The following is a 288,358-nucleotide window of genomic DNA, read 5'->3' on the forward strand; positions in this document are numbered from 1 at the left end:
AGGGCAAAGGGCCCCTTTCCTCTCTGACCCTGCAGAGCAGCATAAGGCATGCCCGTCCAGGAGCCCTGCCAAGGACGTGGTGTCTGCCAGGCCCAGCAGTGTGGTGGTCATGCTCCCTCCAGTGTGGTGGGGGACTCTATGGGCTGTCTCCAGGGAAAGCAAGGCTCCAGGCTGGAGGCAAAAGGGGAAGCTAGGCAGGAAGCCCAGAGGGGCATCCATCGCTCAGCTAGGGCAGAGTTGAGGCTTTGGGGACCATACACAGCCCGGTGCTCACACAGCCTCGCTGGGCAGTATGGCAAATCTCGGTCTCCACTTCCTCCCTCCACATCAGCACCTTCCCCATGGGGCCTCATCCCCACCAGGTAAAGGCAATGATGTAAAGAGGCAAGAAGGAGGATAAGCTGAGAAGGAGGGGAGGGAGAAGCAGCAGCAGAAAAGCAGACAGGCCAGGTCCCAGCTGACTCAGGGGGCTACTCTCAGTGGCGTGAACTCCCTCTCTCTCCTTTTGGCTCAGAGGTATCAGGCTCACAGCTGTGCCAGCCTTTGACGGTGGCTTCTCCACGTCCTCCCCCATTATTCCTCTACAGGGGCAGGGGGACTGGAGGCCCACTCCCAGTCCTCCATAGAAGCTCCTCCTGCCCACAGCCCCCAGGGAGCAAAGACAGAGGGAGACGGACAGAGGAAATGCTGGGAGCAGAGACCTTGATTCCAAAATCTATGTCCCAATCTGTTTTCCATGGGAAGTATCTCAACAATGAAGGCTCTGGGAGATGACAGGATGGGGGTGCCAGTCCCAAACCCATAGATTGGGGCTCCTTTCTGCCTACCCCATCCCTGTGTCTAACAAGACATGGATTTCAGCTCACTCTCCAAATGACTGCCCTAGCCTTGTGAAAGGGCATGTCCCATGCATGTTCACCTAACTCACCTCCCTGTCACCCACAGGATACCACATATAACAGGACAGAAACCCTCCCAGAAATCAACTCTGAGCAAGCTCAGATAAATTCTCAGCTCACTCTCTCTATTCTTCTCTTCCTTCCTCTCCTTTTCTCCTCCCAATCCTTTCTCCCTCTTTTTTTTTTTTTTTTTTTTGAGACCGAGTTTCACTCTTGTCACCCGGGCTGGAGTGTCCCGCCTCAGCCTCCCGAGTAGCTGGGATTACAGGCGCCCACCACCACACCCAGCTGATTTTTGCCTTTTTGGTAGAGACAGGGTTTCACCATGTTGGCCAGGCTGGTCTCAATCTCCTGACCTCAAGTGATCTGCCCACCTCAGCCTCACAAATTGCTGGGATTACAGGTGTGAGCCACCGCGCCCAGCCTTTTCTCCCTCTTTCTTCTCTCCTGAGAAGGTGAGACAGCACAGCACAGTGGTTTCCCACGGGATCTCTGTCATATTCTACTTGAATCCAAGGGACCCTAAAGATCTCCCAGTTCTCCTCACTCACCCCACCCAGAAAACTGAGACTCAGGGGCCAAGGGACTTGCTCAGGGTCACTGGGATGTCTATCATGGAGCAGATCTGAAAACCTGAGCCTCTCAGCTCCCCAGTCCAGGGCTCGTTCTAAGAAACCAGGCTTTTTGGCTCTCTGATATTCCTCTTGTAAGGTCTGGAGGACTCCAATTCTGGAGTTGGAGGCCAGGTGGAGAGAGTGACCCCTATGCCCCAAGACTTTCCTCAGAGGATAGCAGCTGGGTGGGCTGAGGTTGTGGGAGGAGCGAGGGAGTAGGAAAGGCAGGTTCATGCTGGAGAGGTGGGGTTGTGGGGAGAGGGGGGTGCCAAGGATAGCAAGTGAAAGGATTACCCCAGTCTGCTGACAAGTGCAAATTATATTTATATATGTGCTAAATACAGTCACTATATTGGAGTTTTTCACTAGATCACAGCATACAGAATCAAAGGTTTGCATTTCGTATGGAATGTATCCAAAGAGGCCAGCACCACGGTAGGACAGCTTGCAATCACACACCCTGATAGTTTGGACGAAATAAAGTTTGCAGAATTTTATTTAAATTTTTTTTTGTATTCGTAGTTGTTTGTCATCGTACCAATGCATGCAAAGCATTCCACTCCCAGAAACAACGCCAAAATGAGGTAATAGGAGTAATAAAAAAAATTAGTATCCTTTCTAAATAAATAAATTATAATTAAAAATGCAAAACAACTATAAAAATAATTAAATAAGAACCCACGATATCTACAAGTTAGTCATAAATTATGATTGTTAAATATAAGGCATTTAAACTCACAAAACCCTGTAAACTAGCAACGTGCCATGTTTTTTGTTTTTTGTATTTTTTTTTCATTTTTGTTTTTCTATCAGCTGAAATCGCTCTAGCATTTGCTCTACGCGCGCAGGAGATGAAACACAAGGGGGCCTGACGGACGTTGCTACAGCCCCACGCAGGGAGTGTTCGTCCCACCGGCAGGCGGGGGGCTTAGGGGATTTCTTTAGGAAAAAAAGAAAAAAAGTCTGGTGCTTTTTTCTTCACCATTGAAAAAACTGTGCTTGTTCATTAGGCGTAAAGAGTTAAGAATACTTGCACGGAGGCTGGGAACATTTGCAGAAGAGGAGCTTGAGTCCTGCCACAGGTGGTGGCCAAGGGCGACAGGGGGCCGAAGGGGGTCCTGGCCAGGTGGAGGGGCAGCCCCTGCTCACCCTCTGCTTGCACCCAGCCAGGCTTGTGGTGTTGGGTTGATTGATTGGCATCCTCGGTGGACCCGCGGCGGCACAGCTGCGGCAGCGGCTAGGACGCCCAACTTAAACCCTGGGGCTGCTCTCACCCCAGAAGGCACTCATGCGTCTCAGTCAAGAAAGGGTCTGAGTCCCTTGAGTTGAGCAGGAGGAGGACTTACCAGTGGTCTCCCCTCCTGGAGGTGGTGGATGTGAGATGCTGAGGCCTGACCCTGCCTCATCTCCACTCTTCCCAGACTCCCTGACCAGTGCCAGGAGCAGAAGCACAGACCCCGGCCCTCTCTTCTCCCCCAAACAGCTGCCAGGCTAAAGAAGTGGGAGCTGCAGGGTTCTGAGTGCCCCATCACCTCCTGTCCCCACCTGCAGTGGACAAGGTCCCCAGAGATGGGAAGAAGCGGGGGCTTCAGGGTCTAACCCCAAAGTAAGCAGCTTCCCTCTTACTTCTGGTGGTTCCCTCCCCAGTCCCTAATATTAGCCTGGGGCAGAGAATTGGGAGGGGAAGGGGACCAGGGCCCACTGTCTCACTCAGTATGTGTGCCCCCAGCCCAGTCTGAAACAGAGTGTGTGCCCACAGAAAGTCCTTTTCAACAGTTGGGTGGGCACACAGCTCTGCCACCTTGAAGAAGATGTGTTGATGTTAGGGAGGATCACAAAGTGTGAGTGTCAGAAGAAAATTAGCAAGCATCCAATCCAACCTCCTTAGGTTGTAACTGAGGAAACTGAGGCCCAGAGAGACAAAGGGAAGTTTCTAGTGTTGCCCACTTTGTCAGTGAAGAGCCTAGACTGGAACCTGGGACACCAGCTCTAGTTCTATCCTGGCCTCTCCATTGACTCCCTCCCACTTGCCAGCCTTTCAGGCCAGTCTCAGCAGAAAGAATGAAATACTGAGATTAAGAGGGGAATGACCTTCCTAGACCACCCTAGCTACCTCCAGGCCAAAGCCATCTTCCCATGAATTCTTGGTTTTCACCCAGCCATTGGAGAGGATGGGGCAGAATTCTCAACTTCCTGTGGCTATCAGTAACTAGCTTTCCCCCAAAATCCTGACTCAGATGTACTTTCCCCACTGGTGGGATCTCCAGCCTTCAGCTCTGGAGACATTTTCATGCACTGGAGCTACTGAGTTGGACACTGTGATGCTCATTGCTGCTAACACTGAATCAGGTTATTCACCATTTTGGCAGCATTGGATGTGTCTCATCTCCTCAGCTAGATTGCGAGCTCCCCAAAGCTACTGTCTCTCCCAGCGCCTGCACCGGTAGGCACTCAATAAAGATTTTATAGAACACCAAGATATTAGTGCTGGGAGAAACCTCCTACCAGGAGCCACTTCCCCAACTCTCTGCCTGCAGGTGGCCAGAGCAGCCATTCCCGCATGAACCTATCGTGCTAGAAGCTCTTCCTCAAGCTAAGATCTGCCCGCCTGTTACTTTTACCCATTGGTACTGGTTTTACCCTTGTAGCAGCAATACAGACTCAAATTTCCTTCACTGTATGGAATTTCTTCAAATACGTGACAAGTATCCTGTCCCCCTCACCCGGGTCTTACTGATATGAGGGCATTGAGAATGGGTTAGGGATGGAGGTGAGGGGGAGACTTAGCAGTGCAAATGGGGGAACGGTGCGGGGTGGGGCACAAAGGAAGGTGGCAGAATTCCAGCTAATCTGGTGTCTTCCACATAGGGAGAAAGAAAGTTGGGTTTGGATTGGAATTTGGTGGATTTTCCCATCTCCATTCTTCTGTCCTCTTATCTCTCTGCTCCCTTTGGGGTTCAGGAAAATTGTGAGGTGGTGCAGAAAGACACACTGTATCAGGTCTGTGTCTCCCAGTACCCCCCTCCCGACACCCCACGAGCTTCTCAGAAGAGAGCATAGAACACACTGAACAGAGAATACGAATCCTCACAACATCTAGGTGAGGTAGCAGGACCAGAAATGGGTTTGCACTGTTATCTCTCCCCACTCAAAGGAGAAGGAAACTGAGGCACAGAGAAAGAAAGGGACTTGCCCAAGATTATCAAAGAGTCAGAGAAGGAGCCAGAGACCAGGGACACGGGGCCTCCCAAACCAAGTTGAGGGGCCTCCCAAACCCAGCTGATGTGGCCTCAGAGTCAGGGCCATCTCTGAGGGACTGTAGCACAACTGGAGACATCCCAGGGGATGCTCAGCTTCCTCCCCAAGGTCCGCGGTATTGACCTCAGCCCTGAGTGCTGTCTGAGAGCACTGTGGCCAAGACAAAGCGGCCATCACCTATGCTGTCTTATCTGCATCATCTGGTTAATTTTTTGCATAGGGAGGCAGTGGCTATGTTGCCTCTTTGTGACAGGCAAGAGCACAACCTAAAGGAAGGAGTTGGAGTGAGCATGGGCCTCTCCACTCCCAGTAACACAGCGAGAAGCTGTAGCTGAGGGCTGAGCCCTCCCTGGTTTAGTGTGGAACTGGGTGGGGGTTATAACTGGGGTCATGCAGTTGAGCCCTGGGCCTGGGGAGCCCCGCCTAGCTGAACTCTCCCTTCACCTACTGGAGCTCTGCTGCCTTCCCTCACCTCGGCTGAACCCTCAGAGGCTGGAATAAGACCCCATCAGCTCCTTTTCCAGCTCTCCCTCTCCCAGACTCCCTTCCACACTCCGTGCACTGTAAACATGAGAAAAACAAAAGCCAAGGTAAAAACAAAAACAAAAACGAAACGAGAACCCCCCTCCCGCCTCCCAAATTGGGTGAAAAACAAAATCCTTTTTCACCCTAAACAGAATTTGGCTTTTTTTTCTTCTACCTTTGATTCCTTTTTCCTTTTCTCTCATAAAGACGGGAAGATTGGGGCTGTCGTTGGTTCGGTCAGGCACCAAAACAAGAAACTCAATGAGAAATATTTGGTGCGAATTCGGTAATAGCGACATGTCCACCACAAGATGACTAGAGCACCACACACAACATTTTTCTTAAGCTAACATGCTCTGGCTGCCATCCACAGAAATAGCTAGAGACCCCTACATGGTTCCTACATGGTCGAGAGGTATATATACAATCCTTCAGAGGACAGGATTGAGGGGCCCGTCTGTCAGCTAGTGCCTTCAGGATCCCACCTGGGTTCTCCGCAGCCTGGGCCCCTCCTTCCCGCCCTTGCGCTGGGCACGGCCAGCTCCCTCTCTCCTGCTCAGCTGGGCGGATGGGGACAGTCACCATTCTGGAGAGGTGGGTCCTCCCCCACCCCCTCCTCTCCCTCGACACCGATACCACCAACTCCTCTTTCCACAAAATGTGCTTGCAGGCTTTTCCTCTACGTCAAATGGCTCAGAAGGCAAAGTTTGGCTGCAAGGGCTATGGCCGTGGGGGGACCTGGTGAAGGAAATGGGGTGTCCACTGGCTAATTCCTCCCTCAGCTGTCGGCTCCCAGTTGTGTCTCAATGTCCACTCGGCAGATGGGGCATTTCTTGCTCATGGCGAGCCACTGGTCCACGCACAGTTGGTGAAAGAGATGCATACAGGGTAGGCGTCTGGAAGAGAGGAGGGAGAGTCAGGGGCCCTGCAGGAGCTGAGGGACACTGGGCAGACCAGCAGACACACACCTAGGACCCCTGGGAACTGCCCGGCTATGGAGAGAGGCTATGGCTGAGATGGGAAACCATGAAGCCTCCGCCAGAAAGCGCTTTCAGATGAGCCTGAAACAAAGCCACAATTTTGTCTCAGACTCATTCAGACAGAACATCACACTGTTCTCTTACACTTTTCATCCTCGCGTCCATACCCGGTCATCACACATCTAGAACATTTCATACCCTACCTTCCCAGGGCAACCATGAAGCACATTATAGCACACTTGGCACACACGTGCACAAGCAAACAAGCACCCCAACTCCCAGACACACGGCGCAGTGATTGGTCACCAATACCTGTAAGAGAGGGGAGAGGGAATCAAAATGGCGGTCTCCTACCTCACATCTTCTCCATCTTCCAGCATAGACAGACAAATTGTGCATTTCTCATCTGTGTCTGACTCCTCCCCCTCATCCTTCTTGCCCTTGCCATCCTGGGGTCTTCGCTATGAGAAGCAGAGAGAGGAGTATTCATTACCTGGGCAGACTCACCTGGTGGCTGTTGGCTTTCACCCACAGGCTGCTTTTCCCCTGGGAGTCAGGTGTTTTAAAGTTTGTTTTTGTTTTTGAAACGGATTCTTGCTGTGTTGCCCAGGCTGGAGTGCAACAGCATGATCTTGGCTCACTGCAACTTCCACCTCCTGGGTTCAAGCGATTCTCCCACCTCAGCCTCCCAAGTAGCTGGGATTACAGGCACCTGCCATCATGCCTGGCTAATTTTTGTATTTTTGTAGAGACAGGGTTTCACCATGTTGGTCAGGTCTTGAATTCCTGAGCTCAGGTGGTCTGCCTGCCTTGGCCTTCCAAAGTGCTGGGATTACAGGTGTGAGCCACCATGCCTGGCCATAAAGTTCTTTTTTTTTTTTTTTTTTTTTTGAGACGGAGTCTCGCTCTGCCGCCCAGGCTGGAGTGCAGTGGCGCGATCTCGGCTCACTGCAAGCTCCGCCTCACGGGTTCACGCCATTCTCCTGCCTCAGCCTCCCGAGTAGCTGGGACTACAGGAGCCCGCCACCTCGCCTGGCTAATTTTTTTGTATTTTTAGTAGAGACGGGGTTTCACCATGTTAGCCAGGATGGTCTCGATCTCCTGACCTTGTGATCCGCCCGCCTCGGCCTCCCAAAGTGCTGGGATTACAGGCGTGAGCCACTGCGCCCGGCCAAAGTTCTTAAGTAATACCCAGAACTCCTTCCCGCCTACTCTTCTGCAGCAAGGGGAGTAGGAAGAGGTCAAGTGGACATCATTTTTGCTGTCCCAGGCACTTTCTAGGGATACAGAGCTTAGAAAGAAATTGAGTTCCTAACGAATCGATCCTTTGCAAAGCTATGACTGTGCAGTTTCCCTTTTCTGGTCCCTTCACACCATCCACTCCCCCTCAACACCCTTTACAACCTAGATTCCTGCCTTCAGGTTTCTCCCTCCACTTTCAGGCCCAGCAGGCTTCATTTATTCTTTCAGTCAACCATTGTTGACTCATGTATTCACTGATAACTACTTGAAGACATCAACTCTTACAAACTGTAGCCATTTTTATAAACTATTTATATTGTGGGATTTATCAAGTTCACTTAAGATAGGCACTATCGTAAAGCAATCATGAAACACTGTTTATACTTGTTGACTTCCCTTGTACTGTTTTTAATTTTATGCTAATTATTTGAAAATAGTTTACCATTATGCAGAAGCCATATGTAGAATCATTATGTAGTTTACCATTATGTAAAGTCTCAAGTTCAGATGGCATGGACTCATGGCTTACCCTTCTTTAAGTACCGCCCCATACTTGGTCACTTACAAAGCGTATTAGTACTTGGTAAATATTTTGGGAAGAAGAAATCTAATCAGTGAGTGAAATCAGCCCACTTTTCATGTTCACATCTTCCCACTGTGCCATGAAACAGTCTAACAATAACCATAAGAGGAAAATTACCCATTCGGTCCCTCTCCAGAGACAGGCCGACTTCAAGGTCATTTTGCAAAGAGAAAAATCTGAAGAGTCACAAGATGAAGACGACCCAGAGAATGACTGCGGGGCAAGGCCCAGATGCCAAGTCTCCCTTCTCTGGTCCCTGGTCCTAAACTCTGGAGATCCTGAGTCTGATTTAGTCTGGGGAATACTGTAACCTCACTGGAACACACAAGAAAATCTATTTGTTCTGCTCTCTGCCTCGCTGTGCCCTATATACTCCACTGCAAACCCTGCTAGGCTTCTGTAATAAGTTTTCCCTTATCTAGAATCCAGAAAATCAGAATTACACCCATAGTTCCGTATAATTGTCGTGGCTTTTGAGTATGAATAGAGTCATGATGATCTGCCTGCTTAAGAGTCCAGCTGTGTTTGCTGGAAGAGTGGCCTTCATTTAGCTGGCCCTGCTAGAAAAGGGAGGTCCAATAAAATGTATTGGTAAGAGTCACCTATTTGTCTACTTTCTATTATTTTTTGCCATCATTATTCATGATTTTCCTTTTATAGTTAGTAATTTTAGCTTAATATTACCCTGTCTTGCTGTCTAATCTATGTATCTTCTCATGTCATTAACCTTCTCTTTAACTTTTTTTTTTTTTTTTTTGAGACGGCCTTGCACTCTTGCCCAGGCTGGAGTGCAATGGTGTAATCACGGCTCACTGCAGGCTTGACCTCCCAGGCTCAAGCAATCCTCCCACCTCAGCCTCCTTAGTGGTTGAGACTACAGGTGCACACCATCATGACTGCTAATTTTTCTTTTTATTGTAGAGACAAAATCTCTCTGTGATGGCCAGGCTGGTCTCAAACTCCTGGGCTCAATCTATCCTCCTGCCACAGCCTCCCAAAGTGCATGAGCCAGTGCGCCCAGCCCCCTTTTAACTATGATATTATTGATGTTAATTTTATGTGTCGCTTTCATATCTCTTTCTAGTTCTTATTCTTTGCATATTTTTCTATTTTGACTCGGTATTTTCTATATTTTTATTCTTACATCATTATTTTAAAGTATATTTTTATTATATATAATTACACTCTCAATTTAAATTTTTAAAGTGTTTTTTCTTCTTTATTGTCTTTTTCACTTGTGTATAATTTTTAAGGGTTTCTTTCCACATTTTATTTGGTTCCTAACTTTTGTCATTTCTTATTTTTAATTCATTTTTTTCTTTTTAATAATATTTTTATTCCCTTCTTTTCATTCTCCTTTTTACCTGAGCCCTTTATCTACTTGATTCAGTCCATTTCCCCTTTTCATTCTTAGCATTGGTTCTCTTCACAATTTCCTTGTGCCTGTTGAAGTGACAGCAGGTGAGGTGTGCATCCTTGGTAGGAGTAAAAACCCCCTGGTCTGGGACACAGGTGCTGCTCCTGGACTCAAATACAACACTCATTTCCTTCTATGTTCTTCTCCAATAGCTTAAAACTCTCTCTCTCTCCAGAGAATGATCATTTTCCCCATGTAGATGACATCCTTATTTACTGAAATGCTGCCATTTCCTCTATTAGCACACTAGCCAAGGTCTGATACATAGTAGGTACCCAATAACTGCAGTCAAAATCATTTATGAATAAATCCAGTGCCTTGAGAGGAGCTGCCTATACTGATTCATGGTCTTTGACATTGACACCACTAGCACATGGGCTAGGGGAAAGCCTAGGAGAAAGCATCAAGGTAGCAGCAGCTTACCATTCCTGGGCACTTAGTAGGTACCAGGCACTGTGCCAAGCTGTTCAGGTGCATCATCCCATTGAATCCCCACAGCACCCTGTATGGTAGCTACTAATGAGATCACTCCCATTTCACATTTTTAAAGGGGGAAGTGGACAGGGAGGGGCCAGAAAAGCCAAGTAAGTTGTCCAAAGTAACGGAACTATAAGGGGTAGAATGGAGAGTCAAAATTGGCTCTAACTCTAAGAGTGCTCTCGACCAATGCACCCTAGGGTCTCAGGATGGTCTCTGGCTTGACCATGATGAGGACAGTCCTGCTCTAAGATTCTTAACATTTGTCAAGCTTTTAATTTCCCCTGGGAAGGATGAATGTTTTAAAAATGTATTAATATTTATTTATTTATTTTTATTTATAATAAATGTTATTTTGTAGAGCAGTTCTAGTTTACATAAAATTAAGCAAAAACAGACTGGGCACGGTGGCTCATGCCTGTAATCTCAACACTTTTGGAGGCCAAGGCAGGTAGATAACTTAAGGTTAGGAGTTCAAGACCAGCCTGGGCGACACGGTGAAATCGCGTCTCTACTAAAAATACAAAAATTAGCCAGGTGTAGTGGCACATGCTTGTAATCCCAGCTACTTGGGAGGCTGACGTGAGAGAACTGCTTGAACCCAGGAGGCAGAGTTTGCAGTAAGTCAAGATCGTGCCACTGCGCTTCAGCCTGGGCAACAGAGCAAGACTCTGTCTCAAAAAAATAAAAATAATAAGCAAAAAGTACAGTGTTTTCCCAACACACCTATACTCCCAACACACACAGTTTCTATTATTAACATCTTGCATTAGTGTGGCACCCTTGTTATGATCGATGAACCAGTATCAATAGACTATTAACTGAGGTTCATTAGTTTACATTAGGGTTTGCTCTGTGTTGTACCATCCTATCAGTTTTGACAAATGCATAATGTCATGTATCCACTGTTAGAGTATGATACCAAATACTTTCACTGCCCTGAGACTCCCCTATGCTCCACCCATTCATTCCTCCCTCCCCCCCACTGGCAACCACTGATCTTTTTATTGTCTCCATAGTTTTCCCTTTTCCAGAATGTTATATATTTGGAAACATACAGTACACAGCCTTTTTGGGCTAACTACTTTTACTTAAGAATTCCTCAGTGCATTTCTGGTTCCAGCATGTCTTTTCATGGCTCAATAGCTTATACTTTTTCTTTTTTTGATACACAGTCTTGCTCTGTTGTCCAGGCTAGAATGCAGTGGTGCAATCATAGCTCACTGCAGCCTTGAACTCCTGTGCTCAAGTAATTCTCTTGCCTCAGCCTCCCAAGTAACTAGGACTACAAGTTCATACCACCAGCCCAGTTAACTTTTTAAAATTTTCGTAGAGATGAAGTCTCACTATTTTGCTCAGGTTGGTCTTAAATTCCTGGCTTGAAGTGATCCTTCATCCTTAGCCTTCCAAAGCACTCAGATTACAGGTGTGAGTCACTGTGCCTAGTCCTTATTTCTTTTTATTGCAGAATAATATTCCATTATCTGGATGTGCCACTGTATGTTTATCTATCTTTCACCTATTGAAGGACATCTTGGTTGCTTCCAAAATTTTTCATTTATTTTAATTTAAAAAAATTTAAACTCAGGTTTCTGAGCTTTAATCATGTCCTAGATTCTTAGTTCTTAACCCTGGAGATTCTACCTCTATGGACTAAGGATAAAACCTGTGACTCTGTGGCTTTAAAAGCTCCCCAGGTGATTCTGACACTCAGTCAGATTTGAAAACCTCTGCTTGGAAGCCTTAGTTTCTCATTTGTTCACATGTGAGATTGGACATGGAATTATTTTCTAAGACAAATATTAGCCTTCTGTGCAGGTATTCCCTTGGCCCATCTCATTTAGAGACAAGTATTTATGTGCCTGACACCTATAAATGTATACATGTGTAATATACCCAATGGCAAGTCCACATGCACACACGCATACCCAGGTCTCCTCCTTTACTGAGAGGCCTCCCATCTTCCCTCCTGGCCACACCCAGCACAAAAAAGTAACATGACCCTGGGAGGTTATCACAGCTTTAGAACATCTAACCAGAGCAAAGGTTTCTAGATTCTGGACTGCATCCCTCTGTGAACAACCAGATCAGAGTCAATTAGACAACACCCCTGCCCCATTCCCTGACTATGCAGGCTGGCCTGCTGGCAGACCCACCTTCTTATACTTGTGGGGGAAGGTGAACCTCTCAATGGTGTTCTGTACAGCTCCCCGAGTCACATTACCCAACCTGTCCTCGAGCTGCAGCAGCTCCTGGAAAGAGAAAAATGTGCACATGTGTGCTCAGCATGTATAAATGCCCACATGCACACAGGATATGGATTGGGGAGCTGGAAGACATGAGCAGGAAGCATTCACATAGCTATCAGGAAGAACTCATCTGATGCTGAAAGACTGCAATATCTCTACTGGTTTTCCCTTCTTCTCTCTCTTACTCTTAACCCTGAAGCTTCCTGACACCCATACCCTACTCACCAGCAGAGGTGGGGAGGGAAAAGGGATGATAAACAATAATGGCATCTCCACCAGCCCAGTTGGTACCAGACAGAGCAACATACCTCATAGCTCTCCCGTACGGCGGAGGTGTGTCTGCTGGGATTTAGTCCCTGGAGAGCAAGGAAGTGAAGCTGAGGATAAGGGTAGTTTCGGATTTCATGGACGACCTGTTGGGGAGAAAATGCCTTGGATAGAGCGAGGATTCAAGGTTTCTCCATAAGCCCAGCATGCAACTTCTCTGCCTGTAACCCACTCAGTACTCCCTGAGATGCTGTGGGCAGAAGTATTGTCTTTCCTGCTCTTACGTCCCTTTTCTCTCACCAAGAACCAAGCTTTGCCTGGACAAGCCCCAGAAGTAATAACAGAATTAATAAAGTGACAACTAACCTTCATGGCAGGCACTATTCTAAGCACTTTACATGACTAATTGAATTATCTCACCTAATCTATAATGTGGGTGCTATTACTATCCCCATTTTATTGATGGGGTAAATGAGGTACAATAGATTATGTAATTGGCTCAAGTTATGCAACCAAGGGACAGAACCAGGATTTCAAACCCAGGCAGTTAGGTGGCAGAGTCCATTCCCTTCACCTTTTGTTTTAGTTCATTCTCACGCTGCTATGAAGAAATACCCAAGAATGGGTAATTTACAAAGAAAGGAGGTTTAATTGACTCACAGTTCCACATGGTTGGAGGGCCTCAGGAAACCTACAGTCATGGTGGAAAGCACCTCTTCACAAGGCAGCAGGAGACAGAATGAGGGCCAAGCGAATGGGGAGGTCCCTTATAAAACCGTCAGATCTCATGAGAGCTCACTCACTATCATGAGAAAAGCATGTAGGAAACTGCCCCCACATGATTCAATTATCTCCACCTGGTCCTGCCCTTGACATGTGGGGATTATTACAATTCAAGGTGAGATTTGGGCGGGGATACAGAGCCAAACCATATCACCCCTACTCTGCACTGCCTCCAAGAGCAACTTGATAGTTAAAGGCTTGGGTTAGTGTCGGCACCAAAGTGGGGGCACAAAATTAAAAGGGCCACCAAAAGCCTCAGTAATCAAGATCAATAATATTTCAATGTAATGTTTTTTAAAGTCAAATAAATGCAAAAAACCTCCATGCTGAGCAAAATGTCAGTATTTTAAATTAAGAGAGTCTGACTCTGTTCTTGCATGGCCTGCCTCACTCACCCCTCCCTTACCCTGGCTATGAGTCAGAGAGGAGTTTCCATCACAGCTCCTCCACTTTCTCACTGTATGTCCCAGGGCCAGTTACTTAGCCTCTCTCTTCCTCAGTTTTCCAATCTTTAAAATCAGGATGATACTCTTTTGTGGGAGTTTTTGAGAGGATTAATGGGATAATTTATATGAAGTGCTTATAACAGTGCCTGGCATGTAGTAAGTGCTCAATAAATGTTTGCCTCTTTATTCTTAAGAGATGGCGCTTCATACACAAAGCATGGACCTTCAGAGCTTACAAGGACTCCAAAAATTACTCATGCAAGCTCCTTATTATACAAAAAGCTGACTGAGGAACTGAGTGGTTAGTGACAGAGACAAGGGTTGGAAGGTGGAATTATGCTTTAGGGCAGCAAAGTGAAGCTGCCTGGAAATAAGATTTTCAATCAAGCTTTTGCTGCTTTCATGGAATATCTTCATTTTAATTCCATGCAGCTTGCAATGTCAGGAGCCCAAAGGCCCCCAAGCCCAGCCTGACCCATGATTCAGCACTCTGCAGCCACAAGAAGGTCTGCCCTCTGAAAAAGGCAGAACTGGATCTGCAGGCTAGGCCCAAGAGCTCCTGCTGGGATCTCTTTTGATCCTCACACCAACCCTGTGAGATGGGCGAGGCAGGCATCTTCATTTCCATTTCACAGATTAGTGAAGCCAAAGCCCAGGGAGGTACTGACCACAGGAAACTAAATGAGGCCATATGAGGTGCGAGGTCTACTCTGCCTGATCTTAGCCCTGAGCCTTTTACCCACAGACCACACCTTGCCATGCTGTCCCTTTCCACTCCTCCAGTGCCCACTCCTACTCCCCTCAGCAGAACCAGTTTCTGGTCCAACAGGTCCCCTTTCATTCCCCATCAAGCCAGAGTGCGAATAGGAGCTGGGAAGAGAGGGGAGCTGTTGGTCTGCCAGGGAGCCAGGATACAAGAAGGCCAGGGCACAAGGGAGTCAGGGCATGGGGAGTTGATACACAGGTGAGCTGGGTCATGTGGAAGCCGGGATATAAGGGGGCCAGGGCACAGGGGAGTCAGGGCATAGGGGTTGATACACAGGGGAGCCAGGTCATGTAGGAGCTGGGGCACAGGGGAGCCAGGATATAAGGGGACCAGGGCACAAGGGAGTCAGGGCATAGGGGATTGATACACAGGGAAGCCATGTCATATGGAATCCGGACTGCAGGGCAGCCAGGATATAAGGGGGTCAGAGTACCGAAGAGTCAGGGTATAGGAGCTTAATACACAGGGGAGCTGGGTCATATGGAAGCTGGGGCACAGGGGAGCCAGGATACAAGGGGGCCAGGGCACAGGGGAGTCAGGGGATAGGGGGTTGATACATAGGGGACCTGGGTCATGTAGGAGCCGGGGCACAGGGGAGCGCAGGCCTCAGACCACCACTGGCACTCAATAGGCACAAGGGAGTCCATTTTCTTTCACTTACCATCTGCGTGGAGGAGGAGTTTCTGGGAAAGTGGTGCATTCGAGGAGTCGCTAGGTAATGCTGATAGTGCTGAGGGATGGGCCGCACCTGGAACTGAGCAGGACTCAAGCCAGCGTCCACACTGAGATCCCTGCAGGGAAACAGCCTCAGTGAACCATAGGGTGGTGTGATTTAGCCATCAGGTTACAGAAGGGACCTCAGACATCAAGCCTATGGAGGAGAATCGGAGTGACACCCTGCCAGAGCTGCAAGGGACTTTACGTCTCCCAGCCTTTCCTCTCTCTTTAGAGGGAAGGAAACGGAGACCCAGAGAAGGAAGGGACTCTGCAAGGTCTGAAGGAGCTAGAGCAATCCAGGCTCTATAAGACTTCTTTAAACTAGGGGACCAAAGCTCCCTCCCAAGACAAAGTCCATCTCTGAGAGGAATGCTGAAAGAAAAATCTAAATCGAGCAAGCCAGAGGCACCGAGTGGGAAAGACAAGGTTCAGATAAAAGTGGAGGAGGGAGCCGAGGCTGTATTTTTACCACTTTGAAAAACGAGAGAGACCTCTACACCTAGACCTACAGGCTAGACAGCTTGTCCTAGCCCACTGCATCCCACTCCTAAAAATATAGGAAAATTCATTTTGCTTAAAAACAAATTAATTGATGAATTACACAGAGGATGAACCAATGGCTAATTTGGAAAATGGCCAATTTCAGATCTGGAGAGAAAATGTGCAAGATGAGATGGAAACATCTTGTCATAACTGGAAACAAGAGAGCTATCAAAACACTACTAGGATGATGGCAAAAGGGCTCGGAAGCCGTCCTGAAGAGGCTTCCACTGGCCAGAGTTAGGACAATGTGCAGGTTGACAAGCATAACTGCAGAAGAAATGGAAATAAATAAAAATTGTTTAAATCCGAGCACGTGAAATGATGCTAGAAAACTAGTCCCCCTCAAAGGATGCTGGAGAACAAACTCTTCTTTTCTTTTCTGTTTTTTTTTTCCATTTCTTTTTTTTTTTTTTTTTTTGAGATGGAGTCTTGCTCTGTCACCCAGGCTGGAGTGCAGTGGTGTGATCTCGGCTCACTGCAACCTCCACCTTCCGGGTTCAAGCAATTCTCCTGCCTCAGCCTCCTGAGTAGCTGGGAGTACAGGCGTGCCACGCCACGCCTGGATAACTTTTGTATTTTTAGTAGAGATGGGGGTTTCACCATGTTGGCCAGGCTGGTCTCGATCTCCTAACTTCAAGTGACCCACCCACCTATCTCGGGGTCCCAAAGTGCTGAGATTACAGGCATGAGCCACTGCACCCAGCCAACTCTTCATTTTGAAAACTAGTAAATAAATGAAAAGAAGCCTTTATTTTCTTACTGTATTTCCAGGTAATCAAACATTTGATGAGTGGAAATTTCTGTTTATAAAAGTTTTTCAGCTAATAAATGATTAAGGGATGACTGAATTTTTGTTGAATTTTTGTCACTATTTTGCCTCCCCTAAAGAAATAAAGGATCTAAGCAAAGATCATTGATTGTTGCTAACATCACAAAAGAAGCAACAACCAGACAGTAAGTGCTTTCTGGTGGAAGAATACAATATCACCTATGAAGTATTTTTGCCAAGAAATAAGAGTTGAACCTGAATCTACCGAAGCCTTAATCCTGGTGCCAAGGTCCAGAGAATACAAGAAACTAAGGAACATCTTAAGTGACAACACCAGAATGCAACCAGCAAAATCCAGATAAGAGGAAACTATAGGAAAAACAGTCTGATTTCTTCAACAAACACATTGGAGGAAAAAAAAAAAAAGGATATGGAGGAAAATTAAAGGAATTGCTGCTTCTACTGATGATAGTTTAACAGGAGTTAAATGTACCTTTCCACTTTAAACCCCTAGAAAGCTGAACGGAATATATGAAATCTCTGTTTTCAGACATTATATGACAAGCAATGTAGACTGCTATCAACAGAAGGACAACACATGAGGTGAGCCCTGCAACCTCCCTAGTTTTTTTCATGAAGGCATATTCCAGACCATGAGCAGGGAGAGAACTAAGAAGAGCATGATAATCTTAATGAGTTGAGGATTCAGATATCTTATTTCCAGGAGACTGAGGTCTCTGAAAGTTGTGGTGCCATGATTTGGAGAGAAGAGGCAGCTAGGCAGAAGGAGAGCTCCAGAAATCTGCACGGAGATCCCCTTGAGTCTTTACTGAATACTAAGATCTGCATACATGGGGTGAAATTTTACCAGGTTGAACAAAGAGCATCCAAGGTATAGTGGGTTCCCAGAGATTAGACAGTGCTGGGAAAGATTCATATTCCAGTCAGCCAGAGCAGAGAGTACTTGGACACACAATAGAGACCCCAGAAGAGCCTTTCGAGACTTATTTATGTGTCTTATTAGGGCAGATCTAGAGTAGTCTCTTCTCTAGGGGTACTCCAGTCCTGCTGGAAGAAGACTTAAAAGTAAGCCTCAAAAGGATGAAACTGAACTACAAGTGTTGCTTACCAGAACGAAGCCTAACACTCTAAATGAATAAAACAAACGTAACTACTTAACAATGTATAATCCACAATTATTCATAAATGATGTTTGTCATTCAATAAAAAATTACTAGACATGCCAAAAAATGATAATATATCCCAGAATCAGGTGAAAAATCAATCCATTGAAATAACTATGAAACAGAAATAACAAGGATGCTAAAATAGCTATTATAATCATATTCAAACATACAAAAGAAAGCATAAAAACAGAGAAAAGTAAAACATATAGAAGAGGACATATTTTAATGATGTCAGTGGAACTTCTAGAGATGAAAAATCCAGTGTCTGAAATAGAAAATTCACTGGGTTAGATTAACAGTAGATTAGACACTACAAAAGAAAAGATTCGTGACTTTAAGACATAACAACAACAGTAATCCAAAATGAGCCAGGCGCAGTGGCTCATGCCTCTAATCCCAGCAATTTGGGAGGCCAAGGCAGGAGGATCACTTTAGCCCAGAAGTTTGAGGCCAGCCTGGGCAACATAGTGGGACACCACGTCTACCAAAAAAAAAAAAAAAAAAAAAAGGTGTAAATTAGCTGAGTATAGTGGTGTGTCCTCTGGTCCCAGCTACTCAGGAGGCTGAGGTGGAAGGATCACTTGAGCCCAGGAAGTTGAGGCTACAATGAGCTGTGATGCCACTACTGCACTTCTGCCTAGGTGACAGAATGAACTCTTGAATAATAAGAAGAATAATAATAATCCAAAATGAAGCACACCATCAGAAAAAGACGAAAAAATTAACAGAGTCTCAGGAAAAATATCAAGCAGTCAGCCATATCGGTAAGTAAAGACTCAAAAAGAGAGGATGGAGGGTAGATGACAGAAAAAATATTTTAGGGAAAAAATGGCTTAAATATTTCCAAATTTAATAAAAACTATAAATTCACAGATCCAAAAAGTTCAATAAACTTTAAGCAGGATAACACAAAGAAAACCACTCCAAGGGACATAATAATCTAATTCCTGAAAAATAGTAATAAAGACAGGATCTTAAAAGTAGTGAAAGAACAAAAGACCCATTTGACATAGAAGAACGTAGGTAAGAACGATCGTAGACTTCCCATCGACAACAAAGCAAGTCAGAAGACAAAGGAATGGCATCTTTGCACTGCTGAAGGGAAAAAAACTGCAAACTTAGAAATATATACCTAGCAAAAGTATATTTTTAAATGAGAGTGAAATAAAGACGTTTTCAAAAAGTTGAGAGAGTGCACTGCCAGGAGACTGTTACTACAAGAAATGTTTTAAAAACTTCTTCATGCTAAAGAAAACTAACACCAGGCAGAAACTTAGATCTCTACAAAGGAATAAAGAGTGCCAGAAATGATAATTATGTGGGACATATAAAAAATTGTTTTCCTATTAAAAATTGTCTGTAAAGGTTGACAGTTTAAAGCAGAGACTGGCAAACATTTTTCTGTAAAGGATCATAAATAGTAACTATTTGGGGCTTCAAAAGTCATACAGTCTCTGTCACAACTACTCAAGCATCCACTGTAGTGCAAAAGCAGCCATAAACAATAGGTGAACAAATAGATGTGTCTGTGTTCCAATAAAACTTTATTTACAAGAACAGAGAGCAGGCAAGATTTGATTCACAGGCCATAATTTGCCAACCACTGGTTTAAGCAAAAATGATAACAATGTATTTTGGTGATTATGCATACATAGAGATAAAACCTACCAAATGAGTAGCAAAGGATGGGAAGGGGTAATGGAAGTATACTGTCGTAAGAGTTTTGCATTACACACAAAATGGTATAATTCTATTTTAGGGTGTGATAAGCTAAATAGGCATATTGTAAACCTAGTGAATTCCCAAAATAAAATAAAATAAAGTGGTATGACTCTTAAACCAATATTTAATATTAAAAATTCTCAACTGATCCAAAAGAAGGCAAAAAACAGACAAAACTTTTAAAAGAAAAACAATGAAATGACAACAACAACAAAACTGATGGAAGAAAAAGAAAACAAATAGCAAGATGGCAGATTTAATTCCAACCATGTAGACAATTGCATTAAATGCAAATGGTCTAAACACCCCAGTTAACAGACAGAGATTGTCAACTGCAAAACAATCACCAACTACATGCTGTCCATTCAAGATATAAAGATGTAGATACTAGGTTAAAAGTAAAAGGAGGAAAGAGATACACCCTGTAAGCGTTAACTGGAAGAAAGCTGGAATGGCTATGTTAATATCAGACAAGGTAGACTTTGAACCAAGGGATATTACCAAGGATAAGGAAGGATGTTTCATAATGATAAAGGGGTCAATTCGTCTTGAAAAATGACAATCCTTTTAATATCCTGATATATATAAGTCAAAATAAGTGAAGCAAAAACTGACAGAACTGAAAAAACAAATTCATAATTAGAGTTGTAGACATCCACCCTCCTCCTTTATAATTCATGGAATAATTCATGAAAAAAAAATCAGTAAGAATATAAAAGACCTGAACAATACTATCGACCAACTTGATCTAACTGAAATTTACAGAATACTCCATCCAATAAGAGTAGAATATATGCTTTTTAAAAATACATATAGAACATTTACTAAGATAGAATAAATGCTGGACCATAAAACAAGTCTCAATAAATTTAAAAGGATTAGAATTACACAGAGTATGTTTTCCGATCACATTGGTATTAAATTAGAAATCAACAACAAAAAAAATTTCTGCAAAATCCCAAATTTTCAAAATTTAATAATAAACTTCTAAATTACCCAGGGTCAAAAAGAATTCATAGCACTAATTAGAAAGTTTGTAGTCCTTAAAGAAAAATTCAGTTTTATATGCTTATATTAGAAAAGAAAACCCAAAGTCATGATCTAAGTTTCCACCTTAAGAAGCTAGAGCCCAAAATAAGTAGAAAGGAGGAAATAATAAAATCAAGATCAGAAATCAGTGAAATAAAAAACAAACAATGGGATCAAAGGCTATTTTCTAAAGAGCAGTACAAATGATTAAATTTCTATCTAGATTGATCAAGAACAAAAGAGAGAATATACAAATTGCTCATATGAGGAATGAAAGAGGGAGCATTATAACAGATTGCAGATGTTCAAACGATAAGAAAATATTATGAATAGCCTTATGCCAGTACATCCAATGAAAAGAGAAAATTTATTGAAAGACAAATTACCAAAATTACCAGATGCAGTGGCACACACCTGTAATCCCAGCTACCTGGGAGGCTGAGGCGGGAGAATCCCTTGGGCCTAGGCATTTAAGACCAGCCTGCAACTGGGCACAGTGGCTCACACCTGTAATCCCAGCACTTTGGGAGGTTGAGGTGGGAGGACCGCTTGAGCCCAGAAGTTCAGGATCAGCCTAGCCAACATAGCAAGACACTGTCTCTACAAAAATTTAAAAAACAAAAAGTTAGCTGGGTACAATGGTGCACACCTGTAGTCCCAGCTACTGGGGAGGCTGAGGCAGGAAGATCGCTTGAGCCCAGGAGATCGAGGCTACAGTGAGCCAAAGTGCACTCCAGCCTGGGTGACAGAGCAAGACCCTGCATCTAAAAATTAATTAATTAGTTAACTAAAAATAATAATACCAATCCTACACAACCTCTTTCAGAAAGTAGATGAGGAAACACTTCCCAAACCATTCAATGAGGCAAGCAGTGCACTGATACAAAAATCAGACAAAGACATTTCAAGGAAAAAAAACCGTATAAACCAATCTCATGAAAAAAGATGTAAAAGTTACTTAACAAAATTTTAGCAATTTGAATCCAGCAAGAGGTAGATTAAATGAGACTTATGTGACATATCAACCAATCACAATGTATAAAACTTATCTGGATCCTGATTGATACAAAGTATAACAGAGAAATTTTAATACTGGCTAGACATTTGATTATAGTAAAAATTATTATTACATTTCTTTATGTTAATAGTGGTATCAAAGTAAGGATGTGAAAAAGCAGAGTCATTATCTCTCGAGATACTTAGTGAAATATTTACAGATGAAATAATATGATGCCTGGATTTGTTTCCAAATACAGCAGTTTCTCCTTTTCTGTGAGGGATATGTTCCAGGACAGCAGTGGCTGCCTGAAAATGCAGATAATACTGAATCTTATATATACTATGTTTCTTCCTATACTATATATTCATGCCAATGATAAAGCTTAATTTATAAATTAGGCACAGTAAGAGACTAACAACAATAACCAATAATAAAATAGAACAATTATAACAATATACTGCGAAAAACGTTATGTGAATATGGTCTCTCTCTCTCTCTTTTTCAATCTCTCAAAATGCTGTAATATTTTCAGACCATGGTTTACATGGGTAACTGAAACCCTGGAAAGCGAAACCACAGGTAACGGAGATGACTATAACATCAGGGAACAAAGATGAGTAAAACTGGCCATGAGATCTGGGCGCGGTGGCTCACGCCTGTAATCCCAGCACTTTGGGAGGCTGAGGCAGGCAGATCATGAAGTCAAGAGATCGAGATCATCCTGGCCAACATGGTGAAACCCTGTGTCTACTAAAAATACAAAAATTAGCTGGGTGTGGTGGCGCACACTCAGTCGGAAGACTGAGGCAGGAGAATTGCTTGAACCCGGGAAGCAGAGGTTACAGTGAACCAAGATCACACCACTGCACTCCAGCCTGGTGGCACAGAGTGAGACTCTGTCTTTAAAAAAAAAAAAAAAAAAAAAAACTGGCCGTGAGTTGATGTCAAAGCTGGATGACATATGTGTGTGAATTAATTATACTATTCTCTTATTTTTTTATTGTTTGATATTTTCTATAATAAAAAGGGTTTTTTTAATTAAGAAGTTTCTCTATTGTGCAAAGGTAACATCCACTAACTCCAAGTTTTATCTCTATGGGCACCAACTTCAGAAATACCAAACACATTCATGGAAACTTGTGGCATTTATTAGAGAAAATATGCTGCGAGCAGTCGTTTCTTGCAGTGTGCTGTGTACATTGAAGTGGTTGGTCCCTGGTAATTAGGACACAGCTTCCCTTTGGGAAAGTGCAGCTAGGCCCTAAAAGCACCGTTGAGAGGAATGCCAGGGCCTCAGAAGGTTCAATCTCAGATCCTACAGGAGCGAGATGGCAGGAGGCATGGGACTCTGAGACTTCCCCTCCTCATCTTGCCGCGAGCAGGCCCTGACCACTAACTTTCTATGCTTCCACTGTGCCTGCTGCTACTGAGCCTGGATCCCACACAGCCTGGGTTTGGCTACACATTGCCCTGCAATGTAATCTGAGATAGTTCTAAGGGAAAAACCCAACAAAGCCATCAGCCTTCAAGGGAGTCTGATCCCTGTTCCCCGGGTTACGCTCATGAGCGTATGAGCCCTGGAGAGCTGGCAGGAGCTCTCTGATGGTCTCTGATGGTCCCTGGCATCTGGCCCCATCCTCCTCTTTGCACAGCCCAGGTCTAGCTGCTATGGGCAGGAAGGACTGCCAGTCACTCTCACAGGCTCCACGCACACCACAGCCTGAACAGCAGCAGCTGTCAGAAGACCCAGGTCCTTGTCCCAGGCCTATCCCTTCTTAGCTGTGAGACCCTCTGTAGCTAATTCACCTCTTTGAGTCTCATCTCTAAGATGATGATAACAGTAGCTCCTCATGGTAATGCTGGAGCATCAAATGAGAAAATGCAGGTAAAAGTTCTTTGTAGAGCACTATAAAGATGCAAAGAGCCATTATCAGGCCGAATCCCTGGAACAACTCATGATGAGCCCGTCACTTGCGACATGAGCTAAACTCTTGGAGCCAGTTGGATGCAAACTTAGAAATCCACTAGGCCAGCCCTCCATCTGAGACCTGAAGTAGGACAGTGCCTTATTCACAGACCTTGGCTGGCCAGTTGGGACCATCAGGGTTTCACACCTTTGCCTGGGCTCATTCCATTGCACTGCCTCACATGGCAGAAGCTCTGATTTTTAGCATTTACCCAGAAGTCTCAGGGAACCCAACAAATTCAAAACAAATGTTCAAGGAATTCTACCAAAGCAAAGTCCCGAGGAACTTGGAACCCAGTCACCCCAATCCCAAGAATGCTAACTGTAAAAGCAAGAGGCACTTGCCCCTCAAATGGGTGGGATGATCTGCCCTGGGTGGGCCTGGGTGGGCTCTCATGATGCCCCTCTTATCATCTCATCAGAAATTCCTTCCTGGACCCAGGTTACCCCAACAGGGGATGTGGTTCCTCGAACCCTAAAGAAGTCTGGACCAGGACCTGCCTCAAAGAGAAATTAGCCCCTAAAGCAGCAGTGTCTCCAGCCTTTGCTGTTGCCACCAGCCTGTAAGAGCTTGCTAAGTTTCTAAATGGGTTGCAGGAATATCCCACAGACCTAAAGCCACAGGGTTAACCCAGAACTGTGTTTTGGAGATTTCTTGTGCCAATGTATCATTTTTGGGCTTTGTATCTCAACATCACACTGAACTTTATTCTCCACTTTCAGTGTTCTTGAACATGGTGTGGTCTGGTTGCTGTGCAGACCCGAAGTTCTTCCTAGAATTTGGCACCACGAGTGCCAGCACCATCCTATGGGTGACTCCAGGCTCAGGGAGCTTTGGGGGCTTTGCTGAGGCAAGGTTGCCTGGAGGGGAAAGGACAATTAGAGGTGCTCACCCTCCACCCACTCTCTGCCCACAGGTCCCAGGTACTTACAGACCTCGGCCTGGGCAGGGCTACAGCTGTGACACAGCAGGGTACAGTCCACACTGGGGAGCAGAGTTAGAACTGAGAAGTCAGGACTGAGTCCAAGAAGGAGCATGAAAAGGATGGAGGCACTGGGTTGTGACTCAAAGTCAGGATAAAGTTATTAGGCATGGGCGAGAAAGAGAGGGGTTTAGGATGTATCCCCCAAGGCCTGCTGCTTCCACACACTCTCAGGCCAGGCTTCCCAGCTGAGAGAAGCTGCTTGGGTTGGGTTAAGATATCCCAAAGTAGGAAAAAAGGCCAGGGTAACCTCAGGGGCTGGACGACCTTGGGGATGGACATGGGCTTGCAGCCCAGTTTCTGGAATGACCTAGGGCAGAAGTCAGTGGTCTCTGATGGTTCTCTAAAGGGGATGGGGGATGCAACAGACACACTCTCCCGGCCCTCAGGGGCTCCTTGCAGAGGGTGAGAGTAGAGATATAATGCATTTCCTGTCATCCAATTACCAGGCTGCCTATCTCCTGGCAGAAGCAGCTCTCTAGAAAAGTGGACTGGGATGCAGTTAGCACAATCAATCACAAAACCCCTCGGCGCCACTAGGCTGGCCCCCCACTGGAGCAGAGCTAATTATAAGGGAGGAGAATCAGCATCCTACTTGGGAAGTGGGAACAGAACAGGCAGAAAGAGCCCAAGGGTGGACCAGACGGGCCTCCAGGCAGGGCCTCCAGGCAGGGCCTCCCAGCATCCCCTGCTAGGGCAGGGACCAGCCTCCCAGAGCCTCCTTCTTTCTGTTTCTCCAGGCAGGTAGGAGCCAGGAATGCAGACTGGTTTAAATAAGAAAGATAAGGAGGTTTGGCTCTGTAAAGAAAGCTGAGGACAGGGCCAGCACCTGCACTGCCCCTCCTGCCATCTCCCCAGGATGAGTCCCACCTATGTCACCTGTTCTGTCCCACTTGCCTGTAGGCCCCTGTGCATGTTCCAATCACTCAGCCATATGCAAGGGCCCTGAATGCTCCATGTGTGCTGAATTGAATTAAATGAAATTGACTTGACTGCTGAGGGACAGAATTCAATCCAAACTGCAATTAAATCTTCCTAATTTGAATCTGCTAATTGGAAAAGGCTGGGCAGAAGTTGGCTGCAGTGCAATCTATCTTTTATGGAATTGTTCAATTTAACGGAAAGTGTACCTGAGAATGAGCAAAGGGCTGAAGAAAATGGAACATGTGAAAGCCACGATTTCCTGTACCTAGAAGCACCCTTAGCATTCAATTGACTGGAACTATTCTCTGGAATCATTCCTGGGTGTGCATGGGAAGGGCTCCCAAAGCAACCCTGGACTAAGCCTGACAAATGGCTAAAAAATGACACAACAGCACATCAATCTTTAAGATAATTCATGCTTTTCCATTGATAGATTATTTTACACTCTAAAACAAAACAAAACAAAAAACATTTTTGACCTAAAAGTTGCAAGAACAGCATAAAGAATTCCTTTATACCCTTCACCCAGATTCCCCAAATGTCACCATTTTACTGCATTTCTATTTCCTTCTCTCTCTGTCTCCCTTTCTCTCTCCCCCCAATGTATATAACATACTTACACACACACACACACACACACACACACACATATATCCACACACAATCCTCTGTGAAGATAGATGATAGATTAGATTATTTTTCCCTGAACTCTTTGCAGGCATGATGCCTTTTACCTTTAAATATTCAGTGAACTGCACATCTTTTTAAGTTTTCAAGGGTTCCGATCCAACTCTAGTTAATATCGGCTCTCTTCTGAGCTAGAACCAGAGTTGGGTGGGACCCAGGATCCAAAACCAAGCGACCCTGCATCTCGGGACAACAAAGACGTCTGTACTGAGTGAGGGAAATTATGGGCAGGTCTCTCAGGGGCCCACTATCTGCAAAGACTCAGCAACAACACCACCCTCAACCTCTCTCCCCAGCTCCCCTCCTCAGTCCTGACCTCTGACCTGGCTGGCTTTGTCTCCATCCTTCAAGATGCAATGTAAGCCTGTGTTTACACAGCCACCCCACCCAGCACTGCCTTGCTGGCATACCCTGGTACTTCTCTGTGGATCCCTTGAGACACACCTCCTCCAGGAAGACTTCCTGACCACCCAGTTCCTCGGAATTCTCCTTTCTGCTCTCCTCCAAGGGACCACTGGTTCATATCCCTCATTGAGCCTGGGAAATGTTTTCTATCCCTGTCCCGCCTCCCCCACTGCAGGACCGTGAACACTGAGTCCTATGCTGAACGCTGAGTCCATAATAGCACCCAGTAACATCTAAGCTAATTGCTAGAACCAGGCCCATGTGGGACCATCTGGCCCAGAGGGTGGCTGGGAGCAGAGGCAAAGGCTGGGGCCTGAGAACTAGGCCTCCCGCACCCACTCAAAGTGAATGAAAACAGCAACTCCATGGACCTGGCAAGACCTCCCTCCTCCCTCCTCCCTCCTCCCTCCTCCCTCCTCCCTCCTCCCTCCTCCCTCCTTCCTCCCTTCCTCCCTGCCTCCCCCGGGGGCCCTGAAGACTCACCAGTCAGTGCCCTCAGCCAAATACCTGGGCTGAGGTGTCTGCAGTTGGCCGAAGTCGAAGCTGGGGTGGAGGCGGTGGGGGTGGACAGATACACGCTCCTGACTCCGCCTGCACCAGAAGGGATGGAGAGCCCTGGCGTTAGGGGCTACCCAGGCCACCAGTTCTCAGGAGCTCTGAGAAACCCTCAGGTTGCCCCACTCTTGCAGCCCCGCTCAGCACCCACAGTCTAGCAAGCACTGAGCTTCACCACTCTTGGCAAACTCCAAGGAAGCTTCCCAGATGAACAGCAGGCTGCACCTCAGGAACTCTGGCTGTCTCCAGGCTGCCCGCTGTGTGGAGGTCTCTCCCTTGGTGTGTCTGCGGCAGACTACCTGCCTCCACCCACGCTCTCTGCCTCTTCGCCCTTCTCCTTTTCACTGTCCTTGGTGGGCCATCTTCAAGACACACAGACTTGCCTCCTGCAGGCTCGATGCACCCCTCTACTCCCATCATGCTCTTCTCCTCTCCTCAACCCTTTTTCAATACTCTTCCCAGCTTTCATGGCACAGGTCAAAGCCTTCCTCCTCCAGGAAGGCCTCCTTGAACATCCCAGATCATGGTGACCTCTTCTCCTTCTGATCTCCTACAACACTCACCTTCTATCTCAAGCATCCTAGGGCCTTAGAGATGATCTAGTCCAGCATTTCTCAAAGTGTGCTCCGAGCATCCTTGGGAGTCCCTGCAACCCTTTCAGGTGGCTCAAGAGGTCAAAACTATTTTCCTAATAATACTATAAGGCTATTTGCCTTTTCACTCTCATTCTGTCACAAATGAACAGAGAAGTTTTGCAGATACCACATGACACAGATTCTGCAAGATTGAATGTAGAAGCAGACATAAGAACACAGCTGCCTTCTATTAAGCCACACATTAAAGAGATTTGCAAATATGTTTTTAAAAAGTCATTCTTCTCACTAAATTTATATATAGTGGTTATTTTTCATAAAAATATATTATTATATTTAAAATAGATATATAATATAACATATATAAAATATAACATGAATTTGTTATTTTTAAGAGAATTAATAAATATTTAAAACTTTTTAGTTTTCATTTTTAATATGGTAAACATCAGTAGTCAAAACCCACATAAACAGAAGCTCTTTGTAGTCTTCATTAATTTGCAAGAGTGGAAAAGAGTCCTGAGACCAAAAAGTTTGAGATCCACTGACTATCCAACTCTTTCTCCTGACAGTTGGGACTCAGAGAGGCACAGTGACTCACCCAGGGCCCCACAGCTACTCCAGACCTATTTGATGAGGATTGTCTAATTTGACTCCCTGCTTGTTTCCTAGGTATTAATATGTAGCCAGACTCTATCTAGACCGTGGGTTCTTGAGAGCTCTTGAGGGCGGGAACCAGCCATTCCTGGAACCAGTCATTTCCTTTTGGTATCCTTTAGGGTTCTTGGGTGTTAGAATCAGGCAGTCATAAAGCTGGAGGGGACATGAGCGGTTCCCTAGACAAATTTCCTCCCATACCATGCAGGCGTCCACTGTGAGGATCATGGAACACCAGTTACCCAGTCCCCGACCCTGCACCTGGGTGACGCAATGGGGACACACACTGGCTTCTGAGGGAGCCCATGTCAGGTCAGGACAGTGCTCACTGCCTGAAATGAACGCCTCTGAAACAACAGCTACTTCCTACAGACACCCACTTGGTGACTGTCAGCCAAACCAGGGAGAGAAGCCAGGAGTCCAGCAGCCTGTAGCCCCGCCCCCGTCTCTGCCACACCGGGCCACGCCCACGCCCTCGCCCTGGCCCTGCCCTCTCACCGAGCCCCACCCGGGTCCCCACCTCCGCCCCAGGCAGCACCAACCTGGGGTGCGAGACGAGCCTGCGGTGCTGGGCTTCCAGGAGCTGCTGCTGCAGGAGGTATTGCTGGTGCAGGGCCTGAGGTAGGAAGGAGGGACCTGTGACGTCCTGGAACTGCAGGGTGGGCAGCGGGGTCAGCGACTGGTGCAGGGCGCCGCTGTGCTGGTGGGCCGGGGCCATGTGGGCGCTGAGGCCTGGCTGCGACTGCACGGGGTGGGCCAGCGGGAAGTCGGGAGCGAGCTGCTGCGGCTGCGGGGGGCCCAGGTGGAAGTGGCGGCAGGAGGTAGCGTGAGGATGCTGAGACCTTTGAAAGGGGGCACCTGGAAGGCAAGGGCAGAGACATCTCCATGACGACCAGCACGAGCAGTCACCACACTGACCCTTGTGCCCACCAGGGGCAGCCTGGGGCTGACGAAGCTCTAGACCTGCATTAGGACACAGCAGGGTCATCACTGTTAGAGGCGTGTGGTCATCTTTAACCCAGCCAGGTAAAGGCTGTGTGTGTGTACCTGTTGGAGGGGGGAAGTGTGCCTTTAATGAATACATAAGCATCCTTTTTATAATTAACGTACTTGTTTAGAAGTTTTAAGGTTCCTAAAGCTTGGCCTTTTCAATTAGACTCCTATGCAAGCTCACTGACCCTACTGCCTTTTTAAAGATGCCACATGGAGAAAAGTTAGTCCAGCTTAGCCAAGCTCTGAACTTCACTGAAGCCTGGCCAGCCAGGACTCAATCCGTATGGAGCCCTAATTCTCAGAGAAAAAACAACCAGAAGTTGTTTTGCATACAGTTTTAAGGAAAGAAAAGACTCAGATCACACGAAAGAGTTTTTTTATTTAAGTAATAGCTAAATAATTTATTATAACATTGTCATTTATTTAAAAGCAAATGTGTCCAGGTATAAGCTGGGTTCAGGCTACATTCAATTTGAGCTCTAGTCCTTTTCTAAATAAAATTGAGCCTGATGACAAGAAAGCCTTACAAATTCTAAGCGAAAATCCAGCTGTAGGTGGCAAAGAAGGCCTTTAATGAGGCCAAGAAGTAGACCCGGCATTTCAGAAAGATTTACAGAAAACTTCCTGCTAACCATGGCAGATTCAGTACATGTCTGCTCCTCCTAATACCCACTAAAATGAGAACAAAGGAATAAAGAGACAATAAACAGACAAGGACAGAGAACAGGAGAGGTGACATCAGCAGGCAACAGATGTCAACAAATTTTTGGAAGAAAAAGAAAGCAGATGGAGGAATTAGCAGAGCTGAGAAATTGAAGACCAAGCACCTACCAAAGGAGTGGTCAAGAAGAAATGGACAAGTCTTGCCGCACAGTGCCGGAAGGGTCAGGAATTGGAGGCAGTGACTACTTTGGAAGGCAGGAGAAAGGGCAGAACTGAGAACAGGGAGACTGATTGCAATCTGTGTAAGGAGCAGTTCTGCCCAGGGCACCTCCCCGTTCTCATGCAGGGCAGTGAATTTCCTTCCCAGAGAGGCTCCAGTAGGAGTGGGGATTGACCCCAGGCAGAAGAGGGGAGGGGTGCAGCACCATGCTAACAAACACAGCAGAATTAAGTGAAAGTCTGTATATGAAACTTTGGAATCCCTGTCTTCTTCCACCACTTGGTGCAAAAAACACTGTTACCCAAGCGTGTGCCCCTCCCCTGCACCCTCCACAGCCCGAGGGTGAAACTGGGGGATGCTCCTCTAAAGAAAATCATTGGTCCCAGGAAGAGCTCTGCAGATACTTCTGGTTGAGAGCACCCCAGTTAAATCACTGGGTCCCCAACTGGCCACTCTATAATGAAGCCCATTCATTGAAAAGTCCATTCTCACCCTCAAGGCACACAGGCATTCTAGACAGCTTTAGTGACCTACTGTTTGGCATGAACAGATAGCCTAAGAGTGATCAGCCTTTTGATTACAAAGTGAAAAGAGAAAGAGAACCTACCAAATTTTTAAAAATGAACTCAGAGTATCATGTTCTTTGCAGGGACATGGATGAAACTGGAAACCATCATTCTCAGCAAACCAACACAGGAACAGAAAACCAAACACCACATATTCTCAAGTGGGAGTTGAACAATGAGAACACATGGACACAGGGAGGGGAACATCACACACCGCGGCCTGTCGAGGGGTAGGGGACAAGAGGAGGGAGAGCATTAGGAGAAATACCTAATGTAGATGATGGATTGATGGGTGCAGCAAACCACCATGGCACATATATACCTATGTAATGAACCTGCACGTTCTGCACATGTATCCCAGAACTTAAAGTATAATTTTAAAAAAATGAACTAGAGGAACAGAGTTAATGCAAGGGCTAGAAAAAAAATTAACTTCAAAACAATATAATCCATACACTCAGGAAAATAAGATGTTGGATCCATGCAACAACAAGAAGCTCTTGTAGAAGGATCAATGAGAAAACGAGAAAAAGATCTCTTGGAAATTAGAAATGTATGAGATGAAATAAAATTCAACAGGGCAACTGGAAGACAAAGCTGAGGACTCCAAGAAACCAGAATGAGAAGACAAAGAAGTGGGGAATGGGAGGAAAAAAGATGCAAACGTTGAAGGAACCAGTCAGAAATTCCACATTTCACTAGAAAGAGAGAAAGAATGGAGGAAATGATAGGGAGAAAATTAGGAAAAAAATTACGAAGCCTGTTTCCTAGAACTGAAAGTCTGCATTCCTAGATAGAAAAGGGCCTCTGAGTGCCCAGCAAAATAGATGGGGGAAAGAACCCGCCCGAAAGACATCTCCCCATGAAGTATCCAAACAACGGGAGCAAAGAGGTGGTTCTGAAGCCTTCCAGAGAAAAATCAAACAGGTCCCATGAAGGTCAGAAATCAGAATAGCTTGAGATTTTTCAAGAATGAATGAATCCAGAAGCTTGAAAACAATAGAGCAGCTGCCTTCAAGGTATTGAGGGGGAAGGATGATTTCCAATCTAGAATTATCTGCCCAGCCAAACCATTAATCAAGTATGAGAATAGAATAAAGCCATTTTCAAACATATATAAGCTAAAAAAAAATTAAGCTTCTCAACACTCCTCAAAAAGGTACTAACATAAACCAAGAAAGAGGAACAACAAAACAGGGCTGCACTCGACAGAGGTGGAAGGCTTCCCAAGCACACAGCTGCGCAGGGACCTCTGCAGCCATTCCACAGGGGAATAGGAGGGACTCTGGGAGGGGATCTGGAGGAGAGGAGAGGGGACTGGAAACAATGCGACTGCTGACAAATATGGCCACAGGAAAATAGTATTACTGCACAGTGGCTCACACCCATAATCCCAACACTTTGGGATTACTTAGGAGGCTGAGGCGGGAGGACCACTTGAGGTCAGGGGTTCAAGACCAGCCTGGACAAGATAGCAAGACCCCATCTCAATAAAAAAAAAAAAAAAGGAAAAAAAGAGTATTTTAAAAAATAGTATTTGAAGGAATTTTACAATGTGATAGAGAATTTGGTAAGAATTTGTAAAAATACTATAGAAAACAAAACAATCAAAAGAAAATGAGGCAATTATTATGACCAGGAAAAGAAAAAGTTGTGTAAGAAAGTGTAACTACCTGTATGATGTTATACTTGGCTCAACAGTAAACAACATTTCTATATTAACAATAAAACAAATAATAAGCTATATTAGAACAGAAAAAGACATTTCTTCCACAATATGAATAACATAGGCAATATTAGAAATTTAAAAATCGACAAATAGAAATCTAATCTTTGGTTGTAAATTTGATTGGTAATTTATGTCCTTTAGGAAAGAAATGCCTGAAGAAGAGTTAAAAGTGAGCTGCAGTTGAGGGATTTTGCCTCTGGTGTGGAGGGCAAAGGGCAGACTGAAGCTGCTTGACTCAATGTGTCTTATACTAGTCTATTCAGCCTTGTAGATTATGTGCATGCCACTGATCAATTTTTTAAGATAAATCTTTGCGAAAAGAAATGAAAATCCAAAGAATTTCTGCTTGACTGCAAGTGAGCCAGAAAAGAATTATCTAGAACTTTAATTCCCACAAGCATTTCCATAAGTAGGGCCTCTCTGCCTTATAGATTCTGGCTTTGCTGAGTTCGGGAGCTGCAGCAAGAGCAAGCGGCGCCAGACCCCCTTCCCCTCATTCCGTGGTCTACCATGACACAGGACAAAGGGAAGGAGACTGCCAGTGTGACAGAGGGAAGGGAGGCAAGAAAAGGGAGGACTGCAGAGGGATAAAGAAGAGAAGTAGAAGATAAGCATGACTATAAAGGAAAAGAATGGGGTGAAAATGGGTATTGTCAAGACTCTCATCCAGCACTGTCCAACAGAATTATAATGTGGGCCACGTAGGGAATTTTACACTTCCTAGTAGTCACCTTTTAAAAAGTAAAAAGAAACAGTTGAAATTAATTTGAATAATATATGTTTCTGTAATTCATCATATCCGAAATGTTATTTCAATATGTATTCTATGTAAAACATTATTTAGCTTTTTTACGTTCTTTTCTTTTCATACTATGTCTTCAAAATCTGGTGGCTATTTTGTAGTTACAACACATGTCAGTTCGCCCTAGCCTCATTCCAAGTGCCCAGTAGCAACTGGAGGTGAGTGACTTTCATTTTGGACAGTGCAACTCTGTAGGAAAAAAGCCAGCTCCGTACACAGAGCAAAGCACTTCAGCCAAGTTTCCTAACTGATAGAGTGGAGCAGCGACCACTGCTTCCTGGTGAAATCCAAACCCCTTGGCCTGGTTTTGTTTGTTTTTGTTTTTGTTTGAGATGGAGTCTCACTCTGTCACCAGGCTGAAGTGCAGTGGCATGATCTCAGCTCACTGCAATCTCCGCCTCCCGGGTTCAAGCCATTCTCCTGCCTCAGCCTCCCGAGCAGCTGGGATTACAGGCAAACGCCACCACACCCAGCTAATTTTTGTATTCTTAGTAGAGACGGGGTGTCACCTTGTTGGCCAGGATGGTCTCGATCTCCTGACCTCATGATCCACCCACCTCAGCCTCCCAAAGTGCTGGGATTACAGGCGTGAGCCACTGCGCCTGGCTTCCCCTTGGCCTAGTATTAAAGCTCCATTCTCCATGTTTCCCACAGACCCCTCCAAGCCCTCCCCCAGCCGTCCACACTAGTCTACCAAGGAGCCTTCAGCCTTCTCTGGAGACTCATTAGGAGGACCACTTCTCGCACATTCCCACTGGAGAGCTTGTGCTCCCATCTCCCTGGCTGCTTTTCCCATCTCAAAAGGTCCGTGTCTCCTCTCAGTTCCTCCAGAAATGCCACCCTGCCCACCAGCCCCAGGGATGCCTTCCTCCTCTGAGCTCTGAGAACTCCCTTCTCTCCCACTCCTTTGGCACATGGCAGTGGCTACCTTGAGCTGTCTCTTCACACTGGCCGCCCCCACCCGGCTGGGCTTCATGTCTTTGCTGTTTCTGGATCCCCACGCACCTGGCTTGGTGCTGGCACCCAGTAAATACCTGCTTGTCTGACGGATTGTTGTGGGGAGTGAGGGAAGTGCCGTGGCTCGAAGGGACTGTGGGTTTGAGGCTGGTTGAAGGCAGACCGGTTTGAAATGGAATGGGAAAGAGAATGACAAGTGGGGCCAGGTAGGCTCTGGGTTTTGATGCTGTGGCATGGCAGGGCCAGGTCAGGCGGGGCTGGCCAGCACCCTCCCGGGTGGGCCCTGGTGGAGCCTCCCCCACTGCCACGAACGTGCAGCTGCCTCTCTCGCAGCAGCCCCTCCTGCCACGAGGATACCCACTCTGTCCAAGGAGCCTTCAGGATTCTCTGGAGGCTCACGAGGAGGAGCACCAACTGCCCCAGCCTGGGGAGGTTTCTACCATCCTACAAGCGGACACACTGGGAAGTGAGAGCAGATGCCTTCTCTCCAGGTGGCAGCCAGAGGAAGGTGGACACAGGTATCTGGCTGTCTGTGACATTCCAGGCCATTTCTACCTGCAAGGTCCTTTGACTTCCCTTCTGGGAGGCTGTGCTTCTTCCCTCCACCGTCTCCATCTCCAGAGTGGTTCTTGGTCTCAACACCCTGCTGAGAAGGGAACTGAAAGTGGAAACATCACCTTGCCCTCGGGGGCCTCTCCTCAGCCCTAAATCATGTGTGATCTGTAACAGTACGAGGCAGCAGCTGCTCTGTTTGGTCCCTAAGACCAAAGGAGTGAAGCTCTCAGGATAGAATATCTAGGCCCATGACAAGTCAATGATCAGTGATGTCTGAAAAACAGACATCCCAAATACCCCATTAGTAGAAAACCTGCAATTTTTCCCATTAGAGTTACTCCTTCAAGTTAAAAAATAATCTCCAGATGTCCCTGATTACGTTATGCATTTGTCGTATTTCCCCAGGCTAAAATGCCATCAGTCGAAAGATCCTTTATGAGCTAATTAATATTTTTAGGGAGTAGGGAGAAAGAAGGGTCTCCTAGAAACAGACAAACACCACATTAAATAAGCACATCAGTGGTAAGACACATATTCATTTCAGAAGAAAAATGTGCATCTTAGAATTCTGGAGTTGATACGGACAGTGAGCACACCTGAGAATTGGCCGGGAGCTGTACCATAAAGCAGGGGGTGGGGGCCTAAGCGAGGTGGGTGCAGGGCTGAGGATAGCCTTGCACAGCTGGGACAGGGGGAACCCACAGGTGCTGGGCTCACCTGACACCCACCTGGCACACACGGTACACACTACAGGTGACCCACAAATGCCTGTGGACTGCTGGCTGCTGGATAGTGGGTGGATAAAAGGACAGAAGAACCCATGGAGGAGGGAAAGGAAAGGGAGAAGCAGAGAGCAGTGGGGAAGGTGGGTGGCAATAACAGTGACAAAGTCCCCCAGTCTCTAAAAGGCTCACTGTCTTGCCTGGGACACTCATCTGATAAGTGACAAAGTAGAAATTTGAACCAAGATGTTTCCTGAAAGTCAAATGTGGCAGAAGGGGACAGAGCACAGGGAGTTAGGAAGCTTGATGAAATAAGGTAGCAGTGAGAGAGTGCTGTGGTCTGAATGTTGGTGTCACCCCAAAGTCATAAGTTCAAATCCTAACTGCCAAGGTGATGGATTTAGGAGGCAGGGCCTTTGGGAGGTGATTAGGTCGTGGGGATAAAACCCAATGAATAGGATTAGTGCCCTTATAAAAGAGGCCCCAAAGAGCTGGCTTGCTGCTTCCACCAGTGAGAACACAGAGGAAAGAAGCCATCTATGAGGAGGCGGGTCCTCACCAGACCCCAGATCTGCCAGCACCTTGATCTTGGACTGCCCAGCCTCCAGAATTGAGAGTGGTACATTTCTGTTGTTCATAAGCTCCCAACCTATGGCCTTCTGTTAGAGCATCCAAAACAGACTAAGACAGGGGGCCTCCCAGGGAGGAAGACAGTGCAGAAATAGGGCCAGGACACCAAGAGGACACACTGGGTGCAGTCGGGGGGCTCCTCTGGCCAGCAGATGAGGGGAGTGGAGTGAGGGCTGGGCCTGGGCAGGAGTAAAGCCCCAGGCCAAGAAGTCAGATGCCGGGGACCACGGAAGGCAGCAAAGGCTTCTTCAGGGAAGGCCGATCCTGAGCTGGAGGTCCTGATGCTCCAGCCCCACGACTTGCTCTGGAGAAAAGTGAAGCTTCATCCTCAAGACTCCAGGGCTGAGAGGCACTGCCTTCCAGTACTCCAAGGAAAAGGGGGCTGAAGGAGGGGAAGAACAGGCAGCCTGAAGGGCCCCACAGGGCACCTGACATCTCGGCCTGGCCTGCCACCCACCCGGGGCCACCCCAGTGACAATGGCCTTCTGCTGGTGGGCACTCAAAGCACAGTTCTGTTCAGGGTCCCTGTTGCAGGCCCCCCAGCTGACCAGAACCAGCTGTCCCTGCTCCAGGGCTGTGGGATCCTGGGAGAGTAGGATGGGATCCAAACCCTCTTGGGCTTCTCTGGGGCTCCCCGGAGGCCAGCTCTCAGGTGTCAGGTTTCCCGCCATGCTCAGCTGAGTCAGCCTCACTCTCCCCCAGAGTTGGGGCAGAACAGGGAGGGGACACTGGAGGCAGGGCCCTGATGGTCAGAAAGGAGGGGAAGGCCAGAGACTCCCTCTCCAAAGGCACCAGGGAGGGGCATGGAGAAATAAGACAGGTCAGCCGGCCACAGAGCTGGAAAGGCTCAGCCTCTTCAGCCGGGGTTCAGCGCTGGCTCCTTTTTGAAAAGCCCACACAAGCAGCAAATAAAGCCGGCCTTTTGAAAAGCAGGTCTCTGCCCGCAGAGGCCAGTGGGGAGCGCATCACTACCAAGAAGTCTTCAAAGCCAGGCAGGGTCACCCAGTATAAGGTCTCTGTCCCAAAGGCCAGGGCACTTCCCCTCACAGTCAGACCTCAACGGGCCCATGGACTTCTCCAGGCCCTAGTTTCCTGGACTTGTGGCCTGCAGTGATGCTGCTGATTCCACACACCTGCTGAAATCTCTTTGCTGGCAGCGGCCTCAGACAGCTTCTGACCAGGCCTCTCATCTTATTCACGGGGAGGCTAAGTAGAAAGTAGAAAGCACAGGGAAGATGTTTGTGTTCAGAGTGTTGTGACCACCGCCAGGGTCCTAGAGCTGGACAGAGCAGACCTGAGATGGGCACGTCAGAGCTGTGATGTGATGCCCAGCATTTGAAGTGGGCTGGAAGCAGGGAGAGACAAGGACCAGCGCTGACCTTCGAAATCCCTCTTCCAAATAAATGGCTGCCACGTTAACTTTCTTAAAGCACAATTCTGAGCATTCCATTCCCTGCCCAAACCCCCTCTCCCAGCCTTGCTCTCTCTCACTGCTGTATCTGACCTTCCTCATCTCTCCCAGACCCCCAGGTGCCTTGCTGCCTCTGGGTCCTCGACAGCCATTCTCTGTCCGCTGGCACTACCACCCTGCTTTGTCAGATCATTGCACCCTGTCCAACCTTGACTATCCTGGGCAGATGTTAACTCCCCTGGGAGCCTTCCAAGACCTTCCCAGGTGGATGAAATTCTCCTCTCCATCTGACTTGTGACATTTAGGCCAGTATACTTGGCATTTTGTCTGTGTATGAATTTTATCTCCAATAATAAGTTGTGAAGTGAGGGTTTTCAGAGCAGGTACCATGCAGTAAATGCCCTTTGTTCTTAGAAGGGAATATTATTAGAAATATTCTGAGAGGGGAGGAGAATGAAATACTGGAGAAAAGAGGAAAAGAAAGATAGAAGGAGGTGGAGAGAGGAGAGTGAAGAAGGAAGAAGCAGGGAAAGGAGGAAGAAAGAGTTCTTTATCTTAGAACCGGTAAGGATGAAGTTATTAGCTAGTAAAGAAGCATAGTTCTTCATGGAGTCCTGCAATATCCTAGCTAAATGAAGTTCAGAGATCACGCAGCCCTCATTCTACAGATGAAGATCTGGAGGCCAGGAAATCTGGGGTGGCATGTCTGAGGGCTCTAGGGTAGTCATGGCCAAGTTGGGGCTGCCGTCCAGGCCTTCTGAGTTCCAGTGCTGCAGTGCGATCCCCCTGCTCTGCCACATCAGAGTCACCGCCCTCCAGCACGTGGGTCCTGATACACCCATACATGTCTCCACATGGTACTCCCAGAGAGGAACCCACCTGCCTGGGGGTTCGCCGAATGGAAATAGCATGCCATGGTCCTGGTGGTCCCATCTCTCCTCCCCATCCTCTCTCTCTCCTGAGTTCCCCTAGGAATAAGCCTGTTCCTGCCTACGACCGTAACCAAGATACAGAGCACCAGCTCCTGGCCTCCATGGGGAATAGGCTTGAATCTCTTCTGCGGGAGATGCCGAGGAATGGCTGAGGTGAGCAAGACTGCTCAGGTACATTGCAGTCTGCTTGGCCAATAGCCCCAGGCCTCCTCCCTGGACTCAGTAAATGCCAAGGACAAGCCCTGGCTCTATAGAGCAGGCCAAATGTTTCCAGGCCCTTGGGTGCTTCTGTAGCAAGACAAATCCCAGGGCCTTTGGACATCCCCCAAAGGAAAGGCATTAGGCCTTGCATTTCACAGGGTTTAACTGATGGAAAGGTTGAAGGAAACTCCTGGGTACTGGAACTGATTTTGGGAAACTCACATTAAAATGGACATTGATAAACTGGACTCTGATGATGGACAGCAGGGTTGTGAAGGGACTTGAGTCATCTGACACTAGGAACAGTTGGAGAATCTGGGCATGAGCAGGGAAGAGGAAACTCTGGGCCAGGTAATAGCTGTAGTCAAAGGGTGAAGGTCTTTCTGGTAGGCAGATTTGAGTCAACATAAGGAAGACATTTCTCAGAATTTATTTTGTCTCCCAAAGTTCCTCATCACTGCAGATGTCCACACAGAGGCCAACTAACTGCTCAGAAGAGGAGCGTGAACACGAGCAAAGGGCTGGGGTGTGACCTGGAGTACTTCCAGGGCTCTTTTTGGCCCACCAGGTGATGATGCAAATTCCCTGCAACATCTACCCTCCTTTTGGCATGATCATAGTTAAAATTGCCAAACTGGACAGTCACCATCTGTGAAGGCGCAGAGAGCCAGACCTCGGTGCGGGGGGAAGAAGCATGGCAGTAAGGAGAGAGCAAGTCTTGGATCCTCAGGGAGCAAGCTGGGGGACCTGCGCCCACGTGGAAGGAGACGTAAGTCCAGAAGAGGCCCACGTTCAAAGACAGACTTCACGTTCTACTCAACACGACCCGCAGGAAGTCTCCTCTCCCCTCTGCATCGATACAGCTCAGAATCTTGTTTCCTGTATCTTCTGAGGCTCTCAATAGCCCACATTAACTTTTCCAGCCTGGGAGAAATTCGGATTTCGTGCAACTAGGTAATGCACCCTTTGTGACTCACTCAGATGCAGGGTGCTTGGGAAAGTGATACAGGAAAAATGAGGGTGGGGGGAAATTGTGGGGAACCTTGAGTGGCAGAACTGAGAGTCTGGGGATACTGGGAGTCTGGGGCACACTTCATGAGCTAACTACTTGACTACATACCAGATAAATCAGAGATGAAGAAAACGAAAGTGGGCCATCTGCCCAGAACCCAGCTTCAAAGGCCTTTCTTCCCGGGTTCCTTACCTACTCCAGGTATATCAGTTTAACCACTTTTGCTCCAGTCTGATCAACCCCAAGAGGCCTATTGCTTGGCTTAGCCCCCAGGTCTGCCATGGGTCTACTTTCCTCCCTCTCTGTCTATTGGTTCCCGGTCCAATGGAGGATGCCAAGGGCCTAGAAAGAAAGTGATATGCCCAAAGGGATTCTTTACAGCCAAAAGCTGCTTTGTGATGCTTCCCCAGGGCCAGGCTTTGATCTCTAATGAAAAGCTCAGCTTCTTCCAAGGAACCGAATTCCTGCTCTCAAAGCACTGATGGGAGGGGACTTTGCATCCTAAGGAACCCTACTTGCCCATGGGTCTGAGACAATTAAGCAGCAAGCTTCCAACAAGCAGCAAAGGACCAGTTTTTAGCTCCAGTTGCCATCATGGACCAGGAGTAAGGGAAAGAAGCCTAGAAGGGTTGGTTAGAGACAGGATACAATTACAGAAGAAAACCTCTGTGCATAATGGGACAATATTCCGGGCATGATCCATCCAAGGAGATACTTATCCCCTTCTAAACCAACAAAGTGTATGGACACATTCCTGCCACAATCCTAACAAGGCATTTTGTGGAAGGCATCTGTGGTCAGAAGACTGTACGCTCCATGAAGGCAGAGCCTAGGTCTGTCTCATTCACCGCTACCCCTACTGCCTGGCACAGATCCTAATACACAGTGAGAACTCGTTGAATGAATGAATGAATGATCCTGAACAGGTGAGCATGGAGGAAGCATCATCTTGCCAAAAACCTTGATCATGTGCAAGCAGCTGCCTTGCATTTTAGAACTGCATGGAATTTCATGGTGTCAGAGAGAGAAAACTAAAGCAGATAAAGTGCAAGGTAGAAAGACTAGCTTTGAAGAATTGCAGACAGAAAGACTGGGAATTCTTTGCAATGAGTATAGGGGCCCAGTTGTGGGTCCAACACGAACTGGGGAGACCCAGCACGGAGGTGGTCAGTGTGTATCACAATCAATTAACAGAAGAAGAAGCGATTTCAGACTCAAAACAGCAGTCCTCATCCTGCCATTCCTGGCCAGGGAAGGAGGGGTCTGCACTGTGGATGGCATCGGGTGACTTTAGCAAACTATGTGGAGTTCCTCTTAGGTCATGAGTTCAGATATTCTCCTACTATTATATTTTTAGCAAATACTCAAGTAAATTAAAAACAAAAAAGCAAATCTCCAAACCCCAATAACTTTTTCTTTTTTTTTTTTTTTAAGATGGAGTCCTGCTCTTGTTGCCCAGGCTAGAGTGCAATGATGCAATCTTGGCTCACTGCAGCCTCCACCTCCTGGGTTCAAGCAATTCTCCTGCCTCAGCCTCCCAAGTAACTGGGATTGCAGGCACACACCACCACACCTGGCTAATTTTTGTATTTTCAGTAGAGACAAGATTTCACCATGTTGACCAGGCTGGTCTCGAACTCCTGACCTCAGGTGATCTGCCCTCCTCGGCCTCCCAAAGTGCTGGGATTACAGGTATGAGCCACCACATCTGGCCCAAACCCCAATAACTTCCAAGACATGCTAGGGTGGCTACCTGGACCACATTAGCATTGTCTGGTGCCCAAAGGAGGGGACCCAGGTCAGAAAGCCACTTCGATGGGGCCCCTTCCTATTGAGGTATGCAGAACACACACTATGCTTACACAAGCCTGGCCCTGTGACTATGGTGGACAGGACAGAGAGTAGTTTTATTCCTCTGCCTCCCATTTCTCCTGGGAAAATTGTTTCATCTGATGCCCCTTTGTCCTGTGGCCTCCTCTGTTCCGCCCCAAGCCTGGCTCCCAAAGCCATTCATTCTGATGTGCGATGATGGGGAAGAGTTTAGGAGAAGAGCTTGGATCGTGGCTTTTCTCAGGAGCGGTTACATTTTAAGGAGCTGGTGCTATGAAGTTCTAATGGTGGGATTTCAGACAGCAGCCAGTGAGTGGAAGCACCATGGGAGTTCCTGAGCTCCACGCGCCCCTGAAATCAGATCACATCAGTAAGTGGATATCTGCTTGCTTTTGGAGGGAGCCGGAGTCAGTAAAATTAGATTCCCGACCATCACCACTCATGGGGCAGCCCTGTCTAGCACTCTGGGGTGCTGGGGAGGGGAGGTGTGCATGAGAGAGAGTAGGTGGACGTCCGTGGAAATACACGAGAAAGGAAGACAGGAAAGAGAGGTCAGAGGAGAGCAGGGGAAGAGAGATAACAAAAGGTTGCAAAGAGGAAGAGGGGAGGGAGGAGATGCCTGGGAAAGGCAGAGCTGTAGGTTTCTTGGAGCTGGCAGATCCCATATGCCTAACAAGCAACAGAGGCCTATCCGTCTCCAGTTACCTGGAGGGGCTCCATCAGCCCCTTGGCTGCCCCTGCCTTGTGACTGCCCTGTCCCCATCCCTGTCGGCCTTCCCCAGGAGGCCTGGTCCAGCTGTGCGCTGCCCACTCCGCTCATTGCTTAATATCATGCAGTTATTTCAGGCCAGCAGCCCTTCGACCCAGTCACTCCAGCTAGACCCAAAGGACCCCTCAGGCTGAGATTGTGCCCGCTCCCCTAGAAGAGAGTCCCGGCAGGCTCTCAGGGGAGTGACTCGGGTACCCACTTCCTGTCTCTGGAGTTCAGCTTTCCAATCTGCAAAATGAGCATGTTGTGTCTTGCTTGCCCACCTAGCAGGGAGAATGCTATGAAGCCCTCCGACTCCTTCCCCCAGTGAAAGCGTCTTATAAGTATAGAGGCTTTTCACCCTTCCCGAGGCCTGGCCTAGGGCTGGCTGCAGAAGATGGCTCAGTGATTTCCTTGAATTGGAGATATTCCGGACTCTGAGAGCACTTGCGCCTCCCAAGTCCCCCTCTCCCCATCGAGCTCCAGCACCGTCTGTAGTAAAATACCAGGCAGGGGAGAGTAGCCAGGGCACCCAGCAACAGGCCACCCAAGGGCAGCCTGTCAACAGAAGCACCCTGGCTGACAGCCTACTTCTGGGGTGAACTCGGGGACATCAGAAAGATTCATGGTCCAGTAATAGCGTTCCCACTAGAGCCAAAAATTCTCCAGGAGGGAATCATTGCTTTGGATTAAGCATTGCTCTCTCTCTCTCACTTCTACTTTCAAAGTGCAAATGCCCAAAAGAGGGCAACATATTAACTTGCTAATGTTTCCTAACGTGGATGAACTTGCAAGATTTTCTGTCTGTCCAGAGAAAATGGAAAACCACGGAGGTGCTGAATGAGTTGGCAAGACTGGGAGAGAAAAACTACCTTCTCCTCTTCAGAGTCCTGCCCTCACAGCCCAGAGCATGGACATAGCCAGTTGATAGCTCTTTTCTGGGTCTGTAACTATCTTTCCACATAATTGCATTTGATTCAGAACTTGACTTATTCAATCACCAAATATTTATTGCATGCCTTCTACATGTGAGACATTGTTCTAGGTACTAGGGACGTAGTCGTGACAAAGCAGTTAAAAATCCTTGCCCTTGTGGAACTGCAATCTAGTTCTGTCCTGTCCAGTGTGGTTCCCAAATGTGAAATGTGGCTAGTTCAAATTCACGTGTGCTGTCTTATGTAAAATAGACACAAGACTTCAGAGACACAATCAAAATAATTTTAAAAATTAGTAACTTTTAAAGTTAATTAAATACTGATAATATTTTGGATGTAGTTAATTGAACAATGCATATTATTATAATTAATTTCTCATTTTCACTTTTTTATTTTTATTTTTTTTTGAGACAGTGTCTTGCCTTGTCCCCCAGGCTGGAGTGCAGTGGCATGATCACGGCTCACTGCCGCTTCTATCTCCTGGGCTTAAGCGATCCTCCCACCTGAGTCTCCTAAGTAGCTGGCAGTACAGGGATGTGCCACCAAGCCAAGCTAATTTTTTTATTTTTTGTAGAGATGGGGTCTCACTATGTTGCCCAGGCTGGTCGCAAACTCCTAGCCTCAGGTGATCCTCCTGCCTTCAGGTGCTAAGATTATAGGCATAAGCCACCATGCTTAGCCTGTTTTCACTTTTGTAATGTGGCTGCTAGAAAAATTAAATTATATATGTGTCTTACATTATACTTTTAAAAAATTTTTATTTTTATTTTATTTATTTATTTTATGAGACGGAGTCTTGCTCTGTCGCCCAGGCTGGAGTGCAATGGCGTGATCTCGGCTCACTGCAACCTCCTCCTCCCAGGTTCAAGCGATTCTCCCGCCTCAGCCTCCTGAGTAGCTGGGATTATAGGCGCCCGCCACCATGGCCGGCTAATTTTTGTATTTTTAGTAGAAATGGGGTTTCACCTTGTTGGCCAGGCTGGTCTCGAACTCCTGACCTCATGTGATCCACCCACCTCGGCCTCCCAAAGTGCTGGGATTACAGGTGTGAGCCACTGTGCCTGGCCTCACATTATACTTCTATTGGACAGCACTGGCCTATCCAATAAATAGACATATAAGAAAATATGACATGTATTGATGATGATAGAGCTATGGAAAAACATGAAGCAGGGAAGAAGAAAAGGTTGAGGGGGTTTCCATTTTAAATATGACTGCCAAGAGAACCTTCACTGAGAAGGTAACAGTTGCGTAAAGAGCTGAAGAAGGTGAAGGACTGAGCAGGTAGATATCCAGGCAAAGTGCTTTCTGGACAGACAGAACTGCACACACAAAGGCCCTGTGGTGAGGGCAAGCCTGCATTTTTAGCAACATCAAGAGGCTTGAGTGGTAGGAGTTTAGGTGATACTGATCTTGGGGGCTGGGGAGACAGATGGTGCAGTACCTCACTGGTCATTATAGGATGTTGCTTTTGACTCTGAGGAGTGTATCTGAGCAGAGAAGTGACAGGTCTTGACTCTCTGGCTGCTGAATAGAATAGGCTGCAGAAGGCAAAGGCGAGAAGCAGGAACCAGGGAAGAGATGACGGTTTCTTGGACCAGGGTGGCAATCGGGGGAAGGTGAAAGGAATGGTCGGATCCAAAATATATTTCATTTCAAGGGTACAGGTGACAAGATTTGTTCATGGATTAGATGTAAAATCTGAGAGACAGAGGACAAGATGGACTCCGTATCTTGCTTGCTAAGCAACTAGAAGACTGGTATGGCTGATAGTTTGCAAAAATGGCCTCAATTTCTCCCCTCCCTGTACGCTCACTCTCCCATACAAGTTCCTCCCATTAAAGGCAGAATCTACTTTCCCACCCCTTGCATCTGGGCATGGCCATGTGACTGACTTAGGCCAATAGAATGTGGCAGAAGTGACATCATGCCAATTCTGAGCCCAGGCCTCAAGATACCTTGCAATTTCCACTTTCTCTTGGTCTCTGGCCTCTACCCTAAGAACAAGCCCAGGCTAACCTGATGGAGAATGAAAGACCATGTGATGCACAAATAAACTGTCCTAGACTCATCCGTCCCAGCTGACCGCAGCCATGTGAGTGAACCCAAGAAGACCAAAAGGACTTCCCAGTTGAGCCCAACTCAAATTGCCAACCCACTGAATTGTGAGCTACATAAATGGTTGTTGCTTTAAGGCCAAATTTTGGAGTGATTGTTACACAGAGAAAGCTAACTGATACAGATGGCGTTGCCATTTATTGAGGTAGGGACTCAATTTTGAGTTGCACTTTCATTGTTTTGAATGCGGATCTGAATGCTTAGAGAGCAAAGTCCCTGTATTGTCTCCCTGTGACACCCAGAGCACCCTTAGGACAGGGCTGGATGCAATCTGGGTGCTTGGCGGATGCTTATGGACGGAGGGAGGGAAGGATGGATGATGACTTCTTCATTGACTTCCTTTGGCTTCCTTATCCATGAGCCAGGTTTCTGTGTCACCCTTCTCCTCGCAAAGCCAGAAGAGCTTTAAATGCCTCCTCCCTCCATGCCCACTGCTCTCTCAAGAGTTTATAGTTGAACTTTGATTTCCTAGAGCTTTCCTGCAGATCCCTGTGTTTTCTTGAGAACGTAAACCACTGATTTTTAGCCTTGATTTTGACCTCCCACACTCAGCCTTTTCCCAGATGTGCTGGCAAATAGACAAATCAATTGTTTTGAGTTTTTCTTCCTCCCCACCCCCATGACATGTTAATTAGCCATGAAAATGCCAGCAGCAAAGTCAGGAAGGCTGAGGACAAACCCCAGCCCTGAGTGGCCAGCTGGTGCAGCACAGGGTGTCCAAATTGGTTTCCATTTTCAAGGTTTCAGCCACTATTTCCTGCCTCCCTGCTTACCCCTCCTTCCACCTGGCACTCCAGGTCCCTCATGAACTCTGCTTCAGTCCCTCTGTGATGATCGCAGTCATATCAGCGTTATCACTTCACCTGTCACAAAGCTTTTCCCAAATTCAGCCCCACAACCATCCAGTGCAATGCATTATGGACATTATTCCCATTTTAGAGATGAAGAAACTGAGACTCGAGGGTTAGAAAGACTTGCTCAGCATCACTTGGCCTAGCTGGGGAATCTGGAGCCTGTTTGATTCCAAGCCTGTCTTTCTATCACTCTCAGCACCATCAAAACACGTTCTCAATAAAGGGCCAAGTGCATCAGGGAGGGGCTCCTTCAGCAACTTACTGGTAAGGTCACCGCCTTGGGGCTCACGTGGGTATTCACATTTCAATGAGTGTCAGTCAAACTCTGGCAGAGGTCATGTAGGCCTGGGGAGGGGACACTCTGGATTGACACAGGGACTCCACCAGGCCCTGAAACTGCGGCAACACACAGGCTGACTTGGCTTCCGCTCCTTCCCCTGCCCATTTCCTGGGTTTTGGCTCCAGATGTTATCTGAAGCTGGTGGGGTGTCCATGAGCTGAGAATAAAGGCCCAGCAGGACTGCGGCTCAGCTCAGCCCCTGCTCCCTCACACATCCTCTTGCAGCCCCGGGTGGAAGTACACGCTCCCCATTCGCAAGGCTGTGATGGCACAAAATGAAAATGTTTCCTGGGGGCGAAATGGCTCCCAATGAACCTAACACAGCCACTCATATGGCCTTTCCCAGAGGCCTGTGCAACCTGCCCTCCACACTGGGGCAAAGGAGGCCCTGAGGACCAGGATTCCACGTGCTGTGTTTGCCCTTTTGGAGTCTCAAGGCAGTGTGTCTGTGCATGTGTCTGTGAGTGTGCACCTGTGTGTGTGTATGTAGTATTGTGTAGTATATGGCATGAGCATGAATGTATAAGCATGTGTGTGTGCATGGTGTAGGTATGGATATGGGCATGTGTGAGCATGTGTCTATGGAATTTGTGTGAACGTGTATGTGTTCATGTGCAGGTTTATGTCTATTCATGGATATGTGAATGTACATGCATGTTGTAGCACCTGTGGTGTGTGTGTGTGTACGTATGTGTGTACGTGTGTGTGCACACCTAGAAGTCAGCTGTGGTCTGAGTCTCCACCACCTGCCCCATGGCCTGCTGGGGTTAGTCAGGCCTGCCTGTAAGCAGCACCCACACAGAGCCCTGGTTTGCAAGGCTAATGATTATTTATAAACATCTGCTGTTTACCAACACAGCATAGGGGGATTAAAGCAGTTTCCCTTAAGGAAGCACTGGACACATCTTCCCAGAGAGTCAGGCAGGTTGTGTTCAGGTCCCATCTTAATCAGTCACTCACTATGTGGCCTCAGGCAAGCAGCCTAGCCTCTCTGAGCCTCAGCTTCCTGACCTGCAAAATGAGCATAACGATATTGCCGTCTCTACCTCCAGAAGGCCATGGATTTAGATGAGAACTGCTGGGGGACGGTGCTTCGAAAATTGTAGAGCACCCTACACAAATGAGGCTGGTATTAAGGATGTTATAACAAACATTTTTAAGAGAGGAACCTGAGCATGCTGCATGACTTTGAATTAAATTATGTGGTTTAGATTACAGTGTATGTGCAGAAAAGTAAACATGCAGATGATTTCTGGAAGGATCCATGAGACATAACAACAGGGGCTCCCCATGAGGAGAGAACCTGGGCAGCTGGGGCAGGGGCAGGAGTGTTTTTCTCTGTATGTACATCCTTTTGCACCATAGGAATTCTTACCATGTGCATATGTAATGTGCTTTTTAAAACACACAGAGCAGTTTTTAAGAGTAAAATGATTTTTAAATGTGAGTAGAGCAGAATGGAAAAGGCGCTGCTCTCCTGACCTTTCTCATCTCCCACCCCTTTGCCCTGGGTTCCCAGGGCCTCAAACAACTATCTCCCACTCCTCTCCCCAGATGTCAGCTCTCCTTCCCTCCCCAGGTAAGAGATAAGTAAACTGATACTCAAAGAAAGTAAACAACTTGCTATCCCATAGCCCAGGTCGCAGGGCCAACAAAACAAGGCAGATGTGGTTTCCACAGAGCCTGCAGAGCTCTGTAGGACTCCAAACCCAGGGAGCGCTTGGCTACCCCACTCGGAACTGACTATAAAGCTCAAGGAAAGCCCTACAAGGCTGCGGGTTTGGGCACCGTGGGACAGGCTCGTGCAGATAGATTTTGGGATGGGAGTGTCTTCCCAGGGTCCCTGGGACGTCACCGCATGATCCACTTCTGGATAGGGCTGGGCTTGAGCGATGCTGCTTTATAAAACTTGAGCATCAGTACCCTTGAAACTGGTCAGGGCAGCCTGCCTTATTCTAATTCCACTAGAGAGAGAAGAGGTCCTGGCAGGGTTCCCAGCTTGCAATGTTTTAACCAAACAATTTTCAAAACCGAGTTCAAGATCTGTCACCCAAAGCAACAAACTTGAACAGAGTGCCACAGAGTTGAGCTCCCCCTTCCCCCAGCTAAGGCGGGAAGACTCCTGGAACTCCTCCAGCTTCTCGGAGAGCGGGCTGTGTTGTTTGACGTGGAAGCATCCCTCATTCTTTGCATCCAGAGACCCCAGGAATTCTGGGGGATTTTTGAGAGTCCTAGTCAGGGAGAGAGGAAGGATCTGCTAGTGACCTTGACAGAGGGCTCCCCTTTGGGTCTTGGTCCTTATCTATAACAAGATATGGCAGCCCCTGGCCCACAGGTGTGCCGTCTGGAGCATGAAGGGTGGTCACTCCGCGTTGGCTGTTAGCAGCATCTCCGCACCTGCCTGAGGTGGCCTTGTCCTTTCCTAAGAGTTGGGAGAGATGGGGGTAGTCAGGATCACCAGCAATTCCCTTCTGGCCAGACCACATCCTCTGGAGGGAGAGGATTTTATAGCCAGCTACTGGAGTAGGAAAGGGAGAGGAAGTGTGACAAGTGAGAAGAAACTGACCAGCTAGGCAGCTTCATCAGCAGCATGACTGGACATCGGCCTCCCTGATCCCGTCCCGCTACCCTGGGCAGCACTCACTATGAGGCTCAGCTCCTAGCGGGACATTTGGCAGGAGGGTGGCTGCTTTCTGCTGTTTTCAGAGCCTGACAGGCAGCTGTGAGCTGCTACCAAAGGTCAAGACAGCAGCAGACGGGCAGGGACATGTTTGCCTGCAGGCTTAGTGATGAGCCTCTGGGGCTGCCAGGCAACAAAGAGACCAAGGCTGTGGGTCTGCTTCTGGCCAACTGGGCAACCAACCCAAACCAGCCCTCGACCCCATGGCCCCAGGAGTCCATCCTTCCCCAAAGTGGACATATGATCATGGCAGGATTTGTGGGCAGTTGCCCAATTTGGGATCTGATTTTGAAGGATGGGGTTGGGAGGACTTAAACCTTGAGGGGAGGGGGCTGTGCTTTGATTCCCAGGGCTCTGAGATGAGCCGTTCTCTCCTGCTGAGCTGAGCTCTGCACTCGGGGAAGAGAGGGCGTTTAAAAATAGCACCAACTGACTTGAATACCTCTGCTCCCTGCCTGCTGCAAGTCAGATCCAATTACTCTGCTGACAAGAGGCTTTTAGCCCAGGGAGCCTGGCATCATCGACCCTACTCCAGGGAGCTGGGCTCCACGGTGCCCCTGCCCTTCCTGCTCTCACTGGGCATCCATGGGTCCAGGAGAAAGGGGCCCAGGGAGGTGTACAGATCACACACACACGGCTCAGTCCCAGGCTGTGATTCCTGCATATCCAGCTACTTGACTGAATCTGGCTTGCTGGGGTCCCCCTTTTGTTCACATTGGGTAAGCAGTCCCAAATATCTGACCCATACCTGAGATTCCTTCAGTAGGGCCTCACCCCTTTGGAACATGAAGACTTTTTCAAGGTCTCCTACTAAGATCCAAGTGCCCCTCCCTGGGATGGGCTCTCGTCACAGCTGGGGACAGGAAACTAGTACATATATAGAATGTCAACTCCATGAGGTAGAACCTTAGCTCTCCAGCTCCCTGCTGGCACATAGTAGGAACTTACCAAATGTATGTTGAAATGAATCAATCGATAGCAAAGGGGACTTGGTGGGAAAATGCAAAGGCTCCATGCAAATCCTTGCTCAACTGCAAGAGTGAAAATTAATCAGCTGACTCAGAGCACACGTCCTATTAAGGATAGTCAATAGTGTCATCTCATCTGCAAAGGCCAAGTACAGAGGCCCCTAGGAAATCTCTTTCCTTTCTCCAACCAATGCCACCATAATTATCTTTCAGCAAACTCACCCAACCCAAAGCTACTCGCCAGTGACCCTGTTAAACCAGCAAATGCCAAGAGCTAAGCTCTCTCCTGCAAAGACGTCAACCTGCCTTCCCCAAGGGGCTGCCCTCTCCTTTCTACCCTGGTTCTCTCCCTTCATTCAACTCTGAAAATTATCAGGTGCTAAGGGAATGCCAACAAAGAGAGCTGTCATTAGGGGGTGTCTGAATCCATCAGGCATGTCTTACCTGCCTGGTCTATGACACCTGTCACTTTTCACTTTGGGAGCTTCATCTCAGCAACTTCCCCAGAGTGGAGACAGAGCCTTGGGCATCTGCCACCCATGCACAGCCAGCACCTGACACACACTGGTGCTCAGGAGATGTTTGATGAATAAATAACTGAGGGTGAGGCAGGAGCTCCCGTAGACATTACAAAGGTATGTGTAGAGTTTAAGGATGACTTGCTGACCATTTTCATGAGCCTGGACAATTGAAGAAACGATGCTTAAAGTGAGTTTACCATGCGGCAGCCAAACCAATGAGAATGGGAGGAACAAGTGGCACTCCTGGTCACGGGGCGTGTTTGCTTCCTTTGTGACAGATTTCCACTTGTTTGTTTGTCAGGGAGGGTCCCCCTCAGCCAGGCCCGTGGACAATTATTGGTGATAGATTTGAGTGTTTCTGGGCATGGCTCCAGGTCATAACCAAGGTTTAGGCCTTGCCAGCATCTTCCTGGGGTGAAACTGACAGCAAGTGTCAGAAGGTTTGTTCAGCTCATTAAGGGTGAGCCTGCAGCCAAGGCTCAGTGCAACCCTGGATGGTGAGTTTGCCCCTCAGTCTCACAGCCTGCAGGTTCAGCCCTTCACTATTGCACACACAGCTGGCTGGCTCCTCCTCCTCCACCTTAACTGTGGGAATCCAGGTGTGTGTTCACAGAAGCTGGAATGATGATAGTTGCAGGCACAGCACCAGTAAGACACTGAGCACCCGGAACACATTCTCTGTCTCTCGCTTTCTCTCTCTCTTATTAATGGTAGCTGGAGAGCAGAAAAGCCAAGGTGAGAGGAAGCAGCAGAACTGAGGTGCAAAAAGCCAAGCTTGGCTAAGCACTAGGGGTCTTAAGAAATGGGATCTGACCAGAGCAGGGCCCTGAGGTCATGTAACCTTAGAAGTGGAAGATGTATTGATCGCTTGATCACCAAGACCTCCCACCCACTACTCCTCACCACATAAGTAAAACAGCAGGGCCCACAGTTGGCAGTAAGATTATAATTTGGTGCAACCTCTAAGGACAGTGATTTGGCAATGACCATGAAAATCACAAATGCTCAAATCCTGTCTACCACAATTCCACTTGGCATCTTAAAGATAAAATGCATATAACTCCATGCAGATACACAAACCAAATGTGCTCTATGGCTGGTAAGTACAAAAGACTGGAAACAACGAAACATCTATCAATAGGGAAACATGCATTATTGGGGAATATTGTGCAGTTATGAGAAAGAATGACAGTAATCTCCAGGACACCTTGAACCCAAGAAAGCAAGAGGCCTGAAGGGCCCATCTACCCGGAATCCTCCCTTTTACAAAAGGGGAGCCTAAGGCCCAGAGTGAGGATTGAGTGGCAGAAAGCCATGCCCCTGCTACTCAGAGGCAGGTTCAATACCAGGACTGAGACTGCCTGACCCCTAGACCAAAGGTCCCTCCTCTGCACTACAACTTCCACTCTAGTTAGATGTGGCCAGGAGCCCATCATCTCTTAGCCTCCCCCAATCCCAATACTCAGCAACTCAGAGTCAGACGCCTCTTCTACTGTCAAATCCAAATTCTCAGAGTTATTGCCTCACTTCATTTCCTCCTGCCCTGTCTTCAGCTAAACTAAGGAAGAGTGCATCACCACCACCGTTTATCTGCAGATGGGCCAAACCTCAAAGGATCCCTTGAGCTCCTTCCTTCTCTCTTTCTCGGAAGATCACATCGGTCTCACCGGACTTGTTTGTTCTAGATCACGATGGCTGCTCCCAGGACAGTGTCTGTCCTGGCAAAGGTATCTCATATTGCTGTTCCCCTTTTTTCTCCTGAAGTGCAAAATAAACTTGCAGACTATCCTTTCTTTTGAGACATCAACATTCTTTTCCTGGATCTTGAAGGCTTGCAGTTGTAATAATGGCTGACATTTCCATTGCACCCCCTGTATGCCAGGCACTGTTAGGTGCTCCACATATATTAACTCATTTAATCCTCAGAACTCCATGGCGTAGCTACTGTTATTATCTCCACTTAATCACTGAGGGGACCAAGGCTCAGAGAGGTCAAGTAACTTGCCCAAGGACAAACTTGAAGTAGAAGATGGTCCTGTGGGCAGCTAGGCAATGAACAGGAAACTGAGACTTGGAACAAAAGTCACAACTTGCAGAAAGGCCTGTGTGATGACTCAGGAAACAGATAACCGTACCACTGGGATGAAGGCTCATCATAGACTATCTAAGCTCAAAGTCTTTTGACACCAGCTCATTCACAACCATCTGTTCCAAGATAAGACCACAGACAAACTGATCTGACAGTAATTCCCTAATGGCTGGTGTGTTCTAAGGATGTGACCTCGGACTGTTCCAGCAACCCTTCAAATTCTGACCAAGACGATGCTCTAATTAACTCCAGCCCCCAAACTCTGTTAAGTGTCCCTCCTACAACTCCCCCTTTACGATGCCCCACAGTTCCCATGATGTGCTCTCTCCCTCCCTGCAGTGGGCTGATAACCCTAACCCTGTCTGACCACTGGTAAGTTCCTTGTGGCCCTCTCCTGGTGGGTTTTAATGGGTTTGACCTGGAATTTGAAGGCTCTGTGTGCTCTTTAACCTCTATGGACATTCTGCTGCCTCCAGATTGTCATCACGGGTGCATATGCTAGGCTCACACCAGTCACATCAGTCTAAGGCCAACTCTGGCTCTGGGTATAAGGGAGGTGGGACCAAGAGATGATAGGACAAGGCTGACTCCTTGGCAGATGCCCATCTTCTCAGTAGCCCCTTCATGGTTTCTTAAAGCAGACCTAAGATACCTTCTGCTGACCTTCCCCTGAATCAGTAACCTCCATCACAGCCTCTTTATCAGCCCCCACAATTCCCTGCTTCCTCCAGGGCAGACTCCTCAACCAAGGGGTCATTCCCGACTCCAATCCACTGCCCCGACCTACCTGAGCTACTTCCAGGCCTCCAGACATCCTGGAACTTCCCCCACCTCCAAATATCTCCCTAGGTTTCTTCTCCAATCCCTCCCACGCCATCCATGATGTCCAAATTGACTCAGACTTCAAAGCTCAGCTGCTATGCCACCTCCCCCAGGAAGGCTTCCCTGACCACCTCACTGGATCTTTGCCCCTGTGAATTCCTGAAGACACCACCAATCTCTGTGCTTCTCAATATGCCAAGTTCTCCAAGCAGCTTTGTGGCATTTGTGATGATGTAATGCCTGTGGTGTCACCCAACTTTTCATATGGGCGGATCTCATCACTCCAACTAGAATGTAAGTTCTCTAAACATAGGATTCTCCAGATATGTCTCAAGGCATTGAGCCCAGCACCAGCTCCCAGCATGTACTGCCCTGCTCTTAATTTTTAAATTCCAACTATGAATAGCAACTGTGACTCATTTTTCCCATGCAAGCCATGGCTGGAGCCTCAGGTCTGGAAATGCCCTCTGAATTAGAAGGGATTAGCCTCCAACTTCAAAAACAAAACAAAACAAAACAGGAAAACACTAAATAAGACCTCTGCCTAGGAGAAAATCTAGAAGGAAGAACATCAACAGGCTAACACTGTCCTGTCAGGTGATAGGATAAGAAATGATATTTGGGGAGAAAAATAAAGCCACATAATAATAATGATGATGATGACAATATGTCCCAAAGAAAGAGAAAACACGTGAACAAGCAAGAAAGGGCCAATCCCCATGCTATCCATGGACAGCAGTGCTCGGTGGGGTGTGAGGAGACTGGTTAGGAGGAGGAGAAGAATCTTACCCCAAAAGACTAGGTAGGTTTGAAGCTGGACTCTCAAGCTGGAGCTGGTCTCCCATGCTGTGGGGTGAAAACTGCACAGGCTCCAGAAAGGGGAGCAGAAGCCCTGGCCACTGATCCCAGTGCCTCAAATAGATCTCAGACTCAGGGGAATTCAAGGCAAATCAAAGGTAGCCCAACTTTGTGTGGTAGGATGCAATTTATAGTACTCATTTCCCTCCAAGAGGTGGTAGAGGCCGAGGCAAAAGTCAAGTTCAAGAAGGTTTTAGATAATTCTTAAATAAAAGCTCCATAAATAGTGATTTTTAAAGGGAAACTAGGCTGTTCAGGGACGTGATGAGAGTGATTTCAGGAAAGACAGCAGCCTTTTGCCTACCCTATCTTTATGTGTCCCATCAGGGTAAGGATTCTGGGCTAGAGGGGCCAGAACTTGGAGCTGCCTGACATCTGCCCTCGCCATCCACTCCCAGTCACCTGCCAGGCCCAGCGCCAGGGAGGCAGGTCCCTGTGGGACAGGACGAGGAGTAGAACCAGCCCCATAGCCCAACACCTGGCTGTATTACCGGTGGCGGGCCCTGTGCCCAACCTGCACACCCTGAGCCCACATCTGATCCCTCTGTGGTCAAACTTGTCAGCCACGGCACACTGAGAGCATCCGGGTCAGGTAGAATCAGCCTGGGGACCCAGCCTGCCACCTCCTGACAGGGAGATCCTGGGCAAGCCAGTCCCTCTCTAGCCTTGGTTTCCTCATCTGCACGAGCCAGATGAGAGCGCTCTAGAAACTCTCCCAGTTCCCACCTGTGTTCCACTCCCAGGACGTCCTGCTCTTGGGTTTTCCGGAAGCCTGGGATTAAGAAGACCAGAAGGGCTTCCAGTCCTTCAGAGGCTGGATTCCAGCTGAACAGCCCCAGCCAGCACCCACAGGGCAATGGCAGTAAAAGACGCTGGAGCCATCCCAAGTGTGGGCTGCCTGGCTGTCACTCTGCTGCAGCTCCCACGCCTGCCCGGGGCATCCAGTCCCCTGGCCACTCTCTGGGGAGGCTGAGAGCGGAGTTCAATGCAGCAAGAGCTATTGGGAGTGGGAGTTTGTGATGAGTCTGGATGCAGGTGTATTGGGGGATGCACGTGGGGTGAGTGTCTGCATGTGTGTTGGGGGTAAATGTGTGTCTATGAGGGGAGTGTGGGAGTGGATATGAGTGTACACAAGGTCAACGTGTGAGTGTGTATGCGGGAGGAGTGCATATGTGGGTGTGTAAGGGTGTACACACATGCATGGGTATGTATGTGAGTGTGTGTTTGAGGGGAGTGGGTGGCATGTGTGGGCGAGTGTGTAGGGTTTACGCATGTATGCACGTGCCCAGGCAGAATCCCACGCCGGGTGGACAAAAGGAGTGTGGGTCCTGCAGGAAGGTTGATACAGGGGAGGGCTTCCCAGTCAGTGACTCTAGAAAATAGTGCCCCTCACAGCAGTAACCCCAAAGCCCTCTCACTATCCCCAGACCTTAAGAAATTCTTTGCCTGGATGACTCACATAGACATCAGACTCAGCCCATCCTGGATGGCCCAAATACACATCAGACTCAAACCATCCTAATCAAATCCATTTCCCCGGCCCCTGCTCCTCCCCAAACCTACCCCTCAAGCTATATAGAAGCCTCCTGGCCCCAGGGGCCCAGGTCAGCATCCCAGGAACCTTCTTAGCATTTTCCCTCTTGCTCTCTCTCTTTCAACCTCTCTTTCCAACCCTTCACCCACTTTTGCTGTTTCCACATCACCAACATCCACTCCCACCCACCTCTCCATCCCATTGCCTCAGCTGTGTCTGCAGCTCTCCTGTCCCTGCCTGGGCCACTGCTGTAGCCCCTCACTGTCCCCACCTTCCGTCTGGCCTATGCTGCCTGGCACACTCCAGCCAGGCCCCCTTCTGAGTGCCAGCCCTGTGGATCTGCAGAGCTCCCCTGGCTCCCAGCAGTGGCAGGGACAAGTCTGACCACGGGCACCTCTCAGAGGCCCTACTATTTCTGGGGAGCCCTCAGAGCTGATGAATTACTGACCTCTGAGCTATACATTTTACTATGGGATACTCTCCAAGTCACTTGACCTCCCTGTGTCCCAGAGAGCAATGCTGCCACTATGCCACACTGTACACAATAGACGTGTTGAAAACAATAAACTGCCATTTTATGAATCAGTTCCTATATAAAAGGGGTTCTACGATGAGCCTTACCAAAAAAAAAAATTGGTGGGGTTTTGCCATATCATAGTTGCCAAGCTGAGCTCTGTGGTCCAGTGGAAAGAACAGAGACTTTGGAGCCAAACAGAGCTGAATATGAATTCTGCGTACATCATATATACCAGCTGTGTGACCTTGAGCATCTCATGTAACTTCTCTGAAACTTCCTGTGCCTCTGTTTCTCCAACTCTAAAGTGGAACTAATAATCCCTACTTCATTGAGTTGTTTGTTTGTTTGTTTGTTTTGGCAGGGAGGTTGGGGTGTGTGTGTGTGTGTCTGTGTGTGCGTGTGCGTGTGTGTGTGTGTGTGTTTTGAGATGGAGTCTTGCTCTGTGCCCCAGGTTGGAGTACAGTGGTGCAATCTCGGCTCACTGCAACCTCGGCCTCCCAGGTTCAAGCGATTCTCCTGCCTTAGCCTCGCGAGTAGTTGGCATAACAAGTGATTACACCACCATGACCAGCTAATTTTTGTATTTTTAGCAGAGAGGAGGTTTCACCATGTTGGTCAGGCTGGTCTCGAACTCCTGACCTCAAGTGATCCACCTGCCTTGGCCTCCCAAAATGCTGGGATTACAGATGTGAGCCACCACGCCTGGTCAGTACTTCGTTGAGTTTTAATGAGAGTGAAATGATACAATGAAGACGGAGTGCGTTGCATGTATCACACGAAACAAGTGCTTAACACCTGCTCATGTCTTTCTGTCATCCTTCCTCCTGTCCTTGACCTACATCCATCAAAATTACTTGGGAATAATTCATTAGCTTAAGAGAGGAAGCGAGCCATCCAGCATACTCATCGCACCCACATCTTCCAACAGTGCTATACTGTAACATGGCACCAGGAAAGAACTCACAGGTGTGACCCCAGAACCACTGAGCAGTTGTCAAGAAATCAAGAATCATAGCTGAGGGGTTTCAGACTGTAAATCATATTTAAATTTTTGCACAAAGAAAAAAGATGAAATCCTGAAACTTTCCATGGGAATGTAAAAACACCTTGACAAATCTGTAATGGATTTTGAAGTGGTTTGTGATCACTTAAAAAGAGAAAGAGGAGAAAAAGGGAATTGTTAATCACTGAGGGCAGTAGAATCCCCTGAAGAATGAGCTTCTATGATGGGGTCACCCAAGCACCCAAGTTGGTAGATGGAAAACACCAGAGTGCAATGGATCTGAATTTTTTTTTTTTTTTTTTTTTTTTTTTTTTTTTTTTTTTTTTTTTGGACACAGAATCTCACTCTGTTGCCAGGCTGGAGTGCAGTGGTGTGATCTCAACTCACCGCAACCTCCACCTTCCAGGTTCAAGCAATTCTCCTGCCTCAGCCTCCCAAGTAGCTGGGATTACAGGTGCCCGCCACCACGCCTGGCTAATTCTTATATTTTTAGTTGAGATGGGGTTTCACCATGTTGGCCAGACTGGTCTCAAACTCCTGACCTCAAGTGATCTACTTGCCTCGGCCTCACAAAGTGCTGGGATTACAGTTGTGAGCCACTGCACCCAGCCGGATCTGATTTTCATGAAGCATCTGGCACATTGCATATGGAAGCATTCAATAAGTAGTCATTGAAATGAACAAGTCAAGAAATTGAAGACTGTTATGAAATGCCTGTGGATAGAAATAAGAAATGTAGGCTAGGTAATGGATACTCCACTTAGGTGAGTTGGCCCAGTGAGTATGGGTTGATGTCAACCTAGAAGGAGAGGGGGCAGGGAGGGCTGTCTCTAGGATCACACCACAGGCTTCTGTGCTTAGCCTTGATGTGTTCTCCATTTCCGTCAGTTACTTAACTGATGATCTAAAAGTCATGCTTATCAGGTTAGAATAGATTCGAGTCTGGGAGAGATGGACATTTTGCCAGGTGCCAGACTCTGGCACACTCTGGAATTCACAAGATTCCAATGGCCTGGAAGCACAGACAGACCAACAAGATGGACTATCACAGGCCTGGATGGAGAGGCCAAGTTTTCATGCAAACCCTCTGCCTGAGGCTGCCTAAGGGCTGGGGGGGCAGCCTGCCTGAGAGCAGCTGAAAGGAAAGTGAGTCTCATGTTCTGAGAGCAACAAGCTCAACAGAAGCCACAAATGTGGCTCAGAAAGGCTAACGCAATCATGACATCACTAATTAAATCCATGGTATTGAGACCAGAGGAAGCACTGTCTAGTGTCCTGAGACACCAGGAAGGTTCAGAATACTAGAGTACTGAGACCTGATTCTATACAGCTCAAGAGGGGTGACTTCGGGATTGCCAGAGTTCGCAAATAAAAACAGAATGGGGCCAGGCGTGGTTGCTCATGCCGGCAATCCCAGTACTTTGGGAGGCCAAGACCAGAGGATCATTTGAGCCCAGGAGTTTGAGATCAGCCTGGGCAACATGGCAAAACCTTGTCTCTACAAAAAAAAATTAAAAATTAGCCGGGCATGGTGGTGCATGCCTGTGGTCCCAGCAACTTGGGAGGTTGCTGATGGGAAGATCACTTAAGCCTGGGAGGTCAAGCCTTCAGTGAGTCACACACTCCAGTGTAGGTGACAGAGAGAGATTCTTTCAAAAAGAAAAAAAAACACACAAACACATACACACGGAATGCCCAGTTAAAGTGGAATTTTACACAAGAAACAATTTTTCAGTATAAGCATGTTCCATGCAATATTGAGATATACTTACATCAAAAATATGTTGATTTTATCTGATATTAAAATGTAACTGGGCATCCTGTATTTTATCTAGCAACTCCATGGAGCTGGATTTAGAGAATCGGATTTAGAGGGAAAGAGGTTTTAACTAAATACAAGTTTTTAACAGATTCTAGCACATAGTATATAATACCTGCTCAGTAAGTAGCTGATCTAATCAATGAATTAATAGATGTGCAAGAAGAGTTAACCAACAGGGAATAGATGCTTTCATAGGTATATACACATGTCAGAACTCACCAAATATACACTTTAAATACATGCAGTTTATTGAGCATCAGCTATACCTCAATCAATTCTTTTTTAATATCAAGATTAATTTTATTACTGCAAAATTTGAGCACCAATCTGAGATTTCTTTTCCTCTTTTTTTTTATGTTTTTATTTTTTTTGAGATGGAATCTCGCTCTGTCACCCAGGCTGGAATGCAGTGGCGCGAGGATCTCAGCTCACTGCAAGCTCCGCCTCCCGGATTCACGCCATTCTCCTGCCTCAGCCTCCCGAGTAGCTGGGACTACAGGCGCCCGCCACCATGCCTTGCTAATTTTTTGTATATTTTTTAGTAGAGACGGAGTTCCACCATGTTAGTCAGGATGTTCTCGATCTCCTGACCTCGTGATCCGCCCACCTCGGCCTCCCAAAGTGCTGGGATTACAGGCGTGAGCCACGGCGCCCGGCCTTCAATCAAATTTTTTTAAAGGAGGGTGGATTGCCTCACGAAACAGTGGAGTGACTGCCTCATAAACTGTGAGAGATGGCTCCCAGGGAAAGTTCAGTCCAACCCCTTGTGAAAATGGTGAGGAGAGGTTTTCTGAATTCACATCAGATTTGTAGTGTTCAATTTTTTTTTCTGTGTAAATAAACCTTCCTGAAAGCGCCACTCTGTAAAGCAGATGCAAGCTGATGATCCCTCCCCGTGTGAAGCCTCCGACCCTTCAACCGGAGCTACGTGTGGTCACCAGAGGTGCCTTCCTGCCCTATTTGGAAACCACAGAAGGAGATCCTCTCCAAGGCCTCCTCAACTTTAAAGTCCCATGACTCCAGGAAGCTCCGTGGAGAAGCCTGAACCTCACAAGGCTGACTTGAGGATTTGCATTCACTTAACGAGCAGCCCTGAAGCATGCTGAAATTTGTTCAAGAGGGCTCAGTGGGAAGATCACAGGAGAGCGTGAGACCCGGCTTCATTTGTGTGTTCCTTTGCTCTGCCCTCTGACCCAGGTGCGGTCTTGGCACCACCAGGCCCTGAGTAGCAGGGTGATCATGGGCAAATCACTTCACCTCTCCAGAAGAGGATGAAGAATTGCTAAGGTCCTTTTGTGCTCTCATGCTCTTGAATCCATTGAAGAGCTTAAATACAAGGAACCTCCATTTTTAATTGAATGACACTGAGAGATTTGAAAAATTGCACAAGAAAAAAATGTCCTTGACCAACATTTGATGTTGGTGATGGGAGAAATGGGGGGCGGGGTGAAGCATACCAGATCCCCTCTGCCATCAGCTGGAATTTGGTGTGGCCATGCCTGGGATGGTGTGGCCAGTGTAACAGCTCCTGGGAAATGGGCCCACAGTCCCCAAGTCCTCACTCACGGACAGCCCTGGGAGGAACAGCTGTGAGTGAGGACCAAGTAGGCCCCTGGGGACCCAGGTCACAGTCTTCCTGTGCCCTCACCTCCTCCTAGGTTCCAAGCTTGTGTCCCACTTCCCTGTGTCTCTCAGTCAGGCACAGTGTGCCCCTTGCTCCCTTATGGGGAGGGGGTCTGGCCTCCCCAGCATTTCCAGTTCCAGGCTCAGCTTTGCGGGAGGCCATCTCTGCCTCCAGCATCTTCATCTTCCCTGTATCCCATCTCCTACCCCTTCCACCTGCCCAGTCAAAGCCCAGTACACCTGGAGGGGGTGAGTGGTAAACACCTGCACAAGACCTGATCCTGAGGCCTTACCAGGATATTTCATTCTAACAGAAGACCAAGGGGGAAGATTCAAATGGTGGAGTGGCAGGATTTTGCCGTTAGGAGCACAGTGACAGGGCTACTGAAAGCTGACACAATTTAGGCTATTCAGACCTAGGGAGACAACAGAGCCTTCCCGACAGGCTATCTGAGTCTGAGCCTGCCACGCTGAGAGACACGCTGACACAGCCGGGAACATCCTGAACAGATGGAGACCTGTGAGCGGGGGATTTCTGACTGCCTAGAAACCACCCTAAATAGGTGCGGGTGTTCCCTGTTTCTCTTTTCCTTCTCTGTTCCCCAAAGCACTTAACACAGGATGGAGGCAGGTCACACAGTCTTACGAACTGCCCATTACAGACTGAGGGTCCCCACTGGATCTGAGTTGAAGAGGTGACACGAGCCATAAAGGCACTCTCCCAACGGCCAGGAGGGAGACATCGGAGCTCTTAAAGCCATGTCTATGCACTGGGAACCTACCGGGTGTCCAATCCCTGTTCTGGGGGACACAGAAATGAACAATCGGGTTCCTGTCATCACTGCAGGACACTGGCCAAGCCCAAGTAAAGAGAGTCCCCCGGGCCTACACACATGGCCAGGGTGAAAGGCTCAGAGGAAGGCATAAGAGCAGAGTCCATGAGAGGGGTGACCAGCATGAGAGTCAGGAATATCCAACCCACGGGCTGGAGCTGGAGGAGCAGGACACCCCAGCCAGGAGAAATGAAGCCAAGTGATGCAAGTGATGGATAAGAGGGACCATGGGGGCCCTGGTGCTCCAGGGACCAGAGTGCCCAGCACCCCAGGGGCCCAGAGGCTGAAGATCAGAACACCTGGGGTGTGGTCCCAGCTTGGGCCTCGCTAACCCTGAGCCTCAGTTTCTTCCTCTGTAGAACGGAGGTAGGCCACTTGCCCTGATCACCTTGCAGGGTTTCATGGTCACATGTGAAGATGCACACTGAGGTGCTTTGGAAAAGCCCCTGCCATGTGGGTTGTGAGAGGCCACCCTCAGGGAATTAAAGAGAAAATCAGAGAAACAGCCAGACCTGAAAGAGAAGAACAAGAGCAGGGCCTGGTGAGGGGAGGAGGATGGCACAGACTCTGAGTCTGCTCTGAAGAAAGGGCAGCTCGGGCTGGACACTGTGCCCCTCTGCCTCTCAGTTCCTCACCTGTGAAATGAGATGCCTGCCATTGCTATAGTCCACAGCTCCTAGAGCGCTGGTGGCCCCAGCAGTAAGAGGATAGGCCTGGTCGGGCAGCACTGGACACTCATCGCCAGCCCACCCTCCCATCATCGCCTCACCATTTTCCCATCAAAGCCCACTTATCCTGCCCCAGCCCCCTGACTCTGTTCTCCACCACGTCAGTAACCACAACAACGTGAGCAAATTCCATAAAACAGCCCCCTCACAGGAGGTCACGTGCCAAGACCCAGTACAAATGCACACATTCCCTGGAGGCCCCACCGCCTGGCCCAGCCTAAAAGCGAGGGTGGGGGACACATGATGGAGGGAAGGGGCCAGCAGCCCAGCATCTTTTGATGCGTGCGCGATCCCCATGCAAGTGCAACCCACGTCCAAGCTTTGGCCTTTTGCCCAAGCTGCCAGAGCACTGCCCTTGACGTCCAGAGTCCCAGTCCCACCCCCACCACCTGTGTGACCCTAAGGAGACCTTCTCCTCGAAGGCTTCACTGTCCTCACCCAAAAGATAAGCACAGCTACCTCTGCTTGGCCAACCTCGTGGGCAGCAGCAAATTCTGAGGAGACACTATAGTTGAAGGTATCTTGTCAGTCATAGAAAAACAACAGTTTCTCCTGACCTCCTGGGACCATGTTGAACTACAGACTCCCGGGTATCGCAGTAACTCACAGAATCAGGATCTCTGGCGGCCACACCCAGGAGCCTGCCCTTTAATAAGAGCTCCCTGGGGACTCTTCGGCAGTGAGGTTTCAGAACCACTGCCCTACATGTGCATCCGAGACGGTGACTAGATGTTGGCGACGTGTCTCATTTGAGATAAGGACCAGACGAGAGAGGGCAGAAGCCAGCAGGTCAAAGGACAGTAACCACGCCCCACCAGGAGCACTGAGCCGCAAGGGAAGAGTCCAGGTATTTGGGTATCTGGCCCCTCCTGTCACAGGTGCCAAGAGCTTTAAGGGCACTGATCTCACAGAGCCTGTGAGGCTAGACCGTGTGCTCTCAGTTCGGCAGCATGGACCCCTGCAATTCAGACCCACCAACCCACGGTGTCAGCCCAGCCCCAGCCCTTCTCTTCCCACTCTCCCTGGCCTGCCTCCCATGGGTTCCTCCAGCACTAAAGTCCCGGCCACACGCTCTGATGCCTCACCGGACACTGTCCAGATTTGCTGGCCAATTGTCTCACCTGTATCAATTTCCTGTCCCCACCAGCAAGCACCTTGGGGGCAAGGGGCTGGGTTTCTTCTGCCAGACCCTACACAGCCCTGATGAAGGCTCGGCACCTGATACACACTTCACTTGCCATCCAACACCTGCTCGCCTGGTGTCGCTCCTCCTCCCTACCTGCTTCCTTCTTCCTGCCCTGCAGCCTCCCTGTGACCACACATACACACACACACACACTACATGCACACACACCCTCCCACCTCAGCATGACCACACACACACCCCCCACATGAATACATACCCTCACACCCCAGCATGATCTCACACACACACACCACATGCACACACACCCTCACACTTCAGCATGACCACACACACACACCCCACATGAATACACACCCTCACACCCCAGCATGATCTCACACACACACACCACATGCACACACACCCTCACACCTCAGCATGATCTCACACAAACACCCCACATGCACACACACCCTCACACCCCAGCATGATCTCACACACACACACCACATGCACACACACCCTCATACCCCAGCATGATCTCACACACACACACGTGCACACACACCCTCACACCTCAGCATGATCTCACACACACACACCACATGCACACCCTCACACCCCAGCATGATCTCACACACACACACCACGTGCACACACACCCTCACACCTCAGCATGATCTCACACACACACCACATGCACACACACACCCTCACACCCCAACATGACCACACACACACAGACACACACCACATGCACACACACCCTCACACTTCAGCGTGACTACACACACACCAACACCCTCCCTGTTCCTAGTGACTGATATAATCTCCGCTCTGTCACCCACTGAGAAACCACACACACTGGTCTTGTATTTCCTGATCTGGAAGGAATCTCACTTCCCCTCCCACCCCCAGTCCCCACTCCTGACCCTAGGAAAGGCTGAAGGAGGGATGAGAGAGAGGCATGACATCTTCCTAAGGCCAACCCTCCTCCTCCAAGCTGGAGCGCAGAAAGAGGGGATGCCTCTGGCAGGGCCCTCCCAGCCAACACCAAGCCTGGGTTCCAGGCCAGGCCCCGGGGAAGCCAACCTCACTGACTCCTGGCAGAAGGCAGCTTCCTGCTTCTAAGAATCTGGGCCACCCTCACACAGCCAGCACTGCGATGAGTCTCAAGCATAGCCTTAGGCCACCCTTCCAGAGCAACTGGGCTTCCAAAGGAAAGGGGAACCCCCCAGGCTGCCCAGACACTGCTGGATGTGGCTGAACTGAGCCAGTTGGACAATCAGCAGAAAGTCCATCACGTGAAGAACTTGGGAAGAGTTTCCAGAGACAGGGCCTCACCACGTCCTGCCATGGATGCCCTGAGCTGTCCCAGCATAGGTGTGGTATGCATGGCCAGCACCATGAAGGCTGCTGGTGTCCCTTCTCTGCAGTCCCCTATCAATTGTGCCTAAGCTTTGGTTCATGGTCCTGACAGCCAGGCTGAGAAGTGAACAAAATCTCTGACTCCCTTGGATTCAATAGGGCTGAGTTCAGTGGACAGTAGATACTTACCAAAGACCACTGAAATCAAGTTACACTGAATTGAGCTCAAGAAAACAAATTGAAATAATTTCACATTAAGCAACTATTAGCTGAAAAACTACTGTGTGCCAGGCACCTGCTAGGTCGTGGGACTCAGGGATGAATAAGGCCCATACTGTCATGGAGTTCACCATCCTGAGAGGTGACAGGAGACCTGCTCTGTGTCTGGGGAGGTAGAATGTCTCTGCAAGAGCCTGATCCCACTAACACTTCCTTCTGTCTCTCACTGATGGGCCGTGAGCTTCCAGGAACTGAGCCAGAAGACCAGATGAGGACTATGAGACAACAGCTACAAAAATGGCCTCCATTCCCTCCTCTTCGTTTCTGCTCCCTTGCGATGTGACTCTGCAGCTCCCTCAGTCAAGAGGTAGAGTCTATTTCCCCATCCTTGAATGTGGGCTGACTTTGTGACTTGCTTTGGCCAATAGAAGAAGGTGGAAGTGACTGTTCTAGCTCCAAGTCTAAGCCCCAAAGGGTCTTGCATATTTCTCTTGGCCTCTCTGTCTCTGAGATTCCTGCCTTTGCTATGTGAGCAAGCTGAGCTAACCTGCTGGATGATGAGAGAACACGTGGAACAATGCCAAGTCAGCCCGGTCATCCCAGCCAAGACCATGTGACAGAGCCCAGCCAAGAGCAGCAAGCCACACGTGCCTGAGTGAGCCCCAATGAGCCTAAATGAGATCGGAAGAACTACTGGGTTTTCCCATAGAATGGTGAGCAAAAATAAGTGATTGTGTTTCACTACTCAACTCCTTCCTCCCATCACCACCTGGCCCCAGAAAGCTCTGGAAGTAAGAGAATTCTTAGGTTGAGACCGTTGCATTGGGCATGACTATTAGTTCACTTCTCCCAAACCCAAGCTTAGGCATTTTCCCAGGTGAACACCAGCTGAGATCCTGGGCTCCTTGGAGCTCCAGACAGTGAATGAGATCTTATCCCCTGCAGCAGGAATTATGGAAAATCCTGGACTTTGGGGCCATACAGACTCAGGTTTGAGTCCCAGCAACTGCAGATGAGTTACTTAACTTCACTCAGCCCCAGCAAACTCATCCTTAAAGCGGGGATGACAATAAAGGTGATTCTTCTAAGGGCTGCCATGAAGATTACGTGTGATGATATACGCACGGAAGTAGTTCTCAACAACCAGGGCGAGGATGCTACCGGCCTCTAGTGGAGAGGGGCCAGGAATGCTGCCAAACACCCTACAAAGCATGGGACAGCCCCTGCAACAAAGAATCATCCTGCTCAAAATGTCAGTAGTGCCAAAGTAAAGAAACCTGGTCTCTGGGCCAGTCCCTGGCACTATGGTAAGCAGCCATGGAGATGGTCACCCAGTCCCCTGGAGATGTGGGCTCAAGGACCCCTGCACCCTTCCTGGGAAATCCAGGGGAAAGTACTAATAGCAAAAGTGGTACTGGAAATAACTGGTTCAACTTCCGTCTTTTAATCCCTCCACCCCATAGCTCCGTAAAATGGGAGTCCAGCTAGTCAGCATTGATTGACTTCAGGCATAAGCTTGAGTTCCAGCGAGGAGGGGGTTGCCTGTATGACACTTCTGAGTTTCTGGCAGATTCTTGGTCCAAAAGAAGCTGTCTCCACAAGCTGCATGAGGCTTTGCATGGACATTATAGCACATTCAGAGCAAAGCCCCACATATGTGAAAGCTCATGTTAGTCAAATGCTACAGGTTTGCAGAGTTGTTCTGCATCCTCTACCAGGGCATCTATTTTCAAAGAACTAGCCTGTAATAAAATACCTGCAACCTTCCTTTGTTTATTCAGGAAGCCTTTGGCTCCTGCAGAAACACCCTTGAGGCCATGATTAGGATCCACAGTTGTCCTTGAACAGTGGTGGGGACATGAAGGGAAGCTGTGGGTTTCCTGCTTGTTTGGAAGAGTCTATCAGAGCCAATTTAGAAGTAACCTTGCTGGGGTCGTTAGTTTGTTATGAATGTATTTCCAACCAGGGGAAACTTTTCCATTTGCCCAATCTGGGCCTCAGCAGAAACTTCCCCTCTGTGGCTATGTGAGCAGAGATTAACTGAGTGCTGAATGAGTCTGGGCACTTGGCCTGGCTGAGGGGAAGGTGGAGGATGGAGATTCGTGACCCGCAGAGCTGCACATCTCCAGAGATGCCTTAGGCATCAGGCAGCAGACAGTTCAGGAGGAGGGGGAGAGCCGTGTCATCTCCAAGAGTGAACCCCGTCACAATCACATTTCGGGGACACCTGGCAAGCTAGGAGGAGGGAGCTCTCTCAGTCTTGGGCAGAGGGTGTGACCAGTGAGCTGGGATACAACTACAGATTCCCAGGCCAGCGCTCTCGCTTTTGCCCCAGAAGGATTCCTCTGCCATGGTGAAATCAAGGCAGGCGCCTTGTGCCTTCAGGCCCTTGTTTTTGCCCTGTATAAAGTCTGTCCCTCTGCAGGGGACCCCCATCTGTCTCATCATCCCTAGTCACTTGCATCCAAGTGAAAAGGCTCTGGAGGGAGGAAATTAGAGTCTGGTGTGTGGCAGGATTTCCAGTACCCGAGGGCAGCAGGAAGCTAACAGGGAAGGTTGGGGTTACCTAAGGCGAGCTGCACCTGCTTCCCATGATGCCGGGGCCAGCCCTATTGCATCCTCCCTCTGGAATCCCGCAGGATCCCCATCAGGCAGTAGGCACTATTCTAAGCCTCACATCAACTAATATTCAGAAGGATTAAGTAATCACAGAGCCATGAAGTGGCAGGGGCAAGCTTTGAACCCAGGTCTGTCAGACTCCAGAGCCCAGCAGAGCAAGACCAGCGCTCATGACCTGCCAGGCTCTCCAAAAGGTGAGTCCACCATCTGTCTACTTACTGGCCTCTCTCCCCACTGGCCTGCAGAGCAGCCAATGTCCTTGAGCACTGGGAAATGGCTTCCCTGGATGGAAGGTTTCAGGCATGTGGAAGATACATCAAGGTTTGAAAAGAACTGGGGATGGGGTGACCTTAGACTTTAGTGGTCGGAGACCTCACACTTTGCTGATTAAACAGCATAAGGGCCAGCTCCAGTCCTACATAGACGGGGTGGGATGGGGGCCGGGGGCGTCCAGACAGGGTGTGAAGCTCTGGCAGAAAGAGAAGGAAGCCTCCCAGACCCATTTCCAAAGCCCTGGGCAAGAAGGGGAAACAGTGCACCCTTCTGGTGTCTGCCCTCTGGCCTGCCTCCTACAGAGAGCTCGTTGTCAGGGGGAAGGTGTCTGCCTGTCAGGCAGGGCCTGGTCAGATGCACCCTGAATCTCGAGGCTGCTCTCCACTGGCCCAGAACAAGAGCTGGGAACAGTCGCCCCATAAAGTTTTCCGCAAACTTAACTGGATGTTGTCAGGATGAAACCAGGGGACATATCCTCTCGGCGAAGTTAGAATTCATATCACAATGGCCTTTCTTGGTGTTGCTTTTAAAAGCAGACCCACGATGTCAGTAAATCGGATGAGAAAAAGTCTGGATTTGTGAAGCTCAGGCAGCAGGACGTGACTCCTCACGTTTCGAAGGACTCGTCCTGCCACTAAATAGCTGTGTGTCTGTGAGCAAGTCCCCAGGCCCCTCTAGGTCTCTGCAAAATAAGGTGAGGAGGCTGTCTTAGGGGCTCTGATCTCCCTCCCAGGGTGATGTGTCTTGGGTTTCTAGAGCTGGAACCCAGAGGGAAGCAGGATGAGGAGTCACTCCCCAAAGACCAGGAAGTCATCTCACTGGGGGGTCCAACTCCACCCAGGCGTGTTTATCTCCTGGGTGTAAGAGTGGTGCCACTGCGTGCCTGCTCCTGAGGCTGGCCCAGCGTCCCCCAGCCTTGACCTCACTCTGTGGGTCTTCCCCATGAACTGACCCATCACCCTGGACAAGGGCTCCCCAGAGCATCTCCTCCTGAGCCGGGTCCACTGACCTGGCAGGACAGGGGCTCTGGCCACAGGGAACCTTCACAGATTCCTGGAGTGGCTCTGAGAGCTGGCAAACAATAAAATACGGAGTTCTTGTCCATTCCTGCCAAATGTGGTCAGCAAGCCACCAAAAGAGGGCACTGAGGGCCTTAGCCTGGGGGAGCTTACAGGGCAGACACCAGGACAATCCACACAGCAGGGAGCGCTGAGCTGAATATAATTAAATATTCCTTCAAGCATTCAGGGAGAGGGGTCGACATGAGCGGGAGGCATCCAGGTGTCTTTGGGCAAGAGGTGGATCTAAGGTGAAGGGCAGGTAAGGTGACCAGGTGAGAGGGGAACAGGATGGGGACGAGTTGGAGGCAAAGATGACCGCAGTGTGTGTGCATGTGTGTGGTACGCATGTGTGGTGTGCATGTGTGTTTGTTGTGTATATTGTGTGTGCTGGGTACAGTGCATGTATGCGTGGTGTGTATGTATGTTGTGTGTTGTGTATATTGTGTGTGGTGTGTGTGTTGTACATATTATGTGTGGTGTTGTATATGGTGTGTGTGTTGTGTGCATGTGTGTGGTATGTGTATAGGTGGTGTGTTTTGTATGGTGTGTATTGTGTTGTGTGCACGTGTGTGTTGTGTGCATGGTATATGTGTATATGTGTGTTGGTGTGTGTAGTATGTGGGTGTGCTGTGTGTATGGGTTGTGAATGGGGGGTGTATTGTGCAGGGTATGTGGTCTGTACATGTGTTATATGTGTGTTGTGGTTGTGTGTTATGTGCGTGGATGTGTTGTATAGTGTGTGGCGGGGGGGAGCGCACAGGGCTTGGGAAGAGTGAGTGAGCAGAGGATGCTGACTGGAGATTGACATGTCCCAAGCCCTGTACACCAGGTAAGTGGTGTACAAACATTTTAACATGTCACCAAACCAAACAGAACAGCTCAGGGTGAGGGAAGGTGGGAGAGCCTGGCAGTTCAAACTGCCCTGCCCAACCAGGGCCTGCCCCACAGAGGCCTCAGGAGCCCCAGGCCTCCCAGAGCTCATGGGGCTGTACAGAGTGGGTTCAACACACATGACGGATGAGGACACGGAGGGTGGACTAGCAGCAACCACAACTGTGGTGTCCTTTCCCTTGATCTGAGAGCTCACGGTGAGCCCAGCCCCGTACTAGGCCTTGCCTCTGATTCCCAGGACAACCTGAAAGAGCTAAAATGTCGTCCCATTTGACCAACAGAGAGCCCATGGGACAAAGTGGTTCAGGTGCTTACCCCAGGTCACCCACTGCAGGTGACGGCACTGAGTCTAGAACCCCAGCCTCCCACCTCAAGACTAAGCAAGATCACGTATGTGAAATGTAGCCCACCAGCAAGTGCTCTGTGACCCATAAACTGGAAGTGATGAATCAGGAAGTAGCGAACCCTGTTTATGGAGGCGATTGGTGTCATTTTGTCCTCAGACCCGTGGTGTAGGAGCTCTCTCCACAGCCACCCAGCTAGCAAAAGCAGAGTTCAATTCAGACCCAAGGGCAGACTTTTACATCATTATTAAATGTAAAGAATTTCCATTTCACTTGCTGTTTTCAAGAATTCCAGTGACCACCCGTTTATAGATGGTAGAGGTGCAGGTCAATAAATGTCCCATTTGGTAGAATAGTCGCTCCCGTTTTCTGAGTGCTTCCTCAAGTGATTTATCCATTGTTTTATCTGATCCTCACACCCCATAAGGAATTAATATCCCCATTTTACAGATGAGAGAATGAAGCATCAAGAACAAGGGTGCCCGACTCAGAAGTGGTGCAACTGGAACCTGAGCCCAGCCCAGTGTAGGATTCTGAGCCACCGCCTTCCCACATTTCCTTCATATCTCCTTAGCCTGATATTCCACACCCTGTAAATGCTGCGGAATGGGGACTGATGGACTAACTGTCCTACAGAGCAAGGAAAAGAGAAAATGGCTTATTTCTATCACTCCGAGAAGGGTTAGTGTTTTGTTTCACACAAAGCTGGAACTCCACAAGCTTTAAATGTGAGTTCCACTGAAAATAGATAGAATATATATGCCCATCTTCGAGAAATGAGTCACACTACCCGAAGACACAGAAGCAGTGACCCGTCTTCAAACACTGTCATTGGCTGTCAGGCCAAGGATGGCTGATGAAGTCAGCAAAGTTTCCTTCAAGCCCCCAGCTCTGGCTTAATCTCCACAATGCCCCACTCCTGCACCAACACCCAGCGGGCAGGAAGAGTCACAGGGTCTGGAGATGCTGGGGATGGCTGCGAGGCTTCTTCGCCACCTGGAAAGATGGGGTGATTTAGACAGTGATGGGAAGGAGGAACAGGACATCCTAGGTGAGGGTCTTAGCAGGAATCGGCCCAGCTCCCACCTGACTTGCCAGCCTGGCTCATCCCACAGGGGTTGGGGGCTGGGAGAGGTCAGGAAGAGGGAGAGGAGCATCCTTGCAGAGGGCAAGGAAGCCAGAGTGACTCTGAAGACCCAGGGGAAAAATTGGGGAACAGAGCCTCTGGTCACTGGTTAGAAATGACCATTTCATGGTGGCTCACACCTGTAATCTGAGCACTTTGGGAGGCCAAGGTGGCAGATCAGTTGAGCTCAGGAGTTTAAGACCAGCCTGGGCAACATGGCAAAACCCTGTTTCCACAAAAAAAACACAAAACTTAGCTGGGCATGGTGGCACATGCCTCTAGTCCCAACTACCGGGGAGGCTGAGGTGGGAGGATCACCTGAAACTGGGCAGTCAAGGCTGCAGAGAGCCAAGATTGCACCACTGTACTGTAGCCTGGGTGACAGTGTGAGACCTTTCCTAAAAGGAAAAAAAAAAAAAAAAAAGGAAAGAAATGACCATTTCACTTCTTGGAGAGAGCTGCTCTGGCTTGAATAAAATCTAGGAGGGGCCTAAGAAGGCTCCCAGGTGGGTCCAAGTCTGTGAAGTCTGGAAGTCTAGGTTTGGAGAAGTGATGAGGGATGGGCTGGGGCAAGCGTAATAATCCACCCCCACAGTTGCCCCTGACAACAGCAAACTCTAGACCGGGGTGGGAGACTGTCTCTGCCCTCATCAGCTGTGGGCCTTGAGCCAGGGGTCCCTTTCACTCCTACATATACTTCTGTGCCTACAAAACGAAAGGATTGAACCAGATGACTTGACACTCTTTGTTTCCTATAACAGTGTGAGTCTGTCCAATGGGACTTTATCCAGTGTGTTTAGAACTTACAGTGATGTTTTATTTATCAGCATTGTTGGGAAAGATGCACATAAGTGAGTTTTCCCTATAACAGAAATTTACCCATTGAATCTCTATCCTTCTGTTTGGAAACCTTTCCTAAATGCTCATGCACTTAACTTTCCTGGTTCCTTCAGCGGTGACTAAATACAATGGCTGTTTCCCTGTTTCCTTGGGGTCCTCACTGCCTGATGGTGACTTATGAGACAAGATGGGTATGTGCCCACTCCTCTCAGCTGTCAACTCTGTGGTCCCTAAGCCTGTCTTCCCCCTCCACTGGTTGTTCCCAATCTGTTGTGGACCTTGAGCCAAGATAGGACCCTGATTCTGGTAGAATTCCTCGTGAACCAAGAGTCAATAAGCTATTACAGAAATCCAATAAGCAGCCATAGAGTTAAGTACAGGAGCTTCATGACAATTGCTTCAATGTTTCGTGTGTTTTTTTTTTTCTTTATCTTTGCATTCTTAGGTCTGTTTTTAACCACCCCTAAGTGGGGTGTGAAATTTTCACCCACACCCACCTCTCCACAAAAACACACCTCTGAGTTCACTACGTTTATGCCTCACTTGGGAAATGGAACTTGCTTTGATTTCTCCTGGGCCCACCTTCTGAAAAAGGTGCTTTTTCCTGTTGTCTAGGATTGGTAAGTAAACCCATGCCCAGCCCCAAGCCCCTTCTTCGTGACTTGAGGAGCCTAAACCACCTGAGTGAAAAGAAGTCATAGAGGTCCATCGTTTTCCAGATCCCAATTGAGGGCAGCTTCATTCAGTGCCAACCCTGTGTGCTTCCTGTGCCCTTGATCATGGCCAACGTGCACCACAAAAACAGAGTTGTGTGTGTCTTGCAGCCTGATCTTCTGCTAAACGTGCAGGTCCCAACATGTGTTTCAGGAACAAATTGTTCCTCAGGACTGAGCAGCTGCTAGGTCATTGACGGGTCCCAGGATCAGGTGCATCTAAGAAGTGCTTGGAAACATTATAAAGTTGAAAAAGTTAAACAGGGTTTTTGTTTTGTTTCGTTTTGATTCCTGCCAACTTCTCCAGGTTTGCAACTTTTCCAAATCTTTAGCATACTATATGAGTGGTAAATCTTCAAGTTAGAGGTGGTATTACGTACAGGATTTCTCAAACTTACTTAGCCAGGGAACCCAAGCACCCCTTGAAAATGCCACCTTACTATGTAGCTATCTCCCTTCACCTCCTGGCTGTAATCCCAAATAAATATGTAACCTTCAGTAAGCCACTTTCTCTCTCTCAGCATTATACTCTTTGTATGTCAAATAAGGGTGTTCATCTAGATGGGGAATGCCAAAGAGGCCTGCTTGGAACGCAAGTGCCAGCTTGAATCTTGGAAATCCCCAGCCTGTGGGGATTGTTCAGAGGAATTCTGATGCTGCCTGTAGGCTTGAAGGAACAGCTGCCACGGTTGATTAGGCGTGACTGCCCCAGTCCCAAGAGCTGGACTGGCAGCCTGCGTGGCCCCGCATTGGCTGTCCCCGTAACTAAATAACCCCTAAGGTCACCTTCTGCTTCAAGAGGCTGCTTTGGGTGCACACAGATCCCTGAGCTGACCTTGGGATTTCAGCAATCCTCGATGATGAAGACTGGAAGCTTCTCCCCTCCCAGCGTTTGGCTTCCAAACCGAATTGTCTACAATTTCTGGTCTGTTCCCATTCAGGGGCCCTTGCGCCCTCCATGGGTCTTTATGCCCAGCTCTGGACTTCCTACAAGTGGGGGATGTTTTTCTTGCTTCCTGCCCTACAGAGTTACACCCAGGTGGTGCCGGGAAGCACAGGGACTTCCACGTTTTGCACAGCCTGGAGGGGAATTTGGCACTAAAGTTGGGACAAGTTTCTCCCCTAGTCCTGGAATATTGCAAGTTCTGTACACATTTCGTATCCTCTGAGCTAATGCTGTTTTTGTACTGGATTCACTCCCAAAGGCCTGCACTGTCCAAAGGAAAAGCTGCCTTCCTTACTTCAGAGTGGTTCCCCAAGCTCTGCACTGGATCACGGAGGATGGGGACTTGTTTTAGTGCAGATCCCCACCCCCTTCGCCCACTTACTGAATGGGACTCTCTGGAGGTGGGGCCTGGTTATCTTTTTTTTCATGCATGCCTCAGTTGGACACTGAAGTTGGAGAACAAGTCATGAAGAAACTTGTCTGCTAAGCTGGACAGACTGTGGCCCTCTGCTGACAAGCCATGTCAGAGTGTCACTGCTGTGAGACCACCAAAAATCACAGCTTCCCTGGCTTGGCACGCTCTCCCCAGCCTCTTTGCCCAGCCTGTCTACTGCCCCTCAGAACTGTGTGAGGAATGAATTAGATGGGAGTGTTGGCCAAGTGCCTGGTGCAGCAGCAGCACGCAGCAGTGCCCAGGAATGTCAGTGTCCCCCGCCAAAAGGAGTAACTGCTCCTCTGCCACCCAAACACTGCCCATCATGCCAAAGGTGCTAGAAATCAGAAAGTGGGGGACTCCCAAAATGACCTAAAATCCTGTCTGCTGTGGGCAGAAGGAAGGAGGAAGTGACGAGAAGTGAAAACAAAATGTTCCTCTGAGAGCCGCATGTCCAGCTCCCCAGTTCTTCCTACCTGTAAAGACAGCACCGTGTTCCGAAAAGAGAATCTCCACTGAAAGGACAGCTGCCAGGGACAAGGAAAAGGTCCTGTTTTGTTCACTACTCTATAGCTATCTACATGGTTGGAATGAAATGAGCACTTAATAATTATCTGCCAGATGGAATGATGGCTGGATGGGTGAATGGGTGGGTGGATGGGTGGATGGGTGGGTGAATGGATGGATGGATGGATGGATGGATGGATGGATGGATGGATGGACAGACGTGGGGTCAAGACATAAGATAGCTTAGCAAAAGACCTGGATTCTAGTTCTGGCCCCAGTCGTTACCATGCCTTAAGAAAAAAAAAATTGATATTAACCCCTCTGCCTCTGCTTCCTATAAAACAATGAAGTTTACACCGGCCCCAATTCCACCACAAGGGGAGTGAGTTTGTGTCTCAAATGAAATGACTATCTATTTGATGGTACCTGATAAACCATTAGATGTGTACAAATGTCGGAGATGAAGGTGACAATGACAATGCTGATGATTGAAGAGTAGCTGGGTGTTGGACAGTCTACAGATCTTTATATGTGCAGAGAAGGCTTTCATTCACTTCTCGCCAATGTAAGCAATGAGGCAGCCAAAGGAAGAGAAATCCTGGCATGGTGGGTAGCTGACAGCGTTCCCCTGAGAACATGGGCCCTGGACTGATGGGCCTTGGCATTTGCTGATAAGGCCTCACAATACTGAGGGTGAACCCCAACACTTTATTTTTGGCAAAACAGCTGAGAAAGAGGCCCAGATGGCTGGAAGCAACTCCCTTCTGGAGACAAGGGGTTCATGGAGCCAGAGCATCAGGACCACCAGACACCACCATGAGGTCACCTAGCCCCATGCCCTTGTTTTATAAAGACAGCATTACAGTCTTCTTGGCATGTATTAATAAAAGCAACTCTTCCAGCCTGATACCTCACCAGGCTCAGTTGAAACACTTATTACTTACAGAGGGGGGAAAAAATCTCTTTTCCAATATAAAGGCAAACACTGATTTATTAATTAATTGCCTCGAGGGGGTCCTGCCAAAAGTGCAGGCTCAGAGCGAGAGGCTGGGGAGGGACAGAGAAGCTCTGGGAGGAGCTGGTGAGGGCTCAGTTCGATCCACAGGGTGACAGCTGACACTTCTAGATCAGGAGCTGTGGGGCTTGTGTTAAGATTTTCTGTCTGTGCATTTCAAAGTAAATCTTGTTCCTGCTTCTACCTATCAGCAGGCAGGAGCAGAATCTGGGGGATTTGGAACTCCAGAGCCTGTTCTCTGTCCACTAGAGTCAGCAGAGCCACCCTGGAAAAACTCCCGGGTTTCAACCTCGACACCCTTGTGCAACACGTTCCTCTTCAGAATCCCTCCCTGCACACATATGCACACGCACACTCACACACACATGCACAGGCACATGTGAGTCCTTCTAGTGCCCACAGCCCTCCAGACAAAACAATCCGTATCAGTCATTTACACCCACTTGTCCTCACAAACCACCACTTTCATCTCCCAGGAGAGCTTACAATGTACCTCTCATCTCTGTGCAATTAGATTTGAGGCCCAGGAAACAGCCCTGTAATTGGTGAGGCAGGACAAGATTCCCCTGGCCCCTGACATCACACCACCCAACCAAATATATTCTCTAACCCAATATACAAGAGCTGGCACTAGTGTGGTAAGCAGGATCTCTAAGAATATACGCCGGAGTTGGCTGAACCATCTCCCATGGAGATGTTGAAAGGTTTGCCAACTGAGAGGGAGTCCTGCACACCACTCTGGAAATATTTGAGGGGGAGGGAACAGAGATACTGCCTGTGACAAGCACAAAGGTGACCATCAAGATGTGAGTGGAGCTGAACCAGCTGTGTGTGTGCCCTGGCTCTCGGCTGTATCTACCAGGGAAAAGGCAGGCAATGTTCTTATTTTATTTTATATTTAATTTTGTTTTATTTTATTTTTGTAGAGACAGTCTTGCTATTTTGCCCAGGCTGGTCTCGAACTCCTGGCCTCAAGCAATCCTCCCACTTCCCAAAGCACTGGGATTACAGGCATGAGCCACTGTGCTTGGCCATAAGGGGACATTTTCTAATTCATGCAAGAGTGCAGAATGCGTTGGCCACGGTCCCAAGTGGAAAGAGGTGGGAGGTAGGGAATGAGTCCCTTCTCTGTTGGGAGGCTTTGCTGCTTCTCCAGGGAATCTGAGTAGGTTTGGGTATACAGGAGACATTATGTGTATGTCTATATGGCAGGGGTGGAAGTGGAGTGTGTATCCATGGGGTGTGTATCCATGGGAAATATTCAAGGAAAGGGCAAGGGATTCAGGGGAAGATAGAAAGTCGCCACCAGATGTATTTTAAGAAAGAGGGACCTCCCAAGCCCCAGCTAGGGGCAGAGCTCTGAAGAAGAGCATCTCTGTGATAAAAAGGAAGAGGTATCAAGAATCCCCCAACACACACACACACACACACACACACGTACACACCAGCCTGCGTGTCCCTGGGAAGACTGCATACTACGGGGAGCACCAGATGAGGCCTTGGGCATCCCAGCCCTCTGGGACTCCAGTGCCCAGGTCGTCTTAATAACCAGAGTGGAATTCTAGGTGGAGGGAGGGGTTGGCCAAGTAGATGAGGTTGGGCTGGAAGCAAGGCCAGGGGCAGTGGTCTTGGACAGTAAAAGCCCTACTGTACCAACTCTGTCTTCACCTTCTCTGTCTTGAGTTCTCTGGCTAGAATCCCACTGTTTCACCCCCTGACTGCCTCTGTCTGCTGTTAAGAAAAAATATCCAAAACTTTGAAATAAGACAGAAAGAGGACTGTGTGTCCTTTTAAAGTCACGTTACAGCATTGTCTGACAGACCTCCCTGAGAGTCACTGGCCTTCCACGGCAACATATAACTTCATTGGACTGACTACTGAGCAGAGCCTGGACTCTGTAAAGTTAGTTGTTATCCTTAGAAAACCAACACGGTGGCCAGGTGCAGTGGCTCACGCCTGTAATCCCAGCACTTTGGGAGGCCGAGGCGGGCGGATCACAAGGTCAGGAGATCGAGACCATCCTGGCTAACACGGTGAAACCCCGTCTCTATTAAACATACAAAAAATTAGCCGGGCATGGTGGCGGGCATCTGTAGTCCCAGCTACTTGGGAGGCTGAGGTAGGAGAATGGCGTGAACCCGGAAGGCGGAGCTTGCAGTGAGCTGAGATCGCGCCACTGTACTCCAGCCTGGGTGACAGAGCGAGACTCTGTCTCAAAAAAAAAAAAAAAAAGTAAAGAAAAGAAACAGAAAAAGAAAACCAACATGGTGCCAAGGATTTTTGTCCAATGGAGAATATAATACCAAAGGTTATAGTTTTACTGTCCTGCTAGACATTAACTTGTCTTTTGTCTAATTTAGGAGCATTATTTTTCCCATTAACATGTATATGTGTATATATATTTTATATATACATATTTTTCCTTACATCCCCTTTTGAACCAGGCGCATCATCCTGCTGGTTCCCTCGTTAGCAACTTAAATGAATCACTATATATTTGTAGAAAAATTATATTTTTCACATTTTGAAATTTTGACTTGATGCCGTCTTAGACTGACCCTCTCTGTCTTCATCCCCCAACACCCACTGCCTCCCCTGGGTGCGAGGGGTCTGATGGTATCTCCCTTTTTGGAAGCCATCATCTGGCCATGTCCCCCTGATCCAACCAGCACCTACCCCGGCCTAGGCTAGGCCCTTGGCCTGCTCCTGGCCCAGCATGCTGAGAAGAAGGCAGACACGAGATGGATGCCATGATCTGGCCAAGCTGGCTCAGCAGGCTAGGGGGTGCCTGAGGTTCCAGACCCGGGGGTGGGGGGAGTGAGTATTAATATGTGCCAAGAAGACTGTGATGCTGTCTTCATAAAATAAGGGGATAGGGCTACATGACCTCATGGTGGTGTCTGGCAGTCTCAAGGCTCTGACGGTCCAGGAGGGATGGGTGCTGCCAGTGACCAAGCTGCTCAGATGCCAGACCTTGCCATGTTTGAAACCCATATAGCCTCTAATTTAAGAACTTAAATTGGGGCTAGGCTTGGCCCTCAGTCTGCTGCCTCTTCACCCAGAGGGGCACTCCATGAGCCTGTGTTTCCCCGCACACAGGAAATCACACCTGTATAACTTCAGGGGGCTGTAGTGGACATCAGAGGAGATGGACAATAGACAGAGGCTGGCTGGGAAAATGGGAAACTTAAGTCATGCAAGGCTAACCAAGCCTGCTGGGATTCATGGGGCAGGCAGGGTTTTACTCTCAGTAGTAAGTAAAATAAGCAGTGAGAAAATAAGAGACTAACACTTGGTGAATGTATTGATTTTCAGAACATTCATTGCATACAAGGGGAGGGATTCCTCTTTGTGATGAAAAGAAAACGGTAAACAACTCATCTCTGAAAACCACAGGTTTGCAGACTCAGACCCAGCCAGGACCAACCCAGATCTCTGAGCTGTGTAGTAAATCTCAAGCTGGACAGAGCCTGTGGGCCATGAGGATCTGACAGCATGGGCCAGGCACGGGTTTCCGTACTGCCTGATTTCCTCCCCAGATGCTGGCCTAAGCAACCCCTGCCTCCATGGGACCTGTCCTTCTCAGCAGGAGGGGAGGATGACAGATGGTCCAGGAGGGATGGGTGCTACCAGCAACCAAGCTGCTCAGATACCAGACCTTGCCATGTTTGAAACCCTCATAGCCTCTAATTTAAGAGCCCAGCCCCCAAAGCCAACCTGGTTCTACAGATGCCCAGGGTGAGGCAGGAGGGAAGAGAGCATGCGCCATCTGCAAAGTTCGTCTCCCAGCACTGCTGTGGGGCTCCTGCGGGGCTCCTGCGGAGCATCTCACCCCTGAGACCTAAGGGAAGGGAGGTTCTGCGGGTGCCTAAGCCAAAGCCTGGGCCAGAGAGCAAGGGAGACGCACATCTCTCCAAAGACACCTGCTTGCCGGTGGTGCCTGAAAACCCACCTTTGGAGTTCTATTCCTGAGCATCCTTTTTTTTTTTTTTTGAGACGGGGTCTTGCTCTGTCACCTAGACTAGGGTGCAGTGGTGGAATCTTAGCTCACTGTAGCTTCAATATCCTGGGCTCAAGCGATTCTCCCACCTCAGCCTCCCATGTAGCTGGGACTACAAGCACTTGCTATTACGCCCAGCTAACTTTTTTTATTTTTGGTAGTGACAGGGTCTCACTATTGTTGCCCAGGTTGGTCTTGAGTTCCTGGGCTCTAGCAATCCTCCCACCTCAGCCTCCCAAAATGTTGGCACTACAGGTGTGAGCCTCTGCCCAGGCCGCCTGAGAGGATGGAAGGATGTTTTTCCCTCCCGGAGACTTATCTGGAAATAGAAGGACCGTGAGAAGGACAACAAAGGGACTCAATGGATGTCCCTGAGAGCACTGGGTGAGCAGTAGACGGTAGCCAACTGGGACAGACACGGGCTCTGACTGCAGAGGTGAGGCCCAAGAAGCGGGGAGGGAGCAGAGAAGCACCAAATTCTCTTGGCATGGGTCACTGTTTCTTGGGGCTGAACCTGCTCTTGTGGCCCCAGATGGCAGAATCTGACTCCTCAAGGACCATGGAGGGGACAGCAAGTCCGGAGGGAAACCGGGCTTTGGCCACAGAAGACAAAGGCGGTACCTGGCCTTAACTCCATGCCTGGCTGACAAAAACAGCAATGCCTCCTCGCTTCAGAACAGCGTTGCCGTCTCACTCCACGGGGAGGGCAGAGTGATAACCTTGTCCCCATTTTACAGACAGAAAAACTGAGGCGCAGTAGAGTGGCATGCCCAGGGCTTCCCCCACACTCCCACACATGGCCGGAGGGTATGAGGCATGCTTTCCTACCCTGGAGTCAAAGGTGCTCTCTATGACAAATGTGCTTCTGAGAGAAGGAACTGGAGCTAGGCTGGGTTTGCTCTGTGTAGCCTTCCTCTGTCCCTGGCCTTCCTTCTCCACTGCAGGGCTGAGACTTGGGAAGGAGAGCTGGGGCGAGTGTGATGGGGACCTGGAGGAAGGGGACCTTGTCCTAGCCCTGGGGGTTGGGGGGAGCACTAGCCTTGCAACCCCTCTTTGTCCTTAGCTAGCAGGCCACTCACAAGCAGACAGCCCAGGTCATGCAGGCTGGGTTCGGGGCTCCAGAGTCTCAGATACTGGGGGCCGGAGACCTCAGAAGTCCCTGCTCCCAGCTCCCAGCCATAGGAGATTCTCCAGCCCCCCAGCGATGAGCACAGCAACTCCCTAAGGCAGCGGCTTCTGAAGGATGAAGCACTAGGACGTGAAGAAATGCAAGCGACTGGGTCAGAGTTCACACAGGTAAAGCCCTGAGAACGATGCCTGGCACACCACAAGCACTGTGCAAGCATCCACCAAAACTATTCCTACTTTGTTCTTGATGTTGTTATTGCCATTATTACTGTCACTTCCTTCTCAAAGCAACCTTAAGCAAGTTCCTCTGGGCCTCCTTCAGCCCACTGGATGTCCCTTGCACACACTTCCCCAGTTGCCAGAGGAAAAGGCCGACAGCCCCCGTGGGCACCATCTTCCAGGATGCCCTTCCAGGCCCCAGCCCAGGTTCTGCACCAGTTGTGCCAGATGCCACAGGAGAGGAGATTGGCACAGCCAAAAGGCAGCAGAAAGACCATCCAGTCTTCCATTTTATAGCAGAAGAAACCAAGGCAGAGACACGGAGGGAGGTAGAGAGGAAGGCAGAGGTTCAAGGCCCCTGCACTCTGCCTCCACTGGGTGGGCAGTTTCTAAAAAGTTTAACCCGACAGCACAGCTCATGGATGGGGAAACTGTGAGGCCAGTAGTCGGGAGGCATTTGGAGGTGAGGTGGCCTTTGGAGCCTCATCTCTTCTCTCACGTTCCAGTTCCATTTAAGATGAAACCAGCAAGCAGGGCCGCTGGCAGCAAAGTCCCAGTGGGCCAAGGACCCTGGGGACAGGACAGCCATGCAGATGGCTTCTGAAGGTAAGAGTTTAGCAAGGGTGCCCTCTCAGGACTGCCCCTAGGCATCTCTTGAAGGGACCCTAAAACAGATCCCTTGTACCAAACTCCTCTTCCCCTGTCTGTGGTCCTGAAGTCGCATGTCACTTTAGATTCAGAAAGTACATTAGCTCCCCAGGGTGGCTGACTGAACTGACCACCTCTGGAAAGGCCACACTTTCACAGTTGGTGGGGAGGGCCTCAGGGAGCAAGGAGAAGAATTCTGAAGGTGGCTTCAAAGAGCAACTTTGCCCTGTGAGGCTGGTGGGATGAGAAGGGGTCAAGAGAAAGAAATGAGGGCGGTGCTGTTGGCCAGGCCCAGAAGCCGTCACTGTGTGACCTCAGGTAGGTCACTTAACTTCTCTGGACTTATTCCCTCATCTGTAAAATGGACTAGGGGAGGGAAAGTGGGTGTGAGGGTAAGTAGAGGCCTTTAGAATCTGGAAGAATAAGATACAAGCCCTGAAAAGAAACCAGCACTTTGTCTCATGAGATTGATTTGTTCTTTTAAATTTCAAGTTAAGTTTAAGGAGAGGGTTTTGTGTTTGTCAAAGTGGAGACAAGTATGGTCAACAAGCTTAAAAACCTGTGGACTAGATGCACCCCAAAAGAGATTAAAGAGGTTTTCCTTGACTGAGTGATTTGCCAGAATGATAGCGTTTCCAGCAACTTTTATATTACGGGGTAAAATCAGAGTGTTGGGGGGGCCTGGGGGCTCCCGGCAGGGACAATGAGGCCCCCAAGCCTTCCCTTTTCTTCATTGCCCCCAACACCCACACAACCTGGGGAACGGATGCTGGCTGATGCCCTCTGGTGCCTCCCTCCCTCCCTACTCCAGGCCTAATTAGGAGCAGGTGAGCCCTGGAGACAGTGAGGTCCCTTCATTTGACATATGGTTTGTTTCAGCTGCTTATTCATCGGAGCCACACTGGGGAGGAAGAGTGGAAGGTGGGTTAGACAGGAGCGTAGGAGGGTACTTCATAGGAGGGGCACCTCTCTATCCTGCACCCCCTCCCTTGTGTAGCCCCCACCATCCATAGCAGCCCTCCTGCCCCAGAACTTCCTCTTGGATGCTTTATGATGCCAAGTCCCACCCTCTGGCACCCTTTGCCCTAGATATGGTGGCCTGAGCATCACACCCTAAGTAGAACATGCATTTATGGGTTCCTGCCACTCCCTCTGCCCAGAATGCTCTCAACCTTTGTTTATCAAACTCCTCTTTCATAAACAGCGGCCCTGCTTGCTGGCCTCATCTTAAATGAAACTGGAACAATTGGACCATATGTCAAATGGAGGGATCATTTGACACCTCAGAGCTTTCTCCAAACTCCCCGAAGCCTTTCCAGTTTGGGTGGTGACTTATAGAAAGCAGTGCAAAAGCCCACCACTTCTGACGCTGCCCCTCCACAGTGTTCAGGGGAATGAATGTGCTAGAGGACATGCCCCAGGCTGAAAAGTCCAGGAGCCTGGATTCTGTCCCTGGTACTGACTCAAACTGCTATGTGGCCTTCAGCAGCCACCCAGCCTCGGTTTTCCCATCTGTAGTATGGGCAAAGGGAAAAACTATGGTGTGTGTAAACTAGAGCTAGGGCACCCAAGGGAATGTGCAGGGACCTTGCCTTGCTTTTGGAAACCACAACCTCAAACTTGCTCCCCCAATATAAATTAATAAATGGTTTGATGCGGGAGATGTGCCTTGGAGCATTAATGCAACCTGCATTAGATCTGGAAGAGCAGTTAGCTCAAATGCAATCTCAAGGCCATCTTCCACTGGCCTCATCTCTCAACATCTGCAACTCAGCAGTTGTCAAGACCCCTCACCCTCTTCCCAAATGCCTCTTAAACCCGCCCCTCCTCTCCATCATGCACCACCTCTGTTGTGCAGTCCACCCACCATCCATAGCAGGCTTCCTGCCCCAGAACTTCTTCTTGGATGTTTGGTAAGGCCAAGTCCCACCCTCCTGTACCCTTTGCTCTAGACATGGTGGCCTGAACATCACACGCTAAATAGACCAGGCATTTATGGATTCCACCCACTCCCTCTGCCCAGAGTGCTTTCAACCTTTGTTTATCAAACTCCTATTCATCTCACGATGCCCCATCGCATAGCAACTCCTCCCTGAAGCCCTTATTGATCTCTCCTGTCTTTGCCCTTAGGCAAAATTTATGACACCCTCCTCTGATCTCCCATACATTGGTTCATAGAGCCTTCATATGTGCCTCTCGCTTTACCTGATACTCTCTCCCTGGCTCCCTAGCTCAACCTCCACTCCTTCATCTAACAAAATACTTCTGTCCTTCAGGGCATGTCTCCCACACTGCTTCCTCCCGGAAAACCCCCTCCAGCCGTTTGTTGCCCCTCCTATGAAACACCCTCCTATGGGTTCTCAGGATGCTCCACACAGAGCCATTAGGGAGCTGTTACTGCTTTTTATTCATCTGTTCTCCTGGCCTCACTGAAGGACACACATCATTGTGTGTCTAGCGCAATGCCTGACACATAGCGAGTTCCCATAAATACTTGTTGAAGGAAGGGAGAGAAAGAGGATGACACGAACTGTCAATCTCAAGTTTCCCATCTCAGCTTTATGCAACTTCTTTTCATTAAAGGCTATTTGCTAAAGATGTGCATTTAAAAGGGGTACATTATATACCTTCTTCAGATATTTCATATGAATATATTTGCAATTCAAATAATCCATGGTCAGGCCATGTGCTGATCGGAGTTCCGATGCAGTCACCGTATTCAAACCTCTCCTAGTACATGTAAGATGCATTGCTGCCTCCTCCTAGGTGCCTGGCCATGCCCTGAGGCAGGGGCTGGGTTTTGCATCTTTGACTCTCTCACAATCCCTGCACATAAAAGATTCTTGGCCAGGTGCGGTGGCTCACGCCTGTAATCCCCACACTTTGGGAGGCCGAGGCAAGCGGATCACAAGATCAGGAAATCAAGACCAGCCTGGCCAACATGGTGAAACCCCATCTCTGCTAAAAATACAAAAATTAGCCAGGCCCGGTGGTGTGTGCCTGTAGTCCCAGCTACTTGGGAGGCTGAGGCAGGGGAATCGCTTGAACCTGGGAGGCAGAGATTGCAGTGGCTGAGATTGCACCACTGCACTCCAGCCTGGGCATCAGAGCGAGACTCTATCTAAAAAAATAAAAATAATTTTAAAAAAGATTATTAAACTAACTTCAAATAAACTGAACTGAGGCCCCCAAAGAAATTTATTTTCAAGTCACAGGAGCATAATTTTACAACATCCCACAAAATCTGGTCTAATAGTCCAGAGCACAGGTGGGGTCTGAGTCCCATCAGGGGGGCTTCCAAACATCCCTGACAAAAATATCTCCACAAGAGGCTGCATCTTCTGTTTCCTTTATGCTTGTGCTTCTCCTCTCCACCTGCCAAGAACAAAGTTCAAAACTAGGCAGTCCAGGGCCACACCATGGCCTCTACCACATCCTGACTGTTGTCCCGGCCATGCTCCTTAACCACATGGAACCTCAGTTTTCCTGTCCATTAAGTGGGCATCCTAACATTTACCTCACAGAGATTCTTGACACAGAGAAAGTACCCAACTAATGTCAGGCCCTTGCACACTGTGTTGATTTTAGAGAGAACTGAAAGTGAACAGGAAGGAGAGGTGACCGTTTTGCTGCCAAGGCTCTTAAGAAGCCAGGGGCCTAATAACAGGTGCCAAGAGGAGCCCATGGGCCCCTCAGTCACAGGTGAGGGTGACACTCAGAGCAGCTGAGGCTTGCTGTGATGACCCCAGGCCCAGCTCTGTTCTGAGCCCTTCACACTCACTGCCTCATCTCACCCTCAGGCCACCGCCTGAGCTATTATCATCCACTTCATAGATAAGAAAATGGAGGCAAAAGAAGATGAAGTCACTCACCCAAAATTGTACAGTTTCATCAAAGGCAGGGACTGAGCCTATTTTGCTATTTCCCCAGCCCTTAGCCCAGGGCCTGGAACTCTGATCAACCTTCAATTGTTTGATGTAAGCACAGTCCATGGTTGCCAGGAGGGATTGGAGGGACACTCAAGAGGGCTTCTGCCCTATGTGCTGCTCCCATCTCAAAATATTGCCCCCACTTTTCCTGTCATGGGGTCTCACCTTAACATAAAATTGCTGGGAAGAAGAGAACTCCCAGGATGCATAAACCCATGCAGCAGCTCATATAACGGTGCAATTCATACAAGGAGCTAAGGAAATGGAAGCCAGGATTATTATTATTATTATTATTATTATTATTATTATTATTATTATTTGAGACAGAGTCTCACTCTGTCACCCAGGCTGGAGTGCAGTGGCACAATCTCAGCTCACTGCAACCTCCACCTGCCGAGTTCAAGCAATTCTCCTGCCTCAGCCTCCCAAGTAGCTGGGATTACAGGTGTGTGCCACCATGCCCAGCTAATTTTGGTATTTTTAGTAGAGACAGGATTTTGCCCTTGTTGCCCAGGCTGGTCTTGAACTCCTGGACTCGAGTGATCCAACCACTTCGGCCTCCCAAAGTGCTGGGATGACAGGTGTGAGCCACTGTATCCAGCCAGGACAAGTATTTTTGATGAAAGGGAAAGGAACTGTCCAGAGTCAATATATCGATGTGGCCAGTGACAGCACAAGAGAATGATGCCAGGGCGGCCTGGAAGGAGCCTGGGGCCTCTGAGGGCAGGGGGAGTTGGGGGGGGGCCAGAAGAGACTCAGGCAGATGCAGATAAAGCCTGCCTGGGCGAGGTTTGCGGGAAGAAACCCCAAATCCCCCAGCAAAGCATGCTTGTGCTTCTCTCTGGTCCTCCACCTGTGTTAAAAGGGCCTGGGGCCTGGCTGGGGCCCAAGACCTGAAGAGGACATTTAGGAGGGAAGCCAGGAGGGCAGTAGGGAAGGGCGGCAACTGGGGAGGCCCTCAGGGCCAGATGTCGGACTCAAGGGGCTTCTCATTCATGACCCACATCAATCAAATCGCCCCCTCTCTCTGGGCATGCAGGCCCTTCCATCCCCGGGAAGGGTCTCCAGGAATGCCAGGGTTAGGGTGAAGGGTCTCTAGCCTCCCCAATTCAGCCAAAGCCTTGCTGTTTTTGTGTGCTCTATTTACTACACCTCCATATGAGACTCTGTTTGAAGGGGGAAAAGATGGGGAAGGATTCCATTGCTTTTTTGTTTTTAAGTTTAAAAACCAAAGAATTAGAGCAAAAGAGAAGGCATAAAGCCACCTGGCTGGGGTGAAATCCTGACGCAGGGTGCAGCACAGGTGAACCCTGAAGACGTTCCCGAATGAAATAACCCAGACACAGACGGGCAAGCACTGTGTGATTCCACTGACATGAGGGGCCTCGAGTGGTCCAATTCATCGAGAAAAGTGGAATAAAGGCTGCCAGGGGCTGGCGGGAGGGGAATGGGGAGTTCGCGTCTAATGGGGACAGAGTTTTCATTGGGGTAGATGAGAAAGTTCTGGAGATGGATGGTGAAGATAATAGCACAGCAATGTGAATGCAGCTAATGCCACTAAACTGTGGCACTTAATGGTTAAAATGGCAAATCATACATTATGCATATTTTCCCACCATAAACATTCATTAATTAAATAATTGAGAAAAAAAAAAAAACTATTTTGGTAAAAAAAAAAAAAAAAGCCTTCCTTGCTGGCCCCTGAGTTTCTCTGGACTCGTTAAAGCTGCCTGGGCCCCGGTCTTCTTGTGTGTGAGAAGTTTCCATAAGGGGACCCCTGGTGGGGAGGGGAGGTGGGGGACAGGGATGACAAGAATGCCCCAGCCTGGCCCTGCTCCTGCCGCAGGAAGAAAAGAACACCAGGAGTAATTAGAAACATGAGGGGCCTGGGTTTACCATGGGAACCACAGCATGGGCGCCACACAGCCCCTTTGTCGGAGCAACTGTCCATCTGCTTCTGGGAAAACAGGCAGCTGCCAGAAGGGCTCAGGGGCACGGGGTCTGGCGTGGAGGGTAGCAGGGGGGTCTGAGGGCTAGCGAGCCCCAGCTCTGCCTTTCTCGGGCTGCAGGATCTGGCCTAGGCACTGAGCCTATCTGAACTCTGCTTCCCCACGTGTAAGATTCAGATAACAATTCCCCCATAGCCTGTAGAGATCCTGGGGAACGCCCTGTCCTAAGAGCCATAAAGTGCCATTTACACACCTGTGAGCCTCTGGTGGGCTACCCCTGGAGCTCGAGGAGCCAGTGTGGGGGCACTCAGCTCTCAGCCTCAAGGTCACTGGGGATCTCTAAAGCCCTCAGTGTCCAGGCACTGTGCTGTCACTTTCAACTGGGTCATCAACAGCCAGAGACATCATTGCAGTGACCTGCTCCCCGGGATGCACCCAGGCAGGTCAGTCCTTCCACAGCAGGACACTGTGGGGCACTGTCAAGAGTCTTGGAGAGACCCCACGACTCACCGGGTGACTCTTGCCCAGTTCCTCTTGTACCTGGCAGGCCAGCCGCCTTCCAGATGACTGTCAAGATGAAGGGCAGGAATGGAATCTTAGAAAGCACTGGGCAAGCTCTGTGGAAATGCACAGTGTTACTCTCTCTCTGGCCTTTGGCTGGGCATTAGCCTTGCCAGTCCAAGACCCAGGGATCAAGCTCAAGGCCCCAGAAGTCCATGAAGGAGGTGACACTCTGGCAGGGCCTAGAGAATAGGGCAGGAGGCCCTTCTGCTTACCTGGGTGTGTGATGAGAGGGATGAGGGAGCCCTCTGTTTACCAGTTACCTTTGGAGTTTCTAGCCTACCCTTTGACATGTCCTCCAATGTGTGCACATGCACACGCGCACATACATGCACACACACCCACTTGTGCACACACACCCACTCACCCTCACACACACACTCGCACACACACACAGAGCTTCCGGTTTCCCAGCAGGAGGGTCCCCCTTCCCGAGTGAGGCTGATGATGGTGCTATTAGGAGGCTGTGGGAAAAGAAGGGAGAAGTGGAGGCCCCAGTGGTGAGCAAGCTCATTGTTCCTGTGCCCCAGGAGGCTTCCCGGACACCACACAACCCTTATATAATAGCACCGCAGTGTGGTTAGAATAAAGGAAATGTATGGATTTTGGCGCTCTCAAAATGTATGGGGTTTAACAAGTAAGGATAAAACAGCCTGGCCACAGGCAACAGAAGCTTTTTGTTCCTATTAGCCAGAGCCCGAGAAGGCTCAGCTCCCTCCTCCTGCGTCTCTGCCCCCCAATTCTAACAGGAAACCCCCAACCCCTCAGGTCAGCCCCTCTCATTGGAACCCAGACACCTGCCTGTGACCATGGTCGTGTGTCCTCACACGGTGTCACTGCCTTCCAGGCCTGCAACAAGCTAGAATGTAGGGTGAACTGGAAGGGGGCTTACTAAGGTGGCCTCACGTGGAGTTCATTGAGATGACAATGATGCACTTTATGTCACTATTTTCAGGCTGCCCTAGGCACTATTTCACTGGGTCCTCATGCAGCCTCTGGGAGGGGTAGCGGTGGGTTTACTACTCTCAGCTGAGCACTGGTGGGACCGAGGCAGGAAGAGTGAAGTGACTTGCCTCAGGATGCACAGCAAGTGGGTGGCCGGATGAGTGCAACAACTTACCACCACATCTCAAACCGGGCTCTCTCCAGAATACTATGCTGCCACCCTGATAGCATCCTCAGGAGGGCCCCATGGAGGACCCTTGAGTGCCTCTGACCTTGGCAGTATTGAGTTATAGCCCCATCTAGTTCCTGAGGCCTTGCAGCCAACCTCCAGCCACCAGCACTGTCATCAGGGTTCATGTCTGTGTGGATGCCAGTCCCTTTCTTCTACCCTAAAGGAACTGTGGGCCTCATCTTCAGGACATCTCCTGATGTGGCCCATCCAGGACCCTATAGTCAACTCTCAGAAGTGACATGGGACCAAGTCTAGTATGTTGGGAGTCAGTATTTAATAAACAGCTGTTGGTTGAATGAATAAGAGTAAACAACAAATCCGTGGGTGTCCCAGCCTATCTATAAGTCTCTCTGAGCAGCGAGGATGCTGCAGTACAATAGAAAGGGCCTCGGACACAGGCAAACTCTACCTGCCACTTTGTCACTGTTTGACTTTGACCCAATCACTGGTCTCTTTGGTCCTTGGTCTCCTCATCTGTATCACTGGGAAGAAAGTCCACCTGAAGCTGGGAAACACCAGTGCTTCTCAGAAGGGTTCTCAAACCATTGTTTCAGCTCTTATTTCCCAGAGAGGCTTATCATCAATACTAACAGCTGCTGTCTGCTGGGTACCAGGTGCCCAGGTGGGGGCTTCATGCCTAGGATAGCATCCAACCTTCATAAAGATCTTGTTTGCTCAAAATCCTCTTTTAGTCAGAAATGCTTTTAAAATGTCCAATCTCCTTTAACTTCTCCCTTAACCAGAGAACCTCACTGAGTCTCTCTGAGATGACTGAGAATCCAGTCAAGGCCTGGGTCATCCCTGTGATTGGGTTGCATTGTCAGAGCCTCCTTGCTGGCCTAGGCTGCCCTTCCTCCTCATCAGGCCCCGTGACCCTCCTTGCAGTGGGCCATCTCGTTGGCCAGGGGCATGCTGGGCTCCTGTCTCCCATGACCTGCTGAGAGGGTTTGGCTGTGTCCCCATGCAAATCTCATCTTGAATTGTAATAATCCTGACATGTCAAGAGCAGGACCAGGTGGAGATAATTGAATCATGGGAGCTGTTTTCCCTATACTGTTTTCATGGTGGTGAATAAGACTCATGAGATCCGATGGTTTTATAAATAGGAGTTCCTCTGCACACACTCTCTTGCCTGCCGCCATGTAAGATGTGCCTTTGCTCCTCCTTTGCCTTCTGTAATGATTGTGAGGCCTCCCCAGCCATGTGGAACTGTGGCTCTTTTTCTTTATAAATTACCCAGTGTCAGGGACGTCTTTATTAGCAGTGTGAGAACAGACTAATACAACTCCTCTCCCCCACAATGTGCCCATCCTCCTTTTCCTGTACCTGATTCCCATTGGCTTCCAAAGCTCATGCTGACCTCACACTCCCTGAGCTCCAACAGCTGGTGGGATCTTGGCCTTCAAAATCTCTCTGGGATGGCCTTCTGCCTCCTCTCAACCTCTGTCACATCACAAATGTCCATTGGGTCTTGCCACCCCGAGAGTGGCTCAAGAGAATGAGGACAGAGATGGTATCTTATTCTATTCCTTGATCCCCTTAGCATTTGGCATGGGGCAGTCTGGGGAGGCTGGTAAGTTTAAGATCAGACGTGAGAAGGGTGGCAAATAGTGATGACTGCCACCTGGGACCAGACACACTCTTGGATCCTGAGTCTGAACACGTTTTCCCTATAGCCAAGGATGGAAACATCATTCCTATTCATCACAGACCCTGACTGGGGAGCAGGGTCTCCCCAAACCTCCTTCTCCTTCCACCTCAGCTCATGGGAACTAGACTTGTGTAAAGAATTGGTTGAGGACATAGCTCTGCAGACTGATTTCTCTGCTTCTAATTTTGGTTCAGCACCTTATTAGCCTTACCTTGGACAAAATGATTAGCCCTTCAAGGCCTCAGTTTTCTCATCTGTAAGTTGAAAATAACGATGTTTCCCCTCCCCTGCCTATAGAGATGATGGTAAGGATATCACATGAACACCTTAGATGGGCCTGGTCCAGTACAGTCCTCACAAATGGTAATTTCTATTCTATATATTCCTTCTATCAAAGCAGGGAAGGAAGTGGGGAGCCAGATTGGTAGATGAGCCTGGAAAGAGATGCTTAGAGGGAAGAGGAGCAGCAAGGCCTTTCTCAGCTCCTTCACCTTGAGGGGTCCACAGGCAGCAAGAAGCTCTTCTGGCCCCCAGAGTCCCCACCAGAATCATCACCAAGTCCAGGGTGCGTGTGTGTGCATGTGTGCATGTGTGTGTGTGGTGTGTGGAGGGCCAGCAGCTCTCCCAAGAGTGGTTTCCTGGTGTTAATTTATAGCAGATGTGCTCAATGGGCCCTGGGCTCTACCCTAATACCAAGATCTCAAGAGGAAAAGCAAGCAATGGCTCTCTCAACCTCTTGAAATGTGCATGCAAAGTCTTATTTTGTCTATTAGAAATGGGAAAAGGGTGTATGGGATGAGAGGAATAAGGAGCCCTCTGTTTATGAGTTACCTTTGGAGTTTCTAGCCCACCTAAAGCAAAGTAGAACTAAATGAGATAGGCTAGAAAAGTGCCCCCACCTCCAACAAGGAGCTGTCCCCAGGCCAAAGTTTTCTGGCTACATTGTGTGTTAGGGAGTGGGAATGGAGAATCCTGCCCTGCAAACCTAAAGCAACACCTCACTGACCAGCAGACGGATTCTGAGGCATTTCTCGTCCCCTGACTCCCTTCACTTCACAACCAGGCCTTCAACATTTCCCAGAAGCTGGCCTGTCTCACCTCTTCTTCCCAAGTCAATCAGCTTCCTCCCTGTCCCGTCCTCTCCCACCTCCCCACCACCCCAGCACACACACACCAGGATTCTACAACACCCTCTGCTCAGCCTTATCCCCCTGCTCCTCCAGCAAATCCCAGCTCAGGCCACCCTGCCTCAGCCAGCCCATCTTGATGATGGATGCTGCCATCTTGAACCATCCTTCAATTGGCTGCTGGGTATCTGGAAACAACCAGTTTCTTCTAGATACAACAAGCTTCTTGTCCACAGAGCATCCACACAGTGGAAAACAAAAACATGGCCTTTCAGATCAGAGAGGATCAGATTCAAATCCTGGCCTACCATTTATTGGTTCAGTAAACTTAGGCACATAGATTAATTTCTCAGGATCGTGAATCCTTAATCTCTGTATAGTAACACTTAAACCACATGAAATCCAAGTAAGTACCATAGTGCCTGGCACATAGAAATGATGACAGTAAACATTCACTAAGCAATTACTGTGTGCCATGCACTGTTCTAAACACAATGTGTACTAACTCATCTAAATTCCCCCAACCACCCTATCAGGTAGACACTGTCATCATGCATTTGAAACATGAGGATATGGAGGTTCAAAGACGTTCAATGACTTTCCCAAGGTCCCACAGCAAGTGAACGGCAAGGCTGGGGTTTGAACCCAGGCATTCTTGCTCTAGGCTCTAACCCTGACCATTGTGCTAAACTTTCAGTGTGTGCTGCTCATGTTTTGATTCTCAGCCAGGCTTAGGTACACAGTAAGCACTTCATGATGCCTTGCACAACTGAATAAGACTCAACTCCACAGAGCTGTCCTGAAAAGAACAGAGTTGAATTGCCTCAGAAGATCCGGCTGGCTTTCCCTAAATGGTCAGTGGGATTGGGAACACAAAACCCAGGCCAAGCTTTGACCAAGGTGACCTGGGCACACACAGACCCACAGGGAAGTGGAGTACTCATGGGCTTCTTCCAGCTCCTCTATCTCATGACCAGGCACTATTCTGGAAGTCTTCGTTTCCCACCCAATCATCCTGGGGGTTTAGGGTGATCATATGAGCAGGGGGTGGAGGCAGAAAGGGAGGCAATGGGGGAAGAGCGAGTGCTTAAACCCACATATTTTATTCTTTATTTAGGCCTCCATGTCCCAAGCCAATCTCAGCTAACACCAGGCAGGCCTAAACTACGCTTCCAGGATGAACGCATTTAGTGAACTTCCAATAAGCTTAGCCTGGAAAGGATGTTTTCGCTCAAGCACAAAGTCTCATGGAGGTCCAAGGAAGCAGATGAGGTCTAGAGCTGTAGTTTTCCACCATTTGTATGCATCACAATTACCCATGTAAAGTCTCAAACCCAATCTGAGATTCTAATCCATGGTTCTGGGGCCAGGCCCAGGAATCTGCATGTTTAACAAGCCCCTCCCAGTTGGGGGTGCTGCCTAGGCCACCACACTTGGAGACTCACTGGCCTCAGATGATTCTCAACTGTAACTGGGCAATCAGAATCAATGGAGGAAGGTGGTTCAAAGTACAAATGCCTGCACCACCCCACACCAACTGCAATGAATATCCAAAAGCAGAGCAGAGAAATTTGAATTGTCTCAAGCACTGAAGTGATTCTGACACTCAAGAAGGCTTGAGAACCATACCTTTAACCTAACATTCAAGGCATCTGGGCTCTGGTCTTGACTGAAGCACAAAGTCACAGGCTGCTGGTGGGGACACCAAAGCCAGTTTGGTAGAGTACGTTGCCAAAAGTCATATAAATACAACTTGTTTCATGCCAGAAGCTTTAGGCAATGTGGGTTTTAAGACCCAGGTTATAGTCCACCTCTTCACCGAGACAGCCTGATTATGAGGGCACAAGGCAATGGGTCCAGTAGACCCACCTATCGTTCAATAACCAATTCTACCCTGCCTCAAAGAACGTCAATGCAAGGCTTTGTCACAAATGAACAGAACCAGAGCCACTTCTTTTCCAAGAAGGAGACGGCTTCTTTTTCAGGTCACTACCATGGACAAATTGTTTCCTACCTCCCACACTGAACATGAATGCAGTCCTCCAATTTGTGCTCAGATTATTCTAAAAATCACTGAACTATTGACTTTTAAAGCAGATGGAAACCTCAGAGGTCATCTGGTCTACCCTATACCTGGAGAGCCAGGTATGACAGCCAGGATGGGAGGGGGAGCAGAATTGAACCAGTTAAATAAGAAGCTAAATATTTCACAAGGCTCTTGGAAAACCCCCAAAACTCTTCATCTGTAAGAAGAGATCCCACATCCCCCAGCAGATGGGCAGCCGGTAGGGGCTTTTCATCCACCCAACTCCAGTGTCTTCCTGTTGTGTTTGCTTTATGAGGTCCATAACGTTATTTTGCTTTGTGATTTTTTTTTCTTGGAAACTAAGTACACGATGAATTTCCTCTTGTGAATCTCAGGAGTCCAACAGGATGACTGGGCCCTAAGCCAGTGTTAGAAAATCTGTTCCTTCCAGCAAGACACAGAAGACCTTTCGCTAGACTTGGATTTTTGCTCAAGACTGTTTTGTTTGCTGTGGTTTCCCTAGTACCTAGCACAGCGCCGGACTTATGGCAGGCAATCCACATGTACGTGTTGAGTAAATAGATGAATGAGCATGTGAATGAATAAAAGAATGCACCTAATCTCAGGACTAGGAAGGTCAGAGAAAAAGCTTTCGTGGCGGAGCTACATTTAAGCCTTCCTCAAAAGAAACACCTTGCTCCCAAGTTTAAAACTTTTCAGAAACTCTACTATTCCTCTCAGCCATGACTCTGGTCTTTAAGGACCACTGCGCTGTGAAGAAGTTCTAGAAATTCTGCACTGCTAGGCACTGCCATTTACTAAGGGCAGAAGAAAACCAGTGAGCAACTCTCCATGACTCCTCACCAAGTTGTCTGGGCCTCATCATAAAATGAGTATCTGAGTGGGGTTATTTGGGAGAATGAGAAGTCCTCTGTGGGGGCTGGGCTGGGCTTGTGGAGAAGGGAAAGGTCATATTGTCAGCTGTTCCCAGCTGTCTCCCCCTAATCTGCCAGAGGGCTTAAGCCTATATCACAAGAGTTCTCTCTCTCTCTCTCTCTCTCTTTTTTTTTTTTTTTTTTTTTGTTTGAGATGGAGTTTCTCTCTTGTTGCCCAGACTGGAGTGCAATGGCGCAATCTCGGCTCACTGCAACCTCTGCCTCCTGGGTTCAAGCGATTCTCCTGCCTCAGCCTCCCGAGTAGCTGGGATTACAGACATGTGCCACCATGCCCGGCTAATTTTGTATTTTTAGTAGAGATGCAGTTTCTCCGTGTTGGTCAGGCTGGTCTCACACTCCCGACCTCAGGTGATCTGCCTGCCTCGGCCTCCCAAAGTGCTGGGATTACAAGTGTGAGCCACCGCACCTGGCCAAGAGTTATCTCTTAATTAGACCCCACTTTGCACTGATCCTCCATTGTCTGTTCACAAGATGTGGCTTTTCCTTCTCGGGATTTGAACTTCCTTCTGAGTGACCCCCATGTTTCCATCTCCTCTGCAGTCATTCCTACCCTTGCCCACACCCTCACTCTCATGCAAATCTAGCCACAAACCTGGAGCTTCCCTACTGAATGAGGATGTGGAAACCCAGCAGCAAAGTGAGATGTCCCACTTTGGGAGGCCGAGGCAGGCAGATCATGAAGTCAGGAGTTCAAGACCATCCTGGCCAACATTGTGAAACCCCATCTCTACTAAAAAATATAAAAATTAGCTGGGCATGGTGGCGTGTGTCTGTAATCCCAGCTACTGGAGAAGCTGAGGCATGAGAATCGCCTGAACCCAGGAGGCAGAGGTTGCAGTGAGCCAAGATCACAGCACTGCACTCCAGGCTGGGCAACAAAACAAGATTTGGTCTCAAAAAAAAAAAAAAAAAAGAAAAACAGTGAGATGTCCAAGATCACAAAATGAGAAAGTCACCCAGCCAGACCTCAGACTTGGGGCTCTGCATATCAAGAGCCAGATTCTTCGAGGCCAGGCACGGTGACTCACGCCTGTAATCCCAGCACTTTGGGAGGCCAAGGTGGGCAGATCACGAGGTCAGGAGATTGAGACCATCCTGGCTACTAACATGGTGAAACCCTGTCTCTACTAAAAAATACAAAAAATTAGCCGGGCGTGGTGGTGGGCGCCTGTAGTCCCAGCTACTTGGGAGGCTGAAGCAGGCGAATGGTGTGACCCGGGAACCAGAGCTTGCAGTGAACCAAGATCGCGCCACTGCACTCCAGCCTGTGACTCCATCTCAAAAGAAGAAAAAAAAAAAAAAAAAGCCAGATTCTTGTGAAGACATAGGTACATCTGTTCATTAGTGGAGAAGAGGCTCGTCCAGAGACTCCTAGAGACAGACATAGGTCATCCCAAAACAGACCTCCTGGACTCTTGACCCTGCGTGACCCTGAGTCAGGGAGTGTGGGGTGGGGACCACTGACTGGGGGCTTGGGTCTCTGAAGAGCCCACATGGGAGCCTCAAGGTCTGAGCTTAGGCCACTCCCTGCCATCCACACCCCCTCCCCTTCAGCCAGGTCAAGTTCCAAAGAGCAACTCTACTCTCCCTCCTCTAACAAGAAGGCAGCATGCTGCCTGGAGAGGACATGGCAGAGACACAGGAAACGGTGATCAAGCAGGAATATCGGGAGAACCAGAGACTTATAGGGAATTAGAAGCAAGGGAACTCCCAGAGTTCTGTTTCTCCTGTCACAGAGGAAGAAACAGAGCCCTGAGAGTCTAGGAGAGACCCAGCTGGGACCAGAGGGCCCGCTCTCCTGAGTCCTGGACCAGGGCTGTTTTCTACCCTGAAGTTCCAGTAAAGCTGGGCAGAGTCAGCTGCCTGCTGAGGCCCCAAGCCTCCTGCCCAGAGAGCAGGAGCCCAGAGATCCAGTGGACCTGACTCTTCTGGAGGTTCTATGCCCTCGGTGGCCGTGCGGTCCTCAGAAAAGGCCACCCTTCATCAGTATGTGAGCACAGATGGGCAGAGAGAGCCTCAGGACAGGAGTGTCCTGAGCAGCCATGTGAATCACCGAAGGAGAGGCTGCGGTGCCTCCAGCCTCGCTTTTGGCCACATCTGAAGAAAACAAAATCCAGCTATAAACCAATCCTAAAATCTAGGCATCAGGCAATAGATGTGAGGGCTTTTCCAGTTAGAGGGGTGGTGGCCTGAAATGACATGTCCAGTAGTCACCTCACCTGTGCACGTTCAGCATCGCGAAGGATCCTCTGGGGAGCCCACAAAATGAGCCCCTCTCCAGTTACTTGAGAATGCGTGTTCTATGACTTCAGAGCTTTTTTTTTTTTTTTTTTTTTTTGAAGCTTGTTAGACCACACCAAAACATGTTTTGTTTAATGTTGTTAACTTTCGTGAATTTTTGACCCAAGCAAACTTTTGGTTGGTAAAAAGTGCATGGGTGGAGGTGGGGAGGGCAGGGAGATCCCAGAAGACCTCTGTCCTCAGAAAAGCAGGTCAGGAGCCCGGCACAGTGGCTCACGGCTGTAATCCCAGCATTTTGGGAGGCTGAGGTGGGCAGATCACTTGAAGTCAGGAGTTCGAGACCAGCCTGGCCAACATGCAGAAATCCCAGCTCTACTAAAAATACAAAAATTAGCCGGGCATGGTAATCCCTGCCTATAACCCCAGCTACTCAGGAGGCTGATGCATGAGAACTGACTGAACCCAGGAAGCAGAGGTTGCAGTGAACCGAGATTGCGCGACTGCACTCCAGCCTGGAGGGCACAGAGAGACTCTCTCTCTAAAACAAAACAAAACAAAAGAAAGAAAGAAAGAAAAAAGAAAGAAAAGCGAGGTCAGGAGGAAGCAGAGTCAGGGCCTCAGACCCACTGAAAGGTGACTCTGGAGGTCACACCGTCAACGGTGGCCCCTACAAATTCATGTGACCACCTCAATTCTGCTCAGAAGGTCCAAGGAGACCCAACCTAAAAAAGTATGTTTCCTGCCCTCAAGGAGCTTATAGTCAGCTGGGACTACAAGTCCAGCTCACTATGACAGTGAGAATCTTAGCTCCTCAAGCAGCCCACAAGTCTCCCATGGGCAGGGCTGTGACTTGACAACTGCTCTCCTCCGTGTCCCCTCCCCTGGGCCCATGACAGAGCTGTACACTGAGTGGACATCAACCAGCACACAGGAGGGAGGTGGGAGGTTTGCAGGAGTGAATCAGGGATCCAGAGACCACAGGGTGCATCCTGATTTGTGGATGTCTCAAGTGAAGTAGCCCTGAAGCCCTGGAGAAGTCAAGAAAGGGCACAGTCCCCAGGCAGGCATATGCCCCTGATGGTTGGAGAACTGCAAACAACAGCAGCTCTGGCTGGGGGCACTGTGGTGTGTTGCTTCCTCTGCAGCCAAAAGAGGTAGAAGAATTAAGAGTGCTGCTCATTTTCAGGGCTACGTCCAAAGCCCAGAGAAGGAGGGATGTTCTTGGCTGACAACACAGTAAAGCCACATTCATTTAGACTCCAGTGATTTAGGCTGTGTTGTCATTCCCATTTATTCAGTCTGCAAGTACTTATTGAGCACTTATTAAGTTCAGCACTGGGCCAGACACTGGGGATATAGCAGTGAACAAATCAGGCAAAACTCATGCCATTGAGAGCTTCCATTCTGGTAGCAGCAGAGGCTGGTCTGGCTCTAACTCTACACTGTTTCTGTGGGCGTGGAAAGATCTCTGTGGACTCCACACAAGAGCCCCGGGGTCTGTCTGATTCTTTGCCACTATCCCTCCCTGTGATCTTTTCTCCCCTTTGGAACTCAGTTTCCATATCTGAAAATGGAAGGACTGAGTGAACACACCTCTAAGGTTCCTCTTGGCTCTCGTATGTTGTGCTTCTAGAATTTAAGGAACAGGACTAGAGGGAAGTGCAGAAAAGAGAAACTTGTCAAGCACTTGGAGCACGTATACTTAAGTGCCATTCAACTGATGTGGTTATCGCAGGGCATTATTCTTTGTTCACTGAAGCAAGTTCCCAAAGTTTCATTGGCTAAGGCCAAGATACCGTACGTTTGGAAATAGCAAAGCTTTGAGGCTCTCATTAGTCAAAACGAGTGAGGCTTGGCTGTGCCACTATTTGGGTGGTTTCTATGCTGTTCTTCAGGGTTTTCAGAAACAGAAAACTCTTGAGGCCCAGAGAGGGCTTCCAGGATGAAATTCTTGGCTTTGCTAATGAGTGAGCCAAACCCCTTGAAGTGTGCACACACACCTCCCCTCAACACGCTCTCCCCTCAACTGGGATAAAGCAGGCATCTTATCAAAAGTCTGTTATTCCTTTTAGGGGTGTCCTGAAACACTCACCTAGCAGGACCTGAGACAGTAAACCGAGGCCTAAGAAATCTCAGTTAGAAACCAGCTTTCTTGCAAAAACCCTGAAGGGAAAGCCCTGCCTCCCCGAGAATCCATTCCAAAGGCCTGCCAGGGCCCACCTCATGGCCTGGTGGAGAAAAGATTGACCTTGAATCAGCGACTGCCCCTTGAACCAGTTGTCACCTTGGGCTTGCCCCTAAGCCCAGAGCCTGGGCACCCCATTACACTCCCATATGAGTGGGGCTTGTGGCAGGAGGCCTTTAGCAGGCCAGCTCCAGCCCAATTCGAGCTCCATTTTGCTTGCCATATGTAAATGCCTTTGAAATCCTCAGAGGACATAAATGAGCTATTATCTTCAATGCTGCCCTATTTCTTAATTTCTGTAAGTGGGGAAACGGGGCATGAAGTAGATAATAGGATCATGGAAATTTGATCTGAAAGGGATCTTCCAGAGCATATCGCCCAACCCCCTGATTTGCTAGTGCAGGAAGCTAAGGTCAGGGGGGATCAGAGACCCACTCACTCAGGAGCGCACAGCCAGCAGCAATGGGTGGTGACCTGCAGCAGCTGCTGGTTCCCACCTGGGGAGGAGACAGGACTTGGCACCCAGGCCAGTGCCCTGCACCCTGAGTGGGGTAGGCTCTTCCCCAGATGGCCAGCTTGCTTCATGCTCCTGCCATAATCATGTATATTGAATGACAGTACTGAGAAGAACATTAACAGAGATCAAGAGGACCAAATGGAATGAGCATGACCATCTTTGAAAGCATCCAAAAGAAACTGTGGAGAAGAACCGTGTAGCCAGGCACAGGAGGGGAGGAAGCCTTGCTTTGCACTGTGGCCACTGTCCACCATTTTTTGGACACTGAATCATGTGCCTGCCACACTCAGTTAAATATCAATGTACATATATGATGCATATGTATAATAGATTGACACAGATATAAACACAGACATATGTAATGATTTCTATATTATTATAAACATATGGAATGAGTATGTTCTTTTTTGGAAGAGCAAGGCTACACGGATTCAGTTGAAATTTCACTTTGGAGAGTAAGGTTGAGAGTTCATCTTTGTCTTTCATTTTCCCATCTGGAGCTGGGGTGAAGCCCAGCTTAGAGCACCCAAAGGCTCTAAGGAGTTTCAAAAGGTATTACTAGAAAAGAGTCGGTATGGTCTCAAGGAGCTAAAAAAAAAAAAAAAAATTTTTTTTACACTGGGCATCAGGAAAAATGTGCTCACAACCCAGCTAGCAACATGATCTTGGGCAAGTTCCCAGCTGCTCACTGAGAAGTTAGCTGGAGTCTTAAACCTTTTCTAGTTGTAGAAAATGTAATATTCTAGTTCCTTCAAGTGCAGTGTTCTGTGGACGTCCATTTGGAAAGCTTGGGAAAGCTATGGAAAGTCGCTTGCTGTGGGGCTGACGCCCGGCCTCTGGGCCACAGCTCCTCCACAGCTCTGTCGTCCCCAGGAGGCCCTCTGCTGAACACCCCAAGGCGGAACAGGCAGGACTCCACACACCTGCCTTGTGTGCCCAGGCATACTAGAGGGCAGGGGGGCCTGCGGGAGGGAAGTGGTGAAGGCAGACCAGGGACCCCACCATAGCACCCCACCCCCTGGCCCCCAGGGAAGAGTTGACTGATTTACTAATGCGGGGGTCTTTTGCCTGGGGCTCCCTGGTGCTTCAGCCCCAAAAGAGAGGAGAGGAGAAGAGGGAGGGGCAGTCTGGAAGACAGGGGTTGCCATGGAAATGTCTTTCAGCAAAGGACACAAGCAACCTGGGCCTCCAGGGTCTGTTTGTAAATGAGGTGTATGGAATTCCAATTGCATTTTCCTCAGGAACCCTGAGTTCCCAGGATAGCCCACAGAGGCAGTAAAACTGCTTGTCCAGCAGGGCCTAGCCTCCAATTTTGAGCACTGTTGCAGGGGAGCACCCTCTGTGTTCCTCTATGGCTGGCCACAAACACATGATCTCCCTCCTCTGTGCCCAGCAGCAGGAGTGAAGACCTCCAACACCCTCAGCACCCTTGGTGGAGACTGAGGACTCTGTGCGGGAGAGGAGGAAGCCCTTGAATGAACCACACTGCCAGGAGAGAGGACAGCTCTGTTTGGAGGAATGAGCGGGAAGGCCTTCAATGGGCCCATTGCATGGACTTGTGATGCATCTCAGGGTATTCTGGACCTAGAGTGCTCCTCAACTGAAACGCTGGACATGATGACTATGGTAGAGACCTTGAGATGTCTCCCAATATCCTTCTTCCTCTCATTCTTAGCTGGTACATGGATATTTGGAATAAAGATCCTTTTCCAGCTTCCCTTGCAGCTAAGTGTGACCCTGTGACTAAAATCTGTCCATTCAGATTTAAGTGAAAATGTCACATGCAATTTCTAGGAAGTGCCTTCATTTCACAAGGCATCCCCATCCCATCCTCTTTTGGCTGGAATGCAGACATAAGAGCTGGAGAGTTAGCAGCCATCTTGGGCCATGTATGACTTTGAAAAGGGAAGTCATGAATGGCAGAACAGTAAGTAGAAGGAGCCTGGGTCCTTGCCACTAAGGGGCACCACACCATCCCTGGATTGCTACCTCCAGACCTCTTCCTGAACATGTGAGAGAAATAAACTGCAGATTTTAAACAAAACAGAATCCTAGCTCATACTTGGGCTTTCAGATGGAGTCCGTGGCTCTCAGGCTTCAGTTCTCACATTCTCTTGGCTCTCTATCTCCAACTCCACCAGTCAGCTCGCTATTCCCAGCACAAGCCATGAGCCCTGGCCTCTAAGATGCTACTCTCTCCACTGAAAACCCTTTTCTCACTCTACCTGGCTAACTCCCCATCAGTGGTTAGGTCCCCTTCATGTGCCACCTGCTCAGGAGGCCTTTGCCTGACCCTGGAACCAGCTGAAATCCCACCTGTGCCTTCCCACAGCTGCCTACACACCCCCTTTGTCGTATTCATCGTTTTGTGAACTGCTTACATAAGATCCCTCTCTCCCAGCAGACAGACCATAACCCCACAGGCAGGGAACAGCCCACCTGGTCCACCCGGAATCCCTGGGCCTGGCATCACGCAGAAACTGCCATGTGGAAGCTCAGATTGTCAGACTGAATTGAATTGCATTGTTCTAGCTTCTAACATCTTCCTCTCATGGGAGCCCCGTGAAGGAAGTGGATGCTACTGCCTCTCTTTTTACAGGGAGGACAACCAAATCCTGGGAAGGGGAAGTGACTTGCCCGAGCTTTGTGTCTGCTCAGTGCCAGGACTAGAGCCTAGCTCTCTTGACCCACACAGCAGCACGGACAAAGGGGTAGAAGACCTGGGGCTCTGTGGGGACGAGAGTCTGGAGGTGTGACTGAGAGAGTCTCTCCTCTCACTGTGGTCTTTCTTTAAGTCAAAAGCACATTTCTTGTGAAGCTGCTCTGAGCAGACCCTCCTCTAGGCACCGGGACACAGTGATAACCAAGGCGTGTGTCACTCTGCCCATGGGTTTCTCTCTGAGCGTGTGAGAAGGAAGGGGTGAGGAGCTGGTCAGGGTACGGACAAGAAGGAGAGGAAGGGGTGTTCCTGGGGGTCTGGAACCTGTCGGTAAGGGCCAGAGGCTCTGGGCTTTGGGGAGAGGGGTGAGCTCATTCTATGGGCCCAGGTGACAATGACCTCTCCTTTCTCTGCAGCCACCGCACCTGGAGGCCAGAGCTGCAGGAGTTGAGGAAGGTCAGAGAGGGAGGCTGAGGCCACTCCAGAGCTCCATAGCTTTCTTCAGGGGAGGAGCGAGTGGGTTACCTTTCGGATCCGCTTCAGGCTTCATAATTGCCGTGGCCTCATTTTACGTGATTCCCATTCCTGGAGGGCAGCTCTGAGGTCCGCAGAGCCCATCCTGTGGCTGGGTGTGCTATGTGCGTTCCTGCCTCTGCCATCCTTCACTCATTCACTTGCTCACACTAGGTCCTGCTCCCCATGTACCCGGATCCTCTCAGACAGGGAGGCCTCCCCTTCCTGGAGCCCGCTGCCCTGTCCATCCCAGCCTGAGCAAAACATGCCCCTTTCCCTGGACGCTTGCAGCCCTCACAGGGGGTCCCGCTCCTGGGGCCTGCATGACTCATCCTAGCTGTGGTTTGAGTTGTGCACCCTGAAAAGATAGGTTGATGTCCTAATCCCCAGTACCTGTGAGTGTGACTTTATTTGGAAATAGGGTCTTTGAAGATGTGATCAAGTTCAGATGAGGTCATACTGGATGAGGGTGGCCCTAATACAATGTCATGATAGGCCATGTAGAGACACTGAGACACTGTGACAACAGAGGCAGAGACAGGAGTAATGCGGCTGCAAGCCAGGGAGCCCCAAGGACTGTGACTGCCAGCAACCCCCAGAAGAGAGGAGAGACGGAAGGAATCTTCCCTGGCGCCTTCAGAAGAGACAGCTGGCCCCGCGGACAGCTTGATTGCAGCCTCCTAGCCTCCAGCACCGTGAGAGAACACATCTGTTGTATAAAGCCACCCAGCGTGTACTATTTTGTCACAGCAGCCACAGAAGCCAACAGACCCCTCATCAGAGGCAATTCCTGCCTCCCTAACTGGAGGGTGACTCCCAGGCATCTGGAGGCATCCCGCTATCCTCTGCGCCCCAGGCCTCGAGCCCAGTGCCCCACAGTAAGAGGTGATAGAGACGGACTGGTGGCCTGACCAAGGGCCCTGAGACCCCCAGTGGTTCCTTCACAATCACCCGGGATTCTGCAAAGGAGATCAAGAAATTCTCATCCCACCGCCACTTCTGCCAGCACAGCTCACCCAAATCAGGCCACACTGCTGTTCTCTTGCCTGACACCCTGTTCTTTATTTCTGATCCTCAGCACTTTTCACGATTTCATATTGACTTGTGGATCATTTGCTTACTCTCAGTTACCTCCACTAGATTCTAAGCTCCACAAAGGCAGGGACCACCTGGGCTCTGTTCACTACAGTCTAGGCATGGCTGGAGCAGTGCTTGGTACTTAATAAATGCTGGGTACTGACCATGGTTACCACTGGGGAAGAGACCTGGGGCGCGAGGGTGAGGTGGGAGGAACAGGAGAGAAATTTACTATTCAGCGAGGAGTCCTTCATATTGTTTATATTTTTCCTATGTGCATTTTTTCCTCTGTAATGATAAAATAACCAGTTCATACTTGAAATTCACAAATACATAAAAATACAGATTCCTACCTCAGAAAGGTAGATCTGGTGTAGGGCCTGGGAATGTGGATTTTGCAAGCTCCCCAGGTAGCCCAAATGACAGGTGGGGGAGTTGGACGATGCCACTTGTCCCACACCTGAACTCAGCACTACAATGCAGGGTACACACCATGCCTTTCCAGCTGGGGCTCCATCTGACTCCAAAGGAAGCCTCTTTAACCTCTGGAGTTTCTGTTTTCCCTGAATGTAATGCCTCTGTCTCTTGCACCATGCCTGAGTGAGACCAACATCTAGAATTGAGACAGGAAGTCACAGGGAGAAGAAGTGACATGGTGGGAGGAGCAGATGACAATGCCATCAGAAGGGCTTTGGGGAGGTGGAGTCCTGGAAGAGGGTGCTAAGCCCCAGGCACCCTCTCAACCTTCAGCTGCCTGTGTCTGGGAATGGACATGTGGGAACCCATGATGGAATCTGAATACTCCCTTCTGTGTGTTCAGAGTGAGTACTTTGATCTGGAGGCAAGAAGTATCCCCACCGCGCCTGCCCAGGACAACGGAGGCAAGAATCAACTGCTGGGATCTGCGGGGCTCTCTCTCTCTCTGCCCTCAGGCTCAGGGCTCTGGTAAATATCACGCTGACAGCAAGGCTCTTTCTGAGTGCCAGGCATAAAATAAGCACCTCCCCACCCCCACTCCAGCATCACCACCCTTTTACCCTGCGCTATATTTGCAGCATGGCACATGTCACCTCTGATGTGCTACCTATTGGCCTGCTTCTTTGCTGTCTGCCTTCCCCACTAGAATGCAAGCTTCATAAAATGAGGTGATTGTTCAATGCTGCATCCCCAGCGCCTAGAACACACCTGGAACAGAGTCGGCTGGTCACTAGATTGACATTTGCAGAATGAATGAATGAATGAATGGACAATAGGGCAATTTCTTTTCCAGCTTCTGCATAGCACAGAGTAAGGGCTTAATTAATACTTCAGTAGTCAATAAAGGAGAGAATAAGGGAAGAAAGGTGGAGGTTTGGGCCAGGGGCCTGCATGGAGCCAAGTTTGTCCTGGCCAAGGGCCGAGGGCCATGGGAATGCTGCCAAGGACCAGACCGGTGCCTTGGCCCAGCAGCCCCATCCCTCAGCCATGCCTCCACCCACTACAGAGGCCCGTCTGCATCAGCGTCATCATCACCATTGTCGTCATCATCATCCACGGCAGTCACATACCCAATGTGGCAGGGCCATACTGGATATTTAAGAGTCCTGCAGGCACAGGGGCACCATATGAGGCTTTGGATCATGTGCAAAGCTGGGTTTGGAGAAGGTCTTGAGGGGCATGTGTGCACATGACAGGTGGAGAGATGGAGAGGAGCCAGAGCTCTGCCAGAAAGCCAGGCGGGCACTGAGTTCGGAGGCAGCCCAGGGCACTTAGAGATTGTGGCTGCTGGAGGAGCAAGAAGAGAAGGAGAGGCCAGCATTCCTGGAGGTTCCCAAGTGTCTGGAAAAATAGGCGGTCCTCAGATAGGCACAGATGGGAGCTGGGACCGCTGGTTTGGGGAGGGAAGGAACGTTGAGAAAGTCAGTGTTTTTTCTAGAATATTAGACTGGGGCACTTCTGTCCTTTCTAAGGCTTTCAGACAGCAAGTATCTCCTGTGATCCTCACCAGAGTCCAGAGAACGAGGCTGAAGGAGAATCTTCATCCCATAGAACCAGTGAGGAGCCTGAAGCCCCAAGAGAGGAGAACCAGGCTGGTCCTCCTTAGAGGGACCTCGGGACTTCTGATCCCCTCAGACGTGTTCATCCTGACTTCTTGGGTGTGAGCCACCGTGTTAAAAAATATTAAAGGCAGCCCGGGCCTGGTGGCTCATGCCTGTAATCAAAGCACTTTGGGAGGCCAAAGTGGGTAGATTACCTGAGGTCAGGAGTTCCAGACCAGCCTGGCCAATATGGTGAAACCCCATCTCTACTAAAAATACAAAAATTAGCCAGGAGTGGTGGCAGGTGCCTGTATTCATAGCTACTCAGGAGGCTGAGGCAAGAGAATCACTTGAACCTGGGAGGTGGAGGTTTCAGTGAGTCGAGATTGCACCACTGCACTCCAGCCCGGGCGATAGAGTGAGACTCAGTCTCAAAAAAAAAAAAAAAATATATATATATATATATACACATATATATATATAAAGCAAGATGAAGGAGGATGTCTATGGTGAAAAAGAAACCTAGGTCTCATAAATCACAAACTTGGCACTGATGTGTGTCTTTAAGGAGTCAATAGATTTACTTATAGGCCCCAAAGCTTTGTATATGGAGCACACACAAAATTAATGCCAAATGTCAGCAGCCCTTAGAGGCCACCTACTGCACAGCAGACCATCACTTTATGAACCACTAAAAGATTTTTAAGAGGCAATTAAACTAGGACAAACTGTCATTTATAAGGCGCATCCCAGTTTCCAAGATGTGAAATGTGAAAGCGCATACATCTTAGAATGGTGCTGATGCTGTGGCTGACAGGGCTGGTACAGTCTTTGAAAACCCTAGAGAGGATCAGGCAGAGACCCTGGAGATATTCTAACCAGCTCTCAAGTCTCTTGTAAAGGTTTCTCAAGTTCGGCCTCTAAGGGAGCTGAGAACTCCATCTTGTCAGCAGCACTGTTGGGTTTGGGCGCCTATGGGCCTTGATCCTGTGTCTTCCGATCTGTGCTTCGTGCATGAGGACCCCCCCCCATCATTATAGCCTGAGTGTGTGCATGGGCCCTGGCAGTGTACAAACCTGCATCAGTTAATCACTCTAACGCTGGGAGGTGTGTCCAATTCTGCCCACACTTGTAGAGCTGGCATGTGAGGCCAGACCCCCAATCCCTGGCCCAGCAAAACTCCCCTACATCATAGCTACCTCCTTCAAGAGGTGTCCCGTGTCTCTGGTGCTGGCGTCTCTGCTAACACACATGCCCTTCCCTGGACCTTCGCTGGACATAGTGACTACGATGTGGGAAGAAATGAAACAATTCATAAATTTGGGCAAAAGGAAGAGAGAAGTGGGGAGCCTGGTGAACACTGTGGCTCCTGCCTTCCTGGTTTAGAGTGAGAGTAGAGACTGAGATGTGGGGAGCTTGTCTTCTCCCCCGCTGAGTGATCTTGGCCAAGTCCCTTCCTCTCCCTGTAAAATGAGGGGGTGGGCTAAATATCTTTGAGGTCCCTTCCAGGCTTCCAATAAAACCCTGAGAGCTGGGTCTTGGTGAACGGGAGGCAGAGTTACCTAGGGCCCAGCCAGGCCACCCCACCGCAAGCCCCTGCTACTCCATCTCCCAACCCCAGGTCTCTGGGTCCTCGACATGGGCTGTCTGTATCTGGTTATCTCTTCTGGAGGGCCTGTTTCCTTTCCCTTCTCAGAGCAAGGACCCGAGGCAGCAGCATGGGAGGGGGCCACAATGCTGTGGGAAGGAGCCAGAGTCCTGGTCCCCTGCCTGCCAGCAGCATGCGTCTCCGGGGCCCCGTCACTCCCACTCTCTGACTTTCAGAGTCCTCCCACATGCTTCCATTTGTAGAGGGATGGAGTGGGATTAAGGGTTTTTAGGTAACATCCCTTACCAGTGACAGTGGGGTAGCGGACGGGGAGCAAACTATCATTCATTGAGTGCCTACGACCTGCCAGGCACCTGTGCTAAAAGCTACACAGATCTCTTCACTCCCACAGCAACCCTGTCAGGAGGTCACAGACCCTTGCTCTCACCCAGCAGCCTGACTCACGGCCCAGACATTGCACGGGGTGCTTTCCATGGACTCTGGCCGAATCTCCCCAACAATCCCTGGAGGAGGTCACGATGACATCCCCATCTCTCAGATGAGAAAAGCGAGGCACCAAGAGGTTAAATATCTTGCCCAAGGATGTGCAGCTTTCATTCAGTGTCTACTGTTCAGCACACCCTGGACTGAGCACTTCACAGACATCATCTCATTTTTAGATCTAACATTCCACTATAGTCTTTTGGATAAGATGGAAAACGCAGGCTAGTCACGAGACAGGAAGATTTGTAATGAGATGAGTAATCACATCCAATCACCACAGGCCGGCAGTTTGACACCAACTTGGAGGATGGCTTCTCACTTCCTACCTTGGGGATGTCTTTGTCTATGTGGGTGAAGCCATGGAGGGCATGCTAGTCCCACTCACAGTGCCACTTATGCAAGAAGGATAGACAAAGGAGGAGCTTCACCCAGAATCAATGTAAGACCTGACATGTGGGTTCTAAGCACCAACTGAGGCAGAGATGACCTACTGAGGGCTCCCCCATTATCTGTTCTCTCCTTCTGCGGTAATACAACCCCTGAATTTAGCTGAGCACATGGCCTTCAGTATATAAGACTTCTCAGCCTCCTTTACAGCTAAGGGTGGTTACATGACCCAGTTTAGCCAATGGGGTATGAGTTGGGGTGACTTGTGCAAGCTGTATCACGCTCTTTCTGACCTTTCCCTTCTTCCTCCATCTTGATGCTTGGAAAGTGGACAAAGGTGTGAACCATCCTGGACCATGCAGAAAAGAGCCACACCCTAGGGAGGGTGGAGCAACAAGAGAGGAGGCATCTGAGTCCTTGACATTGAGCACCGCTCTAGGCTGTTCTGAGAGTTGCTATCCCTTTAAGTCACCTTTATTTTGCATCTCTATTACCACAGCCAAACTTACATCTGACCCAATAAACCTACTCCACTAGGCTGGGACATGATAGTCTCTGTAGCAGGTGTTATCAGATATGGGAGCTCTGGTCCACATAAATTAAGATTGGGACAGGATGATGTGTACCCAAAATAGCCAATGCAAACTGAGGCTACATTAACAAAACTGTAGCTTCTAGGTGGGGAAAGAGTCTAATGGAGTCCATACTGACTGCCTTCCCATTTTATGGGCTTTGACCAGGTGGAGTTCATCAAGGTAAGCCTCCTGGATAGGATCCAAGGCCCCTGAGGAGAAGGGGGGCCTGGAGGGTTCCCAAATGTCTCCAGCAGAGCCCTGCAAAGGCTGTCAAGAACCAATGGTGGGGAAGGGAAGGCCAAGGCCTGGGAGGCAGAGGACAGGGCTACCATCCTGGGAGTGACAGGGTCTGCCAGGCCACTAGGGCAGAAAGACTCCGTTGCATTCTGAAGGCTATTCACTCCAGAGGCTCCCAGGAAATATACCCACCCTTAGGAGAAAAACTGCCTGGGTGCAGTTTTTCTGTAAGTAAGGCGGACCTCTTCATCACCTCGTATTCTTGGGTACTGCATCCCAACACAGACCGATAGATTTACCATTTGCTGAGGCTGCAATGTTTGTGTGCAGTGGATTCAGGTAACCAGGCCCTGCCCCCACGCTGGGACTCTGCCTCAGGTCATGGAAAGAGCATGAGCTTGGGGTCCAAGCTGGACTTAAACCTAGGCCTCTGTTTCCAGGCCATGTAACTGAGAACTGCCTAAGTTATCTTTCAGTTGGGTTTAATAAAAAAATAACTCAAAGATCAACGTCAGAGGACAAAGAGATGATGCCTACAAAGCCCCCGATGTATCCCTCATGAGCTGATGTTTCTGTCCTGCTTAGCAGGAAGGGGCTGGGCGGCTGAGGGAGGACAATGGCAGGGCGGCTCTGCAGGTGCAAGGAGACAGCCTTGGCAAAGCTTACCATGTGGCTCAAGGACCCAATCTCTTTAGCTTTTTGCTCGGGTCTATTATTTGCCAGCTCTTCCTCTTGTCTTTTTCTGCTCAGATATCCAGGGAAGGGGCACCTTTGCTTGGAACTGGGTGCATCTGAAGGGAACTGCTCCAGCCTATCTCACAGCCCATCCTTGCCCCCAGGCCTCAAACTCCAGACTGGAGGGAAGTCCCAAGCTCCACTCACAGAGGCGGTGACTCTGTAGGGCTAGGTCATCTGTATTTTAACAAGCTTCCAGATGATTCTAACTCAGTGTCCACTCCAGTGGGAAGCTCCTTGGCAGGGAGATCTTCTGGGGCCTCCCCCCAGCAGAGAAGATTGTGCATCCCTGCCTCCCTCCCCGGCTCTGCGGACTGGCACACCTGCCAGGCAGCCCCTCTGCCGCACGTGAGCTCTGGGGTCTGCCTGCTCGGGGAGCTCCCGGCCCTCTGGTCTCAGCGCTGCTGGCATCTGCCATGATTTATGGCTGCACCTCCTGCACACACACCGGGGGCAGAGGGACTCGGCACACTGTTCACAAATTAAATCCGGCCCTCCTCTCCTCCCAGGTAATGCACCCATCTGATGATGAAAGCGCTTATAAACAGCTATCGTCAAATTAATCTTGATGTCAGAGAAATAATAGCGGCCGTAAATAAGACTGAGTGTGCCTGGCTCGCCAGCTTGTTAGGACACTTTATAAAGCAGGACAGCGATATCAGTATCATATGGTCTCTTTCATTCCCCCAGTGTGACAGCTGAGCACTAGCTAAGGAGTCTCTCAGCTACTGATGACCTCGGCCAGGTGTCAGTGCCACCAGCGAGGGTGGCAGGAGGAACGCCACCAGAGAGAGCTGCCGGCCATTTCCTGGCCCTGCTGCTTCTTCCTCCACCTCTGCCCAAACTGTTCCTGTAACTGCTGCCGGGGTTCTTGGGGTTGGGGTTGCTCCCAGCCATGCTCGCCCCTCTTGACGCCCCTTGTGTGACCCCCATACCTCAGCGCTCCCTTCTCTCATGCTCTACTGACATGGACCTCACGCTTCCATCCCAGCTGAAGACTCAACTCCTCCAGGAAGCCCTCCTAGGCCACACGGCATCCAAACAGAGCTTTGTGACACTTGTTTTCTCCATCATAATGGGGAGCACAGCAAATCAGCTGTGGCCTGGTACCACAGACCCAGGCTCTGCAGCTGGCCTGCACATGTGGACACACTCATACACATGGTGTTTTTCTGGATAAGGCCTCCATCTCCTGTTGAAATATTGTTTGAATTCAGCGATGGTGGGGTAGGGGCTTCATAGGGGCACAGGTGACATGTCAGAGAAAAGAAGGGGAAAGGAGTCCCTTCTGGAAACATTTAAGCCTGTATTTCTGTGGCTATGTATCATGGGGTGTGCATGTGTGTACACGTATGTGAGTGGTGAGTGGTATGAGTCTGTGCGCGTATTGGCACGTGGAATGTGGGTGTGTATATGTACTGTGTATTCTCATCTAATACAGATGCGTATGTGTAAATGAATGCATGCTGCTGTTATAACGGTATGTGAACTGTGGATGAACGTGTAAATGCATATTGCATGGGGCCCACAGTGGGATGGGCATGTGTCAGGGTGACCATCTGGGTGCACGATGATGTGAGCGTCAGGTGCTGGTGGATCGTGGGCAGCGCATCACATGTAGCTGTGGGTTACTGGGCAAGAGGTGCCCAACTAGATAGGCAAGAAACTCCACTTCGAGGAATCTGGACAAGGTCATAAATGTAAGATAGAAGGTGGGAAGGAAGGCCCTAAGCTGAATAGGGCTTTGGCACAGGGCAGGTGCCCTCAGTGGCAGAGAGCCCTCTCCAGAGCTATGACCACTGGCAGCTTCCCCTGGCTGGCCAGCAAAAATACCACTGGGAATGAGAGGCCGGCTCACCGCTGACCTCCCTCTAGAGTCTTCTCTAGAGTAGGTGCTATGACTTGAATGTTTGTGTCCTCTCAAAATTCATATGTTGAATCTTAACCCCCAACGTGATGGTGTTAAAAGATGGGGCCTTCGGGAAGTGGCTCGATTCTAAGGGTGAAGTGCTCATGAATGGAATTAGTGCCGTTATAAGAGAGGCCCCAGAGGAGTCCCTCTCACCATCTGCCACGCAAGGTTACAGCAAAAAGACAGCCATCTAGGAGGTGGACTCTCACCCGCAACAAACCTGCTGGCACCTTGAGCTTGGATTCCCAGCCTCCAGTACACTGGGAAACAAACTTCTGTTATTTGTAAGCCACCCGGTCTATGGCATTTTCTTATTGTAGTTCAAATGTACTAAGATACTGGGTAAAGATGGCACTCTGGGAGGAAGACTATGGTGGGAAGTAATTCAGGCAGTCACCATCCATGAGTTCCCTTTTATGGCCCTTTCTCAGTCTCCCTACCTCTGCAGTATAAGGGAGTTCCTTCTGGCCGGTCTTGAGCTAAATGACCCAGTTCCCAGGCCAGCATTCCCAAACTGTGTTCCATGCAACCAAGTTCAAGGTATGCTTCTAGAAATCACACACACACACACATACACACACACACACACAGAGAGAGAGAGAGAGAGAGAGAGAGAGAGTTCTGTGGTCAGATAGCTTTGGGAAATGCTGCTAAAGCAAAACCAAAGGGCTCTCTTGGTTGCAGGACTTATCAGGGACTTTAATTTGCTAATACACACTGGGACTCTCCAAAACTGGGATATAGTGTGTAGTGTTTCCAAACTGTTGGAATATGTAACCTTTCTGCATAAACAACTTTTAACAGCTCAAGAGGCCCTGATGCTTGCTTGGACAGTGTGGAAAATGCTGCCCTAAGCCCCTACTTCAAGGGTCAGTCCCACCCCTGTGTCTTCCAGGAGGTCTCCCAGATACCACACCACTCTGCTCTTTTCTCTGAAGTTTCCCACCCTCCCAACAGTAGCCCATGGCACCTCTTCCTTTGGAGGTAACTGTCCCAGCATTGCTTCACCAGAGTCTGTTGAAACTCCTGCCTCGCTTTCTTGCAGCCTCAGCCCTTAGCTCAGGACATACAGAGGTTCTGAATAGACTATGTGCACTTGATTCTTGACAAAAGACAATCAACCACCAGCAACGCTGGCCAATAGGCAAAGCTGCCATGTTGAAAAGGAGGGCCGACAAAGCCCCAGCTTCCCTGCAGTCCCTCAGCCCCCCAGCTCCCTGTCCCGGTGACCCCTCTGCATGACTCTCCTTCTCAGCCTGCCCTTCCCCTCCCCTCACCCCCGCAATCCCTTAGCCCACAACACCCTCACCCCACCTCTTCCTGGGCAACAAGATCCTTTACGACTCACCCAAGCATCAGCTACCCCAGGCATTGCCCTCCCCAAGATGTTTCCCGCAGGCTAAGAGAACACCCAGCACATACCTTAGGGCCATGATCTTCCTGTGTCTGTCTGTTTCCCACGAGGCTCAGTATTTTTAGGGCAGGCAAAGTACTTAGGAGGGTGCCTGGCACAGAGTAAGTGCTACGTGTGCATCTGCTACTGCTCTTATGGTTATTATTATTATCCTTGTGTCCTCCATGCCTGCGCGGGGCCTGGTCCAACACAGGTGCTCAGTGCGTATGCGTTAGATGAGCTGAACAAAACCATGATCAAATTTGAGCCTCACTATCACCCTGCTGGGGGACTTGCTATAATTGTTCCCATTTTACAGATAAGAACACTGAGGCTCAGTTTGCCCCCTGCCCTTTATTTCCCTTACAAAATTCAATGTGCCTCCAAGGAGCAGGCAGGGGGACTCTGTGCATGGCAACTCCCTAGCAGGTAGCCATATAGAACAGTAAGGATAGCCCCTACTCTGTGCCAGGAAGCATTCATGGTGGGTACATTACATCTCATTTAATCCTCACTCAACCTGGCAGGTAAGAATGAGTACCCTTTTCTGCAAAGAGCAGAACCAATGTCCCAAGAGGGTTGCCCACTTCAGAGGGAGGACACGAAGCCCCCAGCTCCCTCGAGCAGCAACCCCTCCACGTGACTTTCTTTCAAGGGGTGGCACGGTGACCCATTGGAGCACTCAGGCAGCTCGGCTGGGCAGAGGGGCAGGAGAGGAGGCAGAGAATATCAGCAGGATGGCCAGGGCCAGGGAATGGCAGGGAGGATGGGGACTGGAATGGAAGGGATGACAATGAAATGAGAGGGCCCGATGCTCCAGAAAAGAAAAAGAAAATTCAGACGAGGGTGACAGCCACAGGACTCTGACATTCACCTCTTGGATCAGATCTGGGCCTACAAGGGAGAGGGGCAGGGAGCAGGGCTGACCTGATCACTCCCCAAGGCAGCAGAGCTACAGTTCTTCCTCCTCGGGGAACAGTTCCAGTCTTGCCTCCTCTGGGAGGCCCTCCTGATTTTCTGCAGGCCTCAGTGACCTCTCCCCGTCCCGTGCACTAAGATACCTCCCTGCTGGGCCACACTTTCTGGCCAGCATGACCACTGTTTGGCCATTCTTGTTACCCGTTCTCCACCCACATCAGGAGTGTTCGGGGGTCTCCCCACTTAGGCTACAGGTCACAGGCTGTCTGTGCCAAAGCAGGTTCTCAGTAACTGCTTACACAATTAAGCTGAAACATGCCCAGCCCTTCCCTGACTGCCCAAGGGCCTGCTTTGCACTCGCCTAAGTCCCCTTAGACTGTCCCAGGCCTGAACAAGCAGAGGTGTGTTTGCACTGGGGAAGTGGGGTGTGTGGTGGGAGTTGGGAAATGGCCATCTTTTGCTAAATACTTCCCAGGATTTGGGGTGTCTCGTACTTTATGAGCATGAGAACTCCCTTTCATCCTCACCTCTCTGTGACACTGGTATTTACATCAACTATTTCCACTTTTTTAAGAGACTGAGGCTCAGAGAGGGCCAAAGTCTTGCAGCTGATAGGTGGTCAAGCTAAAGGCTGCCTGATGGCAAAATCTGTGTATTCTTTGCTACGGCTTAGTTTCCCATCCCCTCGGCCCCCAATCTTTCCTCAAGGAGACCCAGCAAACACAGCCCTTGACCTGCCTGGGACGAGGCCCTAAACCCAAGGGAGTTCTTAGTTTCTGTTCCGGGTGATTTAAAAGTTTTGGAAATAGAAAGCAGTGATGTTCGCACAGCACTGTGAATGTATGTAATGCCACTGAATTGCAGTACACTTTAAATGGTTGAAACAGCAGACTTTATGCTGTATATGTTTTACTACAATAAAAAGAGTCCTGTACCCCCCTCAGAAGATCTCCTTCGCACCCATCGGTGGGGTTCTCTTTGTCTCCTGGCCTCCCCTCTCAGGCTCTGGTTCCCAGGCCTGGCACACGTGAGGATATGCCAACATGTTGAAATGCTATCCCTTTTCTCTATGACCAGTTAAACCCAAGCTGTCCTCAAGCCTCACCCAGTCATGCCTCCCACAAAGCACCCCATAGCTGCCATAGCTTGTGCCACTTACAAATGGCATTGAGCCAAAACCCGAAATGCCCACTAGCCCTCAGAGTCAAGAAACCGAGTTCCAATCCTGACTAGAGCTCCAAGAGCCAGCTCTGACTCTCCAGCCACTGAACAGCTTGGGTCCCCAAGCTCTGGGAAGATGAGGCCTTGGGCTGACCCTGAAGTGTTTCTGTCACTCACCCCGAGAAGGACCCAAATGCCAGAGGAGTGTATAGCCACCCCGGGAGTCAAGGCACAGCCCGGACTGGCATGCCTGAATGAAACATCACTGTATTTTGAAAATTCTGTATTTTCATTCGAAAGTTTATGTAAAATTTGCAATTGGAGGTAGAAGAGTTGCTTGTTTAGTTTAATATAAGCTTCACGTTTTCCCCAAATTGAGACATAAAACTAGAAACCGTGTCTATCCTGCAGCAGGCCCAGGCCCTGTTTTGCCCTCGGAGTCAAGATTCTGCTCTCTGCTGCACACACATCTAGTCCACCCTCCAGCCAGATGCTCCCCAGGTGCACCTGTGCAGGGATGGGCCCTGACTTAGGGAATACCCAGGAGATGGCTGAGAGACACCAGCTGAGAAGGCGGGAACCTGACGCCTCCCTCCTCCTTCCCACCACTTCTCCGCTGGGGGAAACTGAGACTTGTCGGACACCTTCAGGATGGGACTGTGCCATCTCAGGTTGGCATCTGGACTCCTCTCCCACCTTCTCAATCACACTCTCACCGCACCTGCCCGGGGAAGACCAAGCTGGGGTCTGGCTGCTGCCCCCTCACCCCACATGACCTCTCTTCCCTCACCCCCTCCCTTAGTTCCTTTCCTCCTGGCAGGGAGAGCGCTGGACTCTTCTGGTTCCAGCGGGCCCAACCTTCCTTCCAGTTGTCCCTTGCTGCCCTGTCCCTCTGGTTCCATGGCAGGTGGCAGCCAGCAGCCCTGCATCCGAGGAACCCCTGCATCCCAGGCACCCCTGCCCCAGAGCAGCCTCAGCATCAGCTTGGCCAGAAGGAGTGAGGCAGGAGCTGCCTCCCAAGCTCAGCTTCCCTCCCGACACAGCCCTTAGAGAGGGAGACAGGTCTGATGTCCCAATCCGCCCCGAGGGACATGAGCCCACCAGAGGGGAGGCCTAGGCCACAGCCCACCACCCTGGTGTCCAAGATGAGGAGCTCTGGAGGGTGCTGACAGAACCAAGCCAAGGCTCTGGCCCAGCTGCCTCTGCTGTCTCCATCCTCAGCACAGAGCTGGGGACACACACACCTCTGGGCCATGCAAGGACCTGTTCTTTGGGCCCAAGTCCCCCACTGTCACTCCCTCACCTTCCCAGAATCTGACTTTTCAGGTCTGGTCAGAAGTCCTGAAAAGGACTTGGGGGGACATCATAGGCAGAGGGGGCAGGTATGGTCCCTTCCCCTGAGTCCATGCCTGTCCCTTCCAGGGAATGAGCCCACCGTGGAGGCTGAGGTCCCCCGTGGAGGCCAAGATCCGCCAGGGAAGGGCCATCCTTTGGCTTAAGGAAGGCCAGTGTCTCCACGCTGGGGGTGGGAGTGAGCACATTCTCCCATTAGCTCCAGGGAATTTGAGGAGTAGAAGCAGGTGTTGCAGGAGGTGGGTGGTCCTCGGGCACAGGCAGCCCAGAGGGGCCCCCTGAGCTTTTGAGGAGGGGGTGGCATGGGAGAGAAAGGCTGGAGCTAAGCAAGCTGGCTGGGGGCGGAGGGAGAAGGGGGAAGACATGGAGAGCGCCTCCATCCCTTCCCTCCCACTCAGCTTCAGAGGGGGCACAGCAGCTGTTCCAATGCTTCCTGCCCTTCCTTGAGACAGGTGTCCACTGAATTCTCACTTCCTCCCAGCCTCAGAGAGCTCCTCCACCCCCTCTCCACCTGCAGGCTGGTGCTGAGTCAGCAGCCACAGCTTCCTTTCCTAGGTGCAGTGAGGCCAGCACTTAGATCTGAGGGATACAGCGTCATCAGGGGAGGCCAACGTGGGTGACCGTCCCCCTCCCTTGCTGGCAGGGAGGACTTCCTGGAGGGCTCCGCTGCGCACAGTGGCACACCCCAGGGGCATGTTTCAAGGAAAGGACAGCAGAAGGAAGCAGCAGCGTCCGGGGGAATGTCCCGCTCACTGACCCAACAAGAGCAGCGGCACCAGGCTTATGCCAGCCCTGAGCTCGGGGTCAAGGAGCCTTGTGTCTGTGCTTCCACGTTTAGCCCATGCCCTGGATGGGCTACTAGCCAGGCAGGGGCAATTACTGCTCCCTTCCCACCTACTGCACAGTGTGACCTGGCCAGTGGAAGTTCACGTGCCTACTGAGTCCTAAAGCTCATGTGGCTACTCTCCCAATGAAAAAGCAAAAAGGTGACAGGAATAGAAGCTCTTCTCATCACGAGGAAGGCAGTGTTTTAGAGCAGGCAGGGGCAATTCAGCTAATTCTCTCCCTTGGCAGATAGGCAGTGAAGTCGCAGAGTACTCAGGCTTGGCCAAGACCTCACATGAGTAGTTACTGGCAGAGAGGCCATGAAGCCAGGACTATCTCCACTGTCCCACATGGCCTGTCTGAGCGCCACCACTGTGAAGAATACCAGTGATGATCTTCACTGTCGCCTTTGGCTGGCTTCTCGACTTGTTTCCTACGCATTACTTCATGTGACAAGTCCAGTAAGGCACAAGCCATAAGATGTACCCATTTGACTGATGGGAAAACTGAGAATTGATGGAAGGAAACTGACCTGTTCAAGATCACAGTGGAAGTTTGTGGACCAGAATCTCAGTCTCAGAATGGTTTATCCAAGTCGTATTCCTTTCCCCAGCCCTCTCTTATCTGCCTTCCCTCCACTTATTTGGGCCTCTCGATAGAAGGGGCTGCTGGTGGGCAGAGAGGAGTGAGTTGTCACACCTGATCCCTCCTCCCCACGTGGCTGGACAGCAGTCCAAGGGAGGTGGGTTAGAGCAGCACCAAGAGGCCTAGAACCTACGGCATGCGAAGCCAGCAAACTTGGCTGTTGAGCCACTATTCAAGTGGAATATTATGTAGCCATTAAAAGCGGTGCTTGTGAAAACAGCAAAGCAGAATGTGAAAATGTCTGTGACATTAAAGTAAAATAGGAAATAGAGAATGTAAAAAGTATACATATATTGTGTTTACAGCTCCACCCCCTCCCCCCCAAAAAGACAACAAATACATGAACAAAAACATGAAGGCATTTCACTAACATGATTGCAGAGGGATGGACTCCTATGAGATTTTTTTTTTCCTTTGGTTTATTTTCTAAACTTTCCAGAACGTGATTCTATCATCTCCATGAAACAACATAGATACAATTTGTTAAGGCTTCAAGATAATCTAAGAAAAAATGCAAAACATGCCCTCACTTCGGGGATCAAAGCCTCAGGAGGGGGATACCTGTTATTTCTGTGGAAATCAGGGCACAGGCTCCACCTCCCTGGAGTTCCCCCAGCAAGCCGGCCAGGCCTGCTCTGAGACGGCATCTGAGGGTGACAGGACTCTCCACCCTGGGTTCCAATGCCCTGTTCACTTCCTACTCTGGAGAGTTTCCGGTCCACCGTGCACCCTCCCTGTCTCTCAAAGTCCCCTTTTGGGACTTGCAAGGCTCAGGTTTGGGGGCCTAGACCCCCTTGAAGCTTGGCAGGCCATTAGCTGGAAAGAGCCTCTTCCACTGTGGACCAAGAGCCTAGCATTCAGAATCGGTCCCACCGACTATGGCAGGAAAGCAGGGATTCCCTTCTCATTCTTGCCTTGGTCTTGACGAGGCTCCTCGCCACATGCAGGCCATGGCAGGCGGTGCAGGGGGCCATAGTCAAGTGTCCAATCACCTGGGCTTCCCTTCTGGCTTAGCCATTTACTAGCTAGTCAGGAAGGGTGGCAAAGTCTTTCACCACTCGTGGCCTCAGCTTCCTCCTCTGATTCCCAATTAACTCCTCTTGGGCTGTGCCAAGGAGGAAATGAGATAACGGAAGAGAGAGCTTTGAATTGGGAAAAAAACCCCTCCTTGCAGACAGGACCAAACTTGAGATCAGAGTCCCTGTCCTTGTCCTCAGTCCCCACTCCCTGCCGTCTCCTCTCCCAATACACCACTGGCTGGGCTCCCTCCAGTTCCCCCTGCTCCCATGTGTAGGGATAGCCTTTTGCAAAGTAGTGGAGTCCTGGCACTTGCCCACCTTGGGGTCTGTCTTTTCAAGAAAGGCAGAGTTTGATAAAACTTGTTCCATCTGAGATTTCGGGACACTGATTGGTACAGCTCCGGGAGGAGTTCATATGGTAGGAAAGCTTGCTCAAGGGGTAACCTAAGCCGGTAAAAACACATGCGAATAACCTCATAAGAGTTTCAGGCATGAACAGAGAGTTTGTGGGGGACAAGTCATGTGAGTATGAGGAATTTTTATTGTTGAAGTTCATTTCCTACCCCAACCAGGAATCTGTATGAAAAGGACTAGAAGTCTCAACTCCCAGACGTTGCCACAATTCCCTTCCATCTGCCACTCTGGCGTCTGAAGTTCTGTGTGCTTATCTGTACACTAAATTCAATTCTCCCCAAAATGGATTGTTCCTCTCATCTTCCCCATTTGTCTTCATGGTCTTATATTCTCCAAAGCACCCCAAAGACCTCCTGTCCCTCAGCCCCTTCCACATGGACTCAATCCTGTTTACTACACCTTACAGTAAAGCCCCTGATGTGAGCCTTCTTCCCCTCCCCACCCCCCAAGCCTGCCCCACCTCCTCCCTGACCTCAGCCTCTAGCCCCATCCCTCTGTCATCAGCTGCAGAATAAACTGTTTAAACAGCCCTCTCCCCTCAGAGCTCCCAAAGGCCAAAGGAGCCAGTCCAAACTCTTCCGGAGGCCTTCAGAAACTAGCTTCAAAACCTCTTCAAGCCTTTTCTCCCACATTCTCCAGACCTCGTGCTGCTTAACTCCTGGAGTTGTGCTCTGAGGAGAGCCATTCAAAGACAGGACAATGATCCCGGTGCTCCCTGTAGGCCTGCACACGTGCCCCCCAATCAACACACACTCCTCCCTCCTGCTATGCACTCTCTGTTCTTGCCAAATCAGCAGAGCCACTGGCCTTGGCCAAAATCACTCATTCCCTCCACCTGGGGTGCTCTCTCCTCTTCCTCCTCCTCCCTTCTGTATACATACCGCCCTCTAAGGCACATCGCAAACCTGCCTCTGCAGCAAGCTCACCTCTGACCTTATTTGATCCCCTGGCCAGTAAACACCTACAGTTGTGAAGGGAAGGGGCAGCTGTCTGGCACATCCTAGGCACCTGCTGTGTGCGAGGTATCTTCTAATAGCGTAGACACAGCCTATCAGGTAGGTTTCATGGCAGTCATCAGTCATTGTTCAGAGGATGCTCAAAGCAGTGGCCTAAGTTCACCCTTTCAGGTCAAGACTGGGCTAGGACTCAAACCCTGGACTGTTCCATGCTCTTTTATCTCACCAGTCAGGACATTCTGCCACTCATGTGGACATTTTGGCCCAGAACATCTTAGACAGTATCTGGTTTCCTAAGCATTCATCCCTCAACCTCAGCATAAGCCCCAGGAGGGAGGCACTCGGGTCTCCATTTCTTCTGTATCCCCCTTAGCGCAGTGTTTGGCCCCAAGTAAGTATTCAAAGAACACTCATTAACTGAATGAACAAACAGGTGAGTAGGTGAATGAATGAACAACTAGACACATGGAGTACAGGCATTGCATGTGGTTTGGCTATGCGATTATAAGTGTTTGCTTTTGGTTCTTAAATCATCCTGAAACTCTGAGTCTTTCCAAGATAAGCCTCCAATTCTCTTGGAAATATATTGGTTGATCTGTGGCTAAACCATACCGGAAACTAATAAATACTAATTCATATTCATACAGTGTTAAGGCGGGAATTTTTACAAAGCTGTTTAGATCCATAGAGAAACTGGGGCTCAAGTGTCTTGGAGATTTGTGTGACAATTGTGGAGTAGGATTGAGGGAACCAAAGTCACACCCTGAATTGGAGTCAAGGACCTGTTGTTTCCTGCCCTTTGTTTCAGATAAGGGGTCCCTGCTGCCCTTGGATCCTGCACAGAACTATCGCTTCAGTAGCCTAGAAAAACATTAAATCTTCTAATGTGCCACTGCAGGATACTTACTTAAAGATGGGAAGAACAGGGTGGGGCAGCAGATGAGAAAACTACAAAAGGAAGGCGGGTGGTCCAGGCTCTGTCATCTGCACTTTAGGGCCTCAACACTCTTGGTGGTCTTTTCCCTGAATTTGAGTGATTAATAGTATTTGCTGGTTTGTGGAAAATTATTATTAAAGAAAACTCATTAACTTAGTGGGTCTTTCTGATGCTAGTTTCAAGAGAAGTTCTCTCGTTCAGAAAGAAGACTGTGTTCCATCTTACTTCAAAGCCTATGACATAGGATTCCCTGAACTGATGGGTTTTCCAAAATCCTGAAGTCAAGGTGCTAAAACAGGTATGTGTCAGGTGGTTGAGAGAATAAATATAAAGAACAATGGCTTTGTAGTTCCTGAATCGTCCAGTCACCAGGAAAGTCTCCTTAATATGTAAGTGTTTAGTTCAGACAATCTGGTTCAAACATTAAATGCACTGGATCCATTGCTAAAACGTGATTTCCCATTAACCCATAGCTTGCTATATTATTACTAGGTTACTAGCCATCCTCAAAAGGTATTCTCAAACAATTCTGACATACTTAACAAAAATTTAGAAAAATGAAATCTTGGAATTGGTTAAGATTGATCTAACGAGCCACTGTTCTCTAGGGCAAATATGAGAGTGATCATTCAATTCAGGGTAGTTTTACTATTGTTGAGGTTGGATTGGAGTGGTTTGCTTTGCTTTCTAAGTCTCGTGTAAATGAAAATTTAAAAAGAAGAAGAAGAAACAAGCAAAATCTTCAGAGGACTAGCCTTGTAGACCTGTACCTCTCCTCTCTCACAAACTACAGCAGGGCCTCCACTGGGAACATCCATGTCTGTCCATGTGTCACAGTAAATCAGCTCAGCTTTCCCACCCGGGCTGGGAAGAGCGCGAGAACAAAGGGCCAGAGCAGAGAGGGCAGCCATGGGGGGAGAGGAGAGTTGCATGAAGCCACAAAGAAGGCAAGGAAGCGCTGTGGTCAGGCAGGGATGCGCCCGTCAGCGAGGAGCAGGGTGAGCCCGGGAGTCAGTCAGCCCAGGGGAGCAAGGACAAGGCACATTGGCCAAAAGAGGAGCAGCTCCAAAATGATGACCCTTTGAAATAACCGGGAATTTCTTTAATCAACTCTTTTCCTCAGTGTCTAGAATGCCTCATTTAGCAAGGCTCCTTCTGGGCTGAAATTGAATAGGTGTAATTGACAAATGGCTGAATTTGGGTTCCACTCCAAGGGGGAAAAAATACCTCTCCACTGGCTTCTCCAATGTAATTATGGAAAAAAGACGTTTTAAGGGTTCTTTTTCCAACTCAATTTTGGGTTAGGTCCTGACTTTGCTCCTGATCTCCCCCTCCCCCTTCCCCACCTCAACACACACTTAGACAATGGCTGAGATCTTAGCTGTCTTTCTCTTAAGAGAGGCCCTAGGGCCATAGATGAAGCAGCTGTCAGGAAACTAGGCTATAATCAGCTTTAACTGGCTCACAGCCTGCAGAGGGCACAGACCCTCTTATTCCTACAGTAACAGGTCCACTGTTGGCCCTGGGACAGGGGTGGGAGTGGTCTGAGTCAGTTTCTGTTTCAAACATCTTCCTTATCCAGGATCTCAATGCAAAACTTACATTGCAAGTCCTAAAAATTTAAATATGCACATAGAAGAGGGTACTTTAAAATTCCAGATCATGGCTTCAGCTACATGTAACATGTCACCCCCAGCATGATTTATAAGGACAGTAAATCAATGAGACAGCAAACAGAAAAGTTAAAACACAACTCAAAATGGGTTTTTAGGCGAGTCTGAAATGCTACAAGATTGCTAGTTAAGAACAGTATCCCTTTTCTCAACCTAAGTGTTATATCCCCTTCTCTTCACCAGCATCATAAACCCAGTGCCCATGTATCTTGAAAACTAAGATGAAATGTGGAGGCTATTGAGTACACAGGTGGCCAAAGGTAGGGGTTCTCTCTAGGCAGGTGAACTGTTTCAGTGTAACAGGACAACTGGCCCCTCCTATCGCCCCAGACATCTATTGTGAAAAGATATGGACTAATGAGATTAAAGTCACCATATCTGTACCACAAAAAAAAAAAAAAAAAAAAAGTAAAGTAAAAAGAAAAGGCATTCACTCAAATCTTACAATGGGAGGTGGGAGTGGTGGGTGGGTGAGGGTGGGGATAGAAAAGCAAGGGGGAAAATCTAAACAGCAGGATACGACAATAAATGGGAAAACAGCAAGAGAAAAAGCACACTAGGTTAATATAGGAAAACTAGTTCTTTATTGAGAGATTGTATATTAGTATTAGTGGATTCTGTGTGTAACAATGTCGTCATGCACACGATACAAAAAAAAAGGCTGGGCCCACCATGCTTCGGAAGGGCAACAGAACAAAAGCAGCGTACAATGAGCAGATGGCCCGGGCTACACGACCACAGTACGTTTCAGCAGGGTAACATCTCTAACCGAGCGCTGTACATTGTCAACTGGGGGATGTAAAAAAATACAGATCATGCTTTAGTTTTAGTACAAGAAAAGGTGAAAAAGATACACAACCAAAAGGATATTTGATACAGAAAAAATTACCCACAAAATAAGAACAGGAAGTAATTCAGCACAGCAGAACACGCTACCCCTGTTTAATGGAAAACCATTTTGCTGGGATTCTTTTTTCTTTTCTTTTCTTTTTCTCTTTCTTTTCAGATTGCCAAATGGCAGTCTGGGGAGGCTATTTGGGACTTCATTTTGGAAGGGCCCTCAAAGTAGGGGCCTTATTCTTTCATTATTGCTGCTGTTTTGTTTCAGTTTTCAAGCAGGTCTGGCTGGCGAGCAGCAGAAGGGAGCCGGCTGTTAAAGGGGCAGCTCTGAGGGCCGGGGCGGATGTCCAAAGATGCTCTTGACATTGTACAATTAAACAATTAAGACACTATGGCCACGGCTCCCATTTAAGCCAGGGACCTTGGTGCACCAAGTTTTCAGAGGCTATGGTATAGCAGCAACTGTCATTTCATCAAAGATTTTTTTAATACACATGTTTAATATTTTTTGCCTCCAACTAAGTGCAATCCTCAGTTATGCCTGGGCGCTGCCAAGAAGCTAACTGACAGCCACCCAGATAACTGAAAAATGGGGTGCTGCAGCCTCTAAGCCAAGGCAAAAGGAATCCACTTAACAGGGATTTACAGTGCAATGTACTCGGCTAAACAAGATGAAGATACAAAAATGGTTATTTCTCTACATCTATTCTGAAATGGCCTACATCCTACACTACTACAATGGAAACTAAAAAGAACAGATTTAAGCTGGCAGACTCTCTAATAGTTTTACAAGAAGATTGTGGTTTAGGACCTTGTTGAGTTAAGCATTAGTATCCTCTATCGGAAGGTCATGAACTCTTATCACATTGTGCTAAATTTTACCCACAGACCAACTCACCCCTCAGCCCTTGAATTTCCTGTGGGCGTGTTTGCCACGAAAGTAAACTTTAACTGATGGGCAGAATTTGTGTTGTTGGATTTTTTTTTGAGGGGGGAGGGGCAGTGAGGGAGAAAGTAGTATTAAAAATAAAATTTAAAGGCAGCTGAGCAATTTGAATTTCAAAACATGGAATCAGCATCCTGCAATGGTATTTAGAGATTGGTGGTATTAATGAGGATGGTAATGATTTAATCAGGATAATTATACTTTCAGGCTCAACATCCTTCTTAATCATTTTTGAATTTCTGCCTAGTGTAATGTTCCACACCCGTTTTAAGAGGAAATGCCAAGTAATAAGAGATAATTGTGTATTGAGGGAGGGGGTGGCATTTCAAGGAGATCGCATCCAGCCCCCCTCTTTCTTCCTCACACACCCACTCCCCCTCACCCCCATGGCTAGGCTGGCCTGAGATAGGGGATACTGCCGCTTAAATAGCAATGCCTTCCTCAGATGGAGACAGGAAATGGTTAAGAGGGTGTCACAATACAGCTAAATGCGGAGGCAGAAGGGTCACAGCGCACACAGCAGCGAGTTGACCATTCACTGAGCTACACAATGAAGAAAAAAAAAGATTTGATAAATGCAGAATGTCATCATTCTATCATCACACAAAAAACTGCGGTTCAAACAGGCCTAAGGGGGCCAAGCTTGCCTTTTAGGTTCTGGGGAGAGGCGCGGGGCTGGGGACAGCTGGGCTGGATAAAATAGGGCTGGGCTTTCCTTTTCTTGCCCAATCGGGCCCCTGGGGCGCACTAAAGCGCTGGCCCTGCGACCCCACCCCCCACCCCGACTTGGTAGAGGAGCCCTGGTCGGCCAAGGGAAGACATCATTCTGTGTGTGAGGGAGTGGGGAGAGGGGGAGGAGGGCCTGAGCCAGCAGGGATTTAAGCAGACGTGGAGTGGGAGAAGATAGAAGAAACATTTCCAAGACGAGAAATGTGAGTCCAGAGGCAGAATACAAAAAAGAAAAAAAATGAATCTAAATGCATCTCGGATTTGCTTGGGAGGTGGGAATTTTTTATTAAAAGAAAATGAAAGAAATGTGGAGTGGAGGTGGGGAGAAGAGGGGAAAATCAAGCTATTGTTGTAGCAGAATGTGAGGGAGAGGGGATGTGGGGAAAGGGGACCGTGCAAACACACCCCATTTATCACAGTTAAAAACAAAGCCCGCGCCGGCCCGCTGCTTTGTCAACCGCTGCCCGGGGCAAAGGCCTGGCGTGGGGGCAGCTTCCCACCTCATCCTCACACACAGCGCAACACCCAAGGGCCGGACGCCCCGCTCCGGCCGGGCCCAGAGGGGCACAGCAGCGCAGGTCTGACTCTCCGAGGCGCGCGCACACACACTCGCACACATGTACACACACTCACATACATACACACACACACACACACACGCCCAAGCATCTTGAACCCGTGGATGCAACTGTCATACAAAGATAGTTGCGGGGGGCGGGGTGAGCAGGGCAATAGCACAAGGGCGATACACAAAAAGGGTTAAAGGGGAAAAAAGGATGGGATGGAAAATCGTGCAAGTGCCCAGGAGAGGGTGGGGGGCTGGGGTATGGGATAGGGCAGAGACCCAGGTCCCAGCTAGCCAGCCATCGGTACTAATTACCAAAAAATTACCAAACACACATAACACAAAACACACATATACCTCAAAAAAAGCAAACCACTGAAAACCAAGCATGCTCTCGCGCCCGCTCTCTCTCATACACACACACACACACACACACATACATACACACACACACACACACACACACACACACACACACACACACACACGGTCATGTATCTTTCTCCTTTCGATCATACAGGGCTAGGTATTAGGGGAAGGGGCTGTGATTTGGGGGAACCACGTCCGCCGCAAAGAATAAAAAATGGGGCTGGGGAGGAAGGGCCCCAAATTCGCCAAACCCTAACTTCACTACAAAAGCTCCCACGAGGGCGGCCGCCCCCACCCTCGGGGGTCCCCCTAAAAGGGGGTGGGGGGAAGCCACCGCTCGCCCTGCGTCCTCGCGGGTGTGCCCTGAGCCCCCGGCCGCCCGCGGCGCCCGCCCCCGCCCCGGTGCCTGCGGCGATACACGCTCCGAAGCAGACCCCGAAAGGAAAAAGCGATACCTCTGTTTCGCACAGAGCCAAACACTGGAAGCACGAGATAGCCGACGTGGACCAGGACCATCCTGGCTCCTCGCGCGGCGGCGGCGGCGGCGGCGGCGGCGGCTGCGCGCGGGCCCTTTGTGGCGCGGCTCCGGGGCGCGGGCGCGGGCGGCGGCGGGGCTGCGGGAGCCGCCGGGGCGGGAGGCGGAGCGCGGGGCGCGGGCGGCGGTGGGGCGGCGGCTGGCGGGGAGACAGATGGCCCATGGAAAGACTCCCTTCCCGGCCCCTCTCGACATTCAAAGGCGCTGGGGCCGCAGCTGCCGCCACACAAAGGCGCGCGCAGCCAATGGGAGCGGAGCGCAGCGCGGCGCGGCCTCGCCGGAACCGCGGGGGACAGCGGGGACCGCGGGCGCGCGGGTGGCGGGGGGAGGGAGCGGTGACGGCTGGAAGGGGGCGGGCGGCCAATCGCCGCGGCCCGCTGCGGGGCGAGAGGGAGGGGTCAGCCCCACGGGACGCGTGGAGCCCAGCGCGGGTGCCTGGCCTCCCGCGGGCCGGAGCGCGCGCGCGTGAAGCGCCCCTGCACAGACATGGGCGGCGTGAACACGGAACGTGCACACATGGAGAGGGACGTGCACTCAGACATGTGGAGGTGCGTTCGTTAGTGCAGAGACACGGGCACGAGCGCCCTTAGTGCACACGACCCTGAGGTCCCTGCACACCGCGCACGGGTCACTCGGGGACGTGCGCTCGGAGGCTGGCGCACGTGTAGAGCCTGACTGCGGGCACAAGGGAAGCTGGAATGCGAACAAGCAGCCGCAAACAGGACCCAGGCACTGTCACACAGATATGCACACACCAAACGCCTTGTTAACGCAGGACACGTGCCAAGAACGCATTCTCAGAGACACACAGAGGGGACACAGGATGCAGACACAGGTTAGACATACACGGTCCCCAGGTTCTCTGCCTGGCGCACCGCGTCGTTGCTCTTGGAGAGCACAAAGCTCACAATAATTATTTGCTGAATTGAAATTCACTCATTGACTGAGGTCTTTGCCAACAGTCTACACAGAGGCACACTGCCCAGAAAACCCAGGGCCACTCATCTACCTTTTGCCCTGATCTGAGACAGGTACACCCAGCCATGTGCACAGACACGCCCACTTCCACAGTCAGCCGGCAGATATGTAATATCAGGCTCTGCGGCTCTTGCAAATTCACACGTGGAGGCACGGCCACCGTGTCACATGTGCCCTGTGACAGTCCAGCTGGGGACAAGCAAGACCCAATCAAAGAGCCTTCACCGCAAGCCTTGTTGCCAGGAGGACGACTGAGGCGGTGTTCTTGCAAGCTCAGCCAACCTTCTGTGAAAACTCCCAAGGCAACCCTACGCCTCCCATCCGGCTCACAGTCCACACACTAAAGCCAGACAATGCTTCAGTGGCCCACCCACGGGCAAAAAGACAGAGGACATTCCCTACATCGGGACTTGTCTTCAAAACCCAGTGGCTTCTTTATTTAATGAGTATGATAAATAGGAGATGGTAAAAATCACAATATGTGGAGCTGGAAAGAATCTAATACAACCCCAACCTGCCCTCACCTTGGAAAAGGAGGGTCATTCGTTTAATCCATGCTGTGTTAAGTAAGGGCATAGGGATCCAGGGTGATCCAGATCTGCCCAAGATCCCAACTCTTGGAGGCCAGAGAGGGCCTCAGAGATGCAAATGGGCAATCACCATAAAGCCTGGTCCATGCAGAAGTGGGTAGTATGGGAAGCTGGACAAACAGGGCACCTTGGAGGGGCACCCAGCCCAGTGGGTGGCAGGGGGAGGAGTTGAAGTTGACTCCAGGAAAGTGACTTCTAAGGCTTTTGAGACTTTAAGAATAAGGAATGGGATAAGTGAGATGAGGCAATGGACAGGACAGCAAAGGGAAAACCACAGCCTGGCTTTACCGAGACAGCTACCACATTCTCAGTGGCAAGGGCAGAACCCAGGGTGCACCATTCTCTCTCCCACAAGCACCTGGATCCCTCAGGCCTGAGCTCTCTTTCCCACCCTAAACTCTGGCTGCCCCTAGAGAACTCAGGGATGAAGACAGCCAGTGGCAAGTCTCCCAGCAACAGTCCAAGTCTCACCCTAGGCAATTTTTTTCAACCCACTTCTGCCACCAGCTCTTTCCTTTTTTCATTATCTGATAAATAAACACAATGCCACCACTAATTGAAATCTGAAAAAAAATGAAAGGACTTTAACAAGCACCTAACTACTCGAATATTTTCCTGTTCTATTTCAGGCTTGGCCAATATGCATATATATCATAGTTGTCATCATAATCTACATATTTTTCATCCTGCTTTTTAAACTTAACATTTTATCAGAAACATTTTCCTGTCCTTTTACGTAGCCATTGTAATTATCATTTCAAATGTTTTTATATATTCCAACAAGTGAATGAAATTACTTAATCATACCTTATTCTAGGGCACTTAATTTGCTCCCAGTGTTCCATTATTACAGATCATACAATAAACTTCATGCATATGGCATCTCATTTTGGTTGAACTATAAATGTAGAATAAACTTCTAGGATTGACACTCATGAATTGACAAATACGGAAAACTTTATGGCTTTTGCCACAAATTGCTTTGTAAAAAGTTAAAACTCATTGTCAGTACTATCAGCAGTATGTATATGGTATGCCAATTTCTCTGTGCAACCTTGCAAGTTTTGGGTGGGCATTCTTTTCTAAAAATCTTACTTCGTACCAGAGCAGCTTGCAAAAGCTTATGATTACCCAATCTGACGTTGACAGGAAGGTGGTTAGGGTTCAAGCTCTGGAATCAGATTGCCTGACTTCACATTCTGCCTCTGACACTTAGTAGCTCAGGCAAATTATTTAACTCCTCTAGGCCTTGGTTTCAACATCTGTAAAATGGGCTTGATGATAGCAACCTTCTTGGTGGGGTTCTTGTGAGAACCAGATGAGTTAATATTTGTAGAGTACACAGAATCGGGCCTGGCTGTTCGGCTCTTCGTTGTCTCCCTTCACTTCACCATCTCTCCTTGCTTACCACCTCTTGCTATCCAATTGCTATTTATGATTGCCTAGTTAATGCAGTTAGTGTAAATTATGCTATAGCATGGAACATCCCTCAGGCAAAGGCAATCATCAAAGAACAGACCAGCAATGCAAACCAAGGGAAATCTATGAGTCCACCTAATAATTGCATCCTTCACATTCGCACATCAGAGAAACGTGACAGATGCCTGCATTTGTCAGTACACCAACATACAAACACAGGCATGAGCCTCCTGCTAAGAAGGAATTTTTGTGGATTAGGAGGAGGAATTTCATTTTCAATGAAACCTTGTCAACTACCTAACATTTCTCAGCCCCAATACACCCAACTGTGTAATGGGGATTAGCACAACCCCTGCCAGACCTACCTTATAGGTTTATTTTGAGGATTCAGTGAGAAAGTAGGTAAAGAATCTGAAAACACACACACACACACACACACAAACAGAATTCTAGACACGTAAATACAGTGATGTCTCCAGAATGAAAGTCGATTATTGTCTTACCCATCTCTTGTTTTTCAGATGAGGAAGCTAAAGCTCAGAAGGTTGTAAACAAGGTCACAGCCACTCAATGGGTGAGCTAAAACTAGAATCCATATTTCCTAGCACATAGCCTAGTCTTGCTTCTACTTTCTGTTTCCATCAGGCTGGGATGACTGTTTTCCACTCTCCCTCCCATTAGCTAAAGTCCATAGAAGTACAATAAAGCAGATTTCTGGAGTAGAAAGATTTGTAGAAATATTCCATTCTTCGGGGTTTTTTTCCTTTGTATGTTCCGCACCCCGTCAATCCCCGCCAAAATCAATACCTAGTGCATGTTTGTGGCATAGCATGTAAGGCTCAAGAAGTATAAAAAAATGAAAGTGAAGGTTGATCTATAATTCCTAATCCAAAATGGAAAAACATGGCCTTAGAGGATGGAGAAAGCGCTGTCACTTTGGTCTCTGACCCACACTTCGAATCCCCACTCTCTTTTGGCTCCACTATGGCCACCTTCAAAAAGATTTCTATAGATCATCATGTTTCTGGGGCCCAGAAGTATCTGTTTTAAGAACAGCTCTTTTGGAGCTCAACATTACATGTAGGTTATGACCACATTGTCCTTTAGTCAACAAACGAAACAAACTCACCACATCAGTCATGTAGATAACAAAAATGTTCAAGAATGATGACAGCATTCCTGCTCTTCTCCATGTTGTGTTGACATCAAGTTGACACAGCTTTCAAAAGCTGTGCAAAACAGCTATGCGTCAATCAGTGAACCCCCTGGGACTGGTGTCATGACAGCCCTGTGTTGAATGTGGCAGGGATTCTAGATGCAGCCTGCTGCAAAAAGAGGCATGGCCTCAGGCACTGATGGCTGCTGGGGAGCCAGGGCATAAACACAAGAAAGTAAAGAGTAATCAGGTCGGGCTGCCCATAACCAAAGATGATGGTGAGTCAGACAGAAGTCAAGGTAGGCCTGAATACTCAGGAAATCCTTTGGATGGATCAGGGGAGGTGAGAATCCTAAAGTGTGGGTCTATTTTGAACAGGCTAAGAAAATGGGAGTGGCATTGAGTCAAGGAGGCAAAATATGAACAAAGGCCCAGAATTAAAAGCAGAAGGAGAAAGAGAAGGAACTGGATCCAGGCGTGGTGCCTCATGCCTGTAATCCCAATACTTTGGGAGGCCGAGGCGGGCGGATCACCTGAGGTCAGGAGTTCGAGACCAGCCTGGCCAACATGGTGAAACCCCCACTCTACTAAAAATACAAAAATTAGCCAGGTGTGGTGGCGCATGCCTGTAATCTCAGCTGGTGGGGAGGCCGAGGCAGGAGAATTGCCTGTACCCGGGAAGCGGAGGTTGCAGTGAGCCAAGATGGTACTACTGTACTCCAGTCTGGGCAACAGAGTGAGACTCCATCTCAAAAAAAAAAGAAAAAGAAGGAAAAGGAACTGGAAAAGGTGGAAGTGGAGGGGAAGGGGAAAAGGAGGAGGAGGAGAATAGGAGAAAGAGAGAGAGAGAGAGAAGAGAAGCAGCACCTTGGAATGAATGTGCTATATAGGAAGGAGCTCAATGTACTTGTGCCGAATTGGGAACCTGGGTCATGGAAAGTGTGGGAACAGTGAGGACTGCACCATTTACTCACATGTTCACTGCACAGTCACTGAACAGAGCCCTCTGCATCAGGAAGTGCAAGGGATACAAGATAAGATGAATGAAACCACTTCAACCCTCAAACAGTATGGGCCAACAGGAAATGAAGCAGGTACCGGGGTCCACAATCCCCTTCTCCAGTGTAATTGGGAAATTATCTGAGCACCCGGCTGCCCAGGTTAAATCCCAGCTGAAGATCCCAGACTCCCTGGCAGTGAGGGGGCGTTATATGATTAAGTCCTGGGGACAGGAATGAAGACAGGAACATTGTGAGATGGCTTTCATAGAAGATAAAGTTCGCTTGGAGGATGCTAGAAATTGGTAAATAAAGAGAAAGAATCAAGCATGTGTCCTGTCTTTCCCATACAAGCTCTATTATTTTAAGATAATGAAATATTTAATGAGAGAAATTTCTTTTTATAGAAGTATTGGCAAATAAATAAAAAATGATATCATGAGTATGTCATCTTGATGAAATACAAGTTCTAGGCAATGACCATTAATGGCTGCTAATATCAGCAAAAGAGAGACAATGGGCCATGATGCGTTTCTGATAGAACACACCACCACCCATGTGGTGGTCTTTCCAGAAAATGAAACCTGAGCCTGATGAAAGCTCCAGATCTAATTTCCAACTGTTAGGAAGCACAGGAAACAAAGAAATGTAGTAAAAGATACCACTGGAATGTAATCTGCAAAATTCAGATTGAGGAAACTCTACAGGACAAACCAACCATTTTCTTCAAAAACCAGATTAACAGGTGCTAAAAGGAGATGGAGGGGGAGCCTACGGAGACATAAGGGATCTATCAACCAAATGCAGTGTTTAGATTTTCATGAGATGGGATTAGAACAAGTAAACTATAAAAATAATCGGGGGCCAGGTGTGGTGGTTCAAGCCTATAATCACAGCACTTTGGGAGGTCAAGGCAGGAGATTGCTTGAGCCTAGGAGTTCGAAGCCAGACTGGGCAACATGATGGAATCCCATCTCTACAAAAAATACAAAAAAACCATTCTGAATGTGGCCAGCTACCCAGGAGGCCGAGGCACCTGAGCCCAGGAGGCCGAGGCTGTAGTGAGCCATGCTCGCTTCACTACACTCCAAATAAATAAATAGTAATTGAGGAAATGCACACTGACTGGATATTAATGATATTAAGGAATTATTGGGGTATTTTTAGGTGGTATAATGATATTATGGTGATGTTCACACAAAAAACCCTTACACAGTCAGTTCTCTTTACCTCCAGGTTCCACATCTAAAGATTCAACCAACTTAACGGTTGAAAATATTTGAAAATATATATATATACAAATAACAATACAACAATAAAATTAATACAAATTTTAAATTAGTGTCACAACTATTTTCATAACATTTGCATTGCATTAGGTCTCATGACTATAGAGAGGATTTAAAGTATACAGGGAGGTGTGCGTAGGTGATAAACAGATACGTGATTTTATGTAAGGGACTTGAACATCCTTGGATTCTGGTATCTGCAGGGGTCCTGGAACCAATTCATCCACAGATACTGAGAGATGACTGTATTTACAGATGCTTTACAGATTATATTAAATGACATCTGGATGGTTCTTCTCTCTTTGAAAAAGGGGAGGGGTCAGTGAGAAGCTGTAGCAATGAAAATAGATTGGCATTGTGTTGATAACTGTGGAAACTAGATGAAGAATACATGAGATAGTTCATTGCATTATTCTCTCTACTTTTGATTATATTTGCAATTTTTTCCAAAAATAAAAGTAAAACAGGCCAGGTGTGGTGGCTCGCGCCTGTAATCCCAGCACTTCAGGAGGCCGAGGTGGGCAGATCACTTCAGGGCAGGAGTTTGAGACCAGCCTGGCCAACATGGTGAAATCCCGTCTCTACTAAACATACAAAAATTAGCCGGTGTGGTGGCGCACACCTGTAATCCCAGCTACTTGAGAGGCTGAGGCTCGGGAATCGCTTGAACCTGGGAGGCAGAGGCTGCAGTGAGCCGAGATTGTGCCATTACACTCTAGCCTGGGCAGCAGAGCGAGACTCTGTCTCAAAAAAAAAAAAAAAAAAAAAAAAAAGGTAAAAGAAAGGAAAAAAAAAAAGTAAAAAAGCTAGCACATATCCTTGCATTCTGCAGGCACACAAAAATATGTTATCCCTGGGTGGGTAAGTTAGGAAGCAGTGCTCTTTCTCACATTTGACACAGACATAGGCCAGGAGTTCAGGCTAGATTCTAGTCCCCACTCACTCCCTTGGACGGTCTCCCCTTTGCCACTGAAGCCCTCCTTGGATGGTCTCCCCTCTGCCACTGAAGTCCTCAGGAACATAGACGGCTCCCACTCACCACACATGACTGTGGTGGACAGTGTATCCCCTTCACAAACTCGATGCAAGAAAAATAAACTCCTGTCTTGTTTAAGCTACTGAGACTTGGGTCTCTGTGTTCATGGCCAAATCTAATCCTAACTGAAGGTAGACGTCATTTGTACCCTAAAACAAGTCATTGAAAATACTGCAGTTCGGGCGTGGTGGCTCACGCCTGTAATCCCAGCACTTTGGGAGGCCGAGGCAGGCAGATCACAAGGTCAGGAGATCGAGACCATCCTGGCTAACACAGTGAAACCCCGTCTCAACTAAAAATACAAAAAATTAGCTGGGTATGGTGGCGGGCGCCTGTAGTCCCAGCTACTTGGGAGGCTGAGGCAGGAGAACGTCATGAACTTGGGAGGCAGAGCTTGCAGTGAGCCAAGATAGCACCATTGCACTCCAGCTTGGGCGACAGGGCAAGGGCAAGACTCCGTCTCAAAAAAAAAAAAGAAAAAAGGAAAAGAAAAAGAAAAGGAAAATACTGTAGAGCGGATTAGACAAGGAAAGAGCATGTCTAGTCAGATGGATTCATTAGCGATTGCGACCAACCTATTACATCATTAATAATTATCAAGCGGCAGTGGCACACAACAGTAAGCATTTATTCTCCCTGAGTTGCAGGCTGGCCAGCTCCGAGGCGGCTACGGCTGTTGTTTCTCATGGCATCTGTGCATTGCCGCGTGGTTCTGGTCCACGTCTTTCATCCTTTTTCCGCCGGCCAGGACATGTCCTTCTCCTGCAGTGGCAAGTGGACACCTGCAAAGCCTCTTTGGACATGCCCAAAGGGACAGCGCACACGGAGACCCACGGTGAGTTAAGGAAACATGAGTGGATTAATGTGATGGGAACAGAGAGTGTGTGTGGGCATGCCTGGTGAAGAAACCAGAAGTTTCTTTGGTACGCAGTGGGGAGCACCGGGGGGTTTTGAGCATCAGAGTGAAGCGTCAGGGAAAGTAATCTACCGTGTAAGCACACCATGAACAAAGGTGGCAGTAGATTCTAGGGGTGGGAAATCAGATGGGATTGAAAGTCAGGCTTAGGAATGGCACATTGATCCTGAATGCAGGGCCAAGGAGGAACCGATGACATGCCTGTTCTGTTTTTTGTTTTTGTTCTGCTGCTTTGTTTTAGAGACAGAGTCTCGTTCTGTCACCCAGGCGGGACTGCAGTGGCTTGATCATGGTTCACTGCAGCCTCAATCTCCCAGCCTCAAGTGATCCTCCCACTTCAGTCTCCTACGTAATTGGAACTATACAGGTGCACCACAGCGCCCAGCTAATTAAAAAAAAAAAAAATTCTTTTGTATTGTAGAGATAGGGTCTCACTATGTTGCCCAGGCTGTTCTCCAACTCCTGGCCTCAAGTAATCCTTCCACCTCGGCCTCCTGAAGTACTGAGATTACAGACATGAGCCACCACACTCAATCAACACCTGACCTTTTTAACCAGGGAAAAGAATGTTCTACAGGCACTCTTCTCCTTATGATGACGTTAAGATTTCAGTGGTGGTCTCTAATCCAGTTGTTCTTAAATCCAAATCGACGCCATTCAAAGGAATCACATATATTCATCTCTGAAAAGCTAAACTTTCCTCTTAATCCTTTTGTAGTTATCTGATTCTAACTTCTACTGACTTTTCCACATGCTCTCTGATTTTGCTCTTATTGGACATGAGACAGTTTCATATATTCATAAATCAACTCAAATATAGGGCTCACCACGGCAAACCTGCAATTGGGGAATGCTGCCAAGGTGTCTCAGGGAGTGCTAGCAGGCCCCGTTATCTATTCCTCACTTCTTTCTGGATAATACAGTCTCTGACTTTTAGTTCAGCATATGGCCACCTGGATTGAAGACTACATTTCCCAGATTCCTTTGCAGTCAGACGTGATTAATTCTGAGCAATGGGATGTAAGCAGAAGTTCATGTGTGATTCCCAGGAAGTGTTCTTTAATGCAAAGAGGTGTGCCTTTCTCCACCTCTTTATCATTTGTACTAACTGGAAGATGGATTGCAGGGCTGGACTGGAACAGCCATGTAGGACTGGAGGAAAGTACACCCTGAAGATGGTCAGGAAGCTCCTTTGAGAGAGGCTGGTTACTGGATGATTTCATGAAGCCACTCTACCAGCCCCAGACAGCCTCCTTATGACTTCTTTGAAATGGGAAAGAATTAGATTGCAGTCTCACTGAAGCTGTTGTTATTTTGCAACTTTTTCTCACTCTCTCCTACTTGCAGTCAGGTGTAAAATCATCACATGACCACTGATTACTCCCCAGGCGGGCAAAGACAGAGATGACATGTTTTGGTTGTGATGCAAGATTTTGTTCAGGTTTACGGAATTGGGTAAGTTGTGTGCATAAGAAGAAGCACCGCTTTAATGCACAAGGAGAGGCAAGCAGGAAGAGGAAGCAGGGGGAAGTGGCCCCAGTGTGTTCACTGAATGCTAAGAGCAGCTGAAGAAACCAGGTGTGACAGATGTGGTGGTTTAGGCTTTCCCTGCAGGCAAGGGAGACATCATGACCTCGCTTCATTCCTTATTTCTTCATTTTCCCTCAGTGACTCCCTCCTTGGTGGGGGAGGCAGGTGAAGTGTAGAAATCCACAGAGAGGGCCGGGCACAGTAGCTCATGCCTATCATCCGGGCACTTTGGGAGGCCTAGGCGGGAGAATTACCTGAGGTCGGGAGTTTGAGACCAGCCTGACCAACATGGAGAAACCCCATCTCTACTAAAAATACAAAATTAGCAGGGCATGGCGGCACATGCCTGTAATCCCAGCTACTCGGGATGCTGAGGCAGGAGAATCGCTTGAACCTGGGAGGTGGAGGTTGCGGTGAGCCGAGATCGCACCATTGCACCCCAGCCTGGGCAACAGGAGCAAAATTCCATCTCAAAAAAGAAAAAAAAAAATCCACCAAGAGTGCAGGGCAGTCCCTGGATGCAGGTCCTTACGGGGCTGGTTCTCACACTTCAGTGTGCCTAAGAATCCTATGGAGAACTTGTTTAAAAGATAGATCCTGGCTGTGTGCAGTGGCTGGTGCCTGTAACCCCGGAACTTTGGGGGACCCAGGCGGGAGGAAGGCTTGAGACCAGGAATTCAAGACCAGCCTGAGCAATGTAGCAAGACCTCATCTCTACAAAAGTAAAAAATTAGCCAGGTGTAGTGATGCATGTCTGTAGTCTCAGCTACTTGGGAGGCTGAGGTGGGAGGATTGCCTGAGCCCAGGAGTTTGAGGCTGCAGTGAGCTGTGATTGCACCACTGCACTTCAGCCTGGGCAGAGTGACAGAGCGAGACCCTGTCTCAAAGACAAAAAATAAAAATAAATAAAAGGTAGATCCCCCAGGTCCCAGTCCCTGAGATTCTGACCCAGAGAGGCCAAGGGCAGGGCTGAGGAACCTGCATTTAAGCAAGGATGACCTCTTGGCAAGTGAATCTCATGCAGGTGGTCGGAGGCCCCTCTTTGAAAAACATGGCTCTGAGATCTAGCTGGCCAGCCCCTGAGGCTGGGTGGCCCTATGCCTGCTTTGCTCTCCACTGAACACCCGGCGCCCTGCATGCTGCTGACCAGGGGCTGCTCACTGCCCCTCTATTAGCACCGAGGAGCCACTGTGCGTTCTTGAGCAAAAGTGTGACCTAAAGAACACTTCCACTTCTCCCAGTTCTGCTGCCCTGGAGCCTGCTGAGGGAGACCAAAAGAAATGTCTAATCCTATGAGAACTGAGGATTTTCTTTTTCAAAAAAAATCAGGTTCTCAGGCCAGCATTTTGGTAGTGTTGTGGCTTAGCCTCCTTTCTGACTTTGCAGCTGGTGTCTGACTCCTGCAGTGAACTCTGTGCTTAGTATTAGGTGACTCGTTCTTTTGGAGACAGGTCCTGAGATGTTGGCCTGAGACCTGGGGGGGAGGGCCCTTGCAGAGCTCCACACCAGCACCGCTCTGTCCCATGTCTTCGTGCTTCCTCACCTGCTGCTCACCAACCCTCCCTGCGGCAGCACAGCCGCTCAGCTTGTCCTCCTCTCACTGTTGAGGAAACTGAGGCTCCAAGAGGTTGGGATATTTTATCCAAGTTGAGGCTGCAAAGTTGGCATTTGGGCACACACCCGGGTGTGCCTCCCAGCCCTGGTGGCTCCGTTAGGAGAGATGTGATGCACATTGTTTGCATAGTGTTGCTTTTTGTCCCAACCCCCAGAAGCGAGGCTGGCCACACACCTAGCTAGAGGTATGGGCCTCACCTTCTAGTGGAATTTGAGTGGCCCGGGATTCCCACTGATGTCCTCAGCAGTCTCCCCAAATCAGGCACAGTGCCTTAAAATGCCACCATCCCCATCCTTTGGGTTAAGGTATTGTTTAAAATGTGCCCTTAGGAAAAGCAATAAGCTTTCATGTAAATTTACGCAGAAGCACCTGTCTGACCTGTCCGCCCTCTGGAAACTGAGTCTTCTCACAGCTCAGGAAGCACAGGCACAGCCCTCCTTAGCATAGGTACTGAGGCTGCTGAATTTCTCTGCCTTTTGTCCCTCTCTCCCCTCCTGGGTCCCCTGCCCTCCAGTGAAATCTGAGAGTGTGCCTCTCTGGGTAGTCACAGTGCCTTGGGTCAAACACCACAGACTCTGCAGATAGAGTTTCAGGTTTGGGCCAGGCAGAAGGGGTAGATTTGAGAGGCCTTCAGAGTCCCAGGGAAGGCCACTGCTGATTTATAAGGCTGGTCCTGGGGACTTGAGGGAGAGAGGCTGAGGGCAGAAGTGGGGCCTCTATGGGTCCAAAGAGGGGTGGGGAGAGGTCAGAGGTCAGCCAGACCTCCTGGGGATGTCACCCTGCAAGGCAGATGTGGTCCAGGCTTCAGCCAACAATGTGTTCAGGCTGCATCATTAGAGATGAATTGATGGTTGATTACCAATAATAACCTCTCCAAAGCAAAGCCAGATGGGGAATGAATTTAATGAGGAGGGAAATGAGCTGACAGCAGCTTCATGGGGGGCCTTGGATCAGGGACTTTCAGAACCAGAAGGGACTATTTACAAAGTCCAGTCCATCCGCTGACTCAGGAAGAGAATCCTGATAGAAGCATCACCCCCAAGGGATTATTCAGCCTTTGCAAGCCTTCCAGTGGCAAAGGGCTCCCTACTCATGGCTGCCTTTCTGGGTCCCACCTCTCCATCTGTAAATTCAGGGCTTTCTCCAGACCGTCCCTGCCTGCTCCCAGTCTCTGACCCTTAGATTCTTTCACCCAGAGGACCTTAACTGTAGTTACGACAGTCATGGCTAAAGGGACAGTCTGAAGTGCCTTGTCAAAGGTTGATAGGTGGGGAATTCCTCCTGGATGCTTCTAAACAAGGTTTTGCTCGTGAGTCCTGAATCCCTGCACAGGCCAAGGGGGTCAGAAGATCAGGAGACACCTGGAGATGACCTGAGACGACAGCGAGCAGGGGACAAGCAGTCATTTCCTTGCAGACTGCACATGGGGCACAGTCTGGCAGCCCCAGGATAGACAGGGCAGCAGAGGCGGGGCTTTGTGGGTGTGATTGTCCAGCAGAGCACTTGTCTGGTGTGCCTTTTATTTGAAAGTTCTCCTTTCACCACAGTGACCCCACTCCCTATGGTCATACTCCCCTCTGAGGCTCACAGATCCCATTACTCACCCGCACCTGAAGGCATCTGAATTTGCCCTTCCTGCCTGTTCGCCCCTGTACCAGGACACCCTTCCAGCTTAGCACTGCCCATGGCTTGACCCCTGCTCACCCTGGGCTCACCCACCCTCCTGGCTCCCAGCATGAGACTAAGCTCGCCATGGTTATGATTTCGCATGGTTTTTTGTTTGTTTGTTTGTTTGTTTTTTGTATGTTTGTTTGTTTTTGAGACAGAGTCTCACTCTGTCACCCAGGCTGTAGTACAGTGGCACGATCTCGGCTCACTGCAACCTCCGTCTCCTGGGTTCAAGCAATTCTCCTGCCTCAGCCTCCCAAGTAGCTGGGACTATAGGCGCACGCCAATATGCCTGGCTAATTTTTGTATTTTTAGTAAAGATGGAGTTTCACCATGTTGGCCAAGCTGGTTTGGATCTCCTGACCTCAGGTGATCCCTTGCCTCCGCCTCCCAAAGTGCTGGGATTCCAGGCGAGAGCCACCGCACCCGGCTGGCATGGTTTCTTAGATCCCTTCATCTGTCCTGCTTCCTGGAGGCCCAGGTTCTACAATGCCTGATGGAAGGTGCCACATCTCAACCTGGGCAAAATTTGAGCCTGACTACCTCGTTTTGTTTTATTGATAAATACAAAACACACATAACATAAAATCTATCATTTTAACCATTTTAAGTGTACAGTCACATCAAGGACATTCACATTAAGTACATTAGCAATGTTGCATAACCATCACCACAATTTCCAGAACTTTCATCCCCCCAAACAGAAACCCCCAATCCATGAAGCACCCCATTCTCCACTCCCCCAGTGCCTGGTAACCTCTAATCTACTTTCTATCAATGTGCCTGTTCTAGGTACTTCCTATAAGTGGAGACATAAAATATTTGTAGTTTTATGTCTGGTTGATTTCACTTGGCATGATGTCTTCAAAGTTCATCCACGTCGTAGCATGTGTCAGAATTTCATTCCTTTTTAATGGCTGAATATCATCCCATTGTGTGTATATACCCACTTGGTCTAACCATTCATTCATCCACTGATGAACACTCGAGAATATCATCCCGTTGTGTGTATATACCCACTTGGTTTATTCATCCACTGATGAACACTCAAGGTGTTTCTACCTTTTGGCTATTGTGAATAGTACTACATAATAACTGAGGTACAAATATCTGTTTGAGTCCCAGTATCCTGTTCTTTTGGCTATATGTCTAAGAGAGGAATTGCTGGGTCATATGTTTAACTTTTTGAGAAACCAAACAGTTTTCCTGAGCCTTGCTCTTAAATCCAGGTAAAATATTACCCCCATTGTGAAGCGTTTAGTTCCCAGCTCTCTCCCCTTCTCCTAAGTCAAAATCCATCTAGCCCTCCTCTGTGCTCCAAGGCCACCTGTGTGCATGATGAATACAGCTCCTATCACTTGGTCTCTGGTCATCTGCTTACTGGTGTCCATGCTACAAGGGCCCTGGAGGCAGGGATAGCGTCTTGTCTGGTCTCGCATCCCAGAGCCTAGTGCAGTGGTTGCTCATGATAGGCCCCATAAATGATGACATGAACCCACATTCGTTTGAATGGGTGATCTGTTGCTCACTCACTCACTACTTAACTGATTGACCAACTGGCTAAACTAATACAGCACTTCTCCCTGTTCTCTGCCAAATTATGCCCTTTTCTTCTTGGCTGCAAAAGGGGTGCTCATGACCTGTCTACCTGTGAAGTGCTTAAGTGTGGAGTAAAGGATTTGATACTCACTAGCCATGTTGCCATGGGAAAGTTTTCTAAGCTCTCAGAGCCTCAGTGTCTTCATCTGCACAGTGGGGTTAATAATATGACCTACAGCAGGAGGCTGGTGTGCAGGTGAAGTGTTAAGTGCTTAACACAGTGCTCGGCCACAGCAATGCTCCACACGTGTTAACTAGCAGTCAGAGCATCAGGAGAATCCTGCTTAATCTCTTTCTGGTTGATGCCTCCCACATCTTCCTAGTTAGATTTTGGATTTCAAATCCAGAACCTAAGTCAGTACCTGGCACACAGTAGGTACTCAATAAATATTGAATGAATAAATTGCTAGTTTATCGTCAACTCCAGTGAGCCATAGCTTTCTTTCCAGTAGCCAGAACAATTTGAGACCAGTAACATGTTCTGGGAGTGTTATTAGTCAGGCTGTTTTCACCTGTAATGAAGAGAAAATATTATTAATGAAGGCTTAAACCACGAGTTCGTTTATTATTGACTTGGCATGTCCTGCATTTGGAGTAGGTATGATATTCGATGAGTTTAGAGGCTCAACAATGTAATCAAGGCTCCATGGTCTTTTCATTTTTTCACTACTCAAACCACAGTATACGGGCTTCCATTTTCTAGTTTATTGCATTGTTGCTGCAAGATGGTTGCCCAGCTCATGAATCCATACCCTCACATCATAGTGATTGGCAAGAGGGAAAGGAAGAGAGGAAAGGCTTCTGTGTGTCTCTCTTTTTTATCAGAAAGGAAAATTTCCCCTAGAAATTGCAGCACACACCACACCATTCCCTAGCCTATAGGCATATCCTATTGGCCAGACGTGGGTGACATACTCATGCCAGTGGGGGTCTGGAGGGCTCTTCTCTGCAGAAGATAAAGCAGAGAATGAATCAGTGCCCTAACCCCCACCAAGTCCTCCGTAACTCAGCCTTCAAAAGACTGGCACCATATTTTTATCCTTCAGACAGGACATCAGAAGATAATTCCCCAGGCATTTCACCACCCAAAAGGAAAAACCTGAAGACATCGACCCAGGAGTTTCCCAAAAAAGGGCCCACCGGGATCACCTTACACTGAAGCTCAAAGTTGACGTGCCCTGCTCACCTACTCAGAGTCTCCAATTTGCATTTTGGTTCCTTCCCATCCACCACTATGTTTAATTACAAGGAGATGACCAAGGGTTATCGGACTTCCTAGAAAAGCCTCTAATAAGGAAGACAGAGATCACACAACTTGGAGGCAGCAGAGACGAAGCAGGAAGAAGAAGAAAAAAATGCTTAAAGATCATTAATATCTCCAGAGAAATAAGAGAAGATGTCACGTATCAAGAACAGAATGTTATTTTAAGAAGAACATTGAGAGAACAAAAAAAAAAGAGTTCTTGGAAATCAAAAACATGAGAGCAGGCACATGAAATTCAATAGAAGAGGTGGAAGATTAACTTGGGGAAATCTCCCAGAAAGTAGAGCAAAGAGTCAAAGACATGGAAAACCCAAGAGGAGTTCTAGCAGGAGAAACAGGAGAGAGCAAGAGGAGAACACACAAAACAGAGATGATGAAATCCTTCTCAAAATACTTCCAGAATATTTCCTGATCTGGAAGAATATGAGTTTCAGAACTGTTGTGAAAATGGGTTCTTCGGGGTCTCCATCTCTTGCATGCACCAGGATTCAAGGAGAATTTCACAGCATCCCACCTTAAGCAGTAAGAAATGGTCTTTACTGGAGAAAGAGAAGACAAGGCCAAGGGTTGTAGGAAAAGCCATGAAGACAAGGGATGGGAACCCCTGAGGTTTCCCTCATTCCACAGAGGGTGCTGCTGGGGTGCAGTGTGCTTCTGGTTCTAGGAAAGGACCCCATCTTCACTGTGGATTTCACTTTTATATCCCCCTTTACAGGCAACTGTAATAAAATTGCCTTGTCTTGGGAGTAATAATGGACTTCTGGGCATCGGGCAGTCTGGATCCAGGGTACCTGATGTTTGTCGTTGTTGGTAACCAGCTGCCCAGCATCTAGAGGCCTTGGAGTCTGTGGGAGCTTGTAGGCCCAGGATCCCATTGGGGGACAAGTTTGGGGAAGGAAGATGTTGGTCCTGTAGGAAGTAGAGCTTAGGCGTAGCTCCTCCTACTGAGAGATGCGGATCCGAAGTGCAGCCAGCTTATGTCTAGGCAGCCCAGAACAGGCTCGAGGGTCTTTTTAATAATTCTGCTCTCTGCACCATGAACACTAAGTGGCCCACTGAGCTTCCAGCACCGTGGCTGAAAACAGTTCCACTCCAATGACGACCACTGGGAATTTTCGGAACGCACCAAGGACAAGGAGAAGATCCTACCAACTTCCAGGGAGAAAAGTACAGGTTATACATGAGGGGTCAGTGATGCCAACGGACTTCAATGTCTCAGCCTCCATACTGGCAGAGAAGAGGATGAAGCAAGACCCTCAATAGTCTAAAGAAACTTAATTTCCACCCCAGAATTCTATATCCACGCAAATTATCAGTCAGGTGGGAGAAGATGTTGTTCAGCCATGCAAAGTCTCCAAAAATTGTCACCCCAATCCTTTCTTAGAGAGCTACTAGAAGTTGTTCACCATTAAAACCAAGGAAGAGAATGCAAGGAACAAAATATACATTAAAGAAGAGCCAAGATAATTTCCAGGAGGGTAGTACAGGGACACTTAAAAGGGGCAGTGGGCAGCCAGTCCAGACCAGTGCAGTCATTACCATGACTCTGCTGCTATGCCACAGTGCTAGTCAGATGATACACTTCCAACGCAAGAAAGTAAACCAAGGAAGAGAATGCCATGAGATCCAGGACACACAGGCTCCAACTCAGAGGAAAGGCAAAGGGCATTTTAAGAGTGACAGTGACTGGGTGCAGTGGCTCATGCCTGTAATCCCAGAACTTTGGGAGGCTGAGGCAGGGCAGATCACAAGGTCAGGAGACCATCCTGACTAACACAGTGAAACCATGTCTCTACTAAAAGTACAAAAAATTAGCCAGGCGTGGCGGTGGGTGCCTGTAGTCCCAGCTACTCGGGATGCTGGGGCAGGAGAATGGAAGGCGGAGCTTGCAGTGAGCCTAGATTGCGCCACTGCACTCCAGCCTGGGCGACAGTGCAAGACTCCATCTCAAAAAAAAAAAAAAAAGAAAAGAAAAGAAAAGAAAAAAAGAGTGACAGCAAAAGGAAGTCACAGGTTGACAACTGGATGGCAGGCCTAGAGAAGAGCAAATTCAGATTGGTGGAAAATAAAGTCTCCAGTAGGGACAACTCCAAGGAAAAAAACTGGAAATAACAAGTTACTTTCTATAATTGACTTTATGGTAAAGTATATGGTGGGAAGAATATGCAATGGGTACAAAGAAAGCTAAGCAAATGAAAACAACAAAGAAATTATTAACTTTGGGAAAAACAAAAGCAAAAAAAAGAAAACAACATGTATTACAATACACAGCTGTGAATAAATTTTGCAAAGGCATAATAGCCTAGACCGAATGTTGATTTAAGCAAAAATTGTAAAATAGCTATATCGGAAGGATGGGTGAGAGGAAGGAGAGAGGAGAGAGATTTTTTTGTAAGACCACTAAACCTAATCTATCATAATAAGAAATCAATAGGTAAGACCTATGATTAAGGAATCAAAAGATAGCAGCATAGGCATATTCTTCAAACATATAGAAGTGAGTAATTTCCGGGAGAAACAATGGAGTTTAGTACTTGCCTTTAAGGAAGAAGTGGTATAGTTGGGAAGAGTGGTGCCAGGAACTGTCACATTATATCATAAGCTGCTTAGTACTACTTGGCTTTTTCATTTGTTTTTTGTTTTTTAGAGACAGGATCTCCTGTGTTTTCTAGGCTGCAGTGCAGTGGCACAATCATGGCTCACTGAAGCCTCAGTCTCCTGGGCTCAGGTGATCCTTCCACGTCAGCCTCCCAAGCAGCTGGGACCACAGGTGCATAGGGGTCTCACTATGTTGCCCAGGCTGGCCTTGAACTCCTGGGCTTAAGCGATCCTCTCACCTCGGCCTCACAAAGTACTGGGATTACAGGTGTGAGCCACTGTACCCAGCCTGTTTGGATTTTTTAAATGGGCGTATATATCATCCTGATTTTTATAATTAACTAAATAAAGTACAGCAATATTGAAAGGCAATGACTGAAATTTTTTCAATGTCTGATTTGATTGACTGATGAGCACTGTACAAAGACTTACGAATTTGCTCTTACTTCAGAGCTTTAGGTCTGTGATTCTCCCCAGAGGGGTGAATATTTCCAAGATACACAATAAGCATTTGTGGACTGAAGTAATGAATCAACAGATGAACCAACAAGCTACAACCACCAAAGTCTAAGCATAATGTACTTATGGTACATTATAGTGGAACTCAGGAAGTCCCCTTTCTCTCTAGGAGGTCTTGTGGTCCCAATTCCAGAATAGGGGACAACTAGCACCATGGCACAAGTGCCTGTGTGTATAGGGCCTTGATCTTGGTTAGTTGGACTTCTTTGGTAGAAAGAAACAAGGCTTAACTAGACCACCTTAAGAAAGTAGAATGTACTTATAAGAACCCAGTAGGCATTGGTGTCGTGCGGACAGAAGCCATCTCTTAGGGACTTGTGTTAGTCAGGGTTCTCCAGAGAAAAGCAACCACTAGGATAGAGAGAGATATATCGGAGGGGATTTATTATGGAAATTGGTTCACGTGGTTATGGAAGCCGAGAAGCCCCACGATCTACCATCTACAAGATAGAGAACAGGGAAGCTGGTGCTAGAATTCCACTGGAGTCCACAATCTGGAGAACCTGGGGAACTGATAGTATCACTTTCAGTTCTAGGCCAAAGGCCTAAGAATTTGGGCTCTGGGAAGTGCCAGGGTCTGAAGGTCTAAGAACCTGGAGTTCTGATGCCCAAGGGCGGGAGAAGATGAGCATCCCAGGAAGAGAAGAGAGAGCGAGTATGCCCTTCCTGTGCCTTCTCATTCTATTCAGCCCCTCAGCCGATCGGACGATGCCCTTCCATGTGGCGAGGGTGTTCTCTACTCCATCCACTGACTCAAATGGCAACCCCTTCTGGAAACAGCCTCACAGAGGCACCTAGAAATAATGTTCACCAGCTACTTGGGCAGCACTTAGCCTAGTCAAGTTGACACCTGAAATTAACCATCACAGGGACCAAGGCAGGCGATGCTGCCCAAGATCCAGTGGGCTCTCTGTAGCGGATGGTGGGGCCCAGGAAGTCCCTTTTCTCTCTAGGAGGTCTTGTGGTTCCAATTCCAGAACAGGGCACAACTAACACCACAGCACAGATCCCTGTGTTTATAGGACCTTGATCTTGGTTAGTTGGACTTCTTTGGTAGAAAGAAACCAAGCCTTACCTAGACCACCTTAAGAAAGGTGGAAGTGCTGGGCAGGAAACTGGGCAGGACAGGACAGACTGGGAAAGCCACTCCAGGCCTCCCTGGGGACCTACCCCCTCTGGGGTCATGCCTTCCTGAATGCTCTTCTCTGCTTCCTTAGGGGAAGTGGACAGTGCTGAACAGCCTTGCTCTGCCTGGGGGAATTTCCAGCCGTATGGGTCCCTCCTCCCCACTGCTGAGCTCAGAAACCTCATCTCTGCAGCCTCCTTGCAACAACGCCCCACACAGGTGACCTAGATTGCACCATTTGACCAACAGGCTTTGATCAAACATGGGCACCTGAAAAAGAAAGTACCACAGGGCAGAGGTACCAGCCTGGGACAGTGGCCCTGGCTTCCTCTGTGGCATGGTGTGGGCTATCCTGCCTGGTAGCTGAGCCTGCAGCCTGACTCCCAGCCTGCCAAATGATTCTGTGTGGATCTTGGTTTAGGTTCTCCCAGCAGCAGACACTGATTCAGGTATTCAAGTATAAGGATTTATTTGAGAGGGGATGCCGGAAGACAATGGTATGAGACAAGGGAAGGAAGGGAAGGTAGGAGAAGGGAAGGAAGCTAATAAAGTTATCAAATGTGGCAGATTGTTTCATGGATGTGACTTCTCCCATTGCAGTATCCTCAATTCTTGTTAAAGAACTTGATCACCCTTCCTATCCAGAGGTGGATTATATTTCTCCACCCCCTTGAATCTGGCCAGTCTTGAGACTTGTTTTGGCTAATAGAATATGGTAGACTTGGCATTGAGTGGGTTCTGGAACCTAGGCCTAAAGACATCTGGCCACTTTTGCCTGGGCCCTCTCTGAATGCTGCCCTGAGACCATCTTATAAGGAAGCCAGTCTAGCCTCCTGAAGGATGGGAGATCACGTTGAGGGGAACCAAGGCACCCAGCCACCCGCCAGATGTGTGAGTGAGCCCGTCTTGGGCCTTCTGCCCTGGCCAGCCTCCAGCTGAACACAGCTGCAAGCATGAGCCTGGGCAAACCCAGCAGAAGACCCACCAGCTAACCCAGACAATCATGGGAAACAATTCATTATTATTGCTTTAGGCCACAGCATTTTAGGATGATGTGTTCCATAGCAAAAGATAACTGTTACTTTAAACCAGTTACCACTGAGGGTAACCAGAGCTCAATCCTGCAGGGGAACTCTGGGAGACAGTGTGTAGACCAGGCCTCAGTGTTACCTTGATCAAAGGAAGGGAGAGCTGGGGTACTTATTCACCACCTCCCCACCCATCATTGGTTGAGAGCTGCTCCACCGGCATTAGCCCCAGCACTTCCAGTTTGCCCCACACACAGGCCAAGCATGTTCCCCACAGCCAGCAAGCTGTGCATTGTCACAGTAAGCTGACTTCAGGGTGTGGCGTGAATGCAAGGGCTCTGGCCACAGCACTAACAGGGCCTTCTCCAGTGCGTAGCCCAGAGCCCTTTGCAGAACCTTCTTTTCCATTCATTAAACTAGAGTCAATGCCTGTCGCTTGCCTCCTGGAACCCTGGCTGGTGAATGTGTTTCTGCATTGCAGTCCTTCCTGGCTACCAGCTGACTTGGCCTCTCTCTATTCTGCAGTCCATTTTCCACAGTGGATTGGCTTTACCCACCTCCATTTCCCCAGACGGCAGTGTTCTTCCAGCCAGGTGGTCACTAAGTGGCCCGCACATGGGCCACCTGCAGCTGGGAGCCTGGTTGGGCCAAAGTTCAGTCACACCCACGGTCATGAAGTTTGTGCAGGCACCATGGCCGATCTGCCCAATGAGGTGGGGGAGAGGCAGTCGTGTCTGGATTCCTGCCCCTGCCCCATCTCACTGTGGGTCTTTGCCTGTTGTTCCTCAATTCAGAATCTTGGGGACATGGAGCTCTCCATCTGCAGTGGGGGTTCCTGATACCCAAAGGTACTTGCCCTTCCTTCAGGCTCCCCACGACATCCCCAACCCCCTAATGCCACTTAGAAGTGAGATGTATGCCTGCACTCCAAACTGGAACCTGACATGCATTTTCCCACATACACCATGCTCTAAATGGTGACCAAGCACAGTTAACGTTGCATTGCTAACTCCAGGAACATTATGAGTTAAATAGGAATTTGTGGACTGGCCTGAAAAACCAACCACCATTTATAACTTGGTTTCTATGGGGAAATGCATTCTGAGTTCCAAACAACTGGCTCACATAGAGATTTCTGGAACACAGCCTGGTCGCCACGTTGGGAACTGTAGGTGGCTTCTCAGTATACCCAATTAACATGGTCATTGTAGGCAGCTAACGGTGAGCTCTCGCTCCAGGGTTGGCGAGCCCTGAAGAAAGGTGTGGGATACTCCAGGCAACCTCGTGGAGTACTCTACTCCTTCCTTCTGGAAGCTGGAAGTGGCCTCGGAGCTGAGGGGGACACCAAAGGCCACCTAGCTCTCCAGGATAACATTCCTGACTGACTCTACTCATACGCTTCCAAGCCCAAGGGCCTCGCTGCCTCACGGAGATTATGGGGCCACCTGTCACTATCCAACAATTCTTTCTCTACTGGGCTGAAATCTACACTTCTCTTTCTAACACCCCCTACCCCAATTTCACCCTTCAAACCTTGCTCAAACATTCTCTGTGAAGCCCTTCAGCCGCCGTAACAGACAAGTCACAAATGTTTCAAATTAGATCTCCTTATTAAATATTGGATATTCCTGGCTGGCAGGCAAGCAGCATTTCCCATCTGGTGAGTTAGGGTCCTCAGGTCCAGTCAACCTGCCAGCCTCCCCTGGGCAAGTGGGAAGGAGAACAGAGAGAAGGCATACCTGCTTCTCAACAGCCAACATATCTTATCTTGGAAGTGACCCAGCATTACTACTCAGTGTCATTGGCAAGAACTAGTCACATGGAAAAGTGACGATCATCACTCATATTTGGCAGGCATTCAGGGTGTCCCTGGTTTTGTCCTGAGAACTTGACACTGTTAACTCTATTAGCCCTCTTTCACCCTAGGATTGAGTTCTATTGCCATGCACTATATTACAGATAGGGACGTTGAGGCCCTGAAGTTAAGTGACTTGTCCAACGTCAGAACCAGGATGTGGAGGAGCTGGGCTGCAAACGCGCACACTCCAGCTCAGAGCTGGAGTATACTGGAACAAACTGCCCTGCTTGGGACACGTAAGAGGTCTTCAGTCTTGTGCACTGTATTTATTGTAAAGACATACAGCACTCTTCCATTCAAGAGAAGGAGGAGAGGGGAGGGAGCATGAAGACTAGTGGCTTCTTCAGGGCTGGGGAGGAAAGGAAAGGCTCTCCTAGAAATTAAGGAAGCCTGAACCCTAACTTGGATGATGGTCTGGGTGCCTCGCTTCCCAGGTGAGAAAGCAGCATTCATGGGGCCGTGTGGGTCTAAGGGCTGTGGGCTCTCCTCACCACCACCTGGGTGCACCCCTGTCAGCCACCTGTTGCCAGAGTGTGGCACAGCAGCTGTGCCCGAGCACCCCCTCACCCCACACCCAACTTCTGCTCTCTGCAGCCAAGAGGCTCGGAGACAGGAGAGGGGAGGCCAACCTGGGCCAAAGACCCCAGTGGGCTTTTCTGCAGGGACCTGCAGCAAATGCCAGCCTCTAGCCCCTTCCTCCTGCTCCTCCTCCTCCTCCTCCTCAGCCACATCCCACAGCAGGGTCCAGACCAGCTCCAGATCCAAGGCCCTTCACCCACCCACAAGGCTCCTCCTTTCCAACCAGTGGTCCCTGGGTGGCTGAGAGACCAGGGCTGGGGAAGGACACTGGAGGAGTGTGGGCCCCACTGTTAGGTTGGGGGACAGATATGGGCTTAGGCTGAGACAGTGAAAGCAGAGTAGGCAGGAAAGCATTTAGGGGCCAGGCCTGGGATTTTCTTTGTCACCTCCCCCAAGAGCTCTGAACAATGGGCAGCATGATCCGATTTGCCTGTTAGAAAGATCAGTCTAGCAGCAGGTGAGAAAAGTGAGGCTCTGAGGTCTTAAGAGGCTACTAAGATATTAAAATATACACGATAGGAAGATATGAGATTAGAGCCCCCCTTTTTATGTGCCCTGTAGTTGCAACTTTGTCACATGGACCCAAGAAAGCTATCTGGTCTCTAGCTCTGTAAAGGCTGCAGCTCCCAGCTGTCACTCCATGGCCACTCTATCCTTAGTCTGGCTTCCAGCATCTTCCAGTTGCTCCCTTCCTTGGCTTACCACACCCTTAATTTCAGGGTGCCCTGCACAAGTCCCTCATCCCCTGGACAAGTCCCCGCCATCAGGAAAAGGAAGAGCTTTGGGCAACAAGCCTCTCATAAGGACTCAGGCCTCGGGTGGGCGGAGGGGACAGGTGCCTGGAGGATAGGCAGCATGCCCCTGCCCTCTGAAGGAGAGCGTGACAGAAGATAAAAGCTCCCCAGCAATGGGACCAGTGTGTACTGAGTGACACAGATTAGGGGCACAGACAGAGTCCAAACAGGGAGAGGACAAAGTGTCCCAGGTGGGTGGGGGCTTCAGGGAGGAGGGTGACTTGAGTTTCACCTCTGATTTGAAATGCAATAGACACTCTTGCCTCTGTCCCCATCTCCAAGCTGAGTCTCCTGGTGGAAAGACCCCAGCATCACCCTCCCCCTGCTCTCAGCACTTCAAAGCAGGGACCCTTGCTGAAGGAGAGGCCCCGGCCCCGCCCTGCCATCCTCCCCATTCAGGGGCCTGCAGTGGCATCTGGAGCCAGGGAATTTTTCATCAGCTCCTGCTCAGTAAGTAGCTCCCAGCTGTAATCTTCCCCTCTGAAATCTGCATGTTATTCACTCTTTCACCTACTCCACATGCACAGGCCTGGACCTACCTGCACATCATCCACCCCCAACCCTCACAGTCTTCGTGCCCCACCCCAGGGTGCTCATGACACAGATGCGCAGTTGCCGGCCTATCCCTCGGGAAACTTCCTCCAGGGGCCCCTATTCTCCCTGCCTACTTCAGGTCTCTTCACATGACCCTTTGGTTAGGGGACCATGGCAAGTCACCTGACCTCTCAGGGCCTGCATTTCCTCATCCAGGTAATGGGATCATCATTCCTACAACTCAGACTGTTGTGAGAGGCGCAGTGCCCAGCAAATGCCAGGACCTCCTGGGAGTGTGCGCCCACTCCCTTCACCTAGGGGACAGAACCAGACATGAGCTCCTGAATCCCTGCCCTCAAAAGGATTCAAATCTCTAGTGCCTTCTCTCAAGGTAAAGTCATGGCAGGGCTTGTCCTGATAAATATGATCTGGATTCCAGAAGGCTTTGGTGGGAGCATGGGAGGGCACAGAGCCCTTCACAGAGCTTTAAAGCAAGTTGGGTTTCCAGGTAAGACCACCTGCTCCATTGTGTCTGTAATCCACTCCCACCTGTGCAGGAAAGTTTTCATTTTCCCATGTGATTTTCTCTGGGGTTTATTTCTGGCTTTTAGTTCTATGCCTGTTCTGGATCCTGCAGTTTACTCCTTGTGCTCTGTGTGCACCCCCAATCCCATTCTATGGAGTAGTTCAAGGGTGGGGGGAATTTCATCATTTCTATCTCATATCCCCAGGCTGCCTGGGGATGCTGATCGCAGCCTCCTGGCATTTTGCACAGTGTCGGATTCTTGCTAATTTGGTGCCCCCGCTGCACCTACTCTCAAAACCCTTTGCCTCCCATAGCACAAAAACACCCAGAAATTCCTGTGTGTAATATTTCCTAGCCATAGAAAATGGGTATCGTAGAAAAACACTTCATAGCATGGAGAAATGTTCACTGTATGTTGCTGAGTGAAAGGGCAGGTTACAAAGCAGTACATTTAGGTGATCCAAGTTTTATTTTTTAAATATATGTATAGGCTGGGCATGGTGGCTCACACTTAGAGTCCCAGCACTTTGGGAGGGCGAGTGGGCAGATCACCTGAGGTCAGGAGTTCAAGACCAGCCTGGCCAACATGGAGACCAGCCTGGCCAACATGACAAAACCCCATCTCCACTAAAAATACAAAAACTACCTGTGCATGGTGGCACACCTGTAGTCCCAGCTACTCGGGAGGCTGAGGCACGAGAATTGCTTGAACCCAGGAGGCAGAGGTTGCTATGAGCCCAGATCATGCCACTGCACTCTGGCCTGGGTGACAGAGCAAGACTCTGCCTGAAAACAAAAAGTGAATAAATAAAAAACAAACAAATAAATAAATAAATATATGTATCTCTCTGAAAATAAGAAGCTACCATGGTGTTCGTAGGGTGGAGTAATTACAGGAAAGTTTTAATTTTCTTTTTCTTGCATTGTAACTTTTAAAAACACATTTTATACAGGTATTTGTTATCAGATTAACAATGTTTCATAGGCACCCAAAACCTTAATTTTACCATGTTCACTTCCCTGCTCCCTAGAAAACATCAAAGGCTCCTTCTAGCCCATATAATAAAGTCAGTGAGAGACCTTTCATGCGGGAAGCATCTGGGTTAGTGATTTTTAACTATTTGGGAGCTGCAGACCTTTCAGAGAATCTGATTATAATTGTGGGCCTCTCTCCAGAAAAGTACACATAGATGCAAAATGTATGTGATTTGGCAAGAGGTTCTTAGACTCCCATGAAATCTGTGCATGAACTTCAGGTTGAAAGCTTCTAATCCAAGTAAATCCCCAGGTTTTATGGATGAGGAAGCAGGCCAGGAAAGTGAAACCAATTTACCAAAGTTTCCAGCAGGTTAGTAGCATTTAGATTCCTTTAAGGCCTTCTAGTGTTTGGCTCCTACCAACCCCACTTCCCACTACTGCCCTACACAGACAAATTGGTCTCCACTCCACCAGTTTCATCTTCCCCAGGCTTTCCTCCAGCATTGCTCCTCATCCCTCTGCTAAATGCCCTTTCTTCTCCCTTCTACATTCCTAATCCTCCTCATCGGGATCAAGACTGCCCTCAGCTGCAGATAAATGAATCCCTCCTCCCCCAGTAAAAGTGGCTCAAACATCCAATGGTATATTCTATAATATCTGGGTAGAGTAAGTCCAGGGGTGAGCAATCCAGGGCTGGTGTGGAAACTCCATAAAATTGTCAGGAACCCAGGCTGCTTCTGTCTTTTTGCTCTGGCATCCCCATACACCCACTCCATACCCCAAGTATGCCTCGCAGACCAAGATGTCTGCCAGGAAGCAAAAAGGAGGACAGAGAGAACAACAATGAACGCACGTCTCCCCTGTGAGCCACTTCTTTTGAAGCAGACTTCCTCAAAGTCGCACACACCACCTCGGCTGCATCGCATCCACAGAACCCAGGCTCATGTCCACATCTAACTATAAGGGAGGCTAGGCAACTCTTCTCAACTGAGCACAGGGTTCTATTACTAGGGAAGAAGAGTGCAATGGATATTGGCTAGGCAACCTTCAGCCTTCACTATGCCATCTCTAAAGCTGAGTTCAAATCTCACTTCATTTATAAAGCCTTGCCTGCTCATTCCCAACTGCTAGTAGTCTTAGCTTCCAATGAAACCTTCTAATTTTGTGTCTAAGCCCTTTATTTTCAATTTCCCATACCCAGCTACTAGTTAAATATTTTATTGCCATTTAAAGTGGCTTTCTCCTACAACATATCAAAGTCTGTATAATGCAGGTAAGGTAGTGCTTTGAGGGAAGTTTATAACACTAAATGTTTTTATTAGAAAAAAAGAAAGATCTCAAATAGTAAAATAAGCTTCCACCTGAACAAACTAGAAAAAGAAAAGTAAATTAACCCAAAGCAAGCAGAAGGAGAGGCATAAAGAACAGAAAAACAACGAACAAAATCAATGGAACCAAAGCTGGTTCTTTGAAAAAATTAATAGAACTTATAAACATCTAGCCAGCCATACTAGGAGAGAGAGAGAGAGAGAAAGAGAGAGAGAAAGAGGACACAAATTACCAAGATGAGAATTGAAAGAGGAGACAGCACTACAGACTTCACAGACATTAAGAGGATAATAAGAGAATGTAGGTAATTTCTTACACAAACAACCAAATTTACTCAAAAAGCAGCAGATAACCTAAATAGTTGTATATCCATTAAATAAATTGAATCCATGGTTTAATACCTTTCAATAAAGATAACTCCAGGGCTTCCCATTCTATCAAACATTTAAGGAAAAAATAATACCAATTCTACACAATATCTTCCAAAAGTAAGAGGAAGAAATACTCTCCAACTCATTTTACCAAGCCAGAATTACCCTAATGACAAAACCAGACAACGATATTACAAGAAAAATAAAGTAAAAAACAATATCTATCCCTCATGAACATAGATGCAAAAATCCTTAACAAAATAGAAAAATGAATTCAGCAATTAAAAACAAAAAGATAATGTACTAAGACCAAGTGAGTCTTATTCTAGAAATTTGAGACTGGTTCAACATTTGAAAATCAATGTAATTCACTATATTGACAAAGTAATAAAGAAAAGCAATGTGATTATTTTATTAGATACAAAAAGGCATTTGACGAGATTCAACGTGCCTTCATAACAAAAACTCTCAGCATACTAGGTATGGAAGAAACTTCCTTAACTTGATAAAGAGCATCGTAGAAACCCTACAGGCCAAGCACAGAGACTTAGGCCTGTAATCCCAGCACTTTGGGAGGTGAAGGCAGGCAGATCACGAGGTCAGGAATTTAAGACCAGCCTGGCCAACAAGGTGAGACCCTGTCTCTACTAAATATACAAAAATTAGCCGGGCATGTTGGTGCACACCTGTAATCCCAGCTACTCAGGAGGTGGAGGCAGGAGAATCGCTGGAACCCAGGAGGCAGAGGTTGCAGTGAGCTGACATCGCACCATTGCACTCCAGCCTGGGCAACAGAGCGAGACTCTGTCTCAGGAAAAAACAAAACAAAACAAAGCAACAACAACAACAAAAAAACCCTACAGCTAACAGCATACTTAATGGTGACACACTAAATGCTTTCCTCCTAACATCAAGAATAAGAGAAGGCTGTCCTTTCTCACCTCTCTTATTCAACATTGCCCTGGAATTTCTACTCAATACAATAGGCAAGGCAAAGAAATGAAAGGCATATAGACTGGAAATAAATAAATAAAATGGTCTCCACTCACAAGTAACATGATTATCTTTGTGGGAAATCCCAAAGAATCTACAAAATGCCCCTAGAACTCAAAAGTAAGTTTAGCAAGTTTGCAGGATACAAGAAAAACATACAAAAATCAATTGTAGGATGAGCATCGTGGCTCATGCCTCTAATTGTAGCACTTTGGGAGGCCGAGGTAGGAGGGTCACTTGAGGCCAGGAGTTCAAGACCAGCTTGGACAACATAGTGAGACCCCCACCTCTACAAAAAATGAAAATAAAAAATTAGTCAGGCACGGTGATGCATACCTATAGTCCTAACTACTTGGGAGGCTGAGGTGGGAAGATTACTTGGGCCCAGGAGTTCAAGAGTTCAAGGTTGCAGTGAGCTACGATCACACCATGGCACTATAGCCTGGGTGATAAAATGAGATTCTGACTCTAAAAAAAAAAAAAAAAAAAAATCAATTGCATTTTAAGTACCCCTGCTCTGAACAATATGCAAAATTACAATTCAAAAAAAAAAGTTAAGGTACTATTTACTATAGCACCCAAAAATGAAATTCTTGAGTATAAATCTAATAATATATATGTAGGATCTGTCTGCCAAAAACTATAAAATACTACTGAAGGAAATCAAAGATAAGTGGATAGACACAGAGCATTCATGGAAAAAAACACTCAATATTGTTAAAATGTCAGCTATGCCCAGATCGATCTATAGATTCAACACAATCTCAATTAAAACCCAATGGGAATTTTTTGTAGAGATAAACAAGCTGATTACTTTTTCCTCCTGAGGCAGGAGCATGGCTTGAACTCAGGAGGCGGAGGTTGCAGTGAGCTGAGACAGTGCCACTGTGCTTCAGCCTGGGCGACAGAGCCAGACTCTGTCTCAAAAATAAAATAAAATAAAATAAAATAAAATAAAGGGCAGCACATGGAATTTTGGGGTGATGGAACTATGTCGGGCCACTGGTGGTAAGTATATGACTGTATGCACTGGCCAAAACCCTTAAAACTATACATCACAAAGAGTAAATGCTTATATGTAAAAGTTTTTTAAATTAAATGTTTCCTTCTAGCCTTTCCTGTTATAAATCTCCTCAAAATGGAGACCATGACATTCCCTGAGCAGCCCAGCTCCAGAGCTCTAGCTCTGGGGAAAGTAGGAGGTAATTTAGAAAAGCAAGACTGGAAAATGGGTGGAGAAAGGAGGAAACCACTAGAAATGGAAATGCAAATTCCAACATTTCCCATCATTGCTAACTTTTCCTGCAGCCTTGGCACCAGGCATGGCCCAGGTCGAAATACGGAAGAAAATGGAATTTCCCTTTGGATGTCTTCTCTCTTTTCCCATCTCTCCCTTACAGGGACCTTCTGCCTCCGTCAGGGAATCAATACAGGGGCCTCAGTTGCTTCTATCGCAGGGATTTGCATATTAAAAGATATTGCAGGGTATGTCAGATCTTATCTGGATCCATGAAGGAATTTGGGACCTTAGTTCAAAAGTGTGATGAGAGTGATGGGGAGTATGATGGGGAAAGGGGAGGGAGGAACACTGCACAATACCCAACATTCCTCCCTGAATCTGAGGCATCCTTTCCAGCATTGCCTCCTGCCCCCATCCCCAGGGAGAGGAAGCGCCATACTCAGGTCTAGGCACGAGCCAGTTTATCAGATCCTCTTAAAAGTGATAATAGGGGAGGTGGCCGGACGCAATGGCTCACGCCTATAATCCCAACTCTTTGGGAGGCCAAGGCAGTTAGATTGCTTGAGTTCAGGCGTTTGAGACCAGCCTGGCCAACATGGCAAAACCCCATCTCTACAAAAAATACAAAAATTAGCCGGGCATGGTGGCAGGCGCCTGTAGTCCCAGTTACTCAGGAGGCTGAGGTGGGAGGATTGCTTGAGCCCAGGAGGCGGAGATTGCAGTGGGCTGAGATTGTGCCACTGCCTTCCAGCCTGGGTGACAGAGACCCTGTCTCAGAAAAGAAAAAGAAAAAGAAAAAGAAAAAGAAAGAAAGAAAGAAAGAAAGAAAGAAAGAAAGAAAGAAAGAAAGAAAGAAAGAAAGAAAGAAAGAAAGAAAGAAAGAAGGAAAGAAAGAAAGAAGGAAAGAAAGAAAGAGGAGGTTACAGGCCTCTGACTTCATCTTCTGCTGCTCCTTCCCCTGACCCCGGCTTTTATTTGGCTCCTGGGCAGGCCTGCAGACCTACTTCCCACAGCTTCTCCAGTCCTGGGCCAGGGCCTGGCCAGATGCCCCTAAAACAGAATGGATTAGGCTCTTTTTCTGCCACACTAGAGCAATCCTCAGATCCTCAGCTGCTTAGACAGCTGCCCCCTCCCCATAGCTGGGGCAAGGTGTGCGTCTAGGGCTCAGCACTCCAGGAGAGACGCTTGCAGGCCTGGAGCCCTACCTCCTCCCTGGGCAAGGCTGAAACCTGGGCCAGGAGGTGGGAGTTGGAGGGTGACCTCTGTTGCAACTGAATAATTCCAGAGAGAATCCCTGGGAGGGACAGAGCATCCAGGGAGAGTGTCCTTAAAGGCCCCCCTAACCACTGGTTTTGTTTTCCAGGGCTGCCATAACAAATCACCACAAACTTGATGTTTAAAACAACAGAAAGTTATCCTCTCACAATTCTGGAAGACAGAAGTCCAGAATCAGGATGTCAGCAGGACTGGACTTCCTCCAGAGGATCTTCTGGGGGGCCCTCCTTCACCCCACTACACTCATCAACTCCCAGAGGCACCATCTCTTCCAGCTCCTGGTGGCTCCAAGCTTCCTTGGCTTGTGACCACAGTGCTCCAGTGCCTGCCTCCATCTTCCCATGGCTTATCTGTGCCCTGGGTCTTCTCTCCTCTTCTGTTTCCATAAAGACACTTGTCATTGGATTCAGGGACCACCTAGGTAATCCAGGATGACTCATCTCAAGATCCTTAATTTAATTACATCTGGAAAGACCCTTTTTTCAGATAAGGTCACATTCATAGGTTCTGAGGGTTAGGACATGTGTATGTCTTCTGGGGGGCCCTCCTTCACCCCACTACACTCATCAGCTCCCAGAGGCACCTCACACCCTCCCTGTCTTCATTTCCCATAGCTCCTCTGAGGCAGGTCACCTTTCCTCCCCTTCTGCTGGGGAGAGGCCTGGTTTATACCTGTGCCTCAGTGTAGTTACCAATAATGTCCCTTTTCACCCTCAGAAGTTGAAAATAAATTCCATGGTGACCTTGTGCAAGGGTCAGACTACTCCCAGCCACCTTTACAGTGTCTCTCTCCATCCTCCCTTTCCGGGAGTGGTAGCAAGGCAAGTCCTGCTCCATTTTGCAGCCAGGGACGCCGAGACTCCCAGGTTAAGGACCTGCTCAAGGTCATGTAGCTGGTGGCAGAGACATGAGTGGGAGCTGGAAGGAAGGGCTCCTGACTTGGTGCACTGTATGAAAGACACTTGCTCTCATGATGAGCACCCTTGAGCCAGCTGATGCCATCAGTCAGGGACTGCTGGAAAGACACCTGCAGCCAACCAGAGCTCCATCTATTGATGCAGCTGTGACGGGGAGACCACACCCCTGAGGAGCCGCGGCGTCCCGGTTGGAGGGTTGTGTTAGAAGGAAGTTGCAGGGTTTGTGTTTCTTCAGTGACTTTGGGAAGGGTTCGGAGAAGTGGGGATTTCCTCTCCACTGGGTGCAGTCAGGGAGCAGCAGAATTCTATGGCCGAGGACTTTAGAGTATCTTTAGGATTCTGACCTAGAAGCGGAGGAATGAAACAGTGCTGACCCTATATTTGGTAAAGAAGCCACAGCCACTCCCATCGGCTGGGGGAGGCAGATGTTGGTTTATTTTTGTGGTTCGGCTGGTATTCTTGTTTTTGTCTGTGCTCATGTGGAGGGGTCTTATTTCTGTCGTGGTCTGTGACGGTCACAAAGCAGCCTTGTGTGACATGGTTGCTTTTTGTCATTGTTTCTGTTCAAGGAAGAGGGCCGGCCAGCTCAGCTCTCAGAGGCTGCCTTTCTCTTTTGCAAACTTTTGTTAAGTTTCGTCTTAGTTTCAATCCAGGTTTGGTTTCCTTAGAGGGTGGGGATTGAAGAAGCTGAAAAAGTTAGTGGAAGTGCTCCTGGGGAGCTAAAAATGATGGGGTGGGATGGGAATGGGATGGGGCGGAGTGGGGCGGGGCAGGGTGGGATGGGGTGGGATGGGGTGGAATGAATGGGAGGGGATGGGATGGGTCAGGACCGGACCTGAGGGAACAGGATGGGAATCACTCATGGACCATACTCAGGATCTCAATGTACCCTCCGCATGCAGCTGCCTCACCTTCTACCCCCTCCACAGAGAGTGGAGAGCAAGCAACATGCTCTTTTGCCCCGTGCTGGCTGAAGGGGGGTCTGCAAGAGGTCTGGCGGGTGGACCTGTTTCTGGTCAGCTGGGTAGTCCACCTCCATCTCAGGACGACTACAGACAATCTTCCCCGGATCATAGATCATCGGTGGGGGTCTCCCTCAACCCCTCCCTGTCATCTCCTGGCATCTTTCAGGAGGAAGCCCCCAAGTCTAGTTGCAGAGATGATACACTGGGGCAAATATTAGGATGCATGACCAAACGCTCTACTGTTGTGGTGGTAGAGGGGAAACCAAACTAATTTAATGCCTGGGCCAGCCTCATGGTGGGTGGAGCAGCTGGGAGGCAGCAGGGGAGAAGGAAGGCTTTTATTGGCCGACTGGGACATGGTTTTCATTCTGCTCTTCTGGGCTGAGCAGCCGCCCTTCAGGGGGCAGGGGATGGGGAGGCGTCCAACCTCCCTCTCCCAAGGCTTAGATCAGAGCACCTTTTCTTTATTGTTTTGCTGATGGGGCTTCTGCAGATACAACATCACGCAAACATCCCTGGGTTTGGACATGAGCCCCACCTGCTCTCCCCCACAGGGCACTTGGCCTACAGTCTCCTAGGTGTACTGGAAGGTATCTGAGCACCTGGGACCAGCCCACCTGTCTTTTTCATTCCGCCGAGGAATGAGCTGAACGATTCCTGCCCGCATCTGGCTCCAAGAAGAAATAAACCAATCAGGACACATGGAGATAGTTTCTCCCTGAACAGGATTGACATCTCCTTGCGGGCACCTGAGGGAGGTCAGGAGTTATAGTAAGAGTATCCCCCTCTGCTCAACAGCAACCCAGTCACTTCTTCAATGTTGTCCTGTCCCCTGTCTCCCCCACACACCTGCTGGCCGGGGTGAGTGAGCCCCACTTGCCACTTTGTGCGCGGGCAGCATCTCCTGCCACTCCCCACTCCTGGTGAAAATCCTCGTTCTGTCTGCAGCCTCCCTCATGCCCTCCCCCTGGCCAAGCTACAGCCCCTGGAATGCGTGGAGAACAGCTCTCCTGTTTGCCAAGCCACACTCACCACCATCACTGCACTAACAGATGGCACGCACATTGGTGAGGCAGGGAGTTATTGTAAAGATACGAAACCAAGGCACAGAGAAGAGAAAGTCCCATGCATGGCTAGGGAGAAACAACAAAGTGCTATTTGGGACCCTTAGTCATTCATTCATTCATTCATTCATTCATTCATTCATTCATTCATTCAATGTTTGGGAGATTTTAGAGTCAGGCAGACCTGGCTTCAAATTATCCCAAGATCACTAGCAGATACCTCCAGTAATTACCCTCACTGAGCCTCAGTTTCCTCATTAGTAAAATGGGAATGGTAAAATTCTGGTTTCAGAGTGTTGTCAGGACTAAAGGAGACAACAGATGAGGGGTACTGGCAATGTCCAATGCACAGTAAGTGCACAATACATGAGAGCTCTTTTTTTTTAACTTTTATTTTGAAATAATTTCAAACAGAAAATTAGCACTAATACTTTAGCATGTATTTCCTAAGAACAAGAATATTCTTCTGCATAACCACAGTGTTTAATATACTATAAACATAATTTACATTTGTCATATTGATACAATTATTTTTTCCTAATCTGAAGTCCATATTCCAGTTTTGTCAATTATCCCAATAATGTTCTTATTATACTGCAAAAAACAAGCCGCCTAAGAGATCAAGACTTACTTTTAACTCTGTTTTTCTGTAGACTGAGGGGATATGGTCAAAGTACTGTGTTCAAAAATTACTTGGAGCTGGGTGCAATGGCTCATGCCTGTAATCCCAACCCTTTGGAAGGCCGAGGCAGGAGGATTGCTTGAGCCCAGGAGTTCGAGACCAGCCTGGACAACGTGGTGCAACCCCATCTCTACAAAAAAAAAAAAAAAAAAAAAATACAAAAAGTTAGCTGGGTATGGTGGTGCACACCTGTAGTCCCAACTACTTGGTGGGCTGAGGTAGGAGAATCACTTGAGCCTGGGAGGCAGAGGTTGCAGTGAGCCGAGATTGTGCCATTGCCTTCCAGCCTGGGTGATAGAGTGAGTGAGACAAACAAAAAACAACAAAAACCAAACATACTTAGTTTCCTTTTTTTCCCCTTTAGTGTGGTTATTTTAGTAATTTGAAATACACTTGGATTCATCTGTTTCCATTTAAACTCAATTTTAGGGTTTGCCACATCCTTGTTGATTTACTATTAGTTTTTTAATACATATAATATTTTTATAATTCTGAAAATGAAAGAGAAGCATCACTGTCACAAACTCCTCTCCAGGCTTCGTCCCTCACCTCACCCTTCAAAGATAATCAATTTTATTCGTTTCTAGTTTATCTTTCCTATGCTTCTTTTTGGAAAAGAAATTAGCTGATACATACACTTTTTCTTATTTCCTTTATTCCTTACATAAAAGACAGTATACTACATATTCTCTTTGCATTTTGCTGTTTTCACGTAACATTTCCTGAAAATCACTCCGTATCTGTTCAGAGATCTTGCCGGGTCATTCTTATGGCTGGGCAGCACCCCACTGTGTGGCTGTCTCCTAGTTTATTCGACTCATCTCTTATGCTCTGACATTTAGGTAATTTCCTATATTTTTGCCATTACAAATAATGCTGCCACGAGTGTGTGTACTTATGTATTTTCATACTGTTAAGATGTGTCTTCAGGGTAAATTCCTAGAAGGGGGTTACTGAGTGGAAAGGTAAATGTCTATGTAGTTTTCTCAGATGTCGACAAATTATCTTTCATGGGATTTTGCCATTTTGCATTTCCACCAGCAACGAATGTCTAAGAGGACCTGTCTCCCCACCGCCCTCAGCAGCGCGGATTGTCAAGCGATTGCGTTTCTGCCTGGCTGATGAGTGACTTTTAATTAGCATTTCTCTTAATATGAGTGAAGCTGAACATCTTCTTCTTTGTTTAAGGGCTATTTTTATATCTTTTATGTGTGTGAATTGTCTGTTCCTATCTTTTTACATTTTCTTATAGGATTTTAAGTCTCTTTTCCTTCAGTTTGTCCATATTCTTCATCTGTTAGGGACAGCTCTGTTATTATTACTGTGTATTGCGTGCCTTCTCTGTGCCGGGTGCCGTACTGGATACTAGCAGTCCTGGGTCTGGGATAGCCATAGTTTAGAAAGAAAGATAAACGATGACACCACGACCTCAGGGTTGTAACAGGCGCATGAAAAAGGTGGGAGGGAATTCTCTGCCTGATAGAACTCAGGAAGGCTTCACGGAGGAGGTGACCTCTAGAAAGCTAACTATCAAAACTATAAAATATGGAAAGGCAAATAGACCCAGTGGGGAAAGGCCAGAGCCCTGCTCCATGACTCTCTCTAGCACCTTTGACACCCAGGCTTGGAACTGAGCTCAGACCCTCCCACCTAGACCTCCTCCAGGGTCACCCCAGTATCCTTCCTTGGAGTCCCAGCTCTGCCTGGCATGTGGCCCACCAAGGTCTGCCAGCTGCCGCAGCAACTCTCACCCATGTGGGCAAGGACCCAACTTCTCAGTTGTTTCAGGCACAACTGCCCCGCTGTCTTGTTTGTGGGTCTGAAGGCGTGCGTGTGTCCAAGAGAAGAGTGAGAGAGGACATTAGAGGCTCATACGCAGGAGAAATGTCATCCATTATCAAGAGGTCCTGTTTCCTCCACATGCCTGACATCTGTGGGTTTATAGCTAAAATTAGCTTTCACCTTCTCTCTGCCACCTGAGACTTTTACTATCCCAGTCTGGGAGGATTCACATCCCTGTCTCCCCCGTTTTGCCCCACAGAAAAGAATCCAGGAATGGGTTCGTGGACTGGCTAGTTGTGAGGGATTGAGTTGTCAAAGGCCTGGCCTGCAGCGGTCAGGAAGGGCTTCTGAGCAGGCAGCGGGTCTGAAGTAGACTGGGAAAATCGAATGGGATTCAGAGAAGCTGGAGAGGCAGTGAAGAGTGTGAGCAACACAGTAAGACATGAGTCCTGCACCCGGCACAGTGTACACATCCAAAAAAAGTCAATAGCATTTGTAGGATGAATGGGTAGATGGGTGGATGGATGGAGGAATCCAGCAACTATGGAGGCCTAAGCAGGGACAGACTCAACAGGGGTAATGATGCATGCACGTACAAGCCTGGGAATGTTGAGTATTAGGGCAGGTAAACAGCTGAGATAACCAGGCCCTAGATGCAGACAGGCTTGAACACAGTAGAAATCTATTTCTCCTGTCTGAGTCCAAGGCACAGTCCAAGTCCCGTCAGGGGGCAGCTGTCTTCCTTGTGGTGATTCAGGCACCCAAGCTCATTCTCTTCTGTGGTTCCACCAACCCTGGCCTAAGGCCTTGCGGTCTGCAACTGTGCAGTGGAAAGAAAACTTAGAGGAGGCACACCCACTGCTTAAAGGCGCCAGCCTGGGTTGGGGAGGGGGTGGGATTAGAGAGATGTCGATCAAAGGATATGAAATTTCAGTTAGGAGGAGAAATACATTCAAGAGAGCTATTGTACAACATGGTGACTATAGTTAATAACAATGCTGGACACTTGAAAATTGCTAAGGAAGTAAATTTTAAGTGTTCTCACCACACACACAAAAATGATAAGTGTATGTGGTAATACATATATTAATTAGTGTGATTTAGCCATTCCACAATGTTTACATATTTCAAAACATCATGCTGTATAGCATAAATCTATGCAATTTTTATTTGTCAATAATAAATAAAACCCAGCCCACAAATTCCCACCAGGGACACACATCATTTCCACTCATGCTCCTGGAGGGGGTGGCCACTCTTCTACGTACTTGGGACCTTGAGCCCTTTTCTCTTTAATGGGTCCTGCCAAGTGACAGGCCTCAGGCCCCTCCCCTGCTGACGATGGCTTCTATAAACCTGAGCTTGCTCTCTTGGGCCCTCCAAGAGGTTTGCTGGCCTGTACCTCCGTACTTCCTGGTGACAAAAACTGCAACTTTGGGCTCTCTTCACTGGGTAAATTTGGGCCCTAACCACCCCTTCCCTCATGCCTACGTGCACACAGGTGCTTGCCTGTGCATGCACACACACACACAAACACACACACACACGAGAACCGACCTGCTCAGGAGAAGACTCCAGCCTGCCCTCCACACTCGCCCCTAGAGGAGCCTCCTCCACAGGGCATGAAGAACAATGCCCAGCTCCAGGTTCAGACCCACGCCCCTTTCAAAGGTACTGAGAGAGGCCGATCAAAGGAGTGCACGCAGGAGGTCTAGCGTGTCCTCTTACAGATGAAGGGGTCCAAACCAGCTACCCCTGCTTCCAGAGTACACAGCAATAGCTCCTGCCCAGCCTGCTCAGCCTCTGGCTTGGTGCTTCTGGCTTCTGGTGCTCGCCTCCTTCAGGAAGCCTCCCGGATTGGCACTCTGACCACAACCCACCATGCAATATCTCAGTGAGGGCTCATTTATTTGGTTCGTGTTTGCTCTGTGAAAAGTTCTGGAGTCATTTAGTCTACAGGGCTCCTCTTCTTCATTGGAGAGTAACTCTCCAGTACAGAGTGTGCGTAATTCTCCATCCTCGTTTTTTCTTTTTCTAGTTCATGTCTCACCCTGGAATCGTCTTGTATCTTCACACGGTCAAAGTGTGACTCTCTCTGATTGCACTTGCCGGTGGCCTTGATACAGGGGCAATGCAGCCACTGTCATGGCGTGGGATCAGCTCAGACACACCTGTCCCTTCCTACGCAGAGAAAGGGACTTCTTTTCTTTGTTCCTACAACGTTTTAAAGAGAACATTGTATCGGTCCTTTACCCTTTGCCCTGTAAGCCATGAAACAGCCTTCAGGAAAAAGAAACACACACACACACACACACACACACACACACAAGTCTGCTTTTAAAAAATGTCTAACCAAGACCTGGTGCAGTATGGCTCATGCCTGTAGTCCCAGAGCTTTGGTAGGCCGAGGCAGAAGAATCACTTGAGGCCAGGAGTTTGAGACCAACCTGGGCAACATAACAAGACCCCCAACTCTACAAAAATATAAAATATTAGCTGAACGTGGTGGCGCATGCCTGTAGTCCCAGCAACTCCAGAAGCGGGGCGAGAGGATCGCTTGAGCCCACGAGTTTGAGGTTGCATTGAGTTGTGATTGGGTAACTGCACTCCAGCCTGACCAACAGAGTGAGACCCTATCTCAAATAATAATAACAATAATAATAATAATAAAATACTGATCAAAACAACTTTCCATTTTTGAAAATTGTACAGGCTTTATTTTATGTGAAAAAATATATATGTTAAATAAATCCAAATTTTATTCCCAGAAGAAACATTCAGAAGTGGCTTAAAGAGTTTGCTTGCTTCATTTTTCTTCCTTTTTCCTCTCCCTCTCTCTCTCACTCTCTCTCTCTCTTTGTTCTCTGATTTCTTGTTGACCCCACTCCCTACTCTCTTCCTGTCTGCTCCATGGGGCACCTTGCTAACAGACTTCATGTTTTTATACATGCACATCTTCGTTTGGGGCACATCTATTTTAATTAATGTAAATGGGTTGTGTTGTGCATCTCACGCTCTGACTTTCTTCTCTCGGCTCTGTTTTAAGCTCCTCCATTTGGCCGTGCATGCATCAAATCTGTTACTTCTGACTGCTGTGTGTGGGGAGGAAGGAACACTGGCTTTGGCATCAGATGGATCCGAGGATAGAAGAGGGAGGCTGGTGTCCAGGACACGGGATGTGTGAAGACCTAGAGGGATGAGTTAACTCAAAGGGCAGCACCAGTACGCCTTCAACACTAGAGCCCCTTCTGTCCTGCTCCAGCAGGGCCTCCCTCCTTGGTCACATTTATAAAATGCATGCTGTCGTTCTCATGTGTCCAGCCAGGGGCTGCCCAGTAGCCTGGCTGGATCAATTTCAGAGGAATTTGTTTGTTGGGGGTGGCAGCTGGGCACACACAGCAGAAAGTGTGGGACCTCCCTCCAGTGGCATTTCAGGGTACAGGAGGGAGTGATGGTAGGGACAGGAGGGATAATATGGGGTGACAGCTCATCTCATCAGCCCACCTGGGCTGTGGGGACCCTGCCTCAAAAGCACTCTCATCCCTAATCCCTGGCACAGGGAGGCAAGAGTGTTGGCAATAAGTGGGGTTAGATCTTCATTTTTGTCCCCTCCCTGCAAGCTCCCAGGACCAGGAAACAGAAAACCCTCAGACAAGGGCTGGAGACCTCAGGTTTCGGGCAGGAAGGGTCTGGCACAGGGTCCATGCCCAAATATCGGAGTGGGTCCTGCAGGCCTGGAGCCAGTCTGGCAGGATGGGCAGATGAGAAGGCTCCCCGTCAGTCCCCACCACCAAGGGCCAAGCAGGAATCTGACGACAGGGTTCTGAGTTCAAGTGCTGACTCTGCCCTTCCTGGCTCCAGGAGTGGCGGGGAGGGGGCGGGGGCAGGAGTGGGCAGCTCACAGGGGAAGGGGACAGGGAGTGGATGGGCCTCAGAGGCTCTCGTGGCTGAGACTCCCTGGCAATCATCTCTCCTTTGCTGTTTGGTCATGCTTCCCCAGCCCCAGGGACCCAAGGGGTACCCCTGGGACTGCTGTGTGTGTGGCAGGGACGATGCCAAGCCCCCAGTCTCTCTCCAGTCTGAGCACTTGAGTAAGGAACATTTGAAGAAAGGGCTCTGGTGCCAGTTGCAAAATCACTACAAGGTATTGCCCCATCTTAAATACGATACTTAATGGGTGTTAGTTGACTGAGCCCCCTTCCCCTGCATGGAGGGTGCTTTGGTAGTGTGACACCTTGGGGATCAGGGCTGCCAAAAAAGAGGGAAGAGGGGATTCTGGGGAGTCTGTGAATGTACCTCCTTCACAGCCCTGTCAAAGCCTCCCCGCCGGCGCCAGCACTCCTCACCCACCCCCAGCCCCCCAGCATCCTTCTCTGGTTCCAGGCTTCCCACCTGTTCATGCTGAAAAGGAACGCCTGTCTGCATGGCTCTCCCCTTGCTGAGAACAGCCCCCAGAAGAGAAAGGGTGCGGGTGACACCAGAAACTCTCCAGTTCCCCAAACCAGTTTCCCCAGCTCCAGACAAAGGAGGGTGGTCCGAGCTCCAGCCTGAAAGGAGATCTGGCTGGGCTGGATTTCCGGAGGAGCCTCTAGCCATTGGCATCTTGCCTGTGAAGGAGGGAGAAGAGTCTGCAGCTCACTTGGGCCCCAGAACAGAGAACATTCCTTCCCCTTCACCCTTGTCTGATGTCACCATTGGAAATAACAGAGTGGCTAACATTCTTGAGTGTGGTGTGTCAGATTCTGTGCTAAGAGCGTTATCTCACCTGAGGTAAGGGCTTCGATGATTTCCATTTTGTAGATAAGCAGGCAGAGGACTTCAGGGTCAAGTGACTTGCCCAAGGTCAAATAGCTCCTGAGGAGGTGGACCAGGCAAGTCTGACTTCCCAGCTCCGGCTGTATACACAGCCCTGACTCCACGCTCCCCTAGGAGCAGGTGGCTACATTCAGCCGTGAGTAGATCTGGGTCCCCATGGACTTCTTACTCCCATGAGCCCCTTGGGCCATGGTTCTTACTCTGAGAATGGATGGGTATAAGATTTGCCTGGGAAATTTTCCAAAATGCACCTGTCTTCTCCCTATCCCTGCTGGTATTAGAATAGGTTGGGATAAGGCACACAACACATATATAAGAAAAGCTCTCCAAATGATTCTGATGCTGTTCCCTTGCCCAGAGATATGCTGTCCAGAGATCTGTGCCCATCAGACCCCAGGGAGACACAGACTCAGTCCTCTCCATGCTCAGAAGCATCCCGTTAGCTCAGCTGTAGACAGCCCTCCAGCTGCCACTGGATACCTGCCCCCACCCTGAGGATCAGAGGTGCTGCCTGTTTCCAAGCCAGGTGGAAGGATGCAGATGTGACCACATAATTACATATGTCATGTGCCATAAAGTGTGGGAGCAGCATGGAGAGAGGAGTCAAACTGCAGAGATCATGCGTCTGGCCCTGCCATTCCAGAACCCAGTGTCAGGGAACGTCACCAAGCCCATCCTGCACCATGCATCGCGCGTGTTCACCTCCTTTTGCGTACATTCAAACACTGCCACAATGAAAACATGGAGTTTTTCCCTAATGGTTTGCAGTAAGGATCAAATAAAGTCATGTGCTTTTGCCTCTGCACGTGTGAGGGATGACTGAACAATTAACAGGATCATCTCTTAATTCTCTCTGGAAGAGGGTTCGAGGCAAGGTCAGGGCCCCATCCCTGCCTAGATGGAAGGACACAAGGCCCAAAGAGAGTGACCGAGTCATGGGTCTGCAGTTTACTGGGGGTGGCGGGGGAGGTTAGATAAGAAAAATAACACCAAGGCCGGGCACGGTGACTCACGCCTATAATCCCAGCACTTTGGGAGACCGAGGCAGGCGGATCATCTGAGGTCAGGAGTTCGAGACCAGCCTGACCAACATTGAAAAACCCCGTCTCTGCTAAAAATACAAAAAATTAGCCGGGCATGGTGGCACATGAGCGTAATCCCAGCTACTTGGGAGGCTGAGGCAGGAGAATCGCTTGAACCTGGGAGATGGAGGTTGCAGTGAGCTGAGATCGCACCATTGCACTCCAGCCTGGGCAACAAGAGGGAAACTCCGTCTCAAAAAGAAAAGAAAAGAAAAGAAAAATAACACCAAATAACAAATACAAAATTAGCACAAACATGACAATTTATGTAGAACGAGAAAAGAAAGCATAACAAATTACAAGTGTTAAAAAGTGGAGAACTACCACAAAATCACAAAACACAGAAAAACAACACAACATTTTTATTAGTTAACAGCCCAATCTGCCTCTATTAAAATTTTCCTGTATATTATTTGGGGGGCTGCATACTTTTTGATTAGCTTTTCTTGGGACAATTTTGTAATGTTTTTCTCCATGGAGAAAATAGAAAGATATTTCAGTGTTTTCTCTAACATGGTTAATCCAAATTTGGTTTTGATTATGGACAGTTGAGAAAATTCACATTCACAAATTATTATTGGTATTGTCATGTAACTGTTGAGGGTTGTTGCTAAAGTTGGGGAAACCCCTATCAGTTTTTGGACATGAGCTATAAGATTTCAGGGCATTTCAAGTTTCCTTGTTCAAATCAGTCAGAAATTTGCACACCAAAAAATCTGACTCTATTACAGAATAGAAATACATTCTATTACACGATTCCCACTTAAAAAAAAAAAGTATTGTGACCAGGCAAGGTGGCTCACGCCTGTAATCCTAGCACTTTGGGAGGTTGAGGTGGGTGAATCACCTGAGGTCAGGAGTTCGAGACCAGCCAGGCCAACGTGGTAAAAACCTTGTCTGTACTAAATATTAAAAATTAGCCAAGTGTGGTAGCAGGTGCCTATAATCCCATCTACTTGGGAGGCTGAGGCAAGAGAATCACTTGAATCTGGGAGGCGGAGGTTGCACTGAGCCAAGATCGTGCCACTGCACTCCAACCTGGGCAACAAGAGTGAAACTCTTTCTCTCTCTCTCAAAAAAAGTATAGTATGCATTATAGGATTGTACTGCCATTGAGATGAGCCCAAGCTTCTGATGTTATGCATTCGATGGTCAGAAGAATGTTCCCCAGACCAGTTTCTGGCTCTTTCATTCCAAACCTTACTTCTCCAACACTACCCACATATACCACAGTCCAGCCTCACCAGACACACTCATATTGCCAACAGCTGCTGGCCCTAAGCCTTCATGTCATGGCATTGGAAGAGTCAGTAGTGAGCTGCAGGAGTCACCCCAGAAGCCATTTCTACACTAGGATGACTAGCAAGAAGCAATATATACATGGAAGTGGCTGTGAGCCATGTAAGTGAACCCCACTTAACCCTAACTCAATGTTCCTCCAACTCAACTTCCCCTTAGCTAGATCCCCAAATGCCCAGAGCCACCCCAACACCATCTGTCAGGAGAGGAAGTGTGACAGGGGGCAGCAGAGGAAAGGGACAATGGACTTAACCAGTGCCATTTAAAACTATCTTACTTTAGTCAAATTTACAAAACCAGATGACCATGTACACACCGTGCGTGCTAGGGCCTCTCCCGGTGCAACCTTTCCAGGTAGTGAAGCCTCCAGTCCAACGTGGGTTTAACCTCTGCCTCCCACCTTCAATTCAGCAAACATTCTGACCACTTGACCCACCTGGCACAAAATATCACCCTGGGTGTGGTGTGGAGGAAGGACTAAGAAACTAATACCCAGGCTCCACCGTTAGGTGTTTCTTACTTAGTGGAGGGGATGAGTGTGTCCAGCAAGGTGCTAAGGGTGGAAAGTTCAAAGAAGTTGGCTTCAGGAGTCCTGGGTTCTGGTCCAGCTCTGCCACATAACCTCCCCGGACCCGTGTGCTGTGCTGCAAAATGAGCATGGAGGAGACCTTTTCTGAGAGCAGCTGGGAAAGCACACTGTGAGCTGCAGATCCCTGTGCAGGCACCAACGGTGAGAAGAGTCGGTGGGTGTGGCTCAGAGCAACCAGGAGAGGGTACTCTGGGCAGAAGACTCTGTGTGCCGGTGCAGGCCCCCCGCTGGCTGCCTCTGAGGGAGACTGGGAGAAGAGAGGCAGGTTCTTTTGCTTTTTCATAGAGATGGGATCTGGCTCTATTGCCCAGGCTGGAGTGCAAAGGTGCAATCATAGCCCAACGTAAACTTGAACTCCTGGGCTCAAGGGATCCTCCCTGCCTCAGCCTCCCAAGTAGCTAGGACTACAGGCATGTGCCATCACACCCATCTTTTTATTTTTTATTTTTTGTAGAGAGAAGGTCTCACTATGTCACCCATGCTGGTCTTGAACTCTTGGCCTCAAGCAGTCCTCCCACCTCAGCCTTCCAAAGTGTTGGGATTACAGGCATGAACCATTGCACCCAGCCGGAGAGGCAGGTTCTGAATGCCCTCAGCAAAGAGGGGTCCTGGAGATGTGGGGAGTGACTCCCTGAGAAAAGCAACACTGCAAATCAGCCAGTGGGTACAATGGGAGCCAGGGGTGGCCTGTTCTTGCTAAATGACTCTCAAGAAGTCTTCTGATCAGAAGGAATGAAAAATGTCCCAAAGTGTCTGTCCTGGTCTACAGGTCAGGCAGCTGGGGAAGGTGTCAGGTCAGTGTCTGGGCCACTTGCTTCCTGCTGTTCCTCAGTGGTCAGTGGCACTGAGTGGTGTGTGAGCCCCTACTCAGGCAGCCTCAAGGGCCACCTACGCAGTAGAAGTGTGCTCCTTCCATTCTGTCCCCACCCACTAAACACTCCTATGATCTCTAAGATTACTACATCTGCCTTCTCACTGGTCTTGACTCCACGCTCTCTCCCCACTAATCTGCTGTGCATTCATTCATCTGACAAATACCAAGTCCTGTTATGTACTGGGCACTACATTTTTCACTGGGTACAGCTCTGGCCAGAGTGTGTGAAGGGAACAGACAAGTAAATTGACACCACAGTGAAATAAACTCCATGACCCAGAAAGGACCGTGCTCTAGGAGTATGTAGACAGAACTCTTAGGCTGTGGGGAGGGGAGTAGGAACCCTATGCCAGGACTCTCTTCCAGTTATCTGGCTGTGCCTTGAGAGGCATCACAACCTTTCCTGGCGATAGCAAAGACAGCGGCTGCATAGCAAGAAATATTTGGGAGGGCTCTAGAGATCTGTTTTCCCGATACCTCTCACTCTTCCCTGATATCCCCATTCCAGTCAACCAGGAGTCATAACCCACAAACTAAAATCAGATTTAGAAACGAGGCCAGGCATAGTGGCTCATCCCAGCACTTTGAGAGGCTGAGGCAGGAGGATTGCTTGAGGCCAAGAGTTTGAGACCAGCCTGGGCAACACAGTGAGATCCCCATCTGAATTAAAAATTAAAAAAAAAATTAGCCAGGCACAGTAGTAAGCATCTGTTGTCGTGTTTCCTGGGGAGGCTGAGGCAAGAAGATCTCCTGGGCCCAGGATTACAAGGCTGCACTGAGCTATGATCGCACCACTGCACTCCAGCCAGGGCAACAGAGCAAGATCCCACCCCTTAAAGAAAAAAAAAAGAGACAGAGAGAAATGGGCTGTGTCAGAATTTTGCTTCTGTAATTGATCAAGGCAAATGGATTTCTGATCCTTCAGCCATCTCAGATCAGTGGTTTTCAGCAGAAAGGATTCATTACATCATGGAATATTTATTATTCTCTATCTACTTTCTGCCATGGGTTAAAGTTTTTATCTACACCTTTTAACACCTACACCCATTAGAAATACGCTCATATAGTGTATTTCTCTGAAATACACTGATGTAAAACATAGTGCTCTTTCACTGTTAAATTCCCTAACTCCGGGTGGGTACATAGCCTGAGTCTGAAAAGAGCCACAGTTTCAGCGATGTCTGTACCACCACAGAGAAGGGACTGCCGGCCCCTCCAGGATGTGAGAATGCGTGTTACCCTTCACCTCACTTTTGCTTGGTCCATCTCCCACGGACCCCACAACAGGACTTCAGAAGTGGGCTGCAGCCAGGGGCTAGACCACTGGAGGACATGCAGACAGTCCTCTCCCAAGTATGTCTCATCTTGGTCCTTCTTGGCGTACCTATATCATTTCTACCTCACCAGGACCTGGCCCTCTTTGATACCCAATTCGCAAGATAGGATATTAGACACACAGCTCTCAAATTTACAGTAACTGCAAGAGATCACTGAGGCTGATGCTAGGATCTAGTGTCCCAGTTCCAAATTCCCTGGAAGGACTCTGAACATCCCAGTTTGGTCAGGATTCCATCCCCGGACCAATCAACTCTGGTCTGACAGACATGTATGTCCTCATAACTCTTCTTGCTGTAATTATGTAGAATGGGATGGAGCAGTTTTCAGAAAGGATAAAGGTTGGTTGGGCTGACAGCCCTACAGATGTGCAACCAGCATTTTTTGTTTGTTTGTTCATTTGGTTGGATTTTTTTGAGATGGAGTCTCGCTCTGTCGCCAAGGCTGGAGTGCAGTGGCATGATCACGGCTCACTGCAGCCTTAACCTTCCAGGCTCAAGCCATCCTCCCACCTCAACCTCCTGAGTAGCTGGGAACACAAGTACGTGCCACAAGTATATGCCCTGGCTAATTTTTTATTTTTTGTAAAAATGAGGTCTCCCTATGTTGCCAAGAATGGTCTCAAACTCCTGGGCTCAAGCAATCCTCCTGCCTTAGCCTCCCAAGGAGCTGGGATTACAGGTACCCAGCCCGCAGCCAGCTTTTAAGGAATGCTGGAAATAAATGCACACACAAAGCAGACTGAGAGGGACCACGCCATCATTCCCCCACCATACCGTATACCTTATTTTTCCATCTACTGGGAATGACTTCCACCGCTCATCCCACCCATGGACCATCCCAGAGAACTCCGTGTGCCCAACTCAGATGTCACCTTCTCTCTGGTGTCTTCCTTGACCCCTACAGATTAGAATATTTGTACCTCTATCTGGGCTTACCTTAGTTCACATTACATTAGTCTGTTATAAGTGCTTTTCATTGCTTACATTTGTGTCTCTCCTCTCAGACTGTCATTTGGTGGATGCCTTTGGGGTGATGGCTACGTCTCTTCCTTGTAGCTTTAGCAATAAGCAATATAGCTGGCACGCGGTAAGAATTCAGGGTAAGTATATTGCAACAAAGTGTTGATTAATAATTATTCTTCGGCCGGGCGCGGTGGCTCCCGCCTGTAATCCCAGCACTTTGGGAGGCCGAGACGGGCGGATCACGAGGTCAGGAGATTGAGACCATCCTGGCTAACACGGTGAAACCCCGTCTCTACTAAAAAATACAAAAAACTAGCCAGGCGAGGTGGCGGGCGCCTGTAGTCCCAGCTACTCGGGAGGCTGAGGCAGGAGAATGGCGTGAACCCGGGAGGCGGAGCTTGCAGTGAGCTGAGATCCGGCCACCGCACTCCAGCCTGGGTGACAGAGCGAGACTCCGTCTCAAAAAAAAAAAAAAAAAAAAAATTATTCTTCATTTGAGGTTCAGTTCAAGCCCTTCTACCCACAGAAACATTCCCATTACTTACCTAATGTACGTTGAGTGCCTACTGTTTACTCTACCCCGTTCAGGGTAATGAAAAGAACCCTTAGCGCAACTGTGAAGCAAGCAAAGGCTTTCTTTAAATATCACCAGAATTCCTATCCTCACCACTCCTATTCCTGAGACTTAGAATCCCTCACCTAGATTTTCAGGGATCTGCTAACTGACCTGATGGATTTAACTTTCATCTTCCAGTGTGTCCCATCTCAGCTCCCACAAGACCTAATTACATCATATGCACATCAGTGTCTAGCACATAGCTAGGGCTTCATAAATGTTACTAAGCTAAATGAATGAATAAGCAAATGAATGTCACTATCTTAAGAATCCCACAAGGCTCCCAATTGTAATACTGATCGTTATGGACAGAATGTCTGTGTCTTCCTGAAATTCATATGTTGAAGCCCTAACCCCCAAGGTGATAGTATTTAGAGACGGGGACTTTCAGAGGCAATTAGGTTTAGACGGGGTCATGAGGGTGGGGACCCTATGATGAAACTGGTGTCCTTATAAGAAAGGAAGAGTACGGTGTTCCCCCTCTTTGCCAGTCGGGACACAATGGAAAGGTAGTCGTCTGCAGCCCAGGAAGAGAGCTCTCACCAGAACCTGAACTCTGATGGACTTTGATCTTGACTTTCCAGCCTCCAGAACTGCGAGAAAATTAATTTCTTTTATTTAAGCTACCCGATCTATGGTATTCTGCTATGGCAGCCCAAGCTAAGACATGATTTTTTCAGAGACTTTTGCAATTTCGAATACTGTATTCTGTCTTCTTATCCCCATTAGCATGCTATTGTTTGTTAGATTATCAGTCCTGAGTTTGGTTCAGCAAATAAAGTCATTTTCATTGCCACTATAGTGACCTTCAAATCTAAACAGTCCTGCCTGATTTTCGAGGCCCTCTGCAATCCATCCCACCCTATGTACATACCTAGAAAAAAGCTCCCTCCTGCCCCTGCCCTAATCTATTGTTTCAGTAGAGAAAGTATCCTCACACATGTAGCAGATACATTACTGGGTTTTAAAATAAGTCAACTGTAGAAAAATTGGAAAAATCAAAACAGTCCAAAGGTGAAAACATCTCCCACAGTCCAAGCATTAATATTCACTTCCTTGCCATGTCTTTTCAATGAATATATATTTAACTATATTCTTCCAATAAAATTGAGAGCACACTGTTTTGCATCATGTTGATTTCCCTGAGCGATAACTAAACACATTTCTTTCTGCCTCCATGTCTTCACGTATAGATACACAATCTTAGCGTTGAAAGGAGCCAGAGAAGGGCAGGAAATCTTTGGTAACATTCAGAGAAAGTGACAAAGAACCAGCTTCCACTGAATACTCCCGGGAATGGGCACCCCCCTCCCTCCCAAGGCAGCCTGACCCCTTGGGGGAGAATTCCTGCCTGCAACGCTCTTCCTGTTGTCCATGAGCTGAAACTGGCCTCTCTGAGCCTGTGTGTTCTACTCCTGCCCTCTCGAATGGAACCCGATAGCCTATAGATTCTTCCTGACAGCCTGTCAACTCCTCAAAAACTGACAGCATGACCCCTTTTCTTGGCTCAACAATCCTGAACCCCTTGCCATCTTCTGTATTACCTAAATTCCACTCTCCCAGTAATTCTTGTCAGCCATGTTATTAAATCGTGCCATTCAGGTAGACTCGCAGGTGTCTTTTAGTTACTTCTTTATGATCTTCTGTATTTTCCCAATTTTGTACCATGAATGTATATTACTGCCATTACTACAAAGAATAATTTCATGTATAATGTTACTTCTCTGTTGTCCTGCTATTGCTTTTCACGCTTAAATGGCAGGCGCCTCCAGAGCCACTGACGTTCTCTAATGTGCCATCCCTCCCCGTCAGAGAGAGGGTCAGGGTGCTCCTCTGACCCTCCAGTGACTGGACTAGAGCCCCATAGCTTCCACTGTCACGGACTTCACCTCCTCTTCACACATCGCTTTCTCATGACCACACAGAGAGCATGGGAGACTTCGTTCAGTGCCTTGCCAAAATGCCCCTGGCATTTCCTATGATGCTGACAATAAATGTGTGACATGAATGAAAAAAAATTCTTGGCTGAGCACGGTGGCTCATGCCTGTAATCCCAACACACTGAGAGGACAAGACAAGTGGGTCACTTGAGCCCAGGAGTTTGAGACCAGCCCCATGATTGTGCCACTGCACTCCAGTCTATGTGACAGAGTGAGACCCTATCTCAAAAAAGAAAAGAAAAAAAAAAAAAAAAGGAAGAAAAGAAAAGAAAAAGAAAAAAAATTATTTGATAACACAAGTCCCTGGGAGTTTGATTTGACACGATTTTAATGAGTTAATTCCAGGATAGGCATGGTTCTTTGCAAAACACTCCCAGACCACCTGTTCAATAATTCTAGAATGCTACTGAGTGTCATTAAGCTTACATCCCAGGAATCATATTCTTCACTTTTTGGAAATCGGGACATTTTGCTCCTACTGGCTGGTTGGTCCTTCCTCTCTTTCCGAACTCATCCTAAAAGTCCCGTCTCCTTCTCTGGCCATTCAGGACCATTCTCGATGGACTCTCCCTTCCTGCAAATCCGGTAATTATTCAGAACCAGAATGAAACAACAGCAGGAGCAACAGCTGCCACATACTGGGAGCTTGCTCTATGCCAGACACCATGCTAAAGACCACAATACTTCATCGTGTGTATCACTTAGCACTGTATCATACTTTTGAATATATATATGTCTGTGTGTGTAAAGTTTTAATAACTTGAATAACAGTTGCTATTATGACCATTTAGCAGATGAAGAAACTGATTCAGAAAGGTTCAGGCTCCTGCACTGACCCTTAGACTGTGAACAATTGCAGGTCCAAACCTGGGTTTATCTGGGTCCAAAGTCCAAGTTCTCACTTCCTCTACCCTGGCATTGTTTCTGGGGCTGTTATTTCTGAGGCTTCTGTCTGAGTAGTTCTGGCACGTCCTGTGCAGCACCTAACATGGCCATAGGCACACAGTAAGGGAGTCCTTAGGGGCCAAGTGGTTTTTCTAGAGCACTGGCCGTGGTCCTGCCTCTTGCGCGTGCTGGTGGCATCTTTCACCTCCACCTCCAGGCACCAGGAGAAGCGGATTGGAAGGGAGTTGGCACAGGCCAAAGAGGGCTCAGCCCAGCTGTCTCCACCTCTCTTGCCGGATGGGAGAGGCACCACATTACAGAAACTGATATACCCAATTCCGGAGACCCAGGGAGGGCAATCCTGTGAGAAGTTCCCACCCTTTGTTCTCTCCCACTGAGCCCCCAGAGGCTGATAATCCAATTCTCAACAAGTCCTTCCTGGCTGGTAATTGAATTGTGTTTTCTTCCCAGTCTAATCAGGGCCCTCATCCTACATCTGTTTGACAAAACACTAAGCCAGGCATCTTGGGAGGGGCAGAGACCTGGGAGGCCCTTTTCAGCCTCCAGGAGCTTATATTTCAGTTGCCACAGGTGCACGGACTGACATCCGATTGAGCAGCAATCCACGACTGCTGCCCACTTCCAGGACAATCGCTGAGGTCAGGAGGGCTCAAAGTGGCGAGCCTTAAAGGAGCGGTGTGTTGTGAAGGAGAGGATGATGGACAGCTGGGTTCTGGTAGACAGGGAGGAAAGGTGGAGGTGTGGGCAAAGGCCTGGAGGTGGGAACATGCATGACACATTCAGTAACAAGAAGTCAGTCGGCCTGGATGGGCCTTCACTGTCTTCAACCGAGGGATGACGAATGACTCCAAAACATTCAAATTGTTCCTGGGAAGTCAGGGGGGAAGTGTGAGTCAGCAGGCTCCTCTCACTATGCCTATGGCCCAGACTCGGTCTACAGAACAGAGAGAGCCTGGTGCTGGGACTGGGTGTGCAGGGGTGCCCCAAATCAGGACACAACCACCTCATTCATCCAGCCCAGAAATAGGGACATTTCTTCATCTCCTCTCCCACTCCCACCTAATCTAATTTGTCTCCAAGTCCTGCCTATTTCACCATCTCAGCTCTTCAGTCATCTCTCTGGCAGGCAGGCACCACCACATCTCCCCTGTCTCTTGGGGACAAGCCCCTCCCTGATTGCTCTCCTCCACCTTGTTGCTCTCTGGCACATCCACACATATCTCCATGTGGCTCCCCCATGCATGCCACTTTCCATGGCTTCCTAGTGCCTTTAGGTCCAGAGCCTTTTGTGGCTTTGTCCTCTCATCTGGCTGGTGCCATCTCTTGCCACTCAAAGCTCCCCAAAACATTCTGGTTTAGTTCTGGGCCTTTCGCTCAATTTATGATTATAATGCCCATCCCACCAGCACCTTCTATATGTGCTGAATGGGAACCCCGTGTGGAAGAGGAACAGAGAGGTTAAGTGACTTTCTAGGGTCACACAGCTGGTAAGGGCGGAGCAGGATTCGCACCCAGGCGGCTTATCCCCATAGCCCAGCTTCTTTATTTTCAGACACAAGGCCTTGCTCTGTCACCCAGCCCAGAGTACAGGGGCATGATCATAGCTCATTGGAACACTGAACTCGTGTACCCCAGCTTCTTAACGCTAGATTATAGTGTCTTCAGAAATGTCTATGGACACCAGTGGCCTCCTAACCCCTCCACATTCCCCTCCAACCCATGTTCACTATCAAGCCCCAACTGCATTTAAGGTTTCTGCTTATCTAACACCCCTCCAGGAAGCTCTCTCTGGTGCCCCACTGCCCAGGTTTGGGTTAGGGTAGCAGTTCCCCTACTTTGATGCACACTGGAATCACCTGGGAATCTTCGTAAAAATCCTGCTACCTGACTCCCACTCCTAGACATTGCAATTAAACCAGTACAGGGTGCACCCTAGACAAAAGCCCTACAGATGACTGTAACTTGTAGTGAGTCTGGTAACGATGGGCAGTCATTCTGAAATTGGAGCAGGCATCAGAATCACCAGGAAGGCTGATGAAAACAGATTGCTGGGCACGGCCCCAGACTTTGATTCTATACATCTGGGTTTAGGTCTGAAAATGTGCATTTCTAGCAAGTTCCCAGGTGAGACTGCTACTGCTGTGGGTCCAGAAACCACACTGGGAGAGCCACTGAGCTAAGGAGTCCTCCAGGTGCCCATATGCTCCCAGAGCACCCGGTGGTCATCGCCACCTAAGCCCTTGTCACATCTACTGTTTATCTTTGGTAACCAGTGTCAACAGAGGTTGGGTCAATGAATCCACAAGACACCCAGGCAGGCTGTGCACTCCACAGCAATCCTTGTTTCTAACTGGAAAAAGAGTTGCTTTTTCTGAGCGCCTCCTGGGGGCAAGCACTGTCCTAAGCGCCTCACGAGCACTCTACAAGTAGGTGCTACTACCATTCCGTTTCAAAGACCCTCGAGGAAACCTGAACACAAAGGGGTGGAGTAACCATTGTGCTGCAAGGCCCTTTATCAAGTGACCCCAAAGCTCTCCCCAACCACTAGACCCCCACGCCCAGTCTAGACTCCCAGTAGGTTTCTGAGTACAAGTCTCCATCTATTGGTGGGTTGTGAGATCAGCCAGTGGGTGTAAGCAGCATCTTTTAAATGACCCAATCTGGCAGACCTGAACAGAAATAGACAAGAATGCACTCAGGTAGTGGCAGTAAGTATTGTTCAGCAAAACATCCATGTGCGTAAGCCTATACTGGCTCGTGATATAAAATCTATGTTTGACTGTGAATCATAGTCAACAAAGTTTTCAAAACATTGGCTTAGAGAAACAGCCTCCAAATCTCCAAGCGCGTCCCCACCCCCCGCACCCACTCACCCCCCTCGTTCTGCCAGAGCCGGAGCTAGGGAAGAGCTAGGTCGGCCTCTGCTGGGCGCTGCCGGGACTGCATCAGGAGCCTGGTAAAGTGCGGCTAGGCGGGAGGGCTCTGCTCTGACTGTGCGGCTGTGCAGAGGGAGTTCCAATTTCGAAATACAAAATAATAATAATAATAATCAAATAAATAAAATAAAATATTAATTCATTTTTATTTCCAAAATAAATTCTTCCCTGGCCATCAGTCCCACAGTGTCTCCGCTGTGGCTGATGGCTTTGTCTGTAATCATTTCATCTTCTCAGGTAGAGCAGAGGCTCCGGAGGGGCACCAGGGATTTGTGTCTCCACTGGAGACATTTGTGTCTCCAGACCACTGTGGCTGGCTGACCGGCCAGCATGAAAGAAGGAAGCTGTTGAATCATTTAGCTCATTATGTAGAACCATTTAGTTTATGATTCTGAATATCCAAGCAAGAAATATTAAGGCCTGGGCCTTTCTCTTGCTGCAAAATCAAAGAGGGGATATAGTGTGTAAAATATATTAAGTAGCTGACCGGTCACAGTGGCTCACACCTGTAATCCCAGCACTTTGGGAGGTCAAAGCAGGAGGATCACTTGTGGCCAGGAGTTTGAGACCAGCCTGTGCAAGCACTCACAAGCACAAGCACTCTACAAGTAGGTGCTACTACCATTCCGTTTCAAAGACCCTCGAGGAAACCTGAACACAAAGGGGTGGAGTAACCATTGTGCTGGAAGGCCCTTTATCAAGTGACCCCCCCAAAGCTCTCCCCGACCACTGGACCCCCTACCAAAAAGTTGTTTTAAATAGCTGAGTGTGGTAGTTTGCACCTGCTATTCAGGATGCTGAGGTGGTGGGGATCGCTTGAGACCAGAGGGAGAGGTTGCAGTGAGCCATGACGGCACCACTGCACTCCAGCCTGGGTGGCGGCGACGAGACCCTATCTCAAAAAAGAAAATAAAACATATTAAGTAGCTACTGAGGCAGGTAAGCATATATCCTACATCACCAAATCTTTGTTCCCACCTTACTATGCTCACTTTACAGATGAGAGTACCAAGGCCTAAGATTATAGACTGATGAGTAGAGTAGCAAGTTCCAGAAGCCAGGCCTCTGGACCTCCAGGCCAGTCCTCTGGAGACAAGCAGAGGGGGGCAGGGTTGGCCAGGACCCTCTTCCCACCTGGGCCTTTCATTTGCCTCTAGCTTTGCTGTGCCTTTCAACTTCTCCCTATAAGGTCCCTGGCAAAGCTAATCCCTTACAGATGAGACTATGGTCTTTGAAGAGTGGGGCCTTCCTAGTTTAGACCTCTTTGAGGTTCCCAAACCCTAACTACTGAATTTGTGGCCTTACAGACAGAAAGCACATTTTCACTATTTTTCATGATAACAGCCTTCTATTGGAGGATGAATCGGACTAAGAGTAGGCTTTCTTGTCTACTGTGCACCATGATAATTTGAGCTAAGCCTGTTTCGGGGTGGGGAACTCAGGACAGTTGGGTAAATAGTAGAAGAGAGATTTGAAGATGGGAGGAATCTGCAGGGTAACAGATGAGGAGCAGTGAAGAAACGAGGATCGCCAACATGCTCACAAAATGGCACGAGGGTACTACAAGATCTAAAGCAGACCCAGCCCACACCCAAATGCTTGGGCCTGGGCAGTTCTGTGGAGTAACAGAAGGGTTTCATGTCCAAGTTTTAAGTCCATGGCAGAATAGAGGGAGCACGTGCAGACACAGGAACCAAGAGGCAGAGGTAACACCAAGAACCTACACCCCAAGTCCACAAACATCTTGGAGTGAACTTTGAGTTTCCACAGGGCATTCCACAGAGAAAGGGAGTCTCAGCTGGCATCTCAAGAAAAACCCGAGTTTCTGGGATTGCCCTGTGTTTACCTCTGAAACACACCAGGCAAGAAGGACAAACTTCCCAAGGAGACCCTCGGGAAAGCAGAGCAATGCAAACTGCAGTAAACCGCCATATGTAATGAATCAACAGGTAGGTATTAATACCAGGCCTCTTACCTTATCACTTCTGTACTTACAGCCTGCAAAACAAGCAAAGAAAAAAAAGGCTTATAGATTAACTCTCTCAACAGTCTACCCTTCCTCCCTGACAACTGTAGGTATAACTATGCCCACCCTTGCCTCCTTCCAACTTCCAGGGAAGGTTTTCCTTACCTGATCCAAGTTAGTTCATCTGTCTTTGAGTACCACATTATGTCCCTGGGCTCTCTCTCTTCCATCAATCATCCCTTTCTGGTGTCCCCACTGGTGCTCCGTCATCAGCATATACAGGATGTTTATCATTCCAGTATCTTTTAGAACTCTTCCTTGACTCTACAGCTCCTTCTGGCTAAGCCCAAACACTTGTTCTTTTCCTTCCCCTCAAAGCTCATGGAAAGAATCTGTACTCATCTTCATTAACTGCCTTCAAGGCACTGGCTTCTGCCCCATGGTGCTGATAAAATTGTTTTGGCAGTTGCTGAACTCAATGGGCAATAATTGGTTCTTACTTCCCATGGCCCCTGCAGCACTGCCTGCTGGCCCCTCTGGCTACGTGAAACTCCAGCTTTCACAGCATCACTCTCGCAGCAGCTAAGCAATGCCCTTAGAACAGGTTTCTCCACCTCAGCACTAGTGACATTTTGGGCTGGATCATTCTTTATTATGGGGTTCTGGCCTGTGCACTGTAGGATGTTCAGCAGCATCCCTCACCTCTACTCATTAGATGCCAGTAGCAGGCTCCTGTTCCTGTTGTGACAACCAAAAATGTCCTCGGGCATTGCCAAATGTTTGCTAGAGGGTAAAATGGCTCCTGGTTGAGAACCCCTGCCTTGGAAGGATGCTTCAGCACTGGCCTCTTAGGAATGCATTTTCTCTAGCCTGTGCTTTTATCTGTCACCACATGCTGATACATAAATCAGCATCTCCAAAAGTCACGTGGCCGCTGCCTTGCTGCACATTTCCACTGGATGTCTCTTCAGCGCCTCAAGCTCAGAGTGAACTTGACCTTTTCCTTCCTGTCTTAGTTTGAATTCTCCTAGGAGCAGAGATTGAGACAAGGATTTAGATGCAGGTCTGGGAGTTGATCTCAGGACATAGGAGTGAGGAATTGAGGAGAGTGAAAAAGTGAGAGTGAGGAGGAAAAGCCAATATAAAGTCCATCATCAAAGTCACTGCCATGAGCAACGGGGGCTCAATTGTGCTGGGATCTCCTGAAAAGCATACAGAATGCTTCCCAGAACTATCCAACTCAAAGAGGCTGGGGCATTTGTCTACCGGCTCCCATCCTCCATTGGTGAGGGTTGTCCCAGGGCCATTAACTCCCCTAATTTCTGGGCTCTGCTTGAGTCACACAAGCCAAACAGACTCCTGAGACTTTGGAGTAGGAGCTGAAATAGAAATCAGAATGATGCACTCCGTGTGATGGAATTGGGGTGCTGTCAGCATGAGTCCAAGCTCACACAGAACTGCCTACCACAGCTGCAGCTGGTCAGAGGCCAAGAAAGGGGATGTGATGCAGGACATGGAAAGTGGTCTACTCCCGGCTTGCACCACTCTGATCCACTCATGCCCCACATTCATTAAGTCCATTCTGTTACTGGGTCTTCAAGGTGGTAGCCAGGCAACTAGCAAAAATATTTCATACAAGAAAGTTAACAGGAGGAGCTACAACCCCGCTCCCTGCTGCCGTAAATCCAGGGGCTGACGTTGCTGTTCATTGTCTTCCTTCTCCAGCCTCTATTCAGGATTGCCCTCATTGTCAGCACTTGAGCTGGTCTAGGTTGCTTGCCTGATGGGTTGACAGTTACTGACATCCCTGGGGGTCTGAGCCCTCAGGTGACTTGGCCTTTTCAGGCCATGCTTGCTACAAGGGCCCATGGCACCAAGAGACATTCTCCTGGATTTCAGATCTATTCTTGAGTATATTTTTTGAATGCTAGACATTCTTTCACCTTGGTGCTAGTGGATCACTGAGAGTGATGGTGAGAGGGACCAATCCTGTATCTACCCCTGATTCCTGAATCTGTGTGTTCTAGCAACTGGAGACACAGTACCACATATCACCTATCCTGACAATAGCCAACCCCAGTGTATCATCCTTGAGTTGGGAACCTTAACTGAGTCTTTTAATATACATATATCTTTTACCTTTATGGTTTGACTCTGGGAAACTGAGTTTTTAACGAGCAATCCCATCATTCTATTAGGTCCATGGCTTCCTCTAGTTGTGGTATATACCAGATCAGTGAACCCCCGGTCATGCAACTCTTATTGCACTTAATTTGCCGTAACATGGGCCCCTTAATCTACAGTGATGTGATGAGGCATCATATGTAGATAAATCAGGCACTCCAGAAACCCTCAGCTTAACACCAGAGGTAGCAACCCCAGGAAAAAGGATTTGCTGCCCTTTCCAAGGTGGAAGGGGCCTGATGTAGTCAAGATGCCTCAAGTGGCTGGCTGACCAAAGGCTCAGGGCCTGTCTCTGCACTGACAGATCACCAGTCAGCAGTGGCAGTAGCTATCTCCGTGGGCCCACGCCTCGCCTCCATCCTGGTCACCATGGCTACTCCATTCACAGGCTTACTGTGCAAGCCCTGGGGACGAAGCTGGCCTCTACAGGGTGAGTCACATCATCCACCTTGCTGTTCAGCACCCTTCCCATGGTGGATGCTCTCTGGGAAGCATTTGTGCCCACTCCCATGGGATCATCCACAGGCCTCCTTGTCTCCCTTCTCATCCTTTTCCTTTGAGGCCCGTGACTGACCAATCAGCCAAGCCGCTTGCTGCCCAAGATTCCATATGTATTCTTATGGAATCCTAAGTCATACAGTTCAAGCAACAGAAATACATACACTCCTATGTACTGCAATGAGGACAATCTAGAATAGAAAGAAGGAAGATAATGAACAGCAATTTCAGCCTCCAGATCTGCTGCAACAGTGAGCAAGGTTGTAGCCTGTTCTACTTTCCTGTACAAAGTATTTTTACTAGATGACTGGCTGCCACCTTGAAGACTCAGTGACAAGACAGTCTTAATGTGGGGCATAAGTGGCTTGGAGTGGTAGATTTATCCCATGCCAGGGAGGCTCAGAGAGTGTGCAGTGGGGAAGGTGGCACTTCCAGTCCACCCTATTTTTATTTCTTCCTGCACCAATAGGTCTTTTCAAGCTGCATATTCAGCAGGACTGGCCATGGCCACACACGAACATTTACAAATCAGAAATTTCATCACATTCCCTTCTTCAACCTCTGATTTCAGCTGCAACTGTGACAGTTCTGTGTGAGCCTGCATACCACCTTTCCCTCTTTTCTAAGTTGGTGAGCAGGTGTACATGAAGAGGCTTGAAGCTCTGCCCACTGCGAGAATTTCCCCTACCCACTGTCTTTCAGGGTTACCTTAACTGGAGCTTTAAATAGAAACAGCAGTCCATTTTGGCTAACACGAACACAATGAACTAGGCCTAGGATTATTCTAGACTAGTCACAAGAAAACCCTTGGTGTGAAGTGAAGGAGTCATTAACGCAACAGGGTGCCGGCCTTGGGGGCCTGAGGAAGAGGCATGTGCTGCTTACTTTTACCCTCTGGCCGTGTTCATGCCTGATCCCTGAGATGTACACCTTCCATCTTAGAATGAATTGCTGTTTGCCTGCTTGAATTTATGACCTGAGTGGCACAAAACCCAGCTCATGATAAACATCTCTGATGTCTTGATTAATTATGTCCAGTGGTCAGATGCTCTGTCTCTACCAGGACCCAACATACATTGGGATCTGACTTTCAAAATGTTTATAGTTCTTTGCTGCAGAAGGCATAGCCTTGCTCCAAAATCCTTAGGAATCTATAATACACCTCTCCTACTGCAGCTTGCCAGAGACTCCACACTTCATGTTCTACTGGGAATACTTCTGGCATCGTGGATTTGCTGGGTCATATGGTCCAAGTGACAGGGCAGCTAGCACTGTAGCCTGGCTTGTGCTGCAGAGCCTTTCCTTGCTTCAAGTCATGCAATGAATGGGTTGGAGCAGTATTTCTAAATATGGTATGTGTTGCGTTCCAAAGCCAAAGAGCACCATGTGTTCTTCGTAATGCCAGAGCAGGGGTCCCCAACCCCCTGGTCACAGACCAGTCCCCGTCTGTGGCTGTTAGTAACTGGGCCGCACAGCAGGAGGTGAGCAGCGGGTGAGCAAGCATTACCACCTGAGCTCCGCCTCCTGTCAGATCAGCTGTGGCATTAGATTCTCATAGGGGCACAAATGCTACTGTGAACTGCAAATGTGAGAGATCTAGGCTGCATGCTCCTTATGAGAATCTAACTAATGCCTGATGATCTGAGGTGGAGCAGTTTCATCCTGAAACCATTTCCCCCCTCAGTCCCCAGTAAAACTTTCTTCCACAAAATGGGTCCCTGCTGCCAAAAAGGTTGGGGACCACTGTGGTAGAGCATACAAAAGGCAATTAACTTATCCTCACCTCAGAGGGCACACATGACCCAAAAGCACCTGCTGCACTCTCCAAACCTGATGCCTTGTCTGTATTTCCTACTTAGCGAATGCAACATCTGGCAGCCTTTCTTCCTCACCCATGGGCTCTTCACCTCATCCCTCACCCCCGCCAACACTGCATCAACAAGTCCCACAGATTCAAACTTTCTTCATTCTGACCTCTCTTTTCCATTTCCCCTCCCACTGCCTTGATTCAGCCTTCATCATTTATCTGTTTCGATTCCTGCAGAAGCTTCCTAATAAAATTCCCTACTTCCAATATCAATTCTCCTCTAACTCACTCCACTTCCAGGGAGAGTGGCTCTTATTCCTCCCTTCTATACAATACTTACATTGTTCCCCATCATTTCGGAGGTACATCTTTGTTGCATTTATGTATCCAGATGCCCGCTTTCTACCTCCAACAGTAGGCTTTTTGTAGGTAATAAACATGTTCTATTGGTTTCCAGAGGTGGCATGTCTGTGGAATGTTAGTGAGGCATTCAAGGTCCATTGCCATATAGCTCTTACGTCTCCAGCTTGCTCCCTATCACTCCTGCTTTCTCCCAACTACCAGTCCCTCTACTGAGACGTGCTCTCTCTCACCTCCATGCCATGCCTGAGCTTTGTATCTGAATGACTCCTACCCACACCCTCCACTCTTTACCTCCCTGGATTTCATTAATTCCTACTCATCCTTCAAACTCAGCTGAACTATTGCCTTCTGCAAGAGCTCCTCCATCATTCATTCATTCCATCCCACCAGCTAGTTTAGGGAGTCTTTTTGTTCCCAAAGCACCCTGCATTGAGTGCTAATCTTAGCAGCATTTGTCAGGTTTTGTGACAATAGTTTGTTATACCAGACAGAGCCAGCTACTTGAGGGTGAGGATTGGCCCCAGGGTCTGGCCGAGTGCCTAGCACATAGCAAATACTAAGCGCTGGCTCAATCAGTGAAATGTGCATATTCCAGAAGGAGTAAACCCCCAGCCCTCAAGCTAAACCAGTCCTCTAGACAAGTATTGTTTGGCCCACACAGTTCCTGGCTGAGAGGACAAACAGGATTGATCCAGGTTAAGACTTTCAAGACTGATGACCCAGAGCTGACCTCCATTCTCTTTGATTACCTGTCTAGCCAGCCAGAGAGGTACACAGGAAACATCAGACCAAGGACGCAAGTGACCACAGCTCCCTGGGTGCACTCAGTCCCTTACAGCAGTACCTCAATTGTAACTCCAGGTCTCAGTAGTCTGCACAAAAATGGGGTTCAGAGCACCAGAACCACCCTAGGCTCACTGTTTTTTATCCCAGGCCAGGGAGGCTCACAGTGTGGAGTGGGGAAGGTGGCACATCGGTGACAGCCCACCCAATTTTTCTTCCTTCCTGAACCAACAGGTCTTTTCAAACTATATATTCAGCAGACCTGACCATGGCCACACACGAACATTTACAAATCAGAAACTCCACATCTACATTTTTAAAATCCAGATTTCCATTTTCTCTTGAAAAATCCATAGATATGGCAACATTGAACATTTACTCTCATAACAGTTGCAACTTCCTCCTTTATATTAGCATATATTCTATCCAGTTTGCCACACTCCCCATTTGACTTTTATCTGGACCAACGAATTACTTCCATTAACAGCGTTACTTCTATAGTCATCTGAATCTGCAAATTCCAAACTGCTGTCCTGTTGTCTTATTTGATCCCTCACAGCAAATCTAGGGATGGTGGTAGGCATACAACTATCCTCCCTTCTAGAGATGAAGAAGGTAAGAACCAGAGGTAGCTGGCCTCATAGGTCACACAGCTTGTTAGCAATGAAGACATGACCCAAACCTAGATCTTGGGACTTGTGATTTTTTGCCACCCCATGCCAGTTATCATATACCCAACTGTTGCTTGCTCCTTTCTCTAAAGTACTTCATTTATGTCTCAAGGATGCACGTAATGCTTTAACGGTGTTCCTGTGAAATAGTCAGCAGGCCTACAGACAGATTTTGTTATACACACTTCTCAGCTGAGCTAGCCAAATAAGGACCAGTGTAGGGCTGACAAGATGGATGGAGCGAACTAGACCTCCACTCATTAACTCTTTATGACAATCCTGTAAGGTAGGAACTATTATCCCCATTTTATGAGTGAAGAAGCTGAGGTCCGGAGAGGTTAAGCAAATGCATTCTTTGGTTCTATTGGCTATTAAAACAATGACATACTTCAGTTCCAGCCGGTAAAGGGCCCCTGCCCTGAACTGCTTGAGTGCCTTCTTCCCCACCCTGGCAGCGCCCGAGGATTCACACAGTCTAGCAGTGTTAGGGTTAATCCCATATCTGCCACAGACTGCGGTTCCAGGAACTTGTGGCAGCCACACCTCCAGTGTTAATTCTAACTGGTTGGTGCCTGAAAGGATGCTGAAAATTTTTTGAATATTTCACCTGAATAAAAGGTTTGCATTCTTAAGATAGCCACTTTTAACGTAATGGCAAATGAATCCACTCTACCAAGAGCCCAAACTAATCAGCAAGAATTTAGCCAAGACTTGAGGAGATGTAGACTATTAAATGAACCAAAGAGATGTGCCCAGCACTGACTAAAGTCAAGGTCCCAACATGTTTTCTGCCTTCACACCCCTAAGGAATGCCATGAAATTTCAGCAGTTACAGCAGTGACTCTCAGGGCTTGCAACCAAGAGAGGGAATGGGAATCATGGAAGCAGCATCTCAGAAAGAAAGGGCATGTATAACGAGAAAGCATCCCCATCCCCACCTCAGTGCCCAAAGGATGGAGTTACAGCCTCTCCGGTAGGATGTCAGAGTGACTGCAAAACTTTCTGGGCAAAAGCCAGGGGCAGGCCCAGGAGCTCACAAGCTATGGTGATGTTCTTGCCCAGAGGGGGAAAATGCCTGCACCCTTTACCCCACCTCCCAAAAGCCTGTCTGTGGAATGCTCCCTGGCAGTTGATAAGCACTCAAATTTCAGCAGGGAATAAAGGTTAGTTTCTTTCTGAATAATCTTCATCCTTCGGTGGCAGGTTTGGATGTCACAGAAACCTCAGCAAGCCACATTTCTCTTCACAGGGGATAGGTCTCCTACTAAAGGCACATCTCGGGGTCAGGGAAGCCTGCAGCCAGGGAGAAAGTTGGTCATGCTCACCTTCAGTGACTGCCATCTTGGTCTTTGGGGTCCCCTGTAGCTGAGCTGTACCTGCCTACTATCCTTCCTACCTCCACTATCTCAACTCACTTTCTGAAGTGTGGTACCTATTCATAACATGGTATTAACAGCTTAAGGCACTACACTCTCAATTCCAAAGGTTATGTGTATTTTCATATAACAGCTTTATTGAGATATAATTCGCATACCATAAAATTCACCCTTTTAAAGTGTATAATTCAAGGCTGATTAGAACAACAGTCCCCTTATTTGCCAGAGATAGATTCCAAGACCCTTAGTGGATGCCTGAAACCATGAATAGTACTGAACCCTATAATACAGTGTTTTTTCCTATTCATATATACCTAAACTTTAATTTATAAATGAGGCAACGTACCAACAAAACAGAATTTTAATATACAGTAATAAGTTATATGAATGTTGTCTCTCTCAAATCTGACTGTACTACACTCACCCTTCTTGTGATCAATCTTATAAACAAGACAGCTACTAAGTATCTGCATGAGCAGACAGTATATACAGTATGGATGCGCTGGACAAACGGATAATTCATGACCCAGGTGGGACAGAGAGGTACGGTGCAAGATTTCATCATGCTACTCAGAAGAGTGTGAAACTTAAAACTTATGAATTGTTTATTTCTGAAATTTTCCATTTAATATTTTCAGACTGCAATAGACAGGTTACTGAAACCACAGAAAGCAAAACCATGGATAAGGGTGGGCTACTGAATGTTCAGAGGTGCAACTACTACCACTCTAATTTTAGAGTATTTTCAAGACCCCAAAAAGAATCCCCTTACCTATGAGCAGTCACTCCCTATTTCTACCTCCTTCAGCCTCTGGCAACCACTAATCTACTTTACTTCTATAGATTTATCTATTCTGGATATTTCCTGTAAATGGAATAATATGTGGTCTTTGGTACCTGGTTCCTTTCATTTAACATTGTGATTTTTTTTTTTTTTTGAGACAGAGTCTCGCTCTGTCGCCCAGGCTGGAGTGCAGTGGCCGGATCTCAGCTCACTGCAAGCTCCGCCTCCCGGGTTTATGCCATTCTCCTGCCTCAGCCTCCCGAGTAGCTGGGACTACAGGCGCCCACCACCTCACCCGGCTAGCTTTTTGTATTTTTTTTAGTAGAGACGGGGTTTCAACGTGTTAGCCAGGATGGTCTCAATCTCCTGACCTCATGATCCGCCCATCTTGGCCTCCCAAAGTGCTGGGATTACAGGCTTGAGCCACCGTGCCCGGCTAACATTGTGATTTCAAGGATTATCAATGTTGTAGAATGTATTGGCATTTCATTCCTACTTACAGCCGGATAACATTCATTTACAAGGCTACATCGTATTTTGTTTATCCACTCATTGGTTGATAGACATTTGGGTTCTTTCTCATTTTGGCTATTATGAATAATGCTGCTATAAACATTCATGGCAACTCTTAGGTTTAACCTTTGAAGGACAGCCAAACTCAAAAGTGACTCACCATTTTATATTCCCACCAGCAATGTACGATGGTTCTGATTTCTCCACTTCCTCACCAATACCTATCTTTCTTATTCTAGTTATCCCAGTGGGTGTGAAGTCGTATCTCATTGTGGTTTATCTTGGCAGCTCTCTGATGGAAATGTTAGGCATCTTTTCATGTGCTTATTGACCACTGTATATTTTCCTTGGAGAAGAGTCTATTTAGATCCTTTGCTGATTTTTTAATTGGATTTTTTCTTCTTCTTTTTTTTTTTTTTAGTATTGAGTTGTAAGAGTTTTTTATGTATTCCAGATACAAGTCTCTTATCAGATTTAGTATTTCCAAATATTTTCTCCCATTCTGTGGGTTGTCTTTTTACTTTCTTGATGGCGTCCTTTGAGGTACAAAAGCTTTTTTTGATAAGTCTAATTTATCAAATTTGTTTTTTGTTGTTGCTCATGCATTTGGTGACATAGCTAAGAAGTGTTGAGAGCTTCTAAAAGGAATCAGCTTCAGATCTTGTTTCCACTAACACTGGGAAAGTCACAAAAGAGTTTTCATTCTCAGGAAAAAAATTAATTTGATTAAGAAATATTTAAGATATACAAACAGGTACAATGAATAACATACATTTGTGTCTTTGCTACCCAACTTATGAAATTTTACCGATAAAGCTGAAGTCCTCTGTGACCCCTCCATTCCCCCCTTCCAGAGGCAACTATTACCCTGAATTTGGTGTTTATTATTCTCATGCATGTTTATACTCTTACTACATATGTATCCTTTATCAGTATGCAGTATTATACTGTCTTTTTAAATTTCAAACAAATAGCATGTAGTGCACATTCTGCAACTTGCTTTTTCTCTGCCCTAAGTGAAGCAGAGAAAATGGGCAGGAAAACCAGAAAATTGAGGTTTTGTTTTTCTGAACAGTTAAAAGGTTCTAATTTGAACCATTTTTTTTTGAAAAATCTACTCTCCCAAAGTCTACCTATGTAAATCCAAATACACAGTTATTCTTCTATCAGTTTTCCCATCTGTAAAATTAGGATAATCTGTACTTCTTACCCCATGTGTAATTTTTGAAATAAACATTCTTTTAAAACTTTGAAAATAGCTTGTAGAAATTCAAGGTTCTGTGGGTGTTAGTCATCCAATGCCTTCCCAAGGTTTAAGTGAGATGATAGAACTATAGTCCTTTGAGCAGTTTTTTGGAGTAAGCAGCTCTCTTGAGTTACTGTTTGAAAAGCCTGATGGCTCTGCAGAACAATGAATCATCCCCTAAAATCGCACAGCCTTTTACTTTCAAAAAATAAACCTGAGACATTCTTCATTTTACAGGTGCAGAAACCAAATCCTGTAGCAGTCACTTGGCCTTTCTGGGATTTCCTGTTCCCTGGGTCAGGCCTAAAGTCACTCACCTGGCCTCTGGTCTAACCCTCTCATGCTGCAGAATTCAAGATCCAGCCTCAAGTCAGATTTGCTCGCTTTAGAATCAGTCACAAAAGTGCGGGCTGAACAGTCCACTACACTTTACCTTTCCACTCTCAGTATGGAGCAATCATGAAAGAGGAACAGATGTGACTCTGATATGTCAATTACCAAAGCACAAAAGAAAAAGCTGGTGTCTTCTAAAAGCTTCAGCAAGGCCAATGGGGAAAAAAAAATTTAATAAAAAAGAAAAAGCTGGCACCAAATAGCTTCCTTCACTAAAGAGTAAGAAGTTAGACAGATATAATTTACAACCAAGGTGTGTTCCCAACAGCAGGCCAGGGTCTATGAACAGATTATACCACCTGCTGCTGCCACACTTCCTTTCTGAGGGCTGACTTTGCTGCCAGCACTCACTCCCATCATTCACCCTACTCTACCAAATGGGTCCTCAAGGCTTGGCAGGGAATCTTCATCACACAGAGGGATCCCTGCCTAAAGCCATTTCCACCTAGAAGGCATGTCACGTGTGGGGCAGTACATGGATTAAACCAACAGAGAGTATCAAGTGAATGGGTGCTCTTTCCCAATTTCTGACACTCATGATCATTACTTGCATCTTTTTCTGAGCTCACTGCTCCTACCACTACTTACTGTTGCTTTCTTCTGCTCCAGGCAGATTCTCCCAGCTAAAGTTCCACTGTAGCCCAGAACTTCTTTAATTCTATGAATCAGTGCTTTCAATCATGGAATCATTAAAAAAAAAATAAAATAAAATAGTACCTACCAATGACTTAGGAGGATCGCTCTTTCATAGAGCACTTGGTTCCAAGTGCGGTTAAAACAAAACCTAGAAGAAATTCACTTTACTTTAGCTGCAAAAATGGAGCTGAAGAGATATATATATATATTTGGTAAAGACTCTTTATCTGTAATTTTTCTGATTAGACTATAATTATAAATAGCTGGCATCTACTCTGAAAAACAAACCAATAAGGGAAGGAAAGGCCAAATGCCTGCAAAAGAACAGAAAGAAGCAGTCCAAATGAGATAAAGCACTAGCTACAGATTATATTACTTACTTGTGTCTAGTTTCTTCTTCAAAAAGCAGCATCCAAGGGCAAAAGGGTTCAAACGTGAGATCCTAGGTAAACTATTTCCTTCTAGAGTCAAAGAAGAGTTTTCCTTTTTTTTTTTTTTTTGAGACAGAGTCTTGCTCTTGTTGCCCAGGCTAGAGTGCAGTGGCACGATCTTGGCTCGCTGCAACCTCTGCCTCTCGGGTTCAAGCGATTCTCTTGCTTCAGCCTCCTGAGTAGCTGAGATTACAGGCCCCCACCACCACACCCAGCTAATTTTTGTATTTTTAGAAGAGACGGGGTTTTGCCATGTTGGCCAGGCTGGTGTCAAACTCCTGACCTCAGGTGATCCGCCCACCTTGGCCTCCCAAAGTGCTGGGATTACAGGTGTGTGAGCCACCGCACCCAGCCAGAGTTTCTTACAGGTATGAATATGTCTACGTCTTAGATACAGGGTGGTATAAAAGAACCATTTCAAAAATCTAAAGATATTTCCTACTTGTTAATATTGTGTTTCCTAATTGTTAATAGATCATTTTCCAGTACAAGCAGAACTAAAAATTCTTGAGGAAAACTACTTCTTGGGAGTAGTTTTGCAAGTAACCTTGCAAGGATACAGCTCTTGCTTTGAAACTCAGACATCTTATAAAGATAAGACCTGTTAACAAAATAGAATCTTTCACATTCAAAAAGTAACCTGGAAACTGCTCCAGGTACCACTTAGTTAACTGAAGCAGATAGGAAAAAAATAAAAAATAAAAAAAATAAAAAAACCTCAGAAGATATCATTGTTTAAATACACTCTATTTTATTTTGTCTTAAAATAGTTTAACCTTTATGCTACAGACTTATTTCAAAAAACAGAAAATCTTATCTTGCACCAAAAAATATATATATAACACTCTGTTTTATTATTTTTTCTCCAAAGACCATTAAATACTAAAGGGAAACAAAACCTAAATAATGAATGTAAAGAACCAATTTTTGTTTTAAAAACTAGAGTTGCACATTTGAAAACATTAATTCTAAGCAATGATTTGTCGTCACTGCATCAAGTCCACACTCACACTCCAGCAACAGCAGATCCATTAACTGCCAAGTGCATTGGTTCCTAGCCATACAATGGCTAACATTTCATTTTCACGGTAAGAGGAGCAAAAGGCTTCAATGGCCTCTGTACTCTTTAAAAAACAAAACAACAACAAAAATATTTCCTAGTTATCCAGTGATTTTTTTTTAAGATCACTACCTTTTAAAATTTGTTAAGAGAATAAGAAGTAAGTAGTGTTTTAAATAAAATGAAAAAATACAACAGCATCAGACTAAAATACGTGATTATTTTAAACAAACAGTGCACAATCTGAGGAAGTTTGGTTAGGGCACAGTCATTTTTATATCTACATGGAAGTCACATCATACACATATTGGAGAACAGGGATTGGGGTGCTTGCTTTGCCTTAAAAAAAAAGTTTAAAAGACAAAATAGTGTCCCCAGCTTTTTCAAAAACCTTTGTGACAGTATGAAAAGCAGGTAACAAACTTATCTTAAGTTAGTTATGGTGCTAATCTACTAAAAGTAAAGATGAACAAATGACTAAATTAGTAAACCAGACGATTCATATTGATAATTGATAATAAAAGCAAAGTTTATGGGATGTTTGCCAAAAATAAACTGAATGAAATAAACTGAATAAAAAAGAATGCATTATTCATTCAGTCTGGCCCCTACCATCAAAATGAAAAGACAATTACTGGAGAGCAGCAATTATAGGTTACATGGCAGTCATGATGATGAAACAGCTAGGTCACTGCTCTGTTTTTCACAAATCGGAGGGAATGGAAACTTTCCCAAGTCAGTGGCATAAACCAATCTGTGACCCATGTGTACCATTTTAGCAGAGAGATTACTCTGAAGACAATGTCCTGTGAAGCATAAAGAACTACTTATGCTACCAAACGTAAAACTCTGATTAAGAAAAATCCCTTTAAAATAAACTTCAAATGTCACAGGAGTTGTATACCACGGAATTGTATCATTAATACCCTGCCTGAAACCACACTCTCCACTCTTCTGAAAACAGCAATGAAAGGAGAGTTGAAACAGTCTCTCTACAGTTATTAGGGAAATGTCCCGACCTAGTAGGGGAGAGCTGTCTATCTCCACCATCCCTTCCCCTCCCCTCTTCATCTTAATATCCAAATCTCTGTTCTGGTCCATTAAGTCAGGCAGTTGGGAGCTGGACTAGGAATAAGTGAGGGAAAAGTGCAAGCTGACATAAACGCAAAGGGCCAGAGAAGAGACTGGTTACAGCTCCACTCTGTTCCTCATCCACAGTGCACACAGCACACCAACTCTGTAGAGGATGACTATTAGGGACTATGAAGAAAATATGTCACGGGAAATCACCTGCTGTGTGGAATTGGGGAAAAAAATATGTGGTTAACATAAGAACAGGTCATGCAAAAACATTCATTAAAATGGGCCTCTGCCCTGATAGTGGGGGAAAAAAATAAGCTGCAAAAACTTCAAGTCACATAATCCACTCTATTCTCTTCTCTATGATTTTCCTGGAAAACACAGACCAGAAATTGTACATTTCTGCTTTGTCTAGTATTTTAATTCAAGTCAAAAACTATGTGTAACAGTAAAATTCAATAAATTAATCCTAAAGTAAAATGTGAAGGTCCAAAGATACACCAGTAGTGAATCTTCAGACGGTCCTACTTTGCTCTGGCCTCTGGGTCTTTGGTTTTTGTCTAGAATTGTGGCCATGTGAGAGATTGATTTGCTAAAATTGGAGGTTCATGATCTTAAAAGCCTGATCTAATAAAAGCAGAAAAAAAAAAAAAAAAAAAACCGATGAAGGACAGAGGCCAGATCAAATGAGATGTTATCAGAGAAGATCAAAGAAGAAGGAATATATAGGAGAACTAATGCAACAAGAAGGGTAAAGGAATAAACTTGTCTTTACAAAACAAAAAAAAAGAAGAAGAAGAAGAACAGGCCAGGCAGGTGGAGGCAGGCAGACTCTGATGCGTGCTTATGTGGGGTGTGTGTCATTCATCTCAGCAGCCCCCAGAGCACCCACCCCTCACAGTGCCTTATGCAGAGCAGGCACTTGGTAAATTTGTTTGCTGAATGAAAACTGAAAATGGTAGTTCTCATACTCTTATGATAAGAAGAGCCACCAGGGGATTTGGAGAGAGAGGCAAAGGGCCATAGTAATGGTAACAATGGAAACAAACACACACAAAAAAAGCAAACAAAAACCATGAAAAACAAAAAGTGAAGTCTTCTAAACCAATATTACTTCACTCCCCCTGTGCAGAATAGTGTTCTAACTCTAGGTATTGCTTTTAAAAGAATTCACTAGTAACTACAACATATTATAAGAAAGAAGGTAGTAACTAATGCCACAAAATTCCAATGCTGGCATTTCCTGAATTCCCTGAAGCTCCTACTACCCTTTGCTAATCCTTTTAGATACTGTAAAACTTACCAATTAACGTGCTTTGCATCTGACTTCTTATGGTACATTCTGATTCTTCTTATGGTATTTTTTTTTCTTAGAAGATAGAGGAGAAAAATACCCAAATACAACATCAGGTCCACTTCATCTCGGATGTTAAACAGTTGTTGCTACATCCTCTTTATATAGAGACCAGCTATAAAAGACAGCACTTTCCTCTCAGATTTGCAAGTGCCTGTAGCCTCAGAGGCCATGTAACTTTTCATATTCTTCCCAACAGGTTTCTATGTTCACCCATTATTTGACTAAACCAGAAAAAAAGCCGAGGGAGAGAGATTTTTCCCACTGAACTCTTAATACTTTCAGATGCCCAGAAAACCTCATGGTGGGTATCTATCTGAAATGCCTCTGTCTCCAAGGAGACATTTTGCAAAGAGTTATTAATTATTGCAACAAGGAGACCAACTAAGTCACCTTAGTAGTATTTATAAACACAAAGGGACATGTCAATTATCTGTGCTGTGGGAAGTCAACAGGAGCAAACTCAGGAAAGAAGGCAGAAGACTTACTTAAAATAAAGAAAAAATACTTTTAATACTTCTGTCTTCTATTTTTAAGGACAGGTTTTTAAATGCACATGCCCTACTAGGTGCCAATAAGGACCTGACTGATATGTGTGCGAATGCCCTAAGATGGAAGTGCCAATGGGGTGGGCAGATAGTGGTCAAGTCTAGATATTAATTTCATTATACAGAAAAATAAATACAAGATTCAAAAACTGAAACCCATTTTGCCTGGCAATTAAAATATTATTCTAAAAGGAAGGCAGAGTTTCCTAAGATTAAAAGTCACCAAGTAAAATAAAGCTGTCTAATAAAATTCATCATTCTCATATTCCTACTGAGTGAAGGAAGAAATTCTTTTCTCTGTGATAAGTTATTTTCCTACATGACTTCTTTTAATTAAAAAAAGGGGAAGAGGAGGGAATTTTCCATGAGTTTGAATCCTACAAATGCCACAAACAGCTTCTGAAGCTGAAGCTATGACAATGAACTTCCATGTCACAAAGGATGAGGAAGTGGAAGGGAACAGTGCAGAGGAAACACAGTGACATCGTATTACAGTAGGTATTTACGCCTGCTATCCTCATCCAAGGTAAGGTCAACAACTTCTGCTGGTGAAGCCCAAGTCTGCTGGGGAGTCACAGCAGTCCATGACTGTGTTTGCCTGGTGCTAACATACTGCGTGCCCGAGCCATGCTTCCATGAAGAAACACTCTGAATCACACCACCTCGAGGATGAACACACCTGCAATCGAGATGAAGAACAAAAGCATGGTTAATTCCACCACAGGAAAAACAGAAGACGATATGACCTCAGTTGTACTGATCAACATTTTTACTAAGATAAACCTAGTATGCAAGTTCATAAAACCCACAATCAATATCCTTCCCTCCATCTCTGTCTCCCTCTCTCCCCACCCCACGACACTCCACTTGGTCCCTCTCTGAATTTAGCCTTAAAAAGGCCAAGGGTCTTATCTCAGCCGGAAACTCCTGAGCTGTGTCTAAATTAGTCACTGACCATGGGTGAGAGGATGTTTCTCTGGACTCATTTACACCTCTGGGATCTTCATGACAGGGCAACACATAAATCCAGAACAAAGATGCCCAAACAATCTTAGTCTGAACAAACCAAACAGTAAGAAAAATAGTTAAAACTTGTTCTTAAAATAAGCTTTATAATTGGTAATAATGCCTTCAAAGACAGTGACAGTAATACCCTTTTATAGATTAAATTTCTAAAAGTCTGTCAGTAACAGATCATGAATAAAGGATCAATTTCCCTTGTCCTGAAGGTCACAACAGAAGCACTTGGTTCATTCAACAGAATCGCTTACAATTTGGTTCCGTGAAAGTAACACAGCTGAATCTTCAGTTTAGATCCACTAAAAGGTTCTATCAGAGGGACAGAACTGCCTTGTTAGCAAGTCATACCAAGAGTTCACTGAAATAAAATTGTTTCAGAAACACTGACAGTTTGAATTCCACATTCCAGTCAAATGATAGAATTGTGAACCTCCAGGCCAAAACACTAAGTTCTGACTCAAATGAGAGGAAGGCAGGCAACTCATGAGACCAATGCTATGTCCTCTCATCTAAACTTCCTGAGCAGACCTTAGGTAGCGTACGTGAGAAGTAACAAGTGGCATGAGTCCAGTCACTAAACTACCACAGTGGCTCCTGAGCAGCTGTCTGACAATCTGTAAGCAACAAATAATGCTGGGCCACTTGAGAATTTCGGCTTTGATTTAATGCTACCTAAACTCCCAGGTTCAAAAGAACATTCAGGTAATAATGGACAAGATTCAGTTGCAAAACTACCCCAAGGACCCTTAAGCTCCTGCAAACATGCCCTACTCCTACAAAGGCTTAACCTGGTAACTTCTCCCTTACTAAGAAAAGTTCCTAAGAACAGAACTCTCAGGGCCAGAGCAGAGGGCAGAATGCAAATTTGTTACAGTACCAGAAGCCCATCATCTGTCCAGAGATGGGCTAAGTAGTTACTAACCCAGAGGCTACTACCTTTTCAAAGATTAGCTAGCGAAATAAATAGGAACATTAAAATAAGGGACATAAAGCCCAATGTCTAATTCATATCTGTTCAACTCATTATATAAATTCATATTAAATGACCATGTAGTCATGGAAAAATGTCAGCCAAAGGAGTCCATTCAACATTTATAGAAATGGTTTTGAGGACTGAAGGCCAATGAAACACTACGTTTACTAAGCGGTTTCACATATATTATCTCATTGGACAATTCCAACAGACCTATGAGGTAAGCATGGAATTTACTATCCTCACTCTACAGAGAGGGAAACTGAGGCTTAAACAGGTTACATGATTTGCTCAGACTCACAATGCTTGAAAGTGATAGGCCAAGGAAGACAGGTCGGATTTTGGGTCCAATGCTTTCCATATCATGTTGCTGCTTTACAGACATGTGTATCAAATTGGGTGTGGCAAAACACAGCTAAAACCATCAGAATACAAAGATAGGCCCAAACAATTTAGAAGTATAAAGTTACTTGACAATTCAAAAGCTCACCTGTACAAGCACTAATTGAAGTCAAGCTGGCTAGAAACCTGGTAAGAATTCAGGCAATGAATGAGTGGCAGAGAGAGTCAATGTAATCTTTGGCAGAATTTCTAAAAATATCTTCGAAGTAAAAGAACTGTATTGTCCCAATTGTTTATCTGTATTGCTCACTAAGTAATCATACAATGTAACATCAGGCAATGGCTTTTTAAAAAATCTGATCTAATCTGTTTATTATACAGAAGAAAAAACCTAGGCCAAAAGACAACCACCTAGGCTCTTAAACAAGTTAAGTATAGAACTGGAATAAAATCAGGTCTCCACTCAATGGTTTATTTTCCACTGAATAAGAATGCCTTCTTCAGGCTATACCTGAAGTTACTATAGCATGTTTGACTGAGAGAAGCACTGCCTGGTTCCCAGGGCCATTCAATAAGCAGCAAAGAACAGTCTAGAAAGTGTCTGGCATAGGAGAAGAACTGGGAGAGTAAGAGGTTTAGAGACCATATCTCCTACTGAGGAATGGCTGAAGGAGACAGAATAGGAGACAGGGCACTTCAACTATCTAAAAATAGATCACTTCTGTAGTTATGTTACAAATGGTTCCAGTTACCAAAAACCAGCTTAGGCTACTTTAAATAATAAAGAGAATTTATTAGAAGGACACTGGGCACCTCAAAGAGCCTAAGATGACGGAACAACCCCTAACCCTCTCTATTTCTCCTACTTCAAAATTTTAGATTATCTGGAGAATGTGATGATACTACCTTTGGTCAAAAGCTTTCCTAACTCTAATTATTAATAGTTGTACATGGAATTCCCAAAGACGGGAGAATCACTGTGAGGCGGAAGCCACCATGAAAGGTACTATTTCATGCTCAAGGTAAAACTACTGAGAGCATGCTAAGAACCGTGAATCAGTTTTTAGAAGGCAAGTTTCAGATAATCATTGCTATAGAACAAAGCCACTAACAAATAGAATGAATTGCCTTTTAAGCGCTCAAGTAATTGCTGAGGCATCTGTCAGGAATGTTAAGGAAGATTTTAAGATGCCCTCCAAGGTCAACAGTGACTTTAACATTTGTTCAAAAACAGGCAAAACAATCATTAAAAGTCAGAATAGGCTGGCACGGTGGCTCATGACTCTAATCCCAGTACTTTGAGAGGGTGAGATGGGAGGATCGCCTGAGCTCACAAGTTCGAGACCAGCATGGGCACCATGGTGAAACCCCATCTCTATCAAACACACACACACACACACACACACACACACAAACACAAAATTAGCTGGGTGTGGTAGTAGGCACCCGTACTCCCAGCTACTCGGAAGGCTGAGGTGGGAGGATGGCTTGAGCCTTGGCGGTCAAAGCTGCCGTGAACAGAAATCATGCCACTGCACTCCAGCCTGGGTGGCTGAGCTTTGTCTCAAAAAAAAAAAAGAAAAAGTCAAGATAGTAGTCACAGGGGAAAAGAGAAGGGGGAGGTTGTAATTAGAAAGTAGTGCAGAGTGGCTGAGCGTGGTGGCTCACGCCTGTAATCTCAGCACTTTGGGAGGCCAAGGCAGGTGGATTCACAAGGTCAGGAGATCAAGACCAGTCTGGCTAACATGGTGAAACCCTGTCTCCACTAAAAATACAAAAAATGAGCCAGGCGTGGTGGCATGCACCTGTAGTCCCAGCTACTCCGGAGGTTAAGGCAGGAGAATCGCTTGAACCCAGGAGGCGGAGGCTGCAGGGAGCTGAGATCGCGCCACTGTACTCCAGCCTGGGTGACAGAAGGAGACTCCGTCTCAAAAAAGAAAGCACAGCATGACTTCTGTGTTTTGATCTGAGTGCTTGTTACTTGGGTATAAGGAGTTTGCAAAAATTAAAGATACATTATTAGTTACCTATACATGTTATTAGCCAATAAAATATTCACAAAAATCATTTACTTTAATGATCTCAAACACACTGAATAAAATGGGAGTTAGGAGATGGATGAGGACAGAACAAGGCTTTTAACACATTTTTTTTAAACCACAGAGGGAAAAAACAGTCCATCTAGTAAACAGAAGGGTGCTAGAGAAATATTTCAACTATTTTATAAGACAGTATACATTACACAAAAATGTATACCAGATAGGGAAAAAATTCCAGGAGAAAGAGGGAGCACAATGGTTGTTAAGCCTCTGGAGTGGTCCTATAACAGATGTTAAGAGGCTCAAAATTTTGTGAGACAACATAAAAAATAAAGAGTTTCATGTATTATCACATATGCTTTTTCTGTATCATGAAAGATATGAGGTAGGAACATACTCAACTGATTTTCAATTAGTCCAATCAATTGTATTACTAATCTGTATTAGTGCAGATATAGGCTTTGTTCTCACAAAGTGTTTAAACTGCATACAATTGGTGACAGGTATGAAACACAACCTAGAGCCATATTTTGCATTTTATAACCAAGAAAATGCTTGGGTCTCGCTTCCCAAAATGTTGGGGAAAATACATTATAAACAATATGGTTTGACAGAATAATTTCCTGTTCTTCATACACTAATATCAATAGAAAGGCTGCACAGTGGAAATGAAGTGTGCGCGTGCACACACACACACACAGAGAGAAGGCTCTGATGATCAACTTTTGATATAGTGAGCTTACTATTCCAGGAAAACAACATCAAAAATTAATCATTTTTACTCTCATTTATAGACAGCCTGAAGGTGACCTCTTAGATAACATTTCTACTTCTTTTTCCTAACTGAAGAGGAAATGAATCCTTGTGATTGTAGGGAAACACTCATTTGTCTCCCTAGTTTTTTTGGAGTTAATGTTAGCAACAGGGCCGGGCACGGTGGCTCAAGTCTGTAATCCCAGCACTTTGGGAGGCCGAGGCGGGCAGACTGCCTGAGCTCAGGAGTTCGCGACCAGCCTGGGCAACATGGTGAAACGCTGTCTCTACTAAAATACAAAAAATTAGCCGGGCATGGCGGCATGCTCCTGTAGTCCCAGCTACCCAGGAGGCTAAGGCAGGAGAACTGCTTGAACTCGGGAGGTGGAGCTTTCTGTGAGCCAAGATCACACCACTGTACTCCAGCCTGGACAACAGAGTGAGACTCCATCTCAAAAAAAAAAAAAAAAAAAAAAAGTTAGCAACTGGTCCTATGAAGCAATGAGTCTCAAATACAGCTTCCTACACCAATTATTTTGCTGAGGAATAACCCAATAGAGTGAGACTCCATCTCAAAAAAAAAAAAAAAAGTTAGCAACTGGTCCTATGAAGCAATGAGTCTCAAATATAGCTTCCTACACCAATTATTTTGCTGAGGAACAACCCAATATTAACACCAATGATCACAGGATTAACAGACTAGAATGAGGTCCTCAGAACAGGTATCAAAAGAACTGTTTCAACACAGTTCCAAAACATACAGATCTGGGCTATATGTATTCATCTTCCTAGAGCAATTATCAATGAGGTCGGTAGAAGGAAACAATAACAGGACCAAGGAGAAAAAAACTTACTGGCCTGAAGTTCGTAAATTAAGAGTTTTGGCAAAATTAAGTGGGCACAGAAGAACTAGAGATGCTGGGAAAGTCTCCATCTCACTAGAAAAGAGCATCTGTGAAACTGGACTGTCCAAAAATTAACATCTGGAAATAACATTTAGGTAACACCAGGAGTTCAACACAGCAATACAAGGCAATCATAAAATATGCGTTCAACCATTAGTTCAGAAAGCATGTTTTCTAGTCTAGGACTAGGGGATACACAAAAGAGAAACGAATACATCAAACTCTAAAATAAAAGAATAGGGGAAGATATTAGCATTCAAGAAAAGAAAAATAACTATCAAAAAAGGTGGGGGCGGGGAGGCATATCACAACTAGAATTACTCAGTGCAAAGGCCAAACAAAATGCTTCCAATATGGAAAAATGGCACCCAAAACAAGTCAGGGCAGCCACAATTCCAGAGAACAACTCAAGGACCAAATCTGAGTTCTTAAAAACTCTTAAAAATCCAACAACAATGTAGAATATGAAAAGAAAAAAAAAGAACAGGACAACTAAATCCAAACAAAACATCTACTCTATACATGTAAATCAAATGAGAACAAAAAGATGTGGATCAAAACCTAAAACCTTTTTCCAAGTGATAACCCTGCCAGAAACACATCAATACTTCATAACTGCAACCCTATACCTGTAAAAGAAATAAATTCCAGATGAGATACAGGCAGCCAAGGGGCAACTCTGAAGCAACCAACAAGAACGCCTCTTCTCCTACTTGCTTCTCAGCTTTTTAATCTCAATGTCTGAAAGATTATCAGGCTACTGATACAGAAGCTGCTGGGGGAAAAAAATGTTGGAAAGACTCAGTCCTAGACCCAAGATCAATATAAAAGACACCCTCACAAAATAACAAAGGAGTCAGTTAAAAATACTCCAAAGAACCTGTAAACTCTACATTCCATTATATGGACAATTTTAACCACCAGTGAGGTTTTAAAATGGATGTCACCTACAAGATATGATTTCCCAGGATTCAACCAATGAATAAGAATAAAACACAGCTTTATGCTTCAGAGCCTGTAAGAAAAAATCCTTGAAAATAATGTAATGTTATTTAAAATGTAGACAAAGTCACTTTGTTCAAGTGTAGAATAGGGATTGTGTGTTGGGGTGGGGAGAACTGAGAATTTAAATTTCCAGGTTTTAATAGAAAGATAATGATAATTGTAACTCCAGATATAAAAATGTTGTTTTTTTTTAAAAAAAAAGAAGATAAACATTTAATGATGAAGAAACATTGAACAAAGAAGCTAAAAATAAGTGTGGTTCATGCTGTAACATTTCTAGGCATAAGGAAACAATAAAAAGGGAGACGAGTTAGAAATTAATAGAGAACCTGACCAAGTGATATGTCTTAGCACAGAGTAAGAGACTAGATAAACAATACAGGTTTCTACCTATTCCTTCCCTATTTAAGTTGGAACCCGTAAGTCCAATGAATTAACATTTGAAATGTAACTCAAAAGGAAGTTGGTGAATGAATAATATGTCCCTGGCACATCTGAAGATAATTCACACACATCAACCTGTCAGTGGGCAGGGTATCATAGTAGGAACCCTAAAATTTAAAAATACAATAGTCTAGAAAGATCCTGACACATGGCTTAAAAGGATAACTTATATCATAAGAAACAATGGTGAAATAAACCAAAGGCAAAAATTTGCTGATGTAAAGGAAGAAATCAGTAGTTCTAGCTTTCTCATCTGGTGGGTAAGTCGGCCTAAACAGAAAAATGGAAGAGAATTTAATAGGAAAAAATTTGTAATTAAGGCAGAAAAAAAAGAGGAAAGACTGAAAAATAAAAATTCTTTCCCACCAGAATAAGGAAAATAATCATTAAAAAAAGAAAGAAAGAAAGAAAAAGAGGCAGGGCACGGTGGTTCATGCCTGTAATCCCAGCACTTTGGGAGGCCAAGGTGGGCGGATCACCTGAGGTCAGGAGTTTGAGACCAGCCTGACCAACATGGAGAAACCCCGTCTCTACTAAAAATACAAAATTAGCCAAGCGTGGTGGCGCATGCCTGTAATCCCAGCTACTCGGGAGCCTGAGGCAGGAGAATCGCTTGAACCCAGGAGGTGGAGATTGCAGTGAGCCTAGATTGTGTCATTGCACTCCAGCCTGGGCAACAAGAGTGAAACTCCATCTCAAAAAAAAAAGAAAAAGAAAAAATGAAGCAGCCTTACAGGCATACTTACAGAATAAAACACAATAAATACAGAAGGCATAAATACAGAATAGAAGATGAAGTTCTAGGACAAGACTAGTTCTCAAAAAGTCAGAATTGGCCATTTTTGAGGAGATGGCACGTTAAACTACAAATTAACTCTACATCCTTAAGGTTCCAATTATTTGACTGAAAAATGCTCTCAAAGTATACTTAGATCTCACTAGAAAAGGTACCCTTAACATACATGTATCTGTATTTCATCTCCACTCTACACTTCTAAGTTCGTCTTTTATATAAAAGACAGAAGAAATGCTGGCAAATGTGCTTTATTACCTGGGTAACCAGAGTAAAATCAGATCAAAGAGCCAAGTAATGAATACACTATGTTATATACCTATTTATCAGAAAATCACAACTTCACTCTTGTGGCATGGGAGAAAAGTTGTTTGCTTTATACAAAACACACAAGCTCTAAAGTCTGAAGTTTGGGGGGTGGGTGGGTGTGTGCACGTGCGGTGGGGGAGGTGGGGAGAAGAGGATGTTCCAGGATGTTTCAGAAGAATATCGCTGAAAGGGCTGGAACCGATTATTATGAACATACCTTAAAGCAGGAGTCAGCAAATGTATTCTGCAAAGGTATTGACTTTTCAGACAGTACATATCTTAGGCTTTGGGGAGGACATATAATCTCTGTTGAAATGATTCAACTTTGCCAATGGAGTGCATAAACAGACATAGATGATTACATACAAAATGAACAAGCACGGTTGTTAAAATAAAACTTTATTTATAGACTAAAATTTTAATTCCTGTAATTTTCACATGTCACAAAGTATCATTCTTCATTTGATTTTTTTTTTTCCACCAGCCATCTAAAAAGGTAAAAATCATTCTTAGCTCACAGCTCAGACAAAAACAGGCAGCAGGCCAGAACTAGCCTATGGGCCACAGTTTGCTGACCCCTACCTTAACGAATGCCAAACTTCATAAAATTATGTTTATAATGCTACATACCAACTTGATGTCTTGTGGGGTTTTTTTTAATCCCAAGAAACAAGACTCCCTTAGTTATATGAACATTACTAGAAATATACTCTGTAAAAACAGACCAAAATAACTTAAAAGTTTGCTTTTAATGAGAGACAAGGAGAGGTGCTCTAGGAAACCAGTCAAAGAGGCATGATGTCAGATGCATGTTTCCCAACTGTTTGCTCCCAGTATGTTTCAAGGTAAAGTGAAAGGCAAGAAAGTACGAACGTGAGAGAAAAAAGTAGTGATACTTCTGCCTTAAATGAGAAGTCTGTCAAGCTAACTAAACATTTGCTTAAAAGAAAAAACCATCAGCTCTAGTTCACAAACATGTATGGTTGAAATGTTCTTGATATGAGACAATATATAACACACTCTAAGGCTCATATCATGTCTAAAGAAAAAGTATTTCTTAAGCCAAACAAAAGCGAGAGCTCCCATCATTCATTCATGCCGGCAATGCCATAAAGTCTACTACCATTTTCTTTTAACTTGTTTTCTGGTTAAAATAGAATTTATAACTTAAAATATCAGACTACTCCAATTAGTATCCTACCTTGCATGTTCCTGAACTCCCACAATCTCTACTTCACTATCTGAAGAGGCAATGTTAATTTCTTCATTGAGTGGTGCATTGCCAGCAGATGTTTTGTCACTTGCTAGGAATCCTGGATCCAAATGACCTGAGAGAGAAGGGGAGAGAAAAAAGCACTATAATTTTATTTCTCATAAACAGTGGAAACAACTCATTGACAGATTTGTCATCTAGGTTTAGTCACGGAAACAGAATCACCCTGTGAGAGCTTGCCACAGCAAAACTGTCAAATAAGCTGGGGCAGTGTTCTTTGTTCAAACATTGGTTTTAAAAAAAATAAACAGAATACATGCTCATGATGTATATTCAAACAACATGGCAGTACATAAAAGTATGAACTCAAAGTCTCTCACTCGCTACCTCCTTAGGATAAATAATTTAAATGCTTTGGTAAATACCTATATCTGTCTACCTAAACCATAATAAACTCTATATATTTTATGCTGTAATGCTTTCTGCATTCAACTCCAGTCAGTTTTTAAACGACCTGCATAACCACCTAGAAGGCAGTGGGGATCTCTACTGCTTATCATTTTAATAGAGCCAAACTCTAAACCGGAAAAGCCCAAAGGCACATATGGAACAATAACAGAAGTAATCTCTAATACCATATTTATACTGGGATGCTTTGTGAAAGATTTAGCATATGTTCTCTCTAAAGAAACATAGATTTGACAAAATCTGACCCAAAACTACATCTAAAAAGAAAGACTGGAGGTAAATCACAATTTTGGCTCTGAGCAACTGAAATGTAACTTGCACATTGCTGAGAGTTCTCCTTAGAAACAAACCACAAACTCTGGAAAAACATAACAGTTTGTGGCACTGGGGCATGTAAGGACTTCTTCGTAGAGTCTTCCCAAAGCATGTATTATATGATGCAATAAAACACATTCTTCAACATCACAGAAAACACGAGCTTCACAGAACTCTCAATAATGGCTAATGGCATGGCATCAAAGTACGTGGCTCTAAAAACAATTCTAGCAACAGCTAAAATAAATCGGCCTATGTGTACCAGCTCTTAAATGTTCTGATTTAAAAGGGTGAATTTTAGAATACCTAGGAGTTAACACAGAATAAACAGAGTTGCAATGAGTACAAATTCCCATTTACTCTCTAAAGGGTATTTTTATTTAAATATATTATGATCTGATACAAAATTATTTCCCATATTTAAAAAAAAAAAAAACTACATGACACCTAACCTAAACTAAACCAATGTAAAGAAAATAAAATTTTGGCTCACGCCTGTAATCCCAGCACTTTGGGAGGCCAAGGCGGGCAGATCACAAGGTCAAGAGATCGAGACCATCCTGGCCAACATGGTTGAATCCCTGTCTCTACTAAAAATACAAAAATTAGCTGGGCATGGTGGCGCGTGCCTGTAGTCCCAGCTACTCAGGAGGCTGAGGATAGAGAATTGCTTGAACCCAGGAAGCGGAGGTTTCAGTGAGCCGAGATCGCGCCACTGCACTCCAGCCAGGCAACAGAGGGAGATTCCGTCTTAAAAAAAAAAAAAAGGAAAGCACAGAAAATTTTACATACAACTCTCTTCTCCCTTCACTCAACCCAATGCTTCAAGGTTATTGAGAAATCTTGTACTTTTTTTTTTTTTTTTTTTGAGATGGAGTCTCGCTCTGTTACCCAGGCTAGAGTACAATGGTGCAATCTCGGCTCACTGCAACCTCTGCCTCCCGGGTTCAAGCAATTCTCCTGCCTCAGCCTCCCAAGTAGCTGGGATTACAAGCGCCCGCTACCACATCCAGCTAATTTTTTGTAATGTTAGTAGAGATGGGGTTTCGCCATGTTGGTCAGGCTGGTCTCAAACTCCTGGCCTCAGGTGATCCGCCCACCTTGGCCTCCCCAAAGTGCAGGGATTACAAGTGTGAGCCACTGCACCTGGCCAAATCTTGAATTTTCATACTCCTGTCACCCTTGAGTGTAAACCTTTTGGAAAGCTACAGACAGTCACAAAGCAAGGCTTACAATTTTTATACCTTCTGACCCTGTAAACCCATCCCTAATAATTTACTCTTTAGCCTTTAAATAAGCAAAATGTTATATCCAAAGATATTCATTACAGTGCTATGTAGCAACTTGGAAAAATGTATACTAACATATAAAGTATTACATATAACACTATAAAAATATGTAGATTCTGGGTAAAGCTGTGAAAAATAATCAAGTTTGAATATGATTGTGGGTCTTTTTCATAATTCTTTAGTACTATTTTTATCTTTTATCCTTCGACTGAAAAGGATGCATATATGTGAAAAATTTTTAATGCTTAGAATGGCTCCTAGCTAAACAAGTGATTGAGATTATATATCACAGTCTGCATGGGTTTGTAATCCAGATCATGTGGCACTGGCAGTGGGCACATATCTGGACCCTGTAAGTACACAAAAGGTGGCATTCACCAGATAAAACCCTGTTTTATTAAATCTAGGGAGGCTGCTTAAATAGAATTGGTTAAGCCTTGCTTTGGTAAACCTAGATTCTTGTTCTGATCCCTAATACCTTGTTGTGGCCAAGTCTTCATCCAATTTCTACTTCAATGTTTTAGTCATGGCTATCCTCATGCACACTGTTCCAACTGTACTGCTAGGGAAGAATACAAAATCACAGACTCAATAATTCAAACAGTCTTTACTGTTTATTTGTTTGTACCTGCAATAAATACTTGTGACATGCTATGCACTGTGCTAAGTGCTAGAAATACTATGGGGAACAAGGCAGGCATAGTCTCTACCCTCAATGAACCTGCAATATATGCCGAGATAATAAAAAGCAGTCTATTGCACCATTGCTTGAAAACTGCTCTGATAGGGAACATTCACCAGACTTGAGGGCAATCAGGGTAGCTGAGTTCTAAAGGAAGAGTAGGCACAGGTGAGGGGAAGTGGCATACGGAACATTCTGTTGTCCTTTAAGGTATAAAAGTTTGGTGAGATTTTGGGGTAACAGTCAAAAGAGTAATAAGAAACAAGGCTACCAAAGTCAGCAGGTCAGATCATGATAAGCTGTCTGGATTTAACTTCGAGAAGTAGGAAGCCACTTAACGATTTAAGCAGAGGAGTGACGTCATCTGGTTTTGCATTTTAAAGAATTTCTTTTCAGAGTATAGAAATGAAACTGATAGCAAGCAGGACAGGAAATACTGGAGGCAACAAAATCAGTTAGACTGCTGCAGCTTCCTGGGTGAGAAATGACTGCGACTGAACTAGGAAAAAAAACAACGGAAAATACTCCGTGTGTGTGTACGAATGGAGTTAGTGACGTTGGGAATTAGGCAAATGAAAAAACACAGAAAGTCAAAAATGATGCTTAGGTTTCCGACTTAGGTAAAGGGATAGAGTTACAGGGCCATTCAGTGCACTAATAAAAGCTGAGGGTGGTTGCTTAGGGCATGATGATAATGTGCCTTTAATATATACAATAAGCAGTTCACATAACTTAAGTTTTCACATAAATAATGAGTGTTCATAATAGCAGGACTTGCAAGCAGAGACAGACTAAGACAGGTGCCAGGAATGTTTCAAAAATGAGTGAAACTATCATAAAGTCAGTAGATGACAGTCAATGGTACAATCGGTACTGTTCTAAAGCTCAGGTCAGAGATCTAAAGAGGAAATACAGACTTGTTAAATCCTCTGCAATAAGTGAGAGAATACAGATCATCCAGAAAAGTAAAAGTGGTCTATAGAACACAACCCAAGTATTGATGAACATAAATAATTAAGAGACAGGGTGGGGCGGTGGGGCGGGGAATTAGGCTTGGTGGTATGTAACTATAGACTCAGCAACTCGGGAAACTGCGACAGGATTGCTTGAGCCCAGGGGGTTAAGGCTGCAGTGTGCCATGATTGCATCACTGCACTCCAGCCTGGGAGAAAGCCAATATAGCAAAGCAATCTGAAAAATAATGAAAGGGAAGGAAGAGTAAACACAATTTAAGAAGTTTGGCTATAGAAGAAAAGGAGATAGGATGATACTGAGTAAGGAATATGGGCTTGAGGGAGGGGTGTATGCATGTATGTATGTACGTATGTATGTATGTGTAGTTTTTAACAATGAGAGAGACCTGTTCATATTCCAAAAGGGCAGAGAATAGGTTTGACAGCAGAAAGCTGAGGTAATCTGGATTTTGAAGAATGTGGCAAGGCCATCTGCAGAGTGTAGGTGTGGGCAGATGCAGAAAAGCCAAGTAGCCACTATGAAGAAAGAATCCTGCGTAAGGAAAAGGCGGGATTTATGGGAAGCACTGAGAGCCTGAATGAGGCCACAGACTAGGAAATTAAGGCAAGCTTTAACTCTGTAACAAAGTGATTTTCTCCAGCTATGCTTAGCAGGTAGATAAAGGCTCAAAGTGTGCATCCAGTGATCAGACTGCCAAGTGACATTTGGCAAAGGACAGCTGGGCCTATATAGGCGTGATAGGGAAGGACATGAAGCTGGGAGAGGACTGATAAAGGGATGGGTGATTGGTCCAACGACGTAGAAAAGTAGTGTGGTAGAAGTAGCTACATAAGAGAACAGAGGCCAGGTGCAGTGGCTCACACCTGTAATCCCACCACTTTGGGAGGCCAAGGCAGGCAGATCACGAGGTCAAGAGATGGAGACCATCCTAGCCAACATGGTAAAACCCCATCTCTACTAAAAATACAAAAATTAGCTGGGTGTAGTGGTGTGCGTCTGTAGTCCCAGCTACTCAGGAGGCTGAGGCAGGAGAATTGCTTGAATCCAGAAAGCGGAGGTTTCAGTAATGAGCCAAGATCGCGCCACTGCACTCCAGCCCAGCGACAGAGCAAGACTCTGTCTCCAAAAAAAAAAGAGTGTAGAAAAGCCTACAGAGTAGAAAAGGAAAAAGAAGTAACGAGGGGTAGAAGGAAAACCAGCGATTACAAGAAGTAAAACACTATACTTTCTCCCTCTTAGCTACCCACAAAATACAAGCACCAGGGATCATCCATTTTTTGCCATCTTATCCCAAACTCTGTTGTTTTCCTTTGCTCCAGTCACCCACTGCTCACCCTCCTACAACTTTACCACTGCTTTCTGGAATGCCAACTTCATGGTAAAATACACTGAACTTTCTCTCCACCTCCTTGTGGAAACCTGACTGACCTTCCTGAAGACGTTGTCTCCCCTGAAGTCTTCTGAAGAGGAAGCTGCTCTTAACCCCCAATGCTGGGATGCAGACCACTTATAAATTACTCATCTCCATCCTCTTGTACCAACACCAGCAGGCAGTGCCTTCCAGGAGGTTACCATTTCACTGCCATGTACTGACTCCAGGACAGTTACTCATTCATGAAACAGTCCTGGCACGTGTCTTAGTCTCTCTCTACTTACAAGTCCTGCTATCATGAATACTAATTATTTATGTGAAAAAACCACCTCAAAACTGTCTGTGCCTACTCACTAAGAAGTAAGAAGCTTGGCCGGGCGCGGTGGCTCAAGCCTGTAATCCCAGCACTTTGGGAGGCCGAGACGGGTGGATCACGAGGTCAGGAGATCGAGACCATCCTGGCTAACACGGTGAAACCCCGTCTCTACTAAAAAAAAAATACAAAAAAATAGCCGGGCGAGGTGGTGGGCGCCTGTAGTCCCAGCTACTCGGGAGGCTGAGGCAGGAGAATGGCATGAACCCGGGAGGCGGAGCTTGCAGTGAGCTGAGATCCGGCCACTGCACTCCAGCCTGGGCCACAGAGCGAGACTCCGACTCAAAAAAAAAAAAAAAAAAAAAAAAAGAAGAAAGAAGCTGGGCTGGGCTACATGGCTCACACCTGTAATCCCAGCACTTTGGGAGGCCGAGGCAGGCAGATCACTTGAGGTCAGGTGTTTGAGACCAAGCCTGGCCAACATAGCAAAACTGTCTCTATTAAAAATACAAAAATCAGGCAGGTATGGTGGTATGCCCCTGTAGTCCCAGCTACTCAGAAAGCTGAGGCAGAAGAATTGCTTGAACCCAAGAGGCAGAGATTGCAGTGAGCTGAATTATACCACTGCACTCCAGCCTGGATGACCGAGCGAGAAGCCGTCTTAATCAATCAATAAGCAAGCAAGCAATGGGCTGAGCTCCAAGAGGTACTAAAAGCCACTTGTGATAAGACTCACAGTAAGGGGTTCAGCCTGTTGGGATCCTAAAAATAAATAAATGAAATGAATTAAACCAAATTAAAAAGGCAGATTGTGGACAGGCAGGGTCACCATAACCAAACTCTTCTTCCTTGATCACTCAATGCTTTTAAACAACGGTAATTAAGAAAATACAACAAGAATATGACATAATTAGTTAATTCTTGGTATCTCTTTGCCCAGTTCCCATAACCAGAGTTCTAATTTATAATTCTACCGTCTCTAGTAGGAATGTTTTGTGAAACATCCATCATCAATATTTCTGAATAACCACTCTTCACTGACTAGGACCCTGCCAACCTCACCTTACCACCTCCAATAGCCTTACTCCAGAGCTAGAAATACTTTATTTATCTAGAAATACTTCATCACTTTATTTTTTATGAAATGAAAAGTTACTATGTTACTTTTGTTAATTTTGTACTGTCTTAAAAAAACAAAACAAGGTACCATCACCAACATTTCAGATTCTTCTAACTTTATTCATTCATTATGGATCTAAAAACTAGTAATATTCCTTCCACACTGTTAGATAATCCAAACAATTCTGGCAGTGCAATTTCTGCCGTAAAAATTGCAATCCAAACCTGCTGGTATTTAACATGGTTATAAAACCCAAACAATATGCTAAAACTGGTCACTTAAAATTGGGGTCTGCTTTTTTTTTTTTTTTTTTGAGATGGAGTTTTGATCTTGTTGCCCAGGCTGGAGTGCAACAACGCGATCTCAGCTCACTGCAACCTCCACCTCCCAGGTTCAAGCGATTCTCCCACCTCAGCCTCCTGAGTAGTTGGGATTACAGGCATGCACCACCACACCAGGCTAATTTTGTATTTTAGTACAGATGGGTTTTGGCCATGTTGGTAAGGCTGGTCTCGAACTTCTGACCTCAGGTAATCCACCCGCCTTGGCCTCCTAAAGTGTTGGGATTACAGGCGTGAGCCTCCACGCCTGGCTTAGGGTCTGCTCTTATAGACTCTGGCCGGGGGTCTGCTCTTATCTGTATTGCTTGGTCAAAATACTAGTACAAGATAAAATAAGAGGCATGAGAAAGTGATGGGGGTGCTAAATATAGACTGCCTGGTAAATGTTAAGAACTCCTAGACTAATAGTGTGAGACATTTGCCAAATTTCCTGTCAGAGCCTTAGATAAATTGTGCCACGGAGAAAACAAATCAGCTAGGACAATGAGATGGGGACACCAAAGGCATTCTGGGATGCCTCTGCCTCTTCCTTCTTCTATTTCAGAGCCAGGACCATTAGTCCTTTTCTGTCACTGTAACCCTCTTCAGCATGCCACACATTCCCTTTGGGAGCTCCAGTACAGAACCTGACATTCTCTGGCCTTTGGGCCTTTTCTGTTCTGCCCCTCCCCACCCCGCCCCACCCCCCAAGGAGGACCTCACAGGATTCCAATGGCAGAACAGTGCCTAAAGCATACACAAAAGTGAGCCAAAGATGCTATGAGGTTCTTCAAATACTGTCAGTGGTAGTAATCTTTTCCAGTTCTAAGACAAGAACAAGCCCTGTAGAGAAAAATGTAAATACCACAATTACCATATATTAAACTGAAAATAAAGCAGAGCACTTATATTTAGCTATTGTGACAGCTGGCTGTCTCTGTGTAGGTCTTTGGAAAGATAACTTCTTTCACTATATGAGAAAATTCTGAATTTTGTCCTCCCACTGCAGACCTTTTCAACAAGATGGAGTAAGAAAAAGTTACCAGGATAAGGTAGTTACCAAGATAGGGTAAGAAAAAGAAGCATAGAAAAAGTAGTAACTAAATTATCATGGAAAACAGTTTCTTTCTGTCTTTAAAGGAAATAATCCAGCTACTTTTTAAACTGTAAATCCACTGGGTCAGAACTAGGCCTGAGCTTTGCAGCAAACTGAAGAGAAAGTAATATTACACACTGTATGACAGTCGCATACTAGGCATTTAAAAAAAATAATAATAACATCTTAAGTCACTACTCATCTAGCTTTAAAAACAAGCAAATTACTAGTTTTAGGTTTTTTTTTTTTTTTTTTTTTTTTAATTGAGACAGAGTCTCATTCTGTCACCCAGGCTGGAGCGCAGTGGCGCAATCTCGGCTCACTGCAACCTCCACCTGCCGGGATCAAGCAATTCTCCTGCCTCGGCCTCCCGAGTAGCTAGGATTACAGGAACCCACACCACCATGCCCAGCTAATTTTTGTATTTTTTTTTTTTAGTACAGACAGGGTTTCACCATATTGGACAGGCTGGTCTCCAACTCCTGACCTTGTGATCTACCCGCCTCAGCCTCCCAAAATGCCAGGATTATAGGCATGAGCCACAGTGCCCGGCCTACTTTTAGCTCTTTAAAGAGAATGTTAAAGACAACCTTAAAAAGTGAAGGAAGAGGGCCAGGCACAGTAACTCACACCTGAAATTCCAGTACTTTGAGATGCAGAGGCGGGTGGATCACTTGAGATCAGGAGGGCGAGACCAGCCTGGCCATCATGGTGAAACCCGGTCTCTACTAAAAATACAAAAAAATTAACTGGGCGTGGTGAAGGGTATCTGTAATCCCAGCTACTGGATAGGGTGAGGCAGGAGAATCACTTGAACAAGGAGGCGTAGGCTGCAATGAGCCGAGATTGCCACGGCATCCAGCCTGAGCAACAGAGTTAGAATCTGTCCCCCCACAAAAAAAAAAAGTGAAGGAAGAGGTCAAAAATCTAAAATCTGGCTGGGCATGGTGGCTCATGCCTGTAATCTTAGCACTTTGGGAGGCCAAGACAGGCGGATCACTGGAGGTCAGGAGTTCGGGACCAGTCTGGCCAACACGGTAAAACCCTGTCTCTACTAAAAATACAAAAATTAGCCGGGCGCGGTGGCACACACCTGTAATTCCAGCTACTTGGGAGGCTGAGGCAGGAGAATTACTTGAATCCAGGAGGCAGAGGTTGCAGTGAGCCCAGAATGTGCCACTGTACTCCAGCCTGGGTGACTGGAGACTCCCTCAAAAAAAAAAAATATATATATGTATATATAAAATCTTACCATCAATTTGATGCAGATAAACGTGAAGAACATGACCATACTTCATCTCCTTCACAATACTGATTCAGAAACATGGCCATTCTGGTCTGATTATTAAAAACCCTACACTAGGAACAGGAAACCCAGGATTCATTTCTCTGTACTGCCACCATGTTAGGGACAAATCAAGATTACCATCCCTATTGTAAAGATGGGGAAAATGCTCAGAGCCTACCTTCTTGACAAGAAGGCTGATGGAAAAGATAAGGTATTTAAAGTTTTAACTTCCCAGGGAAAAAATCCTAAATAAGTTCAGTTTACCACATTTATAAGCCTTCCTCACCAAGGCTTCTGCTTCTTTTTGCCCCAGCTACATTTATATTTGCAGTGAGCCCTTACTAGCAACAAAAATGAAGCCATTTTCAGATACATTAATACAGTTTTCTAAACGTGCTGGATACAAGAGTTACCTGAGGTTATTATTAAAAAGAGATTCCCAGAAACCATTTCAGATTTATTGACAGAATCATCCGGGAGAAACCTAGGAGTGTGAATATTTATAAGCACACTGAGTAATTTCTACGCTCTGGCAAAATTTAAGAAGTACTTATCGCAAGAGCAACTCGCTGCAACACAAGAGAGTAATTAGAAATTCAGTGATTGATACATTAATCACTTCCTTATTCAGTCTACTTCAGCATATTAACATAATGCTGGTTAGCATTTCTGAGGGCCTACTATGTGCTGTCCTCCATAGTAAACACATTGTATTTCACTTAGTGGTAACAATAACCTTTTGGAGTAGATACTATAACTGGCTGTGTCCCAGTTTTGTACATAGGGAAAACTGGGGCTTTATATAATTTACCTGAGGGCATGTGGTTTCTAAGTGGCTACTGGTTCAAAACCACCCACTACAGTGTTCAATTCCATCATCAATTTAAAAAAAGCAAACACATGGCAGGAGCTGAAATTAAAAATTTAGGTCTTTTGTTGATCAGCAGCTTCTCTAATTTCAACCTACTTTTTAACGCCTGCATGTGATTCAAGTATTTTGCCTAGGTTAAAACTAAAACTAAATATATATTTTGGATGCAAGATAATCATCTAATTGCTTGAAAGTAGGCAAACTACTCTATCTTTAGTGCGTACCGATGCGATCCATGAGGCTGTGGACCTGCGTTGAGATGCTGCTGTTGATTAAAGTGAACCCCTGAATACTCTGTTCAATAACTAGGCTTTTATTTTGTTGTAAAGGGGAAAGAGAGATCCCAAATTAACTATTAAAATTTTAACTTACACTCACACCATAAGAATGACCATCTGACTAACAGTCCAAGTCTCAAAACTATTAACTGGCTCCTAAGCATAAATTCTATTAATATTTTATTGAGACACCATAAGCACATTCAGGTATCTTCACAAGATGGGTTCCACTATGATAATCACATCAAGACTATAGTATTATTTTTATTTATTACCCACATACCAGTATTGTCTGACTTGAGAAAAAAAAATGCCTTTGAAAGAGCCAATAAGCTTCATAACAAAATGTCATGGGGATCTGCCGAGCAGTGGTGACTGCATCCTATGATATACAGAAACCTACACAAAATTTATAGTCCAATATGCACAAATGCTCTACCAAAAAACACATAAAGAAATGTTTAGAGCAGTATCACTTAAGATAGCATCCAAAATGTCCAACAAGAGAATGGGTAAATTGTGACATATTCATATAGTGGAATACTAAATAGCAGTGGAAAATGAATGAACTAGAGCCATACATAACAACAACAAAACTCATAAAATGTTTAACTAAAAAAGCACATTTCAAATGATTACCTTCAATGTGATACCAATTAGTTTTAAAAACATGCTTATTTAGATACATAACAAATATAGTACAAATATATAAAGAAATACATAGGAATACCATACATTAAATATCAAATTTAGGATAGTTTTGGCATGGGAAGGGCAAACGGAAGGAAAACATCTGAAGCCACAGTTGTTTTCCTCCTCACATACTTTTACCATGCTTTCTTTCTTAAAAAGAATGGTAGGAGTTTCCTAAGAGTGCTTTTTAAATAATCAGGTTAACAATTACTTGAATCTGAAAATGTGAATGCTATCCCAAAAGCTAAACTTTAATGATATTTTAAAACCTCGAACTTTGCACTATTCAGTTAAGTCATATGAAATGGCTGGATTTGTGGCAGGTCAAAAAATCAAATATTAACAATTCCATATGGTTCAACCTAATATTAAGAATTCTGCATATGAAGAGCAAAACGTTGGTAATCATTCATTTTTTAATCCAAAACTTTACTATAAAATGGTCTGTATTTAATAGCAAGACTAAGAAAACAGGGAAATAAAACTGAAGTGGAATGGATGACTTAATTGTCAAAGGATGAAAAACAAAGATAAACCATCTAATATACAAATTACAGTCTTGTAATTTGCACCCAGTCTTGGGTGTGATGGCTCACACCTGTAATCCCAGCACTTTGGGAGGCCAAGGTGGGCAGATGATCTGAGGTCAGGAGTTCGAGAGCAGCCTGGCTAACGTGGTGAAACATCATTTCTACAAAAAATTAGCCGGGCGCAGTGGTGCGCGCCTGTGATCCCAGCTACTCGGGAGTCGGAGGCCAGAGAATCACTTGAACCCAGGAGGCCGAGGTTGCAGTGAGCCAGGATCGCACCATTGCACTCTGGCTTGGGCAACAAGAGCAAAACGCCATCTCAAATAAATAAATAAATAAAGTAATTTAGAAACACACACTGTACAAAATGTGGCCAAACTACTTTCTACTGATATAAAGCATTATTACTTCCTTTTTTTTTTTGAGACCCAGTCTAGTTTTGTCACCCAGGCTGCAGTGCAGTGGCACAATCTTAGTTCACTGCAACCTCTGCCTCCCAGGTTCAAGCAACTCTACAGCTGAGATTACAGGCGCCCACCACCACGCCCACCACTGCGTCTGCCACCACACCCAACACGACCAGCTAATTTTTGTATTTTTAGTAGAGATGGAGTTTCACCATGTTGGTCAGGCTGGTCTTGAACTCCTGACCTCAAGTGATCCTCCTACCTCAGCCTCCCAAAGTGCTGGGATTACAGGCGTGAGCCACTGTGCCCAGAAGCATTATTACTTCTTTGCAAAGTATTTGTATTAATATGTATTAATAAATCCTTAAAAGACACTTGTTGGGCAAAACAAGTATTTATATATATAAAAACTGAAGTCCAGACGAGAAACAACTGGTCCAAGGACAAACAGGCAGTTACCAGTCAAAAAAAAAAAAAAAAAAATCAAAACTAAATCCAGGTTCTGTTCCAAAATTAGCTACAGTAAATCAATCAGGTCAACAAACAAGTGATTTTTCTGTAGTTCCAATCGAAGATTATGAAAGGAATCATTTAAGACAACAACAGTCCGGGCGTGGTGGCTCACGCCTGTAATCCCAGCACTTTGGGAGGCCAAGGCGGGCGGATCACAAGGTCAGGAGATGGAGACCATCCTGGCTAACACGGTGAAATCCCGTCTCTACCGAAAATACAAAAAATTAGCCAGGCGTGGTGGCAGGCGCCTGTAGTCCCAGGTACTCGGGAGGCTGAGGCAGGAGAATGGCGTGAACCCGGGAGGCGGAGTTTGCAGTGAGCCGAGATCGTGCCACTGCACTCCAGCCTGGGCGACAGAGCAAGGCTCCATCTCAAAAAAAAAAAAAAAAAAAAAGACAACAACAATCAGTGGAGTTCTGTCTCAATATAAAAAGTTCTAAACTATAACTCAATTTTTTATAAAACTCATTTTTCATAAAAGTAACTTTAGGTAGTGATTAAACTATTAGATAACTCATAAAACCAATGCATTTATAAATTAACTAGAAAACTATAATCTTTCAGTAACACTAAAGAAATTATACACTACATAAGCAGTCTCTCAATCCCCTTCTTCTCTTCTTAAATGTTCAGTGCTAGTACTTTCACAACAACAACAACAAAAAGGTTTAAATTAGAATGCTGAAAGTGTTGAGGAAAATACTGAAGGAGACTTGGAGGTATCGTGAAAGTTTTTCAAAGGTAATAGCAGCGGATTTTTTAGTGAATAAATACCACTTTAAAGAATAATCACAAAACTAAAAAAATGTAAGACAGGGACAGAGATTTTTTTTTCCTGAGCTAACAGAGACAGAAACTAAAAGAAAGGGGTTAGAAAAGACAAATGAGAACTTACTGAAGAGCAATTAACAGGCTCACTCCACAGCAAGAAGCACAAGAAACAGTGGCAGCGCTGTGTATGAACAGCCAGCCCCACAGGGAGAGAGATTCAACGATTCCCTATCCAAGCTGCAAGGTCACTACCCAGAATTAAAGTGAGAGAAAGAACTGGCCAAAGAATATGAGCATATCTGGGTCATTTTTGCATATATTGGGCATTTTTAATCCAAGAAATATGCCTACTGAAACCTACCAATACCTACAATTAATGTCTTGAATGCTCTTATTTGTATTCCTTCTGAGTAGGAAAGATGAATGACAAGCTATCCAAATTGTTTCGGGTATAAATGGCAGCCTGGATAGTCACAATCAATCATTCAGTGCCAGATGTCTCTGGTATGACCTGTTCTCCTCATCAGGGTCCACTACAAAGAAAACAGCTGCCAGGACACATGCATATTACACCATTAGAGAAGGGGAATGGGGAAGACCAACCTGCCTCTGCATTCAGCTCCTCTAGAAGCCCGGTGGTCCTCCAGGTAGCTCCTGTGTCCTGGCCGCCTACAGAATTATTGTGCTCTTGAACTACTGCAGCCGCCAATAAATTGTCCACATTTACCACTTCTGGCTCAGAGTTGGTGTCAGACATATCATAATGAGCTACAACTGGAGGTCCATCTAGGGAGGAAAGAAAATGTATACTTGTATCTAACATGCGGGGTGAAAAATACTTCTGAAACTAGTAAGAGCCCTCTAATGTCAGTTGCCTTCATTATTCTATTTGATCAGAAAAGCTGCACTTTATAGATCTAGTATTTTGTACAAAATGTGAAAGTGAAAAAGATAATCCAAGCTTACAAAGATGATGGACACATTTTGGAAGGAGGAAAAGGAGTGTTACTATGAAGAACAGAAGACAAGACTATACTCAACAATGTTACACTGAATTCCTGTCATACTTTTAAAGAGCAAGATTAAGAAAAAAAGGATGACTCCACAGAGAAAGTGGAACTGATTTCTTAAAGGAAAAAACTGATGCAAATTACTAAAACCCAATTTATATTTTTTAAAAGAATGAATCTAGTTCTCTCTCTTACTGGGTAATATAAAAAGTCTCTAGTAGATTCAGAAAAGAAAATCAAATATATTTTGCTATGTCCTAAAGAAATAAGGTTAACACTAGAGCTCTTTGACTAATGCATCTATTTCCAGTAAAGTCCTTTTATAATAACAGGGATGTTATATACTTTATGACGTTCTATTAAAAGACAACACAACAAAATCCATTTTCAGGATTTTGCTTTGGATATCTTATGAGGGATATTTCTATTTCCTTTTCCCTAAGAAAGACAACCAGCTCATACTACAACTAAATGATATGCAATCTTATGGGTGATTTTACAAGAAGATATTAAAGTTCTTACTGGAAGAGGTCCCTTCCACCCTCAAATCCCCCTAACTGGCTGAAAAAGGCAGCTGAGTTTCAAAGTAAATTTATTACACTGCAGCAATTCATGCTAAAATAAGTCAAAATTCATGCTTGTAGAATAGATACATGCTTTAAAATGCTAATTCTACCCCTTTTTTAAGAAAAACATTAACAGCAAAAAGCAAACATAAAGTTTCCCTTCAAGTAAGAAATTCCTCTACTACCCCTATTTTAATATAAAGCAGAAATAAAGGAATGTTGTTTTCTCCCCCAAAGGCTATTTATGAAGCGCAAGCAAACTATTTATTTCCATTAAGGTTTTTAAAATATCATCCAACAAATGAATATTAAACACACCTATTTTATGAAACTCTATGAAGGAATGCATATATGTCAATGAATCATAAAAATGTAACACAATGAAGTATTACTATTTTAATACAAATATCCATTGTGTCAACTGTCACTGAACAAAAACACACTTTGGGTAGTGACCCCTTAAAACTAAACTACCAAACCACAAGTTTATGTAGTAATATTTTTTAAATACCAAATGACCAAACATAAAAGCAAATGAGTTGTTAGGTGCCACTGTATAAAGAACAGACATGTCACAATATGAAATTCTGACGATCAGGACAACTTTAGTTGACCACTTAAAAATAATTTCCAGATCCCCTTAAGGGGTAAATCACGTTCAATGACCAAAAAATTCAACAGTGTGGCCTTGGTATCAGTTGGTAATTGATTTTAGTTTAAATATCAAGAAACTGATTCGTGTTTGAGGTTTTTCTTTTCTAAAAAAAAGAAAAGAAAGTTGCAATATTCTATGGCGTTCTCGTCAGAGTTCAAAATGATTATTATGGAATCAAGATACTGTGTGATGTCCAAATACTTGGGTGCAGAAGATATGAGGGCCAAGTACAATATTGACTATTTGACCATATGTTCTATTTTTTAAGGGCTTTTTTTTTTTAGGTGTTTGTAGTAAGTTATTTTAGTGAGTTATTTTAAAATTTATATGACTAATACCATTCAGAGCATCTTGCCCTCATATTCTCCACCCCATCCCCAAATTGAGGCAACAGGTCAATAGTCAAGTCAAAATTGTACCACTCCTACATGTATAATCATGCAAAAAAGTATAAGTGTATACATGCAGAGTGACATCACCTACCCATGAAAATAACTCGTCTGAAAGTCTTCATCAGTAGGAAATACAAGCATAAACTTGTTATCTGGCTTCATTCTTGTATCTTCCATATTTCCAAACAGCATACCTTATAACTTAGCTTAAATTTAGTATTCATCATAAACAGAGACAGCAATATTTTCATATATTACACTTAAAATTGAAAATAAATTATGATCACTGTCATTTTTCATTTCCAATATATTCAAACAATGACAAGTCAATACTATATAAACTTCAATAAAATAATGAAATGGTTGTCTTTCCAACTTTGTCTTCCAACAAGAAACCACAATTAAGGATCTTGTGTTCCAAGGTCATTTTACACTATCATTAGGAAATCAAACTTAAATAAGATTTGTTTAAAGCACTTGGGGCCAGGTGTGGTGGCTCACGCCTGTAATCCAAGTACTTAAGAGGCCAAGGCAGGTGGATCACTTGAGATCTGGAGTTTGAGACCAGCCTGGCCATCATAGTGAAACCCCGTCTCTACTAAAAATACAAAAAATTAGCTGAGTGTGGTGGCGTGCACGCCTATAATTCCAGCTACTCGGGAGGCTGAGGCACAAGAATCGCTTGAACCTGGGGGGCAGAGGTTGCAGTGAGCCGAGATCATGCCACTAAACTGCAGCCTGGGGAACAGAGCAAGGCTCTGTCTCAAAAAAAAAAGCACTAGGCGTCAGGATTTGTACTCTGAGTTACTATACAAATATTAGCTAACTTATGGTAACAATTCGTGACATTCTTTTAAAATGTGATTCTTGCTATACAGAAGTAAATGACAGGTAAGATTGTAAGATTCTGCAGTTATTTTATCTGCTTTTAAAAAGAAATATCTCTTGAAGGGGAAAAAAAATCGCTGGGGAGGAGCTAGGAAAATTCAGCACATTAATAACAGAAGCTGACCGGGCATGGTGGCTGACACCTGTAACCCCAGCACTTTGGGAGGCTGATGCAGGCAAACCACTTGAGGTCAGGAGTTTGAGACCAGCCTGGCCAACACGGTGAAAACCCGTCTCTACTAAAATTACAAAAATTAGCCGGGTGTGTGGTTCATGCCTGTAATCCCAGCTACTTGGGAGGCTAAGTGAGGCAGGAGAATCGCTTGAACCCAGGAGACAGAGGTTGCAGTGAGCTGAGATCACACCACTACACTCCAGTTTGGGCAACAGAGCAAGATTCCATCTCAAAAAAAAAAAAAAAAAAAAAAAAAACAGAAGCTGCTATCTATTTGACTCTATCAGTTCATTATAGGATAGAATAAACATGGGGATACTGCCCTTGCTCTCACATGATTATTCCTCTATGCTACTAAAACAACTGCATTGCTACAAAGAGACTGTTTTGATTTTCAAAAATATAAAAGTAATTACTTTAAGTAAAGTTATACATGAAAACATTTCCAATTTAAGATTCAGTCATTAACATAGGCACATTCCATGCTTACAACATTTAAGTTATCCAAGCTGCACATTCTCCCATCTGCCAGCTCTGATGTCTGTCACAATGTTAAAACATAAATTTCTAATATTGAACTTACTGGTTTTTCTATAATCATTAAAAGCATCTTTCTATAGAGGTAAATGTAACACATCTGTGTTAATTAATAACCATTCAATCTGTGGGTAACTCAGGTGCTATTTCTCCTCCTGATCAAATTATTTTGAAATGTTTGCTGTTATAATGACAACACAGGGAAAGTTAAAGGTCAAAAACCCACCAACGGCCGGGCACAGTGCCTCATGTCTATAATCCCAGCACTTTGGGAGGACGAGGTGGGAGGACAAGGCAGGAGGACTACTTGAGCCCAGGAGTTCGAGACTAGCCTGGGCAACATAGCAAGACTCCATCTCTATTATTTAAAAATTATAATAATATTTTAGAATTTTTAAAAAATCTACCAACTACTTTTTATTTAAAAACATTAACTCATCCATTTTATGCTAGAAATGGGTTTGTACTGTCTCACTAAGCTTCTATCCTACACTAAATAGGTTCTAACTTTTCAAATACCAAAATATAGATATATCTGTGTTGTCACATATTCCTGATACAGTGAGGTCTACCCCCTGATGAACTTAAAGCCTTCTGCACTGTTGCCATCAAATGTTTAATTTTATGAATTAGTTTCCTTTTCAAGTATGTTCTAAATCTCATTAGAAAATCTGAATCACAAAAACAAATCAAAACAAAACCTAACTTTTCCTTTACTATGTTCATCCCATGACAAATTCCCCTTTCCAGGTTTGATAATCAGAAGCACAGGATTTTAAAACTAAACAAACACTACTCTCATTTTACAGATGAAAATTTGAGTCCTAATTAGGTGAAACCACAATAGACTATAATTGTTCTCACTGCTGAAGGAAAGAAGAATATACAGGATGAGACTGGTGCTCCCAGCACAGGAACTATAGATTTTTGGCAGCAGACACAAGTTAAAGCCCTGCCTACTTCCTCTTAGCTACATGACCCTGGTAAACTATTTCACTAATCAGTGTCTTCACGGAGTTATGGTGAGGGTTAAAGACAACGTTAACAAAAAAACACAAAAGGAATTTAAATATTGGTCCACTGCCCTGCCTTTCCATTATACTTAGCACCTGCCCTATTTTGTTGTTTGTTTGCTTACCTTTGCATGTATACTCTGTGTATACCACCGGCATGCAAGAAGCTCTGAGGAACATCAGTGCCTATGCCAGTGCCTGATGTTGGTCATAGATGAACCCAACTCGGTAAGTAAATGCTTTGGCTAGGATTCATAGTTGAATAAGGTCATCACAAACATGACTTTTGTATTTTTGTTTGAAGTGAAATGTCAGCTTACATGTATTCATAGAAAAATGTTTCAAAGCCAAATGGAAATTGCTCAGGATTAATCTACATTTAGCATCATCTTGCCTACAAGAGCACCTCCACTAACACAAGTGTTGTCACTCTCTCATTATGAACGCTAACTAAATCTAGGAAACATGAATAATTCTTGTAACCCAGATACACATGGGAATATCATTCCCCCTTCCCTTTCTATTGCTAAGTCTAAGGCACAAGGAAAGGTGGGGCAATGGACAAACACATGGTTGGCCCCTTTGACCCCCATTTCAATGTCTATGCAGCCATAGTAATATACAATAAAGCCTAGAAGAAATTCCCTTCTTCCTCTTTGCCATACCCAATCTCTCCAATCTCCTCACTAAAAGAAGAAAAAAAATCTGTCTTGTTACTGTCAAAGGACCCTATGCCATCAAAGGACCCTAGGCCTTTTGATGGCCTAGGCCCGGTTCTGTTTTCCACACAACACCAAGAGAAAGGAGGGGGTAAACATCATACTTAGCCTCAATCCAGATAGTGAAAAGCAAAAAATCTTACACCTTATCTAGCCAAGGAATCTAAATACTGGGAATAAGGTGTGGGCATGAGGGACTGAGGGAAAGAGGCAAACCTCAAGAGCTACAGAAGGAAATTTGCATTTTAATAGAACCTACTCAAGGAAAAAAAAAAAGCAGTTTCATTACACATTAGAATATTTACCAAGATTAAAATGTATATTTACAAATGAGGCTAGGCACAGTGGTTCACGCCTGTAATCCAGCACTTTGGGAGACTGAGGTGGGTGGATCACTTCAGGTCTGGAGTTTGAGACCAGCCTGGGCAACATAGTGAAACCCCCATCTCTACTAAAAATACTGAAATTAGCCCAGCAGAGTAGCACACGCCTGTAGTCCCAGCTACTCGGGAGGCTGAGGCAGGAGAATCACTTGAACCTGGGAGACAGACGTGGCAGTAAGCCAAGATCACGCCACTGCACTCCAACCTGGGCAACAGAGTGAGACTCCATCTCAAAAAAGAAAGAGAAAAAACAGTAATAAAAATGCCAATCATCGCTTCTTGGCCTTTTGACTAAGACCAAGTGTAAAAATATCAATCAAAAAATAGAAAATACATGCAGAATAATTTGAAAAGAGAGCAGTCATTTTCAAAACATCTCTTAGAAAAGAAGAATTTCATCAACAAAAGATAAAAATCTATAAAGGGCCATGTCCAGAAAAAAGCCTTAAATACCAAAAACTATATATGTATTATTTTCTTCAGAATAATATGAGAAAATTATTTTAGTAAAAGGAAAAATGTCTAAGATAGGGCTACATGGAAATGAAATGCAGCAATATGCACTGAAACTTTATGTTTAGGAGTTAAGTCATTTTTAAAATAAAACCAAATGAATGTATTTTGTACTTTTTCCATTATACTCAATTATTAAAAATTTAAACTTTTTGTTATAAAGTTTCCAAGATGAAAATAAGATTTTAAGGATTAAATTTGTCCTTATACTGATAAACGTTGCATCATTTTGTCCACCCAGGAAAGTTATTTATGATATTGATGAAGGGTTTACCATTTTGAAATGATCAAAAGAGGTAAAAGCAAAGATCCAAGATTATCAGAGTAATGGAAAAGCTGATCAAAAGAAAAAACAACTTAATGTGTCACCACTAACTATAAAGTTGTGAAGTCTCTGATTCAAGTGGGATTATTCGAAAGATAACTCAGGTAATTCATCTGGATATTTAAGAAAAGCTATAAATACAGAAGTGAGGCACCTGAAGAGGTCACCATCTTTCAATTTATCTGTTTCAGGGACAAATCCATGACCTACTGCTTTGAGGATTTAGATCCGTAGAGAAAAAAAACTAAAATATCTGTACTACATACAGCGAGAAAGAGCACAAAATTTAGATATATTAGCCACATCCCTATGTCTACGTACCCTGCTAAAGAGTCATTCATTCCACATTCTAGCCTTTTGATTTCTCCTTGAATCAGTCTAAATTTTGCTATTTTTTCAAATATTCATCAATTTTTAATAGGATAGTTTAGTAGGACATACAGTTTAAAGAAAAAAAATCTTGACTTTTTATGTTCACAGTGGTATTCTTTTCTCAACTACCAAAAAACCTAAAAATAATCCCCCAAATACGTAAAATCTATTGTTATCTTAACTAGAAACTAATATCATTTATTTCATTACAGAAAAGCAAGTTTCTTGATTCAGAAACACCTAATATGAATTAACTGGTAGGGAACCACATAACACCATCCTCAACAGAGTAACAGGAAACATTTCTTTTTCAAAATTTTTATTCATCTAGGTTACATGTCAAATGCACAGTGAGGTAAAGGATATTAAGAAAATGCAATAAAATAAAAACAGTAATTTCATAACATTCTTCCCAAATCTTAAAAGTTATATTATGAATAAGACTTAATAGCCAAAGAATACACTTCTTTCTGGATTATTCCTTCACTTTTTATGATGTCTTCTATTTTACACTATGGTAATCTAACATAACATGAGAATATCTACTCAATACTAGCAAACTAACAGTTTGGTTGCAATTTCTACTAACTTTCATAAACTTCAGAGGAAATAAAAATAGAAACCAGGGGGGAAAAAATGAGTATAGAAACTTGGAAGTTATTCCATGTTACTTACAATTCACAATCTCGTAACTTCTAAACAAATTAAAATGACATGTTTTTTATCTGTACTAGGATTAAGGGCATATGTTATTTCTGAAGAGGATTTTGAGAAAAAAATTTACTGAAATTATTTTGACACTGTATTTTCTGACGTGGCATTCCATGAAATTTTTTTCATTGTACCCTCACTGTACTATTTAAATAATGTTTTTAAAGGAGAGATGAAAATCAATATAAGCTAAATAAAATATAAAAGATACAATTAATTTAAAAGGCTACCTTTGTGTAAGATAACTTGCCCATAATTTGCTATTTTAAACAAATGATAACACAAAGCCTGTTTGCCATCTTTCTTATAACATTCATGTAACTGTATATCTTTATGCAAAGTCAGCTATATGTTAAAAATAAAAATTACCAGTAATATCAATTTACGGTACTTTGCTTAAAAAAGAATTCACTATATTGTTTCTTTCATTAACAAACAGACTTAATACACTTTAAATCATTCTGCATACAACTTTTAAGAAATAAATCAGACTGAGCACTGTGGCTCACGCCTGTAATCCCAGCACTTTCAGGGGCTGAGGCAGGTGGACTACCTGAGGTCAGGAGCTCGAGACCAGCCTGGCCAACATGGTGAAACCCTGTCTTTACTAAAAATACAGAAAATTAGCTGGGCATGGTGGCAGGCGCCTGTAATCCCAGCTACTTGGGGAGCTGAGGCAGGAGAATCGCTTGAACCTGGGAGGTGGAGGTTGCAATGAGCCGAGATCGCGCCATTGCACTCCATCCAGCCTGGGCAACGAGAGTGAAACTCTGTCTCAAAAAACAAAAAAAAACAAAAAACAAAAAAAAGAAAGAAATCTTATGTAAACTGAGATATACCTAGACCCAGGGACTCTTGCTGTTAAATCTTAGTAACAGCAGGGAATGACAAAAGCAATACTCAAAATAAATTAGTTACTGTATATTCTTTTACTCGGTCTACTAGTGAGATTCAAAAAACAAAAATAAAAGCCCCAAACCTTTAATCTTAAAAAGACATTTTTTATCAAGCTTAATTACCATAACTAGGTTTATATGTAGGCAACTTTTATTTTCTTACATACTGTTAGGAAGCAATAAACAGGTATTATATTAATAATCTGAATCCATTAGAAATCACTGTAGCAACTGTACAGTTATCTGCCTCCAGCCACTTGACAAGTCTAACATTAATGAAATTCAGTTATTTCAGAATTCTGAAGATGGGTACAAACATGCATACACACATCCCTGAAACTAGACTCATTTCTCTTAGTAAAAATCCAAACAAACAAAAAACTGATAATGCTTTCCCTTGGAGCTTTCCAAATAACAATCTCTATGCTACTTCTAATTTTAAAAAAAGTAAAACTTCATGTAAAATATTAAGCCTTAAGATTTTAACTTGACCTTGTTGTGCTCGAAATTAAAATTGTATGTGGGCTTTAAAAACTATGCTCGATTTTAATAATGCACAAAAAGTACAGATCAATATGATTAAGAGAGTTACTATTGTCTAATAAGTGGCTCAAATAACCAGATCACTCTAATCTGCTGGTTAAATTCTCTTAAGTTGATTAGGTATCTAATGTCCTAGGACTGAGCTAGCACAAACTAGGCAGAAAGCAGGCTGTAGCTAGATTATCAAAAAACACATTTACCTTTAGTGAGAGGATAATGGCCTCTTAAATGCCAACTAAAGAGAAATACTAAAAGGAAGTATCAACATGTAACAACCAGTAAGAAAATTATAATTGTGGTAGTTAAAACTATAATTTGTTTCCTAACATTTCTCAAGTTACTTTTTTTACAATGTTTGGTGATTTTTTAAATGAAACATTTTTTAAAAGTCTGCAGCTTATTCCTTTTAATTCTCTCCCATGAAAACAAGAGGAAAAAAATTATCTGATGGATTAGACAAAGGGAAAATTCCATATGCACATATTAGAGAGATGCAACAGTCCAGACATGGGATTTTATTCTTAAATAAAAAAAGCATTTCAACCATTTCTGGATTAGTGTTGTAGGCTGAAAGAGATTTCTTTCCAGCATTAACCTTTTATAGACTACAAATACATACAAACAGGACACAGTCCTTAACCTTCTTAAAATTCTAGGAAAATTAAGGGAATTCAGAGGAAATGAAGAGAGGACCACTAGGGACTTAAACAATAGCTACATAAAAATGATGTGACATAATCCAAAAGTAATTCCCACTTACTAGTATTATGAGTACTATACATGTAATCTTGAGAATACACGCTGCCTCAGGAAAAGAGAATGCAATAATCTACACTAATCAAGTAAAAAATATATATATTAAAACTACTTCACAGGCCAGGCACAGTGCCTCATGCCTGTAATCTCAGCACTTTGGGAGGCCAAGGCAGGCAGATCAACTGAGGTCAGGAGTTTGAAACCAGTCTGGCCAACATGGTGAAACCCCATCTCTACTAAAAACACAAAAATTAGCCGGGCCAGTGGTAGGCACCTGTAATCCCAGCTACTCAGTAGGCTGAGGCAAGAGAATCGCTTGAACCCAAGAAGTGGTGGTTGCAGTGAGTCAAGATCGCGCCATTGCACTATAGCCTGGGCGACAAAGCGAGACTCCAACTCAAAAAAAAAAAACAAAAAAACAAAAAAAAACCCTACTTCATAAGGCAAGGCGTGGTGGCTCGTACCTGTAATCCCAGCACTTTGGGAGGCCGAGGCTGGGGGATCCCTTGAGCTTAGGAGTTTAAGACCAGCCTGGTCAACACAGCAAGACCCCACCTTTGCAAAAAATAAGAAAATTAGCCAGACATGGTGGCACACACTTGTGGTCCCAGCTACTTGGGAAGATCACTTGAGCCTGGGAGGTTGAGGCTGCAGTGAGCCTTGACCGTGCCACTGCACTCCAGCCTGGGCAACAGAGCGACGCCCCATCTGGAAAAAATGAAAAAAAAAACAACCCCAGCACTTTGGGAGGCCAAGGTAGGCGGATCATGAGGTCAGGAGATCGAGACCATCCTGGCTACAGTGAAACCCCATCTCAACTAAAAATACCAAAAAATTAGCCGGGCGTGGTGGCAGGCACCTATAGTCCCAGCTACTCAGGAGGCTGAGGCAGGAGAATGGTGTGAACCTGGGAGGTGGAACTTGCAGTGAGCTGAGATAGCGCCATTGCACTCCAGCCTGGGCGACACAGCGAGACTTCGTCTCGAAAAACAACAAGTACTTCCCATATTGACACTTCTTTAAATGTCTGTAATATAAAAACAAAGTATGTTGAAAGGGGAATTTTTTAATCGCTCTACCTGGAAAAGGTGTAACCATTGTAAAGCAAAATCTATTGTTTTTCAAAACAACACTCCTTAAGACACAGATGTATTACCTTCAAAGCACTCTGCAAAAACTGAAAATCAAGATAAAAATTTTCCTATATATGTTTCTGTTATAAATTATTCCTAAACTCTCCAAACCACGGGATGTTAAATTTTACTTTAGGATAAATTTTTAATATTTTGGTATAGGTTCTAAGAATTAAATCAGTGTATTCTGGCATTCCTTATCTTTCTGCCAAAACCTCTTTTTCTTCCTTTACTCAAAATGTTGTAGAAAAGGCTTTCCAAAATTATTAGTTTTCAAATATTCAAAATATTATTCTTACCTTGAATATCAACTATTAATACCTATGTTTTAGGCCAGATGCGAATCCCACAGAATCCCAGCACTTTGAGAGGCCAAGGTGTGCAGATCACTTAAGCCCAGGAGTCTGAGGCCAGCCTGAACAATGTATCAGAACCCTGTCTCTACAAAATATACAAAAATTAGCCAGGTGGTAGTCCTAGCTATCTGGGAGGCTGAGGTGGGAGGATTGCTTGAGCCTGGGAGGCAGGGGTTACAGTGAGACAAGCCGGCACCTTTCTGCACTCCAGCCTAGATGACAGAGTGAGACCCTATCTCCCCAACCCCCACCAAAAAAAAACCTACCTATGTTTGTTAATTCCATTCCACTGAAATTTTTTTCTTAAAGGCAAAAAAAATCTACAGAGCTCTTGCCTGATTATCCAATAACAATAAAAATTAGAATGGATCCAGTCAATACAACACTAGCAATAAGTTGTCTATGTTATTCTTTAAAAAATTAACCTTTTCTATCTTAAAATGCATTTCAAAGCATTCTTAATATATTAAGTATTATATCATAAAACAAAAAAGAAGCCTGTTAAGTGCTTGAAGCAGTTTACACATGCATAGAAAAGTAGTCTTTAACATGATGAAATTAATATTTTCTTACATCTAAAAATCTATGTCTAATAAAAATCTGGGATTCCAGGAAGAAGGTGAAAACAGAACTTCCCTGAAAATACCTAAACTTCAAGTAAAGACTGTAGATTCATTAAAATTCATTCAGTCATCCAAAACCAATATGTTCTTCCTATTGATGTAAAACTTAATTTAAAAAAAATCTGTTTGGGGAAATAGTTAACCAATGTTGCACTATCATTTCAGAGAGAAACCCATCAGTTATAACAAACTCTTATATATTTTACAGTGAAAAATCATACTAACATTATTTATTGTAAGTTGCTCCCGGTGTTCAAACCTTACCTCTACTGGTCAAATATTAAGTTCAGAAAATCTAAAAATCATTACACAAAAAAAGAAGACATCGACCAGGCACAGTGGCTCATGCCTATAATCCTAGCACTTTGGGAGGCCGAGGCAGGCGGTTCACCTGAGGTTGGGAGTTCAAGACCAGCCTGACCAATATGGAGAAACCCCATCTCTACTACAAACACAAAAATTAGCCAGGCATGGTGGCGCATGCCTGTAATCCCAACTACTCAGGAGGCTGAGGCAGGAGAATCACTTGAACCCAGGAGGCGGAGGTTGCAGTGAGCTGGGTTCACGCCATTGCATTCCAGCCTGGGCAATGAGAGCGAAACTTCATCTCAAAAAATGGAAAAAAAAAAAAAAAAGGGAGAGACTGCTAGTCATATATACTATATACATCCTTGTACAAGGATGTATATATCCTTAAACAAAAACTGAACACAGAAATAAGTCATCCCCAAAGTTAACTTCCAATTCTCATAAAACCAGTTCTAAAATGAAAAAAACAAATAAAGCAGCAATTTTCAATTTTTCAATTCAAAACCAGAAAAGGAAAAAACCTGGTTCAGTCTATTACTGGTAATTTACAAGTTACAAATATGTGGATATAGAACTGAATCAAAACAAAGTGGTGACATATTTTCTGAGTAACGTTACTAACAAATATTGAGAGACATATCGAAGATCTTGATTGTTTATATGAGACTCTAAATATACCACCTATATTTCCTCTTAAAAAACACAAGCAGACGGCTGGGCGCGGTGGCTCAAGCCTGTAACCCAGCACTTTGGGAGGCCGAGACGGGTGGATCACGAGGTCAGGAGATCGAGACTATCCTGGCTAACATGGTGAAACCCCGTCTCTACTAAAAAATACAAAAAACTAGCCGGGCGATGTGGCGGACGCCTGTAGTCCCAGCTACTCGGGAGGCTGAGGCAAGAGAATGGCGTGAACCCGGGAGGCGGAGCTTGCAGTGAGCTGAGATCCGGCCACTGCACTCCAGCCTGGGCGACAGAGCGAGACTCCGTCTCAAAAAAAAAAAAAAAAAACCACAAGCAGAATTTGGTTTTTTTTCCTAAGTGGCAACTTCATTAAATAAAATGAACCTTTTTCATATTGATGTTATTATAAATGTGAAAGACTAATTTCCTCTCAAAAATAAATCCAGGCCAGGCGCAGTGGCTCATGCCTGTAATCCCAACACTTTGGGAGGCGGAGGCAGGTGGATCACCTGAAGTCAGGAGGTTGAGATCAGCCTGGTCAACATGGTGAAACCCCTGTCTCTACTTAAAATACAAAAATTAGCTGGGCATGGTGGTGGGTGCCTGTAATCCCAGCTACTTGGGGGGCTGAGGCAGGAGAACTGCTTGAACCCAGGAGGCAAAGGCTGCAGTGGGCCAAGACCACACCATTGCACTCCAGCCTGGGCAACAAGAGCGAAACTCCATCTCAGGAAAAAAAAAAAAAAAAGTAAATCCAGTGGAAAACCCAATTTTAAAAAACCACTTAGTATCAGCAAACTTACATATTCCTATTGAAGACCGTCATCCTAATTTAGCTGTGTCTCACATTATTACTAGAAATCTTTAAAAGATAAAATGCCAGCATTTACCAATCCCAGGCTGCACATAAAAACATTTATCATGTTGCAAGACCTTCAATCCTGTGATATTTCCTATCTTTTGACACGCTCTATGAGTTATTTAACATAACTAAGGTCCATTTATTTTTAATTCGAGGACTGAAAACAAAATTAAACTGGTAGTACATTCACTAATAAACTTAGTCACTAGCAATTTAAAACCCCACCCAATACATACCCTTGATATAGTGACCATTTTATCTTTATCCTCTACGGGTACCCTTTACATCAGGGTACCAGAAATTCCACTGGCTGATGCCTACCAGATTACCACCTTGGGCACTGAGCTTTAAATTAAAGCTCAAAATAAAAATCCATCTCCATGTCAATGAAAAATACTATTTTTCTCATGCATGAAATCAAGCTGCAGTCTAATCTGTTTTCCCTACATTATCTTGAATAGTAGGTACATAGCAAATATTTGCTCAAAACCGTATTGTGTTCTTCTGCATACAAGTGATACTGAATATAATTCATGAAAAACTAGCAACAAATTAGATTATTAAATGACATGTGGAATAATTACATAAAAATGTTCATGGAGTACATTCACAGTTAACTACGATCTTCACAGTTAACTATGAGGTCCCCCAATTAGAAGGAGAAGTCAACAGCGTCTGTACAGAGTAAGTGCTAAGAGATTCTCAAGGAATTAACCATCTACCTATTTAGGTTCACTAAAATTTCCAGTTTTTTGTTTTATTTCTATTTTTGGTAAAAAGCAAGGAAGAGGATGGCTCCTACTATTGTATAAATATGGTTCTATGTTCCAACCATACATAACAAAACTCAAGCTAAAATGTATCCAATTCTGGGGCTTTCTGTCGCAAATACCTAATTTTTAAAAAGGAAGCTGTTTTTTACTGCAGCTTTTAAAACATCATCAGGGCTGGGCTTGGTGGCTCACGCCTGTAATTCCAGCACTTTGGGAGGCCAAGGTGGGCTGATCACGAGCTCAGGAGTTCAAGATCACGAGGTCAGCCTGGCCAACATAGTGAAACCCTGTCTCTACTAAAAATACAAAGAAAATTAGCCAGGCATGGTGGCGGGCTCCTGTAATCCCAGATACTCGGGAGGCTGAGACAGGCGAATCGCTTAAACCCAGGAGGCGGAGGTTGCAGTGGGCCAGTGGGCCGAGATCGTGCCATTACACTCCAGCCTGTGCAACAAAGCGAGACTCTGTCTCAAAAAAAACCCAGCAACATCATCAAAAGAAACTTACAATGGGCAAAAGCATATTATTTCTCACACAATCCAAAATGCAGATTGTCAATACAATTCATTTTGTGATAGATTCAAAGGCTGTTAGGTAATATTCCCATTTCCAGCAACGTTAACTAGAAAATTGCAATTATACATCTTTGGGAACTCTGACATACTGTCAATATTTGGACAAGTCATGTAAGAACCAAAGGGCTGCCGTGGCAGTACTTGGAAATCAGGCATCTGCCATGTAAGCACTTGATGGGTGATAGGGAAAATTCTTTGGCCAACTAGTTGCATTTAGGTCCCCTGGGTTCGAGTAGCTGCTTGTTCTCTTTGCCAGTGTCAGGGTAAGTTACCTTTTCCATCCACATGTGGAACTTCTCTGTCTGCCTCTGCATCTTGGAAAAACAGCTCCTGGCCTCTTCTAGGACACTGCCTGTGCAGTTCCTATCACACAGCACCCCTGTCAAGTAATCCTGTAACTTCCCTGGGCGCTCCTTCAGATCCCCCAGCATGACCGAAGGCACCTTTAAAGACACTGAGGCCATTTCATAAAACATTATTGCTTCAGAAATTGTATTTTTATTAAGACACACTTACTCAGGAAAATGACATAAGCATTGCTAAGGAGAGCCTGATAGATCTAGCATTCATAGGTAGTGATTAAATTCATTAATCAAAGCCACTAATTCCAAAAAAATAATGAAATAATATTATTTTTCATAGCTTTAATATATCTACCTGGCAGCATGTATTGTTACTACACAGGCTGAATACAACTGACTGAATCTGTAACAGTAGTTTCCAACCTTTGCTGAACAATAAGAACTGGAGAGGCTTAAATACCAAAACCTAGGGTGGCTCCAAGGCACCTAAGATTTGTTTCGGTTTAAGCTCCCCAGGTGATTTTAATGTACATCCTTAGTTGAGAACTACTGCATTCTTGAGTATTTTAACTCCTTTCACTTTAAAATTCTAAAAAGTTGTTTTGTCAGCTGGCCCATACTCAATCATTATACAATCACTCTCAGGTGATGATTCTTACCACACAAAAGATCTGTTTTTTTTTTTTAATTCTTATGGAAAACCACATGAAGGAGATGATACAGAGTACCTCTGGGTCAGCTTTTACAAACTGGTCTGTGTAAAGTGTTAAAATGCACACACAAAACAAAATGTAGTTAAGTTTGGGATATACTACAAATCACATCCTTCCCACTGGAGAGCACCTTCATTAATGGCTGAAGCGCCCTGAGGTTTAAAACAAATGACATCTGTTAACACATAATCCAGCACTTTCCAAACATCTGAACATGTGTACAACTATTAATACCCAGTAGCACAGTGGTCCAGTTTAGGATATGGTCCCATACATATATAATTTCATCCTTGAACTAGGCTAGATCATCTTTGGTTTGGGTCCCCTGTAGTTTAGGTCTCTAATAAAACTATACTGAACTCTTCATTCTAAGGGATCTAATAAAAATGTTACTTCCTCAGATCATTCTTGACTACACTAACTAAAATAGCTTTTCTACCCCATTCCTAGTCAATCTTTATCTCTTATATCCTGCTTATTATTCACATCACATATCCCTACCTGATAGCATATGATGAATTCATTTATTGTCTCCTCATGAAAGATTAAGTTCCATGACAACAGAGACTTCTCTCACTGTAGTATCCCCAAAGCCATGGACTAGGTGCTCAGATACTTGCTGAATAAAAGAATGATTGATGGAATCAATCAATCTTGGCCTTATACCATCAACCTACATCGAGAGTCTTATAAATAATGCTCTTATGGAATGCTCTACTGAGCGTTTGTTAAACTAATTTGTGAAAACATGGTTTGCTTTATCACAAAGTGACCTTTTATGAAGATGCAAAGAGAAGTTTCCCATGTCTCACTATCAAATACAACTATGCTTCTCCTAGATAAAAAAGAATTTTTAATTCAGTCAGGCCACCTATTTTCAATGCCTAAAAGGCTGTGAGACAAACATTTAGCCCAGTTCTACCTAGCAAATAAAAACCTCATGAAATCGGTCACCAACCTCTAGTTTCATATTATTCCTTTTCCTCTGATTACTCCATGCCCTATGCTGTCCTCACTTTTTAAAAAATTTTGGTTATATGAAAACTCCCTCAAGAAGGACATGACTTCCCCCAAAGGTTAGTATGTTTAGCTTATGGGAAAAAAGGCTAAATGAAATGTAAAGCTTAACTTCCTTTAAGCCCCATTATAAGTGCTGGGCAAACTGAAGCACAGGACAGGAAATCAGATGCCTCCTTTGATCTGCTTTAGATTCTCACATTATTTATTTCTCAATGAATACTAAAAATGAGTATTTAAAAGCTGAAAATGATATAAGAACATTCATGCTGGGGGCAGTGAGGTAAGTTGTAGCCTCATAAAGATTCTTACAAGCAATAATCACTGATAAGCAAGACATTCTGAGGCCTTAAAAACAGGGACCAATGATGCATTTATCAAAGCCCACAAAACTTACACCACCAAGAGTGAACCCTAACAGTAAACTACAGACGTTGGGTGATAATGATGTGTCAATGTAGGTTCATCGTTGTAACAAATGTCCATTCTAGTGCAGGATGTTGATAGTAGGGGAGGCCATGGCTATATGGGAGAAGGGGGTACTTGGGAACTCTCTGTCTCCTCTGCTCGATTTTGCTGTGAACTTAAAACTGCTCTAAAAGCAAAATCTATTAAAAAACAATGACCAAAAAAACGGACCACATTCTCACCTTAAACACACGCATGCTCTTTTATTAACACTAAGATATACCTTATTTTGAGAAAAAGACTTTATGCTTCTCCTTTTACAAAGTTAATATAGGCACTCACTTTAGGAAATAAGAAAAGCAGGCCAAAAATAGTATCTTGGTGCTTTAACACGAGAAATTGCCAAAAGATACCCACCAGTAAGACTTTAAAGCTTTTTAATTAAGTTAACATCATCCAGACCTTGTAGCATATAGAAAACCACATTTAGACATTGCATGCTTTTCAAATAATCACTTAAATGAAGTAAAAGAGGGCACTTAATGCTTGTTAATTAATATAGAACTGTGCTGTAATTTATAACTAATGTAATTTCAAAAAAACCAGACTCCACTGTTTAGAACTTGATAACCATTAGCAGTAAGAGAACTTAATTGAATCAGACTACCAGTTTCACAGTGATTTTCAGATATAGGAGACTTAACATATCATTGCTTAACTGAGCGGTTCTGAGCCCTGGCTACTCAAGTGTCATCACCTAAAGCTGATCGTATAAATGTCATCAGTTTTAAAGCTGATGCCTGGGGTCAGACTCCAAAGACTCTGATTGAATGGGGCTAAAATGGGGTCTGGGCATCAGACGTTTTAAATGCCACCCAGCTGATTCTAATACATAGCCAGATTGAAAACCCTATGTATTTTACCCACCTGATTTGCATTTACCAAGCTGAAAATAGACAGTTTTTACCTGATTATTTCGTGTCAGTGTTTTGTTATCAATGTATTTTGTGAGTCTCTTAAATAGCTACCAAACTACAACCAGATTACAAAAGGCTTAAAATAGGGACATGGGGCTTTTAGCCACTGAAATCATTTGATATTCAATCTAGGAAAAAGATCAATTACTGTGCTTCATGGATTCACTATGTGGGTTTGGGATTTTCAACCATGAATCCTCCTCACTGCCTTATATTTAAAATTTGCCAAGCAATTAAATCCCCAAAAGGTTAAAAGGCCTCAAAAATTAGTAAGAAAAACCACGTCAGAAGAAAAATGTGCAAAGAATATGAACAGACTTTACCAAACGAAAACAAATTGCTGAACATTTTTCAACTTCAGTAGTGATCAAAGAAATGCAAATTAACATCAAAATACCATTTTTTTTTTTAATAGAGTCTTGCTGTCACCCAGGCTGGAGTGCAGTGGCGTGACCTCAGCTCACCGCAACATCTACCTCCCAGGTTCAATCAATTCTCCTGTCTCAGTCTCCCGAGTAGCTGGGATTACAGACACACGCCACCACGCCTGGCCAATTTTTTTTTTTTTTTTTTTTTCCTCCCCATAGAGATGGGGTTTCACCATGTTGACCAGGCTGGTCTCAAACTCCTGACCTCAGGTAATTCATCTGCCTCAGCCTCCCAAAGTGCTGGGATTACAGGCGTGAGACACCACATCAGCAAGATATCACTCTTCTATCAAATCAGCAAGCTTTTTAAAAAAATTAATATTCCATAGCAAGAATACAATGCATGAACACTCAAGCTCCTGGGTGAAATAAACTTATTTTTGTTTTTATTTGGATTTTTTTGAGACAGAGTCTTGCTCTGTCACCCAGGCTGGAGTGCAGAGGCTCAATCACAGTTCACTACAGCCTCTGCCTCCTGGGCTCAAGCAATCGTCCCACATCAGCCTCTGGAGCAGCTGGGACTACAGGCACGTGCTGCTATGCCCAGCTAACTTTAGTTATTTCTAGTAGAGATGGGGTTTCACTATGTTCACCAGGCTGGTCTCGAATTCCTGGCCTCAAGTGAACCACCTGTCTCAGCCTCCCAGAGTGCTGGGATTATAGGCGTGAGCCATCGCACTCAACTTAATTATTTTTTAAAAGCAGTATGGCAGTATGTGGTCAAGAGCCTTAAGTGTTCATACCCTTAACTCATAACAGCAAAAACTTAAAAGAGCCCAAAGGACCAACATTAGGGAAGTTATTTTTATGATTAGCTAAATTATTCAAAATCCGTATGTTCTAGGGAGAATATTTAGTGCTCTAGTTAAACACTCAAAACGCAATGCTAAGAAGGAAAGGATGACATACACAATATCCAGACAAATTTTGTTATATATCATGGAAGACAACATATTCAAATGTTAACAAAAGCAGAATTATGGGTGATTTTAATTTTCTACTTCACATTTTTTTATTTTCAAAAATTTCTACAAATAATTTGTCACTTAAAAATATTTTTTTAATTTTTAAGCAAGAGTTAACTGATCAAGTATAATAAGTATAATTATCTCTACCAGAGAAAAACTATGAGTTAAGATGATAGCTTGTCATGATGCAGCTCACTGCATTAAATATGTATGGTGAGTAATGAGTGCTGAGATCCTGTCTTGAAGTGGGGCTGAGCTGGTCTAGCCTGGCTGCATGGATTGAGAATTCAAGTAAACTTAGACAGCTGTCCTCAGTACCCTCAACGACATTCTCCAAAAGAAATCAGATTTTCAAAGGCAAACCAACCAAGACAACTCACTCTTACCTACCATGGGGTGTATTATTTTTGGAACCTCAGTGTGAATAGGCATTTAACCACAAAGCAGGTCATTAAAGACAAGATAAAGGTACCCTGTATGGAGGTCCACTCTGCTAAATATTTATGAAAAACAGTTACTGGAAAAACTTTTCCCCACTGACCATGTATACCCATGCATGTATGTTAGTATGTTCAGAAAATTAACTTTTTCAAACTGAATGAGGGCTAATGTCCATTATTTACATTAAAATCAAAATCCCTCCAACTACAGATTTTATAGAGCTAGTCTCAAAACTGATTTTACAGAGAAACTGCCCCCCCACTAAAAGTAATGCTCTAATCATAAAATTGCAGAGAACTATCAAAGCACAAAAAGATAATGCATAAAGAAACCACTTGATAATGGCTGGGCGCAGTGGCTCACGCCTGTAATCACAGCACTTTGGGAGGCCAAGGCAAGCGGATCATGAGGTCAGGAGATCAAGACCATCCTGGCCAACATGGTGAAACCCCATCTCTACTAAAAATACACAAAAATTAGCTGGGCATGGTGGCACACGCCTGTAGTTCCAGCTACTAGGGAGGCTGAGGCAGGAGAATCATTTGAACCTGGGAGGCGGAGGTTGCAGTGAGCAGAGATCGCACCACTGCACTCCAGCCCGGCGACAGAGCAAGACTCGGTCTCAAAAAAAAAGAAAGAAATCACTTGATAAAAGTCTTGATATTCAAGATAACCATCACATAGTACTTTTACATGAATTCACCATAAAATATTACAAATTTACTATAAAATGCCCTTTACTCATCTCTAAGTCTCCCAAATGAAAATACTGCCAGCATTATTTTGATATGATACCTCCAAACAGATCCTTAAAACATCAATATACTTCCAAAACCTTTAAGGATAGATGATCTAGCGCCGACACTAAGCTGTCTGTCAGTTAATTAACTGCTGACTTTAAAAATCATCATAAACATCTGTTGCCTAGATATCAAACTCAAAGTATGATCGTGCACTATACTGGTCTGCATTATTAATTACTTGCACTCTCTAAAAGAGAAAATGCATTAACAGTTACAATTCTTTGACATAACATTTAGGATTAAGGTATTAGGATATCCTAATAGGAATTATTTAAGATAACGCCTTCAACTTCTAAGCTGAGCCCAAACAAAAGCTTATAGAGTATTTTCTGAATTACTAAATGGGTTGCATCTTAATGAAAGAGGATGGCAATAATTGGTTTTTACTTTTCCACTTGGTTTCCATTCTGTGTAAACAGCTGAATTAACGTTCCGACATCCAAGAGATTCTGTTAGGCCCATCCAGCTTAAGTTCACCTGAATGTCCATGTTGTTGAACTCAAGTCAGTTCATAATTTATCCTACCTTTACAATTTATGCAACTTTTCGACAACTGCTCTTACTATAAGGTTGAGTGTGCCTCCTCTCTTCCCCAAAGTCATAAGGTGACTCAGGAAACTGAAAGATACATCACTGTTACATTAAAAATTCACAATGTCACAATTTTTCAAGAGACAACAATATGGACAATTGAAATGAAATTCCTAATATTTGAATTCTAGGTTGTTCCGTCTTTGCTGCTTTGCCTAATTCCAGTAAAGATCATTCATACCTGTCTTATGGGAATGGCACCTCCCAAAACTGCCAGCACACACCCAGGCAGTCATATACAGTGGTCCTATACCTCAATCTACCATTTGATTCTCCAGGATTACCTTAGAAAACTATATTTCAAAAGCCACAGACTTACTAAATGGTGTGAATAAGAGAAACCAAACTATAGATTTAAATTAATTTACTTTGGTGTTCAGTTAGTACACAATTCAGAAGAGACAAGAAATAGACCACTGGTGTTTTAAGTTTTAAGCAGTAATCAAGATACTCAATTAGAAAGAAGATTAGGAAAATATGAACAAAGCACATCTAACCTATTTAAGCAAAACAGGGAAAGTGCCTATGAAGACATTTCTCAAGCCACCTTACAATGGGGTTCTGTCTTCAGAGAGATTTTTGTTTACCCACCTTCTTCCTTTCCATAAAAAGGCAAAGTATTGGGGTAGTTACAGAAGATCCTGTTTAGTAAGTTGGATTAAGTATTGTATTAAGAGATCCATCAAGGTCTTGATTAGGAGGTTAGAACAAGATATAGGAATGCACAATTTTACAGGTATTAATAAGGTTCTCTTAAAAATATTATTACATGTAAAACTAAAATACATACCTAAAACCTGCCTTAGAACAACCCCAAAGTCTGTTTCTCTCATGCATTTAACTGATGAGCTCCATTGAAATCCCCTTCCCGGTAGTTTTATTACAAGGAACGATAGCAAAGGAATTCAACAGAGATATTAAAACAGTAAAAAGCATTTCTAAAGATTGTTTGAGATTCATATTTATATTATATGAACGAGACTTATTATCAGAACTTCAACATCTATAAAGTGCTTTAAAACCAATCATTCTTGTTACTGAATTTATATAACTTTGGGAAGCTATAGATTTCATTAACCAATATGATTTTTCTTCGAATATTCTTTGTATATCAGCAATATGCTGTCTTCACATGTAGATACAGAAAGCTTTCAGAAAACCAGAGAGGAAAAAAAAACATAGTCACTCGTAAAACTTTAGAAAATCAGAACTTGCCCCTCTTCAATGTGGCAATAAACAATACTGCCATGACCTATTCAACGTCATATAGTTTACAAAATGTTCCCGATCATATTGTAAGGATCTCTTGGATAATAAGAATTCACTACTTAAGAGCCATTCAGATACATCTTTCTTCCACTATGAAATCTCAAGACTGCCTTTGTATTATAGTACACAGTACCAGATGGAATAATATGGGGAAAGCAGATTTACCAAATATGTAATAAATTACAGACCCTTATACCAATGAGAGCTAGAACAAGCAGATTTCTAACAAACTTTTTTAAAGCTTGGGAAACTAATGGAAAATTTTTCAGAAAGACATTCTTTTCAATGTGAGTGACAACTTAAGATAGAAAGATTTGTAACAAGGATAATTAGCTTATCATGCACTGAATATGGGGTAAAACACATAAAACTACTGTTTTTGGAGGAAAAATTATTAGAAAACTTTAACAAAAGATAGAATGTGTTATTTCAAACACTATAAGCTCGAGTGCAGTGGCTATATAATAAAGCAAGGTGCCTATTCCTGAGGAGAATGTACTCAGTAATGATGCTGAACAGTGAGTATTAAATCTAAGCAGTGCTAAAAAGGCAACGATGGGAGTTCAGGTAATGTGTTACAGAGAGACTTGTGAGAAATTCCATTACTTAAAAATAATCTTGTCCCTATCATTAACCATTTAATTTTTTTTTTCCTGATGTGCTAAAGTGCACTGGAAACCTCAGAACAGGTTTTATAAATTGGCCATGTCTCGTAATAGACTGCAGTCTTCAAATTTACACAGAGCTGCAGGTCTCCTGGATTTTTTCAAGTGTCACTCATCTAACTGAGCCTGACAGCTGAGAATGCCATCAGGTACTTTACAGTCAGTTTAAAAAACATCCTCTACCTGGTATCTCTGCAGTGATTGTCTTGCTGCTCCCTGAAACCTCTTCATCATCATCGGATGAGCTCGTGCTTGAGTCACAAGTCAGGTCACTATCACTGGTACTACTGTCCTGCAGCAGGTTGTATTTCTTCCTTGCAGCAGCCTCCCGTTTCTGCCTCAGTAGCCTGATCCTCTCCTTGTGCTTTTGGCTCCGATGACCTTTAACCTTGGCGACTCGGCCATTCTGTTTATCACTGGATTGCCGGTTTTTCTTGGCAGCCATAGTGGATGTTTCACTTTCTGATCGGGACCGCCTAGACTTGCGCCCAACTGTGGCACCAGACACTCCTGAAGGGTCTCCTTCTACCGCTGTTTCTGCCTGAGAGGGTTCATTTTCTTCTACGGAAGACAATGTATCTGAATCAGCCAGGTGACCACTAGAGGAAGGGGAAAGCATGCAGTGATTAGAGGAGTCACTCTCATAAACTCGGCCAGTTGTAGGCTTGTCACTCTCCGTGGATGCTAACTGAGACTCAGAAGAGTCCCTTCTCAGTTCCATCAACAAGCAGGGCATTGAAGAAATCACTGTAGAATCCGCTACACCATCTTTCTGAACTTGAGATTCCAGTTCTACAGATCCATCTTCCTCCTTGGCTGTCTCTTGTTCAGATGCTTTTGGTGGGGCTTCGGACTCAATGAGTTCTTCGACTTTTCCCACTGCCTCCTCCATCTTCATTTCAGAATTTCAAGTTAAATCATGGAGTAGAGTCTAGGAAATGATATCAAAGATGCAACAGGAAAGCAACCTGTACAAAAACACACAAAGTCAATAAACAGAATGCCAGATTATTTGGTCAACACAACATGCCTACCTTTATAAGTCGGTGGGGCAAAACTTACCATTACACAGGCCTTTAAAATATATACATATTATTATCTGCTTCTCTGATCAAAAGTCAAATTCAAAGGACTAATACCATCAAAATCTAAGCATACTGAGCTACTAAAAATGCCATAATATTAATCACTATTACTGAACTTGCAAGGCCAACATGTAACGAACATTTTCCAGTTTACAATTTTATTTAAAGTGTTCTAGAAAGAAATCTTCAAAACTCTGATATAATTAATATGCATGTATTGACTTTGATATAAATGAAAAAGAATGCTTTAACACTAGTCTAGAAATGCATTACCTGGAATGACTACTTTTACATTCAAATCCAAAAAGAAAGGAGGTAGGAGGAGGGGAGTTACAATAGAGAAACATCAATTTTTTTTTTTTTTTTTTGAGACAGGGTCTCACTCTGCCACTCAGGCTGGAGTGCAATGGTGCAATCTCAGCTGCAACCTCCATTGCCGTGGCTCAAGCAATTCTCTTGCCTCAGCCTTCCAAATGGCTGGGACTACAGGAGCACACCACCGCACCTGGCTAATTTTTGCATTTTTTGTAGAGACAGGATTTCGCCATGTTGCCCAGGCTGGTCTCGAACTCCTGAGCTCAAGTGATCCACCCACTGTGGCCTCCCAAACTGCTGGGATTATAGGAGTAAGCCACCTCACCTGGCCCCTACACTTATGTTTAAAAAAAAAACAAAAACACATGCACAATCCAATTACATGCATTTGGCAAATGAGCAACCAAATACTATGCATCAAACTTGTCTGCAGTCCCCTTAATAGGAGTTGCTCTAGTGAAGCATTAAGATGAAAGGCCAGAATTTGATGCTTCCTCAATCCTACCTAGCTCCCACGTACCTCATCATGCTGAATGTGAGGCTAGTGTTTAAACTAGTTTTAGTTTAGTGACATGTTTTATCAACAATGGTCACTAAATACAGAACCCAGAAAGCCTAGTATATTCTATGAATGAATTAAGGATTTAAGAGAAAATACTCTACACCCATTTTACACTTTGGATGCTAAATTTAAAACCTAACACTCTACCACCACTGTGAGTGATACAACTCCCATTAACCATACAGGACATAATATTTAACCTGTACGGTTAACTCCAATTAACCGTACAGGACATAATATTTAACCTCAAAAGCTTATGACCTATACAGTTAAGTCCTTACTTAACATCGTCAATAGGTTCTTGGAAACTGAGACTTTAAGTGAAATGACGTTTAACAAAACCAATTTTTTCATTAACGTTATAACTAAAGGACATCATTCAAAGACCAGCAGTATCTTGTTCCATTTAAAGTTGTGGTTTCCAAGAACCTATTGAAAATCTGGTGGTTTTTAAAGAGGATGCTAAATATAGAAAGCAAGTAAATAACTTGCCCTGTAAGTGTTACATTACAGAAAGCAACTATCATGTCCATAGGTCACAGACACACACAACCATTAATCTATATGGTATGCTAGTTAGGTGCAATATGGCATCTCCAGCATCTCACTCCATCAAGTTAACTTGATAGTTCAATCTATAGTAGACAAAAACTAGGAAATACTTGAAAAATCCTTTAAAACAGATCTAACATGCCAAGTCCACTTTTTGCTTAATACAAACATTCTGTATACCTGTTTTGTTTTTCATAGCCCTGTTCTCAGCTGTTGATAAAACAGGCATTCTGATTAAGTTTCCTTAACACATTCATGGAAACCAGAACATTCATGGCCACTGAAACATTTGTTAATTTAAAACAATCCTAGGCCAGGAGTGGTGGCTCACACCTGTTATATCCCAGCACTTTGGGAGGCAGAGGCAGGTGGATCACCTGAGGTTGGGAGTTCGAGACCAGTCTGGCCAACATGGTGAAACCCCGTCTCTACTAAAAACACAAAAACTGGCCAGGCACGGTGGTGAGCACCTGTAGTCCGTTACTCGGGAGGCTGAGGCAAAAGAACCGCTTGAACCTGGGAGGCGGAGGTTGCAGTGAGCCAAGATAACGCCACTGTGCTCCAGCCTGGGTGACAGAGCAAGATTCCATCTCAAAAACAAATAAAATAAATCAAAAATAAATAAAACAATATTGTGTGCAGCCTACTTCACATATTTGTATCAATTATAGTACTAATGTTGGAGCTAAGTGAAAATCAGCATAAATATTTTTTCTGACACCATTACAAAAAAATGTAACACCTCTGAAAGCCAACAGAGGGAGTAACAGTTAAACCAATGGAGACCGTTATAAATAAAGCATGCTGTCAATACAAACATGAAATAAAATATTCATAGATACAAAATACCCCCAGGTATGAGGAATAAATCCAAGTTCTTTTTTTTAAGCCAAATTTAGCAGTGGAGGGGACCAAGATTTTCTAACTGAATAAAAATGAGAGTTAATTATATTATGGAGATTCAAGTTGTATATTCTGGAATAAAGATTCTTCTCAAGGTCGGGCACGGTGACTCACACTTGTATTCCCAGCACTTTGGGAGGTCGAGGCGGGTGGATCACAAGGTCAGGAGCTCAAGACCAGCCTGGCCAAGATTGTGAAACCCCATCTCTACTAAAACTACAAAAATTAGCTGGGCATGGTGGCAGGGACCTGTAATCTCAGCTACTTAGGAGGCTGAAGCAGGAGAATCACTTGAACCCAGGAGGCGGAGCTTGCAGTGAGCCGAGGTCGCGCCACTGCACTCCAGCCTGGGCGACAAAGTGAGACTCTGTCTCAAAAAAAAAAAAACAAAAAAAAAAAAAAAACAAACAAAAAAAATTCTTCTTAAGGTTAAAATATCTGAGAAAATATACTCAGATGAAATTAATGTCAGCTATATAGGACAAGCATCAAAGTCTCAATTTGTGAAAGAAGGCAGCACTGGATATTTTCAAAGTACATAATACAGCATCAGACTGAAAAGTAAATTTGTTAAAATGACCATACAACTCTTGTTTCTTCAAGAAATAAGTTGTGTGGATAACACAAGCAAATCTAGATTGTTTTCCCTGTTAAAAAAAAAATGACAATATGGCACATCATTCAATTTAATGATTATCTTTCAAGTTCCTTAAATTTGAGTGTTAACTGAGATTTAATTTCTACTACCTAAATTAGTAACTGGTATTGCAGATAAAACCACTTAAATATGCTCAAATCAATCACAAAAGACTAGTAGTGACCATAAATAGGACACAAGTTAGCCCATCATGGTATGTTCATACAATGTGGCCATTAAAAAAGAAAAAGCATTTTATACAGAGAGATAAGAAACAGCTCTCACGCAATTTTAATGAAAAAAGATACATTATAGCATTTATGTAAATAAATAACAAAACTATATTTACATGAGTTTACCTGTAGATGCACAGACTTTGGAAAGACACTTAAGAAAATAGTAATACCAACTGGGAAGGAAAGCAGGTGAATAAGGGAACAAGAGAAGACAGTGCAGTATGCAGTTTTGTATCTCTTGAATTTGTAACGTATACAAGCATTATCTATTCAAAAATCCACTCTGACATGAAAGTCTTCTGAAGAAAAAGGAGACTTTTTCTTGGGTCAAGTTTAGTCAATAAATTCTACTATGCTTTCTCCCTATAGTGGAATTTTGCTATAATTAATTAAATACAGGAGAAAAAAGTCACAGAAAGTGAAAACATAAGCTCTGAGTAAACTCCCTGCAGTGGAATAAAAACAAAGTGTGCTAACCACAGGGGGAAATGATATCATACATAAAGAGTAATATTTCCAAATGACCAGATTATTTACTGCATATATTGTTTTTGGTCAAGGGAAAAAAAATAGGTTTTTCTGGTAGGAACAGTCAAGTAGCTAGCAGTATAAAATGATATAATTGTCAAATAGGAATTGCATCACATAAATGGCATAAAAGGTTATCAACCCTCTGGGTTAACACTGACAGTAAATTTACATTCAGTGACGTAATAAATATACAACATTTTTCCTATTAGAACAGCACTTTCCCCCATGCTGTTCTTCCCTCCAATCTAAACGCAACCTCCTCTACATGAGTACTAGAGCTCATCCCCCTCTCATCTCCCTAGAACCTTACATTATTGATTATTCCTTGGCTCTCGTCCACCTGTCATATCCAACTGGAACATTCATTCATTCATTTTTGAAATCCTCCTTCGACCTATCACCTTCAATCTCACATCTCCTTCTCTAGGTATCATGCTCTTCTTTCACAGTCGATCTTATTATGACAGCTGTATAAACTTCTATTTCCTTAACTCTCACACTCCCTTCTGCAACCCAATCCAACCTGACACCTCCTCCTATCAAACCAGAGGAACAAGCCTAGGCAACATGGCAAGACCCCATCTCTACAAAATATTTAAAAATTAGCTGGGCGCGGTGGCTCAAGCCTGTAATCCCAGCACTTTGGGAGGCCGAGACGGGCGATCACGAGGTCAGGAGATCGAGACCATCCTGGCTAACACGGTGAAACCCCGTCTCTACTAAAAAATACAGAAAACTAGCCGGGCGAGGTGGCGGGCACCTGTAGTCCCAGCTACTCGGGAGGCTGAGGCAGGAGAATGGTGTGAACCCGGGAGGCGGAGCTTGCAGTGAGCTGAGATCCGGCCACTGCACCCCAGCCTGGGCGACAGAGCAAGACTCCGTCTCAAAAAAAAAAAAAAAAAAAAATTAGCTGGGCATGTGGCACATGCTGTGGTTCCAGCTACTGGGGAGACTGAGCAAGGAGGATGCCTTGAGCCCAGGGAGTCAGGGCTGCCATGAGCCGTGTTTGCACCAGTACGCTCCAGGCTGGGTGACAGAGCAAGACCCTGTCTCAAAAAATAAAAACAAAAAAACCAGTGGAACAGTTATTACCAGGGTCATTAATGACCTCCCTATCTCTAAATCCAACATATTTTGGCCCTAATCTTACTTAATATTTAAGCAGCATTTTATGCCTGACTACTCTGTTCTTTAAACCAATTAATGCTTTTCTTTGGCTTCAAGGTTTCTCTATTCTTCTGGCTGGTCCTTCCCAGTCTACTCTGTAGGCTTAACTTCCTCTATCAAATCTCAGGATTTAGTCCTAGGTCTAGGTGTTTTGCCCATCCACCAACATGAGCTCTTCTTCTTTTTTTTTTTTTTTTAAAGACAGGGTCTCACTCTGTCACCCCAGCTGGAGTGCAGGGGCGCCATCTTGGCTCACTGTAACCTCTGTCTCCTTGGCCCAATTATTCCCACCCCCCGTCCTGCCTCAGCCCCCTGAAGTAGCTGAGACTACAGGTGCAAGCCACCATGCCTGGCTAATTTTTATATTTTTTGTAGAGACGGGGTTTCACCATGTTGCCCACGCTGGTTACAGACTCCTGAGTTCAAGTGATCGACCCACCTCGGCCTCCCAAAGTGCTAGGATTACAGGTGAGCCACCATGCCTGGCCCAAAGTGAGCTCTTCTAAACCCATATTTTCCAACACCATCCCTAGACTAGTAATTTTATTTCTCCAGCTCAGATCTCTGAACTCTATACCAGTCCACCCAAATACCCAGTTGATATCTTTAGATTTTGGAAAGGTACCATAATCACATCATATCCAAATCCAGATCATCTCTGATCTACCCCACTCTGCTCCTTCTCTGGCTTTCTCTAGCTCAGTATATAGCACTATTGCTATTATCTCAGTTGCTCATGTCAAAAACCTGAGTTATCTTTGACGATGCCTTGTTCTTTACTCACTGCATCCCATCATTCACCACTTCCATCATTCACTAACTCCTATCAATCCCACCTCCTTAACAGTTTTCTAGTCTGTCCACTATTCTCTATCTCCGCTGTCACCACTCTAGACACAACCTCCATCATTTATTTTCAATAGTACTGACTACCATCACTGTCTCTCTTCAGACTCAGTCTTTCTCCTATGCACCAACCTGTTTTCCATACAGTAGGCAGAGCAATATTTCTACAAGGTAAATATGTTATCTTTATGAGAGAAAGTAATTTTTAAAGTTCTAGAAGATAGGGTAGAGGAGGATAGGTAAAGGCAAGTTGGAGTTATCTGATGTTTTTCTCTCCCTTTAAAAAGGGATTATATATTGCTTTCTGATCAGTGGTGAACGTGGAGGAAAATAGATTATATGCAACAATCTGAAAAAACACGTTGTTGGCCAGGCATGATGGCTCACGCCTGTAATCCCAGCACTTTGGGAGGCCCAGGCAGATGGATCACAAGGTCAGGGGTTCGAGAACAGCCTGGCCAACATAGTGAAACCCCATCTCTACTAAAAATACAAAAATTAGCCAGGTGTGGTGGCGGACGCCTGTAGTCCAAGCTATTCGGGAGGCTGAGGCGGGAGAATCGCTTGAACCCAGGAGGCGGAGGTTGCAGTGAGTCAAGACCACGCCATTAGGCTCCAGCCTGAGTGACAGAGCCAGACTCCATCTTTAAAAAAAAAAAAAAAAAGGCTGGGCGCGGTGGCTCAAGCCTGTAATCCCAGCACTTTGGGAGGCCGAGACGGGCGGATCACGAGGTCAGGAGATCGAGACCATCCTGGCGAACACGGTGAAACCCCGTCTCTACTAAAAATACAAGAAAATTAGCCGGGCGAGGTGGCGGGCGCCTGTAGTCCCAGCTACTCCGGAGGCTGAGGCAGGAGAATGGCGTGAACCCGGGGGGGGGCGGAGCTTGCAGTGAGCCGAGATCGCGCCACTGCACTCCAGCCTGGGGCACAGAGCAAGACTCCGTCTCAAAAAAAAAAAAAAAAAGGCCGGGCGCGGTGGCTCAAGCCTGTAATCCCAGCACTTTGGGAGGCCGAGACGGGCGGATCACGAGGTCAGGAGATCGAGACCATCCTGGCTAACACAGTGAAACCCCGTCTCTACTAAAAATACAAAAAATTAGCCGGGCGTGGTGGCGGCGCCTGTAGTCCCAGCTACACGGGAGGATGAGGCAGGAGAATGGCGGGAACCCGGGAGGCGGAGCTTGCAGTGAGCTGAGATCCGGCCACTGCACTCCAGCCTGGGCGACAGAGCAAGACTCCGCCTCAAAAAAAAAAAAAAAAACAAAAAAAACAAAACAAAAAAAAAAAGGTTGTTAATTATGGACAATGAAAATGAATTCACTTTTTAGTCCTTGTACTCTTTAAGAAACTAAGACAACAAAAGATGCGTACAGTTCAGAGTTAAACCATGGAATTTAAGCAGTATACAGTGCTCAAACAGGAGACAGGGAGTGTAAAGTATAAAGCTGAATAAGGCTACTTGTGAAAATCTGGAAGAGAAAAGTTGAGGAAGTTCTTATCAGACCTCCTTCTTGGTCAGCAAAGCTTAATACAAAGTGAAAAAGAAGACAGGCTTGGGGGTTTGTTTAAAAAAAAAAAATGAAGAAGTGTTATAACATCTGCTAAGGAGAATCTGACAGAGATTAAAACTGCTGAGTACAATAGTTCATACAGTCAGAACAATTCACAATGCTCAATTTCCAAATTATGGGACCATTAACACAAACTTAAGAGGAAAAATGTGATTGCTTTCCCCTGCTCAAAACCCCTGCCCACCTTTCTAGTTTTCATCTTGGGCCACTCACACTCTAGCTCCCTCCAACTACCAAGAATGTCACATAAAAAGAGTTTTTTCCAGATCTCTGGCCTTTCACAGTCATTTTCATTTTGTGCCTATCCTCTTGCTGGCTACCCTTCAGAAATCAGAATAATCCTTTGGTAATAATACAGGCTAATATTTTTAGCCTTTGATAAAATTACATACTAATATTACCCCTAGGAAATGCATATTACCCACATTATCCTCCTTCACAGTACTTTGCACAATTGTAGTTCAGTAACTGTATACTGTAACTGGCTGATGTCTACTTCACATATATAAGGACACATAAAAAATTTAAGAACAGAGCCAGGCACGGTGGCTCACCCCTGTAATCCCAGCATTTGGAAGGCCGAGTTGGGTGGATCACAAGATCAAGAGATCGAGACCATCCTGGCCAACATGGTGAAACCTCGTCTCTACTAAAAATACAAAAATTAGCTGGGCATGGTGGCGCATGCCTGTAATTCCAGCTACTGGGGGGCTGAAGCAAGAGAACCGCTTGAACCTGGGAGGCAGAGGCTGCAGTGAGCTGAGATCAAGCCGCTGCACTCTAGCCTCGCGACAGAGCGAGACTTCATCTCCAAAAAAAAAAAAAAAGAAAAAAGAAAAGAAAAAAAAAGATTTAAGAACAGAAAATCATATAATCAACTACCATCCCAGCTGATTCATCTTTATCTGCAATAAGCAAAACAGACCTTAACACAAAAAGTATTATCAAGAAAAAAGGCATCATTCTAATTTTGCATGGACTAATGATAAACATTATAAGAATCTGTGTATGTTTTCTTTGGATTGCAAATTTCTTAAGGTATAAAGCAAGGTCATCAGTTAAGGTGAGGATGAATGAGGTAGTGCTGAAGTTGATCAGAGGACTAGGTGTGAAACACTACTAGGAAAGTGAAGGAACCAGGGAAGTACAATATACTATAATATAATTTCCAGGCAATAGTAAGGGCCCACTCTAAGGACTGTAGCCATGAACTTAAAGACTGGTATATATGTATATGTTTTTCTCCATTCAAGTTCAGCTGCATAAATCCAAGTGCAACAAGGTAAATCTTGGATTTAACCAGAATTTTAGTTTTGCCCAACAAGTAGAACGAAGCAAGAAAGAAGCAAGAGGGTATGCAAGGAAATCATTCTAATGATCACATCAAGAAGGTACAGAGCACTAAAAATGGGATAGGCCGATGGAATGGACATCCCAACAGAGCCAAAAAATATTGAAATCAGGGTACTATAAAGAATGAGCTGGAAAGATAGAATCCAAGAGTGCTGTGAATGAAACAGATTATGGAAGGGTTACAGTTATTGATAACTGACAGGATCTAAAACAATGCTACTAAAAGTGTTGTCTGTAAATCAATGTACACCTGCAGTGAAAGAAATATAGAAGGCAGGGCGCCGTGACTCACACCTGTAATCCCAGCATTTTGGGAGGCCAAGGCTGGTGGATCATGAAGTCAGGAGTTCAAGACCAGCCTAGCCAACATGGTGAAACCGTCTCCACGGAAAATACAAAAATTAGCCGGGCACGGTGGCATGCGCCTGTAACCCCAGCTACTCGGGAGGCTGAGGCAGGAGAATGGCTTGAACCCGGGAGGCGGAAGTTGCAGTGAGCCGAGACCACACCACTGCACTCCAGCCTGGGTGACAGAGCGAGATTCCATCTCAAAAAGAAAAACAAAAAGTATAGAAACTGAGTAATTACTGAGAAACTTGTAACAACTTTATATTGTTACGACAATCGAAATCAGTATTTCAACTTCCTAGTAATCGATTTTTATCATATGTTACAAAATAATCAATCCACAGTGGACTAGAAATAAAAATATGCTGGTCCTTCACAATGGATAGTTCAAGAAGCCCTAGTTAGGGTACAACCATGGAAGTAGGTGACTGAGGTAAGGTGGTAGACAAAATCTTACAAGAGAGTTCCTCACAGAACTTACTGAGTAGTGTCAGAAGGATCACTTATGTGTACACTGAAATCAGTAAGAACTGACCAGGTGCAGTGGCTCACAACTGTAATCCCAGCACTTTGGGAAATCAAAGTGGGAGGATCGCTTGAACCCAAGAGTTCAAGACCAGCCTGAGCAACACAGTGAGACCCTGTCTCTATTAAAAATTTAAAAATTAGTTGGGCATAGTGGTGCATGCCTGTAGCCCAGCTACTTGGGAGGCTGAGGTGGGAAGATGGCTTGAGCCTGGGAGGTCAAGGCTGCAGTGAGCTGTGATTATGCCACTGCACTCCAGCCTGGGTGACAGAGTGAGGCCCTGTCTCAAAAAAAAAAATAAAAATAAAAAAAGGGCTATGGCAGAGAGAGGAGGAGAAGGAAGAGAAGTGGGTTAAAAGGTACAAACATACATTAAGATAAAAGGAATAAATTCAATGTTTGATAGCAGGGCAGAGAAAACAAAACAAGGACTGTGTTTTAAGTATCCCCAATAACTCAGCTGAGTGATTCTCAAAGAGATAGTGTTTAATGTCTGAAACGAAAATATTATTTAAATTATCCATAAATGAGATCTAACAGTATCAGTAAAGTCAGATTTGAGAGAAGATATTTTAAAGAGAGAGGAGACAAGGTTTCATCACAGATCAGGGAAGTTCTCTAAAAGAGAAAAAATGGGGCTGAAGACCACTCTTTGGGTGACTACAGGTAGACTACAGGAAAAGTAAAAAGTTTGATGGTAGAGGCCAAGCAGTGGCTCAGCCCTATAATCCCGGCACTTTGGGAGGCAGGGGTGGGAGGATCTCTTAAGGCCAGGAGTTCCAGACCAGCCTGGGCAACACAGTGAGACTCCGTATCTACAAAAAATTAAAAAATTAGCCGTGTGTAATGGTGCATGCTTGTAGTCTCAGCTACTCAGGGAGCTGAGGTGGGAGGATCACTTGAGCCTTGGAGATTGAAGCTACAGTGAGCCATGATCATGGCACTGCACTCCAGCCTAGGAGACAGAGCAAAGAAAAAAAAAAAGCTTGGTGGTAGAGAAATAATCAACCTGGATTTGGACTGGATAATCCTCATAACACAGGTCTCTACTGGGGGCAGTGGCTCATGCCTGTAATCCCAGCACTTTGGGAGGCAGAGGTGGGAGGATCGCTTCAGTCCAGGAGTTAAAAACCAGCCTGGGAAACATGGCAAAACCCCACCTACAGCCGGGCGCGGTGGCTCACACCTGTAATCCCAGCACTTTGGGAGGCCGAGGCGGGTCAATCACGAGGTAGGGAGATCGAGACCATCCGGGCTAACACAGTGAAACCCTGTTTCTACTAAAAATACAAAAAATTAGCCAGACGTGGTGGCGGACGCCTGTAGTCCCAGCTACTCAGGAGGCTGAGGCAGGAGAATGGCGTGAACCTGAGAGGCGGAGCTTGCAGTGAGCTGAGATTACGCCACTGCACTCCAGACTGGGCGACAGAGCGAGACTCTGTCTCAAAAAAACAAAACAAAAAAAAAACCCACCTATAGAAAAAAATATTAAAAAATTAGCCGAGCACGGTAGCACGCACCTGTAGTACCAGCTACTAGGGAGGCTAAGGTGGGAGGATGGTGTAAGCCCACGAGGTCAAGGCTGCAGTGAGCCGGGACTGCAGCACTGAATTAAATAATGCCCACCTGGGCAACAGAGTGAGACCCTGTCTTGAAAATACAAAACAAAACAATCCACAGGTCTCAAAAATATAGAAATACAGATTTTGACATCATTGATATAAGGACAGGTGATGGCTAAATACATCATTTCATCCAGGGAAAAACCACAGTGAACACAGAAGAGACTTTAACATAAATTAAAGTTCAAAAGATGTGAATCAATTGTTTTCATATATAAACTGACAGGCAAGGAATTATTTTTGGAGAGAAATAAGACACACCCATAAAACACAGAGAAAACATTCCTTCTCGAAATGCTCCTCTTAGATTGTTAACAACTTCCTGTAGACTTAGATTGTAAGAAAGGACCACGATTAATGGAATCTTACCAAAGATCAAGCACTACCAGAAATCCTCCTGAAGATTTAGACACAGCATTGTATAAAATCATTAAGCACTCAATAAGCTAAGACTTGTTTTTTACCCCTTTCCATATTACCTGTGAACAACCATCATTAACCATCCTTTAACATCACTAAAATGACATAATGCTCCCATTAAAACAAACAAATAGGCCAGGTATGGTGACTCACTCCTACAATCCTAGCACTCTGGGAGGCCAAGGCGGGCAGATTGCTTGAGCTCAGGAGTTCGAGACCAGACTGGGCAACATGGTGAAACCCCATCTCTACTAAAATACAAAAAATTAGCCAGGCATGGTAGTGGGCTCCTGTAGTCCCAGCTACTCAGCAGCCTGAGGCAGGAGAGTAACTTGAACCCAGGAGGCAGAAGTTTCAGTGAGCCAAGATCGTACCACTGCACTCCAGCCTGGGCGACAGAGTGAGACTCGTCTCCAGAAAAAAAAAAAGAAGGGGGAAAAAAACGAATAAACTAAAACTGTATCCTCCTTCCTAATGTAAGGAACGCAAAAAGTCATCTGCTGTTACAAGTTTATTGTTGCCACAGGCCCTTTTCCTTTTCAGTTGAAACCACAAGTTGACACCATAAACTGACAAAAGCATAGCCCGTTAAATGATAGTTTCTAAGTAAGATTTTCCTCTACACTCATGTAAAATAGGGTATTCTAATTGCTAGCATTCTTGCATCTATTTATTTTACATTACCAACCTAGAACTGTAAGAAACACAAGCAGCTAATGCCTCAAACATGGTCTACATAAACCAGTTAACTTATATTGCTGCTCCACATGCAAAAGTATTAATATTAGGTAATTCATGAATTTGATGTTTATTTTACAAAACAATACTCTGAACTAAATAATGCTTTCTACTTAGACCAAAAAAGAAAGGCAACTTTAAAGAAAGTCAATGTTTTGCTAACAAAACAAAGCCTTTGCATACAAGAGGCTATAGTACTTTTCCTGTCACAGAAATTCAGGCTTACAAAAAAAGAAAAAGAAAGCCTAACAGGTGATCCATCCTGTTGATTCATTTGCAATCTAGGACTGGGCCTAGCAGGACACCTTCTGCTGCTTATCTAATTTAGCTTCAACATCAAGTGGATAGGGTGTATACCAATCTCCCTTGAGAGAATGAGAGAACAAGGTATTCTGAATAGAATTTACCACAATTTTTTCTAAGATTACTGCAGTCTTTCAGTTTATATAAAACTGATATTAAAATTCTGTAACTGTGACCAAAAAAAAAAAAAAAAGAACATAAAAACAAGTCTGTAAGACACATACTACAGATCAACTTTCCATGCAGGTCTATTCTTACCTTCAATATTTAAATTCCTACCCACTTCCCTTCCCGTAAAAACTCAATCTAGGCCCACAGATTCTCAAAAGGAATATGAGCCCACTCAAAAACAAACTAGGGGCTGAGTTCTCTGCTCTTTAAATCAAATCAGACTCCTTAAACATTTTTGGGGGTGTGGTGGCTCCCGCCTGTAATCCCAGTACTTTGGGAGGCCGAGGCAGGTGGATCACTTGAGCCCAGGAGTTCAAGACCAGCCTGGGCAACATGGCAAAACCCCATCTCTACTGAAAATACAAAAATTAGTTGGGCATGGTAGTGCATGCCTATAATCCCAGCTACTCAGGAAGCTGAGGCACAAGAATCACTTGAACCTGGGAGGCGGAGGCGGAGGCTGAGATTGTGTCCTTGCACTCCAGCCTGGACGACAGAGTGAGACTGTCTCAAAAAAAACAACAAAAAAAACCTTAAGAAAAATTTTATTGTAATATTACCACAAAGAAATGCACATCGTGGCTGGGCGCTGTGGCTCAAGCCTGTAGTCCCAGCACTTTGCGAGGCCCAGACGGGCGGATCACGAGGTCAGGAGATCGAGACCATCCTGGCTAACATGGTGAAACCCCATCTCTGCTAAAAAATACAAAAAACTAGCCAGGCATGTTGGTGGGCGCCTGTAGTCCCAGCTACTCGGGAGGCTGCAGCAGGAGAATAGCGTAAACCCGGAAGGCAGAGCTTGCAGTGAGCTGAGATCCCGCCACTGCGCTCCAGCCTGGGCGACAGAGCGAGACTCCGTCTCAAAAAAAAAAAGAAATGCACATCATTAAGTGTGCATCTTGACACATTCATATAAAATGAACTTATCTATATAATGACCACATACAGAACATTCCCAACACCCCAGAAGCATCCCTCGTGTCCCCTCTAGTCACTATCCACCCTAAAAAGTAACCACTATTTGACATTTATCACAAATCATTTTGCCTGCTCTTTTATTTTTGTGTCAAGTTTCTTTAGTTCAACAATGTCTCTGAAGCTTATCCATGCAACAGTATGCAACAGCAGCTTATTTTCATTACTGCAAAGTATTCCACTGTATAACTATATCACAATTTATCTATCCATTCTACTCTTGATAGACATTTGTGATTTTTTCCGGTTTGGGACATCATGAGCAATGCATTCATGAAAAGTTTCATACATGTCTTCTGGTGCACGTTTGCACATGTTTCTGTTGTATATATACCCAGGAGTTAATACAACTCCTAAATTAAGTCATAGAATATGCTTATGTTCAGCTTTACTAGAAGGTTTTCCCAAATGCTTCCATCAATTTGTCCTCCTGCCAACAATGTCTGAGAGTCTGTTTTTTTCACACTTTACCAGCACTAGCATTGTTGGTTTTTTGTTTGTTTCAGGCATTTATTTTAGTCATTCTGGTGGAAGTAAAACAGTATTCCCTCCAAGTCCTTCATATCTAGAAGACACATGATCTACATATTTCTATTTCATTCTCCAACAGTAACGAAAATGGCAGGAATATCAGATCTAGTTTTATTTTTTGAGACCAAGTCTCACTCTGTTGCCCAGGCTGGAATTCAGTGGAGCGATCTCGGTTCACTGCAACCTCTGCCTCCCAGGTTCAAGCAATTCTCCTCCTTTAACCTTCTGAGTAGCCGAGATTATAGGCACCCGCCACTACGCCCAGCTAATTTTTGTATTTTTAGTAGATACGGGGTTTCGCCATGTTGGTCAGGCTGGTCTCAAAACTCCTGACCTCAGGTGATCCAACTTCCTCAGCCTCTCCACACAAATATAGTCCACACAATCTCTCCAAACAAATATAGTCTCTTCCTTCTCTATAATCCCTCCAATGACATTAATGCAGCAGTTATTTGAGAATATCTTATTTCATCCTTAACTAAAGTGCTGAGTTCATGCTAACTACACACAAATAAATGCCTTTTCTATGTTGAATGCCTTTTCTATACTACAAGTACACGGGTGCTAGTAGGGCACTTATCAGCTAGCGTGCATGCTACCCAAAAAGGGCAACTAGATCCTGAGGAAATTACAACATTTTTAATATTTTGCGAACTATCAACAAAGTAAGAAAAACTTCAAAGTGTGCCTCCCAACACAGACACAACAGTGAGCTAAAAACTGGACATAAAACAACCTGGAAATACTAGAGTTGTCCTGGGAGCAAATACCATACTAGTTTGAGAACAGAGATTAAGCTTTAGTCCAGGGCAAAGTTAAGAAAACTAGATCTAGGCCAGGCACTGTGGCTCACACCTGTAATCCCAGCACTCTAGGAGGCTGAGGAAGGTGGATCACCTGAGGTCAGAAGTTCGAGACCATCTTGGCCAACATGGCGAAACCCCGTCTCTACTAAAAATACAAAAATTAGCCAGGCGTAGTGGCGTGCGCCTGTAATCCCAGCTACTCAGGGGGCTGAAGGAGGAGAATCACTTGAACCCAGGAGGCAGCGGTTGCAGTGAGCCAAGATCACTCCACTGCACTCCAGCCTGGGTAACAGAGTGAGACTCGGTCTCAAAAAAAGAAGAAAACTAGATCTGATATTCCTGCCATGAGTTGGGACCCTCACAGGAGCTTATACCACTAGTGAAAAGGAGATCTAAGGGGAAAAAAAACACCTGCCAACAGAGGGCTTACAAGAAACTTGCAGGCCAATGCTGGGAGATCAGAACTCGGAGAATTTGATACCACTTCCTTATTATTACTGGGATCTAGAATTCAAATTTACATTGTCCACGTGGTCAAGAAACCCTGAAAAAGCAAAGAAATCCGCAATGAAGGAAAGCATTGTCACCCTAGGATCTCAGAATCCCCATCACATAAATTTAACCAAATAGAGTTTATAGGACAAAAAAAGTCCAAAATGGACCAAAAAACAAGTCTACTTCACAGAGTCTGTTGAAACTACAAACACATATTCAAACCCACAAGGAATCATCCTACACATATTTTTTGAAAGTCTATATGAAAAATATTTCAAAATTTAAAAAAATAAAACATAAAAATAAATTAAAAAAACAAGGTCAGGCATAGTAGATCACATTTGCAATCCCAGCACTTTGGGAGGCCAAGGTAAGGAAAGATCTCTTGAGCTCAAGAGTTCAAGACCAGCTTTGGCAATATAAGGAGATCCTACCTCTACAAAAAAAAATTTGAAAATTAGCAAGACGGCGGCATGCACCTGTGGTCCCAGCTATTCGGGAGGCTGAGGTGGGAGGATCGCTTGAACCCAGGAGGTTGAGGATGCAGTGAGCTGTGATCACACCACTGCACTCCAGCCTGGGTGACAAAGCAAGACCCTGTCTCAAAAAAAACAAAAAAAGAAAATGATGTAATCAAAATAGTAGTAGTGCCCTACTGGCACCCATGTACTTGTAGCATACAAAAGGCATTCAACATAGAAAAGGCATTTATTTGTGTGTAGCTAGCACGAGCTAGGCACTTTAGTTAAGGATGAAATAAGATATTCTCAAATAACTGCTGCATCAGTGTCACTGTCTCAAAAAAAAAAAAATGATGTAATCAAAATAAGCAGGGACAATGACAACAGATGCTAAAAAATATTCAGAGGTCCAATGCAATGCTTTGCAGCTGTAGTAATGAAGAAGAAGCCACTTCATGGATACTGCTACCTACAGCCAGACTTCAACTGCCCTAGCTGTGCCAAAGCCCAACCATAAAAATCCCATCCTGGCCAGGTGCGGTGGCTCACACCTGTAATCTCAGCACTTTGGGAGGCTGAGGCGGGCGGATCACAAGGTCAGGAGTCCGAGACCAGCCTGACCAACACAGTGAAACCTCATCTCTACTAAAAATACAAAAATTAGCCAGGCGTGGTGGTGCGTGCTTGTAATCCTAGCTACTGAGGAGGCTGAGGCAAGAGAATCGCTTGAACCCAGAAGGCGGAGGTTGCAGTGAGCCAAGATTACGCCACTGCACTCCAGCATGGGCGACGGAGAGAGAGATTCCATCTCAAAAGAATAATAATAATTTTAAAAATTTAAAAAGAAAGATACAGGAAAGGGGTTTCCAGGAAATGCAGTTCAGCCTAACTGGGATGACATGTAAGCCCACCATAGAAAGGTAAAAGATGGCAAGAATACTGTGAAAGCAAAGAAAGGTTTAGGGTCTAGAGGTGCAAAACAAGCAAGAAGGTCTTAAATATTGACTGAGGGCAACTCTCAAATTTAATTTTCTTTTATCTCATTTACTCCCAGACTGCTTTCAAATCCATAATCTTTGTGTGCTCATTTACTGCAATTCTATGGGTTCCATATTTCCCATTTCATCTTCCAATTCTAGCTGGACTACAGATTAAGTTTATGATTATATGAGAAAACTAAGCTACAAAAGGACTACAAATGAAGAACTCTTTTCTATATTAGAAAGGATCTCTAAGGTCCATTTCTAAGAAAGACAAAGGCTGGGCACGGTGGCTCACACCTGTAATCACAGCACTTTGGGAGGCCAAGGCAGGCAGATCACAAGGTCAGGAGTTCGAGACCAGCCTGGCCAAAATGGTGAAACCCCATCTCTACTAAAAATACAAATATTAGCAGGGCATGGTGGCGCACGCCTGTAGTCCCTGCTACTCAGGAGGCTGAGGCAGAAGAATTGCTTGAACCCAGGAGGTGGCAACAGACCAAAACTCCATCTCAAAAAAAAGACGAGTGTGTACAATATGGTATTTGTATAAAACATGAGAGAAGAAAATCTACCTACATTTGTATACTTTAAAAATCCATAAAGAAACAGGAAATTAGTAATTGTTACTTGTGAAAAGTAGGAAGGTGAAAGGTAGACAGAGAATCAAAATGGGAGAATCAACTTTTTATTATATTATCTCATAGTTCTTCATTTTATGGACCAATGTAAAAATTAATCTTTCAAAACTGCATTACAATGTAACTATTAAAAATTAAATTTAAAAAAGAACCAAACCATTCTTTTTTTTTTTTTTTGAGATGCAGTCTCGTTCATTCTGGAGTGCAGTAGCGCAACTTCGGCTCACTACAACCTCCACCTCCTGGGTTCAAGTGATTCTCGTACCTCAGCGTCCCAAGTAACTGGGACTACAGGCTCTGCCACCACACCTGGCTAACTTTTGTATTTTTAGTAGAGACGGTGTTTCACCATGTTGGTCAGGCTGGTTTTGAACTCCTGACCTCAAGTGATCCACCCACCTCAGCCTCCCACAGTGCTGGGATTACAGGCATGAGCCACCACATCTGGCCCAGAATTTTCAAAAATGGAAATATCGTAGGAAAAATTGGGCAGGTTAAGTAACAGAATACACACAGCTAAAGAGAAAACTAGCAAACTAAAAGACAGATTTGAAGAAAATACCCATAATGGCATACAAAAAAATGAAATGGAAAGTATATCATGCAGAATCATAAGTAGGCTTTAAGTCCTAATCAAGGAACTACCAACACATGTCCTCCTGGATTTCAGAAATGCTACAGATCAGTGACCCCAGTGTACTTCCTGTTTCCCCCTTTTTGAAAAGAGAGTCTACAGATGTTATCCAATGACTAACCCGCTATTATATGTTGGGTATATGTACAGGAACAGGTAAGTTCTCTCTTTAGTTCATAAGTTTTCAGATCAAATGAAACTGTATTCAAGGAACTACATTCAAGGAACCTCACTGGAGAAGCTTCAGCCAAAGTTGGACTTAATTAAATGCTGTAAAAAGATAAGACTTTGGCCAGACGCAGTGGCTCACGCCTGCAATCTCAGCACTTTGGGAGGCCAAGGTGGGCGGATCACTTGAGGTCAGGAATTGGAGACCAACCTGGCCAACACAGTGAAACCCCGTCTCTACTAAAAATACAAAAATTAGCTGGCGTAGTGGTGGGCGCCTGTAATCCCAGCTACTAGGGAGGCTAAGGCAGGAGAATCACTTTAACCCAGAAGGCAGAGGTTGCAGTGAGCCATGATTGCGCCACTGCACTCCAGCCTGGGCAATAGAGCGAGACTCTGCCTCAAAAAAAAAAAAAGAAAAGAAAAAGAAAAAGAAAGGGATATGACTTTTGGGCAATCTTGGAAGGTAAGTATAGCCGGCATGTAGAAAACTGTAAATAACTCATGGCCACAAAACAGGAATTAAAGTCTTTTTTTTATATGTTCACAAATTCTTTGATGTTCCTCCCTTCAAAAGGGTGACCTTAATTCTCCTCCCTTGAATGCAGGCTGGACTTGGTGGCTTGCTTCTAATAACAGAAGATGGTAGAAGTAATGTTCTATGATTTCCAAGATGAGGTTATAAAGAAGACAGTTACCACCTGGCATGCTTTGCTCTCTTTATTCTCACTTCTCTCCCTAGGATTGCTTCCTCTAGGAGACCCCAGCCACCATTCCATGAGGGCACTCTTGGAGAGGTACAAATGGAAAGAATCTGAGGTTTCCACTAAAAGCCAACACTATCTTGCCAGCCATGTGAGTGAGTCACTTTGCAAACTGATACTCCAGCCCATCAGGCCTACAAATAACTGAAGCCTCAAGCTGACAACCTGACTGCAATCTCATAGTCAAAACTGACCAACTAGTTAGTTGCTCCTAAATATCTGACTCTCAGATGCTGAAATGATAAATGTTTATTGCTAATATCACCCCACTAAATTTTGGGACAATTTTTATGCAACAATAGGTACAAAAATACAAGTGGTATTATCTTACAAAGGCAAAATAGGCTTAACATTTACAACTCGGCCAGGCGAGGTGGCTCACGTCTGTAATCCCAGCACTTCCGGAGGCTGAGGTGGGCGAATCACAAGGTCAGGAATTCAAGACCAGCCTGGTGAACACAGTGAAACCCCATCTCTACTAAAAATACAAAAATTGGCCGGGCGTGGTAGCACACGCCTGTAATCCCAGCTTCTCAGGATGCTGTAGCAGGAGAATCACTTGAACCTGGGAGGCAGAGGTAGTAGTGAGCCAAGACTGTACTATTGCACTCCAGCCTGGGTGACACGAGCGAAACTCCGTCTCAAAAAAAAAAAAAATTTAAACCTCAATCACTGTAATTCTCCATATTAAGAAAACATACAGGCCTGTAATCCCTATACTTTGGGAGGCCGAGGCAGGCAGATCACAAGGTCAGGAGCTCAAGACCAGCCTGGCCAATATGGTGAAACTCTGTCTCTACTAAAAATACAAAAATTAGTCAGGCGTGGTGGCGCACGCCTGTAGTCCCAGGAGGGACTGAGTACTTGGGAGGCTGAGGCAGAAAAATCACATCACTTGAACCCAGGAGGCAGAGGTTGCAGTGAGCAGAGATTGTGCCACTGCACTCCAGCCTGAGGAACACAGCAAGACTCCATCTCAGGGGAAAAAAAAAAAGCATATATATATATATATGTGTGTATATATATATATATAAACCATAATTCCATATATTACCAATTAGAAAATGAAACTTAAAAAGCAACACTCAGTGAACTATGACAGCATCACTGCACTCCAGCCTAGGCAACGGAGTGAAGCCTTGTCTCAACAAATAAAAACTAAAAAGAATGCAGAGCAATCCTGTGAGATGGAAAGAGATGTAGAGAGCTGTTGCGCAACAATATGCATATAGTTAACACTATTGTACTGCATACTTAAAACGATGTATGTAATGATGGTAAGTTTACGTTTTTTTAACCACTTTTTTTTGGAGACCACCTTACTCTATTACCCAGGCTAGCGTACAGTGGCATAAACATGGCTCAGAGCAGCCTTAAGGTCCTGGGCTCAAGTGATCTTTCTGCTTCAGCCTCCCAAGTAACTGAGACCACAGGCATGTGTCACCATACCTCATTAATTTAAAAAATGTTTTTTTCTTTGTAGAGACAGGGTCTTGCCATGTTGCCAGGGTTGTGGTGTTAAACTCCTGGGCTACCTTCCAATGAGAAGCAGGACAACATTTCTCATCCTGCCCCCAGCTACCTGTCGCTGAGCCTAAGTTCTGGCAAGTACTGCCAGAGGAATGGGCTTCCTTCTTAACATCCCCCACTTGGGAGAACAGAGGCTCCACGTTGGGCACAGCAACAGTGAAAAGAGTGTGTCTATGATCACCCATGTCCTGGCACCATTTCCCATATTTATTTTTAAAACATGAATCTACACATTAAGGAAGCTCAATAAACTCCAAGTAGGATAAATGCAAAGAGAGCCACAATGAGACACATCACAATAAAAATGCTAAAACCCAAAAAAAAAAAAATCTTGAAAGGGCAAAATGACTTATTACTCACAAGGAAAACTCAATAACATTAACAGCTGAGTTTCCAATAGAAACAATGAAAGCCCGAAGGCAGTGGATAGCATATTCAAAGTGCTCAAGGGAAGAAAAAACGTTTTTCAAAAATCCTATATCCAACAAAGCTACCTTCTAAAAATGAAGGTGAAATAAACCTTCCGAGACACAGAGAATTTGTTGCCAGTGAATCCAGCTTACAAGAAATACTAAAAAAATCTCTTCAGACTAAAAGCAAGTGACCCTAGATAGTAATCAAAAGTCATACAAATAAACAAAAAACATTAAATAACTGCATAAAAGTAATTATGCAATTATTTTTCAAAACACTACAAATGGGCCAGGCATAGTGGCTCAAGCCTGTAATCAAACCATTTTGGGAGGCTGAGGTGGGCAGATCACTTGAGCTCAGGAGTTTGAGACTAGCCTGGGAAACATGGCGAAACCCATCTCTATAAAAAATACAAAAATTAGCTGGGCATAGTGGCTCATACCTATGGTTCCTAGCTACTTGAGAGGCTGAGGTAGGAGGATGGATTAAGCCCAGGAGGTCGAGGCTATAGTGAGCTGAGACTGTGCCACTGCACTCCAGCCTGGGCAACAGAGCAAGACCCTGTCCCCCAAAAAGGAGAATACAAATGCCTATTTCTGTTTTTTTTATCCCCCTCTTAACTGACTTAAAAGGCAACTGCTATATAAAGCAGTATGTATGTAAATGTATTGTTAGGCCTACAAGATATAAAAATGTAATATATATTTGCCAATAAAAGTGTAAAGGAGGCCGGGCACATTGGTTCACACCTGTAATCCCAGCACTTTGGGAAACTGAGGCAGGTGGATCACCTGAGGTCAGGAGTTCAAGACCAACCTGGCCAACATGGTGAAACCCCGTCTCTACTAAAAATACAAAAAAAATATAGCTGGGTGTGGTGATGAGCACCTGTAATCCCAGCTACTTGGGAGGCTGAGGCAGGAGAATCACTTGAACCCAGGAGGCAGAGGCTGAAGTGAGCCGAGACTGTGCAATTGCATTCCAGCCTGGGCAAAGAGCGAGACTCTGTCTCAAAAAAAAAAAAAAAAAAAAAAAAAAAAAAAAAAAAAAAAAGCACAAAGGAGGTAAGTGAAAGCAAAGCTGTATTGGGCTAAGAAAATGACAGTAGGCCAGGCATGGTGGCTCATGCCTGTAATCCCAGCACTTTGGGAGGCCGAGGCAGGCGGATCATGAGGTCAGGAGTTTGAGACCAGCCTGACCAACATAGTGAAACTCCTTGTCTACTAAAAATACAAAAATTAGCTGGGCGTAGTGATGCGCACCTGTAATCCCAGCTACTCAGGAGGCTGAGGTGGCATAATCGCTTAAACCCGGGAGGTAGGGCTTGCAGTGAGCTGAGATCACGACAATACACTCCAGCCTGGGTGACAAAGCAAGACTCCATTTCAAAAAAAAAAAAATTGACTGCAGATGGTATCCTGAATTCACAGGAGCAAATGAAAAAAACCAGAAATGACAAATACAGCTCATTAATATAATAAAAACTATAACTATATTCAGTCTCTACTCTTCTCCTAGCTTCTTTATGTTTTGTTTTGGTTTTGGAAACGGAATCTCATTCAGTCGCCCAGGCTGGAGTGCAGTGGCGTGATCTTGGCTCACTGCAAGCTCCGCCTCCCAGGTTCACGCCATTCTCCTGCCTCAGCCTCCCGAGTAGCTGGGACTACAGGTGCCCGCCACTACACCCGGCTAATTTTTTTGTATTTTTAGTAAAGACAGGGTTTCACTGTGTTAGCCAGGATGGTCTCAATCTCCTGACCTCGTGATCCACCCGTCTTGGCCTCCCAAAGTGCTGGGATTACAGGCATGAGCCAATGTGCCTAGCCTTGTTTTGTTCCATTTTTTGAGACGGAGTCTCACTCTGTTTCCCAGGCTGGAGTGCTGTGGTGCGGTCTCAGCTCACTGCAACCTCTGCCTCCCCGGTTCAAACGATTCTCCTGCCTCAGCCTCCTGAGTAGCTGGGATTACAGAAGCCTGCCACCACACCCGGCAAATTTTTTCTATTTTTAGTAGAGATGGGGTTTTACCATGTTGGCCAGGCTGGTATCAAACTCCTGACCTCATGATCCGCCCGCCTCAGCCTCCCAAAGCACTGGGATTACAGGTGTGAGCCACCACGCTGACCTTCTCCTAGCTTCTTTACGAGGCATAAGATTGTATGAAGTAGTGACTGTAACAATATACTGAGTTCATAAAATTTTTAGATATAATACACATAATATCCCTAATCTAAAAATCCCCAAATCCAAAATACTCCAAAATCAAAAACTTTCTGACGGCCGACATGACACTCAAAAGAAATGTTCATTAGAGCATTTCAAATTCTGAATTTTTCAGATCAGGAATGCTCAACTTGTAAGTATAATGCATATTTTTTTTTAAAAATCCAGAACTCGAAACACTTCTGCTCCCAAACATTTTGGAATAAAAATGCTCAAACTGTACCCAAAAAGGGTTTGGATAAGACCACCATAAAGAGTAACATATATATCTCACTGCAATTTAATAAAAATATTAGTTAGAAAGATCAGTTTTGGGCCAGGTGCAGTGGCTCATGCCTGTAATCCCAGAACTCTGGGAGGCCAAGGCGGGTGGATCACAAGGTCAGGAGATAGAGACCACCCTGGCTAACACGGTAAAACCCCGTCTCTACTAAAAATGCAAAAAATTAGCCGGACGTGGTGGTGGGCGCCTGTAGTCCCAGCTACTCAGAAGGCTGAGGCAGGACAAGGATGTGAACCCGAGAGGCAGAGCTTGCGGTGAGCCGAGATCACGCCACTGTGCTCTAGACTGGGCGACAGAGTGAGACTCCATCTCAAAAAAAAAAAAAAAGAAAGATCAGTATCATACAAACCAACTTAAAAATGACATTTTTGAGGCAATCAGGAAAAAGTAAACACAGATCAGACAGTAAATTATTTTATATTATTATTAATTGTTACAGATGACAATGGTATAATGGTTGGGTTTCTTCAAAAGTTTATCTGGGCCAGGCACAGTGGCTCATGCCTGTAATACCAGCACTTTGGGAGGCTGAAGCAGGTAGATCACTTGAGGTCAGGAGTTCGAGACCAGCTTGGCCAACATGGCAAAACCCTGTCTCTACTAAAAATACAAAAATTAGTCAGGTGTGGTGGCACACACTTGTAATCCCAGCTACTCTGAAGGCTAAGGAGGAGGACTGCTTGAACCCAGGAGGCACAGGCTGCAGTGAGTTGAGATCGTGCCATTACACTCCAGCTTGGGTGACAGAGCAAGACTCCCCCTCAAAAAAAAAAGTTTATGTGAGATGCCAGGCATAGTGGCTCAAGCTGTAATTCCAGCACTTTGGGAGGCCAAGGCAGGAAGATTGCTTAAGCCCAGGAGTTTGAGACCAGTCTGGGTTAACATCATGAGGCCCCATCTCTACAATGGGAATGACAGTGCACACCTATGGTCCTTGCTACTTGGGAGACCGAGGAAGGAGAATTGCTTGATCCCAGAAATTCCAGGCTGTAGCAAACTACAATCAAAACACTGCACTCCAGCCTGGGCAACTGAGTGAGGTTCTATCTCAAAAAAAAAAAAAAAAAAAAAGGTTAAATAAAAAACTTTAGGAAAAAATTAATGAAAGCAGAAAGCATAACTAAAAACAAATGGCAAAATGTGGATAATCATTGAAACTGTGTAATAAGTAGGTACACAGGGAATCATTATTACACATCTCTGTGTATATTTTAAAGTCTTTGAAAATATATTTAAGGCCAGGCATGGTGGCTCATGCCTGTAAATACAGTACTTTGGGAGGCCGAGGCACTTCAATCACTTGAGGTCAGGAGTTCGAGACCAGCCTAGCCAACATGACGAAAACCAGTCACTACTAAAAATACAAAAAATTAGCCAGGCGTGGGAGCACACACCTGTAGTCCCAGGTACTCGGGTGGCTGAGGCAGAATCGCTTGAACACGGGAGGCAGAGGTTGCAGTGAGTCAAGACCACACCACTGTACTACAGCCTGGACCACAGAATGAGACTCCATCTCAAAAAAAAAAAATAATTAATTAATTAAATTTAAATTTAAATTAAAACAAGAGGCCAGGCACGGTGGCTCACGCCTGTAATCCCAGCACTTTGGGAGGCCAAGGCGGGCGGATCACAAGGTCAGGAGTACGAGACCAGCCTGGTCAACATGGTGGAACCCCATCTCTACTAAAAATACAAAAAAATTAGCCAGGCATGGTGGCACACGCCTATAGTCCCAGTTACTCGGGAGGCTGAGGTGGGAGAATCGCTTGAACCCGGGAGGTGGAGGTTGCAGTGAGCCGAGACCACGCCATTGCACTCCAGCCTGCACGACAGAGTGAGACTCCGTCTCAAAAAACAAAAAAAAAATTCTGTAGTAGCCCCTTTTAGCAGAGACGGGGTTCCACCATGTTGGTCAGGCTGGTCTTCAACTCCTGACCTCGTGGTCCGCCCGCCTCCACCTCCCAAAGTGCTGGGATTACAGGCATGAGATTCCGCACCCAGCCTGTTACAGAATCTTAAACCTCCCCTTCATAATAAGACAGACATAGGGAAAAATAAAAACAAACCAGAGGGCAGACATGGTGGTGAACACCTGTAATCCCAGCACTTTGGGAGGCCAACACAAGAGGACTGCTTAAGGCAAGGAGTTTGGGACCAGCCTGGGAAACATAGCCAGACCCCATCTATACAAAAAATTTAAGGCCGGGCGCGGTGGCTCAAGCCTGTAATCCCAGCACTTTGGGAGGCCGAGACGGGCGGATCACGAGGTCAGGAGATCGAGACCATCCTGGCTAATATGGTGAAACCCCGTCTCTACTAAAAATACAAAAACTAGCCGGGCGAGGCGGTGGGCGCCTGTAGTCCCAGCTACTCGGGAGGCTGAGGCAGGAGAATGGCGTAAACCCGGGAGGCGGAGCTTGCAGTGAGCTGAGATCCGGCCACTGCACTCCAGCCTGGGCGACAAAGCGAGACTCCGTCTCAAAAAAAAAAAAAAAAAAAAAAAAAAAAAAAAATTTAAAAATTAGCCAGGCATGTAGAAGGACTACTTGAGCCCAGGAGTTGGATGTGGCAGTGAGCCTTTCACTCTGGCCTGGGCAACTGAGCAACACTGTCTTTTAGGAAAAAAACAAGAAAAGTTAGGGGCACTGAACTTAAAACCCAAGAAGAGATTTCAAAGTTACATTTGAGCTAACTTAAAGGTGTGTAAACATCCACTACAATGTAAGGTTAGGGGCCCGGCACAGTGGTTCACGCATGTAATCTCAGCACTTTGGGAGACCAAGGTGGGCAGATCACCTGAGGCCAGGAGTTCAAGACCAGCCTGGCCAAAATGGTGAAACCCCATTTCTACAAAAAATATCAAAATCAGCCAGGTGTGTTGGCGTGCACTTGTAATCCCAGCTACTCGGGAGACTGAGACACAAGAACAGCTTGAACCCAGGAAGTAAAGGTTGCAGTGAGCTGAGATTGCACCACTGCACTGCAGCCTGGGCAACAGAGTGAGACTTTGTCATTAAAAAACAAAAACAAAACAAAACAAAAAACAAAACAAAACCGGCCGGGCGCGGTGGCTCAAGCCTGTAATCCCAGCACTTTGGGAGGCCGAGACGGGCGGATCATGAGGTCAGGAGATCGAGACCATCCTGGTTAACATGGTGAAACTCCGTCTCTACTAAAAAAAAAATACAAAAAAATAGCCGGGCGAGGTGGCGGACGCCTGTAGTCCCAGCTACTCGGGAGGCTGAGGCAGGAGAATGGCATGAACCCGGGAGGCGGAGCTTGCAGTGAGCTGAGATCCGGCCACTGCACTCCAGCCTGAGTGACAGCGCGAGACTCCGTCTCAAAAAAAAAAAACAAAAACAAAAACAAAACAAAACAAAACCGACTGGGCGCAATGGCTCACACCTGTAATTCCAGCACTTTGGGAGGCCGAGGTGGGTGGATCACTTGAGGTCAGGAGTTCAAGACCAGCCTGACCAACATGGTGAAACCCTGTCTCTACTAAAAATACAAAATTAGCTGAGCATGGTGGCACACACCTGTAATCCCAGCTACTCGGGAGGCTGAGGCAAGTGAATCACTTGAACCCTGGAAGCAGAGGTTGCAGTGAGCCGAGATCACACCATTGCACTACAGCCTGGGCAACAAGAGCGAAACTCCATCTCTCAAAAAAAAAAAAAAAGGGAATCTGCATGAATTCACAGAACCTATACTGCCAATACTGTAGGCAGTACTGTAGAGTCAGGATTTTAAATAAAGTCATTCCAGAGTCCACATTCTGACTTTTTTTTTTTTTTTTTTTTTTTTTTTCGAGACAGTCTCACTTTGTTACCCAGGCTAGAGTGCAGTGGCACAATCTCAGCTCACTTGCAACTTCCACTGCCCAAGTTCAAGCAATTCTCCTGCCACAGCCTCCCAAGTAGCTGGGACTACAGGAACGTGCCACCATGCCCAGTTTCACCATGTTGGCCAGACTGGAACTGTTACTTAGTTTCATTCAACATAGAATCCCTGTGTTAATCAATACAAAAAGAGTGAACCCTAATGTAAACTATGAACTTTAATAATGTATCAGGCCAGGCATGGTGGCAAGATGAAGTTTTGGGCAACGCAAGATGAAGTTTTGTAGAGACTCCATCTCTACCAAAAAAAAAAAAAAAAAATTAAATTAAATAAATGACAAATAATAATGTATCAATATTAGCTTGTCAGTTGTAACAAATATACCAGACTAATGCAATATGTTAATAACAGGACAAAATGGGTTGAGGACCCTCTGTACTTTTTGTTAAATTTTTCTGCAAACCTAAAACTGACCTAAAAAATAAAGTCTATTAATTTTTTTTTCTCAATACTGAGGAAATGAGTTAGTTGAGAGCTACTGGGGGCCAACTCTGCCCTCATGAGAGGAAAGCCTGGCTGAAAATAAAGACCAAAAGTAGTACACAGAGCCAGTACACAAAGAGAGAAAAACAGTGCCGAGATAATATCAAATGAGCCCTGGATCCAACTGGGCCAGAGACCAGTTGCACACTGGATTTATCAGAGTTAAATGAATCTATTAAATCTCATTTTTGCTTTAAAAAAAACACAGATGATGCATAAACACACATTATAGCCATCTTCTGCAAAAACATCTTTCATAGGAGCTAGGGTCATAGCATACAGAAAACCAGTGCAGTTAATGGGTCTACACACAGACTTGGAAAAGGCAATATGGGAGCAATCTGTACTACCTTGGCCTTTGCTTCTTAGCATTAAAACTAGTGCCTCCATGCTGCACTACAAGGGTGTCACTGGGGCTGCTGGTAAATTTAAGACACAGCATAATCTTACCATGAATTAGCTGAGATCTCAATGTTTTCAAAGTTTCAAGAATTTTTTTTAAAAGACGTAATTTCATTTCAAAAACCCATCCAAAGAATGCTCTAGACACTAATGAGTTTTTTAAAATGGTGAATGTTTTACTGCATATTTGTAGGTTTTTTGAAAAGCTGTAATTTGTTTGTTTGTTTGTTTGTTTGTTTTTTGAGATAGTTTCGCTCTTGTTGCCCAGGCTGGAGTGCAATGGTGCGATCTCAGCTCACCGCAACCTCTGCCTCCCGGGTTCAAGCGATTCTCCTGCCTCAGCCTCCAGAGTAGCTGGGACTAACGGGCATGAGCCACCATGCCCAGCTAATTTTTGTGTTTTTAGTAGAGACGGCATTTCTCCATGTTGGTCAGGCTGGTCTTGAACCCCCCAACCTCAGGTGATCCACCCTCCTCGGCCTCCCAAAGTGTGGGATTACAAGTGTGAGCCACCGCGCCCAGCCTGAAAAGCTGTAATTTAAAAACACTACACAGGATAAATGGCCTTTCCATATTGACAACTATCTCTAAAAAATTCTATTTAGGTTTTCAGAACATTTTAATTATTTTCATTAATTATTGCTCATAGCTAACCTAAAATGCATAATCCTGATTCCTAAGAAAAGAATATGTAGGTCAATGGCCAAGATATCTTTAGATAGATATATTTAGAAGAGTTTCTGAATTTCCAACCTGCCTCTTACGATAAAACTAGATCCTGCTACACAAGTAGCCTTCTTCAACCAAACATGAAAGTTCTGAATGTCTATATCATTACAAAAGATAAATCAGGTTATACACATTTAAAATATAAGGTTTTCTTTTTTTTTTTTTTTTTTTTTGAGACAGTATCTCACTCTGTCACGCAGGCTAGAGGGCAGGGGCATGATCATCACTCACTGCTCCGTCAAATCCTAAGACTCAAGTGATTCGCCCACCTTAGTGTCCCAAGTAGCTGGGACTACAGGCACACGCCACCAAGCCCCACTAATTTTTTATAGAAATAGGGATTTCACTATGTTGCCCAGGCTGGTATCAAACTCCTGGACTCAAGCAATCTACCCACCCTGGTCTTGTAAACTGCAGGGATTACAGACATGAGCCACCACACCTGGTCAAAGATAAGGTTTTATCTGGGCACCACAGCATGTGTCTGCAGTACGAACTTTTCCGGAGCTTAAGGCAGAGGATCACTTGAGCCCAAGAAATTTAAGGCCAGCCTGGGTAACATAATGAGACCCCATCTCTTTAAATAAATTTTTTTTTAAAAATGTTTTAATACAGACTCCTTTAAAGTAAGTTTTCTCAATGTATTTGAAGGTTGCTATTTAGAATTTGGTTACCCACAAATATACAAGAATATACCTTTTGTGTAAATAAAAGCACATCTACATTTCACACTTAAGAAGGAGAACAAGGCCGGGCGCAGTGGCTCAAGCCTGTAATCCCAGCACTTTGGGAGGCCGAGACGGGCGGATCACGAGGTCAGGAGATCGAGACCATCCTGGTTAACATGGTGAAACCCCGTCTCTACTAAAAAAAAATACAAAAAACTAGCCGGCCGAGGTGGCGGACGCCTGTAGTCCCAGCTACTCGGGAGGCGGAGGCAGGAGAATGGCGTGAACCCGGGAGGCGGAGCTTGCAGTGAGCTGAGATCCGGCCACTGCACTCCAGCCTGGGTGACAGCGCGAGACTCCGTCTCAAAAAAAAAAAAAAAAAAAGGAGAACAAGACAGCTCCTTGCCTTGACCTATACTTTCCCTACATGTTTCCTTCCAATTAGAATAAACTTTGATTTTTTTTTTTTTTTTTTTTTTGGAGACAGTCTTGCTCTGTCACCCAGGCTGGAGTGCAGTGGCGTGATCTTGGCTCACGGCAACCTCCGCCTCCCAGGTTGCGGTGATTCTCCTGCCTCAGCTTCCTGAGTAGCTGGGATTAGAGGCACCAGCCACCACACCTGGCTAATTTTTATATTTTTAATAGTGACGGGGCTTCACCATTTAGTCCAGGATGGTCTCGAACTCCTGACCTCAGGTGATCTACCCGCCTCGGCCTCCCAAAGTGCTGGGATTACAGGCATGAGCCACCCCGCACCCGGTCAACTTTGATTTTTTTTTAAATCCCAGATACGTGTCACTCAAATATCATCATAAGCATCATTTGCCCTCATTAGGCTCCAGATCTTTCAACATACCAAGATCTTTTCTGACTCAGGATCTTGAATTCCTGGGCTCAAGTGATCCCCCTGCCTCAGCCTCCCAAAGTGCTAGAACTACAGGCATGAACCACTGCGCCCAGCTACCATTTTGATTTCTTAAAAGGTAAGTTGACATTTCAAAATCTTGTATTTCTACGTTAATAATTCCCCAACCATTTAAAATTTTTGCCAGGCATGGTGGCTCACACCTGTAATCTCCAGCACTTTGGGAGGTCAAGGTAGGAGGACTGCTTGAGCTCAGGTGTTCGAGACCAGCCTAGGCAACATAGTGAGACCTCGTCCCTACTAAAAATAAGAAAAATAAGCTGGGCCGCCAAGCATGGTGGCTCACACCTGTAATCCCAGCACTTTGGAAGGCCGAGGCGGGAGGATCATGAGGTCAGGAGTTCGAGATCAGGCAGCCAACATGGTGAAACCCCATCTCAACTAAAAATACAATAAACTAGCCAGGCGTGATGGTGTGCGCCTGTAGTCCCAGCTACTTGGGAGGCTGAGACAGGAGAATCACTTGAACCTGGCAGGCAGAGGTTGCAGTGAGCCGAGATGGTGCCACTGTACTCAAGCCTGGGCGATAGGGTGAGACTCCGTCTCAAAAAAAAAAAGAAAAAAGAAAAACAAGCTGGGCCTCATGGTGCAATGCCTGTAGTCTCAGCTACTCAGAAGGCTGAGACAGGAGGATCACCTGAGCCAGGGAGGTCGCTGCTGCATGGAGCCATGATTACACCACCGCACCCAAGCCTGGGCAACAGAGTGAGATCCTGTCTCAAAATATGTATTTTTTTTTATTTAAAAAATATGATTTTAGGCTGGGCACGGTGGCTCATGCCTGTAATCCCAGCACGTTGGGAGGCTGAGGCCGGGGGATCACCTAAGGTCAGGAGTTCGAGACCAGCCTGGCCAGCATGGTGAAACCCAGTCTCTACTACAAATACAAAAGTTAGCCAGGCGTGGTGGCGCACACCTGTAATCTCAACTACTCAGGAGCCTGAGGCAGGAGAATCACTTGAACCCAGGAAGAGGAGGTTGCAGTGAGCCAAGATCACGCCACTGAGCTCCAGCGTAGGCAACGAGAGTGACACTTCGTCTCAAAAAAAAAAAGATTTTAGGGGCTGGGGTATGGTGGCTCATGCCTGTAATCCCAACACTTTGGGAGGCCAAGGCGGGCAGATCATGAGGTCAGGAGATCAAGACCATTCTGGCTAACGTGTTGAAACCCCGTCTCTATTAAAACTACAAAAAATGAGCTGGGCATGGTTGGCAGGTGCCTGTAGCCCCAGCTACTCAAGAGGCTGAGGCAGGAGAATCACTCAAACCTGGGAGGAGGAGGTTACATTGAGCTGAGATGACACCAGTGCACTCCAGCCCCGGTGACAGAGCGAGACTCTGTCTCAAAAAAACTATACATACATATATATATATATGATTGTGGCCGGGCGCGGGGGCTCACGCCTGTAATCCTAGCACTTTGGGAGGCCGATGCAGGTGGATCACCTGAGGGCAGGAGTTCCGAGACCAACCTGGCCAACACAGTGAAGCCTCGTCTCTATTTAAAAAACAAAACTTGGCCGGGCGTAGTGGCAGGCACTTGTAATCCCGGCTGCTCAGGAGGCTGAGACAGGAGAATCACTTGAACCGGGGAGGCAGAGGTCGCAGTAAGCCAAGATCGCACCATTGCACTCCAACCTGGGCAAAAAGAACGAAACTCCATCTCAAATATATATGATTTTAAAGGACAAAATCTGCACAAGTGGACAGTTACTCTTTACCTCAGTTACTTCTGCCTGACGTTACCTGCCAAGGCATCATAAAAATAATATGTGCCCTTCGAATAGACATAATAATACTAGGCTTACAAATGAATTATTTTTTCAAAAAAGCAGGCCCATACCTGGGCACAGTGGCTCACACCTGTAATCCCAGCACTTTGGGAGGCCAAGGCAGCTAGATCACGAGGTCAGGAGTTTAAGACCAGCCTGGCCAATATAGTGAAACCCCATCTCTACTACAAATACAAAAATTAGCTGGGCATGGTGGCACATGCCTGTAGTCCCAGCTATTCAGGAGGCTGAGGCAGAAGAATCGCTTGAACCTGGGAGGCAAAGGTTGCAGTGAGCCAAGATTGCGCCACTGCACTCCAGTCTAAGCAACAGAGTGGGACTCTGTCTCAAAAAAAAAAAAAAAACCACACGCACATGCACATGAAATGCAATCAGTATATTATATCCTTGCTCAGATCTATAGCTTAATTAGTATAAACTACTGTTTCCATCACAAATACTAAGCTACTTCATATAAAATTTAAGTGCTGTTGATTTGATAACTTTCCCTAAAAGCAAAACATCCACTGTGTTATTTTACAGAAACCACACAACCACTATTCCTTTATTATCTTCAGTATTATATCTCAAGAAAAACACATAGTATATTTCCATACTGTGCTTACTTAAAATTATGCTCAATGCATGCCAAATGGTTAATCAATAAAAGAAAAACTATGCCATACAGGGAGGGGAGAGGGAGTTACTAAGCGAGGGAGGGAGTTACTTAGCAAGGGAGTTACAGTTTAGCCTCACAGCAGTTTAGTCTAAACAAATGTTTTAAGTTATTTTTTAATAGGCTTAGCTTGAAAATCCAAAAACTGTCAGCTGGCTTACAGTTTAAATATTAAACCATGTATGTTTATTACTGAATCTATTATTCAAAAATTATGTACCATCCTGGCACCAAAAATCAAGGAAATTGGGCACTTCTCATATGAATGAAACTTTAAATAAACCGAAGTCAAGAGACCACCAACAAGAATATAGATAACTCCAAGAAAATAGAAATTTCTGCCTTTAAGGCAGTTACTGGCCAGGGGCAGTGGCTCACACCTATAATCCCAGCACTTTGGGAGGCCAAGGTGGGCGAATCACCTGAGATCAGGAGTTCGAGACCAGCCTGACCAGCATGGTGAAACCCCATGTCTACTAAAAATACAAAAATTATCCAGGTGTGGTGGCATGTACCTGTAATCTCAGCTACTCAGGAGGCTAAGGCAGGAGAACTGCTTGAACCCGGGAGGTGGAGGTTGCAGTGAGCCAAGATTGTGCCACTACACTCCAGCTTGGGCAACAAAGCAAGACTCCGTCTCAAAAAAGAAAAAAAAAATTAAAATCAATAAAAATAATAAAATAAAAACACTCTCTTAGCTCTTTGTGAAAGTTTGCCTACTCTACACCTAAACACTTAAAAATGCCCCCCTCCCTGTCCAAAATGCTCAACTTTTGGTATTTTCGAAGTTTTGCCTGTTTTTTTATTTTTATTCTTTGAGATAGGGTCTCACTTGGCCGCCCAGGCTGCATGCAGTGCAGTGGCACGATCTCAGCTCACAGCAACCTTCCCCTCCTGGGTTCAAGCGATTCTCCTTCCTCAGGCTCCTGGGGAGTTGAGATTACCAGCGTATGCCAGCACGCCCGGCTAATTTTTGTATTTTTAGTAGAGTCGGGGTTTCATCATGTTGGCCAGGCTGGTCTCCAACTCCCGACCTCAAGTGATCTGCCCGCCTAGGCCTCACAAAGTACTGGGATTACAGGCATGAGGCACCACACCCGGCCTTGCCTGGTTTTTTAAATAAAAACAAGAATTGAGGATAGGGAATATGCAGACTGGACAACAAGAGACAAACAGCAATGCATGAAGATAAAACTAGAATGAAGCAGGGCTTTCAAACAGTATTGTGTGCCTATTTCCTGCTGGCTTTAGCAATTGTCACAAAAAGACTTAAAAGTTATTTCAGTTAGACAAGTTGGCTAGCACAGTAGAGTGCTGTGACAATGGTGGAAGACAATCACAATACTTGTAATCATCCAAGAAAATTAACACCTAACAATTATTTTTCCGACTGTGGCACACGCGCGCACATGGAGCAATCAGAGGAAATATAAGCCCAAGAAATTAAGAGTTAACTTTATACATGAGGGAGGAGAATAATAAACAGCACACTATGAGAAACACAATTGAAAAGAAACAAATTACATGCGTAAATATTTTTACTTACCCCCTCAGCCCTCTATGCTGCAATCTCCCATGAAAACAGGGATCGTGCTCAGCATCAGTTCACTCACAGTTCCTAACACATAATCAATATCTGATAAATATTTGTTGAACTGATGAACTCAATCTTTTAAACCAAGACCACTAATGAAAACAACTTGTTTGCTTAAAAGTACTATTCACTTGTACATGAAAATATATTCCATTACATAGAATCATTTCTCACAGAGTAACTTCCCTTTTCTCTTTCTACATAAAACCTAAGACGAAAACTGACTCAACTGCTAACAGCCTAAAAAAGCTTGTTTCCTTACATTTAGAATACTGTATATAAAGTGATTGTGTGTCTATACATAAATATGCAAGAATGAGGCACTATGAAACTAATTATCTTTAGCTACATAACCACAAAATGAGGTAGAAAGCAGTATCTTACTAAAATTCAAATGAAGGCCCCTTGCCTCACACATTTAATTCTAGGAAGAGACTCCATTGCATTCATAATACTAATCTTCCTAAATCTTTTGTTGTTGTTGTTGTTGTTGTTATTGTTGTTATGACAGGGTCTCACTTCCATCACTCAGGCTGGAGTGTAGTGGCACAATCACAGATCACTGCAGCCTTACCTTCCTAGGCTCAGGTGATTCTCCCACCTCAGCCTCCTGAGTAGCTGGGACTACAGCCGCATGCCACCACGCCCAGTTAATTTGTGTATTCTTAGGAGAGATGGAGTTTCACCATGTTGCCCAGGCTGGTCTCGAACTCCTGTGTTTAAGCCATCTGCCCACCTTGGCCTCCCAAAGCGCTAAGATGACAGGTGTGAGCCACAACCCCTGGCCATAAATTTTGGTTTTTGAGGCCGGGCACGGTAGCTCATGCCTGTCATCCCAGCACTTTGGGAGGCCGAGGCAGGCAGATCACAAGGTCAGGAATTCGAGACCAGCCTGGCCAATATGCTGAAACCCCGTCTCTATTAAAAATACAAAAATTGCTGGACGCAGTGGCTTACGCCTGTAATCTCAGGACTTTGAGAGGCCAAAGCAGGCAGATCACGAGGTCAGGAGTTCAAGACCAGCCTGGCCAACATAGTGAAACTCCATCTCTACTAAAAATACAAAAAACATTAGCTGGGCATGGTGGTGGGCACCTGTAATCCTAGCTACTCAGGAGGCTGAGGCAGAATAATCGCTTGAACCCAGGAGGCAGAGGTTGCAAGTAGCCGAGATCATGCCAATGCACAGCATCCCGGGTGACAGTGCGAGGCTCCGTCTCAAAAATAAAATACAAAAATTAACCAGGCGTGGTGGCACACATCTGTAATTCTAGCAACTCAGAAGGCTGAGGCAGGAGAATCGCTTGAACCCGGGAGGCGGAAGTTGCAGTCAGCTGAGATCGTGCCACTGCACTCTAGCCTGGGCGAGAGAGCAAGACTCCGTCTCAGAAAAAAAATTTTTTTAAATTTGGTTTTGAAGGACTTCTTTCAATTATTTGCTGGGATTTCGAGTCAGTTTTCCCACCAAGAAGTTGCAGCATAGACAATGTAGACAGTGCAAGAACCAAAGATTAGGACTAAAATAAAAAACACTTACAGAAATACAATATAGTAGAAAGAGCCCTTTTCTCCACAGCAACTTATCCCTTCCCTTACTCCTCAAAAGAAAGAAAAGTTTGAAGAAGCTATAAACAAGCATAAAAGACTCAAGCTGGGTATGATGAGAGGATGCCCCATTCAGAGTGAGGAATTACGAGCAATTAATTAACAGAACTGGGCAATGATCGCCAAAAGCTACTAACATCACAGGGAACCAAGTATTATGCATCTACAGATGCAAGTACCATCTATAAAGTATTCCCCTTCATCCCCTGCAAAAGAAGCAAGAGAGAGAATACATATTATAGAAACAATCTGATCAAGCTTCTAAATCTAATACCAATTAACAAGAAACCCAGGGGTCAGAGAAAAACATTTACCACCACCACCACAGGAATCCAGAGGAATGTAACTGCTAAATCCAGACTGGGAAAACTTCTTTTGTAACTAATAATTTGCTAGGGAAAAGAAATGGAGGGCGAACCTACAGATTACAAAACAATGCAGGGAACTTATCTGGCTCTTGATCTGACACATTTATGAGATAACAGAAAAATCTGAACACTATCATATGACATTAAGGAATTATTCCTTTTTAGTGTGGTAAGTTTTTCGGTTTTCTTTCCTTTAACAGTGAAGCTGACTGGGAAACTGGAGTTCTAAAAAGTTAGAGTAGAGAAAGGGAACACTAATATTAATACAGCTGAATGGATCTGTCCATAATGTGCTGAATTTGGCCTATCCAGAACTTAAATATAAATTGTGAGATTGCAACCACCAGAGATCAGCTTTGCTTGCTTGCCAGCCAACCTTTTCTCCACTGATATAAGCTCTATAAATAGGCCAAGAGTGATAATGGCTGCTCAAATCACTTCATATTGCAGATATTACTACTTCTGGCATGTACCTGGACCTGCACCAGGGCTGTGAATAAACTAGCATCAAGTAAGAAGCCAAGGAAGTTACCAAATGCAAAAAAAAAAAAAAAAACCACTGTGGCTAATGAGAGATTTTCTAAAGTACTCAAAAGCACCATCAGTGTAAATCAAGAATAATTTAAAACAGAGGTTCTTTTAATTTGTAAAAATAATTTTTTAATAGAGACGGGGTCTCAGTTTGTTGCCCCAGCTGGTCTAAGACTCCTGGGCTCAAGCTGTCCTCCCACCTCTGCCTCCCAAAGTGCTGAGATTACAGATGTGAGCTACCATGCCTGGCCCTAAAACAAAGATTCTAAATTTTCTCCAAGATTTCTGCCCTAGTCATTTTCTATGTCCTTCAGAAGACAATTCACATAAAGATGGATCACTACATGCCAGGAACCGAGGTCCCAAGATAAAAGCTGCCGAAACTCTCTCCACTATACACACCCGCAGGCTCACTGCAAAGTGCTTAGTTGATTTCAGTGAGAAAAATAGTAAGAAACCTTTGATAATAAATTGTTGATTTAAGAATAAGCTACAAGCTATGTTTCTACGCTAGGTTAAAACTAAAGCAGACAGAATACTGCTTAAAATTTTAACCACATGAAGTTTTTGTTCTTAATACAGAAAGAAAAACAATCCTGTTTTCCTTAAGTTTTAGTCCACACCCAACTTTCCTATCCCCGACAATACCTTTCGCTAATTATAAGGCACCTAACAAAATGCAGACTCCAGACATCATCGTAAAGGTCATTTTTTTAAACCAGTCAACTCAGTGAAAAAATAACTTCTACTGGTCACTTTGGTCAGTATTTTGTTTCTCTAATGCTAACTATGCTAATAAAAACTTACCTTCAGCCAGGCACAGTGGCTCACATCTATAATCTTAGCACTATGAAAGGTCGAAATGGGAGGATCACTTGAGCCCAGGAGTTGGAGACCAGCCTGGCCAGCACAGTAAGACTCCATCTCAATCAATCAATCAATCAATCAGTAAAAATAAACTTAATTTCTAGACTACCTAAGCACAATTCTAGTTTATATACATTCTTAGGAATGGCTGCTCTAAGTAAGTTTTAACAATTTAATGTTGTTTCTCTTTGAACAACAATCAGAATACATGGACTTGAATTACAAGCACAGAAAAAATGTATTTTACAAATGAACAGGCATTACAAAAAAACGACACCTCCCGATCTTGCTCTGTTGCCCAGATCTGGAGTGCAATAGCATGATCCCGGCTCACTGCAACCTCTGCCTCGCAGGTTCAAGCAATTTTCCTGCCTCAGCCTCCCAAGCAGGTGGGATTACAGGCGTGCACCACTACACCCAGTTAATTTTTGTACTTTTAGTAGAGACAGGGTTTTATCATGTTGGCCAGGCTGGTCTCAAACTTCTGACCTCATGATCCATCTGCCTTGGCTTCCCAAAGTGCTAGGATTACAGGCATGAGTCACCATGCCCAGCCCAAAAAATGGCATTTAAGTTTCCAGCCTTTCAAGCTTAGAGATACTAAGAAAAATGCTATTTTCTAATACCTTATTTAAAATGAATTTATAAAACACCAGTTCCATACTACAGTTGTTTCGTTATGCAGTACTTTTTTCCCTTACAATCTACTTTCCCTTCTTCATATTTTATTTTTATTTTGTTGTTGTTGTTGTTGTTTTGGTTTTTTTTGAGACGGAGTCTCGCTCTGTCGCCCAGGCTGGAGTGCAGTGGCGCGATCTCGGCTCACTGCAAGCTCCGCCTCCTGGGTTTACGCCATTCTCCTGCCTCAGCCTCCTGAGTAGCTGGGACTACAGGCGCCCGCCACCGCGCCCAGCTAATTTTTTGTATTTTTAGTAGAGACGGGGTTTCACTGTGGTCTCGATCTCCTGACCTTGTGACCCGCCCGCCTCGGCCTCCCAAAGTGCTGGGATTACAGGCGTGAGCCACCGCGCCCGGCCTCCCTTCTTCATATTTTAGAGCAGGAAGGAAACTTAGAAATCATCTGGTTCACTAGTTGAGTTCCCTGGGCAGAGATTGCTTTTTTTTTTTTTTTCTTTTTAAGACAGTTTCCCTCTTGTTGGCCAGGGTGGAGTGCAATGGCACAATGTTGGCTCACCGCAACCGTCTCCCAGGTTCAAGAGATTCTCCTGCCTCAGCCTCCCGAGTAGCTGGGATTACAGGCATGCATCACCATGCCCAGCTAATTTTTTATTTTTAGTAGAGATGGGGTTTCTCCAAGTTGGTCAGGCTGGTCTCGAACTCCCAACTTCAGGTGATCCGCCCACCTCGGCCTCCCAAAGTGCTGAGATTACAGGCGTGAGCCACTGTGCCCCGCCCCAAACTGCTTATTTTATGTGCCCATTACCACCTGGCACGTAAATGTTCAGTAAATGGGTTTTTAATTTAACCAGGTGTAAATACCACATATGCATTAAGTCCCTGCTGATAGATTTCCACTTTAAATTGTCACTTAACTAGAAAATACTCATGTAGGTAGGTTTTAAAATTACTT

General features: G+C 45.8%; 2 protein-coding genes and 1 long non-coding RNA gene across 7 annotated transcripts in view; all 3 read right to left on the minus strand.

Moving 5' to 3' along the window:
• Positions 1-1,075: 1,075 nt before the first annotated feature.
• ARK2C (arkadia (RNF111) C-terminal like ring finger ubiquitin ligase 2C) lies at positions 1,076-127,984 on the minus strand. Of its 2 annotated transcripts, none has more exons than XM_015121868.3 (8): positions 127,658-127,984; positions 28,786-29,101; positions 26,922-27,029; positions 15,168-15,297; positions 12,553-12,657; positions 12,152-12,247; positions 6,631-6,737; positions 1,076-6,192 (listed from the first exon to the last, which is right to left on the minus strand). In XM_015121868.3, the coding sequence occupies exons 1-8, from the start codon at positions 127,716-127,718 to the stop codon at positions 6,075-6,077; spliced, it is 1,041 nt and encodes a 346-aa protein (XP_014977354.1). In that variant the 5' UTR covers positions 127,719-127,984; the 3' UTR covers positions 1,076-6,074. The 2 variants fall into 2 exon arrangements, with proteins under 2 accessions (XP_014977354.1, XP_077831662.1); XM_077975536.1 differs by lacking the exon at positions 127,658-127,984 and adding an exon at positions 30,068-30,387 and having other exon boundaries at positions 1,351-6,192.
• A 65,785-nt stretch (positions 127,985-193,769) lies between these two features.
• Positions 193,770-195,728, minus strand: LOC144336599 (uncharacterized). The gene is made up of 2 exons (XR_013408493.1): positions 195,616-195,728; positions 193,770-193,931 (listed from the first exon to the last, which is right to left on the minus strand). It is a non-coding gene; the product is annotated as an uncharacterized LOC144336599 (long non-coding RNA).
• Positions 195,729-196,692: 964 nt separating this feature from the next.
• ARK2N (arkadia (RNF111) N-terminal like PKA signaling regulator 2N) overlaps positions 196,693-288,358 on the minus strand; it is a 98,612-nt gene continuing 6,946 nt past the window's right edge. For 2 of the 4 annotated variants that reach the window (XM_015121867.3, XM_001084520.5), the window contains exons 2-5: positions 247,635-248,419; positions 223,704-223,886; positions 209,788-209,914; positions 196,693-200,682 (exon numbers count right to left, since the gene is read on the minus strand). In XM_015121867.3, the coding sequence (XP_014977353.1) occupies positions 200,493-200,682; positions 209,788-209,914; positions 223,704-223,886; positions 247,635-248,349 (1,215 nt within the window). In that variant the 5' untranslated portion in view covers positions 248,350-248,419 and the 3' untranslated portion in view covers positions 196,693-200,492. The remainder of the gene's footprint in view (positions 200,683-209,787; positions 209,915-223,703; positions 223,887-247,634; positions 248,420-288,358) is intronic. The other 2 variants (XM_077975538.1, XM_001084644.5) reach the window with 1 other exon arrangement.

Source organism: Macaca mulatta, chromosome 18 (genome assembly GCF_049350105.2).
Source record: "Macaca mulatta isolate MMU2019108-1 chromosome 18, T2T-MMU8v2.0, whole genome shotgun sequence".
Lineage (NCBI taxonomy): Eukaryota > Metazoa > Chordata > Mammalia > Primates > Cercopithecidae > Macaca > Macaca mulatta.

Bases quoted from the DNA above. Each gene is read 5' to 3' on its own strand.
- ARK2C (XM_015121868.3), bottom strand. From the start codon at position 127,718: ATGGTCCTGGTCCACGTCGGCTATCTCGTGCTTCCAGTGTTTGGCTCT. The intron at 15,298-26,921 runs GTGAGTCTTCAG...GTTTCCCTGCAG, and splicing joins TTGGCTGAGGGCACTGACTG to GGATCTCAGTGTGGACGCTG. The intron at 12,248-12,552 runs GTATGTTGCTCT...TTCTCTTTCCAG, and splicing joins CCGTACGGGAGAGCTATGAG to GAGCTGCTGCAGCTCGAGGA.